Below are 260,299 nucleotides of genomic sequence, written 5' to 3' on the forward strand. Positions count from 1 at the left end.
AACATTACTACCACTACTACACCAGCATCACCTCCATCAGTAACACAGTGCCTCCTCTTCACCTCCTCCAACGAGCCGACTCGTTCGACCCAGCGAAGCAACACCGACAACCCAGCTGCGCTGTTGCCAAGCGGAAACCACAGACCCACGGCATTTTCTTCTTCCACGAAGAGAGAGAAAGAGAAAGACGACGATGGTTAGCGACTGCAACGTCGTCTTCGTCGTCGTCGTAGTTGGTTTCGTCGGTTTCGTCGGTTTCGTCGGTTTTCTTCTTCTTCTCTTCTTCTTACTTCTCTCTTCCGTGTAAAATTAGACAAAAAGTACAGAGACGTTGCGATTAATGCGGATTTGTCTCTTTATTGTTTTATCTCTCTAACTCTCTCTCTTTCTCTCTTTCTCCCTTTTATCTTTATTTTTATTTTTCTTTGATTCCCCCATTTCGACGTTGAATTATTGTTCTCCATTTTGTTACTAATTGTAAGTCATTTTTGAACTAAAATGAGAAAGCCACCCTTTACATTCTATTTAGCACAGGAAGAGTCAAAAGTTCAGAGTCTAGCATGCGAAGGGGTACACATTTCTGTCATTATTTTTGAAAAAATGTTCCGTCAAGAAACATATACATTTATATGTTTATCTTAAATCAAAAATCATTGGTCCGAAGCAAAAAAAATCAAGATGGCTGAAAAAGAAAGCCTAGCGGAGTAGTAGCTCATTAATTTCACGAGTTCAGTCGTTCCCTTTTGTTTCTTTCTTGTTTGGGAAGGAGGGAGAGGAGAGAAATCGTCAGAGAACGATTAGGATGATTCAACGTATAGAAGAAGAAGAAGAAGAAGAAGAAGAAGAAGAAGACGATTAAATGCTAACATATTTCTACGAAATTTGTTCTAACTAGAGTATTAACGCGAGGACCTTTTATAAACGTCTTCCTGTTTAAGATAAAAGTTTCGAACGACGTATAACATACACAATAATAACGATGGTAAACTTCCGTCAACGTTTCGATGTAGTAATTCTTGATCATTAAGCAAGTATATACACAAGTGTATACATGTGTATATATATCACGCACATAAAACATAGATACGCATCCATTTTTATACGGGTATGTAAGGAAGTATCAAAGTTTTAAACAAAAGAGTTCAAAAATAATAATACTGTCATAGTGTTGGTCTTAGGTGATCCCATGGATCATGACACAACCGGATGCTAAAACTCCAAAAGTTAGCTCGTAAAATGTCCGATATCTAATACATACACATACATACACACATACGCATGCCAACCAAGATGGCATAAAGTTTCCTGAGAAGCGATTAGAATTTTAACTACGTAAGAATAAACTCGCTACGTCGAGTTAAGGTTTAACGACGAAGACAACGAAGATGAACGAAGCTGAACGAACAAAGTCAAAGATCAGGGTTTCTCAAAAAACTAAGAGACTTCTTGTATTTTATTTAAAAAAAATATTATAAAAAAAGAAAGGTTGTTCGTGTTAGCTCGTGTAATTATACAATCACATATATATATATTGAATTTCCGTTTATTTGCAATTAATTTCGAGTGGAAGTTAATTGATATCATTTTTTTAATTAGTCACAATTAAAGTATAAACGTTTGAACTTTTTTAATCGAATAGCACTGATTGAAAGATATTTAATAAATAAGAAAAAGAAGAAGAAGAAAGAAAATAGGAAAATAAAGGAAAAATATATTAGCGGAGGACGCGTAATAAAGACGACACGGAGGATATCGATCCGCCCCATGATGGCGTAAGAGGAGCCATCGAACAGGGATCAGTTTGTTCTCTCGAGCGAAGGAACAAAATAGGGGGAGGAAGGATCAAAGGAGAATATCTTCTCGTCGTGTCGGCAAAAGCAGAAGCACCCACCACCACCACCACCACCACCATCACCACCATTACCATTAACCATCACCACTGGCACAACAGCAGCAGCACCAGTAACAACAACAACAGCAGCAAAACGAGAGTACTTCTACGTAGGTTCGTACAATGGCCAGGAAGTTTTGCAAAAAGGAGACGCCATAACACCATCGTCGAAGAACAATGAAGGTTCTCCCATTTCCGGCAGGTGCTCCTGTCATATAACGTCGAAACTTTACGCGATTACGTCATTTTATCCGTTAATACGATAAACTTACAAACCTAAATAATTGTAAGTGAATAAATAAATTGTTATAAAATTGCTCGGTTTTTTTTAGAAAGAGAGAGAGAGAGAGAGAGAGAGGGGCAGAAAGAGGGAGAGAAAGAAAGTTATTGAATGAGAACCACTGCTTACTTCTTCGTAAACGATGAGTATCCAAAATGGAAATATTCGATTTATGGTTAGTACGAAGAAGATATTATCTGTGAGTGAGTCAAAAGTTCTTAAGTGATTTTTAAAATCAATTACTCTTTTTCAAGACTTTTTCCAAGATCATTTCTTTTCAAGATTGTAATACTACAAGCACTTAGAGGAACTTACAATCTGCTAAAGAAAAAAAAAGGACAAAATAATTAGTCTAAAGAATTTCGAAAAAGTGTAATTGATTTTTAAAATCACTTTCAAACTTTTGATCTACCTAGAGAAACTTTGAATTGATCTTGTATAATTATAATATATATTTATATATGTGTGTAGATATTAAAGTTTTAAAAAGATATAATTTAACTGAGGACGACGTTGCTAGAAATGGCTTTAGTTAGTAGCCATCTTATAAATCTTTTCAATTACGTGGAAAAAAATTGTTCTAAAAGAAAATTCGATTAAAGAAATAATTAATAAAGTATTCATCATATTATAACCGATCGAAATTTATTCCACGTAATAAGATTACATTTAGTTTTGTTTAAAATTAGAAAGAAAAATGTCTTCCATCTTTTACACGGACAACCATGCGTTTGCAATAGTTTGTGTAATCAAGCGCGTCATAATGGCGGTGCTTTCGTTCGAATTTCACTGGACACATTGGGGGAACCTTATGGCTACCGTTCGTATAATCTTATATACACGTAGTATGTATATGTATAAATATATAAACGTACATATCGTATACATATATATAATGTGACATAAACATCTCGTGTTCGATAAAAAAGGAAAGATGTTATGCCCAGCAAAAAATTTGATTTTATAAAATTTCGTCTGAGCAAACTCTACACGTGGTAGTAATACATATCTCTTCCGATGCTCTAAAAAAAAATTAGGCCAACGTAGACGTTCCTGCGAAGAGGTTAGGAAAGATCTCTCTTTTATCGATCGACTTTCAGTATTCATGGAAAAAAAAAGAGGAAAGGAACATGATGCAACCGAGAAGTATGAAATAAGTAAATAAAAAAGAGATGAAAAATATATATGTACATATATGAAAAAAGAAAAAAAAAAGAAAAAAAAAAAAAGAAAGAGAAAGAGAGAAAGAGAAGAAAAATAAAGAAACGGCACGGACGCAGAGGCCAATTTTGCGATGACCTCGACAGCAATCGTCGATTTGACAATGGCGTGGCCTCCTCCTATCTTTTTCTCTCTTTTTCTGATCGCCATCGAAAAAAAGAAAAACAAAAAAGGAGAAAAATTACATCCAACACTAACCCGTATATATTATTACGCGACGCGATGTTTTATATTGTCCATGTATGTGGTACGTGTATATGTGTGTGAGAGTGGCCGCGTCGTTGCCACTTCTCTCCCTGCTTGCTGCTGCTGTTGCTGTTGTTGTTCAACGAAAGAAAAAAGAAAAAAAAGAAAAAGAGAGAGAGAGAGAGAAAGAGAGAGAAAAGCCGAATACGTCTTTCCAGCGTTTCAGCTCTCCCTAACCTTACAGAGTTCTTAAGTAGACACAGAGATATGAGTATATCTCCTTTAAAGCGTTGCTCGAGAACGGTGCAGTGGTTCTCATCCACGAAAAATTTGGATACTTACGATTAATCTCAATTTATTTGTTTATATATATATATATATATATTCTTTTTATTGTTACATATATTCTTATCGTTAGAAACGATCGTTTAATCATCGTGTAATTAAATTATTATATACAAAATGTTACGCTAATATTTTATATATAATAAAAACGTACGACTGAAAATGAATTCTTTACTTTATCCTACGCGTATCGATCAATTTTGATCGATTTTGATCGATTTCGAACGAATTAGCTCAAATTAGCGACACAAATGCTCACATTCTTTACCTTGTTTTTTCTTCTTTTGTCCTTTTCTCTTCCATCATGAAAATTGCTTTTGACAATTCATCTCATTAAAAACGCTGAAGTCTATAAATTTCTTAGCTTACCACGTCGATAACCCGATTTACGTGATACTCGATTTAACGACACCGGTTTCGAAGTGAACACAGTCGACAAAAATTGTAAACCGGTTTTATTTAGCACGATTCTAAACTTGATTTTCATCCGACATTATTATCCGGGATATTTGAATTTGGCGCCATTTTAGAAACTTCACAATATCAATTTTAATTTATTACATGTATGTATGTATTAATTCTGAAACAATCCGATTCTTAAGGAATTCAAAACGTATATACAAAATATATACAAACAATTTATAAGCTAAAAAATGATTAACATCTTTTTTTTTGTTTTAATTTTTATACCTAAGCTCTTGATGCGCAACTTTTAATATTTAAAATAAATCTTCTTGATCATCTCTTTTGCGTAAATAAGTACTTTAAAGTGCAAAACAAATAAAGCAATAAATATGTACACAAATAACCACATAAGAACATATAAATATTATTATGTAATACATATTTCAATACAATGTATGCATGAATATACATATTCATGTTACACAAAAAAAGAAACTACAGAAGAAAATCTTATTATGCATACAAGAAACGTGTTTTTTTTTTAATTCCACCTTAGTCTCGATTATCCGTTGAACCTCGATTCATTTGCGTTGTTTATTCCCCCGATCACGCTTGTTAATTAAGATCCTACTGTATACTATGATACATAGTATATAATAAATGGCGTATATAATACGCGCAAAAAGAAAAAAAAAAGAAAAATATGTATACCATAAAACAAAATTTTCGTTCAGAAATCGTTCACGTTCGGTAAGTATCGATGTTCGTAGCCGATGGGGTGTGCCCTGTGTGTAAAACCTGTTGGTTTGCCTTCCTTCTTCCTTTTCGAGGCAGGACAGGTGTCGGTGAGTGAGCTTTCGAGTTTGGGTTAGCATAGAGAGAGAGAGAAAGAGAGAAAGAAAGAAATAAAGAAAATAAAAAGAAAGAAAAGGTTATAACCATGCTTAAAACGATATAAATGGAAATGTTCGTGAAGAAATTACACGTACATACATCGACGAAAACTATAAACTTCCAAAAGTGTACCCTCCTCTTCCGAGAAATGTTTTTTACCTTCAAAAATACATACCATTGGAAATGATTTGAATTGACCAATAGAAAGAGAGCGCGGCAAACACGAAAAGGAAACACGTTTTAGTTAGAATCTACTGAATTTACGAAACGAAACAACTAATTTTCTGCTAACGCGATGTTTGCATCATTGCAACATTATTATTTTCAACAATGACTCATGCAGTCCTACTTTTTTTTTTTACTTTTTCTTTTTTTCTTTTAGAACGATCGTGAGATTTTCTTTACAACGAAGAACTTTACCTTTGATAATGACATTTTTTTTTTCCTTTGCAAACGTTGCAATAGATCTTACAGTAAATTAGAAAACAAATTAACTAATCCAGCAAGTGAAACACCAAAGAATTCGTTCCGCTAAACGTGACGCATAGTTTAAAATGTAACTACAAAAATGTTACACCATCCTTGTCGTCCTCGTCTAAGTTGTCGTCGTTGTCGTTGTCATGCTGTGACTTTAAAACGATAAACGAGCATGTATACATACATGCATATACATATATATATATATATATATATATATATATACGCACGTGTGCATGTGTTTGTGTGGGGCACAAGTTTCTAGGTGCACTGAACTCGGATCGCAACGACGACGTAATAGCACATATATATATAGTTATGTATACTATCTATACGTATATGTATATATATATATATATATATATGCATACCTACAATAGGTTCTACAAATCGATAAGAAAGCTATTACCTATTTGAAAAATGACATCTTTTCTAGAAAATGTCTTAATAACTAATGACCATCATTTTCTCTCTTCGTGAGAAAAACGAAAATAACACAATAAAAATCGATTAAGAAAATAGACAAGAAAAAGTAAAAAAGGAAAAGAGAAAAATTAAAATGACACATCACAGTTTCGTTCCCATGAGGATCAGAATAGAATATATCAACAGCGTAAAAAATATGGCCGGTGTTGGCTTGTAACCATAGGTCAGTTCTAAGAAGTACTACCAGAGTGCAGCACCCACTTGATCGTGGAAGGGCGTTATTAGTACCATCTAGTGGTACTCGGGGAATACCCAAAGTAGTTTATGCGATAAGAAAGTATTAAAGAAAAAAAAAAAGCAAAAAAGATGATTAATCAATTATCTCTTTCCTTAAACAATAATATCCATTAATAAAAATATAATAAAATGGTATGAAAAAATGAAAAGAAACAAAATCTTACCTTTTTGTTATTTCCTCATTTTATCAAGTGACGGCATTCAAATCTCTACCGCCGTTAGCCAACCTCCAACCGACAGGTAGCGGGTTTGTGTCTTCTATTTCACAATAACACGTCACTTGTCCTTTCACGACGAACACACCTAATTGATTATGATACCTTGTCGTTACTAGTTCACTCACTATTTATTAAGATAATATTATTTTCTTAACACTTGATAGGATTTTCACGTAGAAAATTCACGTCAGTTTCACAGTAACGGCATGGCATGGCGGCGGCCGACACAACTCGTCATATAGCGCTTTAAACGCTACGTCACACACTCCTAGTCAACACCTGATTGGTTACCTTGTGGTACCATTTGGCGCGAATTTTATCCACGCGCGGGAAAGTATTGTTTTGGGTTATGTTCTTCTCTGTAAGACAATATATATGTATATCTATATATATACATATGTATGATATATAATTATTTCTAATTATTTTAAATTATTTCTATGGAAACATTCATTATCATTTGTTGATTTATAATAAAGAAAAGAAAAAAAAATGAAAAAGAAATAATCCTTGTTATAGTGTTGCAAATATTTTTTAACTAGAAGCGAGATTATTGGTAAGAGGTCATTTGTTCTTACTTGCGAAATATTAATCAGCTCATTATCTTTGTTTTCTTATTTACCAAGTCCGATTTTATAATAACGTTTTATGTAACACGTAATACCACGCAAATAAATATCTTGAATCAAATATATGTATAGATATTTACTCATCAAAATCACCTGGATGTTTCGTTAACTTCTGAGAATAGAAGCATAGACTATGTAAAGCAGAGAAATGTTATGAAGATAATATTTTAAAAATTTTAGATTGAAATATATTTATAAGAATTGTCTTTTTAATTATGGTAATAAAAATCATATCATTTAAGTATATAAAAAAATTCTAAACGATTTAAAATATATACAAAAATAAATTTAATAATATAATTGAGAATCCGTACATGATTGGCTAAGTTTTTAAATCGTTCAATAAGTTGACCACTGTATGATTGGTCACGTTCTTTCTTATCTCTAATTGGTAAAATCGCATTTGATGTAAAATTTGTGCGATCAACGATAAGGAGTTTTTTTAAAAGGAGTTTCTTAACTTATCATCATTCATGGGTTTTAATACGAACATTGATGACGCAATATCGTCTGATCGTTAGCAGCGTTGTGATTGGTTGTTTTACAGGTCGGATGATTATTGTCATTTTTTCAGTTTATTGCGCTTGACGTACTTCTGATTCTAATATTAAAGATTGTTTTAATTGAGCAACTAATAAATAAAATAATATTTAATAAAATGGCTGATCCAGGAGGATGGCCAGCTACGCAAGAAACGGATTTTCCATTCCAAGAAAACGAAAACTTTAATTTCAATGAAGATGCTGAGATAGATGGTGAGTTTTGTTTATTGCGGCTTGTATTTTTTTATTTATATGCGAGTAATAATTAATTTTTCATTAATATCATCAATTAAAAATTGTAATTTTTATTTATAATTAATAAACAAATATTTAATTTGAATTGTTATCCTATGACAACATAAAAATTAATTAAAGTATAGAAATTAAAAAATTTTCTTTCCGTTTGCAATAATTATTTTTTCATTAATATCATTGATCGTAAATATGCATTGTTATTTAAAATTAATAGACAAACATTTAATTTTCATTGATATCTTATAACAACGTAAATATTAACGTAACTTTAAAGATCTTAAATTTCATTCATATTATTCTTTATTATTTTTTATTATTTCTTTTTCTATATTTATTATATGTATATATAAAATTGTTAATATGACCTTGTTTTAATTACAGATTTACTTACCAATTGTGACTTTTTAAAAAGTGAAACCCACTTTAGTGATGAAACAATACTTCCTGCGTTAGATGAACATATGCAGACAGATGAAGATATATTCGACCTTCTTAAACTGAGTAGTAGTGATGAATTTAAGGATTTCAAAGATTTAAATATATTGGAACAAACACCAAATACTAAAAATGTTTTAACACCACCAGAAACGATAGTTAACGAGCAACAAATTCTGTCTGTTCAACAAGATGTATCATCTGTACAAACTAAAGCACGTAAAATACCTGTAGTACCACCAGTATTTAGTTCACAATACACTATACCACAGAATATGAACATTAATGTTCAGTCTCCTGTAGTTACTTTAGCACCATTTACACAACAAAGGCAATTATTTTTACCTGCTAAAATATTAAAGTCAGACAAAGTCGTTTATTCCAATAGAGCGCAAACTATCACATCTAATTCTGTACCTCATCAAATACATACCATAGTAAATACTCCAAATGGAACAGTATTAACTACAGGTAAGTGTTTCAAATAAAAAAAAAAATTGTCATTAAATTGTCAATTGAAATATTTAATTAATTTTCATTTTCTTTTAAGGTATTCCTGTAGTCTTAGATGCTGATAAAGTTCCGATAAATCGTTTAAATTCTAACACTCAAATTGGCGTACCAAGAGTTAGAGAAGTTAAGCGTAGTGCTCATAATGCCATTGAGCGACGTTATAGAACATCTATTAATGATAAAATTACTGAATTGAAAAATATTATTGCTGGCTGCGATGCCAAGTTGAACAAGTCAGCTATACTGAAGAAAACAATTGATTACATAAGATTTCTTCAGAATTCTAATGCCAAATTGAAAGCGGAAAACATGTCACTTAAATTTGCAAGCCAAAGACCACATTTACGCGATTTATTGGCAATTGGTGAATTAACGCCACCACGTTCAGATTCTAGCGAACCATCACTATCACCAGCTTCGGCACCGTTATCTCCAGCTTCACCTTCATCTATAAAAGAAGAACCAGATGCATTACAAAATATTCATACAGTAAATAAACAAGAAGTAGGAATGAGAGATCACACCAGATTAACATTGTGCGGTATCATGTTCATGTTTTTGATATTTAATCCTTTAGGCACTATTTTGAATAGTGTAGAAAAGTTTAATTACAAGTATTTAAATACAAAGGTGGATGGACGAACTATTCTTGATTTTCAAGGTAAATATAATAAACATTTTACGTTCTTAAAATATTATATATAATTCAAATTGTTTTCTTATAATATATTTTTTTTTATTTAGAATCGACCGAAACAGATAACAGATTATGGAGTAATATATTTCTATGGTTTACAAATATAATCCTCTTAATTGGTGGCTTATGTAGATTATTTTTATACGATGATCCAATTCTCCCAGCAGATAGTAAAATATTTTTGGAACTTCGTCGCTGGAGACGTCAAGCAGAATTTAATATATCGAAGCAAGAATACAGCCAAGCTTACAGGGATTTACATAAATGTTTAAAATATTTTAATCGTTCGTTTCCATTATCTCGTACTGAAATTGTTCTCGTGACTACTTGGCAAGCGATACGACAAATACTTCATAAACTGTGGCTTGGAAAATGGGTTCTTAATTTAAGTAAATACTTTATTGGAAAATCAGAAAGGCAACAAGCTAAATTGTCAGCTATGGAATTAGCTATTGTTTATCAGCATATGTTGTGTTTACATTTATCTGAAGGACCCAAAAATGGTACACTTTATCTTGCTCTTTCTGCTATGAATTATGCTGAAATTGCGGATGAAAATATGCCAAAAGCATTGTTGGCAGAAATTTATGTTAATGCGGCATTATGTTTTAAAAAGTATCTTTTCCCATTTATTCATAAATATTATTTGGGTAAGGCACGAATGTTATTATTTTCGTGCACTGTACCACCTAAATTAAAATGGATCATGAACGATGAAGGTGCAAGATTTGTAGCCACACAAAAGTGGCAATATGGTGTACAATCAGATAGCGAGTTTACCTCTCAAAATAGTAAAGCAGATCCTTTATCATTCGCAGCACGTGCTTATAGAGAACATTTGATTACACAATGTTTAAAATTATTAACTGGCACTGCTGGAGATTCACATGCATCTACTGTATTGGAATTGGCACGAAATATAATAGCTTCTGCAGAAGTAGATACTTGTTTTCCAAGTATGGATAAAATCAGTGTAGCAGGTATAGAAATTTTAAATAATTAATATTACCTAAATTAACATTTTATACATAACAATCTTTATTGTAGCTTATGAAGATGAAATTGGTCTTTGGTGGGGAGCAGTTATTTGTGCTGCAGCAGCATGGAGATTAGGAGACGAAGATGAAACTGTTTGGAATATTATAAAAAATAAATTTCCTTATGAAAAAAATTTCCAACCGTGTAATAACAGTAATCGTAGTCCATTGCCATACGCCGTCTTTAACGTTTTACAAGCAGCTAAACATTCTTCTGAAATAGTTTCAATGCGTTTTATGGATCAGGCAGGAATATTGTTAGAAAAATCCATATGCTATTATCATTGTAAACAACAGTTGTCTCCAAATGTTATGGTAAGCTTTATCTATATGTATATATAGCAGGTATCTTTAGATAAATCAAATTAATAATCTTATTCACATTTAATAAGATTAATAATGATACAAAATATTTCATTTCTCTACCTGTGCGCACTGTTTCTTTTAAAGTATGCTTACCTGTTACGAGTGTGCATTGTAGTTGCATTGCGTGAAATACAACTATGCAATACTTCTACAGTGCAACTCCTGTGGCAGGCCAAAGTACCGTGTAATAAGTATTATGTATATATATACATATATATATGTATAAACAATCGATGCCTTATATCTAATATTTTTAACATTATATTAATGAAATGATGATGTACTATTTATATTTTTGCAGCTTACACAATTATGGCTTTGCGATTGGTTATTAGAGATGCGTACTATTTTATGGCAAGAATTTAATGGAGGATTAGAAAAACCAATTAGTAATGCATCTCTTGCTAGTTTTCAAAGAGATTTAGCATGCTTAAGGCAATTATGTCAACATATGTCAGTAAGTATCCGTCGAACCAAATAATAAAGGAATCTTGTACTATCTTGTCCCTAGAATGATGTATTCCTAACTTAAATGTTTTTAGTGTATACTACCAAGAGTATTCTTATACGAAGCTACAGTACGTATTATGGCAGGAGCGGCACCAGTAAAAACTCAGACTTTATTGGACCGTAGTTTACATCATAGAAATTCACGTTCATCTATTATTTGTGGAAAAGATAGATCCCAAGAACAAAACAACGGCGAAAGAGAACATGCATTCGCATTGTGCTTAGCATGTAAACATTTACCAGCCTTATTATTGTCTTCACCTGGTGAACGTGCCGGTATGCTTGCAGAAGCTGCTAAGACTTTTGAAAGAATTGGCGATAGGAAAAGACTTCAAGAATGTTACAAATTAATGCATCAACTTGGTCCAGCTATTTCTGTTAATTAATTTTACTACATATTATATTATATAATATTTGTATATTATATTTATACATTATATTTATACATTATATTAATATTAAATTATATAAAGTATAATATATGAATATATACATCGAATGTAATTGACGTCATTTTATAATCATAAGAGTATAAATTGTACAATTAGGTTATAATATAAATAAACATTGTAAATATATTTAGTTCTATGTATATGTATGTATATATATATACATAACAATTGTATATTGTGATTATAAATAATTAGAAACATACTTGAGTACTGAGAGTATAATTTTCCAGTAATATGAAAAGAGTGCATTAGTACATTAAAATAATTGTTAATTAATCGATGCAAGTGTCTATCGTTGTCTAAAAGCTCGAAGAATATGATATATGTACCGACCTCCTCGAAATTCACCTTGAGACTGGCACTTTCTCTTCTATGAAAATTCTTTTATTAAAAGTTGTTTATATGACCTCCCGAACGTTGCGCATGTATATAAAGGAAATAATCCACCTAATTAATAGAATTTAAAATTATATATATATATATATATATATATATAACGTTTTGATTTTAGTATTTTTACCATTTTTATGTAATTCTTTCAACAAAAATAAATCTGTTTCAATGTTCCTGCGCATTGATGACTTCGAGGCTAAAATTTTCGTTTAAAAAAATATTAAATTGAAATTCTTTAATGTTTAAAGTATGATAATAGATACGTAACATTTAAAACAATATATTACGAATTCGTAAGCAATATTATCAAGTAAGTATAAAGTGATATCTTATTAATCATTCTTTAAAAAGAAAGAGCCTATTATCTATCCGTTGCAGCTATAATTTAAAAAAAGAAACCTGCAAAAGAAATATTATTCTAGGACTGCAAAAATGCAATGAATGAATCGAATGCAATCTCTTTTATAGATCGCAACTTTAATTTCAACAATTTTTGACTACACTCTGGTATCTGTAACTACATAAAAGTTATTAAAAACATTATAAAGTAATTAGTTTCTGTATATGAAATGGATAAAAGGAACCAAGGAAAGGAATAAGGATATGAAATTAATTAGGAAGTTAAAAGAAATTAATTACAATTATAATGTTTATGGTAAGCGGTCTTTGAAATAAAAATTATAATTTACAAAATATTTACTTATTGTTTATACATTATGAACGATTAACCTATTTCTTTTCACTACCCTATAGTTTGTTACTGTGGAAATAACTTTTAAATATATCACCTGCAAATATATACCAACTTTACTTTCATTTTTTTCAAAGTGCGCTTGCACCTTGAATTGTTGATGCGCATGCGTATAACATCTCCCACTCATGACGTCACCATTTCATAATTATTCAAAGTGTAATAATTATTTTCAACTAATTAACGATAAATAAAAAATATTTAATAAAATGAAGTTAAGGAGCCGAACAAACAAAAAGTGAGCAATTGATTGAAAACAAAAAACAATAGAAAACTTCATTGCTTTGCTTAGAAATGAGAAAAAGCGTTTTCGATTTTTCAATTATTAATAACTAATTAAATAATTAATTAATGAAGTGAACAATTATGGATTTTGATTGAACAATTAATGAGCAATTAAGAGCACTTATTTATTTTTTTCTGCTATTGCGGTTCTATGCCAACTTTTTTGTGCTGTTCGTTACCTCACGTTCAAAATATTCACAAATGAGCCGTTCAGTGCACACATCGATTAACTCCATAAAACAAAAAGTCGAGAAACGCGATGAAATAATGTACATTGTTTTTTAAAATTCCTGTTATGATATAGATTCACATATATAATGTAGAATGCATAAATACAAATATAGCTTTCATTTAACGGTGTATAAAATTAACAAGAAAGAATAGCCAAAAAATAATCGTCAGTAATGTTACAGTTTTTATGTGACTGGTGGAGTTAATTAATTTGGCAACTGAAAAAAACAGTAAAGTTAAATTCAATCTTTAAATTTTTAAGTTTTTAATTACAGAACAAGTTAGTTATTATATATTTTTATTATAGCTTTTCCTTAAAAATGAATGTTGACAGAGTTCTATTATAATATATTATTTGTGATTAATTCATCAGGAATATTATAAATAATGTCTTCTTCATCTGCTGTATGTGAGGATTTGTCATTTCGATTTGTTGTCAAGTTTTTATAGTAATCATGTTCAACAAGAGGAATGTATTTTAGCAGGTTCATCATGTCTCTCCATTTTTCCCTTATCACAGTTCTACCTTTAGGATATAATAAAGACTGATCTATATTTTTCAAACTTTGCGGTCTACCTAATATAAATTTTCTTAAATTAATGGCTTTAAATTCAGTATCTTCATTATAATCACATTTGAATTGTATGAGATGGGGTTTGGATCTTTCTAACTTTATCCAGCGCATTTTAAGCCAATTTACTGGAAACCCTGTGACACACATTATAGTAATATTTTTCTTTCACTGGTACTACATTTTCCTTTTCACATTCTGTGACGTATAGTTCATACATTTTCTTAATATTTAAGTCAGGATCTAAATATTGTCGTCTTGGATTATGAACTTTAGTGTAGTGACTACTGTAGGCTGGAAATAACTTTATATGTTTTATAACACTTGTGTCATCTATTTTATTGCTCGCAACACGGCCTTTGCGCCGATCAACCAAAGATGTAACTTGTTCTTTAGAACAACAGTCGTATATCCGCCCGTCACTCACTTGATAAGTGTCTCTAAAATATTTCTTGCAAACGGGAATATCACGTCTGTCTTTTCGAAAGTAATATGTAAAAGAATGTGATCTTCGTTGTTTAGTTTCATTCGTGGGGCGCCTTCTTTTTATTTCGTTAACTTTAATACAACCTCTTAAGAAAATATTTTGGTCAAGTTGACTATGTAAACTATAAAATGCCTTCATGGCAGTCTCTCTCTCATCCGAAAGAATTTTTTGATTGCACTTTTGACGGCAACTGCATTTTGTATCGACAAATGTTTTTGCAGGTATTAAATTTCCTCCCCTATTCCTATATGCCAAACCTTTTGTTCTGTTATGCTTTTGTAAATTTCGTGTCCATTTATCAGGATTACAACTTCTTTTCCTCCCAATCAATGTGTTTGTTGGGAAATTTGTACTGTTGCAATCAGATGAATCCGAGGAAAACGATAAACGTATTGTTGAACCAGACTTTCCGTTGATAAATTGTATTGAAGAACCATCACTGTTTTCCTCATCCACGTTGTTATTAGTCTCACTCATCTTGATTATAACGGTATAATATTTATTTCTTTAAAAACAATCTGGGAGTAATGATGAAAAGACCAAGAAAATATGTGTAGTCCGTATAATATTGGTGAAGTATATAGTAACATTCAGCGTGCGAGATTACTGTTATACTAACTGCAGTTTGCGTTGCGCTTTTTATCTGTTTCCCGATGCGATTTTATTACCAGTATTATTGAGAGGGAGAAGCATATTCGGCTGTTTAAAAAAAAGCATTGATTCATGGCAACAAAACTACGATTACATTAGAGTATAGAGTTAATCAAAATGGTTTTTGAAATAAATTACTTATTTTTCAATGGCCAAAACAAAATTTTGCCGTTTAATGGTGTTAATCTTTATTATTCAGGAAAGTTATTATAAATATAAAAAGTTATGACTATACCAAGTGCTTTGACACATAAATTTGAGATTTTTCAAAAAGTGGAGTTAATCGATGTGTGCACTGAACGGCTCAAATATAGCAACGATTGTAGACTAAATATGAACTACAAATTTAAACTGGAAAGGCTCTTACCATATAGGGATAGACCTATAATATTTCTCTATATAGGTAAAATCATCCCCTATTTGTTTGTATCATCAATTATAAGACACCCTATACATATCATATACATATACATATATTTATACATATACATACATAAACATAGATAGATATTCATTCCTTAGAAAATATTATCTTTTCTTTATTGATTATATAGAATACATTAAAAATTCAATAAAACTGTAATATATTTATGAGCTATTTATTTTAAAAGTGGGCTAAATCAAATTTAAAATTTTTGTTGTTGTTGACTGTAATAACGTATTAAAATAATAGTTACAAAAAAATTCCAAGGATTTAATATTAAATTAAAACATTTGTTTTATATATAAAAATATATGATTAATTAAATTTTTAACAAAGAATTAAATAATAAAAGTTATATAACGACAAATTATATTTATTGTTTCAATGTTGCTACATAAATATATTATTATTATTATAAATTTGTATTTAGTTATATATCAGTTGTATATATATATATATATATTTCTTTTTTATTTATATAATATATTTGTTACTACACATTTAATCTCCTTTTTATGCATACAATTGGTTGTACGTTAAAATGGAGAATTTATTTTACATTACATAAATCCATACAAGTATATATGTGTGTGTATATATGTATGTATACATATATATATATGTATTTATATATAATTTTTTATTTCTTATATCCTCTAATAAATAAATATACTTATCTTTAACCATTTATCTACTAATATTTATTTGTTTTCTTTTTCTCTGTTCATTCTTTCATTTTTTGTCTATACTCTTGCCTAATTCAAATAGACCATAACTTTTTTCCTCTTCAACATTTAGACTTTAACATCGACAAATTTGTTAATACATAATGTAATAATAAAGAAACGTACAAACATTAGTTTATATTAGTTAGGTACATTTTGTATTTCATCAGCGCGATACCTGGACTCCTTCATTGACTGCAAGAAATATACTTACAGCGTTTTATTTGGAAATGTAATATGATCACATAAAAATTACCAAGTAATTGTGCCATGCCAACTTAATCGAAGAATAATATATTATATAATGCATGGAAAGTATATTATTATTGAACATTAAAAATATTTTAACTCGCTGACAATTGGCTCAATTCAAGGTTACACATTATCAGGAACGTTTGAAAATAAAATAATAATCGGATGGTGATGTTTTGTTTTAACTATTGATCAGTTACAAATATGCGTTAAAAATTTTCCAAATTATTCTAGAGTTCGTACTTCACGTGAAATAATAGAACGACAAATTGATAATAACAATCATACAAAAATCTTATCTTATTAAATAAATGGATCTTTATATATAGAAAATAATATCCTACTACGATATTTATTTAGCAAACAACGATGTTTTCATTTATCACAACTTAGAGGATAGACGTCCAATTATTCTACAATTGGAAACAACTTCGCTTGCATTTGCGCTTTTACAACATGTGTAACGCTTATGGTACAATACGTATATACAAAAAAGCACAAAAAAAAAGAAATAACATATATAATTCAATTTTATGAAATTTATATGTATATATATAAAATACTAAATTATAGATTAATAAATTATACATGTTGAATTATATATATGTTATATAGAAATAATAAGTACTAAAATTTATCAAAACAGACAATAAATATATATATATATATATATTTATTTATATATATATGTATACCACTTAATTTTTCTGTCTGTTAAAATACTGTAGTTTTCTATTATATGGGAAGATTTCTTTTATAGAAGAATTGTTCTTTATTTTGTGACATTCAACAAGTTTTTATTCAACGCAGTTTGAAAAAAACCTTCGATTTATGTTGGAGCTTAGACGATAAACTAATATAACTATTTAAAGAAGAATTCTATTAAATTCATTGAAAAATATTTTAAATTTCGTTTCCGAATCTCTAATATATATATATATATAAAATATTTGCATAATATCGAATAAACTAATAATAAAACAGTCCTATACACTTTTCTTTTAAAATTCCTAACTAAGTCTTTTGTTGATACTTGCAAATAATTAATTCGTAATAAATATAATTTTTTTTAGGAACATGCAAGTATCTGTATTAATATAAATTAATTCGCTTAACTTTCACACATTTATGTATGTATGTATGTATATATATATACATATACATATACATACATACATATACATTAATAATCGTTGAATGTCAATTATGTAAAAAATAAAAAATTACTCTTTAAGTCTAATAAGACATACTTGCAAAAATTGATTCATAAATGCGTAATTATTAGCAACTAATATATTGAGATCTGATAAATATAGATACCTGTATTATTTAATTATACGATTGGATGGAAAAACATGTTCCCTTGTTGAACATTATTTGTACCTGATTAAAGAAGTAAATATATAATTATGAAGAATTTATATATGCAAAAGCTAATATAAAAAAAAAAAAGAAAACTGTATTAATCAAAGGCAATATTCTTTGGCTTGTGCTACTAAAAAAGAAAAAAGGTAGCATTTCTTAATAAGAGGCATGTAAAGAATTAATTACAATATTTTGTCTAACTTATGCGGAATGCACACAATCGCACATTGTTTCTTTTTTTTTTTTATAACATAAAAATTTTTTTACGCTTTTGATAAGAGATTATAACAAATATTAGCTAACCTCCATTTTTACCGGTCAATCAATATCAATTGCACATCTTGTTGAATGATACTCACTGTTAAATGATAGAGTAATTATTTCTCTCATACATTCATTGTATGATGCTACATAAATTCTTGTAATTATTATTATTATTATTAAGAAATGTGTATTCTTTTTTAAATCAACACATATTTATGAGACCTCTGTTTTCTAAAGAATCCTTTAAAGATTGAAACAGTTGTAACTGTTGTTCGGGTTTTAAACTAAAAACCTATAAATAAATAAAAGCATATATATAATATTTATATTAATAAATAAATAATTAATAAGCAAATGACAAATGTAAACACACAAAAAAGCATACTCAATAGAGTATGCTATTATCAGTTTCATTTTACCTGTTGTAAAAGTTTTTGAGGTGAAGCTGTCTGTATAAATGATGAAATATACACATTGACGAACGTTGCCATTAAATATTGGCAGTCAAATCTATCCATTATTCCACCATGGCCAGGAATGACATCTCCAAAGTCCTATATTTAAATGATTTAATGTTTTTAATTAATATTCATATTATGATACAAATAAAAATAATGTAAAGTATTTTGTATCATTTAATTACCTTAATTTTGAAAGCTCGTTTGAAACCACTGGCAAAGAAGCCTCCAAATGGTCCAATAACTGAACTAAATATAGACATTGACAAAGAATGAAGTAAAAAGGGATATAAAGTCAAGGTCTCCTTTCCATTGATCTGCAAAAGAATATAATTGTGTTACACTATTTTAATTACTGCCATGGTGTTTTTTTTCTTTTTACTATAATAATATTACCATTCTTGTAATTACTTGTAAACTCTTTGGTAATACATATTCTTGCGGTTGAAATGAACTGGATGGTTCACAATCCATTGTCATCCTACCTAAAGCTTCGCTATATTCAATAGGACAAACGAAATAGCGATATTGGCACATAACATAGGACATCTGTAAAATAGTTATTATTGTTATTATCATTATCGAAGAAACTATAAATAAGTATAAAAATAGACTGTCTTATCACCAATAATCCAAGGATAACTGTTGAAATACCACCACCTATGAAACCTTCCCACGTTTTCTTTGGAGACAATTTGATCAAAGGCGTTCTTCCAAAAAAGAATCCAAACATGTAAGCCATGACATCGTTTATAACTATCATACTCACTGGTACGATAAACCTAAATGAATACATCAAAAAGTAAAAAAATATTTTATTAATAGATTATCATTAATAAAAAACAATAAATCAATGAGATAATTATTTGAAATAACATATTTACCATATTAATCCTTGGAAAATATTTTGTATTATGAGATAACTTTGTGTCACTACTATTAATAGTGCGACATGTGTCCATGCGAACAAAGAAAATTGTTTCATATAATATTTCTTTACAAGCGACAGTACAAACCATACAAAACCGATGATGTAGAGGCAAAATGAAATAAATCGATGATATGTCACTAATACGCGTAAATATTCCTAAAAATAAAAAAGAACATCATTATTGTAAATATAGTAGCAATTAATATTCAAGCAATGCTATATATATGTATATATTTGCATTATGCTTTTCATTCTTTTTACATAATTCATTTCTATTTATAAAATTGATTCGCAAGGAATTTAATGCGCACCATGGAAGCCTCATTGAGTTGTAAGAGAAGCCACACAAAATTTCTATAGATCTTATTATCATAGTAGCTCTTTTATTGATTTAGTGTCAGAGTTTGTGTATATATTATATATATATTTAAACTTTTATTTTATAAGTTATATATAAAAGATATATATTTTATCAAATTAAATATATATAAAAGTAAATATATTTACCGTTTGATTGATCACTACTCCAAAGTAATCCATTAAATTTTCCCCGTAGAAGAAATAATTAGAAGTTATCAGAAAATACCAGGATAGCGATCTGAACCATGGTAAACCATGAATTCTATATACCGCATATCCAATATTAATGATCTCTTCGAAACATTTAACTTGAACTATTAATGTCTGTAAAAATAAATCAATGTATAATAAAATAATATTAATTACCTTAGTCTTGTTAAAAGAAAATATTTACCGTGATCATAAGTACTAATGGCCCACCATATATTATAAAACCAAATACAGCTATCATGACAGATGTTGAAATACTTCTGATGATCCAATTTTTCCAACTGAAATAAAATAACAAAATGACATAATAATTTCTGCTCAGTAAGAAACTGTAATTAAAAGTGCATACAAACTGACCGATCTGAAAGACCAGAAAGAACAGGGTTTAAAAGTTGGGGAGTATGATGCGTTCCTTGCGGCAAAGTTTTTGATAAATCTTCCACTTCCAACTTGGCATCATCCTCCGATTCAATTTCTTCTTTCTGTTAACAATATCAGATGAAATATAACACATTAGTATGTAATTGAAAAATGTAAATAAGTTAGAGAAGAAGAAATATTTTTTTCTGGACATTGTCAGCAAATAAGGGAAAATACATAAATAATAAAATAAACATAATAGATAAAAAATGGCATTTTTTTTAATTAATATGCCACAGGGGTAATCCGATCAATGGAATATACCAATGTCAAATAATTATACATACTAGCGGGGGCAAAGAATGTTGACGTATCCCTGTTACTAGCTGTCAATAATACATATTTTAATCAATTAAAAGAACATGTTCAATTGTCCAAATTATTCTAATAAATTTGTATTCATTATTAAAAATCGATAAAATAAAATATTGATTCGCTTATTTGGTCGGAATGTACGCAGAATTATATCTAGAATAAAAAAGAAAAAAAGAAGAAAAAAATAAATAAAAACAACAATGTGATAAAAAACATTTTCACCTGATCATCGTTGACATCCCGCGTAGCTGCGGACGACGTATCTTCTACAGTTCTTTTACGAAGTTCCGACATTTCTTACCAAATATGATTGACACGATTACTGATTAGTTTAAAATCAAAAGGAATACTTAAAACTTATATATGTTTATCTGTGTATGACGGTTGATACGAACGGTACAACTGCATATTTCTTTATGCATAAAATGATCATTAGTAACTAAACTGGGCGGGCGTCACGAACTGTTCGCGCGAATAAAATACCAGATTAATGCACCGACGTTTCGCCCATTTTCGGATCCGATCGGTAATCTTCGGAAAATCGATAATTAAAAAAAAACGAAAAAAGAAAAGAAGAGAAGAAGGCCAATATGGAGAATTTACAAGTACCAACTGTTACTTGAATGTTATTCAACGAGCAGCAAATCAATTCTATTGCATATTCCGTTTAGATATTGGCTATACAATGATGACCTATCTTGGCGCGAATAATAACAACCAATAAAGAACCACTGATATCCAAATTTAGTCTTCCAGTATCCAGCCAATGAAAAGGCAGAGTTATTTAAGGGATATTTATGCAATTATGCGTACACACATACACGCACACGCACAACATGCTTGGTTAAATAACTTGCTGATTATTTCAAAAGCTAAAAAAAATGCTAGAAAATTATATGATTAGAATAAATTATTAATAACGTCAAATATTATGCTAGAAGTATGTAAGGTTCAAAAATATTAATATCGTTAATATAATAATTAGTATTGTAGAATAAAAAATATAAAATTTTTCTGTTATATATTTAATCTAATTGTAAAGTTCATTTTTAATTGTATCATTGAAATATTTAATTTATTAATCTTACCTGTTTGTTTTTTTCTTTTTCTCTCTCTTTCTCTATCTCTCTCTCTCTACTTACTATAATTTTTATCCATCTTCGATGATCCAACGTTCAAGAACTTTTACAGCATCATTTGATACTAATTATAGTTCAACTACGTTACCAACGTACAGATCTTTCATAGTTTACTTTACTATCGTCTTATATTTATTTATCTTGTTAACAGATGTCGTCATTTCCAGATTTAAAAATTTAATTCAATCATAATTTTGGTAATTTTTTGTTATATACTAGTTTTTTAGTTTATGTTTTGTGTACGTTACTAAACGGTAGTAAATTACATAACGTCATAAATTTAATTAGTATTTTATATCGAAACAATTAATAATTATATTCAATGATCGATCAACTTATTAATTTATTTACTGAAAATAATGATTTATATTAAAATTATTATCGATAAAGTTTTGATTTCAATTTAATTGATAATAAACGAAAAGTCTTATCGAAATTCTAATTTTAATAAAAAATCATTTAACAAATATATTTTTCAATTAATTATGTACGTTTTGACAATATATTATTAATGTAACATATTTTTTTTTATAATTCGGTACTATATAGTATGGACTTTATTCGAGAGATTCACAAATGCGCTGCTTCGAGTGCCCGTACAAGAAACATTTTTTCGCGCGTGCGCAGTATAAAATAATAAAATATTAATTAATGAAAAAAAAAAATACTTATTTCAAATAATATTTAAGTGAACTATGAGACTACCTAATTTAATTACAATGCCATTTGGTAAGTTAATTGAACTTAATTGAATATTTGTGAATCGTAAAATGATCATAATTGTTGTACATACATTTTTAAGGTTTTAAAAATATTTATACATACACATAGAATTTTACTTTTACAATTATCGATCTCATATTTCATTACAAAAGCATCTTCCTTTTCCGGTTATTACATCGTTCAATGAATTTTATTATTAAATAGTACAATAGAAACAATGCATATTTTTACATTAACTTTATATTATATACATTTTACACATATTGCGTATCAGGAAATTAAGGCTCGATCATCGTATGTGTATTCTATCTTATAATACGATATTCTTATATTTTTCTGTTTTTATAATTTGTGACCTCGAAAAATTAATATTAAAATAATTACTTTCGCTTCAATACCGCGAAAATTTGAAATATGATCGGTGACGTCACGTGTGACTTATTTTCACGCGCTTATTTGAAAACAACCAAATCAGTAATATGTAATTCAAATAAATTTAATTTCTTGAAATATTCGATTCATTCTATAATCAATTCTGAAGAGTAATGCTAATGAAGTTTATCATTTTTCAGTAAGCAGATATTGGATCATTTTTTATTCATCTTCAACGCAATTGTAAATGACAACATTTTGAATTTCTTCAAAGATTCATGCACTTACAAGTAATTTGTGAATTATATATTTCATTATATCGCATGCATTTTATTTAACGAGACAGTATTAAAGGTCTTAAAATTTCATAGCGAATTTACATGTTATTTGTTTTTGTTTTATTGATTATATTATTTAAAAATTATTAAAATTTTCAATGCATATCTTTTTATTTTTGTTTTTATATATTACTTGTTAATTGGGTTTTGCTAGGAGGACAGGGTATGTGTACTTGATTCTTTGATAGATTATATGGGTAGTAATATAAGTTGTAATATTTATTATAAATCGGAACTTACATATTATTGAATAACAATAGTTGCACCTGAGAGCTACAATACTAAAATATTGTATTGTTACTATATGTATTCTTGTTAAAATGTTATGTATATATATATATATACTTGCAGATGGACGAGAAAGAATATGAATTTTTTTGAGTGTTAACTATTGTATCGCACATTCATTCTCAAATACAAAATAGTAAGAAATAGTTTTTAGCTTTCTTACGTATTTAAATCCAATTGACTATTTAATTATGTAGGCGCAGTAAAATATCAATGCTTTTGCGGTATGATGTAAATAACAAATTTTATCAAATTAACACGGTATTAGTATAAATAATACATTCTTATAAAATTGGAGTAATTAAAAATTACAACGTAACATATATATAGAAAGTAAACATTCAATAAAATATAGATTCGTACATAAATTAAATTGTTTATAATTATTTTTTCAATTGTGAAATGTTTTATAAAAGCAGCAGCGTTTGTAGATTTAACATATATTTTTTTGTATTTTTCTTTTTTGTATTTATTCAACGACTTTATATTTATATTAATTTTGTTTCTATTTCTTCTTCATGACCGACCTTAAATTGAGAAAACAAATAATATTCTTGTACTTATTTATATTGAAGTGCAGTATTTGTCAATTGAACAATACAGTGCTAATAAAATTGTAGATCGTCGTTCTACAATTCCACGTGAACACTTTTATGCAATTAAATTGATATACCACATACTGAACGTTTCAAAATCTAGGCCTCCGAGCTCTCAGGCGCATGATATCTGTCTTAAATGCATTGAGCAATTATATTGAGAGCACACGTAAAATGAATATCTTAAACGCAATGTATAAATTAATAAAATGATAATGAAATATTATGAAGTTAATATAATGAAAATATAAATATTTAATGAAAAGAAACAATTTTTTAAAGTGTATAAATACAATGATAGATCCATTTTAACAAAATTCTTTGCATTTAATTCCAATTACAAAATAACTAAAAGATATTGAAAATATTAGGTATACAAGTATATATAATATTTTGAAGTTGTCTGATTTAAAACGTAATTGTAATATGTAAAATATTAAATAAGAAAAGCACCACAACAATAATGACAGATCTAATATAGTGTACATTAATAAGACCAATATATTCTTCGATAATAACTTCATACTGAATACAATGGGATAGTCATAATCACATAAACAAAACAAAGATTACAATTAACGATTAATGCAACAATATTATTTGCACAATCTCACATATTTTGATTACCACATTTCTATGGTATAATAATAGATGGATTTGATGGATTCAAATGTTCTTTGTATTTCACTTTTTTTTGTAACTTAAAAATAATATGCCACTCACAGCCTATCACAAAGTTGGTGGCTTGAAATATAAATATATAATTTAATACATGAAGATGAAACGATTTTGAAGTAAATTTAATTTTCTTTCCGATAAATAATATTATACTACAGAAAACAGGACGATATATAAATTAAGTATTGCATATATATACTGCATGTATATGCATACATAACTTTATGTTTATACATGCGGCATATATATGTATGTAAAAGAAACTTAAAATCAGTTTACTTCAAAAATCGTAAATAGTTGTGCCAATCCAGTTATAGTATAGATGTTAAATTTGTAATAATTAAAAATGCACTGGCATTGTCTTTTTTTTTTTTAAATATACACTTTGATAGCCTTAATTATAATGACGGTATGCTCACATAATTCTACGTGCATAGAGTGTAATGCTACATGTATTTCAACTTTCAAGCGACATACAAACATTCCCTAAAGCACTGATTCCCTTTCAATTGAAGCTAGTTTATGGAATGATTATGCAATGTCATATAGGGCATGTATGAATAATGTAAGATATGTGTGCATACAACTATCAAAAATGTATAGAAACCGAATACTCTAATTATAACGCTCGTTATTGTTTAATCGTTTTATTAAATTTGTTAAAAGTTTGGATTTGGCCAGTATCATTGTCAATATTATTTTCTTTGATTCTGAAAATTAACTTAGTTTTGTATGCCAACATTACAGCTTGCATTTTGATTTCGATAAATGTTAAGCAGAGTGGATCGATTTACCTTGAAACTGCTATAACAATCATCAATTGCTAATGTAAAGCTAATATTTGAGATTAAAATGAACTTCACATAGTGCATCTGGTTAAAAGCAGCTGGAATGTGCCGTATATGTAAACGACCCAGACATAGGACATCAGTCAACATTAGGTGAAAATATTGCAGAGCCCTTATAAATTGCTTCATATTTATCACTTTAGTTCTCTTAAATCATGTCCTTTATTGAGCACGAACTGAGTATTTCTGATCCTGTAACATAAAAAGTATTTTCTATATTAGTTAAAAAATGGTATTGTACACTTTGTAGTTTCATAATAAAATATAAAAATTATTCAAAAAAACATAAGGGGCAAAGGCTTTGTAATAGATTAACTTAAAAAATAGCCTATGCAGAATTTAGGTAAAATGATGATCTATGAATTCATGTAGTGAAAATGATTTCACTAAATTTATAACATTAAAAAATGTATTATCGAACCTTGTGAACCACCATTTATAGTAATTAATACTATTATGCTTCAAGATCTATTTATGTTATGAAGGTGATTATAGCTGAAAAAAAATGCATTGTTTATATTAAACTACTGTGTGTGCATATAACAATTTTCATAAACAAGCATATGGCAAACAAACACATTAATCACTGTACTTAAAAGGATTTCACACTGCATACTTAATGATATATTCAATTTAAAAAGAATAATGTAGTTTTCAACAGCAGCAAGCATTAAGAACAGCGATTAATAATTTATAACTACAATATAAGTAAAATAATAATATCTAAAACATAAGCTCTTCTCATTGGTGTTAAAAAATCAGGGTCTGCGTACTAGAAAAGTAGAAGGAAAATGCAAAAATAGAAACATAAATAAAGATAAATAATTTTTAACTTGTGCATATTAATGAGATAACAGTAAATATCCAATTCTACAAATACGCACCTGTTTTGTCATGCCCGATATATTTCCTCTGATGTCCACGTGTCACATATTCCAGTGCAATCCATACCTAAGTTCTGGCCTGCAGTACTCAAATCAAAGCGAAACAAAACAACAACGCAGATATTCCAAAACAGTATAATAATAATGTGGTTAAACACAAATGCGTGCGAGGAAAATTAATGCAAGATTTAGTTATCTTAATATAACAAGTTTTCATACAAAAAATTATTCCTTCATATATAGATAGCTTCATACAAAACAGAAACAGAATGCATGTAACTCAAATATTGATAATACCATTCGGGATGTATGTAGCTCATACTCTTCTTTACAACATTCCTATACATATATTACTTTGTGTTCCATTAGAGCTATTATTAATTATTATGTGATATCAGTCAAGTAACAAATTAAATTACTCTGTTAGAAAATAATTTATTTCTTTCTTTTTTATTTATTTATTAAAGTATCAAGGCACTACTTTTACTTATTACTCTCGTGTTTGTTAAGTGATAAATTAAAGAAAATTACTAAGAATTAATTTATAATACAGCGTTTCATCCTACCTATAGGAAAGTAAAAAGATAATATAAGAATATTATTATATCGATATCATTCACCAGAACTCGGTATATGGTGTCTCGAATAATATAATAATTGGAAGAAATAGTTATTTTTATGAATTCTCCTGAGATTTTTATAAGCTACAGGCAAGAACAAAATTTTCAATTAAATTATTATTATTATTATTATTATTATTATTATTATTATTACTAATATATATAGATATATATAAATGAAAAGTATATAATTAACTTAATAAATTGCACAAAATATTTTCTTCTTATTATACATATAAATTAATATTTTAAATACACAGGAATACAAGAATATAATTTCGAGACACCTTATATCACAAGATAATTAACAGAATACAATTGTGACGATGTCAATGTGTAAAATTCGAGAATAAAATTGCAAAGTTATTGTGTAGGAAGATTTAAAAATAGTTTCCTCAAGAGAGAATTCCGAGTCTAGGGAAGAATCAACCATTTTCAAAATGTATTAGAATGCCTAAATTCGAAACTATAAGATGAGAACAATTTTCGATAAAGTATATAAAACGAATAAATATAAAATTACATATAAAAATTCATAAACTTCATTTGGTTCATACTTTCTATGTTTTTTTTTACTTTTTTTTTTATAAATTATCTTTGCTAATCTATACCAAGCTATATAGTCGAGCAAAGCTGTTACTAAAAACTTCTATCTTTACCACACGTGTGTCATCATTCCACACTACTTTTGGTTTCACAGAGATAATCCGGTTATAATGTTTAAGAAATAATTTAAAATCTCTTATTGATAAGAAAAATTATCCTTAATAGAAGTTAAAAATTTTATCAGCATATTAAAATAGAACATCTAAATTGTTTTTCTACCTTTTTTTCTTTCCTTTTTCCATTAAGGAACCATAAGGCGTGAAATGCAAATGACATTTAGTATTATTGTTTTATGAGATTAGATAGTAACGTATTTCTATAAGACACATAATTTAAAATAATCGAATATATAGTATATATCATATCATATCAAGCGCCTCAGATTAAAAATATCTTTTTCAAACGTTATTTATGATGTTCTCATATTTACGTTAAAAAAATAAACACAAGGCGTTATCACAGATAAAGATTGGAAGTAATTAATAACGCTTCATTGTTTTCTACAATGTATATATGCATATATCCGATGTGAACGATGAAAATTGATTGCACTGTATTTTTGTGACAATACATTGCAGATTATAGAGAAGAAAATAGGTACTGACGTTTCTCTAGTTGAATATTAATGCAAGTGCAATGAAACAGTGCCGAGAAACACAGAGAAATACACACACACACACGTATACAGCCAGTTGTAGATGTCCCTAAAAAGGCAACTCTATGAGACATAATAATATGTATATCGCACGATTATAGTATCCTTCAGCATTTTCGAATACAACGTGATATTTGTAAAGTTTAAGGATACCTAAAATAAAGGGATCCCCTTAAATATTGAATTGCCCTCCTCTTTCCTAAGAATATAGATATTCAGCGGTACTTTTAAATCTGCGTACATATTAGGGGAAAAAATCAGTGACAAGCGATACTACAAACGGACAATTATCCTACGTGGAAGAATGAATCCCGAAAGCTTGAAAGATCTTGTTTTTAAAACCGGGTTTGTTAGGACTAGCGTCGTGGTGGCCAGATTGTCCTTCATGTAGCGCCCTTTGCACCAGTGGCAGCGAACCCTGTGATTGTGTGTTGTATCGCCAAATCGTCACAACGGGCCGGATAACGAAAAAAGAACAAAAAGAAAGAAGAAAAGGATAGTAGACAACTAATGGTGTGCTACTACATGCAGTGCAACCGATGATTTTTAACTTGTCTTAACACAACCCACCTCGTCGTGTTGTTCGTGTTCGCTATTAGCAAAACTCGATCGTGATCCACGTCTAGTTGTTCCTTTTTCATCTCCTAATATTTGAGCCACCTTAGCTTGTTTCACTAGATCTAATGCCTAAATACAAAGAACAAAAAAGATTGTCTTTTATGGTACCCAAATAAGTTAACTAAAAAATAAATACTTCGACAAAGGGAACATTTAAAAAGTAGAATATTCGGACATAAATCCAAATTTAATATTGGCGGACAAAAAATAATGAAACTTTAACATTCATATGTCTAAATAAATTATTTCTATTAATTCAACTGTAATAATGATCTTTTGCTAAACAACTTTTTGCTAATAAAGGGGATGTATGATAGCTTTTACATTAATAAGAAATACTGATAATAAATATTCTTAGTGAACAGCTTGCTCACCTGCTGTACTGGCTGCATGTAAAATAGACAGGAACGTTTCATTAACAAATACAGTTAAAGATTTTCTACTATACTGTAATAATAAGGAAACAAATAATAACTCACCTCTTTTCTTGATCTGAAGGCACAGTCTTCAAGAGTTTCTGCAGCCTCGTATTTGCCTAATCTTCTATATAGGGAACTAAGATTTTTCAATGTAGTCGTAACCGTTGGGGAATCGACCTTAGCCGCTTTATACCATCCACCATATTCGCCGTAAGGAGTATTTTCTTTATTTTTATGTTTATTTTCCTCTCGTTCTTCCGCAACCTTAGGTATAATAAATCGAGAATATATATGCATATCTTTATTCCATATGGACGTAGAAAGTTAAAAGTAAACGAAAATGAATGAAATTAGAAAATATTTCTTAATCTCTACCTGCCAAATAGGTTTATTATCTTCATCAATAGCACCAAATTCTTTCTCGTGTGCTCTAGTCAATACTTGTTTGTATAGAATTTCGGCGCCCTTATATTTGCCTTGTTTCAAATAACAAGAGGCAAGATTATTTTTCGTTTTTGCCACATTAGGATCATCTGGGCCAAGCTTTGCTTCGTATATTTCTAAAGCTCGCTGATAATAGCGTTCTACCTCTTCGTATTTTCCTTGATTTTGACATAGTAATGCGAGATTGTTTAGTTGTTTAGCTACATCTGGATGTTCAAATCCAAGAACGTTTTCCCGAATAGCGAGGGCTCTCTTACACAATGGTTCTGCTTCATTGTACTTTCCTCGCTTTCCGTACAAAACTGCAAGATTATTTAATGTTGCCGCAACCGCAGGGTGATTTTCACCAAGAGTTTTCTCCCTTATTGCTAATGCATCATTTAAAAGATTAGCTGCTTCTTTATATTTATTTTGATCTCGATATACCAATGCTAAGATATTTAACATCGTTGCAACATCGGGGTGATCATGACCGGAAGTTTTCTCTAAATCCTCCAGTGCTTGTTTGCACAAAGGTACAGCTACTTCATAACGTCCTTGACTCGCATATTGTATTACCAAATTGTGCAAAGTACGCAAGCGTGCTGGTATTTCATATCCAGCATTGACTTGCTGTGCGAATTGTGATGGCGGTGTAGGTGATATCGCTATAAACAACAACAACAACAACAATGTGAGATTTAATTAAATAAAGCAAACAAGATTTGTAATTAGGATTATAAGAAAAAGAAAAAAGAATACATACATTTACTGTTTCGGTCATCTGCATCATCATCGGGAAATAGATCAACTACGGGATCATCTACCGGCCTATCCTTAGCGTTTTCATCATCCGCAGAAGGATCAGGATCATATTGTCTCATACTAGTCATAAATTCCAAATGTTTCTTTTCTTCTTCCAATTGAGCAACCTGTGTCAAAACGAAACGCAGATTTGCTTTAACACTTGTCTCGATTATAAATTATCAAAAATTATAGACACTTACATACATTTGAAAACTTACCGCTTGTTCGCTAGCTTGTAATTTTTGTTGCGTTCCTGCCAACTCGTCTCTCAACCATGCGTTCTCTTGACACAATCTTCTAACTTGTGTCCTAAGTTTTTGCTTCTCTGCCTCTACCATTTGCAAATGACTAGCCAATGCCATCATCACTTGAGCTTCTCCCAAACCCAATTCTATCATTTCGATGTTCTTCGATAAAAGAGTAGATTTATCCCGAGCAGCTGGTGCTTCTTGCGATTGCAATCCCTGTAAGAGGCCGCTGTGTTCTACCCGGAGAGCCTCCAATCCCTGGGCCACTGTACGTGCCCCAGCCATAATTTCTTCCTGCGTCATGGCCGTCATCCTGCCAATAGTTTCTATTTTCTTGCTATAAAATAATAAATAACATTGTAATATTTAATATTACAATATGACTCTATCAAAGCAAAGAAAGCAAAGAAAGGAAAAAAAAAAAAGAAAAAAAGAAAAAAGATACTGTGCAAAAATATTGAACTAGCATGTTTAATTCAGCAACTGTTCTCGCATTTTGTTCAAAATGATCGCATTAATGTATAGAAAAAAAAAAGCAAAGAGATTTTTAATAGAGGAAGAAGATAAAAAAGGAAAAAAAAGAAAGAAGAGAGGAAATAACAGACACGCTACATCAAATTTGGATTAATTCTAAATACGAACGAAAGGACGGAAGTCCTTTACTGTAGAGAAGAAGAAAACGACATTGTGAGAAGAATGATTAAGCTGCCACGCACAAAAACAGGTTCGCTCGAGGTAAACGCTTCTTTTACGAGCCGGTTAATTAATCGTATTTAAAAATAAGAAACCACAAGTATTCTTGATCGATGAAAAGAAAAAAAGGGAGGACACACGAGTAAATCCAAAGGAAGAGAAAGAGAGAAAGAGAAAAATAGAAGAAGATTATTGAAGGATAGACAGAGAGGACAAAGGTAGAGTGACAGAGAACAGTAGATATCGTCGCAGTTGGCGAGTCCAACGAAGGCCAGGAATGTCTTTGGAAGGTCGGAACTTTGTGGGTAAAGGGATTACGACGAATTCGAAAATGTCCAACTAATTGTACCTCTTATTGGGATGTTATCGACCAAGGATGATAACCGAAGTGTCTTGGCAAAAGTACGATTATAAGAAAAATAATCTAGATAGGAACTTACCCCATGTCAGGGCCGCGTTAAAAGCTACGGAAATCAATGGCTCAATATTTCCACGCAAGCGCAACATCTCGGCTGCCTTGCACTTATGCGACGCAGCATACATATAGATATGTGTATATTACACGTATATACGTATATCCTATGTATCTATATACGATACATATATACATACATACACAAAAACGCATATATACATACGTATCCAGATGAACACACAAAGAGAATAACAGGGGGGAAGAGGGAGAGAGAGAGAGAGAGAAGCAAATAGAAGAGACATAAAATATAACTAGGAAAGCTAAGGAAAATAATAAAAGAGAAAGAGAAAGGCGTCAGTTTATATCGAAGAGAAAATTTCTAATGAAAATGAGATAGGAGAGATCGATCTCCGGTTAGAGTTACGAGGGACTAAAGTAATAGAAACGATGAGAATGTCTTTCTCTTTTTCTCTTCATGTGTAGTAGTCTGTATAATAAGGTCAGTTTTCGTTGGTTTATGGGTATACCTATTAGATAAACCTTGACCTCACGCAATTCCTTCTATGGTATATTGCTTTTTATTGTATCGGAAATAATTCGTATTTTCCGGGTAAAGGAATAGATCGTTAGGTATATCGATAGGTAACGTTTCGATAAAATCGATCGAAAGTACTTTAATTCTTCGTTGAAAGTCTTTCGGACGGTGTAGTTATTAAAAAAGGAACATAAATAATAAAGAAGAAATCATAATAACAACACGTCTCTCTCCAGTCTCGCCTAATAAACAAGGGATTACACTTTCGTAAGAAAAACGTGGAGATTTTAAAGCATTCTCTTGAAAGAGAATGCGAGAGAGAGAGAAAGAGAAAGAGAGGGAAAGAGAGAGAGAGAGAAGTACTTTTTTTCGCTGGCATAAGAAGGGGTTTACTTTTCATTGAAAAAGTACCGTAAAAACGCGACAATTCGTCAGCGAAAAGTCAGCGTCCGTTAATAACACGAGGAGAGATTAAAAATGCGTGTCTGGTTAATGAGTTCGCATTGAAAGATCTCTCCCTCCTCTCCCAGTTAGATCTCGTTTCTTTTTAAAAAGCCTTGCCTTCTTGCGCATTCACCCAAAACGTGTTTGGGACGCGTGAAAATCAGAATATAAATATTATCCAGCCTGGTGTAAAAGTTTATTCGATCTTCTTATTCTTCTTCTTCTTTTTCTTCTTCGTCGTTTTTCGGGTGAAAGCTGATTTTATTATTATTATTAATATTATTTGTTTTTTGTTTTGTTTTGGAAAGAATTTTATTTACGAATCAAATCGAAATCCCGTCCTCAGACCGTGCTTTTGCATCCCCGATTACGAATAGTATTCCTATGTTTGCTCGTATCACACGATTTGATAAAATCCCCTTAGAAAGAGAGAAAGAGAGAGAGAGGGGGGGGCTCTTTCAGTTTTTATTTTATCTATTTAATGATTTTACGTATGTTTTATTATTAGAACTTTGATAAATTGCATCGTTGAAATTTTTTTAAAGAGAAATACAAATAAAAAACAAAGTAATCAAGATTAGAATCAAACTCGAAGGTTATTTATCGCATGTTTTATAGTCGTAACTCTAATCGATCATTTCTAATCTTATTAAATATTTCTCATTGTTTCTGTTTAACCATTCCAACAATTCGTACGATATACATACTTATGAAGATTATTCCTATTTATTTTTATGTAGATAACAAAAAAAAAAAATAGTTTTAATGGAAAATTTAGAAAGAAAACGAAGATAATCCTCTTTCTATCTTCGATTGATTTTTCTTTGTCTCCTTTTTTTTCTTTTTTATTTTGAAAGAAAAATTTGACAAACGTTAAGGATCGAAAAGAAAATTCTCGCAATAGGATTAAACGATTAAGCGAATAAATTTAAATTAACCCAAATAAAAATCTTTATCGGATTTAAATCAGGAACGAGTCGAATGCTGGTGTATTTCACCTTCTGATCCATGCACCCGACAACCTCTCTCGTGATAAAACGTATTACGTAGAACCTTTTACTCTATTAGCTTTCTCTTATTTTAACTTAAGGTTAAATCCCTAATTTTATTTTATCTAAAAAAAGAAAAAAAATCTATTTCTAATAAAACGCGCGAGAGAAAGTATAATAAAATTGGTTATCTTTTCTTGCGTGTTTAATACAACTGACTGGTCCTTAGGATCATCGTAGTATTCTTCGTCGTCGTTGTCGTCGTAGTTGTTGGGTTTTATCATTCTACCGGCTTTCTCTTCTTTCAGATACGAAGAGGAAGATGACACGCTATTATGGTTGGCAGGGAAACGCAGTGAATCCGCATGATATCAACCACCGACACGGTGTTTCCTTTCATCGTCTTTACGAACAACGATACATTGCACGCATTCCTTTTCTCAAACGACTTCGAGAACGAATAACGAAACGAACAACGGACACGATGGGATTTAAATTGAAAAAAAAAAAGAAAAAAAAGGGGGAAAAATAAATAAAAATAAAAATAAATAATTTGGCGAGAAAAGAAAATATATTGCAAAAGAATCTAACGTAAAACGAAAAGGACTAGATAAATAAAACGATCTACTCACATTCTATAAGCGTTCAGCGTTTTTGACATATGTGTTCTACCCATCGGTAATGTCGGATTGATTCCCTTCGGACCTTACCTATTCCGTATAAAAAAGATAGATTTTTCTATAACCACCGGATTCCCTTCTCGTCGTTTTTATTCTTATAAGTAAGAAACAGTAGTAGAAATATAAGTAGAATGATCACGAACAATTAAGACAAATATTGTCACCGTACTTTTTAATATACGAATCATTTATGATTATTATTATTATTATTATTATTATTATTATTATTATTATTATTATTATTATATGATTTTAACAGGACCGTTAATTTTTATTAGAACGTAGAAAAATATATGTATATATATATAGATAGATATATATATATATGTATTATTATCTAGATTTGAATCACGAAATCGGACTTTACTGGTCCGCGTTAAAGTCTTCACTGAGGGTTAAGCTTTGGCTTCCCACCCTCTCTTTCTCTTCGTTTCACGGGGGTGGATGAGGAGAGTAATGAAATACGCTTGCGCGAAACCCCTTCTCATAGTCGACTTCCTATAGGCTGGGTTACACGCAATCTAACATTGCTGCGATGTCGAGAGGGTGCAACGAGATATACATGAATGGCGTGCCGGTTTTCTGAAAAACACAATATGTACCGCCTATTTCCTGTCCTTCGGTAAGAATCAACTTGGGGATGTGACAATAAGAACGTTACTTGGTCACTAGGAACCTTTACGAAGGTAAAGGGCAATCATTCAAGGGACTATTCAAGGGGACACTTGTGAAATCCCTTATTTTTTCAATACTTTAAAAAGATCTTTTTCATTATTATATTTCTACAATACGACGATGAAACTAAGAGTTTTTTTTTAAATTAAATTTAAAAATCTTTCTACGATAAATGTTGTATGTTGAAAGTTATTTGTATCAATTGTCAGATCCTAGAAATTATAATGAAAATAATTCTAATATTCTTATGTAATATATAATAAAAAATAACAATGAAATGATCAATGAACGGTTTCATGTTTCAGAAAATATTAATCAGAAATCAATACTAACGTCATAATATTGATTAAAGCAATTCTCTCTTTCTCTCTCTCTCTCTCTACCATACTATGCAAAAATGTCTATAATCTAAAATCCTATAACCATTTTAATCTCCTTCTCTCTCACCCATTAATCTTTTTATTCGATCGGACGTTGAACGTGTTTACCTTTACCTTCATTCTTGGAAACCTTGTATATAAGATTTCATTTTATCGTGTTACACTAAAACTCATTTATTTTCTATTCTCTAATACAAAAAATAAAAACAATTTAATAAATAAAATATAATTGATTTCAAAAGTATAAGTAAGAGATACAAAAATGAAATTAAATTTAAATACAAAAATACAAAATTTCATGAAAAAGTCGGATTATAACTTTTGCATTAGATATACTCTTGACAAAATAATATATTTCTATTTCAAAGGAAAAACTCGTGTTATTTTAACACAGAACGGACATATCAGTCCTACTTCGACGCTTGGCTGGCCACGTTTTAATGTTAGTTTCTATCTTCGACCGTGCTAATTGGAAAGCACTTTGTACTCGAGTGCGTTCTTCCGAGTTTACCGGAGAGATAGTAACCCTTGCAATCAACAAGAATCCACTTTATGAAATCAAACGGGAGAGAAAGAGACTTGTTGTTATGTGCTAAAGTTAATGAGGAAGAATTAATTAAATTTCATCAATAACAACAACAACAACAATAACAACAATAACAAATAAATAAAAGGAAAAACAATACCAAAGTTAACATTATTTTTCATCTCAAATGTTTGATAAGCATAAAAATTGTTGGCTCATTATACGTAATCTATCATTTTTTTGTTATTTTCTGAAACATAACGATCATTATTAAAACATTATGATTACGGTAAAGGTAGAATCTCTTTAGTAGTGAAAAATTGCAACGTATCGTTTTCGCAATTCTCCAAGCTACGAGGGAGATCCAGTTGGTCTGGTGTAGTCGATGAGTCATAGTATGACTACGATGCATTCAGAATGATATGCCATGTGCTGTGCTGTGCTGTGCTGTGCTGTTGCTTGCATGTTAGAGAAACTAAGAACCGTACACCATCGTCTTGTCTTGTCTTGTCTTGTCTCTTTCTTGTGTGTACGTAGTATTGGTGCGGCGAACTCGGTTTCTCGAATTTAGATTCTCGGGAATTTTCAGAACGACTACGATTTACCAAAGGGATGGAAGAAAACTCTATTAGTAGTATTATTTCGTTTAGTCTAACTAAAGCACATTCGTATCTTTTTATTTGAATTTTATATTAAATAAATAATTATTATATATTATTTTTATTTATCATGGACGACGAGGAATTTGTTATTCGTTTAAGAACATTTATTTTAACATTGTAATTGTCAATTTCTTTTATAGGATTTGTTTAAATTCATTGAATAATTGTGTACGTGGGAAGAGGCCTTGAAGAAAATATACAAACACGTACATATATAAGAGAGTTTTATTTTTAAATAATTATTATTAATTTTTAGAATGTGTGATAGAGACCACGGAATTAAATAACTACTTTCCCTAATAAAGTTATCAATTACATTTGATTGAATGCTTAGAAATAATTATTCTTCTGTATATACACAATGTATATTTTAATTGGATAACCATATTTATCTTTCATAAGGGGATAGATTTCTTTTTCCATTCGAGTATTGAACCGATCCTATTTTTCGATCAATCTCGTCAGGTATATAGAGTAAAATAGATGCTTACGTCACTGATCGGAAGAATGGATTACGTTATTTCGCGAGACACGTTGGAAATAATCAATTGAGAATGCCTTTTTTTCTTTTTTCAATACATTATTTGTTATTTTTTCTATTCATTTTTTATGATTTACTTTTTAATAAACAATCGACAACATTAACTTGCAGAATGTATATTTAATTATTATTTTTCATGATTAATATTATAAATTAAATAAAATAAATGATATTTATATATGATCCTAACATGGGGTGAAAGTTAGCAATGGATATTAAGCTGCTATATTAGTAAATACATTCATGCGTTCATTTAAATTCATCAAGCGATGATACTAATACCATACATTCAACTTATTTCATTTATGTCTATGGTTTCTTTATTAAACCGTTAGTCTTATTCCTTTGCTATGACAGAACTGTTCGCAGAGTTTACTGCAGATGGTAACATCTGATACTATTTAATATTATATGAATCCATATAAAAATAATTATAAATGAAAAGGAGAATATACGTTAGAATGTAATAACTATAAAGATATTCAAATATGCCACGTTAACTCCAAATTCTCAATTAATATAAAATTGTATCCGATAACTGTAATTGCTTTTAGCAAATAAAAGATTAAATATTTTCAATAACTCTCATTCAAGTTACGCAAAGAAATGTTACTTTGATATCGTACAAATTTCTATTCTAAAATATTATTAAATATCAATTGAATATTAATTATCAAATATGATCACAATGACATATCGTTAGAACAAAAGTAGTAGAAAAGTAATAAAAGATAATACCGGTGAATCTGATTCTTTGAGAAATAAACGAAGATGATAGAAGTTGTGGTCACGGTAGGTGATTTTTCATCAATGGTGCACTATAGAAATATAACACGGTAACGAACGAAAAGTATTAACTTCCGGTTACACCTGTTAGTTCAGAAAAGGCGTGGCTATGGATAATCGAAAGTTAAGATTTAAATAAAAATGAAATATTTAAAAAATGTACACTATTTTAGAAGGAAGAAGAATAAGAGTAAACATTGAGAGAGTAGTAAAAAGACACATAGACATATGTACACTGAACTTACTCTTGAGAACGGTCCATGCAGGAATCCTCCTTCACTCTCAATGTATCATCCCACTATCATAAAGATTATCACGATCCTTTCGTTGTATTTTTATTTTTTATTTTGTTTCCCCTTTAAATTCCTTCTTTGGACAAATTTAAATAGCGACGTGTCGTAGAACGTGTTCTAATTTTTATAAAGATTGATAGCGTTCGTAACCAAAAAGGAAAATGTAGATTATTTGACGTTATTTATTCCGTTCGTTTCTTCTATTGTAACGAAGAATTGTTACTGGTTGTACAAACGACGAAGAAAAAAATATACACGTAACAAACGATATTAATTCCATTCGCCTAGACGCGATATTTTAACCGCTTTTAACTTTGATACAAGCTGGAAACATTAAGATATCCCTCTCTAAATATTTGTGATTTTAATTTCGTTTGATTTTATTGAATTTTTCGTTTTACCTGAAAACCATATCGAGATGATCGAAAGCACAGGAGAGAGAGAAAATGTTGCATAGAGATTTCGGGCTCGACACGGTTCGCAAGCTGACGATGAACTAATTGTAAAATGGCGAGGAGTTCTCTCACTGTATAAGAACATGGACAATGGTCACATATTTACCGGCACAATTTCTTCGAGATACGTTTGACTAATTAACTTAATGTTTATTTTCCTATTCACTTTTAATCAGTCACTTTTAACGAATATCAAAAGAAAAGGGTTAAAATTGTGACAATAATTTTAAGAAAGATGATACTTCGGATTATACACTGTTGTCAACCAATTGTAAGATGTTACAACTATATAGAACGTTGCGGTAGCGATCGCAGCGCTTAGTTACTATATCGGCATATTTTGGTACTATTAACACCTATCAAAATTTATTACTATTTTTTTCTTTTTTAACGTTATGATCGTTGAATAACAAACATTATTTTTTGTTAAATGTTATTTTAGTGAAAATAATAATTATTAATCTGCAATGATACGATGTTTTTTAATAATATTACTTTTTGAATTAGTTGGATATCTTGCTGCGATGCTGTCATTGGTCAGAATGATTTTCTCAACCAATAAGAACCGTACGTGAAAAATAAATAAGTACTATTTAATTATAAATATTAGGCATGCTTTCAAAATTATAATTAGTTCAATTAAAATTGATTTGATGTTATATGTGTGTGACTATATTTGTAATATAATACATTATTATTATTATTATTAATGTTATTATTATTATAGATATTATGAGAACATATATAAGCGGGGACGTAGAAAAAATATTATTTATAAATGAAACAATTAAAATATAGATGCCGATTACAATAAACGATATTTATTTGAATAGTTACTATCAGAATAGTAAATCGATACAATAGAGAACGCTTTTAGCAGGCCAACTTTTTTTTTCATTCTTCTTCTTCTCCAATAATGATTAAAAACTATAAATATTTTATTTCATTATTCAATTGTAAGAGCATCCCAATATCTCATATCTTGGAGTAATAATTAGACGTTAATGACATAGTAATTGAGTAATCAAATGATTAAAAAAAACCCCAAAAAGAAAAATATATGCATATAACTGTGATGATGATACAGATAAATGTTAAACTTTAAAATAGATAAATTTTTTTTAGATATTTATATGTATATATATGTATATATAATGGCATTGTAACTGCTCCTGCAACTTTGGCCTAAATTAAGAAAATTCTATACAGGATGATCTGACATTGCATCGAATCGCGACTCTTTGTATCCTACAGAAAATGATTATTCATATCAGACATATACTCTTTTTTTTTCTTCTTACACTTTCATATCCAACCAAAAAGTATAATCTTATCCGTTGTTTTTTCTTTTCTTTTTTTCTCTTAAATGGCATCAATATCGAAGTCACCCTCTTCGTCGGAATCAACAGGTTTCGAAGCAGGTGCTGATTGCTGAGGTTTTAAGGATTGTTTTGCACGATCATCGTATTCAATCTGAAAAAAAGGAAAGAAAAAAATCAAATGCTTCGTAACGGATGACGTAATCTTACGAAGAAGTAATGTATCATCGTTTATATCACCCACTTCTAAATCATCATCTTCTTCATCAGATTCTGATTCTTCTTCTTCCGCTTCTTTTAGCCACGTTAAAAACGGTGCTGCTTTATCATGTATTTCTTGAGACAAGTCTTTCGACACATATTTTTTGCTAACTTTGCTTGACCATTCTAATAAGGCTTTCTCTTCTAATATATCGAAATCATAGAAAAGCTGAAAAAAAAACAAGATTTTTTTTAATCAGCTCTGATATGACAATTTATTTAGTTAAATAATAAAACAAATCAAGAAAAAAAATGGTTATTGAAGTATGCGAATGCGTATATAGGTTCTTTGAATTCTTGAAATCATACCTTCAGAATACCAGGAACTTTTGGCATCAGGGCATCTTTGTGCAGAGCTATTACTTGCTCGATTCCTCTGATCAAATACTTTTGCGCTTTAATATCATCGTGGGTAAAACGAAGTAACAAAACTCGATATTTTTTGGCTTGAGCAGCGATTGATTGATCAAAAAGTAATTCTGCCAGTACTAAAGGTGCTTTAGTTTTGATCTCTAAACGTTCAGCTTCTGTAATTAATTCTTTATGGTTGTCCAATTGTCCAGCATCACGACGACATTTAACTAGTTTGTAAAACATATCCATTCTTTCTTTTTCAGTCTTATCAAGATCATCGCTGATGGTCATTCCTTTAGCCCCATCGGTCAGATCTTGAAGGCGAGCTCTAACCGCTTCCTCCGACACATCAACAGCCCACTTATCATCGTCGTGTTCGTTATCAGCAATTTTTTCCGGAACCTCGACCACAATATCGGAAGTGTTGTTCTCGTTTTCTGGAGATCCCGATCGATCCCCGTTGGTTGTAGCAGCGGTTTCCCCATTAGCACGAGCCTTAGAACGTTTTCCACGTTTACCTTCGGTTAGTGAGCTGCCTTGAACCGCGGGATTCAAGCTGGGCGGATTTTTCAAGATGTAAGTGTTCAACTTATGATTGCTCTCGAGCAAGCCGTGATGACCGCAGGCTTTGCATCTTTGCGAGATGGTTCCTTTTTTGGAGCTGACCATCAACTCAGTTTCCGGGTTGTCGCAAGCTGGACAAAGGACATATTTTCTTATGAATCCGTCTAATAGATCTTGCAATTTGGTAGCATCGTGGGAGCCGTTAACTATGAATCTTTCATTTTTAAAATCGAATTGAGTTTGCGCCCCAAGTTCGCATCCAAAGTATTTGGTCGGATAAGTAGCAGGTCTTCCAATAGCTTTGGCAACGTCGACCATGTTGACCACGACGGTTTTTATGCCATTACCTTTACCCTCGACTTTGGCTTGAATTCGGGGCATTTTATAACGATAAAACGCATCGCTGACGTTACGATTAACGTTAACGCTCCCCATTTTGCTGGATGTTCTGTTCTCGTGATCGGCAAAATCTTCAAAAGCCTCCCCAATGAAAGTAACCTCCTATGAGCCGTCGTTGTGAATACGTTACGGTGAATCGTAATAAAAACCTTGATATTTACGATCGTTAAAAAACGGCCCAGTATTAGAATCTCTGTCTCTCTTTCCCTCTTTCTCTCTCGGATGGATTATTAATCTTTTAGATCCTCTTTCTCTCTCTCAAGTTCAAGTGGGTAACGTCTTCGTTCTTGTTCTTCTAGATCTTCTTCCCACGTTTCCCAGCGGCAGTTTGATTGCTGTGTAGCGACGTTGCCAAGAAGCAATTGCTACCCGATGGTAGCTCGTAACGTGTCGAGTCAGGGTGGTTTTCGTTGTCCGCGGTAAGGTATGCCGCTCTACCCGCTGACGATAGTCACGTTTCCCTGAACGGTTGTAGCTTCCGATGCCTATTACTGTTTTAATGAAAAAATCAGTGTCATCAATTTAATATTACTTATTATTACCACTACTACTTACACCATAGCAAACAGCAAGGCAACAAGCTCGCGTTAATTGAATTTCCAATAATTACGTACCTGGAAAATTTTGAGGTCCTGTGTTTAGGCAGGACCAGATGATTTAAAAATCGATGGGTGATATCTTGATGCGAATTTTGCCTCGGTCTGATGGGCAGAGGGGGATATTCTTCAATGATCATACACGCTGCCTGTCCGTTTCTCGTGCCTCTAAGAATCCCTGGAAACCAGGTTGGTGCGATCGATTCACCGCTTGATCCTACCAAAGGATTGCACCGAACGAACGAGATGGTGTTGCCGTTTGTAAACCGTTTGGACAATGTCCTACTACCGCCGCCTTTCCTGTACACCGATCCTTTCTCTCTGGATGATATCCTGGATGTTTCTGCGAAGATAATAAATATCCTTTTTAAATCAAACTATCACTCTTGTTATATATTCTTTTAGTTATACGATAATCCTATTCCTTATTTCAGTATATAAGTAAGTGTACCTAGTTTTCTACAAAATCTTTCTCAAAGGAGAAACGAACCAAAGTGTTGCATCATGCAATGACATTCCAAAGCGTTTATACTTTTATTTTATTTTATAGTTTTTTTTCCTTTTTTCTTTTTTAACGAATATCTAAATTAAAATTTTTCTTTCTTTTCTATTTTAATGATTAAACAGAAATGTGTGAAATAGTAGTTTAGCTTTTCTAATCTCTCGATAATAATAGAAATATCCTTTGTCCATTCGTAGTTGTCGATTAGTTGTATAGGAGGGTCTGCTAAAAGTTCTCAGGCAATGAAACATCGGATGAGATTTTCATGATTCGGTCATTTTTTTTCTTTCTTTCTTTCTTTAAACTTCACGGATATGCTCGTATTGGATTTTGGAATAATAATAATAATAATAATAAATATTCGCTGTTAGATTCATTTATCAATCAACTTATTAACGATTATCTGAATGATTTCCAAGAAACGCAGGCCATGCCAGGATCATCATAGCAAAGATCAAACGCGGACGCGTCCCGTTTAAATGAAATTCGTTGATTAATTACCAAGAAAGGTTTCGAAGGAGTCGGATAAGGAATATGTGATAAACTGAACTTTTCATGATTATGAAATGAGGGGGCAAGATAGAAACAAATGAAACAAACAAATTTTTTAACAGATGAATGTGATGTTTGTCCTCCTATCGATGATCGAAATATTTCTTTTTTCTTGTTTTTTTTTCTTTTTTTATTATTTTTTAAAGCATCGTTCATACGTAAATATGTGGTACATAAATTTAACGTAATTTAAAAAAAAAAATGTATCTCTTCTTCTTGTAATAATTTAGTACAGAGATATACATTGAACGCAGATTCCAATTTACTTGGATTGGAAGAGTCGGTCATTTATTTGTCCCTTCGACGAAATTTCATGAATAAAATAAAATAAAATAAAAATAAAAAGTTCTTTCTAACGTAATTTAACTATCACAAAAGGTAATAAATTGAAACATCAAACAATAGAGCACTTACAACTTCTCAGACAGGTTTCCCGTGCAAACGCGACAAGGATAATGGTCGTAGGAGGAATCGCTATTTTCCATCGACCGATCTCATATACATATATATACAATTACGACGTTCTCTCGAAAGTTATAATCGAATGAACGATAAATTCGTTACTCTTATTTATTGATGATGGTGATGATGGTTATCATTATTATTATTAAAGAAGACATTTTTTTATTAATAACAAATAATAATAAATGTTATAAATCGTGCCTAAATTAAACAGATATGTACGCATAAGAAGGAAGGAAATGCAAGATAAGAAAACGTGAAGGAAGGATACATTTGATATTGATATAAAAACAAAAAAAAAAGAAAATATGCAAGAAAAATAAAGGCAGAAGGAAAAAAAATGTGTTTTATTCGAATACGTAGTGCTATCAGAGATTCTATCTGGCTATGATTATAGAAATAAGGAAGAAATAGACATTATTGACGTGCTATTTTCTTTAGATCGATATTATCTCCTTTCCCATACGGAGGAATTATCTGGAAGATGCTGCGAACATTAAATCAGTCTCTTCGAACCTTGATAAATCCTTTCAAAATTCTTCGATAAAAGAAAATTCAACTAACAACACAGATCATACGAATAATATGCACTCTGAAGAGAATGAAGAAGAAAGGGAAGAGGAGGAGTAGAGGAGGAAGAGGGGGAGGGTGGTTGCTTCGATCGAAGAACGATACACATACACGAAGATACAAAGAGAGAAATAGAGAGAAAAAAAGAGAGAGAGAAAAAAAGAAGTAATAAAGTATCAGCAGACATAAGGAACTACGAGAGGGTGTAGGCGTTCTATATTATTGGGGTCGACGATAATAGTCGTGTGGATTCAAGATCGAAGGAGTTACCTGCTCGGTATAGACGCATAAGTCGTGATTTGCGACAGTTGCTGTTGCTGCCGTTGGTGCGAGTATGCGATTTTCTTTCGCTGCTGGACTCCGACCCGACTTCGACCAACGATTTCAAACTATTTGCGTTTTCCAAACGCGAAATAAGAAGAAGATTCACGGGATCGTAGGATTAGAATAAAAGAAAATCGAGAAGGGTGGAAGAAAGTGAGAGAAAGGAAGAAAAGGGCTAATATAAAAAGATAGATAAAGGGAGAGAAGTGGAAGGAAAAATGGAAAGAGAGAAAGAAAGAGAAAGAGAGAAAGAAAGAGAGAGAGAGAGAAAGAGAGAAAGAGAGAGAGAGAGAAAGAGAAAAGGACGTCTCTTGCGCTATTGCGGACAATTCGTCGATAATTCAACTTCTTCGGCGAAGTTGTCAATGTCGATGACGATGATGATGATGGTGGTGGTGCCTGCCTGCCTGCCTGGTGCTAACCCTCTTCTCAACACACTCGCACACGCACATACACACACCGTACGTGTGGAGGAAATGCAACCCCAAATATCGTTGACTCTACGTTGCTACGATTGCTGCTGCTGCTTCTGCTGCTGTTACTGTTACTGTTGCTTGTTTTGCTGCTGCTATTGTACTGCTGCTGGTATTGCTGGTATTGCTAATGGTGCTGGTTCTGGTTCTTGCTCTAGCTTGCTGCTCTAGTCACCGTAGTCGTGCGTACTCGTGGCTCTTTCGGCTCCCGGATCGGCCTACCTTGCGGCTCGGCTCCGATGGCCGCGCAGGCGTTCTCGATGCGGGAAAACTGAGCATATTGATCGAGCACCGCGACGACCGATCGGCCAACGCCGTACTCTCTCTCTCTCTCTCTCTTCTCTCTCTTTCTCACAAATATACACAACATACGAATAGAAATTCTTTGCTGAAACGTAGATAAATAGAAAATTGTCGAAGATGTGTATGTATACTCGATTGATTTTTTTTTCTTTTTTTACGAAAAATCAACCAATCTTCAGCCAACGTCCAATTATCATCTTCTTATCGCTCTTCGTTAGTGTAAGAGAGATAAAAATCGTTATCGACAAGCTTCGATGATCGTTTGTTACTATTAAATATTAACAATTTCAGTATTGGTTATTATAATAGAAATTCTAATATGATATAATATGTTAAACGTTAAAGTAATAGAGGACAAAAAATTAATTAATTATATCGGCCACGAGAACGGGGTTGTTAACATTAGTCGAGGTTAAAGTGTCCCAGATCGATGTTGTTACCGACGCATGGGGGATAATGCGATACTTATTTACTTTTTTTTTTTTCTTTTTTTTTTAATTTTATTTCGTAGGAGAGGTTTCTTTTCCTCTCTCTCTTTCTTTTTCTCCTGACCTTCTCTCTCTATTTCTTTCTTTCTTTCTTTCTTTCTTCGTTAAAATAAGAAAATATTACTTTTACCTTTTACATGACGTTACAAGATAAAAATAACGTTAGTAATTTGATTATATTTAATCATCAGCAAGAATAAAAACAACATGGAGAATTTAATCTCGATAAGTACGCTAAACTCGAATTTCATTATCACGAGAATAGATCACTCGTATATAATTATATCGTGGGATAATTTCTTTGCATTTTTACGTTAGAGAGAAAGAATGAAAGCTTTGGGGATAAAATAACAAGCGTTCGAGTGGGTTGAACTTAATCATCGTCCAAGCATTTAAATCACTCCGCCGTTGATAACGTTATGGATCACGTATCTAACTTATTGTTCAATATAAATTTAAATCGAATTAATCGTTTATTATTAATAGTTTCTTCAGTTCGTACATATATCTAATGTAAATAATATTTATTTATTTAGTTACTTGCTTACAAAAAAAAAGTTCAAAATTAAATGGTGTAAGTACATTCGAATAAGCCAATGTAAACATTGTTCTTATTCCTGAAATTACGTTTAACGCTATAACATATTTCTCGTATGCCCCTGGTTCTTCCAGTGCAATAGAGGAGGAACCGGAACGAATGCAGCAAAGTTCAAGGTGAACGCAGGTGCGCAAGACGATTATGCTCAAAGCTATGTACCGCCGTTCGATATTTTGCACCAGTCCCATCACACGTGCAACGTATGCAAAAGCCACGATTTTAGGACATTTTGTTGTTTGCATATTTACTTTTCAAGTGGTAAATATGCGGCATGTAACGTCATATAAATTTACGTTCAACCGATATTACTTATACGTCTAATTATGACGTACTTTTTATAAATGATTATAACAGGAGTCGTATACTTACTGATAAATCTACGATAAATGCACAATGAAACTTGTTCGCAATGATATTCGAAAGGCTGACATACTTGCGTGCACAAGGTTTGCAATGAATTCGGAGAAAGTAACCGCGTAAGAGTTGTAAGATCGTGTTTTCCTTTTTCGTCTTCTTCTTTTCTTTTTTACTTTTGTTTCTTTTTTATAATAACAACACCGTGCTGCTTTTTGTAGATAAAAAAAAATTATTCATATTTTTTTTTTTCGTTTATATATCTATTCAAATAATTTCCAATTGATTACAAACGAGAGAGCTAACAATTAAATAAATAAATATATAAATGAAAGATAAGAGGATAAGAGATTAGAAGAAAATTATTAATCGAGAATTTTTATTTTCCGTTTATAAACGGAGATAATAACTTTCTTTCCTAACTTAACAAAAACTTATGAACGTAAGTACGTATGTTGTGTTGCATCAGCTGTTTAAGCTGTTCATGGAAGAGGTGACAAATATCCGATAAACGATCCATTAAATTGAAATGTATGCAAAGAAGATATTTAAATTATTCTAATGAAGTCACATTTCCTATTTAAAGTCCGCATTTACGTGACATTGTACTTTTAAAAATAAACTTTAAATTATAGTTTTCTTTATTTGAGAATGAAATATTTGATCATTTATAATGAAATTTAAATTTGTGTAGTTGATTAAAAACATTAATAAGAATTTATGAAATAATAGTTTTACGAAACATACCGTTCACTTTGTTATCATTAATCAACGATACATTAACTTTATCAAAGTATTAGTAAGTACAACATAATTATTCATGACACGGTCGTTACTTCTCAAATAAAAAAAGTATTCTCTTTGACGTAAGTTCATTTGTATTTACGTATGTTTGCGTTAAAGTTTCCGTGCATATGGCATGCATGGCCAAACTCCGATTGTTTAATCGCCATCTTTGCGGCACATAACAAAGTTCAATGATCAATTTTAAAAATAATTTCTACTAGAACTTTTCTTATAAATTATTTTTCTAAATTTAACTTGCTTTTAAATAGAAGTATAGAAAATTCTATTTTTATAAATCATCTTATTTTACAATTTCTATTTAAAGCTATAACGAACAAAACAATTATAAGAAGAAGAAAAATTATTATTCGCCACGATGCTTAAAATTTCTTTCATTTGTATATCCGATTGAATTTTTGAAGTTATTTTAATTTGACTCTTATAAATATGCGAAGACATTTTCGAATGACTTGGAATAATATTAAAGTTGGCTATCCTTGATATATTATATCGATATTTAAATATCGACAACGGGGAAATAAAATTTCTCTTTTATTTATACCTTTGAGAGAGAAAGAGAGAAAAAAAAATTATAACGGAAAGTTTATGCTCGGTTTTGTTCAAGGTTTGAAAATATCAGTTTCTCTTTCTCTTTTTCTTTCTCTCTCCATTCCTATCTCTATCTTCCTCCTCTCGGCTTTATTTTCATCAGTGAACCAAACCCAAAACTCGATGTTAACTAATTTACATGTTTCGTGTAAACACACATATACATAGATAAGAAGATTAATCGTATATTCTTACAAGAATATTTTTAAGTAAGAATAACATTCGTTTTCTCGTCGCTAAGAAAATTGTTCTCATTGGTATTAACCCTTAACGAAATTAGTTCGAGGCAAAAGGAATTTATTTCTCTCTCTTTCTCTCTCTCTCTCTCTCTCTCTCTAAAGTTTCTTCTATGAAATCTTGTTTGAGAACCACTGTCTTTATCGATCGAAGAGTATTATTTTGCATCACTATCAACGCTCTGCGCATACTTAAGGGTCAAAACAGGCCATCTTAAGTTAAAGATAATGAAACGATTAAAGAAAAAAGAAATTGAATACAAAAAATAAACAAAAAAATAAATAAAGAAAAAAAATAAATGGAATCACGAAGTGAAAGCTTATGTACACAATTATTTTGCCAACTGGTTGGTAATATTTTCTCTTATCAGGGACGCGTTACATGGTTCGATTAAGTTAGCAAGATTTAATGTCGAGATTTCCCCCTCTCGAGAAGGGACTATACTCTTAATAAAAGACAATTCATCGTTTAATCATTTTGATTGTTATACTTGATAATGTTATTTTCAAAAAGATTAGATATATGTGTTTTTATATACAAATATTTGAATGAATTATCATTAATATTAAAATTGTTAATTAAATGTTTATGAGTGTTCCAGATGATGATTATTCTATAAAGTTTATTCGAATCTTTTTTACCATGTTCGAGGAGTTTTCCTATTACGCCATTCCACCATTTTGATTGCGTGTAATGTTGCAAAGTATACTATATTTTGTAAATAATTTATAAGAACATATTTATATATTGGATTGTTCGGAAAATTTGTGTCAATTTTATAAATATATGTATATTCATTTTCATGAAAATTTAAATATCGACACGAACTTTTCCTGCAATCCAATATTACAGAGAGACATATAATTTACATTATTATATTTTATATTTATGTAGATGACTTTTAGTTTGAAAAAAAGAATTTTGAAAATTGAGTAGAGAAGTGGAATGGTGGTAGTGTCAAACAATAACTGACAGATAATAAGAAATCTACCAATTTGAATTTAAATTTAAATTTAGAACGATATTTATATTTATATTGGATTGATTAAAATGAGATATTTGGTGAAAATCATTCTCTTCGTTCATTGGTATAGACGTTATTATAGCATAAGCACAGTTCCAGAAATAAGTTTCATTACTCATATGCATAACTCCATTTTCTTTCTATAACCAGAAGCATATATGCACGTGTAGGGACCCTCAGCTAGTGTATTTAAGTATATATTTGCATAGGAACGATCTAACGAGAAGGGTTTGCCTGTCCAAACTTTCCAATTCTAACTGTTATCATATTTTTTTACGACTTTCTAATAATAATCAGTAACCGAATTCGAGTGGATTCATAAAAACATTTCAAACTTTATTTTTTTCCCTCGTGTAAGGAACATTCTAATATTTTCTTTTTAATTTTCTTCGAATTCATTTTCTCGTGCACACTTCTTTAAATATTCTTGGTACGGTATTGAACAAAAATATTAGCATATAAAATGAAAAAGAAGTAATAGTTAAAAATATTTTTTTAACTAAAATCGAGTCTGTGTGTATGTGTGTGTTGTTGATTATTATTTTTAGTATTGTAAAGCAATATTATCTTTCTGATTCATAATGTATTTTAAATAGCTTTAGACTCTAAAGATATATTTTGTTGAAAAAAAAATATGAATAAAAATATGTTTACAGATCTATACAAAAATGTGTTTTAAAAAAATGTTCGTCTATGATAATCTTTAAACTTAAGGTTGATAAAGTTCTAAATTTATAAAAAAAAAAAGAAAAAAAAAAATGTAAATTACGTACAAAAGTACGGACAATAAGATTAGATAAGATATACAACGTATTTGTAAATGTTTAAATTACTTATTGTTCTTTATTTTTATTAGAATAGTACGATAAAGAGAAATAGTATTTAAATAATAAACGAATATACAACATACACAAGATATCAAATTCCACCGTATTCGAAGACCCTAATTTAGCTGGAACGTCGTGTCAAAATAAGTTAGGAAAGGTATTACATTAAATCCGGATTATTTTAATAAGAAAGATTATAAAACAAGTGTTAGAGGAGACAGGAATCAACTGAATATTTCTAATACGTATAATGTCTTTTTGTATTTCTATGAAGAATTATTTAAAAGTCAACCCTTACCCGAGACCTCGAATCAACGATAATAAACGTATTATAAATATTTGTATAATAATTCTCAACAACGGTCCTTTTATTTACGAATTTTAATCGAAATTACATTTAAAAGACACCTAACTTATTTTTCGTTAGTTTAGCATCAATAATAACCCCAAAAAAAATTCGAAAATTTATTAACAGCTATAAATAAACATTTTTTTTTTCTTAAAATAATAAACTAACGAAAGATTCTCTCAAATGAGTAAATATATCAAATAAGTCATGCATAGATGGAAATAGTGAAAATTCAATATCATACTTTCTAAACCTTTCGAAGAATTTTAATAGAGTTGCATTTTTAATATTTCCGCCTTCCCTTAGTAATGATGATCATGGTTCACATAATGCATTTTATTTTCATTATTTACCCGATTAATGTAAGAATGACGAAGCAATTCCTCCTATCACATAACACAAACTGGCTAACAGTGATGGCTGTTGTGTTCGTGATTCAACATCTTCCTCTCGTCGTTAAATCATATCACGTTCGATAATAATTGTCCTGTATATTCTCGATTATAAACAATCGATATTTACAATCGATATTTACAATTTTCTTTTACCGAATCAAATGATATACGTGGGTGAATATGAAATTACGAAGAGGCAAGATTATTTCCTACCGGAAATACGTATTTACATATATTTCATGAAATGAAAACAATTTTTTAAATATTAAAAGAAAAATCCAATGTCAAACATGTCATATTAATGATAATTTTTTATTGCTCTACGTAAACATTTACTTTTAACAATAACGTACGAAGAAGTCGTAGAAGAAGAAGAAGAAGAAGCAGAAAAAAATTAAAGAAAAGGAGAAGAAATTGGTAGTGTACGAAGAAAAGATGGAGAAAGAAGAGCGGCAGAAGAAGGAAGCAATTAACTAACGCGTGTTAGAAAGAGAGATAGAAGGAAATAGAGCACGAGAATGAACGATGATGAAATAGTGAAGGAAATAGAGAAAGAGAGAGGGAGAGAAGAGTACTTTTAAAAAGCTAAAGAGCAAGAAAAGCGACATCGATTTCCGCGTAAAGGCAAGAGCCTCGTGAATCGGTGCACGTTCACGTCTCCAAAATGGCTGATCGCTAAAATTAGCATTCGACGAGGATGGAAAGAGAGAGAGAGAGAGAAAGAGAGAAAGAGAGAGACACAACAGACAAAAAAAGAAAAAGAGATAGGCGAGGAGGTTAGAGAGTAGCAGGAGGAGGAAGAGTAGGTGGGCAGTGGGGGGGATAAAGGGAAGAGAAGACTCGATAAGGAGACGTGCTGAGTATGTGTACGTACATACGTACATATATACCTATATATATATATATTTGTATGCATGCCTTTCCCGTACGGCTCGTAATGAATAAAATATTAATAAATAAATAAATAAATAAATAAATAAATAATAAAATATAAAATAATTCTTACCTTGTCGTCGAAGAAAAGTCATATAAAATGGTATCGCCCTGCTGGACGGCCGCTTTCTAGCGTGAAAATATGAGTGGTAACGACGTTGAGCGTCGAGACAGATGGATTGCCCTAACGAAGGGGACACCAGTTTCGTCGTAATGTCTCCTACGAAGCTTAAATTCCTTCCTTCTTCCTTGACTACCGCGTAAGGAATATTGTCGTTCTCCGCTTTCTCAACTCCTTATTTCTTATTATGAACGAGCACTCCTAGCTCGTATCCGATCAGGGCGTTGTAGTTGGCACTTAACGCACCGTGATTCCTGTTCTCTTTTTTTCTTCTTCTTCTTCTTCTTCCAGATAACTCTTTTCTTGATAAAACTCAGGGGATTTGGATTCGCCACGAATCAAAGAAATATCTTCGTTCCAGATCGAATGAAATTTCCTTTTTCTTTTCTTCTCTGTCTTTCTTTCGTATTTTCCTTTAGAGGATAAAACCTCTTCGCAATACTCAACGTTTAAAAACGTCAAGATAGGATTCGCTATCTTCCTTTCTTTATCTAGTGTATAATATCGTTCCTTTTTCTGTCTTGCTTTTGCAACGTGTTCTATTGGTGAAAAAAAATGCTCTGGCTTAAAAGACGGCTACTGCCTGAATACAACTGCGAGCTTCGAACGATGTCAGGACCGTAGCACAATTCTTCACACCCCCTACCTACCTGCCGCGCTTCCTTACGCCGTCACGCCATTGGTCCAAGCTTTAGTTTCTTCCAGATTATTCTAGTTCTATTTTCCTATTGGTTTTTCTTATTGTTCCAATTCTTCATTATTATTATTTTTTTCTTATTTCTCCCTCTTTCTCTTTCTTTATTTTCTTATACAATAGAATTTAAGAAAAATTAAAGAAATTTCGATCTATTCTTAATGGTATATCTTTTTTTTTAATTATTATTCCTATTTTTATTTCTTCCGTAATATCACATGATTATTCAATAGATCGTTATTTTCGTGATACTTTTTTCAAAATAGCAGTAAAAATAAATATTATATTACGTTTGATAGAATTGATATTTAAATATAAAAATACGCATGACCCTGTGTACAATTCTTTAAATGTTCATTAAAGATGAAGTGCTTTTTAAATTTTACTTGTTACAACCCTGATTATCATTATAGAAATACTAGTATATAACTATACTTATATCTTGTACGACGTATATTGCGTGTTTCTTCGTTGGTGGTCTTCAGTGTATTTTTTAATCGACGTTTATCAAACTAAGGTTAAACTTATAGCAGAGTTGAAATTGTAAGTAATTTCTTTTTTAATATTATTAATAAGTAAATCATAAATATATAATTGAGGTTAATAAATGAAAAAGAGATTTGCATTTTATTCTATTTAAGTTCAATTATTCAATTATTGATAGGCGATTACTATGCATGTAATGGTAATTGCATTGCACATTTTCGTATAATTGTGAAATATCGTATCTTATCTTGAAATATTGTACATTCATACATTCAAATGTATTCAGAATTTAGTTTATTTAACGCTTGTTTGTTTATTAGTATAACTTGTTATTAGAAAAATTTTGGCAAAGTTCTAATTCAAGTTTATATCTTATATATTTTAAATTTAAATATTAGATTATAATTTCATAGAAACGAGTTTTTTACATTGTATTTTGTATGTTTTGTGAATATAGACAATTGAAAACGATGAATACATCATTCACATGTATAACTTGCCGTGTGGCATTTAGAGATCTGGAGATCCAAAGGCAACATTATAAATCGGACTGGCATCGATACAATTTAAAAAGAAAAGTAGCTGAGTTACCTCCAGTTCCAGTCGAAGATTTTCAGAAAAGAGTTATTGCTCAACTTAATCAAAATAATAAGTCATTGAATGAATATGTATATTGCAATGCGTGCGGTAAAACATTTAACACTAAAAATCAATTCACTAATCATCTGTCATCTAAAAAACATAGAGAAAACTTAATAAAATTAAATATGATTGACTCTGCTTCGGAAGATGAGAGTACAGTTGATGATTCAGCTTTGTCGGCTTCTGTAACATCTACTCTTTCGCATTCTACAATTGTGAAAACAGCTGATACCGAAAGTAATAGTGAAAGGACTATAGACGACATGGATGCTGATTCAGATGTTGAATCTGTTGATTCTGATGAGTGGATTGAAGATACTGAAAATCCTATCATAAATAACAATTGTTTGTTTTGTAAGAACCACAGTCGATCTTTAGTTAACAATTTGAAACATATGACGGTGGCACATTCCTTTTTTATACCTGATACAGATTATTGTATAAATATCAAAGGTTTGCTTATATATTTAGGAGAAAAAATATGCGCTAATTATATGTGCATTTGGTGTAATGACTCTGGTAAGTTTCTCTATTTTTCCTGATAATTATTAAAACTATTTGATTCGATTATAAATAATAAAATAAATATTGTTCTTATAAACACAGGGAGAGCATTTCAAAGCGTCGAATCAGCTCAGGCACATATGATCGATAAAGGTCATTGTAAAATGTTGCATGAAGGTGATGCGCTTGTAGAATATGCACAATTCTACGATTATTCTTCGAGTTATCCCGATGTAGAGACAGCAGATCCAGACGCAGAGGTTGAAATACCTGAATTAGATGATAGCGACTATCAACTAGTTTTACCATCTGGTAATGTTATTGGTCATCGATCTTTAATGAGATATTACAAACAAAGTTTAAATCCTAATAGATCAAATGCCATATCCAAGAATAATAAATTACGTAACATAATATCGCAATATAGAGCTTTGGGATGGACTGATACAAAGAAAGAAATAGCTGTTAAGAAAGCTAGAGACATTAAATTTATGCAAAGAATACAAGCTAAATACAATTTAAAATTAAATTTGAAAGCTAATAAGTTACAACAGCATTTTAGACAGCAAGTTAATTATTAAATGTAAGTTACATTTAAAATTGTGTTACTTTTCAAATAAAATTAATCAATAATGTGATGTATGACTATGTAAATGAAATATCCATTATTAAATATATATAGCTATATGCTTTATCAATATCTTTTGTAAAACTATAATTATTACTTAAATTAAAGTAAATACTATTACTAGTATTTTTTCGCTTAAAACAATCCATAGTTGAACAAAATGATGGAAAGTTTATTCCAAAGATACATCATGCGATATAAATTATTATAAACTTTATTTGGCGGACATTCTTACAAAATAACGTATATATTTCTTATAACACGTGACACTGACAAAAATACTATTTCTCATAATTTGTATAATTATTTGCAAATGGACCCGTCATCTTGTAATTCATATTCTTATTTGTATACCTCGCTGTATATTAAATTCTTTGTCTTGTCCGAAAGATAAATGTATAGATCACGTAAAAGTTCTGTGTCTCGTGCTTCATCAATGATTGCAACAAAAAAGGAAGTTTCTTTATCGATACGTTAAATGTCTTACATTGTCTCTTTCATTTTCGTATATTGTAATCAGAAAATAATGAATAATTTCTTATTACATGCTTATATATTATGACTTTCTATTAGACTATTGTCTTTTCTGATGTATACATCAATGATCATCATTATTATATAATCTCATAATATTTAACAGATTTATATATAGATATATTTATCTAAATAGACATTTTACATGCACCCCTTTGTTAAGCAGAATTAGAATGAATAATTTGTTTTAACGTTGTTTCTGAATCAACGGAATGTAAAATTGCTTGTCAATGGTTGTTATCGTTGAGTTCATAAATTTGAATAACTTTGCTTGGAACACATAAACCAGGGGCAGTAGCCGAACAACTCGGATTATTGATTTATACGTTCTAAGCAAATATATGGTCCAATTCTTTGACACCTAATCATTATTATTGTATAGACATAAACGCATCTTTTAATATTACCAACAAATATATTATAGAGCTGTTATTGTCACAACGATACATATACTTTCTTTTTTATCTACTTTTTATGCTGTATAACTTCGTCAATGTATTGAATCGTTTAATTATATCACATAGGATTATTTATATTTATATATATCTTTCTAATGCAACAGTTTTACCATAAGTTTAACAGCTTGATGAGGTGGTGCAGGTCTTATGTTTTCTGGAAGATCTGTGTAAGGAATCTCTGCTTCGACTTGAAAGCCGTGCTTTAAACAAACTTTTTGAGAATACATACCAGTAGCATCAGCTTTGAACACCTGCAAACGCGAATAGGAATAACTTGTTTGGTAAGAAATTCTAATTCCCCGAATAAAATTATACACGCAACCATATACAAGAATACCTTTTAGAAAAATACAAGAATGAGTGCATTTTGTAATTGACACCATTGTAAATGAAAATCATCCCATGCATATTATTAAGTGAAGTACATGCTGAAACAAAAAGATAATGTATACTTAAGATCAAAGATATCGTATTGACAATGCACATGTACTTACATACACATATACATGTGTATAAATGAACGATATTTTCTTGCTTATTTACATAAATATATAATTTAAAATTATATTAATAATAATAACTTTAATATACGGATAAACATTTAACGACATCAAGTCATTCGCGAGTACATGCGTTTACACATACACACACACAAATACAATACATTTAAAAATCGAGCACACTCGACATTAATTAATTAATGTTTTTTATATTTTTTTTAAAACATTTCCGTGATATTGCTATCGTTACCTTGAAACCAGCTTTCCTTGCTACTTCAAGACTATCGGACATTAAAATATTTGCTAAGCCTTTCCCGCGAAAATTTTCATCTACGCTTAAAATACGACATTCGAATAATTCCTGGACATTGTATTTCTGAAATAGATCAACCTTTTTGTTGACTTTGTACAGTTGGCCGAAAATTGTTTTAAATTGTTTGTCGTTTATTTCCTCAAGTCGTCGACTAGCTTCGTCTCTTTCCTTTTCATTTAAAACACCATTTAGAGTCATACCCGCTATCTAATGTGAAAGAAAAGTTTTTCTTTATGATTTTAAATTAATCTCAATAATTTCCTGCGTAATTAATTGAAGAAAAATGTAATGTATAATTGGATAAATGTTAATTTAAAAAAACCGCGGAAAATAGAGTCGTCCAGATTCGAACAGTTGTAACGAAATAGAAAGATTAGCTTCGAATGTAGTCAGTCATAGAGAACAAACTTACAGTTCCAGTTTCGGTCACTAGCATCCTTGAGTATCCCTGATTTAAAGTCAACAGACAATGTCTTTCAAGTTCGAAATGAGATTCACCCTTTTCGCATAATCCAACAGCCTGATTCAATGGTTCATCCGCGAAGAAGTTCCATTTCAAATGATCGATAGCATCGGCGTAACGATCCTCAGGAATTTGTACGATTGTTAAATTATCGGACATCTTTGGGCTTGGCGGAGGACAAATTTAACGCGCACTGAAATGAATTTTCACGCGCGCATCTCCTTTTGCTAAAAGAGAGTTCTATCGTATGAGGAGAGAGAGATAGAGTAGGTTCATATATTGATTGACCCACTTCAAGAAAGTTCACTTCCCTACGATTATTTTAAACAATAGAGTCGATCAATGAAGTTTATATTATCAAAAGGTCACATTATTAGTACCAGAAGAAATAATTGATAATATTTCATTTTTCCTTTGTATTTCTCTCTCTCATTTATCTATTTTCTTTCTTTTTCTATATAGTTCAAAGGATATTAATTCATACCTATTGAAAATCATTTCTTACGCGCATGCTTTGCGTTTAACGATTTATTTTAGTAAATTCATTTCTATGTTGTATTTTTGTCTTGATGACTAATAAATTAATGGGTAATAAGAATACCAAATTGTATTTGTTACTCATTATAATTAATGAAATTTAAAAGATAGTCAATTACAAGAGGTTGTAACGTAATAAACGTTAGAGCGCCACTAAATAGTATAGACATATATATACACATATATTTATATATTTTTTGTTATTTAATGATAAAATATTGCCAACTATCTCTCTCTCTCTTTTTTCGACGAGAATATAATCAAAAAAGACGTTCTTTTCGCCTTAGAATTGTTTGGACAGTTACATTCAGTTTATTTGTTTGTTTTTATATATACCTTATTAATTTTATTAACAATTAACAGTAGTTGGAATATTTTTAAAAAATACAGACACTAGTACAAGCTGACGTAGCGTAGATACATATAACAATATTAGATTTTGCTAAAATTTTCAAATTATATATAATAATAATAATAATAATAATAATAATAATAATAATAATAATAATAATAATTGATTCTGTACAAGTTATTTTTTAATAGTATGATCAAAAAAATATTAATAATATTCATATCGATCATAAATACAGATTTACTGTATAATACAGTTTTGTTTAAATATTAGCACAGGTCTATTAACAAGGTAATGGTGGTGTTATTGATCTTTCTTTTAAAGATTTCATTCAATAAATAAATTGATCTCAATTTATTTCTTTTCTCAAATTATTGAGAAACTTATTTACCATGAACGAACTTGAACTCTATCATGAAATCGCACTTCGTGACATTTTAAAGGTTTACTTCCACCAGAAATTTCTACTTATTTTCGTGGCTTATTCTTAGTAATTAAATACGTACGATAGTACTATATACATTGTTTAAAATAGCAAATCTTCGTCACCTTCATCCAACATGTTTGCTGCTTCTGTTTCTTTACCAGTAATGATCATTAACGCTCTAGCCTCATCAGTCTAAAACAAAATTTCATTACAAACGTCGTATAAAAGATTATATTTTATTTCTAACGATTATTTAATATTTCATTTGAAAATTTGTATACCTTCTTTTTGGCTATTTTCTTCTTATCTTGGATCTTTTTTAAACGATAGAACTCTTCTCTTTCCAGTTCATCTAATTCGGATATAATATATGCAAGAGTTCTTTCAATTCTTGGAATGATAACATGTTCAATAGCATTTACACGACGATTAGTTATTTTAATAACTTCATCCAATGTTACAAAACTTGTTTGTAGAGAGGCCAATTCTACTAATAATTTAACTGCCTTTTGATAATTCTTCTTCAATTTTGCTAATTGCTGTCCACCTCTAGCCAACCCAGCTAACTCATAAGTGTCGCTGCCATCTTGGTACGATTCAAATACTGGAAGATTAACACCAGCGACATTGTCCTTCTTAGAACGTATCTTAATTTGTGCTTTGGTGACATTTTGTAAGACGACTTGATTAAAGTCACCTGTGGCAAATTTTGCTTCCGCTAAAGAAAATGCTGCTTCTTTCATTACTTCTCCCATAAGAGTTTTTGTCTAGAGAAACAAAATAGAAAAATAAAAGTAATAAAATATCTTACATTGTAGAATACATACTATAATGTGAAATAGGTAATTGTACATTTATCATTTCACTTTACCTCTATAATTTTTCCTAAAATCATTCTGAAACGCATTTGCAAAGCGTCAGCTTTCTTTTTGAGTAATCCATGTCCCTTTTGTGCACCTTGCAGACGTGATTTCATCAACATCTGTGCACTAAAATATTAACAATAATGTATACATTAAATAACATTGTTATTATTCTTTTGTTAAAATCTATGACATGATATTTTAATTTTAACAAATGTTTTTCTAGCGACTGTCAATTGTAACATAATACATATGAAAAATTGACATTCTTGTAAAATTACTTGCAAAGAAAAGCCGATCTCAATGATTATAACAAAATGGAAGATTGTTTAAGTTTAGAATTTATTTATAATCATTATAAAGCGTAGAATATTTTGAAATAGGGTTACACCCATTTTTACAAGTGATAGGAATAAGTGTCATTTAAGAAGAAAATTCTAACGAGTTTCACAAACGAAAAGTTAATTTCAATGAAAGGTTTCTTTCTCATATTAACAATAACATTTTTTTAAATAATATACTTACCCCCGAGAGGGGAAAATTGGAAGTTTATCTTTTCCAGACATATTTTCGAGTACAGTCAAACAGGAATAAGATTGATCAGCTGACAAGCAAGAACGGAAGTTACTAGGCGTTAGAATCAAACTGTCGCGTGACTTAGATTCTCTTACGTTCCAAAAGTCGCATTTTCCTTAATCAAAATTGCGGTAATCATTTTCTGTTGCAAAAAAGAAATTTACGTTATACATTAAACAAAAATTAACAACTTTATTTATTTTGAAATTTATTTTAATTAATTTTATTCCGACAATGGAATTTTTTATTCAAAAACAGAAAAATTAAACAGGCTCGTCTTTCATTGATACAGGCCTGAGAATAAGTCTAAGTATTCATTCGTGATTGGCGGATTATTAAGTTCATATTAATTGAAAAAGGAGAATTCAAAATAAAAAAGAAAATATATGTATGATAACTTATACATATTATAAATTATATAGTATTATAAATAACGATATAGTTTGTTAATTTAATTGTATATATTTCAGAAAGTGTTATCGTTCCTTCTTCTATTTTATTATTTGAGCGATATCCACAACCAGGGTCGATAAAGGGTGCGTTCCACTAAGCGCTCACAACGATCAAAATGCTCCTTTAGTCGTTCCACATAACGACCGCGGTCGTTGTGGTCGCGGCGAAAACGTCACTCATGACGTCATTACTAACGCTCACGCGAAGCTCACGACGACCCATCTGAAGACGTGGGTCGTAGTGGGCGTTGAGAAAATTAGCGGTTTTTTCGAAACTGACAACAATAAAAATGGCGACCGTGAAACTGACATTATATAATGCGGAAAGAGATATTTTAGTAGATGTAAATGTTTCTGCAGCGGATGCTCAACGTGCCTCCACAGGTAAATATAATTATATGAAATAAGTTTAAAAAAATTAATTACAGCTTATAATCAATACAAATATATGCATTTTTCCTTGAGTACCAACAACATAACCTATTGTTATTAATGAAAACTAAGTTAGCCGACATTTAGAAATTTTTGATTTTTTTTATTGAAAAAATTATGACAAGTATTCAAAATTTCTTTCATGAAAATTTTATTTTTATTACAGATACAGTATTTGCGACGCAACTTTTGAACAAATGTTTAAATGAATAACTGCAAACATCAACGTCCGCTGATCTTGCTGATAACAACGTTCAATTAACTGATGAAAGCACTGATACTTTTATTGATGAAGAATTCCTCAGTACAGGAGATACTGCTTATTCCAAATTATCAATTTTTTCAATACGGATCAATGTAATCAGTAATTATTTAAGTTTATTTTGAAGGATTACAGATTAAATCTTAACCTCTTTAATCTTTTACTTTCTTTTCACTACCGCCATTTGTATTATTACCTCCACGCTCAAAACGCACCATAGTCCATTCCACTTGAATTTACGACAGTAACGCTCGTAGGTAAGTGAAACGGGAAAAACTGTGGTCGTGAGCGTGATCGTTGTGAGCGCTTAGTGGAACGCACCCAAAATAGGGAATCTTAGGACAAGAAAGTGATAACAAATCGAAACTCCCGCGTAAACTATAAAACGTCTAGTGGAGCAGCGCTAAGAAAACGCACTGTTCTTTTCTTTCCTTTTCCTGCTTTAAAAAAGAAAAAAGAAAACAAAAGAAAAAAAGAAACAAAAAGTACAAGTACCATACTTGATTAATTACATCTTATTTCTATATTTAATAATAATATAATAAAGAAAATATAATACAAATAAAATAATTACAAGCAACTTAAGAAATCGATGCGCGCGCAACTACAATACGCACCGCCATCTTATAGAAAATAATAGTACCAAACTATCGATAGGTTAGTAGCGTTCGATTATCGAAATATTTCGTGAATCGTATGACGAATCAATGTGCTTCTTTAGGTTCAGTTGTTGGTCGGATTCGTGGCGTGTTGCTTGGATTTTGCTGTCTTACGGGTAACGCGTGGAATATTTACGAGATATAAAAAGAACGTAAATACATTTTTGCGAAATTAAAAAACAATTCGTGATAAAAGGTGTTTATATGAAAAATTGTGATATGTTGCAAAGTTATTTGGAAATTGGATTTTGAAAATAACCTCACTGTCATCCCCTGGTACGCTCTTAGAATTGTAAACTTCTTCTTTCTCTTCTACACATATTAACATGTAAGTCTTATTTAATTATTATTAATTATACGTATGTGTTATTTTTATCTTCTTGTTGTTTACTTTGGTTTAATTATTTTTTTTTTTTTAATTGGGAATAGAAAATGTTTAAAAGTTGGGAAGAAAAATTGGGAAAGGACGCGTAGAACGAAGGGTCGAAATGCATTGTGTCATGTTATATACTTACCATTAGTGTAGTACATATATATATATATAAAGATATGTTCAGAATTCAAAGAGACGAATTATCTACGTCATTGTGTCAACTAACCGGTCGACGCTTCCACGTTATGGGTTCTTTCCCGGTAATCCTAGATCTTTGTTCTTTTCACCTTTATCGTTAAGTAATGAAAGAAAGAAAGAAAGAAAGAGAAAGCGAGCGAAAAATATTACATACAAGAATCTATGTCAATTATGTAAATAATTATGTCACTGTCTTACATCAGACAATATTTCCTAATCTTTAAATAAATATGTATGCGATTTAAAAAATGGAACAAAATTAAACAAGTAATTAATCTTTTAAAAAATAAAAAAAATTCAGGGCGTATTCACCAACAATTTTTGTCTATGCACTCAATATACTAGGTTGGGTTAACAAAAAAAATATTGTTTCCATGTTAGGCTCACAATTTTTCAACTCATCAACTTTATTTACTCTTAAAATTAAAAGAAAAATATTATATAAAAGTCAGGCTCAAATATGTTTAGTTTTTTTTTTTCAAAGTTTTCTAAGAAAAATGTATGTTGTAAAAATAGAAAAAAGAATGCAATAAATTATATTCTCTATCTATTTTCATTTAATTAACGGTAATAGAAATTCTAAGCACTTATTTTTCAAGCATATTTGTTTTTAATCTAATAAATAGTTATCTTTTTTTTTTTTGTATTAAAAATACATTAGCGTGATATCTGTTAAATGAGATAATACCAAAGTTTGTTATTCGTCTTATGTAACTTTTTAATCAAACAATTTTTTAAGATATTTAGAATAGTTAGATTAAATCATTTTCTTATTTTTATTAATAAAATTTTGTGACATCTTGTGAAAAAATTTTAGGACATCCTGTATATATATATACACATACAAAACACACACACACACACAAATACTTTCGAATTTAATTGTGTTGTGTCGTCACCGGTAATTCCGTTACTTAACACTCAACTTTCTATTCTCCAAGTTACAGAGTTTATCTATACTTCGAGTATTTAAATAGATAAATGTATTTGTGTATTAGATGTGTTTATACCTTATGAGTATACAAGAGTGAATTGCAAAGTTTTGAACCTTAATAAAAAATCAAAGACAAAAATAAAATAAAAATAAGCTTAATCGAAAAAAAGATTTTTTCTATGTTAGGCTCAAAACTTTTCAACCAATTCAATTATAGACGTGATCAATAAAAATATTTAATCAATGTATTTAAAATATACGTTTTGCATGAAGGCAATATTTTCTTGTTGGTAAATAACGTATTCAGATTGAACGTAATTATTAATTTTTTGGATCAAATGATTGATTTTTTTATATAAATACCACGGCAAATTGGATTTATTTAATAGTTTGTTTTAATTTGAAAGTTGATTTAAAATTTAAGCTAATTTTCTATCATTTTGTAAGACGGTCAAATAATTTTGGTCAGTGCCGTATGAATTATATTTTTTGATTGCAAATTATTTAAATTGATTTGTGTCTGACTTTCAAGAAATATTAAATTTATTATCAAATGATTACTTTATCATTGTTGCGTTTATGTGATGTATTTTTATTTACAAAATGATGATAAGAAATAATATATGTAAATGTTATTAATTATGTACACGTACTAATCATTTAATTATTCTCCATTTGATAAGTTATTCTTTTAAGTTTATTAATTAATTAAAAAAGAAAACGTTACATCAGTTATTCTTGATCCTTTTATTTTAGAAAATATGGCGAAAAATATTGCACCGAGTAATAGCAACATGGAACCATCAGCACCTGTGGAAGCCTCATTACCAATAGGTCCACCTACTTATGAAGAAGCTATTGCTTATGGTGGTGTACCTAATCCACCATACCCTGTTGGGGTACCTTCCATGCCAGTACCACCTACCTGTACGTTATACAATATTATTATAATTATTATAATTGTTTGAAAGTAATTCATGATGTAATTAAATTGTTTTTTATATATTCATATTTATTCTAAATAAGATTCATGTATATTTGTAACGTATTTGTTTAACATTTCAGATAATCAACCACCGAAACAAATTACAATGCCAATGCCCTCGAATTATGTTGCGCCGGCTGACCGCAACGCATCACAGTCGTTTAATACGGATCAGAACTTTGCACCTCCGCCGGAAGTGCGAATCATTCACCAACATGTAACCTTCGCCCTAGGTCCGCACGCAGTCAAAATAACCTGCCCGTCGTGCTATGCTGATATTAAAACTACTACGATATCGGATCACCAACCGACTGCTCACATTTGTTGTATTATCCTCTGTTTATTGGGGCAAGTAATTTAGTATTAATTTACGCAGATAAAACGTTTGTTGTCCTATAAATCAATTAACAAAAATGTATTATTATTATTATTATCATTATTATTATTATTATATTTATTATAGTTGTTGTAAATAGGTTGAATTTATTAATTTTAAATTCTACAAATAATATTTTTCTTTTCGTGCAATGCATATAAGATAAGGATTTTTGTTTTAAATAAGAATTAGGATTGTTAAATAAAATATGTTTTATTTCAGATGTTGTCTCTGCTCTTGTCTGCCGTACTGCATGAGTACCTTCATAAGTGTTCATCATTTATGTCCCAATTGCAAAAGTCACATTGGTACATGGAAAGGTTGATTGCTACTGTAAAAAAAAACAAATGTGCAATGTCTCTCTCCACGTGATGCACAAAAGACGTACTTTTTTCAGCCTTCCATGTAATAATAGTAATAATAATTAGGTATTGCGTTATTTGATGAAACAAGATACAAAAAAGGTAATAGAAGAAAAGGAAGAAAAAGAAAACAAAAACAAACTACTACGTATTCGATGCTCTATAATCGTCGTGCATAAAATGTAACGGAAGAATGGTTAATAAGGGTACCTATATATATTGTAGCAGGTTGTGCTGCAAATAGTACGTATGTATGATGCGTGTGTATGATGAATGTATGTATACGTATGTACACGCGAGTTTTACGCTTATTCGTTATGAAACCTTCGAGTGCAACCTAGATGATGAGTGGTAGTCATCTACTTTTAATTCTATTCGATTAGAATTAGTTGATAAGATATGAAAGAACGAAATCAATTGAACTAAGAGAATGCGATATAATATATATATATCATCGTTGCATAAAGACATGTCAAAGTGTTATCTTGCTTGCATTTATTACGTTCCACACGCGGTGTAGTGAAACTTATTTCCGTTAAGGAGAAAGAATTTCGAAAGGAATTCCTTTTAGAAACCAGAACACGCGTGTCTCCTTGTGACGTTTATGATGTTGCGTGAGTAAGCGATAGATTTATATATATATATATAAACATATATATATATATATATATATATGAGTGCGTGTGTGTAAGACTGGAATTTAAAAAATATTCCTTTTTATTATTTTGTCTAATTGTATTTTATTTTGTTTTCTTTTATTCTTTTTTTTTTTTTGTTAATTCTCTAGTATGTAAAATCGATCGATAATTAATTAAGTAAATCGTGTTGATATAACAGTAGACTTTTTTTTGATATATATATATATGTATATATATACATATATTTTTTATTCTAGAGGAAAAGAATCCGCAAGGAAAATCGTCATACCTCCGGTTGTAGTAACGACGGTGTTCAAGCGAATTTTTATTTTTGTACCATTTAAGACATGAGCGAGTTACATTGGGAAAATATATGATATTAAACGTAGCGCACATACATGTAATAAATATGTTAAATCTTTTCTATCGATAAACACGATGGCAGCATACGCAAAATGTACGCTTCGTATACCATTCCAGCTCAATGAAATTAGTTTTAAAGACAATGCTATTGTCTTTCCATGAAGGTATATTAGAACAAAGAGAGGAGAAGAAAGCTTTCGAAAAAGAAGGAAAGAAAAAGATAAAATACCGCCATAATGTGAATATATTTCTAAAAGTATTCCACGTATGTCCATTTATACTAATACTATAAAGAATGTTTTATTTGTATTATACGTGATATATTATACATAATATATACACTCACATGCTAGTATTGTATATAATAAGTCTTCTTGCAAAAGATAGTTAGCATATTGCGAAGGATTTGCCATTCCATTTTAAAACGAGGGAAAAATGATAAATAAAAAATAAAGAATAAAAATATTTACTTTATCTCGCATAAGATTACGATACATTTAAATACGTTATTTGATTTATTACGTAGAACAAATACTCGGATAGTATCATTACTATTATAGTGGCCATTTATGTCGAAGAATAGAAATCTATGGTTAGAACATTGATATTTAATTATGCGTAGCTTTTGTAACATATGACGATGATTCTTGTTTTATTAATGCATGATAGAATTCTTGTACACGCAACGTTTATTGCGTAATGCAAAACGATAATATTTTTAGACCTTTTCAAATTTGAATGTGAACAACGTAACCGCAGACTGCTTGGAATTCAAAAAGTTATATGTAATGATTTGTCAACTTCTAAAAATCAAGTCAATAAAAACACGCGGATGTCCACTACAAACAAAAATAAAACAAATCAACCTTTATCATAGGTTCTTTTGCTAATGACAAAAGTTTAAGTTATTTCTTTTAGTTGTAATGTATATTAAGCTCGTTTTACGATGAAAGGCCGATGTACACTTGACACGAATTCTATACTTATTTTTATATCCATGCTCTAACTAGAAGACGTTTATGTAATATTTATATAATATCCAATATCCAATAATAATCCAAATCACGTCCTATTTATTTCCAATAATTATAGTTGTTTGACCTATACGAGTCTATCTAGATTTCTGTTCATTATTTTGTGATTTTGTTCTAATTAACGAGTTATCAGACTTACATTTATTTATGTATTCATATTTATATTTATCTGGATTCTGGCAGGAAATCTGAATGCAATTGTATCCATTCGTCGTATCTTTGCTGTTTAAATTAATTATTACCGACGTTCGGATAAGCAAGAACTAGTTATAACAAACTGCGAGAAAATGAAGAAATCATTTTTATCGTCATTTAAAGAATGCAGATAACTGTTGTGAATAAAACAATACTCTACTATTACCAATTATAGTTAGGAACTGAAATTCACCTTTGCTTACTATTAGTTAAACACAACTCTGCTTCATCGGCAGCCTGCAAACGGGCATCTTTTATTATTAACAAAATCTTAATATTAAAATTGTAATTTAATAGACTTTGTTCATAATCTTTTTATATAGAACAAAATAAAAGAAAATTAATATTAAATTAATTAATTAATAAGAGAAAAGACGAAAGAGTTAAATTAAGCTAAACAATTTATAAATTAATATTATATAATTTATTTTTCAACAGATTTATTAATGTTATTATTATTTATCTTTATTCTCATTGGCGTACAGCGTGTATCGAACAAATTTGATTATGTTTTAGCCAGTCGTAATGAAAAAGATGTTGCCTACATTTTTATCGAAAACCTATTCATATACATTTATAATATATATACTAGTATTAATATACTTATTTGCTTATCGGGAAGATTAATTTAATTATCGACATTTTTCTGTATTCACAGGTAAAGATTGACGAATTAATAATTATCACTCTCTCCTCCCCCTCCTCTCTCTCTCTCTCTCTCTACAATCGTATCGCAATCCCTAATAATTAGAATCGTTAATAAAGATCTTACATCGCTATTGTAACTGTGTTACATACGATTGGCACACTAGAAAATCTTTGTTATATTTCTTACGGAGAGATAAGTGATATATCAGATATATCAAATAAACGTACAACGAAATATCACTTGATCGATTTCGTTTAAATTGTTACGTGGTTAAAGCTTTACGATGAAAATCCTTGTCGAGTATTAATAAGGGTGGTGTCCAAATAAATTGGCGATTACTTCGGAGTTTGTTACCTTATGAAGAATTATCAAGGAATTTTAAAAAACGTGTGATTTTTGTTTTATTATTTAAAGACACTTATGGAAAACAATATTTTACAAAAAGTATTAAAAAAGATTATCGTCACATTAAAGTACATTAAGACACTTTAGAAAATTTTCGACGATGTTCGCACACCACCCTGTACATACGTACGCTTTAACGAATCTTTTGATTTTTTAGGCCACGTTTATCTCGAAATTTGCCGTGATTTAAAAGAGTGCCGATACTACTCGTGAAGATGTTTAACATTTTGTAAAAATTCCTTTTTTTTTCTTTTTTTGTAGTTTGAAGCACTCGCTACGTTATTCTTTTTTTTTTAAGTTTCTTTTACCCTTTCGATAAAAGAAATGGAATTGTGGATTACATACGAACAATTATGTTTACAATTAGATATTTTAGCGAAAAACGTATTCGATCATTTTAGACGCGTCTTTCTTGAAGAAAGACGACGTCGTAACTCTTGTCTTGCAGATCTTTTTTTATTTTTCTTTTTTTCTTTTTTTTTAACGTATTCGTATAAGACAAGATTTTCGTATGAACTGTACATCGTATTCCAAATACACGAATAAATGAAGTTATCATTTTTAAGGACCAGGATCAAACAATTCTGAACTCGGTAGATATTGTTGCTGAGCAACGGAAGAATATTGCATATCGATAGGTTTAGTATCGTCGTATAGTGCAGGTGCTTCAGCAAGTATAGTAAATGTTCCACCTATGGAAGCTATTGTGAAGATCCAAAGGAAAAGTCGATCTAAAACCATTGCGACAAAACCCCAATCTTGATCCTCCTACGAAAAATATAGAAAAATAAAAATTATTAATAATATTTATTTGAGAAACGATTCTTTTTTTTTTTTTGGTCGTTTTAATAGGACAAATATAATTTATTAAATTGCGATATTAATTAACAACCGGAACAAAATACTCTTATTGATTATTATTTTCTATTTATTCAATTTTTATACCAATAATAAGATCTGCGATTGATTAATAATTATATTCGTCAACACTTACGGCATTGAATTCGTCTTGTCGTTGTATGTGGTGTTGAATGAACATGACGTTGTGCAAAGCTTTCTCCAATTCGAAGGGATACTTTTTTCTAGGCGTTACGTCACTCAGGGATTCATCTAATCCGGACATGACAGTTGGCAGACCGTTGTAGCCACCAAAACTTCCAAGAAATCTATTGTGTGCAGATGTTGTATGTAAACCGTTGCAACCTGTAAAATACGATATAAAATCGATCATTATTATTCTAATTATTATTAAATTTTGTATAGAAAAGAATTGATAACAATGAGAATAGAGTACCACCGATACGTTGATGACGAGCAGAATCCGGGGATGAAACTATGGATGAAGTTTGAACTGCAGCCGCAACGGCTGCATTGAATTTACTCTTTTTCCCAGATTTTCCACGGCCGTGTAATTTATGAGCGGCAAGATCATTGAGAAGATCATCCGGTACTCTCATCAACAATAATTTAGGTAATCTTCTAATGAAGATTTTTCTTACCCAAGGTGCCATTTTGTGTGTACTTGGTTTACGATAATGTACGTTTAATATTATTATCGTAATGACTACGGAAAGACCGACTAATATCATAGTGAATAGCAAATATTTGCCTAACAAAGGTAAGGCCAATGAAGTAGAAGGTATGATTTCTGATATTAGCAAGAAAAACATTGTTTGAGATAGAAGTATATTGATACAGAGAGCTATTTTTTCTCCCGAATCGGCAGGTAGATAAAAAGCCAATACCGAAAGATATGAAATACTAACGCACGGTACGATTAAGTTAACCGTGTAGAACAAAGTCTTACGACGTAACGTGATATTGAAAAATATATCTGGATAAGGTTCCTCGCAACAGGGATAATATTTTTTGTGACGTTCCGCTGGTACATCCAAAATATCCCATTCGACGCTTGGATAATATTCACGTAGATCGATACCTACTTCTACTTTGTTGTCTCCCATATTTTGATTAATGTGTTTTAAATCAATCTGTAAATATATATATATATACATATATATATATTTTTGTTTCTCAAATTTTCTTTTAATCAATTTGCTTGTTTGCTAACCTGGAAGCCATCGTACGTCCAAGAACCAAACTTCATGAAACAGGTTTGTTGATCGAACGGGAAATATCTGACATCGATTTCGCAGGATGATTTAAAAATAGCCGGAGGTGTCCAAAGTACTTTACCCGTGTAATGTAAAATAGCTTTTGTCATGGTCGTTACTCCGTATTCTCCATCGGCGCTGAAAATCGATGTTAAAGTTTATTTTATCTATCATCGTATCTACAGAGAGATAGAGAAGATATTTTACCATGAAATTGCTTACTTGTTGTAAAGTACGATATCGGGTAACCATATGTGTTCGCTCGGTACATAGAGTTCCGTAACACCACCGTATTCCGTTGGATCCCATTGAAATTTGTGATCCTGCCATTCCTAAAAGTAAACGATAACATTTTTATATTCGTTTTATGTTTTTATTTTAAATATCAGACTTATTTGTTATATTATTTATCAGATTGTTATTATAGGGACTCACGTGTTCGAGCCAAACGTTAGTCGTTAAGATTTGATCCTTTAAATTCTGCAAATGAAATGAAATTCTTAATATTGGATTGTTATCTTCTATTTTGAAGTATTTTATTTAAGAAAACTATCTCGGGTAGAGAAGGAACGATTTTAAAATTAGCTTCTTACCAGGTCGATGAGCTGAGAAAGACGAAGACCTAGCTTGACAACGACCGTATCTGTGTTGTTTGAAACGGGTCGAATAAGACGATTGTAATTGGATAACAGGTCGTCGTAAAGTCGTTTGGCATCAGGATTCCCATGGCAAATCCTCGCGGCGAGGATTACGACTATTAATTTCGCTATCATTGTACTTTATCTTTCTCGTACATTGATTTTTTTGTATACCTTTGATCGGTTATTTCCTAAAATTTAGAAAAAAAGAAAAAGAAAAACTAAAACAAGTTGTTTCCAAAATTTGTCTCTTTTTGTTTGCGTTGCTTTATTTATTTCTGTTTTCTTTTTTCCTAAATAAGAAAGTAAAAATGATTTCTCTCTTATCTACTCAGTGTTAGCGGTATCGACGACTGTGGGGGTCGATCAATAAATTATTGTCGAAACGAGCCTGCAGTTTAATACAATCGACACTTTTACCTTTATAACGTTAGCTTAACTAGGCTTTATATGCTATTGCCAGTCAGGGATTTATGAACCTGTTGCGTTAACTACCATCTATCTATATTGACTTTATGCCGAAGGAGTTGAAATTAAACTTGGAGTCGTTCATACGTATTGTGTTTTATCATTTAGCATAACGTGTTCGTATTACTTTCTTTTGATAAATTTTCATACGATTTACCAACGATCATTTATAAATTCACTCCTGACATTAGAATCATTTTGAAAGAAAATAGAAGAATATAAATATTAGAGTGTATAAATATTTCAATTTTTTAATAAATAAAATAAAAACGATTTAAAAATGAACGATTACTTATGGTCACGTAGTTGGACATTAAGGTAGACAAAAGTAAATTGATCGGTGATTCGATGCGATGTATTTTCAAGAAATGAATAAAATAAAAATGTCGAGTTTCTTTTATAAATATTGCGAAAATAGGGGAAAAAAAAGTAAAGAAAATAAAAACCAATAAGATCGTTAAACATTGGTAAACGTTAATATTTTCGATAATAATAATAATAATAATAATAATAAAACGCGTGATTTTTAGTACGTACTCGTTAAACAGGATTCCAAAAAGTGTTAGCGGTGCGTGTTCATTTGTAGGCCGAAATCTCGCGTTTCTCAATAGATGTCATAATCTAAACAACGGCCAAACTCTTACGATCTTCCTCAGTGATGTCTCTCGTGGCTTTTTATCGATCGGAAATGCAAGAAGGATCTGTCGTGTATTTCATTACTCACACGACAAGTTCGTACCGTTTAATGAAACGGCGGAAGAACGTAGAACAGTAATGGCATTGTATACAGCCAATGGACCACTGGATGATGGTGCATGCATCTTAGATTCGTAGGATCAATACACCATTGCGCATGCACCGACGTGCTCGAACGTACCTGCGCTATATGAACGAAATTTAACAGCGCAAACTCCAGCGCACTACTCGACGTTCCGCATGGAATAGAACCAAATAAAACAAAAAAAGCAAAAAAAAAGAAACAAAACAAAACAAAAATAATGGAAATAAAACGAAAAGCCAAGAAAAAGAACGAAACAGAACAGAACTTAACTTATGCATTTCATCTCTTTCGACTATATTTCATAACGAACTCCAGTTTTTTCTTGACGCAACGTATCCTTCTTTGCGTTATTATTCCGCAATATTTTGTTGTTTTTTTTTTTAAATGATCTCTAGAGGAGTGGGAACGTGTTCGGGGATCACACTGACACACACACACACACACGTTTAATCGAAATAGCACGAATTATTCATTATTCTATTTTTGGTCTGTTCTTTATTCGTTCGTTAACTGATCACTTTCGTCGCGGTTATGAACGAACAGTTAGGAATGTATGACAAAGTATAAAGATAGGATTGAACTTAATATATGGTATGAGAGAAAGATAAACGTTAACATACGACTCTCTCTCTAATAAACACGATTATTTTCCGGGTTTCCTCGTGTGAAGCACTACGAGGATAGCTGCCGAGCGAGCCACTCTCGGGTGTCATCGTCAAGGGTAACTGCCCTCTTTTGCTCGCACAGCTGCGTAAAAGCGTTCCGACAACATCGTTTTCACCCCGTTCTCATCGTTTATGATTTATACTTGACATTGGGTACTATGCGCTTTTAGTTAGTACCATTTCGATTAATCGGTATATTTCCAACACGACGTAGTAGAAAAAAGATTTTCCTTTGGAATGTAATATGGTATGGAAAATAATGATCTTATTTGCGTCATGTTACATGATTTAACAGTGTATAAAAGAGTCTAGTGTGCGTTTCATCAAATATTCCAAGCATTACCTTCTTAATGCGCTAGCTTTTAACTTTGGTTTGCGATACCTCAAGCGTGTAGGATATCACGTAAGCGTAAAGGACATCGTTAGCCATAAGTCCTCATGGATTTAGGAAGGAACCGTATCGTAAATAGATTCGTAGGATCGTCCTAGGATAATACAGAGTATTCATATCATCCTAATAGATCCTCGGTATCCGGCTAATGATCTTTAGTTTTGCTATTGTGTTTATATGACGTAGATAGATTACTAAAACGATGTATACACGTATACAAGTATAAATGTATATGTGATTATAATATATAGAAGAAGAGAATATATCTCTCAAAATAGGACATAATGTAATTGAGTTACTGTAATTTGTAGGTTGCAATACATTTGAATACTGTTTAGAACGGTCTCCTCTTTGATCAAATAATCTTTCCCTTTTAAACTATTTCATTATGCTAGTACGATCGTAATAGATCAATCCATTATAAATTTATCTTTATTTTTAAGCTCGTATTTATTTTCTTCTAATATTTCTCTTTTCGTATTGGTACAACTATATATCCTGTACGTATTTATATACATATCTATATATACGAACGTTTCTCCATTTTCTGGTATGCACTATTCCTTGTCCGTTACAACAATGACAAATGTGACTGTTTTCCGGTTTTCCTGGTGCGAAATACACTAGCTCGAGGAATATTGTGTGTCGTCATATTCGAGTGCGGACGAGAGGTAACTGGCCTCTCCTACGTAAATACGTATTCTCATCTACTCACATATATACACACACACACACGTAAACATATACATTTATATATAAAGTAAAATCATAGGAGTATTGGTAGTAATTGATATTTGTTTGTAATACAAAGTTTCTAAATTTTCCTAAACCCAGAAACATATTTTCGGATTATTATCAAACTTTCAAATGAATATTTACATTCGATTGCAAAATAACATTTTGTTGATCGTTTCAATATGTATCGATTTTTGACAAAAATTGACAAGTGACTTAGAACTTTTAACCGTTAGACAATTGTACCTTCGCTTGGAAAAATTTTGTCACAAGAACAACAAGTTCGACTATCCAATTGTATTTTGAAATAACGGAAGTATTTGTTTGTAACGTTAAAAGCGTCTGTTATCATAGATGGACAAAGTTGACTGACCGAATGCACTTCGATTCGTGTCCATTCCACTACCGGTTTCGTTTCTATTCGAATTAGAAATGAGTCTAATGGAAAGTTGCTTCTTCTCTTTTATTTTCTATTAGCGATTTTTTTTCTTTCTTTTATTTTAATTTAATTATTTTTTTTCTCAAATTTCGAATCCGACCTGTGCGTAATTTTTTATTTTCTCACAAAAATCATATCTTACAATAATGAACGACAGGGGATACTTTGTTACAAATATTCGTACTATTTCATATGATATTAAAATTTCTTTTGCGACAACCTGTATTAAAGCATAGATCACACTAGCTTACACACTCGAGTCTTGTCTACGTTGCACGTACTGTATCCGGCAGGTGTAAGGAATATGCTCTGTACATTGGTGCATCAAAATTCACTACGGATACTCTCTCACTCTCTCTCTCTCTCTCTCTCTCTTCCTCTCCACACACTCTTCTTATCCCGTCGCTGGCATACGAAGTTGCTAATAGTCTAGTAAATCGAGTGCAATTTACAATGATGTATATCGTTTTACGAGGACTCGTGTCGAATAACATTTTGATCGTTCAATATTAATGAAATAATATTTTTATAGGCAACTATTGAACTTTATAATATATTATTATTATTATTGAAGTTATACTTCTTTTGGCGCGTTGGGGAAAATGTAATGGGGAGTGATTTTGTTCCGAGCATCTGGAAAAACGACACCACGAAGTTTGTCGGTATTTACGACGCGCGGCAAAGCGATTTCAAGTATACGGCATAAAGTTGTCTTCTCTTCTTCTTCCCCTTTTTTTCTCAAGCGGGTCACCCATTCAAATACTAATCGTACTCAGCGCTGCTTTACTTAAATGATCGAAGCGAGAACTAATGCTGTAACCGCGCCATGGCTGTTGACGCGTGAAGTAATTCGATATATCTCTCTTATATTTAGTGTGGACTGATATCTATATTTTGATATTTTCTTTTTCTCTTTTTTATTCTTTCTTATGTATATATATATATATGTAATAATAATTATTTATTTTTTTAAGTTATTTTTTTTCTTTGAAGTTTTTTTTTGAAGCTATTTTTGAGGTTATTGAGGTTATATTCGTTTTGGTACGGCAAAGAAGTATAACTTCTTACGTGCGTACATAAGTACACACACCAGTTTTTATTATTATGATCGGATTTTATTCTCGCGTGACATAGTTGGCAGGAAAGGAAAGAAAAAGAAAAAGAAAAAGAGAGAAAGTAGTAAAGGACAGTGTGCATCGATCGAAAGAATCATAAATCATTTCTATAAGGACGAAAAGAACCAAAAAAAAGGAAAAATAAAAAAAAGAAAAAAAAAAGAAAAAAAAGAAATATAAAGGAAGTTGAGCTTATCTGTCAAAGAAAATTCATTTTCTAACGTCACCAGGTTAATCTTCCGAATTATTCTTCCGGCTGGTATAGCAGCCCGGAGGTGTATGTCCATCGGTCTATCGCTATTCACACTCAATTTCCAAACTTTCTTGAAAGATCGATCGAGTCCCATCAGCTCCTTCGTCCGGTTTGTTCCCTTCTTCGCACCACCCTTTTCTCCTTCTCTCCTTCTTCCCTTTTCACTCGACGTAATCCTTATTTAGGTGTGTAGGTAACCATACCATCATAACCAAGGGACATTCCCCTACCATCAGCTTAAATAAAATTAATAAAACATGTTCATGGATCTTTAACAAGTGTTAGAATTTATTCCTGGTAATGTAGTGTACAGTAGTAGTGTACAGGCTGATTCAGTCAATGTTTGCATAATAATTAATAAGATATTAACGAACTTAAGAGAATAAATTAGTTTTTAGAAGAGCAACGATGTAACGGCAAGCATTTTTGAACGAGCCGTATATTTGATAAAAACAAAGAAAAAAGATGCGATTATTAATTTATGATAAAATCATAATCGATGAAATAAAAGTGATCATTCTTAGAACAATACATTTGGATGATTATTTTTTCCAAACGGCTACGTTAATTGTTCGAAAGTTCAACTTAAGCTGGGTGTTTTCAAGTTGCCAAACGATGTAAATCAAGCGATCGGCTTTGTTCTTCGCTTCGAAAGAGAGATAGTTTAGCGATGTTTCTCCTAGAACTATTCCGATACACGAGTAATGCAACACTTTGTTCTTGTCTCTCTCTCTCTCTCTTTCTCTCTCTCCTTATCTAACCTATCTTTTTCTCTTTCTCTCTTTCACTCTCGCTACGTTGTATCGTTGAAGCGAATTATTAATCAATTCCGAACCTCGAGAATGTCCTCTCAGACAGAAGCAATCTTCCTTAATCACGACGAAAGTTACAGTTAAAATCGCATTCTTGAAATTTCTCTTCACGTGTCTACCGAGAAGCTTAGAAAGAGAGAGAGAGAGAGAGAAAGAATGAGAGGTAGGGATATTACTAGTGATGGGGGGTTAGAAAGCAAGGGTTAGAAGAGGATATACACTTGCAAACATACAGGGTTGACTGAAAAGAGCTTCCTGACGTGTACCGGTAATTAATGTGGTCTCACGCATCGACCAACCTTCTATTTCACGAAGAAAGGGTGGATGAGGGGGTAGAAGGAGAAGTAGTGGGTGAAAGAAAGGATGGTGGAGTGGATGAAGGAGGAAGGTGAAGTGGAGGGCTGTGAGATAAGCTGAAATCCCATTATAGTTCGTTGTTGGATTCTCTTGGTATCCACCGAACAGTCTGAAGTCATGTCTCTAGTTTCTCTCTGTCTCTCTCTCTCTCTTTCTCTTTCTCTTTCTCTTTTTGGTAGAAGTGGGAGAATGAGAGCAGCCCCGTTTTGCAGTTCCAGGATAATGGCCAGGGCGGTGTCGGACTTTAAATGACTGTTTGTGCTCGCGGTTCGTAAATTATGCCGACCCCTTTAGGGACACACCCGGTATATATATTCTAGCTACGTATGTACATATGTAATACGTAGCTACCTTGATACTAGTATACGTGGCTAAGAGAACAATATTAACGTTCCTCGTCTGGTGTTGTATCCTAGTCCTAGTCTTAGTCCTCGTCGTTATGGCTCATGCTTTGAAGATTATTATAATGTATATAGAGTTTATTTTTTATCCTTAAAATAATATTTTATTCAAAAAACTTTTCCGATAGTTTTACATCAAACACGTGTATATATGTATCAAAGTAAATACTTCACATTGTAATTCTAGAGTCAACAAATTCGTAGATACTATCGTAAAAAATAAATAGAGATAGATGAATATAAAGAAGAGAAAAACGTTTTTCTTTTTTTCTCTTGGACGGAAATTGTCGTCTGTTCTTCTTTCAATTGAGAAATAGTCAGCAGAAGAAGGAACCTAACACAAACGGAGACTCGACTGGGAAACTTGGCAGGACTAAAGAGATATACTGAAGAAGGGGGTTGAAGTAGTGTTAGGGGTGAAGGTATCGAAGTAGGAACTCTCTTTCGTCTATCTTTCTTGTGAATCCCATGGGTGTCGTCCCGTTCCTTCTGTCACCGACATCATCCGCTCGAATTCTGATCTTTCAACGAACGTTACGGGCAAGACGTTCTATCCCACGGGAGTTGGGAGCGCGCGCGCGACTGCATGAAACGAAAATGGAAAGAGAAGAACGGAGAAAGGGCTGGGAGAGGAGGAGGAGGAGGAGGAGGAGGAGAGAAAAAGTTGGTGTTTGAGGAAACATCATTAAAGCTCGAGAATGGAAGAAAGGGAATCGAATAGGTTCACGAACGCCACTCGAACGGCCTTGAGTGATCGTCTCGACGACTAACTTTCTACCTTCCTGTTTCTTTCATTCGATTAATCGACCGAACGCTCGTTACGATGTTCCTTTCGCCAAAATATCGATATTTCTTGTTTCCTTCTACATGCTGCTTTATTATTTTATTTTATTTTTTTATTTCTACAAATATGTGTGTACTTCTGTATATATATACTGTATATACTGTATATATACTGTATATTGATACTTCATTTTAAGAACAGATGCAATACTTTAAATGCATATTTAGTTTCTTAGAATGGTGTATAAAAATTTGTATGATGTTAATAAAATAAAATATAAATTACGCGAGAAGAGATTTTTGTAGAAAATTTTGTTAACACAAATTGTAAAGGTTAAACTTGTAGTTTAAGATTGTACAGGAAACTCTGTGTTATGTGTTATATTATATACTCGTGTCGCTTAACATGAAAGATATGCTTAAAGGAATATCGCGAAAGTCTAACGGAAAATAGTATTTTGTTGGCTTTATACGTAGTAAGAAAACTTTGGTCGTTTTTTTATTTCGCGTTCTGAGGTCCATTTACCGCGACATTCGCGGAATAGACGTTTGTGGAACACCAGACTGTATTATGCTCGGGGGATAAGGAATCGTTAGCTCGTAATAGTCACAACTGCGTATGACTTCGTAGAGGCATTATCCTCTGATGGCTTTGGTCTCGCCTCCCTTCCTACCAAACCTACACTTTCGTCTTGGTGCTATTACGAAGATAAAGCTTTTGCTTTATGCGCGTTCAAGTTAGCTGATGTTACGAACACAAACACGCGCATACACCTAAATAGAATCCTCGAATAATAACGTATAATACTTGCTGGAACAGGGTCGTTACTTTCAATCAAATTTATTTATCCGAACGATTAATTAATCGACGATAACGAATTAAATAAAAATCTCATTGAAATATTTTTCTTGTTGATTAATATATCGATTTAATATTTTTCGATCGAAAGTGTTTTCATTAAAAATGATGATCGCTCGTTTATGTCTTTTTTTTTATTTTTGTAAATCAACTAATTTGTTTCAAACAAGTTTAAAAATAAGAAACACTTCGCGGAGAGTATTATTTAGTTGAAACAAGAATAAGTTTGTTCTCTCGAGATTGTTGTAATTGAGTTACTTAAAGAAATCTATCGATGTATGTACGTCGATAGAGAAGAGATGGCTTATCCATCTTCAAGGGATTGAAAGGACCCTAGGGAAATCTGTCTGGTATTTGTCGCGTTTCGAGTTACTTCTTCAATCGTTTTCGTTATTTCTACGTGTACGTATGTGTATACGTATCTACCTATACAGTATGCACTCTTCTGGTAATTGCATCTCGATAAAGCATTCGCGAGCAACGATGTTATTCCAATTTTCATTGATCATCTGAAAATAATATTATCGATTGGCCTCTTACCTATTTTATCTTGTTCATTCTTCGTGTATTTTTTCTTTTCTTCTTCTTTTTTTCTTTTATTTGGAATGATTTCATCGAAATGATAACGATTCATATTTCAGCCAGGAAATAATTCCATCAATGACATTGCACATTTTCTTTCTCTCATTCTCATTTGTTCGTTTGGTTCGTTTATTCCGTCTTGTTTTCCGTGCCGATATGGCAAAGCAATTGCCTATCGAGTTATCCAACTGTTTCGAATTCCTGTGAATTTTCGCGAGACTCCGGAGCTCGCGTGTTCCCTGGTGATGCATTCGTGTCGTCCAAAGGTAACACAATTGCACCTTGGCTGACTCTCTCGGAGAAATTCCGGTGACCGTATCTCTAAAACAAGAACTTCACGCATACCTGTTTACTTTGAGGAATCCATGAACTGGGTAGAGGAGAAGGATCGAGAGTTACCGGGAATACCTCACACGTACGATACTCCAAGTCGAGAGAGGAGAGCTCTAACAACAACGTAGAACCGTGGAACACCATATCTGAGGTTGCATCGCGTTCCTGCGTGTACCCGCGTACATGAGAGAATCGCGTGTTTTCGTCGTTTCCAGAACACGTGTCCCCCTTTTCTACAACCCCTACCACTAGTTCCACCCGCTTTGTTCAAATCCCTTTAAATTGTCGGTGAAACGAACGTTCGTTACTTTGTACGACGGATAAAATACTCAAATTCTTCGCTATTTTTTGTTCGACGAATTTTTCTGATTATTTTTTATTTGACATTGAATTTTTTCTTAATGGTATATATTACGTAGAGCTTTTGATTTCAATAATAGAACATTTTTCTGTCTACGGAGACAGTAACATTTTTCGGGTCGGAAAATTGGAAGGATGTGTCAGGCATGGAATACAAGAGAAAAGAATCATATATATTCATTTGGAGGGGTTGCTTGACGTTGACTTCCGAGAATGATAGAAGAGTTACGACCTACGAAAAGAGAGAGAGAGAAAGAGAAACAGGAATGGTTTGAGTCGAAGAAGGGAACTTTGCTAAAGCAGGAGAAGACTTTACTTCTTAAGAGTTATTTATCATCTTCGATTCGTTGGAGAAGGATTAGTAGGAGGAGAATTCACGTTAGAGATGTGTTAGAGCCATTAGCGTGTTCGCTCTTTGGGTGTACGGAAGTATCGAGGGGCTTCTCAGTCGGTCCATTAAACGTAACAATTCTGAGATCATCCGCAACGTTCGGAAAGGTCGAGAGGCTGCACGTTCGCATTGGGAAAGGGAGAGAAGTCGGTGAACGAAGAGAATGGGAAGTGCAAAGAGGGTAGAAAGGAAAAAGGGAGAGAGAGAATAGGATGTGGTGTGCAAATGCAGGAACGTGTTCGATACTGACGTATCGAATAGGGCTTTTATTGTAAGACATTCAATACTGAGGATGTTTCAAGGAAGGAGAACGAAGGGTGGAATAAGTTTGGACGAGCGCAGGATAAGCGCAGAGTTTTCGTTTTTCTTGTTTTTTTTTTTTTCGTAGCGCGCTGCTGCTGCTGCTGCTGCTGCTGACGCTTCTGGTCTCTGTTCAGCACCCTCTGACGAGTCGACCTCGCACCGGCAGTGTCAGTATCGACTGGGGTAGGTACCTCGCTTTGCGAAGAACGACGAGGGTGGCTAGAAAGAGGTGACGTAGTGGGGGAGAAAGGGACATGGAAGGGTAGATGCAACGCGGAACACACACAGAGAGAGAGAGAGAGGGAAATAGGGCGGCTCGTGAATTCTCGGTCCTGCCCAGTGCAGTATCAAAATTTTTATGTTTTTCTTTTCTTTTGAAAGATATACAGACTTATGAAGGATGCACGATCTATGAAAAAGAAAAATAAGATTTTTCTTTCGAACTCGAATGGAAAGATTTTAACGTAGGGATGTTTCTCGCGTGTTTTATCGATACACTGATAATGAGTTAACATATACTAGTATGAAAGATACGGCACTGATGGCGCGTCGGCGACGCCTCGAGGTTTCCACATGGTCTCTCTTGCATCGTAGTTGTTTGCTTCGTAGGAATTCGGTGACGATCGCGAGTCTTCGGCCACCCGTTCCTGTTGGTGCTGCCACATGGCAGCATCAGCAGCATCAGCAGCAGCAGCAGCAGCGGCAACAGCAGCAACGGCAACGGCAGTGGCGGTGTTTTGCGGGCTTGGCAAGCTTTCAGGGGCGGCACCTGCGTGATGGTAGAGAGGTTGAAGAAAGAGAGAGAGGAGTAGGATGGTAGAGGAAGAGTGGAGGATAGTTGGGGCGGGGGTTGGTTGGTGTCGGCGCGCAGGAGTGGCGGCGACTCGGGCGGGTTCGGTCGACTTCGCAAGTCATCGCCGACGTCTCGCGTTGGAGCTTCCACATGGGGTTGGTATTGGCTCCCGGGGCGCAGGGTGGCTTGTGCGGCGGGGCTCTAACCGGAGAGCGACTTCAACCGTGGAACGGACCGAGAGAGAGAGGGAGATAAAAAGAGAGAGTGAGAAAGGAAGGAAGAAGAGAAGGAGAAAGAGAAGGGTGACGGAGGGTGGAGTGTAGAGCGACGGCTCGCCACAACACCCCCCCGAAACGAGCAGAGAGCGTCAGTGCTAAGGTGGGTTGCTCGCTCGGAACATTGTCAGAGAGAGAGAGAGACGCGTCCTGGGAGTGCCTGCTGCTGGTTGCTGGTCGCTGGTGTGCTGTAAACGTCGCTGCTGCTGCTCCTGCTGTTGCTGTTGTGCCGCTGCTGCTGCTGTTGCTGGTGCTGGTGCTGGTGCTGGTGCTGGTGCTGGTGCTGGTGCTGCAGGCCACGCAGGCTCCAAAGAGAGAAAGAAAAAATATGCCGTGGACCGGCCGACTGATTACTCTCTTCGTATAAAATAGAAATAAGTTTGCGCGCGCGCGCGGAGGTGTGTGTGTGTGTGTAAGTACGCATGCATGCACGCGCGCACGCACGCACGCAACCCTGACGTTTCGGAGATAAAGTTGACGCGCACCCGGCGACGACGACGACCACTCTCCGGTGGATGTAAAGAAGAAGAAGAAGAAGAGAAGGAAAGAGAGAAGAGAGAGATAGCACGCGCGCGCACATACAACTTGGCACGCAAGCTTCCACGCAAGCTCTCGCACGCAAGCTCCCACGCACGACGACGAAGAGAGGACGCGCAGTTTCCGAAGAAGACCGCCGAGAGGTACGCGTCGAGCGCTGCTTCCTCGCTCCTGTTGTCGCACAGGAGAAGGAAGAAGAAGTGGAAGAAGAAGGAGGAGGAGGAGGAGGAGGAGGAGATCAAGTTAATTTTAACAAGAGGAATAAGAGAGGTGGAGGAGGAGGAGGAAGAGGAGGAAGAGGAGAAGAAGAAGAAAGAAGGTATCTAAACGCGAAAAGGGAAGGAAGGAAGGAAGGAAGGAAGGAAGGAAGGAAGGCGAGTAGCATCGAAGAAGTGTAACGCAAGGGAAGGAAAAGCCGGAGACATGAGAGAGCCCAAGCGTCGTTCAACGTCCATCGGAAGGCTTAACGCGGCCGAAGAAGCGGCCTTTCGGTTTGTCGGTTAGACATCGTATTATTCTCTTAACGGACGAGAAAATATTGATAGCGAGAAGGAAGAGTGATAGAGGAGAGAAGAGCGAGGGTGGGAAGAAAGGAAAGAAAAAGGTGTGTCGAGGCAAAAGGAAAAGTCGGTAGGAAGCGGAACGAAGAGGTGGTGGAACAGTAGGCGGAGGAGGAGGAGGAGGAGGAGGCGGAGGAGGAGGTCAGCGTGGCGTTGGAGGTAGCGGTGGTGGTGATGGTGGTGGTGGTGGTGGTAGTGGTGGTAGTGGTGTAGTGGTGGGTGCTCTCTAGGTGAATGATCGTCGTCGGCCTCGTGGAAGAGGCGTCCGCCTCTTATGCGGGCTGCCGCACGTGCCGCATCGTCGTCGTCGTCCTCCTCGGCACCGACTAGCGGCGGAGAACGTGCGGTTTTGGAGCGATTAACGAGAAACGACCAAGTGGAGGACAACGTCGTCGTCGTCGGTTTTAGAGGAAGGGAGGGAAAGAGGCCGGAGAGGAAAGAAAAGATCAGGTCGGCGGGGTACTCGATACCGGCGGGCATCGTCGTCGTCCTCCTCCTCCTCGAGCGGTGGTTTGCGCGGCAAGTGGCAAAGGGAGACAAAGTGGACGACAAAGTGGAAGAAGGCTCGAGTGGTGGTCGGCCGGTGCGTTCGTCGGCCCGGCTGCGTCTGGCAGGAGCCGCTGGATTCCGCCGCGGGATATGGCCGCTCGGAACGTTCCCTCGGATTTGTTTCGTACGACGATGACAACGGCGGGATCGGCTAAGAAGAGAACGAAGAGGTCGTACACGTCGAGTAGCGTAGTAACGGCGAGCGCGAACGCGAGCGTGAACGCGACGAGGACGACGCCGAGGACGAGGGCAACGAGAGCAACGAGGGCAACGAGTACGCCGACTACCGCTACTACCACTACTACTACCACTACTACTACTACTACTACTACTATTGCTGCTGCTGCTGCTACTGCTGCTGCTGCTGCCGTTACTGCTGCCGCCGCCGCTGCTGCCGTTGTTGCTGCTGCTGCTGCTGCCGCTGCTGCTTTTATTATTACCGCTACGAGGACTGCAAAGACGACGAGAACGACGAGGACGGCGAGGACGAGGACGACGTGGACGACGACTGCCGCTACCGCGACTGCTGTCCCTGCTATCGCTACAACTATTACTGCTAGTACTACTATTACTACTACTACTAATACTATTGCTCCTCCTCCTACTACTACTACTACTACTACTACTACTACTACAACTACTTGTACTAATACGACTAGTATCACTGGCACGGATATCGGGCTAATAGAAAAGAAAGTGCCGTTACCGGCGACGAGCGGTGCGACGGGGACGACGATGACGAGAGAGTTCCCTTGCAAGAAACAGAAGCCGACGACGAATAGCAGTTCGAGCAATAACGATACTACTACTATTATTGCTAAGGATAATAATAATGCGATCAAACGATCGAAAACGGTCAGGACGATCACGGGGGCGGCGTTGGTCTCGTTGAAGGAATTCGTCTTAAGGAAAATAAGGGGTTACGGTTACGCGTCGATGTTGTTCGCGCCGACGAGAAAGTTAAAGATGCCGATAAGAGTGACGATGTTGTTGTCGATGGTAGTCGGTCGCGCGGCCGCAGGAGCCGCGACTCGTCCTCGCTCCTTCCTCCTCCAAGGGCCTTTGAACGGTCGCTGCTAGCGGAGGCAACGGTCGCGTGTCTCCTCCTTCTCGGTCCTCCTCGTTCAAAGCGGAAGCAGTGCCGTTCTATTGCCGTCCGGATCTTTTCTCGGGGCTATCTTCGTCGGTTCTTCTTCTTCTTCGTCGTCGTCATCGTCATCGTCAGCGTCAGCGTCAGCGTCAACTTTCAAGTCAACGCCATCGTCGTGTCCATTAACGTCAAGGTCATCGCCATCATCCTCCTCGTCAACATCGTTGTGGTTGTCGGTGGTGTTGGTGCTCGGTGCTTCTTCTAATTCTTCTACTACTTCTACTTCTACTTCTACTACTACTTCTACTTCTTCTTCTACTTCTACTTCTACTTCTACTTCTACTTCTACTCCTACTTCTACTTCTACTTCTGCTTCCTCTTCTTCTTCTTCTTCTTCTTATTCTTCTTCTTCTTCTTCTTGTACTTGTTCTTGTTCTTCTGCTACTCGAAGTGTTCACGTTAAACCGATCTCGTCGTTGTTCGGCGTAATCGACTTGAAGGATTTGAAGCGCGCGTTCGCGTTAATTCTCGACGCCGGCGTCGAGATAGTCGCGGCGACGACGACTGCAACGACGACGACTAGAACAACGAGGACGAGCGTGACGGACAACAATAATAACGACGACGACGCGGATTACTTTGGTGTGGACTCGTGGAGGACGAACAAGACGAAAACGAAAACGAAAAAGACTAAGACAGAGACGTGGACGACGTGGTGGACGTGCAGTCGGGGGATATGTGTGGGTGCGCCACGTCGACTGGGCGGCGAGGACTGGGGACTGCTGCGGGTAAATCGGCACCACGGGCCACGAACTTGTCGTGCTCGAACCCACGTAGAACGCCCGGGCTTAGGTAGCTCGTCGTCCTTCGGCGTTATTCCTCACCGACGCCCGCGGGCAATGTGCCCACCCGACGAGATAACTACGTGAGTTTCTCATCATTTATCCCTTTTTATCTCATTCGCATATTTTTCCTTTCTTTTCTTTTTTCTTTCTATTACATTATTTCCATTCTTTCATTTATCACCCCTTTATATATATTATTAATTATTAACAATGAAACGGGTGATTAAGATTTTCAATGAAACAGGTAGAATGATATAATGGCAAAGTAAATTAGATAAGAGAAGCATTAAATGAAATAAATCGAATGTTGGAAATAGTATGAAAAATGAATGGCAATGTGTGTTAATACAGTAGATGATAATGTCACTGATACGAAAACCATAGATGAAGTAGCGTTCGAAATTTAACAGATGATTAAATAAGAGAGAGAGAGAAAGAGAAGGGGGTGGATAGATAGAGAAAAAGAGGAGGGATACCTCGGATAGGCTAGCCGAGTTTAAACTTTTATCGATTCGACGAGGATGAGGTGCGGTGCGGTGCGGTACGGAGACAACGCGCCGCGTGCGTGTCATTGAACTTTCGGTGGATTCTACGAAAGATATCGACGGTGCCGACGTCCTCTGCAGACACACACACACACACACGATGTACATTCGAATCTTCGAACCACGAGTTTCTGGATCATTTTCATTTAGTCCTCCTCCTCGTCGAACGATCTAATTTCCTACTACGCTCGATTTCAACATTTTCATATACGTCATCGCTCTTACCACATTTTCGTTCCGCGTTTTTTCCCTCGTTAAATCTATCCATCTTTATATTTCCATCGGAACGCGTTGGTAGATTTTTTTTCGGGACAGACACATTTGTCAAAGTAATTAGAAGAAATATAATATTAGTAAAGGGAATAATCTAAAACGAGGATGAAAAAAGACAAATGACGGATATTTTTGCGTCAATGGAATATGGTAAAAGGGGATAAATTTAGTCTCATATCCGATTATTAACGTCGAATGTAACGTACTCGCATATATTACGAACTATGTGATTTACTGTAAAAAATATCTATCTATCTATCTATATATATACATACATATGTATATATTCATATTTCTTTTGGACGTTATCGTATCCGATAGAAATCCGATCGGTTGGAGATTAAAATAATCGACTAGCTTTTCGAGAACCAACGTCTAAAGCAAGCTCAATGCCGAGCTCTACCGAAGAGTAATCTTATTTCAGCGAGTCCGCTATCATCTGAAAATCCACTTTAAGAAGTCCGTTGAATGCGGGGTAGGCAACGTTTTCCGGTCAAGGTACGGTCTCTTTAGTCAAGAGAAAGAGAGAGAAAGAAAGAGTATCGTGCTGCTGGTGCTGGTGCTACTGCTGCTTTCCTGACTTGCATCTCTAAAGCTTTTTTCAAAAGCACGACGAAGCGTGTTGTAAAGCACCGTTCATATATGATATCTGTGTATGTATCTGTGTACGTATGTTTGCATACATGTACTTATGTGTGTTTCTTCTTCTTCTCCTTCTTCTTCTTTATTTTTTTCTTTCTCTCTTTTTCTACTCGATGAAAATTCTACGGACTTGGGAAGCTTCGAGAAAGATAGGCAGATAAACAGAGGGAAAGAGAGAGAGAGAGAGAGAGAAAGAGAGAAAGTGAAGTATAGGAACAGAGAAGGAGAAAGTCGAGCGTGCAACAATTCGGAAGCAATCGTCCGTTTCTACGCATGCAAATTTTCTCCCTCCATTTCTCTTTCTCTCCGTACGTGAAACGAGACGTGAGATATCGTTTAAATAATTTTGCGCTATTATCCATCGTTATCATAAAAAATATTTAAAATTCGTTGTTTCTCTCTCTCTCTCTCTCTCTCTCTATCTCTTTCTATTTATTTATCTTACGATCGTACGTGTTTTCATCATCGACGAAGACGAGCCGAGAAATGATCGCGTATTTGATTCTCGTAGGCTTCGTGATAATAAATCATCGTTAGGGATAGAAAAAACAATTTTACTCGATAGTTCGGAAGATGTATGAAAGAAATAAGAAGCAAGAAGTGTCATTAGGTGAAGGAAGGAGAGAACTGTCATCGTCACGTAGGCTATGTTTGATACGTCGTCCAATGATTTACTAATCGATAATATATTTATGTTATTTAAATTTATGATTCGCTTATTCAATGATACTCCCTCACGACGAGATGAGATTTGCATTCAAATTAACGTCTACTATCTTCCTTCGTATTCGATCCAAATTTCTATCTATCTTTCTATATATATATATCTTTCTCTGTTCCTCTCTTTGTTTCTCACCCTTTTTCTTTCTATTTCTCTCTCTCTCTCTCTCATAACAAAGTTCGCGCTATGATTGCACGAGATTCCATAGAAGTAGTACTTCAGTTCAAAGTTTTCGAATCTCCCTACGATATGCAGTTTCTTTCTGTGGTAGGAGGATACGGGGAATGAAGTACGATGCAAAGGAATATCATCATCTCGTTCAAACTAGGAGAATCCTTAGGGTAGTCCGCAAAACGTTCGGATATCTAACAAACTTAGTTTACTTGCTTCTTGCACTTTTTCTCTATCTCTCCTTTTCTTTCTTTCTTTTTGTCTCTCTCTCTCGAAAAATTCGTCTCGATAAATCCTCTATAATTCTTTTTAAATAAACCTATAACGATTTTATCTCCTATTTATTATTTATCTTCTCTTTCTGTTATCGTTATATTTTTTCACTATTTTCCAAAAAGGGATCGAATCGAAACGATTCCATAATCATTTTTATCTATCAAAGGATACCCACTAGATTGAGGGAAGACCTTTCTTTTTAATATTCCATAGATCAATTTTCTTTGTCTCTTCGCATGAATACTCATTGATGGCCAAGTTTATTATTTGATAAAAAAAAAAAAAGAGAAAAAAAGGAATGAAAGGAAAAGGACGAACAAAAAAACACGCAAAATAGCAGAAAAAGAGAGAGATAGAGGGAGGGAGAGGATACAAAAAAAAATAAGAGGAAACACGGTAAAAGAGGAAGAGAATGAAAAGTTTCGTTCACTTCATATGCGAAAATCGGATGGGGAAAAAAGGATTCGTGGTAGTAGTAGTAGTAGTAATAGGGTATGGGTTGGATTCTGGGAACATCGAAAAATTGCAACGGCAGCCTTTTGAAGCTTTTACCGTACGCGACTGGTACAATCGAAATGCTAATTTTTGTCCGGCCAAAGGAAGCGTGGACGAATTGCATTTTTCATTTCGAAGCGAGGAAAGGTGGCAAAGCGGGATAGGTGTGTACGGGGATAGGGGTTGGTTGGTTGGTTGGTGTGTAGGGGTGGATGTGGGAGTGGGCTGACGGTCGGGGGAGGGGAATGGTTGACGCCGCTGCGGAGTCACGGATGCAGGTTAAAGCGGCCGAGTTTGCCAGCCTTCCACCCTCTTTTTCTCTCTCTCTCTCTCTTTGCAACCCCCCACTAACCCCCTTCTCTGAACCTCGCGCCACGGTGTGAAGTACCGGCGTTACACTACGGTGCAAAGTGAGGCGTATCCACCGCGTTGCTGCTGCGCTGCTCCATTTTCTCTCCTCTTTCCTCTTTCCCTCTCTCTCTCTCTCTCTCTCGCTCTCTCTTTCTCGTCGTGACTTGAGTATATCCTACACACATATACACTCATATACGTAATATACACAGGTGGATGTCGAGCGCACACAAGCCGATAGAAAACTTTGTAATGCAAATGTTTCGAAATAATAATTTCCAGGCAGTGTCGTGTCTCGTCGTTTGGTCTCTCTCTCTCTCTCGTTCTCTCTCTTTCTCTGCTTCTCACTCTCTTTCTTGTAACGATAGTAATGGTACTAGTAGTATCAACAATAGTAATAGACTTTATGTTTCTACGACACGAAGTTATCGAGCGTGTTCCTTCCCTCGTCATTTTTATATATTTGTTTCCTTTAATAAGTATCCCCGTGCTTTTCTTATCTTTCATTCTTTCTATCCAGTTCCTATATAATAAGGGAGGGAAAAATCACGTGGAAAAGTATTATCTTCTACGTTGCGTGTAGCCGATGGGGTACAAAACGAGGTAACAAGATTAACCGTGAGTTACAACGAAGGGTCATATCGTAAAGAATTAAAGTTTGCTAGAAAGTTGATAAAAGTTTCGGTTCATTCGTTCTACATCGTATTATCCCCCTTTACTCTTTTCATTCTTCATCTACCTCCTTCTCCTCCTCCTCCTCCTCCTCCTCATTTTTATTCTCCTTCTTCTCTTTATCCCTTTCTCTGTGACCACGCCCTGCAGTTGAAATTGTTCAGTATTAGAAACTAGTAACCCGATTTGCACAAAGTATGTTTTACCAAACGAGAGAAACCTTTCACCAAGTTGCTTAGATTCTCATCGTCATCGCATTACGATCGATGCGTGTGTTTCTATTGGATTATCGAGTATTGTAATAATAATAATAATAATAATAATAATAGTAATAATAACAATAATAATAACAATAGTAATTGAAAGTATAAGCGTACAATCGTTTATGATCGTCGTTTACTGTTATCGAATCGATTCCTATTTTTACCGATCTTTTTATTTAGCATTATTTTCTTTTTATTCTTGTTACAAATATAAATTCAAATGAATTTATTTTTTTATTTGAATTTTGAAGTTAAGCGTAATCTTCGATTAATACCGAAATAGCAAAAGTTATATTTGTTATTTATATCATTTATTATGATGTAATAAATACGCAATTGGGGTAAGAGTAATCAAGAGATTAAACCGATTATTCGAAATGTGAAATTGAATTCGAACATATAGACGAGCTATTATTTGCAATAATGTCTTCATTTGGTCAATAGGATAACTCATTTCTGGTAATGTAATCTTCTTCTATAATAGGAGATTTAGTTAGAAAATTGATCTTTTTACAATAGAACGGTCCTCCCGGACCATTCCAACTTCCTACTCGTATTTCTACGTTTTCCTAATAGAAATAAGAGATGTTCGAAAATGGAGCTCTTATTCTTTCGATACAAATACAGTTGGTAGTAAATTATAGTTCTTCGATAACAAAAGACCGCAGTGTGTTACGAAACGAGGGAAAGAGAAGGATTGGGATAAATGGGAAGAGAAAGGTGTAGGCTTTAATTACTCGTAAGATGATTTGGTTTGTAGTACTCGAAAGTTCAAGTCGTTGGATTAAGTTGCCCTGTGGTTTTAATGATCGTCTCACACCAGATTAGGAAGAGAAATAACCCTTAACAGTTTGCTAAGACTGATAATAGTATTCCATGGAATGGTTTATCCAATCTATACAACTTTATATTTTATATGATACTAAAAAATATCAACAAATAATATGAAAAAAATGATAAAAGATCTGAGAAAGTTGGGAATATATTCAATATTGATTAGAGTATTTAATTATAAAGAATATTTATCTCGTGAGTACGGATTTGCGTGTGTTTTTATCCACTAAATAGGTGTTCATTGTATTGGTAAACAGAAGAATACTCTTTCGATAAGGCGAATACCTTTCGGCCGATCCTTTTAAGGTATACTTTAGCTATACTTTAGCTATACGAAAAGGGAAAATAGTCTGAGGGCTTATATCGAGATAAAACGTGACTAGCTAGCTAGTGGAAGAAGAAAAAAGGGAAGATTACGTTTCGGCAATTGCTAGTGGAAGGAAAAAGGAAGGAAAGAAATAAAAATACGAAAGGAAGGAGAAGAAGGTAGGAAGGAAAGAAGGATGGGTGGGAGGGTGGGGCGGGGGTGATAGTAGAGGCGAACGTTAAAGGGAAGAAAGCGGCCGAAGGATACGGAAAAAGGGAATTAAGCAACGACCCACAAATCCGGCGTTCGCCGTTCAGTGAGAAAAAGGAAGGTATATCTAAAGGGAGGAAAAAGTAAATCGAATCCAAAGAATAGCTGTGATCCTCGTGTAAGCGCTTACGCTTGAAGAAGGACAGAATGTCCGAAGGATAGAAAGAAAGAGAAAGAAAGAGTAGATGGGAGGAAAAAAAAAGAAAATAAAAGAAACAATTCGACGAAAGCGAACGAGGTATTTCCATACGGAACAAAAGTTTTCTTTTTACTCGGTTCGGGAACCTTTTAAATATTATATAGAAAACGTATAAATGTTTTTGTTTATTTAATTCGTTTTTCACGCAACGGAAAAAGAAAGGGATACTCCGTTAGTGTTTTATAAAAAAAATTTATGACCACGTACGAATGCATGTCTTATACTACTTATATTTCGTATCACATATAAATGCCTGACTTGTACTACTTGGAAACGTCTGACCGCGTATATAAATGCCTCGGTTTTTACTATTTAATTGTTTGACCATTTATAAATGCTTGACTTGTACTACTTACATTTCCGAGCATATATAAATGCCTGACTCGTACCACTTGGAAACGTCTGACCATACACTTGTTCGGTCTTTTAACTGTAAGAAAAAAATTCCACGGCATTTATCGAATGACAAGACTTGTCACACCGTGATAACAAGGGGCTTCGTTCTTTCGTACTTTCTTCTTCTTTCCAAAAACGCTGTCCACTTTTCTAACGTTAATCGCGAGCACATATTTGAGAAGAACACGAGCGAGAGAGAAAAGTTCTTCCTACTTTTGCATCGACGACGACGACGACGACGAAGACGACGACCATGGAGGACACGAACTTTTCTAAAGTGGTCTCGTCGTTATTTTACAACACCGTCATAGTTTTCTTCTCTTCTCTAAAGGTAAACTTCATAGGGATACTTGAACGAAAACGTCAAGATCTCTTTTTCAGACTTTCGAACACTTAAAGGCGTTAACCTTGATGGGTCTTAAGCGATTTTTATCGTCTAATCATTCTCCGCTTCTTCGAATTCTTCCTCGGACTAAGGTCGAAGAATTTTTTATTATTATTTTCTTTTTTTTTTTTTTAAGACAATAGATATGCTATAGAATATAAATAATGCAAAGTTTGAAGTTTGTTTTCTCTCTCTCTCTCTCTCTCTCTCTTTCGAAGGTTCGTTCTATCGCTTTAATAACGAGAAAAATGATACGGCAGTAGGATTTTTTTGTTATTTTTTATAGGAAAAAAAGCCTTACAGGTTTTCTCTTTTTCCCGAAGCGAAAACGACTTCAAAGAATTGACTACGAACGCGAACGGCAAATGCTTGCTTTCTCTATCACGACGTACCTGCATATGTATTTACGCGAGTACAAACGCGTACCTATCTATCCCAGAATCCGTTTGGATCGTATCGAATTGGTGCGATACCCGATTTCCATTTTCTCTTCTTTCTCTCTCTGATGTTCGCTCGCTCGCTCGTTCGTTCGTTCGTTCGTTCGTTCGTTCGCTCGTTCATTTTTCTTTTCGTTTCTCTATTCTCGGACTTCGTGGCTTTACTACGAAAAGTGAGCCGAGCTCGTCGATTCATTATCGCTACCGATTTTTTTCTCTCTCTCTCTTTTTCTTTGAAAAAAGAAGCAAAAAGTATCCCCCTTCATCAGCAGCCCCGTTCCCCTGGACCTTCCTGGTATCATCAAAAAAAAAAAATAAAAGAAAACCCGTAGATGGCACCTTCGTTCATGATGCTAAGCCGAGCCAATAGGAAGCCGGTAACGAACACCAAGCCCGTCGAACTTACCGTAAATGGAGCAAAAACACTCTGCCAAATTAAAAAATATGGCAACGGTCCAAAGCGGCACACACGTTGGCTGGCACGAAGCTACGCTTCTGATTTCCTTTCTTTTCCATTCGAGGCCGGTTCACTCACGCGGACATCATCGGTAGAATTATTCTCGCGAAAATCCCAGCTATTTTTTCGCCCTGTCGAATACTCGCGGGATACCCAGAGAATTACACGTTTTCTTCCTTCCTTCCTTCCTTCCTTCTTTCCTTCCGTCCTTTCTTCCTTTCTTTCTTTCTTTCTTTATTTATTTATTTATTTCTTATTCATTCTTCTATCTTCCCCTTTACCCCTTTGTTTTTAACTTTTTTTTTCTCTGTCTACTAACAAGTATCACCCTTTGTTTGATTTCTTCTCTCTTTCTCTCCCTGTCATCGTAAAATGAGTTAATAGTAAATTGCAAAAACGTGAGATAACCGCATAGTTAATTATTACATAAGCCGGTATTTTAGTTTGCCGATGTACTTTGCCGCTCGGCGAACTTTCCAGACCACAAAAAATTCGTATAATAAGGCGAGACGAACTTTTTCTCTTTCCTTTTCTTTTTTTTTTTTGTTTATTTTCTTTCCCCCCTTTTTCAACGAAATTTTGTCCCCCTCAACGGGTTTTTTTTTTTATCTTTTTGAAAAGTAACGTAAATTGTGAAATATTAAAAGGCGCGTTATTGTTCATGCAAATAAATAAATCACCAATGCGATGGAATTTAATTTTTTAACTTATAAGTAAAATGTGTGTGTGTGTGTGTGTCATAAATTAGAAATCAAACGTTAACGATAATAGTTTCGAAGAAAATAAGACCCAAAAGTTAAGAAATGTTGTTAAAATTCAACGTATGTATGTATAGAAGAGTATTACGTTCACTTATGACACAATGCCACTGATTTTATTTTTGTACTTTTTCCCCTTTCCTATCCTTATTCTTCGTCAGAAAGTGAATGCAACGACGATTTCTCATCTCCCTTTCTCCGTCTGATTTTTTTTTATCTTTTTGAAAAGTAACGTAAATTGTGAAATATTAAAAGGCGCGTTATTGTTCATGCAAATAAATGAATCATCAATGCGATGGAATTTAATTTTTTAATTTATAAAATTAAATATTATAATTAGTAAAGTGTCTGTGTGTCATAAATTAGAAATCAAACGTTACCGATAATAGTTTCGAAGAAAATAAGAGCTAAAAGTTAAGAAATGCTGTTAAGATTCAACGTATGTATGTATAGAAGAGTATTACGTTCACTTATGACACAATGCCACTGATTTTATTTTTGTACTTTTTCCCCTTTCCTATCCTTATTCTTCGTCAGAGAGTGAATGCAACGATGATTTTGCATCTCCCTTTCTGTGATTTCATATTCTCTCGTTCTCTCTCTCTCTCTCTTTCTATGAAATGAAGTGAAAGAAGAGTAAGCGTAAAATATCACGCGTTTAACGTACGCGATAGGAATAATTTCGAGGGTCCATAACGTTGTTTTATATTTTTATCGACACCAACCTTCGTTTACGATCGTTGCACGGGATGATCTAGCTTTACGATTTCGTGCTGTTTATTGCGCGTATAAATTCGAACAAAGCCGTCGTCGAGTGAAATGGTGGGAAGAGGGAGAGTGGGAGGGTAGAAGGGAGGAAGGAAGAGAGGAAGGAAGGAAGGGTGGAAGGGAAGTAGAGAGTTGCTGCGGGTTAGAGACGTGAATAACAAAATGGATCGTTTATAATCGAAAAAACAAATCGAAATATGTATTTGTCGGTAAAAAATGAAAAGGAAAAAAAACGAAAAAATATCGAATAAAATATTATAGAAACCAGAAAATGTAAAAAGTTATACGGGAACGTACTCTTCCATCCCCTCGCTCCCCGTTTATTTTTTATTTATTGAATTATTTATTACGTATAGATGCATTCTGGACAGGTGGTACACCATTAAAAAAAAATATTTATTCCTGTTATATTATTTATTTTTACTCGTAGAATCAGCCCACCGCCCACTGCAGCAGAGAGCCTCGATTTTACCAGATATGCAATACTGCAAATATGAATATTACAATTCGAAGAATCTCATTATATTCATATCGATATTTTTTCTTCTTCGACATTGTCATATTATTTTAACATTATGTTTTGCGAATAGAATTCTAAGGTAGAAGGAACTGTTGTAGAATAAATTCAGCCAGGAACTTTTCTTATTTCATTGGATCTTCGGGGGTCGTCATCGAGTAAGGAAAGGAAAGGAAAGGAAAGGAAAGAAAAGTCGAGAAAATGAGACGAGTTAGCGTGACACGAATGACGAAGGAATAAACGAGGATCTTTTTCCTGTTATTTTTCTGATTCTGTTTTCCCTTCTCATTCTCTCTCTCTCTCTCTTTTTTTTTATGTATCTCGGTAAAAATCCAAATAAAATTACTGTCGCGTAATTGTCAGCAAGCAAGCAAGCAAACAAACAAGCTAGCAAGCTAGCAAGCAAGCAAGCAAGCAAGCAAGTGATAAGCGTCAGGGATGCAATTGCTCTCGCAACTCTAGCTGATGGGACGGACTAATTATCGTCCCTGCTTGACGTTTTATCGCGTTCTCACCGACTACGCAACAAATATACACACACACACACACACACACCTACACACCTACATATATATACTTTTCATCGCGACTAACAGCTTTGACGCGCTACATCGTGTAACTAGCATTATAATCGGTCGGTGTATTTTTATTCCGTTTACCAAAGTTGCTCGATCGATCTCCGATATTTATCGCAAAAATATTAAACAATTAAACAACGTGGAATAGATTGTCGAATAATTTATGATAAATAAAAAAAAAAAAACTGGTGTGTGTACTTATGTACGCACGTAAGAAGTTATACTTCTTTGCCGTACCAAAACGAATATAACCTCAATAACCTCAAAAATAACTTCAAAAAAAAACTTCAAAGAAAAAAATAACTTAAAAAAAAAAATTATTATATATATATAAGAAAGAATAAAAAAAAGAAAAAGAAAATATCAAAATATAGATATCAGTCCACACTAAATATAAGAGAGATATATCGAATTACTTCACACGTCAACAGCCATGGCGCGGTTACAACATTAGTTCCCGCTCGATCATTTAAGTCAAGCAGTGCTGAGTACGATTAGTATTTGGATGGGTGACCCGCTTGAGAAAAAAAGGGGAAGAAGAAGAGAAGACAACTTCATGCCGTATACTTGAAATCGCTTTGCCGCGCGTCGTAAATACCGATAAACTTCATGGTGTCGTTTTTCCAGACGCTCGGAACAAAATCACTCCCCGTTACATTTTCCCCAACGCGCTAAAAGAAGTATAACTTCAAAAAGTAAGAAGAATGTTCTAAATCTTGGAAAAAATATATCTTTCCTTCTCTTGTCTAAGCGTTTTCAAATCCTATGGGGTGGGGGCAGGGGGAGGACGATCCAATTTGTTAGCAGGGTAAGCGTCGTTAGTAAAAAAAATAAAAAAAAAGAAGGGAAAAAAAAACTGCAGAATCCTTTGATAAAAATATTATCCCAGGGTGGAATAGGAACCGACACCGATTGTCCGTTCCGTTCCTCCTGCATCATCCACTCTTTGATTTTGTTTTCTTTGATTTTTTCCTCCTTTTATTCTCTTCCTTTCTATACCTTGAAAACACGACGAGGTTGAAGAAAGATGGAAAAAAGGATACAAAATGCGTCGCGTCTGTGACTTTGCCGTGTTTCATCCCCTCTTTTTACTTCTTCTATCTTTCTAACCCCCTACCCTCCTGTCCCCTCCCCTGCCCCCTGCCCCCTCCCCCGTCCCCCCGTCACTACTTTTTCGTTGCTTCCACCACGCACCCCGCATTTTAATGGCCGCTTCATTCATATTCATTTTCCCTTTCATTTCGAATGTTTTGAGTTAGAAAGACGACGCGCAAAACGTGTATCACCTGCTCGTTGCCGCGGGGAGGGGGAAACGGTGACATTCTTTTTGATCCTGTATATCTTGTTTCGTTATATTTTTCTTTTTTTTTCTTTTTATTTTATTCGTTAAAACGCGTACGTATCTTTCCCATTATTACGTAAACGCGAATGCATTTCTATCTAACCGTTTTATACGTGCGTCCATCGTTTGTATTCCTTTTTTCAATCCTTTTCTCATAGTCGTCGTTTATTTTTTTTCTTCTTCTTTTTTTTATTTTTCGAGCACCTATTAATTTATGGGGCTTGAAAAGAGAGAAGAGACACACAAAAAGAAATACAAAAAAAGAAAAAAAATCTAATTTTTAGGATACGAATTTCGTTAACAAAGCGGGTAGAGTTTAAATACTTTCCTACGTTATCCTAGTTATTTCCTTCTTTTTTTTTCTTTCCCCCCCACCCCCATTTGAAAGGATTTTTATCATTTTCCCCGCAGAATGACAATGTAAATAGAGTGCGACGAGAAAAAGAAAAAAATACAGAGACGAAACGGCTAGCGGTAGGAACGTTCGTTTATTCGTTCGTTAGTTCGTCTGTGTGGTTGAAATTAACTATCTTTCTGTATATCATTATTCTTCTCTCTCTCTCTCTCTCTCTCTCTCTTGATTCAGTCTCGTAAATACTTTTTTGTAACAACGATATCAATTTTAATTTCCATATTTGCTCAAGACTTCGTGCATTATATTTCGAGATTCTGCTAGTTAATTTCATGATAATTAATTCAATAATATTTTCAACGTATCACGTGTAATCGTTATTGCGTTTTTTTTTTCATCTAATTGAATAAAGAAGAAAAATATATATATACGTTTGAGGGAAAAAAGAAAAAAGATGGATAAATGATTTTTCTTCAATATTAACACGCAAATTATTCCATTATATATTTCGTTTACATAATTTTTAAGGTAACCAACCCCCGCGTTGATTTACATATTACGTATTAACTAGTATTCATGTAAAAATATACATATTAATACGCGCGTGCGTTTTATTCGCGTTATCGATTCTTCTACGAGCATAGGGATTTTTTTTACCCCTCCTTTCAAACCCCCTCCCCCTCCCCCTGTCCCCTGTTTATTCCTTTTATCGTTTTTCGATAAATTCGATAGGACGATCGCGACTAAGCCGCCGTTGAAGTCGAAGTTTCGCGAAAAAAATTTGTTGATGTGCCTGCGAAGAGGAAAAGCAGGAGGAACGAGGGTAGGGGGAGGAAGAGGAGGTGGTGATGGTAGTGGAACGATACCGGAACTCGACAGCATATTATATACGGGATATAACGAGAGAGTAACTCGGATAATTTTCGAATTTTTCTTCTGATTTTTTTTCCTTTTTTCATTTGTTTAATTAACGCCTCGGGGCAGGGCAACTGGGGTAGGGGGAGGACGGTGGGAAAGAAAAGTAATCGAGCATTTTTTTTTTTCTTTAAGATAATCATTATAACGAATATAAATGTGTTGTTATTAATAATAAAAATTTATAAACGAACGCGAATCGATAAGAAATCATTTTCTCGCTAATATAGGAATATACGATTTTTCTTTTCTTTTGTATTTTTTTTGTTGCTTTTTTTTTTTGTTTTTTTTTCCTTTCGTTATTGTCATTTATATTTTTGTATCTTCCTATTTTCGAGAATATCGAAAATTTTGGCGCGCGTTGATCGTACCAGCGATAATATTTGTGAAAGGAGAATGGGTAGTAGTAGATGGTGGTCGCTAAGAGTAACTTTATTGTTAGTTTATTTAACTTTTTACGGTATAAAGTTACCACTGGCACGATAACATTATTTTCCCTAGAGTCATCTCTGAAGTTAATAATCATGGTGTACTGAAGGTGTATAAAAATAGACTGACTTTATTTTCCTTGGAATTACTTCTTTCTCTCTCTCTTACTCTCTCTCTCTCATCTTCTTTTGAAATGATATTACTTTTACTAGTTAATCTAAATAATTCAAATAAATTAGTTTGGGGGAATTTTTTTAATATAAAATAACTTTCAAAGTATGTGTGCGTGCACAAAAGACTTGTATTTCTCCGCAATACTTGGTATTAAAATAAATGATCTTTTGTTTGTATTAATAAAAAAATTAAATACGCGAAATTAATTTTCTATATTTTTCTCCGCCGAAATATTCGTTCATCGTTGTTAGCGCGAATACTTTAGAAACAAACGTTTAGTTGAACAAAAGACTACGTTCGAAACAAATGCAAACAATTTCGTTCGTCGACAAGGAGGAAATGAGTTATCCAAACTAGAGAAAATCAAATTCTAGTGGATCGGGAATAAACTGGTAATAAAGTAATTACGGTGTAAAGAGTGTTTAAAAGGTAAATAAAATATTACAAGAAGAAAAAAAAGAAATATTAAATTATAAATGTAAATCGAGGAAAGGGGTAGAATGTTGAGAGAATAGTTGAAATAAATGAGGTACGAAACGATTAACTTTTCTTTTTTTTTTTACGCTTTCCGTGATTAACTTGTAAACGATAAAAATGAAGAAAAAGAATCAAGAAAAGAAGAACCGAGAAGATGAATTTTTTTTACACTTTCCGTGATTAACTTGTAAACGATAAAAATTAAGAAAAAGATCAAGAAAATAACCGGAAAGATGAATTATTTTCTTAATAAAATAATAATTTGTTTTTTTATTCGTTTTATATAATAAAATTACAGGTACGTGGCAACGTGGGTGGTATCGCGTAACAGTAGATATTAAAACAATGCGAAAGAAAAAGAAGAAGACGTAATAAAAAAATGTTGTAAGAGAAAAATGTCGCGTCGAATATTTTCGATAAACAATATTTACAATAGGAATACAAATCTTTCAGAGAAAATAATAGGAGTAGGGGGAGAGACGGTTGTCGGTAGAGGAAAGGCATTTCGTCGAAATAAAAAGTAAGAGTCGAGTGTAGAGGTGGTGGTGGAGGTGGTGGAGGTGGCGGAGGTGGTGTCGAGGGGATGGGGCAGTGGATGGGTAGATGGCGAGGGAATGAGTTCGTCTGGAGTTAAGCCGTGGAAACGATGTTTTACGAGGGACGTCGACGAAAAATCACTCTCAGCTTCCCGAGAAAATGGAGTTGCTGGACGTTCGACGTAGACTATCGTGTATATATATGTATGTATGTGTGTGGTTGGTCGAGAAGAAAGAAAGGAAAAAAAAATAGGATTCCATGTATTCTCGTTCGTTGAGAGAAAGAAAGAAAGAAAGAAAGAAAGAAAGAAAGAAATAGAGAGATGGAATGAGTAACGAGTAGTGGTAGAAAGGGCTTGAACTAAAAGGAAAAGGGCCAACGAATTGGAAGATTTATCAATGAAACTAAGTCCTGTCGCTGGGGCGTCGTAAATATCCTGGCAGGCTTGTCACTTCTCCCAAAAGTCCCGGTAGACCCGTTACCCAATGGGATCATTCATAATTCACATCCGATTTGAACAAAGTTCGCGAACTAGCGCGATTTGCTTAATACACTCGTGTTCCCCTTTTGCCAAATTTCTACCTTAGCGACAAGAACGAACGGCTGTCACCTTTTGTATCTTTCTCATTCTCGTTCTACCTCTCTCATTTTCGATATATATAATAGAATATATATAATATTTATTTTTATTTATTTATTTGTTACTCCGCCCCTTTCGGGTTTGGAGGGCTTTCTTTATATTCTTTCTTTTACAATATCCTACAATAATATTCAATCTAACTATATACATACATATATCATCTTATATAAACTATAATACAAACATAACAATTGATACTCAAAAATTCTAATTTATAACTGACATTATATAAAAAAAGAAAAAATTATCATAACACTTTTTTTTCAAACCTTCTCCGCTTCCCTTCTCTTTCCTATCACTCGTTTTAGTATCTCTTCTATCTAACTTCACTCCCCGTTACTTCACATTCCCCCAATACGTGCATAATATATATATATATATATGAGTATGTATATAGGTGTATAGAAAAAAATACGAATGCATACGTTAGATAAATAATACTTAAAAATGTTTGAATCGATCATAATTACGTTAGCATCTATGATATGCGAATGAACCCTCTTTTAAAGCCATTCTATGGATGGGACCAGCACCGATTCTCGTATTACTTCTCTTCGTGCATGTGGTCTGCCGCGGACCGTCGACAAATAGGTTCGCAAACATATGCGGCCGAGTTTGAATGCCACTCTACTTCTATGACGGCAATCGAAACCCTCTACCTCTATATACCTCTATATCTCCTTTTCCCTCCCTTTATCATTTCTACCTTTTTATCAATCTCTCGCAAATCACGTCGTTACTTGTTCGACGTTTAAACGATCCTTTTCCTAACGTTTTATTATACAATTTGTCTTCTTTCAACTATATCTTATTTCATTTTTTACGGAATGTTTTGAAGTTATACTTCTTTTGGCGCGTTTGGGAAAATGTGATGGGAGTGATTTTTTTCCGATCGACACCACGAAGTTTGTCGGTATTTACGATGCGCGGCAATCGCATTCTTTTCTTTCTTTTTTTTTTCTCAAGCGGGTCATCCATCCAAGTACTAATCGTACTCAGCGTTGCTTTACTTAAATAATCGAGCGGGAACCAATGCTATCACAGCGCCATGGCCGTTGACGCATAAAGTAATTCGATATATCTCCCTAATATTTAGTGTGGACTGATATCTATATTTTGATATTTTTTTATTCTTTGAAGTTATTTTTTGAAGTTATTTTTGAGGTTATTGAGGTTATATTCGTTTTGGTACGCCAAAGAAGTATAACTTCTTACGTGCGTACATAAGTACACACACCAGTTTTTTTTAACTTTACGAAATAATAAATGTTAAGATTATGTATAGAGAAATGTTAAATAGTTAATTAATTAATTAGTTAGTTAGTTGGTTAGTTTGTTGGTTGGTTAGTTTATCTAATAATAACTACGATCGTTGAATTAATTTTCAAGGAAAGAATGCGTCATAGGTTAACGTAATTCTCGACTCAAACGAGGAATATTAATTGCTCATCCGGGAGGGAGAGAAGAGGCTTGTAGTATTTCACTAAACTATGTGTACCCTGAAGGTACGTCTTAAAGATATAATAACTTCATGCTAGAAGCATACCGATGATAGTGATGTAGTGAAGTATGACGAGCACGCACGGTTTAACATTTTTCTTTTTCTTGTATAATGGTGGTGGTGGTAGATATGAGACAGAACTAAAAACAGAGATAAAAATATATAGAAATAGAGAGAGATAAAGGAAGAAAGAAAGAAAGGAAGAAAGGAAGGAAAGAAGGAAGAAAGAAAAGGGCGTGAGCTTTTGAGCCGAACCTAACGCGAGTTTTAAACAGCACACGGAGGGCTTCAAAAAATCAATGCTTCGTGTCTTCGTTCGCGCGGAACGCCCTCTGCGGACAATTAAAAAGTATTTCTAATTCTGTAAACTGATTAAAGCGTATTTTTTCAATGATTACATTAATTCGATCATATCATCTTTCAACATTGCCTTTTATTCATTTCGTATTATTAATTTAAGTAACACATTAATATACGGTATCATTTTTCCAATGAAACGACGACACTTACGATCCAAAACTAATTTCTAATCCTATACCACCTGTTATTCGAACGTTTTTGCGAGAAAAGAAAGCAATCGTCTCGTTTGTCTTCGTATATTTTATTTACATTCGTCGAATAGAAAAGAAAGAAAATAAAGAAAATAAAGAATATCATTTTCTATGGGCGTGGCTGAATTTCTACGGGACACCCTGTACATTGCAATGCGCGTCTCGGACGGAAGATGCTGATGTAGCATCTTCTCTCGATCGGTTCGTCTGATAATTGAATTGCGACGGTACTGCCTCGATGAATCCTCCAAACGAGATTACTACTCTTAAATCATATTAATTCTCCTTTCTATCTTTCTTTTTTCGTTTCTTTTTCTTTGCTTTAAAAGAGAAATAAAGAAAGAGAGAGAGAGAGAAAGAGAGAAAGAGAGTGGTACTCAGGTAATATACGTAAGTATTCGTATAATCGTTTAGTATTTTTCTCAATAAAGTACGACACCATCCCAGCTATAGTGATTCCTTTTAACGAGAACTAATCATTTCTCGATAAATCGATAACTGTAATAGACACGGATTATATCTCGTTACGCGAGAAGTGATAGAATTAGAAAGACAGAGAGAGTGAGAGAAAGAGAGTGAGAGAGACAGTTATAGAGATGGAGATACGTATTTCCGTGATTTTGAGGATCGAGAGAAAAGTATGAGACGTCTGTCTCATGGGTAGGAATAAATTCTGTCATGAGATAGTCCAGAAGGATATCTTCGCATCGTGTTTGTCAGTTTCCTATCGGAGCTCTAACATAGAAGGAGTCTATTGCCCTGCGGAGCCATCCATAATTTACTTGCTAGCCGAACTTCTGCTTCCCATCATATGTCTCCTTCGGCTTTTGGATTGTATCTGTCTGTATATCTCTCTTACAATCTTACCATACCGAGCCCAAATCCCCCTTCTCTTCTCCCCTCCTTCCCATTTACTCCCCCTGTTTTATCTGCTCATAGGCACGTGTAGTTATGGCTCAAGTATGACAGTCGACGTTGCAGATTAACAACGCAATTGTTCGTTTCGACGACGACGAACGCACACAATTGTTTTTCGTTTTTTTATTTGTTTCGAATTTATCGGATAATTCGACTCTCAAACCGGAAGTAGAACTTCTCTCTCTCTCTCTCTCTCTCTTTCTCTTTTTCTCCTAACTGTTTTATATTACATCGATTTATTTGCATATTATTTCCAGTGATTTCATTTTCTCTTTACATATCTTTCTCTATATTCCGTGTGTTATTTTTAATATCATCTTTCCCATATCCTCGATCGTAAAATAATTAGTTTCCAAATGAAAACAATTGTAATTATATCGTCGTCAGAATTTTATTAAAATGCATGAGAAACGTACGTATATATATATAAATTCGTAACTAGTTATGATTGTTATTGCGATGAGAAATCACGTTGAAAATAAATTTACGGCTAATAAATATACACAGCTCATTAACGGGCAATTGATGATAAGCTTTACGTTGTCTCGTGAAACAAATCAGGATCTTTTGTACGTTCACCGATCGGGAGAGCCAATTGCACTTTCTGTTATTTGTTTGATACGCAATCACCTGGAATCGAAACGTTTGTTGTTTGCCATTTGCTGTTTGCTCTTCTTCTTCTTCTTTTGCTTCTTCTGCTTATAATTTCAACCCTTATCCCATTCTTTCTCTTAAATATTTTTTCTTATTGCAACGTAAGAATTTTTACCTCAGAGAATAAGAAAATCGATTTTCGATTATTCCCTTCGCGATAAACCTGACCGACGATTTGTATCATCGTTTTATTCCTAACTAAAAAAACAAACAAACAAACAAACAAACAAAAAAGAGCAAGCTAAGCAAGTCGATAAATACACGGACGTTTCCAATTTTCATTTTCCTTTGTTCGAAACACTTTTATCGTTTTCGATATCGCGTTGGATCGGAGCTAGGGGTAGCGTTTGGTGGTTACACCCCTCTCGTAATCATCGACGTCCCATCTATATACACCAATAACGCGAGTTTACTTTCACCTTGGTTTTTGTTTTATCTTGGCTTTTGTTTGTCTCTTTTTCCTCTTTATTCATTTATTTATTACACGTTCACGTTCGTAGTAGCGTAGTAGTCGTAGTTTCAAAGAATATGGAATATAAATGCTTCGAGTGTTGGCAAAAGAAGTGGAATTAAAAGTCATGCTTCTTCTTTCTTCCGACGCCCTTACGAAATAGAAGCGCACAAGTGGCAGTAATCGATCGATCAACCACGGCCAAGAATTTCTATGCTTTCCACTTCAATCGAAATCTCTCTCTCTCTCTCTTACTTACTTAGGAGGCCTTGATTCAAGGTCAGTCAACATTTCCGAACGCTAATCGAGTACCTTACCTTTTTCTTTCTTATTCATTTGGCATACTAACTGGACCGTAATTCGCTTAATTACCGAACTTAATGATTCCAGTCAGCGTTTCTAGTCTTTTCAAAATAAAAGAGATAAAAGAGGAAAAATAAGAAAGAAAGGGATGAGATAAGCAAGAACACGTCTAAAATCTCTGATGATGCTCGTGGAAAAAGGAATAGAAAATGAAGGTGAGAGAGTAGGAAAAGAGAAAAGAGAATAAAAAGGGAGAATGGGACGGGCACGGGGGTTTTGAGGATTAAGGGGGTGCGGGTGACTCGAGGGATGGAGTAAAAAAGAAGAAGAGAGAAAGAGAGAGAGAGAGAGATGATAGGTTGGAATAAGCAAGCAGATGGGTGGATACGATGGGGAAGGAAAAATTCCGACACGACGTAGACGCACGAGACAAAGGAACGATGGAAAAGAAGAAGCAGCCGGCTCGTATTATTTTTCAGGATGATGAGGACGGCCGGTGGTTGGTTGGTTGGTTGGTTGGTTGGTTGGTTCGTTGGTCGTGGTGGTTGCTTTTCGGATCTGTAGGCTGGTTCAGACAGGATGAGAGAACGAGACGTACAATTAGTAACCCCCTTCTCTTCGAACTTTCTTTCTTTCTTTTATTTCTCCTTTCTTTTTTCTACCAACACATTCTCATTCGTTTTCTCGTTCTTTCTTTCTCCTCACACTTTCTTCGTCACCTCGTCTGTAGTAGTCGTTACTATCACAAGGAAAACGACACAACGATGACGAAGACTGTCAACTTGTTTCTCTGAATGCAAGGAATAGAAGGAAGGAATGGAAGGGGTTGGGGGGGGTGAAAAAGCATCGTGAAAGGTTCGCTTATAAAAAAAAAAAGAAAGGACCGACCAGTAAGCCGGTTCTTCGTTCGAGTTAAATACGCATACACGAATAAAAACTCGAACGCGAGATGGTTATGACTTCTTGTTAGACAAGCATTTCCTTCAACTTTAGTTTAGCAAGGAAAGAAAGAAAATAAGACAACCTTCGTAAGTCCGTTTCGTAGAGGTGTAAAAGAAGGGAGATGTGGTATGCTGGATACGGTGTTATCCGTTGTAAGCTTGGTAGAACCAAGCAGTCCGTAAAATCAGGAAAATTAAGCTTTTTATAAGAGACTTCTTTTTTAAACGGAACGTCGTCGACCGGGGTCACCAGCTTGACGACTTACTGAAAGGAGGAGAATGCTCAAAAGATATACAAATATATATATATAGAATATCTTAACGCATTAACGTCGATGTTTCTAAGCATGGACGATAAAGAATTTTAATGAGCGGCCCTTTTGCCTTTTTTACCGTAAATATACAGACCTGCGTTGTTGATAATATCAAAGGAAGAAAATCAAAAAGAAAGAAAAATAAAAAATATAATAAAAAAGGAAAGGAAAAAAAGAAAAAAAAAAAGAACCGAGCGTGTATACTACTATCTTGGCGTGTGTGTCTTTGGTTATCGCCTCGGATATTCCTTCGGTCGTAAATTTTTCATCTTGGATGAGCGTTAAAAGAGCAGCTGGAGAGACTACCTCTCTCTTTGTGGTCGTGGTGATGCTATTGCTGCTACTGCTGCTGTTGCTTCTGCTGCTACTGCAGCAGCTGGTGCTGGTGCTGCTGGTACTGGTGCTGCTGCTGCTGCTAGTGGTTGGTATCTATCTAGGAAGAAAGAAAGGACTTAGAGATAAAAGAAGCTCCTCTCTTTAATTTGAACTCTTTCTCTCTCTTTTTCTCTGCGTCGAACAAACCCTTTTTCGTCCACGACGACGTCAATGAACTTTGCCTTTCGCGTGTATTTCCACAAACCCTTCTCTCTCCTTCTCTACCCCTCATTCTCTTTATCGTAAAACTCGAACGTGTTAGAAGAACGTGTATATATGGTACACACATATATACGCTAGCTTGTTAAGCGGATACAATTCACATGTAAATCCGGTCAGTGATTCGACATCACCTTTGCTCGTACCAACGTATGGACAAAATGGAGACTATGCGGATGCTACGGATGAGGCTTAAATGCCTAAATAGGATCAACTGGAATCACCAAATAGGCTTCCACTTAAATGGTCTGTCTAACTTGAAAAGATACGGGCTGACAAAATGTCGTCTCTCTTCATTGGTCATATTTTATTTTTGTTTTTGTTTTGTTTTTTTTTTTTTGAGGTTATACTTCTTTTGGCGCGTTGGGGAAAATGATTACATTACACACTCCCATTAGGGGAGTGATTTCGTTCCGATCGTCTGTAAAAACGACACCATGAAGTTTGTTGATATTTATGACGCGCGGCAAAACGATTTCAAGCTTACGGCATGAAGTTGTCTTCTCTTCTTCTTCCCCTTTTTTTCTCAAGCGGGTCACCCATCCAAATACTAATCGTACTCAGCGCTGCTATCGAGCGAGAACTAATGCTGTAACCGCGCCATGGCTGTTGACGCGTCAAGTAATTCGATATATCTCTCTTATTCTTTTTTTTATTCTTTCTTATATATATAATAATAATTATTTATTTTTCTAAGTTATTTTTTTTCTTTGAAGTTTTTTTTTTAAGTTATTTTTGAGGTTATTGAGGTTATATTCGTTTTGGTACGGCAAAGAAGTATAACTTCTTACGTGCGTACATAAGTACACACACCAGTTTTTTTTTATATGATCTTTCGTAAAACCGATTATAGGATTTTTCTCGTAAATTAATTATATTTATTAACTAATCATGAATTTTGTATTGTTACGAAGTTTTTACTTTATATCTACAAATCGTTGAGCTTTTCGAGATTCGATGATTCGACGATTAATTGAGAATTAACTTACGATTATTTATTTATATATTATATTATTTTGCAATTGTTTCCCGTTATTGCAACGTATGTGGATCGTTATAACAGTGAAATAAGCGATAAATAGAATTGTTTCCAGAATTTTGAGTTATGTGTTACACGACTTTCGTAATTAACAGCTTAATTGAACCGCGCGTTTCCTGGAATTAAAGGGCCCTCGCTTTCGAGTTCACCCTTTGAACGTGTTTTATGATGTTTCCCTGTCGAGTTCTTGTGTTTTTTTTTCTTCATTTTCTTCTATTGTTTCTTTTTATAGTGCTTTTGTTTAGGGGGGACGGGGTGGTAAAAAAAAAAAAAAAGAAACAACAACAACAACGACAACAACAAAAAGAAACAAAATAAAAGTTTTATGAAACTCGCAGCAATAGTAGTAGCAGCACCAAACGGCACGAATAAGTCGTAAATTTGCGAGTACGTTTATGCGAGTAGGTGGAAATAGAATCCCGTTAGAGAATTGCAAGAATCATTGAAAGTGGACCGTTAACGTGCATTATTTCAGCGTGAAGTTGATAGTCCGGATATTATTCGATTAAATAGCGCGCGTCTACGATTACGTTGCTGGTCAACGATGCGAAAGTAACGCGTTTCTATCGAATTTCATTGAACTTTCGTTTTTGTTTTCTCATCTCTTCTCGTGTATTATAATTACACTTATATATCAAAGTAGATTTTAACGTAAATATTTTAAAACATAATTATTTCGCTTATTTCGTTTATTCAAACATTTACGGGGATAACCCATTGTTACATAAAAGAAAAACAAAAAATATTGGAAGGTAAAGATAAAATAAAGATGGTATGAATATAATACTGATGGTAAAATAAAATAAATATAAATAAACAAATTAATTAAATTATAAAAAAGATACATAATAATAAAGATAAGTATAAATATAAATAAATATTATATGTACATAAAATAATATACAAATAAAGAAATAAATAAATTGTTATTATTTAATTTAATAATATTTAATTTAAAATTTAATAATAATTATTATTAATTATATTAATTTTACAAGTAAATGTTATTTTTTCTAACATACATGCACACATATGTATATATATAAAGACTGATGCATCACGCAGACGTATACGATGCAAACGATCGATAGATTAGAAAAAAAAAATAAAACAAAAAACCCCACCCCTGTCGGTCCAAGGTCTCGTTATTTTTTCATTCGAACTGTCGTCGTCTCGACGTTTTTCTCCTTCTCTTTCTCTCTCTCTCTCTCTTTTTTCGGTTGGTTTCGCCGGAGAAAAAGAAAAACCACGATGTGGGTTTGTTGAAATGGCTTTGTGGGTCCTGTCTACCCTTATCGCGGATTCCAGGCCATTGTCCAGGGCCTGGCGCGGCCGTGCATGAACTTCTACACCCCCTTTCACCCTTTCCCCCCTGTCGTTCTTCCTCGTCCGAGACTATGCATCCGACTACAGTCTGATGCTCACGGAAACTTTTCTAAATGTTAAACCTTCCTTCAAAGGGGTTGCTTGAAGCTTCGTATTGCTCATTCGATTTTCGATTCTTACTTCGATTTATTTATTTTTAAGATAATGTATATTTTATTTCAAATTCATTTAAAAAGATTTAAATAATTTGGTATAGTACGCATATACGATAGATACCTCGTTCGATTTTTAAAAGTTATGAACTCGATGATAAAGTTTAGATTGGAAGGTGTACTCTATCGATTGGTTTTCTTACAGATTGAAAACTTGCATTCCCGATATTACGTGTTTTGACATTCGAAAGGATATTTAATTGACACCTACGTACGTAAAATTATATGCACACATTGCATATAATCTTAGATATTTTTATCTAAATCAATCATCCTTAATTAAATCGTATTGACATCTCTTAAATTTATTATTAGTATCGATGACAGCGATATCGAATATAAAATAAAACGATTTCATGTTTCTTTTTTTTTTTTTTCATTAGTACTTACAATTGCTATCGTATATACAACGAGGGATGAAACTTGGAAAGAGGTTTACAGGGTTACTCGGATGGTAAATGAGAATGAAAGGAAAGGTTGAGCAAGGTAACGTTGGTAATGGTGGTGGTGGTAGTGGTGGTGGTGGGTTTAAATTCAAACCTACGAAGCTTCGAGGAAGAAAAGAACGAAAAGAGGGTGGTTTAGTAACGATGATGATCACCATGATGGTAGTGGTGATGCTAGTGATGGTGGTGGTGGTGGTGGTGGTGGTGGTGGTGGTTGTAAGAGAAGAGAGTGCATTAGGGGTTGGTTCGTTCGTTGCCGACAATACTGCACAAGATCCACAATATGCTCCATCGGGTCTCTGTGGTACACGCTGGGATATACTGGAGGAATATCCGTTGTCTCCCTAATCAAGCTCAGTGTCTAAGGCTTAGTACTAATATTGATGTTTGAGATTAGTCGAATACTGCTGCCAATCTTGCTGCTCTTTTTGACCCACCTTCTATATCTAACTTTTCTTTTCCTATCTAATTACTTATCTATTCTTTTTTTTTTTCTTTTTTTTTATTTCTACATTTAATTTTTACAATACTCGGTTTTTTTTTCCACGGTAAAATATACATATACGTAATACAAACTCTTTTTTTATTTTAATTGGTTTTTTATCTTGTCCAGAAAATAAAACTATTAAAATAGGTGTCTTAGGAAATTTGGACGGGCTAGAAATTCTTGTTGAACGTTATTTTGATCTTGTTGTACGTTTCGTCTCTTTCATTGGGACTTTATCGGCAACTCGATCGTTATCGTTCACGAGTCTTTATACATTTTTTCCGAAGATATACATTCTTATTAATAAAATACACTTGACATTTATAAAACGTTATCCTAAAAACCGTTATGTTACAACATGTAATCAAACACTACTCTTGTTTTCTTTTTTTTTTTAAATTGAATGATATATTTTTGTATGTAATATTTAATTAGAGCGTTTTAAAAATGCGTACAGTAAGAGAAGCTATGTTGGAATTTTTATTATATCACATTATATTATATATACAATTATTTTTTAATAGTAAAATAAACAAAAATTTTTTATTAATAGATTTCACGTTTTTGCAACATATATATAGATACTTTTTAACAAAAATTTTTTATTAATAGATTTCACGTTTTAACGACATATATATAGATACTTCAAGTATTAAAATTCTAATTTCTAAACTTTATATAAACCCTTTAATGATCGTATTATTCATATGTTTATTTCAATAATAATATTTTATATTTAACATATATACACATACACATATACATAGCTGAAATATAATATTAAAATTTTATTCCTCGATGAGATAGAGATATTATTTCGAAAACTAATACCACAGAAACAAATTTACTCGGATAATACGGAAAACATTGAAAAACTAACGGTCTTACTAAAAGTATACAAACGGTATGACCTTATTAGGAAAATGTTGTTATTGTCGATAATTCGAAGCAATGATCTATGAAAGGAACCGTGTGTTTACAAAACGATTTAGTAACGTTCGAACTATGATCGAGACAACACCTGTCATAATTTTCCGGCAGTGAGGCAGATAATATCACGGTATTTTTATATTAATCTTAAAAAAGTAAGTGTGCACACGCTATATCTTAATTAAATATACTACACATATTTATATAATTGTTTTATTAATAATATCGTTTATGCATATGCATATAAATAGAATATTTTAAAGATTGTTTTGAATTATACTATTAAAAATTTATCATAACTTTATAAAATATCACGTACATACATAAATACATACAAATTTGCATTTTTTTAAATTTTATTTAATAGATCTTAGAAATATTTATAATATTTAGAAAAAACGTTGAAGAATGTTGAAAAATTCAATGCAGATATTGAAATGTATTTAATAATTGTTTTTTACTCGTTTATATTTTTGTTTTCTCAAACTTTGGAAAGGTTAAATACATACAAATTTGTATTTTTTTAAATTTTATATAATAGATCTTAGAAATATTTATAATATTTAGAAAAAACGTTGAAGGATGTTGAAAAATTCAATACAGATATTTAAATGTATTTAATAATTGTTTTTTACTCGTTTATATTTTTGTTTTCTCAAAATTTGGAAAGGTTAAATATATACAAATTTGTATTTTTTTAAATTTTATTTAATAGATCTTAGGAATATTTATAATATTTAGAAAAAACGTTGAAGAATGTTGAAAAATTCAATGCAGATATTGAAATGTATTTAATAATTGTTTTTTACTCATTTATATTTTTGTTTTCTCAAACTTTGGATAATAATAATTATTTGGTTAACGTTATTGCAGACACCAATCACGATAAAATTTGTATCGTATCGATCGAACGAGGAAAATATACCAGCAGACCGCGAAATACCTTCGTTATTACGGTTAGCATGGCGAGGAATTAATAAAGTTTCTACTTTAAAACGATGGCGCTTGACCCTTGATTTTATTTTCGTCAGGAAATAAAACGCTTTACCGTCGTTATTTCGTGCCACGTCTGCAACGAGGGTGTTAAAAATCAACGAGAAATTCGTCCAGACCAGTTAACAAAGTTAATAATTTAATGACACGTTGTTCCTGATCATTCTGATTCGATGATTTTGTAATTTTTTCTCTTTTTTTGTTTTTACAAAACGTGTCCGAGAAAAATACAAATTTACATTAAACTTTTAATTTAAGAAAATAATAATTACAAGTTTATATAATCGTAACAATTTTATATATTCAATTACATGTATTCCGACATTTTATTTTTTTTCTTCCTTTTTTTTTCAGAAATGAAAGTAATTGAAATTTTGTCATAATCACAGATGCAGTATATCTCGGTGTATTATTTTCGCATTTACCGATGTTGCGTACAACGTATTTCAATTTTAAACTTCAATTTCTTGAACTATCTTTCCTATTTTTTCTATTCAGGGAATTCTTTCCTATTCTTTTCATTTTCACCATGCTTTCTTACAGATTTTTTAGTAGACGTGGGAAATAAAGATTGCAGATGATAAAAGATTGAAAAGTCTATCTTGAAAAGGAACAGAAAAAGGTTACAGAATAATAAAAATCCAAACGACATTGGCCGATCTTCGAAGATCCGGTTGGAAGGATAAAATTAAATTCGAATGAACGATTGAAGAAAGCTAGGATTGAAATTTACCGTGACATTTATTTCTAGTCGTCGTTCACCGTTTCCCAAAACTCGTCCTTTTATTTTTTTCCTTGCGAATATTCACTATGTGTAAACTGGAATTGAAAGTGATTTTCTGTTTGTTAAAATACATTTTTTTACATGCGAAATCAATTCACCCTTTGGTTGTGCCATCCACGTGGATACACGCTGTACACATGCACTTATACGTGTGTAGCTCGACAGCTTGTAAGCAGATGGAAGATATTGTTAGACAAGTAGGTGATAGGAAATTGAATCAGGGAGCTAGGTAGTTGAACACAGGAATGGTATAACGATGTTGATATTAATAATCATAAACGAGAGTTGACTTGATAGCCAAGAAGTACTTTATCAATATCTTAATAGTTTCGAGTTAACATCTGATAATATCGGATTAGAATTAGAAGAGAGAATAATCGTAAGATTATTATATTAATTATCTAATTATAATCTAGAATAGTAGATCTGTCAATTGTAGTATTAGATAACTTAACATAAGTAGATACAGATTAAATGCATTTAAGTATACTTATAGGTATAACGTTTACGCCAGTGCACTCTAGGTTTACTACATTTGAAAACTGTATCCCGTATTCCACGAGCAACTGTTGAGTAAGTTTGACCTAAAATAGGATATTATAGCGAGTCTGCGTAGAAGCCATTCGTCACTGACCACGGTCAACATGGCGACCGGTGAAAATCCATACGTGTAAATCCGGAATCGAGAGAGAGAGAGAGAGAGAGAAAGAGAAAGAGAAAGAGAACTGGATTATGAGTTGCAGTAGATTTACTCTTTTCTTTTTTATCTCCCTGTTGTCGATTATTCTTGCGTCATTCTGTGTCTTCGTATTAACGAATAAAAATAAAGAGAGAAAAAGAGAGAGAGAGAGAGAAAGATTTTTGTCTTTCATAAATCGACGACTTTTCAAAATTTAATGTAATCTCGTTTTTAGTTCAGCGTATATAATTCTCATGAGTCGTTAAATATTTTACCATATCATCCATTCTCTGTCTCTCTCTTTCTCTCTGTCTCTCTCTCATTCTATCTTTCATTTTATCTTCATTCTTTTTCATTCTCTTTACGAGTTCGTCAGGCGTGTAAACAGAGGCAAGCAGGTGACCACATTTGCTTCATAATTCTCTTTCTTTTTCTCTCTTTCTCTTTTCTCTAGAGAGTCTGCGCTAAATATTTTCTTTCTTGTTTTCTGCTTCCACTTTCTATCTCTATCTATCTCTCTCTCTCTCTCTTTTTCTTTTTCTTTCTTCTTCTCTCGGTTACTCGTTCTTCCTTCATCCCCTTCATTTTTAGTCCGCAGTTTTTCCTTTTTGTCCCGTTTCCATGATCCCTGCGCCACCCACTGTGCCACCTCGTGTTCCTCTTGTTCTCTATCGTCCCGCATAGCGCTGCTGCTTTGCATAATTTCTATCGCTGCAGGTAGACCGGAGGTGCATGTACTCACCGCATGCTCGTGCATTCTAAGTATATATATATATGTATATGTATATGTATCTATATATTATAGCGTATGCACGGCTTTTAGTGTAACGTATAAGCTCGACACACACACACACACACACACACACACAAAGTACATTAATACACAGAGTGGAGAAGAGTAAGAAGAGTGGGAAAGAGAGAGAAGGATATAGACATCGGTACTGTTGATTTTCCTCTTTTTCATTTGTACGTGCAATTTTTTTTTATATCTGTATTGTGTAATATGCCTACTAATATGAATCTTATTAGTATGTTCTCGGTGTACTCTCTCCCATAGAATATCGTAGGTTAATGGAAGCGAAAGGAAGGAACCCTTAAGTAACTTAATCCTATTGGTGTTTATCCCTTTCGCTAACGGAAATATCGGTTAGGCATCGTATGTAATTTCCTGTATAGAAGATCGTCGTTAAATCCTACTGGACCTAAAATTAAACTTCCTTTTAAGCTATTTCACTTTCGTTTTATTTGATTTATTTGTCAGATTTAACGTAATCTTACAGAAATCATTGGATCGTGTAAAGATATTTAACAAAAATTTTTATATAATTATATTATATTATAAAATTATTAATATTAAATAATTAGAACGATATTTAATTATTTTACACACGTATTCGCGTACGTGTATTCGTCACTCAGATAATACTTAGAATTACATATCAATAAATAAATTAAAAGCACGAGAAAATGATCGTCAATTCGCATGTTTCTTTCTTTTCTATATTTTTACAAGAAAGGATTAGAATTTACGATAGTTCAAAGGTCGCTAACATTACCGGTAAAAAATTTGTCAAGCACATTAAGGATATCCCTTATCATAAGAAATTCATAGATTAATGGTAGTGAAACGAACCTAGGGGTAACTAACTCACTCGCAGTTCTTTCTCGGACGAGGAAGTACTATCTATGCCCTTTTAACTTTCTCATTGTGTGTGCAGTTAAGTTGAAATTTTATTACAGGACGGGGTAAATACTGCTACTGCCATTGGTACTACCATTTCCGCCACCTTTTCTCATTCCACCAACCCCCGTTCCTCATCTTCCTCCTGACCTCACACCCATCTCATCCTTTCCCCCTTCCCTCTGCTCATCTTTTTCTTTCTCTTCCTTCTACGCTTCCACACTTTTTTCCTTTTCCTTTACTCAGCACTCGGCTGCTCGAATATAAATGATATTTTCTACCGAGTTTCTAAGAGTTCTTTCTTACGTTAGAATTGCATTCGCGATTACGTAAGTAAAAAAAGAGAGAGGGAGAGAGAGTAAAAGTGCTTTCTACGATCGTAAAAAACGCGTACTATTTTCATCGATGCAATCTGCATCCCCCCTCCCGTTCCACCAGTTTCCCTTGAAAGGGGAAAGAAATAATATTCACGGTTGCGTTGTTGGTTCCACTTGTGTTTGATTAAAAAATATAAAAACAGATGTTTCTCTTTTTTGTTTTGTTTTTTATTTTTCTTCAGTAAGAAGTGTATACCTTTCATTGGTTTTAAACTTTCGTACTAATATTTGATCTTGGTAGATTATTTTCTGGATTTCTCTCTCTTTTTATATATATTATCTAATTTTCTCTCATAATAGGATACAAATCGGTCATTCGAGCGTGAAGGGAAGAAAAATAATAATAGAAACGATATTACGATTTCATCTTATTATGGGCGTGGCTGTAAAAAAAAAAGGAAAGAGAAAACAAAAACAAAAAATAGAAAAAGAAAAATAAACGAACTTGATTTATATCATTTATCTTTCCGCGTTATAAAATCTAACGGTAAATAAGGGTAGGTATTTCTTAAATAGTATTATCTATGGTAATCACGGGGGCGGCGGGAGGAGGGAGAAGGGTGGAATGGAGGAACACTTTGTTTGAAAAATACTCCAGGCGGATTTGGAGTTTACTTCGTCGGATACAAGAAAGTGAGCTCGATTTGGTATTTGCGTACGGCAGACAGGATGAGGGAGGATAGAAGGAAAAAGAAAAATATAACAAAAGTATATAAAAACGAAAAAAGTTAGAGAGAGAGAGAGAGAGTTTCTCCAACAGCTTCAGCAGCAGCACCAGCATCACCAGCAGCAGTAGCAGTGCAGCATCGCAATCCTCTTCCAGTAGAGGTACAATGGATTTCGTCTGCCTTTTTCCGTGCTTCATAAATTTGTAGGAAGGGTTAGAAGGAAAAAAGAAAAAAGAAAGAAAGAAATAAAAAAAAAAAAAGAAAAAAAAAGGAATAGGAAGAAGAGGAGCGAAAGGGTCGAGTCAACGAATAAGAGAGAAAGAAAGAGAGAGAGAGGGAGAAAGAAAGAAAGGAAGATAGATAGAAAGAAAGAATGGAAAAGAGGAGTCTTGTTGTCACTCGCGGCACGACGTCTAGCTCGTTTCATGCCGAGCTAGGTGGGAAGAGAAAGGGAAACGGGGAGGGGTTGGCGTGGGGTGAGGTTGGGGATTTTGAAGTTTCAAATGAATCCACTATCTTACCGCAGATGTGGAATACGTCTTCTTGGCCTCGAAAGACGATTCTTTCAGGAAACACGTCGGTACCCGCTATTCGAGCTCTAAATAATGTTTGAACGTGAGTAAGTTACTAAAAAAAGCTAGCCTTATAACCACCGATCTCCATTTTCTATCTCTCTATCTCTTTCTCTCTTTCTCTCTTTAGTTATTCTTATTTTTCTTCAACCTTTCTCTCCTTTTTCACATGCCACTTGCCTTTCTTCCTTCCTTCCTTCCTACCTTCCTTCGTTCCTTCGTTCCTTCCTGGCGTCGAAATAACAGCCCTTACCCAGAGTCGTTTATCCCTACCCGACCTTTACCAGCCAACAAATTGCCGACAATCTCATATCCGTCAGTTGTCTTCTACGATATTGGCTTGGTTCACTGAAAGCTTCGAAAACGGCTGCTAATTCTTGGCACGTTCTACACTACTCTACTCTATAGGTTTTACGTGGACGTATATCTACACGTGTCGGTTAACAATGTTTATACATGTGGGTCACATATGAACGTGTATCTACTACACCTACGTGCACTCCTTTTTTTTCTCTTTTTTTTTTTTCATCATCCTAGGCGTACGTACATATATCCTATGTGCACGTATACGTTGCTTATGGGATTTGGAAAAAATATTGTAATCGATCGAGGATCGAGTCGACGACGATAAATCGTTTTTCTCCTATACCCCCTCCCCCTCCCCCTACCCCCAATCGTCCCACCCCCTCACGAACGCGTCTACCATTTTCTTCTTGTCTTTTTTTTGACTCTTCGATTTTTTTAGGTTTTCTCTTCTCTTCTCTTCTCTTCTCTTCTCTTCTCTTCTCCACGTTGGTAATGACGATAACGTCGTTAATAATGGCCGACAACGATATTACACTGGCATGCCCGATAACCAGCAATATTTCAATCTGCCAAACCTTTATTACCACTTACGGAAAAAGAATAACATTTGTAAATCATCGATAGTAATTCCTATCTTTCGTTGGAGTTTTAAAAACGTTTATTTTTCGTTGGTCGATACATTCTGCAATCATTTTTACGACTAATTCTAAGATTTAACTTATTTTTTATAATAGACGTTTAAAATTATTCTTCTTTTGCTTTGATATTTTTATTATATAATATATGGAAAGAAATAAAAAAGAGAAAACTCTTTTTTAAAATAGTCGTTTATCTGGGAGTTTTCAGAAATTTAATATTAAAGGAGGAATGCGATAACGCGATCGACGAATAAAATATTTTTTATCTCAACGAACAACAAAAGAGAGAGAGAGAGAGATTATAGTTAAAATTTTTCTTTAAATTGCGGGACAAAAAATGTTTTATACGCGATACGCCCGGGAATAAAGTTTTCACATCCTACTGTTTAAGTATGGTTCGTATGAATTTCTATGAGATAAAAAATAATAATAAAAGTGAGAGAGAGCGAGAGATAGAAATAAAGAAAGACAAAATTTGGACGCACATTTGAAAAGTCCAGTTCGCTTATCTCTCTCTCTCCCTCTCTTTCTCTTTCTCTTTTTTATTTCTCTCTCTTTCTCTTTCTTTTTTATTTCTATTTTCTGCGGACATTTTCATGCCCAACCGATGAAAAGAGGCGAGCACGGAGGGATGTTTTTAACCCGGTCACGCGCTCGCTTCTTTACGTTAAATTGAACGAGCTGGCTCTTGTGCCGATTTGTTTGTTGTTGAAAACGCACAGCTAAGCCGACGTCGACAAAAAAAAAGCACCGTTTCCTATTTCTCCCCCTGCTTACCCCTCCCCAGTTCCCACGCCACCCACCATCTGCTTTCTCCCTTCTTTCCCGTTACCCACAACGGTTACCTTCGTCGTTGTACTCGCGTAAAACTCCATCCAACCAAACGAGTCGCTGGCTTTTTGGGAAGACGAAGAGGTGAGAGGGGAGGGTTGCTGGATAGGTGGGTGAATAAATTTTAACGAAGTACTACTCGAAATCCTGGAGAACCATTTCCGACCTACAAACTCGATTTTATATAGCATTTTACCCCGAACGAATGTGATCACTGATTTTTTTCTTTTCTTATAATAATATTCATAATAATAATAATAATAATAATAATAATAATAGTAATAATCATAATAATAATATTAATAATAACATCGAGATGGTAATAAATTGAGCCACACGGTAGAAACGTGAACTCATTATCCTTGGCAATCCTATAACGTCTGAAATTTCCGTGCAAATGTATCGTATGTTATGCATTTATATGTAACAACTGTTAATACGTTTTCTCTCCCTCTCTCTCTCTCTCTCTTTCTCTTATACTCTCTTTGTTTTCATTTCTTCTCAAGTGTTTTCTCAAAGGGAGAGAGAGAGAGAGAAATTTATTCGTTGAGCCTTTCTATGCTCTCGAAAGCGATAACTCGAGTACCCATACTCGAGCTTATGAATTACATTCGATTTGCTAATGATATTTCGTGCAATTAGCGAATACGTTTATCGAAACTACGTCATTAAGAAGTTAGAAGAATTCTAAATATAACTTTTCCTGAGGGGGTGAAATTAATGTAGGATATCAATGTCGTTGGCTTTACATTCTACCACCCCATTTTCGTTTGATCAATTAACACGATTAATTTACGAGTATTGGTTACTCTCTCTCTCTCTCTCTTTCTCTCTCTCCTTCCGAGTGTGTGTGTATGTGTGTGGGAGAGAGAGAAGGGGAAGGAAATATATATTTACAGAAAATCGATATTAGTGATTAACCAGTATTTACAACGATAAAGTATGGGGAAAGGAAAAGGATAGAAAAAAAAAGGAATAAAAATAGAAAGACAGGACGCGAGTACCAAAACAGTTGGTAAAGGTTTATCGACAATTCGAGCTCGCGTTAGAATTTTCTTCCCAGAAATAATAAAATGAAAAAGAAATATGTGATAAAAGAAAAAAATAGAAAGAATAGAATGAAATTTTAGAAAGAAGCGGCGATCGTTTTATATTGGTTACCGGTTTTTGAATCGAAAGATCAATCAAGCGTGACCTATGAACCCTTGCTGTTCCCGCTACTAATCGTTTCTTTACCTACCTTCTTCCGTTAGGTTGGTCGAAGATTTTTCTCGGATTTAAAAGCCAATCGGATTACTCCTTTTATAGTGATCTTTTAATCCCGAATCACATTTCTATTTTCGTTCGAACTAACACTCGGTGGTTTATCGGAAATTAACATCGGTCGGCTAAAGTTAATGGCTCAAATAGTATATCCTAGTTTAAAGACTATTTTTATGATCTTTGAGAAATTACTTTTACTACGGTTATTTTCTGCATAGTTGAATATAAACTAACGAGTTTGGTTAGTTTTTTTTTCGTTGATCATATCAATTATTAATTCGAACAATATTATTTTTTCCCCGGAAACGTTTTAACAGAACGAAAAAGAGAACGAGTGACAGAAAGTTAGTTGATGTACGATTTGACAAATGATCGGGAACAAAGTTTTTATCGAATACGCGGTTTGTTTTAAAACAGGGGAAAATGATTTTCCTTTTTTCTTTCTTTTTTTTTTCCTTCCCTTCTTATTTTCTTTTCTGATAAAAAAAAAAGAGATAGATATTCGTTTTAAGTTCAACAGAGGGAAAAATCTTTCCTCGCCTTTGGAGAGTATTTCGCGAAATTTCCTTTGCCCGTCTTTGACCGTTACAACGAGATCGCGTTGAGTGGTTGGAATGAAATCTGAAATCAAATAAAGATACCATTTTGTAGTGCTCTCCAAACGAAAAGGCTTTTGAATTCACGTTGATGTTTCGATATGTCTACCTGTCGATATAAAATCTGAAAGCTTTCCCGATACATCTCCTATAATAATCGACGTCCTGTATTTTCCTTCTCACTTGTCTCGTTCTTCGTGTCGTGTAGAAACTTATTTAATGGTTTATATATCCACACGTGTGACAATAAAAAGGGAAGAAGAAAATTGAACGAATAATTTTTTCCTTTTTTTTAACGTTTGGGAAACGTTTTTACTTTTTTAATTGGTTATTAGAACAAATTATGATTTGATTTTCTTGAAGTTATACTTCTTTTGGCGCATTTGGGAAAATGTGATGGGAGTGATTTTTTTCCGAGTGCATGGTAAAAATCGACACCACGAAGTTTGTCGGTATTTAACGATGCGCGGCAAAGCGATTTAAAATTTTCGGCATGAAGTCGTCTTTTTCTTCTTTTTTCTCAAGCGGGTCACCCATCCAAGTACTAATTGTACTCAGCGCTGCTTTACTTAAATGATCGAAGCGGTATTTAGTGCTACCACCGCGCCATGGCCGTTGACGCATAAAGTAATTCGATATATCTCTCTTATATTTAGTGTGGACTGATATCTATATTTTTATATTTTCTTTTTTTTATTCTTTCTTATATATATAATAATAATTATTTTTTTTTAAAGTTATTTTTTGAAGTTATTTTTGAGGTTATTGAGGTTATATTCGTTTTAGTACGTTAAAGAAATATAACTTCTTACGTGCGTACATAAGTACACATGCCAGTTTTTTTATATATATAATATATCGATCAATTGAAAATATGTTTCCTTTCTTTCTTTTTGTTAAATAAATAAATAATAATAATTAGTAGCTTATCTTCTTATACTTCAAATCCTTCCCCTTTTTACCTGGTCACGCTACATATATGTTTATAAAATTAAATAAATAAATTAATAAATGAATAAAAATATAATAATAAAAGAAAAATAATCGGCTTACATTAGCGAATATTATCGATCATCAAGCAGGGAGGGGGGAACAGGTTTCTTTATCAACTATATTTTATGTAATAAGAAAATTAATAATAATAATAATAATAATAATAATAATAATAATAATAATAATAATAATAATAATAACATTAATTAAAAAATAAGCAAGGAAAATTAAAAAGTAACAAGGAAAATTATTAATGATAATAATAATAATAATTATTATTTTTTTGAAGTTATTTTTGAGGTTATTGAGGTAATATTCGTTTTGGTATGCAAAAGAAGTATAACTTCTTACGTGCGTACATAAGTAAACACGCCAGTTTTTTTTGTTTTTCTTTTCCTACAGAAAAAAAGAAAGAAAACAAATTTGCAAAACGTATTTGCGTAATATTTGTCGTCTTAAACGAGCATCGTTTACCGGATCCCACCCGAGTGAGTAGTAATCTTTCAGAAAAGTTCGATGATATACTTATTCGCATCTACATACGTATCAGATCTTTCTTATCCTTTTATCTTTTATTTATTCCCCCACTTCCTTGATGTTCTTTGAAAATTGTCGTGGCGTAAACCGCGATCCGTTAACGATGTAAATTTTGCTTGCGGGTTCTAAAAGGGAGACGATGATCAAGGAACGTAGCGGGCTGGGGTAAGTGGGAGAGGAAAGGGCGTAGTCTCAGGTTTGTTTCAATGGTGGAGGTGGGTTATTTCCTTGCACCCTTGCACGATCACAGCCGCTCGTTCAACGGTGGGGTTCTTTCAGAGTCGGCCGCTAATTCACTGAATAAAAAAAAAGAAAAAAAGAAAACGACGACAACGAAAGAGAAGAAGAAAAAGAAGGAGAAGAAGAAGAAGAAGAAGACGAAGAAGAAGAAGAAGAAGAAAAAAAACTCTCGCGTGGCATTAAGCTTCGCTGCTTAATTGGGTTAATGAGGCGATGGACTCGCTTCGTGAAATGATACCTGCCCGTTACTCGTGGTGAAGAGTGTGAGATGAAGAAAAGGGGAAGAGAGAAAGAGAGAGAGAGAGGGAAAGAAAAGGAGAAAAAAAAGCAGCAAAAATACTATAGTTGGCAGCATAAAATTCGGTGTGGCAAATCTTTTCGTATATTCGCGTTTAAATTTCCAAATGTCTTTTTTTTTCGCGTAGATTTTTCACTCACGACACACACATATACATACGCACACGTATATGCATGCTACGTATATTTTTTTATTTCTTCAGTCTCTTTCATTAAAGAGGAAATAACGTTTTTATAAATTACGTGTACGCGTAAGTATTATGGATGACGGTGTATAAATAAAAGACTATGCTTGAATAAATGCAAACTGCGTGCATAAAAAAACGGGTTAAAAATTAGATATTTTCTTCAATCGTTTGGTTAGAGTTTATCACGTTAAGAGATGTGTATTCGTAGTTGCGAGAATTTAATACTAATAGAGAAAGAGAAGAAAAGAGAGAAAAAGAGAGAAAAAGAGAGAGAGAGAGAGAGAAAGGGAGGGAGAGATAGGTCGCGTGATAATTGCATTCGCGACAGTTTCTACGAGAGATCGTAAGCTTGAAATGGCTCGTTTTCAGATTTCTCTCTCTCTCTCTCTCTTTCATTCTTTTATTTCTTTAATTTCTCTTTTTCACACATATACTTCATTCGCACGCTTCGTAGGATATTTTTTTTTGCCTTTTTTTTGTGTGTGTGTACAAAAGAGTACTCGCCGTATTATATGAATACGAATAATAAAAAATATGACGTGGTTGAATATTAGAGAAGAAAAGTATCCCCAATTGGATCTCGATTTCCGTTAGCTTCGACGATTCGTCAGAGTATTCAATAACGATTGTTATATGCTTGGGTATGTGCATATATATATAATAATAATAATAATGCGAAAGTTTAGCACACGCGTATATGCGTGTGTATGAAAACGAATTGCATAACGCGTTCGTCATCATTATATACAATTTTATTCTATTTCCGGTTAATTTTTACTGATTTTCTGTGTCGAAATATTTTGCCATTTCGTTTATCTCTCTCTCTCTCTCTCTCGCTTTCATACGAAAGGATCGTTTAAACGCGAAACTTATGGTGCCATGAAATACGTTAAACGTGCCGTACGTTTCCGTCGTGTGTGCACAACTAGACTGAAAACGAGAGAGGGAGGAAAAGAAGTCGTTGAAATATCTTTTCCTCGACTATGTTACACGTCAGTTGCAAAGTCGATATTTCAGGGACGAGATATGAACGTGGTTTAAACGATGGGGGGTGGTGGGTAGATGTTTGGAAGGGGTGCTGACTTGCTTTGCTCTTCCGTGTCATGACTATTCCCAAATTTTCTTTCCTTATCTTCCTTTCTGAATTTTTCTATTTCTGAGTTTTTCTATTTCGACGTGGAGAGTGTTTAGTCAGATTTTGAGAATTTTTATTTAATATTTCTAGGATAAAACGATTATTACTATTCTTTTTATTTTGATTAGAAAATTTGATCGTTGTATTAATCATAGTTAATGTCGTTCATCCATAATCATAGATTGTCGTGTTTGGTCAATGTTAATTTTGCAATTTCTATTCCTTCGTTTGACGTATCATTGGTATAGGTATCTCCATTCTCGATTGAACATGGAATCAGTAGGATGATCCTACCTTCCGTATGTTCCTCGTGTTTATTCTCTCGCTTTAGCATGTGCGTGTACGCATCGAAATGGAAACGTTTGTTGAGTATACACGTATGTATCATACTACCTTACATACGTACGTACATTCCCACATTTACTCGCTTAAACAGAACAGATCGTTGAGAGAGATCAAGAGAGAGTAACACGCATACGATATATACATACATTTGATCGGATGAATATAAATTTATTCGTGTTTTAATGCAAAAGTAAAACAAATATCACAAGAATTTCATTATTATCGAATTATTATATGATACGTCGTCATTTTTTCGAACGAATCCAAGTATTGAAAGATTTCATTTAATATTACGAAAGTTATATGACGTTGGTAAAATTATTTATTCGAAAAATACGAACAAACTTTTTCCCCTGATCGAATTTTACCAAAGTGTAGTTAAAAGTTAATACACGTTCAATGTTTCCCCATCGAGAATTACGTACTCGGTAAGAGAAGAATCCTTTTCGTATATCCCGATGTCGATATATAAAGGGCGCCATCTTGAATTAGTTTATCCATATGAATCGGGATCGTCCTCCCCTACTGACTAGAGAACTCATAGATCATTTGGATTGCTTTCCATTGTGTTCTTCGCTCGAGCCGCAAGATTCCCTTCCACTTTGCATCTCAATGCCATATATTCTATCTTCTCTCTCTCTCTCTCTCTCTCTCTTTTTCTTATCCTTCTGTCTTATCTCTCTGTCTCTGTCTGAATCTACTTCTATCTATCATCCTTTTACTTGTGTGTGTGGGTGTGTGTGTGTGTGTGTACTTTCATCGAATTATCTTATGTTCGAATAGCTCCCCTCCCCCCTCCTACCCCTCTTCTTCTCCCACAGTTAGGATGGAGGATTTGCAGACAGATGTATCCGAGAACAAGTTTGAATCATCGATAGAATGCAATCGATCGAATTGCTATTGGTCGATGATAATCATTCGTGATTAGACATTCCGCCCTAATTGCTTCGTCTAAATTAATAATTCAATTGATAATAATACCCAACATCGTTGTGTAGAGCGCACGTGTGCAATGCCATGCAATGCCATCAATCCCTTGATTAACGATCGGACATTCGACACACCGATATCTACGAATATTATATATTTCGTTGTAGGTCATCGTACGTTCGTTTATTCGTTCGTTTATTTATTCGTTTGCCACCGGATTCATTCGTGAACAGGTACTTCAACTAATTTCATCTAATAATTATTCACTTGATCGGAGTTATCATAGCGACACTTGCGTTTACAATAATACAACGTATAAGTTTAATCATAATTTTAAATCTAATTTAATCACTATACGTAAAATTAGGTTTTCTATTTCTTTATTTCGCAAGTAAGTGTATCGTTTATTTGTTCGTTTGCCACCGGATTCATTCGTGAACAGGTACTTCAACTAATTTCATCTAATAATTATTCACTTGATCGGAGTTATCATAGCGACACTTGCGTTTACAATAATACAACGTAAGTTTAATCATAATTTTAAATCTAATTTAATCACTACACGTAAAATTAGGTTTTCTTTTTCTTTACTTCGCAAGTAAGTGTATCGTTTATTTGTTCGTTTGCCACCGGATTCATTCGTGAACAGGTACTTCAACTAATTTCATCTAATAATTATTCACTTGATCGGAGTTATCATAGCGACACTTGCGTTTACAATAATACAACGTAAGTTTAATCATAATTTTAAATCTAATTTAATTACTACACGTAAAACTAGGTTTTCTTTTTCTTTACTTCGCAAGTAAGTGTATCGTTTATTTGTTCGTTTGCCACCGGATTCATTCGTGAACAGGTACTTCAACTAATTTCATCTAATAATTATTCACTTGATCGGAGTTATCATAGCGACACTTGCGTTTGCAATAATACAACGTAAGTTTAATCATAATTTTAAATCTAATTTAATCACTACACGTAAAATTAGGTTTTCTTTTTCTTTACTTCGCAAGTAAGTGTATCGTTTATTTGTTCGTTTGCCACCGGATTCATTCGTGAACAGGTACTTTAACTAATTTCATCTAATAATTATTCACTTGATCGGAGTTATCATAGCGACACTTGCGTTTACAATAATATAACGTAAGTTTAATCATAATTTTAAATCTAATTTAATCACTATACGTAAAATTAGGTTTTCTTTTTCTTTATTTCGCAAGTAAGTGTATCGATAACTCGGTTTAAAAACAAAAAACACACAAACACGCAAATATTTATACGCGATAACGAAGAATAGAATTGCAAGAAATGCACGAGACATTAAATTCGATACAATTAATTTAACTATCATCGTCGACTGGTTGTATTTTATACGTGTTTCTTTTTTTTCCCCATTATTTTTCTTTCTATCTTTTCTTTTTTTGTATTGCAACTATATATATATATATACATACGTTAGGTATATACGTACGTGTCAAGCATTACGCCATCTATAAACTTGCTGAGCCCGGAGTCGGGAATGAGATAGGTTGAGCCGTACCGTAAATCTAGTGAATGCTCTAAATTAAGCCAAGTCTCGTCGACTGAAAAGAGAGTCGACTGTTTTTTCTGACTTATAAGAAAATAAAATAAAAATAAAAAGATAATGAACAAAAAAACACAAACAAACAAAAAAAAAAGGAAAACGAACAGCCGAGAGAAGCGTTTCACGTTCACTGATTTCCTTGTCACTCGTTCTTCCCTCATCCTCTTCTCCCATTACCTCTCTCTCTCTCTCTCTTTCTCTCTCTCTCTTTTTCACTCTGATTAGTTGGCTGATACGCGACTGAGAAAATGGGTTTGTTAAATCGACCGCTAGTCATTATCACGATAACGTCGCGTGTTATATTATAGTAGGTAAAAAATATTCCCAAGAATCGAGTATGTTTTTAACGAGTTTTGACATTAATCTCTTTTGAAAAGATCAAAATAAACAATCGTGTTGTTGCAGGTTAATATTAAGTAAAGTGAAAAGTGTGTTGTTTATTTTAAATGACCGTTTAGTATTGCGTGTACCGTTCAATCTTACGGACTTAGAATTTTCATCGTCATCGTATTATTTCGGACACACACATACGTATATAATAATATTATATTATATTTATATAATCTTCGTTGACAATTATAGAAGCTTATTATTATATATATTATATTATTATTATTAATAAAATCGTGGTGCTCTTTTATTTTAATCTTATTTTATTTTTTAATTAGTATATTTATATTTTATAACACAGTTGGGTAGGGTGGGGGATACGTAAGAATGATTTTTATTTTAGATTTTGTATTTTTATTTAATCGAAGAATCGCAATTTATTTTGTTGTCTATGCCGTAAAAATGCAACTCTCTTTATTTCTTCTTTTATATTATATTTTATCTCGTAAACATATATAATAATATGATATTTCGAAAGTTCAATCACTCGCATAAGACAATTCTCGTTTTTCTTTAAGTTGACGAAATGTTTTGGCGGTTTGTAGTTTGATAAAAGAACGGAAATATTTTTAGTTCGCGATTCTAGGGATGAATGATAGAACGAAAACGGGTTAGTTAGGAAATAAAAGGATAAAAGAATCAATGACGCGTTACTTTGTGGTGAAAATGTGCTTTCGATCGTTGATCAAAGTTTGATGCGTTGTCTGTCGAGTTTTCGCGTATGTGTGCTGGTTATCGATATTTTTCGATACGTCATATACAGTGTTTGGACTTAGATGGAACTAAGAAAAGAAAGGAAGAAGGAAGGAAAGAGGTATCGGATTTATTTTCTACTTTTTATTTTTTTATATATCATTCGCCAATCTGAGAATCGTATCGTTCGTTGTTATTTATAATCGATATCGTTCTTCTCTTTTAAGCTCGTACTCTTTCTCTCTCTCTCTCTCTGTTTTATTTTTTCTTTTACATTTTTGCTCCTTGTTATTTTTTTCAATTAATAAATCTACGGTTTCTACACTGGCGAATAGATTAAAAAGAAAAGAAAGGGCTATTATATTTTTACATTTTAAATAATATTAAATTTATAAATATTTTAAATAATAATAATAGTAATAATAATAATAATAAATTAATTTATAAATATTTTAAATAATATTAAAAATACAAAACTTTGACAAAATAAAATTTATTTTTCTATATTTGCTTATCGTAAATACAAGAAAAAAAAATAAATAAATAAAAAAACAAAACAAATATTATTCGATCGTATAATTATACTTGTTTGTATAGCGGGTATAATATTCCTAACTGATAATCGTTCGATTGCACGTTCAATCGTATCGGAGAAGGAAATATCAACAGACCGATACTATTAGTTTGGGTTCGAAAATCGTGCGGAAATATCGATACTAGAATTCCGGATTCATGCTAGTTGGTGGCAAATTTCCGAGTAAACACGTTGCTCACCGAATTCACTTTCATTTCACGCTAGATCGGCGACATATCGATCGGTAAAGTGTTACCATTACGTGCTATCGACTCTCAAAGGAGTAACGTTAATCCTCTAGTTTGCGGTAAGTCTGTCTGAATCTAAATCATAGATCGGTACTTCCCGCATTTCAAATCAATTATCATTATCATTGCTTGATCATTTGAACGTCTATCATTAATTATCGGATTGTTCAGAAAATTTATATTGATTCATATATTTTTCAAATTGACGAATAATTATAAATAATTATTAAAATAGGCGTCTTAGGAAATTTGGACCGATTAAAAATTCTCGTTGAACGTTATTTTGATCTTGCTGTACGTTTCGTCCCTATCATTGGGACTTCATCAGCTTCGTGCAGCGTAGCTTCAACGAGCTTGCCGATGAAGTTAATAATTTTATTTTCTGGACAAGATAAAAAAACCAATTAAATTATAAATAATATTAAAGAGTAAAATATATATTTCAATGAAAACATATCGAATATAAATATATTTAAATGAAAACGTAGTTATATTATATTTTTGGCGTTGAGAATGAATTTTGACAGTGAACGATTTGATTTAATTTCAGGCGTGAATCTGACGGACTGTGTTTAACTTTTTCTAAGTTAAACGATCTTGAATCCATCGTTCACTCTTGTTTGAACTGGAAGATAAATAGAAAAGGAATGCTTCTTGACTTAATAATGTCTACAGAGAGTATCCGTTTTCCAGAGGCCTATTACTCTGTGTTAAATTAGTAGGTATCCTATTCGATAGGTTTCGACTCTATTTGGCATAATTGTTTTCCGACCTAGGAGAGTCCCATGCTAGTAATGCACAAGTTCGTGTAGAAACGAAGGGTAGAGTCGTAGGGCCATCTGATCTGGATTGATGGATGTTCTCTCATCCGTCAGCTCATTATTGCTTCCCATTATATCCACTTTCTCTGACCACAGTCGAAACCGTCGGCTGACAAACCACTCGATCAATCGTAGGGGCTTGTTCTGTTACCCTACCATTTGCTTGTCTTCCTAACTTTAATTATAAATTAATCAATTTCGACATAAATCATTTCATATTTTGTAAAACATTGCGACTATTTATTCATTTATTTTTCTAATTAATCCAATTTATATAATAATTAATTGATATAACATCATTTAATATTATATTGATAGTATAATTAATTGATAAGTATAACGAAAGATCGTACATTTATTTTAATCGTTGTTCGTCGTATCGCACCAATCAAATTTCATCGTTGATCCTAAAGTAAAAGAATAATAATAGAAATACAGTCACGCAAACGAATCGTTTAAGCTTAAACTAGAATCACGTGTTTTTGTAGTTCTATTATAAAACATTTATGTTCTTCTTATTCGAATGGTAACTTTAAAGAAAACTTTTTAACGAGACCTTAACTTGTACTTTCAATTGGTAAAAACTTTACTCTGCATACGCAAGACATCAAAGAAAATAATCTCTTTTCATCGTTCTGTATATTCTGATAATAATTTTGTAAAGAGAAATAAAGAAAGGTTATTCTCTTTATATAGATTTTATTTCTCTTTTTTAATTATAATTATAATTATATTAATGTGTATTTATTTCTCTCTTTCTTTCTTTTATAAAACAAAACAAATATATTTTCACAATAGATTTTTCACTGTAATTAGAAAATACCGAAATAATGGTATTTATATTATCAGTTGAAACGAGAATTGAAATTTATGGAAGATCCGTAATAGGTGTGTGTATCGCGATTAGTATATCAATTTGGAATGAACTTAAATCGGCCTAGATTTTACGGTCAACTATCCGTATGTCGTCCTAAATCCTTTTCCCATCCTGTACACCACCTACCTTATTCATACTTGAATACGGTTTAATCTTTCATTTTGAACATATTCATGTAAAGACGACTTTAGACTTCAGAAACAGTTTCATATTTAAGCCGAATCTCGAGAAGGAATCGCCACGGTTCTTTGATGCCTTTTGCGAAGGTTAAAAAGAAACGCTTATCCTATTCAAGCATTTTGAAACGGCTGCGTTGTACAATGGAACGTGATTGGCCGAGCGCGAATAAAAGCCACTGTATTCGGATATTCTTATATTATACGTCTAGTTCAATACTCAAAGGAAGAAAGAAAAAGATTGTAAGAAGAAAATATTAATATATTATACAGATTAATCGGCGAATAATTTGTACGAAATGTAAGAAACGTTATTATAGAAAACATATTTTCATTTGTCATACGATCCGTTAACCGATTCGTTCAATTAACAAGGATTTCGTATTTATACTCATTGTTAAATCAGTTTATTCCGCCTAATTCTACTTCGTTCGTTATCAACGGACAGTTCTATTACAACGAATTTCACTATGCATTACGTTTGCCCGCACGCAACGTTGTTGCAGTATACTCGTTAAATTAATCCACATAGCGGTTGAAACTTGTGCCAATTTCGAGCTTCATTTTGCCAAAATAATAGCTACTGTAATCTTAACAGAGACGAAAAGAGAGAGAGAGAGAGAGAGAGAGAGAGAGAGAGAGAGGAGAGATTATTTATTACATTCGGCACAGTACTTTCATTTTCCTCAATGAACCAACATTTCAACGTTTCAACATTTCGGGGAGGCTTTTTTATTTTAACCTTGAAACTAACGAATGGTGATGATTAGAAAAAATGAAACTAAAAGGATTAGTGTAAGTCTAGTGTTTGTCTAAATTATCCTGAACATTAGGGATAGTTAATTCGTGAAATGCATATGAAAAATAGAGAAAGAGAGAGAGATAGAAAGATGGAAAATTAGTTGGGGAAGGAGGGGGTTGAAGGGGGATGATAATGACCGCGAGGGTCGTCTTATCTATGGACAGTCGTGAGCCGACAATAGCTCGATAAGAGAGCCCTCGGGGTTTGCTTCTTGAGTTGGTTTGGCCATCTTGGCCCAGCGCCATTTTTCATTTTCTAATACAGAAAAATAGTCTATCGAGTCGTAGGGCGTGATAAAAGGGATAAGAAAGAATGAGTCAGTGAGTGAGAGAGAGAGAGAGAGAGAAAGAGAGAAAGAGAGTTCATCCTAGGAAACGATAAAAATACTTACTTCCTTATGTTCTTTCTTTTCCTTTTTTAACGTACTATTTTTCTTGGACCTTTTAACTTGATAACGACGATGACAACAACGACAATGACAACGACGACAACGACGACGACGGGAAAGTAACAAGAAGTTCGAAGCAGTAACAATCTCGTTTATACTTCATTCTTCGTGTTTTCCATTATTTTTGATCTTTCTTCGGAAGTTTTTCCACGTAGGTATAGGTACGAATATAGAAATCTTAGATTTTTATAATTAATGTATTTTACGTGAAAATCGTTGAACTTTACCTTAAAAACTAAAAAAAAAAAGAATAAAAAAATCGTCTCGATAGAATACGCATAATTGATCAGGAATATTTTTTCGTAAACTTTGCTACATATATTATAAATTTATATATTATCTCGTTGAAGTGTATAAAATTCTGCCTTTTTATATATATAATATATTTATCAAAAAAATATGACAAAAATAAAGTAGAAAGTAGTAAAAAGGAACATTTGAAGTAACAGGTACGCGTGCGAGAAAGCTTCGGAGGTTGTCCTTTTAAAATACAAATATAAAAGTGTACTCCCCTCCTTAGAGTAGTCGATACAATTCTATATACCAGTATTTCTGCCGTCGTCTTGTGCGTATGTATTGTGTTTATGTGCAAGTGTATGTATTATACATACACACACGCACACACATATACATATATATATTTATAGTATAGGGTACACTGATAAAGGCAGCAGGTAGGTCAGCAACGAAGCGATAAAAGTTCCTCGAGAGGTTCTTCCCTTTCACCCCCTTCTCTACCTCTACCCTCACCCTCATCCTCACCCTCACCCTCATCCTCACCCACACCCTTCTTCTTCCCTCCAACCACCCCTCTTTCTTTTCAACGACACAACGATGCCGTTCAAGTCCTCTTTTATGGGCGGTTACGCTCTCTTCTACCACGGATGGTAAATGACTCCTCTCGTTCGATTATCCTAACTCTTGCTTCTTATGCTGCAACCATGACACCGTTGTCGTTAGTAACGATCCTATATCGAGTGGCAAAATGTAAATTACGTGAATTAATTTCAAAATTATTATCATTTCTATTATATAAAGGAATATCTTTTAAAGTAGATTAACCTCTCTAAAAGTTTATTTAATTTTCAACACAAAAGTGAATCATATTATTTAACACTAGATTTACGGATATTTTGTTCATTATTTTTCTAATGACTTACAAACATTGTTTGAATGAAGGATCGAGTAAAGGGGAGGAATTAATATTTACGTATATTTAATTAAGTAACTAAAAACCAATATATATATGTGTGGGGTTTTGAATTGTTTAAGAAGTATAGATATGAATGTGTGAATGGTATGAGTGTAGAGTGATTGAAAGAAATGAAAGAATGCATCCGGTCGAGGATAAAGAAAGAGCGTGAGATAAGAATATTAGTTTGGGTATAAGGTTACACCGTCCGGACTTGTCGCCTTTGTGAAGCTACATCGAAGTTTCCCGAACGTTCTCGATAATGTGAAATACCGGAAAAGCCTTTGTGCGTGGTTTGGAATGATCGGGAAGTTTCCAGGGGAATGACGAGAAACAACGGAAGACGATGGAGGGGATGAAGGGTATAAGTAGGCGACGGAAAGGACTGGTGGGGCGTTCTGCGTGCTGTGCGTTTTTCTGTGAGTTCGGTAATAATTGACGAGTGATAAGTGTAACGGAGAGTACGGAAGACAACTGGGAATGGCGAAGGATTACGATAGGCGACGACGAGTCGGGTTCGGTGTTCCTTGCGGTTGTTTTCGGACGTAGATAGTTACACTTATTGTTAGCATTAGATCATTAGATTATAGATACTTACCATTTTATTTCTTACAAACATTATACCTTGTTAAGTATTTATTTTTTAATAAATACTACTTTACTATTACCATTAAATATATATCTCATCACTATACGTAAATCTTACAATCATTATTAAAAAATAATATTTAAGTTATATATATATGGTAAACAAATTTTTGTAATGAGTCAAATTGGCTTAGTCCGTCAATCTAGTGTTAATTATACATCATATTTCTTTTATTTATTAAATAAGAAATGATACTTGCAAATTATTGTTCTTTTTTTTCTTTTTTTAATGTAGCATTCGTAAATTACGAGTAAACACGTCGATTACGATTTCAAATAAAAATAGTAAAACTATTTTTACAAATGTTACAAATCATGATCAAATAGATCATAGTTTAGATCCAATAAATTCTTCACTGTTCAATGTTAGACGCGTTAAGAATCATGATTGTAGGATCAAAAGCATAAAAGCTCTTCTATTATCGATCAGCCGGCTGAAACTTTATAATCCATCATGCGTTTTCCTTGTGGTTTCTTCTTCTTCTTCTTCTTCTTCGAGTCCCCTTGATTTATAACGGTCGAAGCTAAAGGTCGTTCTCGCGATAATCGTCAAGAAATATGAAAAACTTGAAGATTTATAGAAAGAGTGAGTGAGTGAGAGAGAGAGAGAGAGAGAGAGAGATAGGTAGATAGATAAAGAAAGATAGGAAAGGACAGTGCAAAAATTCTGTGGCCAGTTGGGTCGATACCGTAAGGTTTTTCTATACGCGTATGGTGTGGATCAAATTTTTTTGCTAACTCATGTTTTTCTTACCAGTCTCTCTCTTTCTCTCTCTCTCTCTCTCTCTCTCTTTCTTTTTCTTTAGTATCTTTATCTCAATATTTTTTCCCCTATTATAATGCATCCATTCTTTGTGTAAACGAGATGAGCAAACGATCTTTCCCTATTTCTCTCTCTCTCTCTCTTTTGTTTCTTTCTTTATTTTTATTTCTATCCTTTTTTCCTTCTTCCTTTCTTTCTTTTACTCTATGTAGCTCTCATCCTGGTACTCGTAAAGCTCTATTTGCTGGCATTCCTTCCCGACGTAGCAAAGCTCTCCTAGTCATAACAGCAAATACGTAAAGCGTTCCAGTTCGCTTTGCCGTATCCTTTCGTGCGTCGTTTTCTAGCTTCACGTGCGTGCCTTTTCTCCGTTTACATGTTACTACTCTTTTACATATATATTTTATATATGTAAATATACGTATTATACATAGAATATATATAATGAGATGAGAGAGTATGTTCGGTGAATCGCATTTGTCAAATTTTGAATTTTGAATTTGTACGAATTTTCCTACTATCTTTATCGATTTATTTATCTATCTATCTGTCTATCTATCTATCTATCTTTTCTATCCGTGCATTGACCAACACATTCGCGAATTCAACTGGCATTTCGTAGGGGCAATGCGTGAAAATGATCTCACGGTTCGCTTGAACCTTCCGGGTTACGGATAAACCGTTACGGCTTTTAGGTGTCTGACAAAGTAACCAGAAAACGTGATTACTGAAAGACCGATTCTATTTACGAGAGATTATCGAGACTACTAGCGTTTAAATCGTATCTCACGACTAACACATCTAATACTATTTGTTTTAGATCATGAAAAATAAAGATAAGATTTTGTACGAATGTTTTGCATGAATTCTGATAGATACGTTTAAACAAATTCATTTAAATGTCATCAATTTTTTTCCATCGGTAAACATATTTAGAACCACTTTCTTATTGTATAATTTTACTCCTTCTAAAGTTTTTTGGGATCCGAGAAAGAAATAAAAGGAAAGCTGTAGGTGATGTGGGCTGAGGGTGAAATAAAGGAAGGAACGAATGAAAGAAAAAGAAAAAAGAGAAAGTTTGTATGGGATAAGAATAAGCTGATAAGAATGAAAAAGAAGGGTAAGAAACAAGATCATAACGAATTGGTTTGTTTGTTTGTTTGATTTAGGGGTGGACAAGGCGTACGATGCTTAGGGATGCTTGGACGAACGACGGTGGGAAAGGCTGGTGGCGATGTTGGTCCAGGTTGGGCGGATTGCTGGCGATGGCGACAGCCATTTCCTGTCTCGTTGTCCCGTTTCCGGGCGCCTCGGCCAATCCGGAAGCGAAGCGTCTTTACGATGACCTGCTGTCGAACTACAACCGCCTCATCCGCCCCGTTGGCAACAACAGCGATCGCCTCACTGTCAAAATGGGACTACGCCTCTCCCAGCTCATCGACGTTGTGAGTAGTACCCACTTAACCCATTATCTCCTCGCATGAATAGCCTTTATGCTCTCTCTCTCTCTCTCACTTCCTCCCTTTCTGTGTTCCTAGATAGTTTCTATATCGAGAAGATACGTGGACCAAGTGATCTTTCGCTTATTCCATTGATTCCTGACTCCTCTGATCTCCTATCGTAGATAAAAAAAAATATATCTAGCATATATTCGTTTCGTTAACCTATTTCTTTTCTTTATTATCCCTTTGCACTCGACGCCTTTTCCGCTTGCGCGAACCAGCAACTCGAGTCGATTTCGGCCAAATTAAGTAGACATTTTACAGGTACTTTAAAAATATTTATAAACAAACAAGCGTATAGAAATAACAAAATATCATCAGTCTATTCATTTATATGTCGAAAAAAACAAACTTTGATAAATACTACACTCTGTAATTAGTTTTGGTTGAGTTGACACTTGAAATATCGGCTGGGCGCCGTATCGGCGCCGCTCGAGTGCAAAGGGTTATTATTCGTTTATTCAAAAAATTTACGGGAATAACCCATTGTTACGTAAAGAAAAAAAGAATCAAAAAATATCGAAAATATAATATTGATAATAAATAAAATTGATAATAAATAATATTGTTAATAAATAAACAAATAATTAAATTATAGAAAGATACATAATAATTTAACATTTAAAACATTTAAACATTATTATTATTATTATTATTATTATATGATAGCCAGTTCGTAGCAACGTCGATCGTTAACTTTATCGAGAAGATATGCGAGAACCAAGTGATTTTTATTGTCTTTTTGTAGATAATTCGATTGTCTTCTGTATCCTTCGATATCGCGTTAACATGATAGATTTTATGCCGATATTTCCATTGTTTTTATTGTTCTTTATTTATTGGAAATGTTTAATTAATATTAGGGGTACTCCTGTCAATTTTCGTTTTATAGTACTTTAGCACACAAGATAGCCAGTTCACAACACCAACGTCGATCTTTCAAGCGATCCTCTATTGTTTCCCTGTTCGCTACCTGTCGATCCTATCAACGCTGTTACCAAGCTGATCGATTTTACGAAAGAACCTCGACAAGTACGCGACGGTGATATCGTACGTGGGTTAATTCTTAACGAATCGTTTTGTCGTCGCAGTTCTTTCGATTTATATGTGTCTTCATTTTTATTTTATTTTTATTTTCCTTTTTTCAAGAAATACGTTTTCAACTTATCGGATTTATTTTGAGAATATATTAAAAAGAGAGAGAGAGAGAGAGAGTGTATGTGTGTGTGTCTGAAGTTTTCATTTATTTTATTTATTTCATTTATCTCACTTTTTGTCGTTTAACTTTAATTTTTGTATTATTCATTCCAATTAAGAAGATAAAATTATCGATTGGATTTCGAGAATCGTTAGACTCGTAATTTTGTTTTAATTGAATTCATTTAACATGTCGTTCGACTATTTTCTACTTATGAATTTTAATGAACGTTTTATCCACCGGTAGCCGATCAATAATTGGTTTTATTTTTATTTTTTATTGTTAGGAATAGATATGTGTATCCACCTTTCAAATATAAATATAAAATATTCAATTTAAGGAGGGATTTATTTTTTTTTTTTTTTAATTAAATAAGATAAAATAGTTGACGTTTTTTGGCGATTGGATTTCAGAATCGTTAGACGTGTAGTAATTTGAGTAACGTTTCGTACGAACGAAATTTAACTAATCGACGTTTGTACATACACATGCACGTATATACGTGGAATGTATATATATATATATTTACGGAATTTATATCTCGTAGACGCGATTAATATGAAATAATTATAGTTTGACGATCCGTAGGAAACGGTTTGATCGTAATGCGAGACTAGAGTAGTATACAACTATATATACATATGCACGGAATATAGATTATGCTGAGCGTGTAGATGGCCGATAGAGTACGTCCACGTACTTGCGATGATAAGTTGAATTCCGGAAGTTCCTAACCGGAACTCGAACTAATTTACAAGCAAAGTGATCCCTGCTGCTTGAGCCATTAATTGCCATAATCTGATCGCGGCCTATCAATCGTGTTATCCCTTTGCTTGACTCGAACCTAAATATACGTATAACACAGAAGAAATCATTATTTTTATATTCTATTAATTTTTATATAAGAAATTTTTTAATTTATAAACATTTATAAAGAATTTTTATATAAGAAATCATTATTTTTATATTCTAATATTTTTATATAAAAAAAACTGGTGTGTGTAGTTATGTACACACGTAAGAAGTTATACTTCTTTTGCGTACCAAAACAAATATAACCTCAATAACCTCAAAAATAACTTTAAATAAAGAAGAAAGGAAACATATTTTCAATCGATCGATATATTACATATATAAGAAAGAATACAAAATAAAAAAAAACAAAAATATCAAAATATAGATATCAGTCCACACTAAACATAAGATATATCGAATTTCTTTATGCGTCAACGGGCATGGCACTGTGATAGCATTGGTTCCCGCTCGATCATTTAAGTAAAGTAGCGCTGATTACGATTAGTACCTTGGATGGGTGACCCGCTTGAGAAAAAATGGGAAGAAGAAGAGAAGACAACTTCATGCCGTAAACTTGAAATCGTTTTGCCGCGCGTCATAAATACCGACAAACTTCATGATGTCGTTTTTACAGACGCTCGGAAAAAAATCACTCCCATTACATTTTCCCAAACGCGCCAAAAGAAGTATAACTTCAATAAAATAAATGCAAATATATAAATATGAGAATCTTTAATTGATTATTAACGAAATAAAGTATAGTACGTTATACTAATTCTAACTTAAGAGTATAACATACATATAACCAACGAAAGTATCGAACACACGTTTGCCTGTTATTACTAACGGTTAATCTAACATCGATGGGTTAGGGGTAAGTCTAGGGTCGAGTATGTTACGTTTACGTGATCGTCTACTGAATTGTTTCCTTGGTTATTACATTCAGGTTACAAGCTTGCAGAATGAGCTGTATTTCGGTAATTGCGTTGATCGTGTCTCTGTATTTCTCCTCCCCAGTCCCCAGTCACCCTCTCCCTTCCCTTCTCTTCCAACATTACACTTGTGGTGTCTATGGTCTAAGTACGTGCTTGCGTTTAAGCCATAATTAATTTGTTATCGTCTAATGGAGTACGCAGAACATTGAGTAACATCGATGTCGTGGTTTCTAATTCTAGCAGATTAAATGTACGTTGTTTTAGATTTTACCTTTTATAATTTATTCTCTTTTTAAAAAATTCATTTTTAGTAAACAGGATTTAACGATCAATCGGTCGAACTTTCGTTGACAAATTTTTTTTCTCCTACAATTTTTAATTTCACCTAGAGGGACAGAAAGGGATGAATAATGAAGCGTAAAATCGTTTAGAATATTTCTAACGCCGCTGCTTTCTTTATTCTCCATCCGTAATCGTAGACCTCTTTTATATCCGGCACTAATGAAGTGGTCTGTTGATGTTTAGTCAACGAAATTATTCGAAATTGGCTCTCTCTCTCTCTCACTCTTGCTTCGTGTGTACGAAATTCAACGTTAACTCGATCGCGAAGGCACTATTTACCCGTTCGGTTTAATGATCCATCTCTTTCATCTCGAATAGAACTATTATCCTTGCGTTAAAGCTTTTCATTATTTCCTGGATTTTATAATGGTTTACGCCGATGATTAAATTCCGAATTAATTATCGATCGATTTTATAATTAATATTATTTCATTTCGAATAATCTAAATTTTAATTAAAGGATCAAATGATTTTCTCTGTATTTTTTTTTTTTGTCAAGTATCTTGAATTTGATTGAACAAATTATACTCGATTGCTTTTCTTTTTTCTTTTTTCTTTTAATTTACTCAGAGAAAATCATCTCGTCGTTAGAACTTATATCTTTAAAATAACATTTCGTTTATCGGAATCGATCAAAAATTACGTACGTTTTAGTTTGTTATTAGATTAAATTATTATGGAGAAAGAGAGAGAGAGAGCTTTTTCTTAATCGTTAATGTGTTTGCTATGGAAAATAGTGATTATGTCATGTAATTCGTAAGAATAAGAATAAAGAACGTCAAATCGAGTAATCGATAGTTTAATGAACCGCGTTTCTCTTTGAAATACCTCGATTTCAAATCTGATAACGAGAATCTTTTGAAGTATTTTATAGGATTTGTGTATGACGAACGAATTTTCATGATATTCTACTTTTGAAAGAGAAATAAAAAGAGAGAGAGAGATAGAGAATTTGGATTTAAAATTCATCGACGTTTTCGTGCTCGTTCGTACGCAACAATTTTCCTTTCATTTTCCATCCCGCGTACGTATGCACATACCCACTCACACACATACACATACCCACGTTTATATTTAAATAAGTATCGTTGTCGGTTTATTTTACTGATCATTATGAAAACTCGTATGAAAATAAATAGTAGTAGTAGTAGTAGTAGTAGTAACAGGGTAAAAAAGCAAACGGCAAGGGGATGGAAGGAAGAAGAAAAAAAAAAGAAGAAGATAAAGAAAGAAAAACAAAAAATATATGCAGAACGTTTTAAAAACGCGTTCCCTCGTTACGTTATCCCCTGGATTTCGTTTTAGTGTTTTTTATGGAAAACTACAAAATACACGGTTGTTTTGGTTACGCAGTGAATGAATATTTTCGTCTGGTAATGTTTATGATTCTCATTGGAAATCGTTATTACGTGTGTATAATCGGACTCGTAACTTTTCGGTTTAGCAGGAAAATCACGCACGAGCCAGCACAAACAGTAATTACAACGGAATTGTAGAAACGTAGGATATGCAGAGTTTACGAAGCGATTTTGTCGACAGGCTTCAAACAATCGATGCGATCGAATCGAATCCAGTAATTCTGCTTTTTCCCTACCAACCAACCAATCAACCAACCACCCACCACTTGTCAGTTTCGACAACCTCAACAACTGAATTCGACGTGTACGGAATATTGTTTTCAACTTTAACAATAGATCAAATGATTTAGCTTTATTTAAAAAGTCATGATTACAACTTAACCACAGAAATTAATTTTCAACTTTCGGAGAACATTCCGGTCTCTTGATTCAAGATTATTATTATTATTATTATTATTATTATTATTATATTATATGTTTGGTTAATTAACAGATATTTTCTTTCTTTCATTTTATCATTCTAAATCTTTTCTATACAATTGAATAATTCGATACTTTTTGATATTTCAAAAGAAAGAGGGAGAGAGAGAGAGAGAGAGAGAGAGAAAGGGATAATGTACTCTGAAAAAACATTCCATTTCTTCGGAAGAGGGAAGGAAACTTTTGATTATCTTTCCACTCTAGTCTTAACTTCTCTTATTTTTCTAACGCGTCTTTGAGAAACAGAGCAAGTGAGTCTTGTCATGCGACGACGGCCAACGCCCACTTTCGCAGAGAGTAACACAGAGCCAGACGAAAGCTTGGGAATTCGATCAATAATCAGAGGCTAACCGGCCAATCGTTTCCCGCATATAAGTGCCTCTACCGATGTGCACACGTTTATAGAAAGAGCATGCCAATGGATACATGTGTGTGAGTGCGCGTGTACGCAAGTGTACGTTTATCTCTTCCGTATGCTTTTCTCTTTAACGTTATATACACGTATGCGAGCACGTGTATGCGAGTGTGTCCACGTATTCAAACCGGTAGTGTCATATATCGATGTGTATGTGTGTAGAAGAGTGTCCGGTAGCAAACGTATATGCATACATGTATGCGTATACCAGTAGAAAAGCAGTCTGGCAAGCATTCGAATGATCCGTTAAAGCTTTTCCGAGCTTTCCGGCGCGACGCTTCTGCATAACATCGCGAAGCTCTTCGATTTCGTTGTTGAGTCTTTGCAGTAGAAAGGTGACACGAATCGAGGTAGAAATCCGGATTTTCTTCGGCTTTTCTGCACCGATAATGCTACCAATCCTTCAAATACACGTTGCTAATAATAATCTCATTGTCAGATTCGTATAATAGTTTAATCAGTAATGCCAATATAATTCTTCTATACAAATGGATAAAGGATATTTCTTTGTAGATGTTATTTAACATTTGATAGCGAAAGATATTAATTTCGTTCGAGAATATGATCGTCTAACCGTGATCGAATTAATACTAACGTCGAGATAATTACAAAAACGAGTTAACGTGGAAACTGATGAGAATGTGTGAGAGAGAGAGAGAGAGAGAGGGACAGATATAGACAGACAGACAAACAGAGATAGTATATTGGCGAATTTCCAAAGGGACGATATCTCGGGAGAGCCATAACAGGAGCAAACGTAAGGTTTTCTCTCGATATTCTCTCTCTTTCTCTTAGAACGTATCTCAGTCTTCTGCCATTATTTACACAGGCTGCTCTTCCTCGCTAAGGGAACGAGCATGTACCTATCTACTTCGAATTCGGTTCGCGTTTCGCGGTAAACCTCCTCGTGTTCGACGTCACGTGAATTTACGAGTAAGCTCGCGAGTCTTGGAACGAAGATCGACTTTAACTTCTTCTCGAACCACCTTCGTACTATTAAATCACCGAGAAGCGTCTCCTCTATCGGCAAGGATTTATCTTTCCTGGATGGAAAACGTTTTGCATTGAAAGCTCACCGCTCACCTCTAGTGTCATATCTATAAGTACGTACTTTTCTTTATCCTATCCTTTTATTTTCGTTATCTTTTATTTTTTTATTTCTTTTTTTTTTTGAAGTTATACTTCTTTTGGCGCGTTTGGGAAAATGTGATGGGGAGTGATTTTTTTTCGAACGACATGGGAAAAATCGACACCACGAAGTTTGTCGCGGTATTTACGATGCGTGGCAAAGCGATTTCAAATTTACGGCATGAAGTTGTCTTCTCTTCTTCTTCCCATTTTTTCTCAAGCGGGTCACCCATCCAAGTACTAATCGTACTCAGGGCTGTTTTACTTAAATGATCGAAGCGGTATTTAGTGCTATCACCGTGCTATGGCCGTTGACGCATAAAGTAATTCGATATATCTCCCTTATATTTAGTGTGGACTGATATCTATATTTTGATATTTTTTTTATTTCTTTTTTATTTTTTTTATATATATAATATATCGATCAATTGAAAATATGATTCCTTTCTTTTTTTTGTTAAATAAATAAATAAATAATAGTAATTAGTAGTTTATCTTCTCATACTTCCAATCCTCCCCCTTTTTACCTGGTCACGTTATATATATATATTTATAAAATTAAATAAATAAATAAATGAATAAAAATGAAAAAAAGAATAGAACGAACATATCAACAGAATGGACAACGGAAGAATTGTCAGAATTGCACGGGATAAGTCACCGGTTGGCCGCAGAAGCACGGGGCGCCCACGAAAACGATGGTGCGACAATTTAACAGTGTAATAGGCAGAAAAACGTCGTTACGAAACAGGCAACTTGCCTAAACTAAAGAATGAAGAAGAAGAAGATGAATAAAAATATAACAATAAAAGAAAAATAATCGGCTTACATTAGCAAATATTATTGATCATCAAGCAGGGAGGGAGGAATAGGTTTCTTTATTAACTATATTCTATGTAAAAAGAAAATTAATAATTATAATAATAATAATATAATAATATTTATTTTTTAAGTTATTTTTTTGAAGTTATTTTTGAGATTATTGAGGTTATATTCGTTTCGATGCGCCAAAGAAGTATAAATTCTTACGTGTGTACAGAAGTACACACACTAGTTTCTTTTTTTCCTCGATACACACATGCTAATGCAGCGAGGCACAGGAATATTCGTTTCGTTTTTTTTTTTTTAAACCTACCTATTCCAAAAATCTACTTTCAATTAGGGTAAACGTATGAAGCTTCTTCACGCGAAATTGATTTTTCAAACTGGTTGGTTAACAGAAGAGGAAAATGAGTGGGAAGGAACGGGGGTAGGATTGGGTGCTCGGGGAAGTAGGAAGGAAAGAGAAAGAGAGTGATATGTATATATATAAAGAGATAGAAAGAGAGAACGAATTAATATCAAAGATTATTATCGATCGTGAAGTTAATTCATTAAAAGCTACGGCATTTCTACGCGGCTTAACGTTCTTCCGTGCGATAAATTCGATATCGATTAACAATGATTCATTTATGGCCGATACCACCGTGGTCGCTGTCGTGGTTGCTGTCGTACTCGTTGCTCGTGTTTAAAATGCGCCATTAATATATCGACTAGGATATATATACATATATTTAAAGCAATCGAATATCTATTTGGACAGGATCATTTGTTCTCTCCAGTATAATACCTTTTGCGATGTATCGATATTTTTGGGAAAATCGGAGTTTCATTTAGTTAGAATAATTTGTTAGATGGATCGAATTATTTCGTCAATCATTGACCAAGTTAAATCTCTTGAAAGAATGACAATGATTATAAATTCCTGATATGAATATATGATATGAAAACTATTATTATTTATTATTTTAATAGATAAGAAAATTGTGTGTGTTATTTTTATTGTTATTAATTATTTTTATCGTTGTAGTATAAAGAAATAACAAAAATATAGGAATATGCAGGAAAGAATGGAAACAATGTTTGATTTCGATTCGAATTGGCTTCTAATTCCGTATTATTTTACGTGTATCTATCTCTTTCCTATTCTATTCCGATTTACGTTGCATCGATTCGAAGGGGGTACTATTATGTAATCGGTAAATCCATGCAGATTCAATCGAAATTACAGATTTCCACGGGTTTGTCTATGCACGGTATAAGAGAGAAAGAAAAAGGAGAGAGAGAGAGAGAGAGAGAGGGATACATAAAATACACGTTCGATCGAAAAGCTTTCGGGACCAATATCCGGATTAATGCAGGTTAATGACATAATCGTTGCGAATTTATCGATTCAACGAGATCGTATCGATTTAATAGACCTTTTTCCTTTATTTTCCTCCTTTTTTTAATCTTTGCAAAGCTACTTCGAAGTCATGCGATCGTACGTATGCGTGTATTTATTTCTTTTTACAATAATTTTACTTTTTATCATACGCAAAGATTTAAACTCCTCATGAAAAAAGGAATAAAGTTCTATAAACGATTAGACAAAAATTAGTTCTATTAGAGTAGATATTTTAAAATATATGATTTTAATGATTGAATAAATTATTTTATAAATAAAAGATTAGTTTATAATAATAATAATATTTACGTGTATTCCTTTATTCGTCGTAATTTTGTATCGTGTCAATATTTTAGTCAACATAGAAATGGTCCGACAGTTTGAACATTGCGAGTTTTGAGTCTTTCATAGAAAATCAAACATTGTTGTTTTATTTATAACCATAAACTCGTTATTAACATAAACACGGTATATTGTCAGTTGTATTTCGGATCTCGAGACTATCAGTAGTGATCGTATAACTGTCGAAAGTTTAATTTACGATTTCCGAGGCATTCCTGCAGGTGTTCGTTTACGACGTAATTACATTCATACACCAAGATATTATTAATTAACGTACTAATTAATAGGTAATAAATATCGTCGATGAAAATTGAAGTATTCTGCAAATAATCGAACAACTGATTGCTTTTTTTCTTTTTCGTGCATTTAACGTGATTCCTGTTTTTTTTTTTAGCTTTTCTTTTATATTTTTTTCTTAAATACAATCATCATAACGAATTTGATTTGATTATTATATAAACGTGATTCGATTCATTTAATTGGCGAGAACGACTGTCAATTAGCGGCTTGTTATTTGATAATTAAATTTCGGAAAAGTAAAAAAAAAGAAAGGGACGATTAAGATAAATCTTGAATGTCATAGTTATTTTCGAAAAACTTTATCAGCCCGAATTAAATACGGTATGACGAGTAGAGCAGCAAAATGGTGATTCTCTTGAAGCTTGAATTACATGGATCACGTTGCTTTATCTCGTAGGTAAGTGTGAAACGATAATGGATACGTTTTTGCTCGTTAAAACGAAAGTGAAGCGACGTTCTTCTTATTAATGATTTCATCTTTTTAAGAAATGTCATAACCGAGTGACGCTCTTACTTAATTATCTTTACGAAGTATTCATTTGCGATTTATGGGAATCATTTATTATATTTGTTTCTTTTCACTTGTTTTTTTTTTTAATACATTCGACGACCGTATTTGATCACGCAAATAAACATCTACGATTAAACGTTAATTAATATTAGATCGATATTTTTAAACGTATTATTTGTTAATGAATTCTATTTAATTAAAATTGTCATCTTTTTTTTTTTAAAGGAAAAATTATATATATACTTTATATACGTGTAAGATTTACCTTATATATTTTTATTAATATTATTTATTTAATATTTAATGAGATGAGATAGAATAAAAAAAAATAGTAAGTATCTATAATCGTCTTAATTAATAGTTAATCAACTCGTCGTGTAATGTGTTACTTTAAACGTCATAATTAACGAAGATATCGTCGTACTTAATTCTTCGTTCTCGTCTTTTTTCGTCTCCTTTCACACAGATACACTCGTCGTACAAACAATACAATACAAAATGCTTCCCACTGGTTTTTTTCCTCCTCTATCGTCTCTCATCATTTCCTTGCATTCCTTCTTAAAAATTTCCAGAGCATTCCCGATCATAAGAAATCTGAATTCTTCTTGTACTTCTGGATCGGGAATGTTCGATAGGTCCAAGTGGTGTCTCTTTTTCTTTCATCCTACAATAAACTCTCACACACTCATACCCATATCATCACACACATGACAGATAAAGAATAACATTTCCTTAGCAGTACTTATAAAGAAATATTTCTAGAAATATCGATGCACACATTTCTCGAATTTTCTTTCACTCTCATATATATATTTTTACAAGGGTTGTTTCAGATTAAAAATTTTGTTATTTATTATTATTATGAAATCGAGCACATTTATTTAAAATAAAATAGAAATTCGTGAAGAAGTTGACCAGAGGACTCTCGGTAAGTTCAAAGGTTAGAGCAGTCACCCACCCGGAAAGCGGAAGATTCGGTTTCGTGTCCAGTCAGTTCAATGGCTTAATATTTTTGAAGTTATACTTCTTTTGGCGCGTTTGGGAAAATGTAATGGGAGTGATTTTTTTCCGAGCGTCTGTAAAAACGACATCATGAAGTTTGTCGATATTTATGACGAGCGGCAAAACGATTTCAAGTTTACGGCATGAAGTTGTCTTCTCTTCTTCTTCCCATTTTTTCTCAAGCGGGTCACCCATCCAAGTACTAATCGTACTCAGCGCTGCTTGACTTAAATGATCGAGCGGGAACCAATGCTATTACAGCGCCATGGCCGTTGACGCATAAAGTAATTTGATATTTTTGTTTTTTTTTGTTTTGTATTCTTTCTTATATATGTAATATATCGATTGATTGAAAATATGTTTCCTTTCTTTTTTTTTGAAGTTATTTTTGAGGTTATTGAGGTTATATTTGTTTTGGTACGCAAAAGAAGTATAACTTCTTACGTGCGTACATAAGTACACACACCAGTTTTTTACGAATCGTACATTATTATTATGATCATGAGATAAATAAAATATTAAAGAATAAAATATAATAATAATTTATTATATAAATTATATGATGTATTCTAGATGACGAGTATTCGAGTATGCAAAAATATATCTTTTTTTATGCACTTTCCAGCATAATCAGGAACGATGACGGATAAATCCACTTGAGCTTGAGTAGACCGCAAGGAAGGAAAGTTAATTATCCACCTATGTCCAGTGCATCAAAGTACTACCGTAACGCTTTAAGAGAATTAAACTACATCGAGAGTGAACTTATGTTAGAGAGAAGGTTGTGGTCGTGGGAAGCTTCTCGAGAATAATCATCGTTTTCTCTGCGTGTCCATTCTAGCCACGAATAATCAAGTCTACCATAGTTTTCGTAAGGAAAGCCATTGACCATTGACCGATTATTCACGATCCTTGTTGTAATTATACTTCCACGGTTATGTTACTATCCTCTTTGTGTTAAGTTATACGAAAGAAACTTTTACAAATTGATGAGAATAGTATTAATATTTTATTTTCATTATTAAGAAAACAAATTAATCGGATCTATCATATTCTTCAATTTAAAATAAGAATATTGTTTGTGTTTTAATTCGTTGTAATTAATGGAAGAAAGTTTTATTATCATTAATTATTCATTTTAATCCTCTTAAAGCGTCGTTACGTTGAAATGTATTCATTTGAATTCCACTCCCGTTAGAAAATTCATTACTTCAAATCTTAAGTACTATTATAATAAATATCATTTGAATTAGACAAAAATTGCGTATTATTATAGGATTAACACGGACGTTTCGATCGTAGTTAAATTCAAAGTTCTAATTAAATTAATTCGTTATTATAGGAAACAATTTCATGTGATATCTTTGAGTCGAGAATAGAAGGGAATAGTAACAGGTTACGGTATTCAATTGGTAACAATAAATTACTATGAACGATCTAAGCAATATCAACTATTCGACTGTGTGTTCCATGTTTGGATCGACGTTTTGGTTTACCACGCCCAATAGCAGGTATAATCAATTGTACGTTGCCATAATTTCGAGTTCTAATTGTCGCAAACATACGATCGCGCCAATTACAATCAATAGTCATCTTGTAAAATGACTGCTCGAGCGTTAACAAGCTCGCGAGGGGTTTCCTCTGTCGTAGAACGTATTCTGAAATTGATAATAACGAACGACGGAATCGACAGGATTTGGTCCAGGATATAATGCTTTTCTCTCTTGTTACCAATTGAATCTGGTAATTAAGTTTCCACTAGTATTCTCCTGTTTCTAATCCGTCGATAATTATATAAACGTCCCGAATGATTCTCAGTGTGTAATCGAAAAACTTGGAAACAATCAAACGTATATTTTGGAACGTCAAATTCATACGAACGATAATTCGGTTTAATGTTCAACTATTATTTTTATACATTAAACGATCATCATTCAATTTCGATTCAAATATTCGACAATTTTTATTATTAATTAAAATCAATGTTCGTGTAATAAATGAAAATAGTATATATAATGTCGAATAGTTTTGTTTTATTTAATATATATAATGATAGTCCTTCGATGCTTTTTACGAGATCGAATATATACACATACTTATTCTGCTTCATTTACATGCAAAGCTTTATCGATCCCATTTTTATATAATTAGAAGCAATACTCAAATATCCTACCTTGTTAAATTCCTTGTTAAACGAATTTTCCTTAACTTTACATAATAGTAATCTTTTAGAATCTTCGTTAGAGACCTTTACATAGTGTAGTAGGATTGTTGCTCTTACAAAATCGAAACATTTAAGTATTCAGTTTCACAGTAAGGATATAAATTATACGAAACAGTTTGGTGTACTTTCAGTACAATGCTAATGTTATATTATACGAACTTGCATATAGATCCACACTCACCCACACACACACATATATATATATATATCATGTTTTGTTTTGAAATAAAAAGAAGAAACTTAAGTTGTTCAACATAAACGTCCACCCTTTGCCAATGTATAAACGGAAATAGTATAGCGTATAGGATATCGACGACAATGGATTGGAACTAGGAAGAGAAGCTTTAACCCTATCGGAGTGATCGCTTTCTCCCTTGTTACAACGTGCCCATCTCGGGTAATTAAGTTTCCTGTAGTTTTCACAGACCACTGGCCACGAGTGTTCGGCTTCCAATTGCTGTAACTACCGGCCGCAACTCCGTTCCTCCTATTCTCTTACCAACACCATCACCAACACACATTGCCATTGTCGTAGTACCGTTGTTGGTATCCTAGTGCTAGTGCTAGTGCTGATGTTGGTACTCCTAACAGGGGCTGCTTCCAACTACTTCATCGAGTTTAAATCTCATTTTGCCATAGGGGCCTTCCGTAGCCACAGAACAACAAGTAGAAGTCTGATCGGAGGATCCTATACACTCTTCCCTTTTCAAACCCTAAACCACCCTCAAGCCCACCCTCCAACTACCCTCACCGACCTTTCTACACCATTAGAACCGAGAACGTCTTCCAATTTTCCTTCCTTTTTCCTATCTTTACCTGACCTTACCCATCTTATGTTATAGTATTTCTTTCTTCTCAATCTCTTTTCTTCTTTAGTTTCAAGAATCAACAAAATCAGACTTTTCCCATTCGACGGTGGCAGGCTTTTTACGATCGGTTGTGTGTTTCACAGAGAGATTACTGGTATAGTTATATATATATATAACTTTACTTCTCTTTACTCTTTAACTTTATTTTCGATCTCCTACTTCCTTACTTAAATTTTGTTTCGGTTTTATCGATTGGAATGTTTTATTTTCAACAACAAATTATACATGGATATAAAAATATCGTACATCCTGCTTAGTGTATTTAGGAAAACGCACGTCCTGTTATAATCTCTGGGGATTTACGAGAATCGGGAATCGCGTCGGTTTACATCGTGAAATTCCATAGAGTCCCGCGGGATTATTGTGCGAATAGAACTCTAACGGGAAAACCGAGAGAACGTATCCGTTCTCGGTGACACGGTGCAACGTTTCCATTCGGTCGATGAACCATTTCGAATGCATGTTCTTTTATATTTTCCGATACAGTATTTCGATACTACTTATTCATTTTACTTTTTTTTTTATTGTCATTGGAAAAAGGAAAAGTAGAAGAAAAAAACGAAGAAGAAGAAGAAGAAGAAGAAGAAAGATGAGACAGGAATTAAAGATAAGGCGAAGACGTTAGGTATCTCGGCAACGAGTTCTTAGATGCATCAAGCTGAGTGCCGTTGCACCACAGCGGTGGTGCACCTGCATATCTCAGGAGCACTGCTGCCGTGGTTATCGATTTTCGCGTAAAACTTGCGGAAAGTGTATATCTACTACGTGTATATATGCATGTGTTACCAGTGTATCTGTGTTTTACGTGTATATAATACGTGTGTGTGTATATGTACATATGCCGTGTACCTTTTTTTTCCTCTCTCTCTTCATTGGAACGTTTGATGAACGTTTGGTGTTAAAAAAAAGATAGAGATAGAGAGTGGGAGGGAAAGAGTGGAAAAAAAAAAGAAAAAAGGGTTTCTCTCATTGATCGTATCTCGGTGGTAATTAGTGCAATCACGAGTGAGAGAGAAAGAGAGAGAGAGAGAGAGGGAGAGAGAGAAGTAGTACTAGCTTCGTTATAAAAAGAGAATTTGCGTTGACCTCAAATCTGGTGCGAATCGATGTTATCGTAGGCATGTCTCCCTCTCCCTGTTGAAACGTACATTCGCGTTTTCACAGCAGCTGTTGTACGAGGTACCACCTACGCCATTTCGTGCTTTCTCTCTCTCTCTCTCTCATTTTTTTCCTCGACGACCAACCAAATATTTTCTAAAAAAAAAACAATTCTCCCTCGCAACTCGCACAGCCTAGCTTTAAGATAGTTTAACGTAACTACTTACACGAGTTCACGTCTAATCGTTTGGTTCTTTGCACTCACCCTTATCCATCTTTTCACCCCCAAAAAAAAGAAAATGAAAGGAATAAACACTCACCAATCCTGTTAGTTTTCGTTAAATCGTTCGCGGACAATTGCGAACTTAATGCTGTGTAGTTTCTTTTTTCTTGTGTTCCGTTTGCGAAAGAAAAATGTACAACCGACCAACCGACCAACCAACCAACCAACCAACGGACCGACCAATCCGCGAGCTTACTTGCCAGAAAAATTTCAAAAGAGAATTTCTTTTCTTTTTTCTTTCTAAGCATTTTATTATCTCTCTCTCTCTCTCTCTCTTTTTTTCCTTTTCTTCTCTTTCTGTTTTTCGAATTTTCCTTTTTTTTTTTTCTTTCTTTCTTTCCTCATATTATTCTTGTGTTTTTTATGTTTACGTCCGGGAAACGCGCATACCGGAAGACTTTTCCTAACGTTTCGCTCCTGCGTTTTGTATTTTACTGCGAGCCTTGGAGCGATATCTCGAAACAGCGCTTGCTCGCTCGCGCGTGCTCATTTTTTTCCTTTTCGTGCTCGTTTCATATCTGCCATCGAACAAGAACTTCGTTTTTCTGCGATCTCTCTTACTCTCTCTTTTTCTTTCCATTTCCATTTTTTTCTCTCTTTCTTACTTTCTTCTCCCGTCCAAAGACGTTTTTTACGACAGGTAATGAACAAAATTTCGAGTACTTTCTTTCCTCTTTCGGTAAGAAAATTCTTCGAAATAAGAAGAAAATTCTCTTATTCTTCGAGAATATTCCTAATTGAAAAGCGTTCTTATTTTTCTCGAAGGAATTTTTTTTTTTCCTTTATTCTTTTGATTATGTATATAAACGTGCTCGTTTCTTTCATCTATTTCTATGCTTGTTTGTTTTAATATTATGGGATAAACGTAATTAACCGGTGCTTTGGAACGAAATGTCTTTCGGAGTGGTCTATCTAGTTTTTTATTTGTAATGTGCGCGTTTAGTTGAATTTTTTTAATAATGTAATAATAATTAATAACTTAAGTAATTGAAGGAAAAACTTTTTGTATCATTTTATAAGATTAACTTTTATCGGTAAGTCTCGTGTATAACGTCTATGTTTTTTATTTCGTTGGAAACGTCTCCCGTGAAAAATAAACGTATGTACTATGCAGGAGAAGCATGTAATATAGTGTCGAACGCGCGTCTGCTTATCATAAATATATTCAGGATGTTCTTATCGAATCGGATCACGATGTGAAACTTCTTTGCATAGACATCAAGTACACCAATCTGATTTTCGTATCGGTACTTACAGTATGACGTGTATATCGACTTATCTCGTATCGATTTATCCTCGTGGAATAATTCGAGGTAGTAGCTTTGGTCCACGTTCTCAAATAATCGTCAAATAAATTACAAGTTTTACAAAATTACGTGGAATAATTTTGGAAGTTATACTTCTTTTGGGCGCGTTTGGGAAAATATGATAGGAGTGATTTTTTTTTTCCGAGCGACACCACGAAGTTTGTCGGTATTTACGATGCGCGGCAAAACGATTTCAAATTTACGGGATGAAGTAGTCTTTACTCTTCTTCTTCATCTTTTTTGTTCTCAAGCGGGTCACCCATCCAAGTACTAATCGTACTCAGCGCTGCTTTACTTAAATGATCGAGCGGGAAGCAGTTCTATCGTCGCGCTATGACCGTTGACGTATAAAATATTCTATATTTTGATATTTTTTTATTCTTTCTTATATATATAATATATCGATCGATTGAAAATATGTTTCTTTTCTTTTTTTTGTTAAATAAATAAATAATAATAATTAGTAGCTTATCTTCTTATACTTCCAATCCTTCCACCTTTTACCTGGTCACGCTATATATATATATATTTATAAAATTAAAATAAATAAATTAATGAATAAAAATATAATAATAAAAGAAAAATAATCGACTTACATTAGCGAATATTATCGATCATCAAGCAGGGAGGGGGGGAACAGATTTCTTTATCAACTATTATATATTCTATGTAAAAATAAAATTAATAATAATAATATAATAATAATAACATTAATTAAAAAATAAACAAGGAAAATTAAAAAGTAACAAGAAAAATTATAAATGATAATAATAATAATTATTATTATTTTTTTTTAAGTTTTTTTTGAGGTTATTGAGGTAATATTCGTTTTGGTACGGCAAAGAAGTATAACTTCTTACGTGCTTACGTAAGTGCACACACCAGTTTTTTTTTCAAAATAATTTCGCCTGTACACGTAATGATTAAAGAGAGAAGTATGAACGTGTTCGTGAGTTATCTATCTGACTTGTCTATCTTCTCTCTCTCTCTCTGTCTCTCTCTCTCTCTCTCTCTCTCACTTTGTCTATCTCGTAGGTCCAGCTTTGTGCGAATCATCGGGCCAATCTATCCCACGAATTCCGCATAGGGTGAGGGAGTAAAACGCGCTTTCGCGTTCACCGACGCGTTGATCCGCGCGGAACAAGGCGCGTAGCAATGCGGTAGCATTTAAGTAAATTGCTGCCCGCAGCAATAATCGGCTAGGTTGTGGTAGTAGTAGCGTTTCTAGTGGCCCACCATTGCACCCACCGTTCGCCATCCGATCGAATCCTCCTCGTTGGTTTTGGTGGGCTGTCCTTGTATGTTTAATTGATTAGCTTTGCTAACGGTTGCTGCTCGTAATACCGTTGCTGACAATGCATCGTCTACTAACGTACAATCCAAGAGAGACAGAGAGTAACTGAGTGTCTGTGCGTGTGAGAGAAGCAGAGAGAGAGAGAGAGAGAGAGAAAGGAGATAGGCTTCGCTTTGGGCACGTTTCTGATTACTCCTGGGCCGATTATAAACTCTCTTGTAATATTAATGTTATAGATTTATCTTAACGTTCGATCATCATACAGAATGTTCTAACGATTATGAAGCAATAATGAAACCAACGGAAAAATTTTCTTGGGATAGAAACGAACACGTTTTGGAATAATAATAGAAAAGGTAGACTTTATTGAAATTTACGCGAGATTGAGAGATTAAGAGAGTAAGCTCATTTTACGGATGATATCTTATTAATTCACTGATATGTAAGCCACTTGAGTTCTCTCATTTATTCCTTCTCTCTTTCTGTCTATATCTCTGTTGTTTTTTCATTGAAACAAATATTTCTCTCCTTTAATCTTTATGTTTTGTGCTCGTTACACGTACCGATAACCATCATCGTTTTATTCACAAAGAACGAATTATCCTCGGTGAACACGTCAAATACACGTCTGTCAGCGAATTACGTTTAAATTTTTGTCGACGTTGTCGGATTAAACTGGTGTCCGCATATTATTTCGTTTCGCGTATTTCTATCGTGAAAAAGAAATAATAAGACAAGGAGGGGGTAGCAATAACTGGAGAGAGATACGGTTCACGGACGTTTACGTACTTTATTTTTTATCCATCTGTCCATTTTCTTTTTCTATTTTCTATTTTCTTTTTTCCTTTTTTCGGTAGGTATCCTAAACAATCGTTGGAATTATAAGAAACGTTCGTATACGAAATACGAGTGGTCAAACAAAGTGTTCAATTACGTTTTGATATTTTTAACGAATACCGTTTTGAAATATTTTACGTAAATGCGTGTTCTGTTAGTAATAAGTTGACATAATCAAATAAGTATATAAATAAATTTTCAATTGTTTGGAAAAAAGAAAAAAAAAAAGGATTGACCGTAAGGAAACAAACGTTGGTTGAAACAAACAATAGTGGTGATGGAGTGGTGGGGGGGGATGGTCGATCGCAAAGCGTGAAATTTTTCATCGAAAGTATTCGTCTCGTCCGTTCATCGGCGCGTCGCGAACTCGTTACTTTCGTAATTCAATTAAATCCAGATAAATTGGATCAAAGTTAAATTAGAATTCGTCGTCCATCAAATTTTAGTTGCCAAACTCAGTCAGTTGCTCTCGAGTGCCCGGTTGCTTTTTCTTTGCCCATTCGAGGAGTTAGAGTAGGAGTAAGAGTAGGAGTTTGTACAAGAGGACGAGGGGAAAAGGGGAAGGAGAAACGGATCGGTTAAAATACGTCAGGAAAAGCGAGTATACGTTAAGAGAGTTAAAGTGAGAGAGAGAGAGAGAGAGAGGAGAGAAATTTCCAAGCGCAAAATGAAAGCTCGTTGGCCGAAGCAAAAGCAGGGTGACCGAGAAAAAGACAGAAAGAGAGAGAGAGAGAGAGAGAAAGGGGATTGGTGGTAGAAGAGTGGCAGAGAGGAGAAGGAGGAAAGGTGGCGGGTTAATTTGCTAATGAATTTTAAAAAGAGTCGAGGAGTTGGTGTGCTCACTCACGTCGCGTTCCTTCTCTCTCTCTCTCTCTCTCTCTCTTTTTTTTTCATCATAATAATTTGATTTTACCTAGCTCGACGACACGGACATGGCTTTGTTTACATTTTGATATTAAAGAAAAAAGACTAACAAAAAGAGAGAGATAGAGAGAGAAAGAGAGCTGAAAGTAGGAGTGACGAAGAAGAATAAAAATGTGATGGTGTATTAGTAATAGAGGATAAAGAAAGAAAAAAGCGAGTATTGGAATATGAGAAAAATTCTTCAAAATCGAAGAAAGTGGAAAAATGCGATTTGCGAAACGTTCGAGGGGTTATTCAAAGAGAAAAATTGATGAGTGCGTATTTTTGACAAAGTTTCGTGTAAGAGGAAAGAAAGGAAAAAAGAGATGAAAGATTTTAAAGAAAGATTAATATCAAAAGTTCTGATAAAAAGCCCATATGTGACTTGGCTAATACGTGTCCTTACAGTATTTCTTGTATTTTTTATTTCTATATATATTTTTTTTCCTTCTTTTTCCCCCTTTTCTTTTTGAAACGTTTCGCTCAATGTTTTCTTTTTTTTCCCCCCCTTTCCTTTATCGACGAATGTAAGAAGCTCGTGACGAATGAAATTTTCCGTGAGAAAAGTTTCGTAAGAGAAAACTTTCACGTTTCTTCCTTCTTCTTTTTCTTCTTCTTCTTCTTCTTCTTCTTTCTCTTTTCGTACAAGACTTTACTGTCTTCAAATGCGTTCAACGAAATTTCTCACGTGATATCGCGAACCTTACTTACGTACGTGTCCGTTCGATCCAAGTGAGTTTTCACTCACTCTCTTTCTCTCTCTCTCTTGTTTCTTTTCGCATTATAACTTACGGGAAACAAATTAAAAACTTGATTTCGATACGAAGCCTTAGCAGAGTCCGAGGGTAAATGCGAAAGAGAAAATAAAACTAAATCAAAATGTGTTCATTAAAAAGTTGAAATAATATTTTTGTTCGAGTCACTCGTATGGTCAAAATCGATTAACATTAACCGAACAAAAAGTATAGAAATTTGATATAGTATTGTAACATACATTGCCAACGAACATTATTATCTGTAACAATATTGTTTTGTTCTTAAACATTGTTCGATTATTATCTCGGTGCATTAATCTATGTCTGTGAACATGCTCGTTCAAGCTTACTTTTTCTTACCCTTCGGTATCGGTCGATACCCTTTTGCCTTCATCCTTGCCTTATTCCGATACACACATACACTTACACGTATCTACATATACGCGTGCACCGACGTATTTAACTCATACTGTTTACTCGGTCGGGCTTCTTCTTTCACGCTCACCGGCTTCCCCTTTTTGTTATTCCCCTCTCTCTTTCTGTTTGAAGCTTTCTCCGTGGCAACCTAACGTAGAAAATCCGCGTAGCAAGCGACATCATTTCAGCCGATTTGACGTTGGCGAACGTCTCGCGATCGAAATGTTAAAGCTGCAAGAGAAACCGATTCATTCTCTCTCTCTTTCTCTTGCTCTCGTAATTAGGCAACGGGTTAATTAGCGAGTCCTCATGATGCAGATCGTTCCTATCGATGCAGCTTTTCTTTTTCATTCTTTTTCTTTTTTTTTTCTTTCTTATCTCTCCTTTCTCTCTTTTTTCCTTTTGTTTTTCTCTTTCATAAATGCATTCTTCTTTTTCTTTTTTTCTTTCCATCTTCTTCTACTTCTCCTTTCTTCCTATTTCGACGCCACGTTTTTGAACTTTAACAACGCCTCTCTCACAGTTCTCCGACCATCAACCACCCCTCCCCAACTTTACCCCATTTTTCACGGCTTATTTAATTGCAATTAATATTTCAAACGAATATGTGCATTTTTAAATAACGAAAACAAAATAAATCATTTTTGAACGACGTATTGCGTCGGGGTGAGGAATATAAAATAATGCCGAGTAAAATATTCATTTTATCAATGATTTGAATTATTAACGAGGATAAACCATTTCAATTATTTCAATATGCTTTAAACAAACAGTTATTGCAATTTTACCAACATTTCGATCAATCGTTTTCATGTATTTTGAAAGGGTAAGACATCGAAGAAAAGATAAGTATTTAAGGAAAACAAACTGGTGTGTGTACTTATGTACGCACGTAAGAAGTTATACTTCTTTGCCGTACCAAAACGAATATAACCTCAATAACCTCAAAAATAACTTCAAAAAAAAACTTCAAAGAAAAAAAATAACTTAAAAAAAAAAACTGGTGTGTGTACTTATGTACGCACGTAAGAAGTTATACTTTTTTGGCGTACCGAAACGAATATAACCTCAAAAATAACTTCAAAAAAATATTGGACTGGAAGTATGAGAACATAAGCAACTAATTATTATTATTTATTTACTTAAAAAAAAAAAAGAAAGGAAACATATTTTCAATCGGTCCACACTAAATACAAGGGAGATATATCGAATTACTTGACGCGTCAACAGCCATGGCGCGGTTACAGCATTAGTTCTCGCTTCGATCATTTAAGTAAAGCAGTGCTGAGTACGATTAGTATTTGGATGGGTGACCCGCTTGAGAAAAAAAGGGGAAGAAGAAGAGAAGACAACTTCATGCCGTATACTTGAAATCGCTTTGCCGCGCGTCGTAAATACCGACAAACTTCATGGTGTCGTTTTTCCAGACGCTCGGAACAAAATCACTCCCCATTACATTTTCCCTAATGCGCCAAAAGAAGTATAACTTCAAAAAGGATGAACGAAGATGAAAAGTTAATTTTGTTCTATGTTGGGTATTCTATTCGTACACGCGTATACGCGATCATGCGCGTGTGTGTGTTTTTTTTCAGTCACGCCGAAATTGGACCGAATCTCGTGATTCTTTTTTTTTCTGCTTTCTTTTTATTTTATTTTATTTCGTTCGAACGATACGAGATTCCTGTTCCCCATGTCGCGCTCAATTCGTCGATTTATTTGAAGTACTCGATGAAAGACAGACAGAAACGATATGTACAGATATATATGTATATATATCGAGAATCCCGAATGAAAACTGATCGACACTCGGTTTCTATAGCGTGTGATCCCAACCCCCAGAACCTCCCCTCCCCTTCCCCCAAGTATTTTTCCGATATTTAAATACTCTCTCGGCTCTGGCCGAATTTGATCGACCCTTTACATTGCGAGCGTGTTACATTTCCACCCTATCACCTAGCTTTTTTCCTATCTATCTATCTATCTATCTATCTGTCTGTCCGTCTATCTATCTCCATACACTTTCATATATCTATATGGTTTTTTTTTATATTCTACAAAATAAGAGAAGGAAAAGAATAATATATAATGAAAAAAAACAAGAACATCGTAGAGAAAATTCAAAAGCACAGTTAGTAACTATCAATATTACTATTTCACGAAGAGAATATTTTTGTTATTTCTATGGGTATAATTTACAGAAAATTACTTGGACGTTTAGATCGATATTTATTTAAATATTTTTAAAGATTAAAAATAAGAGATTTAGTTCGTGCATTTCTCTGCATATTTATTACGTCAATCTGAATCTCCATTTAAGATGCATAAATAATAATAACTTGCTCGTATCGATTGTTATAAATATTTACTAGGGATTCGGATCATCGTTCTCAGACTCATTAAGACAGGGTAAGATAATCTTACAGATAATTTCTTAAGACTCAACTTTACTTAACTAGCGTTGGAGCTAACCTTTCTCTCTCTCTCTCTGTGTCTTTCGTTGGAAACTCTAATTCTAACGTTGCTGCGTTTTCCGCAAGCTCTCGGAACATGCTTCGAACTTGGTTGTTTTAATGCTTATTTTAGTGGGGTTTGAGTTGACCTCTTAGAGAGTCTACAGAGTAGAATAACTACGTCTTTACGAACTATTTGCATAAGAAACTACGTCGATTCTAATCTAAAGTAACAAAAAAAAGAAGCAAATATTGAAATGAGAGTGAGTGAGAGAGAGAGAGAGAGAGAAAGCAAGGAGGAGTCTTTAGAGCAAATTTATAAAAAAGAAAAAAAAAGAACATAATTAACAAACTCCTATATTGAATTTAAATCCATAAAATAATGGAAGATAAATTGGTCCTCTACGAGAAGAAAATTTTGAGGGGTATAGAGAGAAATCAATGATATATTTTACGTTGAATATTGTCGCAAGTATTCGTGACACGAACGACGTATTACCTGCCAAGGGAAAAAAGGGAGGGGAAACTTTAAGAACGAAATTAAGACTTACCCAGTCGAGTTTCGAAACTCCCTTTTGATAGTAAATGGTTTATGAGAAGAAGCTCATTGAAGAAAACGGTGGAAGATGAGGAGGAGGATGACATGGGTGGAAAGATTTGACAGGAAAGAGAAAGATCGGATAATGAATAAGATCACTATTTCGAACGTAGGTATATATACTGGGTGTTTTAAAATATATGAGCATAACTTCTGGGATGGTTTCGGTACCTTCAAATAAAGTTGTGTCGAGGATATGATTGTACGAATTTTTTGTTCTTTTTATTTCAGCGTGCTGAAACAATCCCTGAAGTTATTTTGAATAATATATTTTGAAACAGCCTGTATGTATTGCACAGGAAGATAAAATATTTTATACGATTGAGAACTAAACCTCAAAATGAAAATGTTCATATTCTGGATAGAAATAGCGAAGAAAAATAAAAGAAAATGTATCGAGGTAGAATAATAAAATGTAGGCGGATCATAGTGTGAGGAGAAAGAACGGGAATATTTGAAAATATTTCCGAAATGGACTATGATAAAAGGGAGAAGAATGTATTTACAAGAGAAATGGTTATATCCTATATATACATTATATGTACGTGTGTGATGTTGAGTGTTTATATATATATATCGATAGGGTCGAGGATGAAAAAGGGAGTATACCGGGATAGGGTGTCAAAGAAGTGAACTAATTTACCAACCGAACGCAATTAAAACTTTTTTACTTATTCATCAATTACCAATTTATCTTTGCTCGAACTATTATTAATTTCATTCCTATAATTATTTTGTTTCTTTTGCGCAGTTAGGATACAATAATTTATTAGAAATAATATGTATGAAATGTGTTTCGAAGTATTACTTTTTCTTCAACTCATTCATTCCTTTCTAATTTTGTTAACGCGTTCAAATTCATTATAAGTTATTATAATATAACCGGTGCGCAAAATTCGAGAGAATTACGTTTCTTAGCGTAAAGTATTATGTCACGCCATCTGCTTCCTCTTTGGCTTTTTTTTTCTCTATCACTCCTTTGAGATTCTCCTTTAGACTTACTTCGTTCGCAGCTTTTTGTCGAGGAATCGTTCAAAAATCGCTTACGCGCCGTTGCGCTTGATGTACGACGTCATTTTCATTTCTTGCATCTCTCTATCTCTCTTATAACCTTTTCTTTCCCCTTAATTACGTACGTTAGTAGATTTAACATTTTTCATTATCTCATTGCTCGCCCATGATTTTCACATAGAAATTTCTATCTCGTATTACAAAATAAATTCGACGAGATAATAAAAGTGATTTTTTTATGTTTTAATTTATTATCATTTCATTATTGTTTCATTGAAATTTTATTCGTTTTAATAAATTGTATCCCCAAAAAGAAGAATATCAAACGGAGCGATTAAACGTAAATTATTGTGTAATTAATTATGAAATAATAAAATATTACAATAGAATAATATAATTCATAGATCGGATCGTTATTACTGTCGAGAAAAAAATGATTTAGGTGTTTCGAAAGGTAGGATAGGTACGAATGGTGATACATCAAACATGTATGGATCAACATTTTCAAAAGGATATGTTTCAAATGATCGTGTCTCAGGAATATGAGAGACTCGAGATGTTTCCATTAATATCCCATGTCACTTTATCTTGAATTCTTATTCCCCGAGCACTTGAGGAAAAATTCAAAATGCTACGAGATGGAAGAAATGAGTAAAAATGGAATCTTCGATCTTCCGTATTTCAATGTATTCTTTCGTACTATTGGTAAACGTCAATAATTGATAATACGTATATATTTGATATTAAAGATTGTTTCGAGTGGCGAACGAACGAGGAGATGGTTTTTATTTAAATGACGAGCTTTGTTCGCGTCCCTACATTCTTTTCCTTTGTTTTTGTTTCTTTTGACGTCAGCACGATTAAGTCTTTGAGAATAATGTTGTTATAATATTATCGTTGGTCTTCTCTTCCATTGTAATTAGAATTTGATTTTGAATATATTATTATGCATACAGGGTGTCCTAAAAATTACTATTCCGAAAAAGAAAATAAAACTAAAAAAATATATTAACAAACCCCGATGTAACTCTACAGAACGAAATCGTAAAAATCGCGTAGATAATAAATAAATAATTGTTTAGTTCGATAAATCTACTTTTGGAAGTGCTTATTACTTATGCGTACGTAAGGTACACAGTTGTGTGTGCGTGTGTAGGTGTACTTTTCTACACCCGCTTTTGTTGGGCCGTGCCTTCGGAACTTTATTAGTTTCTTAACCTACTTTCTCGACAAAAGCTTCAGTTCGTCAAAGTGCCTTTCGAACTCGTACACTCAATGTGCCCGTAGCCTAACAATGTCTTGTAAATCTTATGATTTCGTAAACGCCGTTTGAATACGGCCGACGTTTAAAGCACATGCGAATTGTTTTGAATTTTTGAAGAGTACTTCTAAAGCTACTCGATCTTTTAATATTTTACTTTTACTATTTTACTTTAAACTACCTTTTCTCTTTCTACTTATAGTTACTTTTATTTACTTCATAATGTTTCTCCTCGTAGGCTTAATTTTTCCATTATATCTTATTAACATTTAAAATATACCACGTATGAATTTATATAATATTTTTCATTTAATCTTTCAGCTTACAATTAGATTTAATTAACGCAGAAGGAGTCAAAGTTTTGAAATCAAACTTATTTGATTGTTAAGAAAATATATATATGTAAAGAGAATAAACTCTTTTTAAATTTGGCGCGCTTAGTATGCTTCGTGCACCTCTATGACAACGGCTAACATAAAAATAATTAATTATATGAATAATATATAAAACCTGTTACATAAAGATAATCAATTGTTATAAACAATACATGTGATTAAAGCAGGCTTGTGAAAGAGAGACAAATAATTTACATTCATTGCCGTTTCTCTTATTTACAAGTAACTTGTAATTTTTGTGGATACATTGTAAATAGCAATATCGAGTATAATATAATTCTTTTATTTACAGAGAAACTAATATGGTTGATTTATTCTGACCATTCCAACCTTTAATATAAAAGGATATTGTATATTATTATATATAAATATTATTTATATAATATTTTTCATTTAATCTTTTAGCTTACAATTAGATTTAAATAACGCAGAAGGGGTTAAAGTTTTGCAATCAAACTTATTTGATTGTTAAGGAGAAATATATGTATATATATTATATTACGATGAATATGTAAATAAAGTTTTTTACAAAATATAATATATAGCGTCGATTTTCGGTGATCGTAAATCTCTGAACGATTGAAAATCCGTTAAAAACTGCGGAACAAATGGAAAATAATAATTCGATGACTATCGGACATTTTTTTTGTATGAAGAAGAATTCATTTTAAATCTCTGCGTATAAAATCTATCAGCTTTAAAACGATAATTCCAACGTGTAACTGGACGATTTAACGAACGATTAATATTCACAAAATGTATGGACGATCGATTGGACGATATCAGATTGACGTATTTGTTGTTTCAGAGTTTACAATTGATATGAAAGAAAACATACATAAACGTACGCAACAGATCTGTGCAATACGAGAAAATAAAATAGTATTTTTATCTTGCTATCTCGAATTCAAATAGTATTGTGAGTTTATTTTCACAAAAAAGTACCATAACCAAGAATACAAAAAGAAATCATTTTACCTGGTAGTTTAACACGTTGACGTATTTGTTTATCGTGGATTATGATTTATGAAAGAAAACACTAACAAAATTAATTGACAAAAAAGGAGTTTAATGGGAAAATCAAATATAGAATCTCTTAACTTGATTTTAAATTCGAATTTCTCTCTTTTCCTATTATTTCTTTCGCAAAGTACTAGTTGATATCATTGAGAAAGATTTTCTTGGTGATAGAAAAAAAAAAAAGGAAAATGAAAAATAAGAAATAAAAAAGGGGATAAAAGAAAAGATAAGAATTTATCGGTATAGTCATTGTTGAACCAGATGAAGCGAAAAGATATCTACGAAATAAAGAAGAATATATATATGTATGTTCCATTTGAAGATTTTCTTCTTTTTCCTTTTTCCTTTTCCTTTTCCTTCTTTGTACCTTCAATTTCATTTTCTACGTTTCGATGCAATAACGAAACAACGTGGTCCTCTAGTTTCGCGATTTCTCGAAGGTAACGTTAAGTGTAGCCTCTTCTAGGAATATCGTTAAAACTGAAGAAAGGTGCTTACTTAGAAAGAGAGAGAGAGAAAAAGGAAGGAAGGAAGGAAGGAAGGAAGGAAAGAAAGTGGTAGATGTCGAGACAGTTTTCACACTGAGAAACCATTTCTTGGGTTGTCTCCTGAGAGAACACGATTCTTTCCTTTTTATTTCTATCTTCTTTTTTTTCCCTTATACTCACAAACATTTACACAGAGAGAGAGAGAGAGAGAGACATACACATATAATACTTGCTCCTACTCCTTTTCCACGTTCTCTGTTTTCATCCGACATCCAATTTCCATAGCATTAGGCTCCTTAGACACGTAAACGGGCTTCTAGGAGCATTGAAACAGCAGCCACCTGATGTCTCCAAGTTCACCCTTCTTTCTTGCTTTTTTTTTTTGTTAACTTTTCTTTTACTTTTCTTTTATTTTTCCTTCTCTCTCTCTCTCCCTCTTTCTTATTTTCTTGTACTTTATACAGAAGCGAACAAAAGAGTCACGTTAGATGCTGCTTACCTTCTCTCACGAATCAGAGAAAACCTTTAGCTTGCAACACTTTTGGATAACGACTTTCGGCAGCCCTTTTGCTCGCTTGCTTGCTTGCTTGCTTGCTACTCGTCAACGACGTTACGACTAGGGGTAGTTTCTTGAAACAACCAACCATTCTGACCTCGTACCATCTTATCAAATGTCCTTAGGAGTTCGTTACTACTAAAGGGGGACAAAGAATTACTACTCGAGACGGTTAACACGTTACTTTTGCTATAAAAACGACCATATTCTTATGATTTAGATAGAAATTCGTATTAGTTGCTGCTTTTTATATCTTATTTTTTCTAGGATTATATCAAACCTACGAAATTGTATTTTATTTGATTTTATCATAACAATTATCGAAAAGTAATTAATTTCGCACAGATAAGAAGTAACAAATAGAATTAAAATGATGGCATCCCTTGTAAAGATCATCGGGAGGATGCCGAAGCGTACACTTTGAGAATCACTGGCTTAAAAAAGAAATATCACACACACACACACATTCTTGGTTACTTTATTTTTATACTGGAGATATAGATCTTCCTTGTTGTTACATAGTAATCCAAGTCCCATGAGATACTTTTCTAAGACCATAATTCCGATCTCAGGGCGATTCTTCGAAAACGCTTTTCCACGCGGCCCACGGCAGTTTATCTTGATTATCTTTCTTCTTGAGAACCCAAACCCTGCTTCTTCTCCTAACTTCGTTCCTTTTCTCTTTCTATTTTTCTTCTTCTTGTTCTTGTTCTTTTTCCTTTTCTTTTTCTTTCCTATCTTTTCCTCTATATTTTCTATTTTTTTTTTCTTTTTTTTTTTAATCCTTTATCCCTACCCTTTTCGTGATAAAACAAAGGTCGGGAATATCTTAGATGCTTAGATCAACAAATCCCCCGGGACGTTTCATTCTAACCAGCGGCCATTTTCCTCGTATGAGGAACGAGTTAAAGGAGGACGTTTTTATCGCCAGAGTAAATCTAATTGCGGATTTAAATAAGATTTATTTGCCGAGTCGTGAGAGTTCAACTTTTTTGACCTACCTACTACTAAAAAGGGAATGAAAGGAGGCGAAATAAACGGGGAAAAGAAGAAAACGAACTTGCTCGAGGGAAAAAACTGTTCTTATCTTTTCGAACCCTTTCTTTTTCTTTCTCTCTGTTTTCGGCTTAAAAGATTTTTCTTTGTCATTTTTTAGAAAATTTTTAATTAAATTTGATATCCCTCCTACTTCTTCCCCCCCGTTCAAAAATATTAATCGTTCTCGTTCAACACGTTCGAGGATTGAATACGAAAATAGAAATGATCTTGAAATTGATCGAAATTATGTTCATCACAACGGGAAAAAATTTCAACATAAAATGATTTTCACCGTTAAACCCGTTCACCCCGTTCGACGTTAAATTGTTCAAGTGGTAGTAACGATAATAAGTGAGCAAGTAATTAGGGTCGGAGTTTATCGCGGCCATTTTTTAAGCTGCTCGAGCTTAGGCATCGAGCGATTTTCTCTTAGATTTTATTTTCTTTTCTTATTTCGGTGATAAACGCGACATTAAGCTCCGAATGAAATCTCGACAAAAGCCTCGGCCTTGCTATTTTTTTCTTATCCTCCTCATCGTCGTATGAAGAAACATTTCTGATGAATTTAGATGCAGGGTGGGAGAGCAAAGGGGAGGACTTAGACTCGTCAAATCTTCTCGTTAAATCGTCTAGGACGATATTATGCAACAATATTTTTGTTTTCTTTTCTTCTTTTTTAGTTTTTCTTACTTCTTTATCACCTTCTTACTCCTCCTTATAAAACGAAGGGCAACAGGAGCGGTAGCACAATTCTCGAAAAAAGAAACACTAATTATTTTTTAACGGCCTGTTGAAAGCGTAATTACACGGATTCTAATTGCTCGACGTAATCGCTAAGATTTTCTCTCTTTCTCTATTTTTCTCTCTCTCTGTCTCTCTTGTTTTGTGTGTATCGTTTTTTATTTTTTAATTATTATTATTTCTCTCTTTCTTTGTGCGTTTTATTCTGTGTTATTCATTGTTTTACGAAGTTGTCTTAAAGTAATTAAAGGATAGAGATTATAATTGCAGGGAAATCATTTTAAAAAACGAAAATCTATCAAATGATTATTAGTCTTAGGAAGAAATTAATGTCAATCATGCGAAAAAAAATAAATTGTCTATTTCTTCCTTTCTCTGATATCTTTTGATCGATCAATAAATCAAAATAAATATTATAAAATATCAAACGAGACACAATGATAATCTTAATATTGATACTAATCGTTCGTTTCACTTTCTGTTTCAGAACTTGAAGAATCAGATCATGACGACAAACGTATGGGTGGAACAAGTAAGTTAACTATGTATAATTCTTCAAACATCGATGAGATGACGATATTTATCCAACACAACATATGAAAAATATCTACATATACACTTACTTCTATTGCGATATCTTCGAATACGAGTAGAAACTATCCTAAAAATGTCAACGATTCTTAGAAAATATTTCTAAGATTTTAGGATGAATGGTTAAAGGGTAAAGGACGGTGTTGGAGTGAAACGAATGCAAACGAGTTCAATGGCCACCAAAACGCGTATATTTCTCTCTCTCTCTCTCTCTCTCTCTTTCTGTCTGTCTATTTCTTTGTCTATCTCTTTTACTTTATACGTCAGATTCCAACGTAGATCTAGTATTACTTTGACCAATGAAACATCTTTCTCTCTCTTGGTCCTTTTGGATGAGTCACGCAACGAGAAGAAGGGAGATAGAAAGAGATAGGGCCAATGGGAACGGAAAACAGGGAAACGGATAGGGGTAGGGGGAGGGGATTTGGAATTTCAAAGCAGCCGGATTTCATTTCGCCGTTTGTCGGACGACTCCGAACGAAATCCGAATCGCGTCTAGCTAGTTGACCTTTATCGACGCGTCATCCTTTATCACCACCCCCAGCCCTCAGCCCTACCCCTCGGCCCTACCCCTCGGCCACCTCGTTACCACCCTGTATCTCTCACACTTCATCTCGTTTCTACGTCACCACTCACCCCTTTAGCCGTTTTCCACGTGACACGGGGGCAATTCTTCAATCCCCTTGGGCATCCTCAGCCTTCAGACGTCCCGACTTTCATTACTTTTTTTTTCTTAAAATACCCCACCCTCGCCCCTCATTTATTTTTCGCGTCTCCCGTTACTTTTTCCTCCAACTCCTCTTTTTCTATCTTTTTGTTTTCTTTTCCCTTGCTTTCCGCGTCGAAACGAACATATTATCATCGTTCCTTTTTCTAAATTTCTTCCCAAAATGTAATTTTTATTTTATTGGTTTCGATATTATGCTTTATCTGTTGAAAACATTGACGAACGAAGATAAATAAACAACGAGGAAAGAAAATAATAGACGAAAAAGTTGATAATTATTCGTGAGATCGTTAGTAATCGTAGGAAGAGCTCGTTAAAAGTCACGACGATGAAAGATCCCTGACGCGCGCGCGGAGTGAGATGAAGAAAAAGAGAGAGAATGGAAACGACGGGAGACGTCAAAATGCCATAGCACGCCACTGGTTCGTTCTACCCTAGTTCGCAACGAAATTTAACTAACCAGTTGATAAAAGAGAATCGGAGACCAAGGTAGCATTTTAATTGCAAAATGTTTTATTCTTGTTGCTTGCTTCGGCGACCAGGTAGATCGTAGTTTCCCATCGTCGATAGGATTTTTACTCCTCTCAAATGAATTTGAGAAACCTAGGGGGAAGGGGAGCAGAAGGATTGGTAGATGGAGGTTGGGAGGAGGAGGGAAAGGTGGTAGAGGGGTGGCAGAGTTGCAAGAGGGAATGGGGGTGATGGTCGCGAAATATTTGAACGAGACTAGATTACTCTCTGCTTCGATCCTGGCAGTTTACCAAAAAACTTAAGCAATGCCGGAAACGGCAGTCGTTGGCTGGACGTCTTTCGAGGATATCCGCAAAAAGAGGTAGAAGAGAAACGGGGAGGGAGAAGAGAGGAAGGAGGAATAGCTGTAGGGGATAGCTCGTTTGGTATCGAATCGTTGTGCGGTTTCGTGGTTCCGTGGTTATAGGCTAATTTCACCGAGATACGACGAATTGGTTGAACTTCGAACCGTACTTCATTACAGGTTAATCGGGCACGAAACGTTCTACCACAATTTTTTTTTCAAATTATTTTCCGCGGTATTATTATCGCGTATGAGCATTTTTCACGATTGTTTCTTTTGAATTGTCATCCTGATGCGATTTTGCAATCAACCAACCAACCAATGAGCCAGCCAGTCATTTTTGTCGTCCTCTCTTATTTTCTATTCTTCTTCCTTCTCGAAGGTTTCTCGCTATTCGTTATTTTTCCTCATCTTTTTCTTAACTTTTTGTTTTATTCTATTTTTTCGTCCCTGCTAACTCTCGCGGTTCGTTACGATCGTTTGTCAGCGTCAGTGGTCGTATTGTCGAGTGTTAGCAACTGCAAGGAATCTCTTGACGAAAAGGTTAAGGAAAAAAAGAAAGTAAGGAAAGAGATAGATAGACAAATATAATAGAAAGAATGAAAATAAGGAAATCTCGAGTACTTTGTCAAATCCGTGTGAAATATATGTAATACGATTGTAATAAAGTTACGATCATTTTTCATTTCAAATTCACTTCAAAGATATTTGAATTTAACCGAGTATGATAATATATGCCGTGATAAAACGAGAAAGAACATTCTTTTCTTTTTTTTAAATAATTTATTAAGATTTCAAACTTATAAATCTTCTATCACTCAATTCTAACCAATCATAGACACATTTTTTCCTTACTAATTTATATTTATATTCTGGTTTATCATCTCTCCTCCCCTATCTCTCACTCTCTTGTCTGAAATTCGTTTTTGTTGTTGACGTTTGTTTGATAAGAACATTAGAAGTCATTTCGCGAGTCTCGGCAACCAACGTTGCTGGAAAGCAATTCTCTTCTTTAGGTATTTAGATAAAGATGTGCAAGAAAGGGATGAGAAGTTGCGAGGAAGAGGAAAGGAAAGTGGGTGGGTGGGTAGAAGGAGGAGAAGAAGGAGAAGAAGAAGAAGGAGGAGAAGAAGGAGGAGGAGGAGGAGGTGGAGGTAGAGGGTTGGGGTGGATAGGTTGAAGTTTCCGTTCTCCTTTTTAGTCTTTGTAACTGCAACGGAATATAAATAGGAGCTTGGTGGCTTCTCTCTTTCCCTCTCTCTCTCTCTCTCTCTCTCTCTCTCTCTCTGTTTCTCTCTTTCTTTGTCTTTTGTTCATTAACCAGCATGCCCGGTCGCTTATACTCCGCTTAACTCCTCAATAAACCGAAGATATTGTCCACCGTTCTAAAGAGCCGAGTCCACGGTTTTGAATTTGCATTCGAAGTGACTCATCTTAAATACTGACACTTTAATTTATCTACTGTCTTCTATTTTCTACCTTCGAAGTGATGTACCGATCTTCTTACGATAGCCTATAGATAGATAGATAAGTAGGATAGATAGATTATTTTTTTAATTCTTTTTTTCAATTTTTATTGAAATTTATATTGTTTAATAAATGTATATCTCAGGGTAAGAATTCAGAACTTATTGAACCTTTTTCAGCAACTAAAATATATTACGACTTTTTCAAAATATACATATTATCAAACATTTAATACACAGTTATTCAATATTACCTCGATTGTTAAAAAATTCAGAGTCTCTTGTATATTATTACAAAAAGACATACATTCTTATATTTTTTTAAACAATAAAACTGTATATATAGCATCCAATAAATCGTTATATCATAAATTTATATATCGTTTCTTTTCTTTTCATATTTCATTTTGGGAAGTTGAAAATGTTCGCAATTAAGTTCTCATTCATAATTTTTTTGATTTAAATCGATATCATATATAAGATATTATAAATGTAAATACATTATAAACTGTAGAAATATGATCAGAAGTACGATGATAAATTAAAATGAAGTTCTTTGACGAAGAAGCGATTGATTGAGCGAATTAGAGGTATCCCTCTATCTGGAAGCGAGATAAGCGACAAAAGCGCTCTCGAATGAAAATAAAAAAATTCAATAAAATGTTGGAGACTCGTTATTATTGTTGTACATATATATACCCTGGGTACATTAATTTAACTCACAAATTGTACTCGCCTTGTCGAGATTCACAAAGGCCACGTCCGACTTATCGATGAAATATTGCAACGCGAGAATAGTAATTCAGCTAGCTAGGTTACGAGAAAAAGAGAACGCATTCGTGAGAATTCAACTAAACTCTCTTTTTCGAATAAGAGAGAGAAATAGAAAGAGAAAGAGAAAGAAAAGGAAGGTAGAGTAATTTTTCATGATTTTTACGTGACAGTTAATACGTCGATTGAATCATTCCAATTGTTTTTTTCATGTTCTCGTTGTGTGCGTGTGCGTGTGTGTGTGTGTTCATATGTTTTCATTCTTTTCTATCGTGTCTCTTTTATGCGTGCGTATTTTCAATTTAATTTTCATTTTTATCTGTAACAAAAATTCATTTCATATTGACGAATACGAATATTGATTTTTAAGCTTTTTATTGAATAGTTAAAAACGTATAAAAAAAAGGAGAAGAATGAAAAGGGGAAAGATTATTAAAATCGAAATTAGAATAAAAGGATTTCTCGAACGAGTAGCTTTCGGTGATAAGTTCAGGAAGATAAAGTAAGCAACAGATGTCTAACAGTGGAGGAAACTTTTAAATAGGAAAACATCACTGGTTTCAAGGCCGTGTTAGAATAGGATGGTTCTAAAGCTTCTATGGATGCTTTCGAATATCGTGTCAGACAGAGTCTCGCGGATTTAGTCGAAAGGGTGCAAAAGCTACCTGCATTGATATACTGATGTGTATATATATATATATATATGTGTGTGTGTGTGTATGTGTGTGCATATATACATATATAGAGGGAGAATACTTTCTAACATCTTTTATACCTTCATACGTGTACATTCGTATAATACATGTATGTATGTCTATGTGTGTGTGGGTGGGTGTAAACGATTCTTGAAAATTTCTTTCCCGTTTTCTTCGAAGCTTTCCTTCTTCTTTTTTTTCTTCTTTTTCTTTTCTACTTTCTCTGATCTCCACGATAAACCGAAATAGCATTTTCTATCGATGTACCTAAAGACCCAAGAAATTTTTCGGTACAAGGGTCTCCAAGAAGATAGTATTTATCGATGTAATATCCTCGATTTTTAGTTTATTCTTTTTTTCTCTCTTCTTATTTTTATCTTGAAAAGATTATCATTCGATTTATTGGATATTTATCGATTATTAATGAATATTTAGTTGCTCGGAAAGTAATTTCGAAACGTAATAATGAATTTGGGAAGGGTAATCAAATTCGGGAAATGATAAATCAAAATTTGTGATTAATACACATGCGATATAGATTTTCTTTTTTCTTTCTATTGAATTTTTAATCCTTTCGTTAATTCGTTCGATAAAATTAATGATAAATATTGTAAAACGTAGAGAAAAGTTTTCAAGAAGTGTTTTTATTTAAATAAGACCCGATAAGAGATAACACAAGACGAAGAAAAAGTAAATTTAAGCAGATAGGAAAGGAATTTTCTAGCGCATGAAGAATTAATGGCCTCAGGTGTACGTATGGGAATTTTAAATCGATTCGGGCGTTAAGTCACGTGGAAAAATGGCTTTAAGTCGTTCGGAAATACGAGCATTCGCTCCTGAAGAAAATCAATTTTCCTTTCGGGTGGAAGAAAAAAATCAAAAAAGGAAAAGAAGAAGAAGAAGAAGGAAGACGACCAACTACTTTGGCAAACTTATTTACCATAAGAGCAAAGTCACCTTACGTATTTTCTTTTTTAAGAAAATTTGTTGCATTATTTTTTCAATACTTTTATTTACGTTCGATGTCTGATCGCTATGATTAAATAAACTTTTTTATTGTGAGATTTACTTTATATATTTATTTCATTTTATTTATTTAATATTGTTTAATAATGTTTATTTTAAAACATAAGGTATAATGAAATATAATGAAATGAGATAGAATAAAATAGTATCTATAATCTAAATTAATAACTAATTAATATAATGTATTATGTGTTACTTTAAACGCCATACTTAACGAAGATATCTTCGTATTTAATTCTTTCTTTTTTTCTCTTCTTATTTTTATCTTGAAAAGATTGCCATTCGATTTATTGGACTTTTATCGATTATTAATGAATATTAAGTTGCTCAGAAAGTAATTTCGGAACGTAATAATGAATTTGGGATGGTCGTATTTCGTTATTTTACACACAAGCACTCGTTGTAAGAACAATCCAATGTTAGAATGCTTTTGCTGATTCTTTTCGTCACCCCCTATATTATATTCATCACCCCCTCCATCGTCCTCGTTATTTCCTTGCATTCTTTCTCGAAATTTCCCGATAGTTCCCGATCATAACAAATCTGAATTCTTCTTATACTTCTGTATCGGGAATATTCGAGAGGTTTCGGTGCGATCACATATTAGACGATAGGACCAAGTGGTGTTATTGAAGTTATACTTCTTTTGACGCGTTTGGGAAAATGTAATGGGAGTGATATTTTTCCGAGCGTCTGTAAAAACGACACCATGAAGTTTGTCGGTATTTATGACGCGCGGCAAAACGATTTCAAGTTTACGGCATGAAGTTGTCTTCTCTTCTTTCTCATTTTTTCTAAAGCGGGTCACCAATCCAAGTACTAATCGTACTCAGCGCTGCTTGACTTAAATGATCGAACGAGAACTAATGCTGTAACCGCGCCATGGCCGTTGACGCAAAAAATAATTCAATATATCTCCCTTATATTTAGTGTGAACTGATATCTATATTTTGATATTTTTGTTTTTTTTGTTTTGTATTCTTTCTTATATATGTAATATATCGATCGATTGAAAATGTGTTTCCTTTCTCTTTTTTTTTAGAGTTATTTTTGAGGTTATTGAGGTTATATTTGTTTTGGTACGTAAAAGAAGTATAACTTCTTACGTGCGTACATAAGTACACACACCAGTTTTTTTTACAAATAAAATATATGCATTCCCGTTTAAAAAAAGGATCTCTTTCTCTTTCATTCTACAACAAATTCTCACACCCTCATACCCATATCACCACACACATGACAGATAAAGAAATCGTTCATCGATAATTCTAAAAACATCGATGCACACATTTCTCGAATTTTCTCTCACCCTAACATTATTATAAGTGATTTCTATTTATTGTTTTTTATCAAAGGAAATTTTAAAAAATTCAAGAAAAATGTTGCATAACAAGAAATCATCCAAAAACGATGATTTTTCTTTGAATTTACTTTTATATAAAAGGTGCACGAATCTTCGCATACTTCGGATGAAATTCTTTTCCATGTATATCTTATATACGTGTGTGTGTGCGTTCCTCTCGCGAATGTTCGTTTAAGAAAAAAATTCCAAGCGAATCGAACAGTCTGTAGAAATGCAATTTGACGATAAAATGAAGTTTCCGCTGGAAGGATATCCGATCTTACCTTTCGAATTCTTTTTCTCTTTCTCTTTCTGCATTTCTCTATACTTGAAATTACTTATGATTTATTTTTTTATAAGCCTCTCTTTTTCTCTTCTCATATTTAAACAGATTTTATCAAACAACTTTGATACAATTAGTTTCGATAACATTTTCGGATATATGTATAAATAAAGTTTTTAGACGTTTTGTATAAAGAAAGGATCGTTTGTTTTGAAAATGTTCATCGTATAAAGACCCCATTTTCGGTCCAATTTCTTTGCAAAAAAGAGATAGAAAACGAGAAAGAGGATGTGGGAGAGGGAAGGGAAACAAAGAGAGATTTTGCCTTGGAAGAAATATAATCATCAGTAATTGCGTTGACTGTTTAAAAGGATTTGTGTGTTACTCGCGAATAGTAGCTCATAATTGTCGCCGACTTTATTACGCCGATGTTCTACTAATTGCACGTACCTCTCTCTCTCTTTCTCTCTCTTTACTTCTCTCTTTACTTTCTTCGCTTCCTCTCATTCACGCTAGAAAAACCGGATGAAAATGAACTAACGGAAAATGAAATTCATTTTTACGAAAATTAAATTCTCAGGGTACGCACTTATCGACGCTCCGCCAGGTCTGCTGTAAATTTCGCGAAACGTTTTATAAAGTTCCGCTCGTACTTTCTAAATGCATCCGCCACTTCGTTTAATTTTTAGTCGAAAAAATATACGTTCCTTCGATGGAAATAGTCAAATTGGGATAGTAGAAATATATTACGAAAAAATTCATTCAAAAATTTTAGGCAACAAAATAATTCAATTATTTCTACGCACCGATTTAAAATAATAAGTTATACGTTAATTTGAATTTTAGAACGAGTCGTTAATGATCTCGCGGTTTAAGCGACTCTAAATTTGGAAAAAAAAAATACAGAAAAAAAAGAAAATAAAACAAAATGAAAAAAAAATGAGTTTATCATGTTTATTTATGAGCAATTGATTTTTGTTGATTATATTTTAAATGCGCATAGATTCGTAAAAGAATCTTGTTTTTGGCGAATGATTTATATATTTTCATTGAAATTGAAATATATTTCATAGGAAGAAGAAGTCAATTATGTGTCTGCCGTTAGCAACGCAAGATGAGTTGTTTATTAGATTTGTACTACTTCGTCTTTGTATCTAACATATTCTCTGCCAAACATATTCGTACTTAATTAAAGTCCTGCGTGTTAACTTCTCTGGCAACGCTTTAAGAGTAATGATGTTTAGAGTAAGTCACGCGAGCACCTCTACCAGACTTTGAAGCACTTTATTCGCTAGAAATTAGATCTCTCATTGCTCGTCTAAATACGCACGAATAATCATATCAGCAATTTTTGTAATATCGTCATTTTTAGATGATAAAAATTCACGTAAATATATGTATATATATTATATAATATAATAATTAGGACACAAATAATCTTTTTTATTTGATTTCAACGATATTCGAGCAAATTCTCGAACTTTTCGTACACCCTGGCGAGTTATTACGATATAATCCTCGTAAGAGGGTGGGCAAAAAAGAGAAATGAACAAAAAAAAGAAAAGAAGAATTAAATAATAAAGATAAAAAAAAAGAAAAAAAAGAAAAAAAAGAAAGAAAAAGTGTAGCGCTGGAAATCGAAGGAAAAATAATGTTTAATTCATAAAGAGACGAAGCGAGTTTTTCGAGCACGGGTCACCACCGGTCGAACAATTAAAAATGTTCAAATACTCGAGCGTTGGATATTCCTATTGTTCTTTCTTTCTTTCTTATAAAAAACGCGGACTCGCTTGCCTACCCTTTCTCTCTCTCTCTCTCTCATCTATCGATCGACGCAATTATTTCGACTCTCGACGGACGAGAGAATTAACAAGCGGACGAATAACGAGACGACGCGCCACGCTGGTCAGCTTTTTTTTATTTTTCAAAGCTTCCTTCCTTCCTTCCTTTCTTCCCTCCTTTATTTCTTTCTTTCTATCTTTCTTTTTATTTCATTTGATTTGATTTGATTATATTTGTGATTTGATTTTATTATATATTTTATTCTATTTTATTATTTATTTTTCTTTTCTCCCCCTTTTCCATAATCGATTCTGCATACGGTCTTCACGAAAAATAAACTTCGTTCGTTTCCTCTTCGTAAAATCTTACGATTCGAGATCTTTTTATACAAAAAAAAAGAAAAAAAAGAGGAGAAAAGAGAAATAAAAGGGTTCGAGAGAAGAAGGAAGGGAAGAGGTGGTTTGGGGGAAGGTAAGGGGAAGGTCGTAATAATTAAGTAATTTTCCTTCTTTCTTTCTTTCTCTGTTTTTTTGCTTTCCTGGTTCGAACTCGTGTTACTTTTTAAAGAGAAAAGTGAATTGTTAGAAATAAGATGTTACTTAAGACTATTTTTCTTAACTTGGACCACCGGGCAATGTTCTTCAACGAGGGTGAAAGTTTGACACCACTCTTCGTAAACATCTTTACGAACGTTAAGTTTGAAAGATCTTTTTGCAATTTAAGAAGGGCAAGTTGGAAGAAAGTTTATTACGTATATCGTCGTACGATATGGTGGTTTGTCCTTGAGGTTGGGAAGAGATACGCTTTGCTATAGTTACGTCTTTATCTTCCTGTTTCTACTTAGAATACGTTCGAGATAAACAGAGAGAAAGTGAAAGGGTGAGGGGTGAGAGAGAGAGAGAGAGAGAGAGAGTGAGAAATAAAATGAAAAAAGAATGAGATCGTTATTATTATTATTATTATTGTAATTTTCAAAAGTGTAATCCAAATTACACGTTATACAATATTTTAATTGATATTATTTGAATAAATTTTTCTTTACTTTTTTTCTATGTCACATTTAATTCAAAATAATAAACGTATTATATAATATTTGATCACGATATTACAATCGTTTTAAAATTGGAATTTGAATAATCTTGATTGTTATTATTTCAGGAGTGGAACGATTACAAGTTGAAATGGAATCCGGATGACTATGGCGGCGTCGAAACCCTTCATGTACCATCGGAACACATATGGCTGCCTGACATTGTACTTTATAATAAGTGAGTAGGTTTTTTTTATTGTTTTCATATTCCGTTTTATTATAACGTTGACGAAAAAAAATAAAAAAAAAAAGATAAAAAAAAAAATTAAATCGCGTGACGACAAATATCCTGGTAAGAAAGTTAGACATTATTGTTCCCATCTATGTTCATTCGATTAGTTTTATTTCAGGATGGATTTCATAAGAATCGTTATTTTAGTTAAAAGTATAGGTACCTGTTGACGATGGCATACAAGTAAAGAATCCAGAAGCTAGCTTGGTATATAAATTTCGTGCAAAAATTGCTGACCCATATAAACTCGCGTGGAGTAAATAGTAGTAGTAGTAGTAGTAGTAATAGTAGTAGTAGTTGTAGATAGGAAGAGAGGCGGCTACCCTGGTGATTTTGTTTTGGCTACGAGGCATGTTGCAACTCTCGTCGCGACGAGTCGAGTGACGCTGGACATTTAAACTACTGACCTACATAATTTCTTGAAAAGAGAGAGAGAGAGAGAAAGGTTTCTATATTATAGCAAGTCTATGATCCCTTGACGAAAAAATAAAATTGCTTCCTCGTGAGAAAGAGAGAGAGAGAGAGAAACGAGGAACGTGGGGTTGGTTGGATACTAGGAACCTTCTTCTTACTTCTTCTTACTTCTTCTTCTTCTTTTTTTTTCTTACTTAGATTCTGAATTTTGTGTTATTCATATTCGAATCCACCGTTGCTTTCTAAAAAATCTTAAAGACGATTCTTTCTTCCTAAATGTAACTCCCCAGATAAAAAGGAATTATTCGAGTGTACACGAGATATCATTTTTAACATATATCATAAGATCCAGGTCAGAAACATTACTTTTCATAAGTTTAAATATATTATAACGTAGGAGTTTAAAACACGATTTAGGATCGAATTTTACATCGAGTTGTTCATTTTTCTGTTCTTCTTTTCGTTTTCTTTTTTTCTTAAATTACGGCTAAAAGTGTCATCGTTCGTTATCAGAGAAAAAATGAGAGAGAGAGAGAGAGAGAACTCCAAAGACTACGATTCTTTCTTGGATTTTAAACGAAGGATATTCAAGAGTGAGGGAGAAAGAAAGAGAGTGGTCTACGTGGGTCGTAAAGTTTGAGAAAATATTCCTCGGAGGAACGGTTACACTCGAGCGCGTTTCTTACGGCCATTTTGAAAATCCACGGCACGGAAAAGAGAGAGAGAGAGAGAGAGAGGGAGAGAGAGGCTTCTCTTATTTTTCACACACGTGTCTCTCACATATCTACTTTCCTCAACGAAATAGGATGCATTTTGCCTCGTGTGCTTTCGCGTACCCACATATATGTGTATGTGTGTATGAAAGAGAGAGAGAGAGTAAGTAGATAGACAGATATATAAGATAGATAGAAAGATAGAGAGAAGGTTAAGTTGAAACCATTTTAGAGTCTCTCGCTCGTTTGGCAAGGATGGCTTTTACTCTGGTCCATCCTTTTCCTCCTACTATTCACGATTCCTTATTTTTACCATCTACTTTCCCTTCCCCCTCAAGCCCTCTTTCCGTCTCTGTCCCTCTCTTTCGGAGATCTTGGCTGTAGCCACGAATTTACAAACGAGAAGACTTTGCCAGTGGTAGTTTCTTTGAATTTTAGAATCACGAGATCAAAGAACATCCGATTTGTATATTCCGTTTCTTGAATATTAGCAAATCAGGAATCTGTCGAGGATAAATATACAAATAAATAATCAATGAGGATAGTTCTATTTTTTGTAGTGTAATTTATTTCTTTTTTTTATACTACGTATTTAAAGGGAATATTTGATAAGAACTTAAACGGAAAAAGAGAGAGGGTTTTTTTTTTTATTTTGAGAAGCAGGATATATTCGGATTTGAAAGGTTTTAATTTATATATATATATATATTTTTTTTTTTTTTCGATACTCGTAGACGTTTAATGAACTACGAATATATTAATAACCGGTGAATATTCATAGTTATATACGTGTGTGGTGTGTGTATGTGTGTGTGACTGAAGACTTTTGTTGGACAATAGGTCGATGTAGTAATATTCCATGAATGTATAATTGATGGTTGCATATCGATGTGTATACGATAGGAATGTTGAGTTATATATGTATATATATATATATTTATAAATATTCATGATTAAACCTTGCCACGATGGGAGGTGCTATCATACTATATTACATTTCAGAATGCATCCTCGTATGCTCGCGCTTTCATTTCCCAAATAATTGATCGGCACAGAAATGGTGAGAATCGCCGTGATCGTTTCGTAAGGGATATTTTATCAGTTTATAGGTCGCATATGTTATATACTATAAATATTAATACTTTTTTAAATCGTGGCAAAAAAAAAAGCAACAGCAACAAAAATCGTTTAATTCGGTGGTATCCGAAAGTTATTCGATTCTCAAAGCACACCCTATGTCGAATTTTTTAACTAGTACGCTTTTTCAAATCGCGAAATTAAATTGGACACAACCAACCACCTTTATTTCCTGTTCGGTATTGATTTTCGCCTGATAATTAGATTTTATCAGACTGCTTAATCACACTTTAAATCACTGGTCTAATTTATTTTCGCACAAAATTATCACTTAAAATTACTAATATGATATATATATGTATATATATATTATCAAACCAAATTTGTTTTAATTTTATTTGCGGTTTCGTTAATTAAAATAAAATATTGTAACTCTTGGTCTCTCTCTCTCTCTCTCTCTTTCCTTCTTTTTTTTCCTTTTTTCTACAATTTTTTTTACTTTCTTCCTCCCATCAGCTCGTTTCTGCAAGAAAAAAAATAAAAAAAAAGTAAAAAAAAGAGGAAAACCCCACACACAACTCGGAATCATCTCGAGAAAATCGTTTTTGCTACGTGCGAAATGAAAAGGGAGTTAAGTGTACCCAAGTAACCATCCATCCACGTGTGTACGTAAAAATACTTACATATTACATATATGAACACTTACACGTCCCACCGCGTACGTGTTAGCGTATATATGTGTAAGTATATATGCGTTAACGTGCAAGGACGAGAGACTAATGCGCCCTCGAGGAAATCCTTTCGTGTTTTACACGTAAGTAGACATTGGTCGTCCTAGCGTGGCTAATATCATGGCAAACACGAAAAGTGTTTCGGAAATATTCGTTGACGGTTTGCGAACATCTCTTTACCGAGAATGACGTTTTCGAATTTCCATCTTTATCTTTATTTCTTTTTCTCTCTCTCTCTCTCTCTCTCTCGTAATCCGTTGGGTAAATATCCTTTTCCGAGTTTGGAGTTGTAGTTTTAAAGTAATTCTAGAGAGATACAGAAAAAGGGTAGGGGATAAAGAATAAGGGGAGTAGTAGGTAGTAGGAAAATGGTGAAAAAGATTGAAATAAGGGTAGAGTTGAGGGTACGAATCCCGTACGTTTCATTAAATGTTTCATTTGCACTCGTTGATTCACGCTTGGGAAATTTGACGTTTTCGCGTTTTCTGTTTCTTCTTCTTTTTTCTACCACTCCCATTAGTTTGTATTTTTTCGTTTTTAACACTTAACGTTTAATGTTAAAACAAGAACGAGAAAAACTGTCTTGGCTTTTATTTTACGAAAGAGAGAATTTTGTCAAAGTATTCAAAAGGAAGTGGAAAATGATAACGAGAGACGTGTTTAAAACGATTTGTCCGTTAAGATTACCATCGTTCGATGTTTTTATTTTTGTTTTTTGAAAGAAGATTCTTGAAAGAGAGAGAGGGAGAGATTTGGAGAACAAATCCGTATAAGGGAAAAATAAAAGTTAAACAAAAGAAAACGAATGGATATTGCGAGAGTATAGGTCGTATCGATTTTCTTTGAAAAACGAGAATAGAAAAAGAATTTACGCGGATGGGATCATTTTATTTCGATATAAGATGAAGATTATCGAAATCGTATCTTCGAAAAAAGTATTTGATTTTTCTATGTATAGATATCACATTTGTATATTATATTTCTTATATTAAAATAAGTATTAAAAATTATTTTTTGTTTATGAGATTGAAAAAGAGATGGAATATAATATCGATGCGATTCGTTGTAATGTTTAAAATGATTAACCATTTAAAACCATATTAAAACTTAAGAAATCATTTCGAAATATTCATTACAAATTGTAATCGTCATTAATTATTAAATATCGTTTATATCGAAAAGATAATACAAAATGTTGATGAGATACGATTGAAACGGTCGATACGCATTTGCTAACTCTGCATTCTAATTTTATTATCCACGTATATGTAGAGATGATCGTATATATATATATATATATATATATAATACATACGTGTATACTAACATACATACGTTGTATACATTATATTGTATATGCACATACGTGTCTCTCTTTCTCTCTCTTTCTCTCTCTCGTAACTCTCATTGTATCGACCGTAAAGTGTAATATTCGTCGAAACGATGCCGTGCATTCCTTTATGGCGCATAAATTACCAACCCTCCTAATTTTGCATGCACCTAAAATTAATCGAACCGAGTCTGGCATACCGTGTTTCTCTCCGGTCTCTCGCCCACGCCACTTTCATTTCGGTACAATCGTCTTGCTCGCTTGCTCGCATACACATATACACAGGTACACACAGGTATACGTATATTATCTTTCTCTGTCTTTGTATCTCTTAGGATGCATTATAGATACTTCGAAGCGTATTGTTTCATCGTTAATTAGCGCCGTAATAATATCGAGAATGCTTTTAAACGTTACTCGACAAAAGGTATTCCAAAGTGTAATCGAGAATGCAATTATCTGTCGGTGTAGGTATAAACGTTACCAGCGAGTAAGAAGAAAGCTGCTATACCGATATCGTTAAAGAACGTGCAGGCGGCAATGGTCACGTGCATATCTCGTCTAATTCACCTCTTTGATGTATGTTATGCCATGTATAACAAGCCAGCTAAAACGAGTAGTAATTTCAACTTCGCGGCCATCCGTGCATGAGAGAAAAAGAGAATGAGAATTGGGTGGTATGTAGGAAAGATAGAGAAAAGAGAGAGAGAGAGATGGAGGATAACGAATTTTATGAAGAGTAAAGTAACTTTGATGCAAACCTTTACGCTATGAATAATAAACTAAACTTTTTCTTCAATTAATCTCCGTGATTAGAAATCAGTCTTCGTATTAATTAGATAAAGAAAGGGAGGAAGACAAAGATTGCTGATTAAAAGCATCACTTCTTTATAATATTTTTTTTTTTTGTAGACTCCTTGGGCATGGGGATTCTAACTTTAAGAATCACTTGTAAAGATAGTATAAAAATATTCTTATTCTTTCTCTCTGATTCAATTGCGTAATTTCTTATTTCTTTCGTAACTTTTGTCTTATTTCGATCTATCGTCGTCGTCGTACTGTCATCTAAACTTTTGTTTCTTTTTCCATTTCTCTATCTTTACCATTCGGTCCCGTTTTCTATTTCTCCCCGATTTCATTTCTGTTATTTTCTCTTTGCATTTCTATTTATATATATATATATATATATGTATTTTTTCTTTCGATCTATCGACATAGTACTCTCATTTAACCTTTTTTTTTCTATCTCTCTCTCTCTCTCTCTCTTTTCTTTTCTTTTTCTTTTTATTTTCTTTTCATGCCGCAAAGTGCACTTCGCAGAAGGAAGAAGCGGGTGTTTCTTCGTCGTTGCGCGCGTGGAGAAGTAATCGAGTGTCGACTAGCGCTTACTGGAAGGTAAGCAAGCAAGCAAGCAAGCAAGCAAGCAAGCAAGCAGGCAGGCAACCGAGCAGATGCTTTTGCTTCTCTTTCTCTTTCTCTCTCTGATATTACATACGTACATTCTATTCGAGTTCTGTTTCGGGATATAGCATAGGGAAAATTGCGTTCCTCTTAAAGAAAAGAGAGAAAAAAAGATAGATAGATAGATAGATAGAGAGAGAGAGGTAGGAGGCAAGTGAGAAAAGGAAAAAGGAATGAAAGAAAGAAACGAGAGGTCGTTTCTTGAGCGGATTCTGTTTTTTCCCCTTTTCTTTTTTTTCCCCACTTTATATTTTCTCTCTCTCTCTCTCTTTCCTCTTCTTTTTATCCTACGCGGGACCTGAATTCCGCGGAGTTTTTTTTTCGAATATATGTATGCTTGTATGTGTGTGTTTATGTGTGTGTGTGATCGAGGGCGTTTCAGGAACAACGATGTACATCCTTTCTTTAAGGGTAGATATGGCATAAAAGGTGTGAACGTCGAGTATACGGTTGCTGGTACAAGAGGCAAAGATTTTCTCTACTTGTAAGAAATAAAAAGAAACTTCTACCAACACCGACAGGAAGGATCTTATTATTATTATTTTGTAAAAGTCGTGAGATAATAACTTTTCTGTTATTATTTTTCATGATGAAATGATACGTACAAATTAATAAATTTATTATTATTATTATTATTATTATTATTATTATTATTAAAAAATACGATCAATAAGTTTTAAATAAAAATGTGAACGTTAAACACGCCATTCCAATTTTTATTTCTCTTTATTTCTCTCTTGAAATAATTATCGTAACGATTTAAAAATATATATCTAATAAGGTGTAATTAAGAGGCCAATTAAACTACAATCAGACTGTTTCCGTAACTCTCTCTCTCTCTCTCTTTCTCTTTCTCTTTTTCTTTCTCCCACGTCGTTTGTAACGGTGTGGAAACTACCAAGTCTGAGCAAATTTGTTGGGTTGCAAAGTAGGAGCGGAGAGTTGAGAGGGGTAGAATAGGATGAGGAGGAATAGGTGGGGGTGGAAAGAGAAGGAAGAATGAGGGAAGCGCAAGGGTAGGTGGAACGTAAGCCGCAAAATGCGAAGTTAAAATATGCAGGGAACGTACGTGTGCGAGAATCTCGTTACTCCATTATCACCGGATTACTGCAGCTGCACCTCTCGCGTAAGAGAAAGAGAGAGAGAGGGAGAGAGAGAGAGAGAACATGCGAGCAACGTAATCCAGTCAGCGCGTTGTACCAACGCCTAGTCCAACGTACCAATCTAGGAGAATGAGAAGCGGCTGGTAACAAAGTAATGTCCCTCTCAAAGTAACCGAATACCATTGGTACCCCTCTCTTGACAATTTTGTAACACCTATATTCAAAAGCGACCCTTGAAACCGCACTTCTAGTCGCTTCATTACTGTCTATGTGTATGTCAATTTAATACACACATATGTACTTGGAGTAGAGTATATATGAATGTGTAGAGGTGCAAACCTTGTACAAGATACTCTCTTTCTCTCTATTCGTTCGAAATGTTTAATGGATAGGTAATGGACAACCGGGATTACGATTAGTTACATAGTCGCGTAATTGAATTCTTTGTTTTTATACGCAAAGAAATTGAGTTGTTTCATCGACGATGTATCTTTTATTAAGTCCCGAGTAATCGATCCAAATTTTACTTTGATTTTTTCGTCAAACGATCGATCATATTGTTTAACATCAAAAGAATTTTGATACAATATTTTATCGAGTTTCTGTTTATTTGTTGTTGCATCGATTTGATCCGTGTAACGTGTAATGAATATTTAGCAGGTAATTTTCGTACGTATGTTCGAAGAATATATTTGACATTGCAGTTGCGTTATGCGCGGGATTCTTTACATTTGTCTCTCTCTCTTTCTCTTTCTCTTTCTCTTTCTCTCTCTTGCTCTGTCGAGTACTCGACAGTACCCAGGCACCCAGGCGCATTATAACGGGCCGACTAGGTGCTGGCTGACCTAAAATATGCCAAGTACATGTGCCCTGTTAGAGCCAACCACCTACCACCAACACCCTTTCTATGTACCTCTCTTTCTTTCTTCCTTTTTTTTGTCGTTCTCCCACTATCTCACTCTCCTTCCATTCTTTTTCTTCTTTGTGTGGCCTTCCTGAGCGACCTTCCTTTTTTCCTCTTCTTTACCACCACCACACCACCAACACCACTAGCATCACCAACTACTCTTAGAAACCAAACCGAGGTGGAGTGAACGCGCTGCCGCACGTTTTCTCGCATAAACAGACACGATATTTTCCTTGTCTCGTGTACGTCTGCAATCCTTGCACGATGAAAACTGCAGTTTTTTTTTTTTCGATGAGAGCTAGTCAAAAGTATTCAAATTCTTTTAACACGATTCGAAATGGTAGTTTGATTTTTCTATATATTTTTGTATAACAAAATAACATTATTCGATTTAGAAAAGTATATATATATAATAATGATTATATTTATTTAAATACGATATAAGACACGTTAATTTACAACGGATGAAATAATAGATTTAAAAAAAAAGAAAAAATATAAATTTTTTTTTTTAGATCCTAGAGAATAAAAATAATCGCGACTGAATATATATACTATACATACTTATAATATATATATATATATATATATATATATATATATATATAGTGCGAGTAATAAGGATATTCTTTAACGAGCCTCGCAACGCTTCTCCATTCTCTTCCACTCGTAGAGATATTTTCTCCAGGCTTGTACTTGGGAAAAATGAGGGTACTACTTCGCATAGAGAAAGAGAGAGAGAGAGAGAGAGAGAGAAACAGAGAAACAGAAAGACTCGAGAGTTAGAGAAAAAGAGTAGAGAAAGGTGGATCTCAAGGTAACGTCATGGAACGATCGTTCCTCGTTTCTTTCTAAATCCACAATAATCTTTTTCTCTCTGCGTGTTTCTGGAAAGTACTGAGAAAGAGAGAAAAAGTGAGAGAGAGAGAGAGAGGAAAAAAGTCTTTCTTGTCCAGACTATTGGCTATCGTTACACACTCAGAAGTAGTTTGTCAGAGCTTTGGAGGTTGACACCCGGTATATTCCACGACCTCAATGGCTGCCGTAGGTATCGTTGCAAGCTTGTATTGTCGAGAAGGGTTACGGTTTTATGGACAATATTTCTTAGACGGCCGTTTTCATCGTTCCTTGTCCTACTCATACTTTACCACTACTTTTATTCTTTCTTTTCTTTCCTTGTCTTTTCTTTTCTTTTCTTTCCTTTCCTTTTCTTTTCTTTTTTCTTTTCTTTATTTTTCATCGTCGAAGGTGTCACGTTCTTTCGAGGGTTGAAAACATTTACCACGTATCTCACTATATAATTGATCTAATATATTTTTATTTCTTTAAATATACATTTGATTTTGAATGCTTTACTATAACAGTTGGTAAAAGTAAGAAATTAAAAACACAGATATATGTAACCTACGGAGATATTTGGGAAAATCGAAAGAATATGAAGAAAAGGTGCTTGCAATTCGTGGTTGACTTACGGAGACAGGTTTTAATGTTTATTCTGAGTTATGGTTTTACCCTTTTAAGGATTCCTTTCATTGTCCAGTTGTTACGAGCCAGTAATGTTTGTGGCCACCGTGATTCATGTTTATGTTCTTTTCACCTAAGAGTAAACGTTCGGAAGGAGACAGTAAAAATCTCTTATCTGACGTAACCCCAACTCTCCCTCAGTTGTAGATGATAACCTCTCCCTCTCTTTTATCCTTTTTTTCTTTTTCTCGTCGATCATATCGTAGGATAAAGTCTGCTATCCAGTTCTTTATCATCCCTCATCGAACATTTATCCTGCCGTTTGTCGGGCCATTTAATAGGTTTTTCATTTTTCAGTTTTAACATTTCTCAGATCGTTGATAGAGAGATTTACGATTGATTCTTTAATTTAATACGAAATTGAAACTTCCTATTTTCTTTAACGCTAGGTTTATGAAGCTCGTCAATTTGACGAGGGTTGAAATTTCACGCGCAAAATGACCAACTGCCATTGCTATTATTTCCTAGTTATTTTTCCTTACTTTTATCGATCGAATAATACGAGTATACACTTAAAACCATTTTTACCTTTCCCAGAGTTCTTTAATTGTCAAATTTTGTACGATCTACATTACAAAATATTTATTTTCCTCTACCTATTCAAAGTTAACGGGTGTCCGTAGAAATAATTCAACGAAAAAATATCCTTTAAACTTACAGTACAATTTGTTCGTTTATTCTTGTTCTTTTTATTTTTTTTTGATGATTAAATTTTTCCTTCTTATACCTATAAGTGGCGTAATTTTTGTACAAAAGTTGTCCGTAAACTTGAACGTAATTACGAGAAACAACGGCTGACTCGAGCGTGAAACCGGCCTTACACGTGCACTACCTACGGGTGGTGCTTGCTACTTCTACTCGGTTTTATCTGCTTTAGATACAGCCCTGTGCGACTTTGAAATTTACGCTCTATACAACTTTAATTAGATAGAAGCGCTCGCTCGTGCTACGTATACGCTATGACTACGTTAAGAGAGAAAGAGAGAAATAAAGTTGCGGCTAGAGGAAAGGAGACGGTAAGAGAGAGGAGGAAAGGTAACAAAAACGAGCTACAAAATTCGTGAATTCTCGTTCTACCGCAAAACTTGCATCGATCCGTGTTCTCTCTCTCTCTTTCTCCCTTTTTCTCTTTCTCTATCTGTCTTCCTTTTTTCTTTTCTTCTTTTCTTCTTTCTCTCTCCCCCCTCTCTCTCTTTCTCTCTGCTGATCTTGATTCAGTTTCCAAGAGAAAAAGCGGAAAAATCGAGGAAATGATTCACGTTACGCGATACGAATACCAACATCCACCAGTACATTTTTATTTCTACCTTTTTCTTTCCCTTTCGCGCCAGTGATCATGCCAAGAATAGTTTTCGTGATACTGCAAAGAGGAGAGCTTTCATCTCCATTCTCCTCGAACGGCTAAACCAAATTCTCAAGTTCGAAGGAAACGCGTTACGAAGAAAACTACGGGCTAACAAATCCTTTCTTTTTATTTTTTATTATTATACAAATGAATAGAAATATTTGATTAGCATTTTACGATAATAAAGAAAAGATCGTAGAGAAACAAGGATTCGATTTTAATTCAATGGGACAAAATTGTATACGCGATTAGGATTCATACTCATCGAGGGGAGGATTGGAAGGGAGTTGAGAAGAGAGGGATGAGTATTGGGATGGAAAGAGCATGGTGAAAGGAGTAGGGTGGGGGGGGGGAAGGTGTTATACGTGCTTGTAAAAGCAGTTATACGTACTTACTTACGTATACACGCAAATTCACTAGGAACCCAACACCTATTCGCTATCTACCCACTCACCCGCACGCACGCACGCACACAGAAAATTCAAGGAAGTTGTTGATCCTTGGACAAACGGCAACTCCTGTTGCGTTTCGTTCGCAAAGTTTAGGACGCCTCGCTATCGTGATTACGTGACGCTTCGTCTTAACGAGAAGAGGTAGAGGTAGAGAAGGAAGATATCTTTCCTTTCGGAATAGTACAAAGTTCCGAATTTCGATCTCTTCGATAGAAACATTAACGTTTCCAATTAAATTACAAGCTTACGGGTTGCTCTTATTCGAAATAGTAAAAGCGTTCGACTATATTTAACGGTTTAATTATTTTGCCAAATTTGTTAATCGATTTTGAACTTCATTTAATTTCAAATTTAAACGCTTATTAATCAACCGTATAAAGTTTATTAAAATGATTTTAACATCTGTAGTAAATTAAAACGAAAGAAAAAAAGATAAAGACTCAATAAATATAATATTATTAATCAATTCTATAAATTCATAATTAACTGTTGAATATTTTTTGACTATTTAATTTTACGATCTAATGATCGTCTACTTTAAACATAATTAATATAAAGGCTATCCGAGAAGAGGGGGAATGAAATTTTCTCTCGTTGCATAATCGATCGTATTCGAGAGCTCGATATACGATACGCGACACGAAACGCGAGAACGGACCTGTTTAGATCGAAAATCGGTTTGATCTATAGTAAATCCTTCTCCAATTTCAATTAGTTATACCCGTATCTCAGAATACGAAACTTTCCAAGTGAGCAATTTGTAAATTGCACATAGGGTAAGAGAGAAACAGAAAGAGGGATAACTGGTTGTGGGGGGAAGGATTAGGGGAAAATCAAGGAGCACTTACTCTATTAATGAGAATAGGGTAGAGAGAGAGGGGGTAGTCTCTTTAATATCCGATACATGAAATAGTAGTCGCATTCGGGTGAATTACTATGACCAGCCGTCGCCATTCAGTATGCTCGTTTAATCGTCGATCGAATGTAACTTTGAAGTGCATTCAACTCCTATTTCTATCCCCCCCTTCCCTCTCTCTCACTCTCTTGCTCCCTTTCTCGGAAATCTTCTCACGGAAATTTGCAATATCTTCTCTACTGCAACGGATTATCGAACGTAAAGCTGCTCGGAAAGATAACTTAGCTCTTCTCTCGCTATCTTATTCACTGGTTTCATTCGTTGAATGTTACCTATCGAGAGTATCATGCCAATCGAATTAGTTTCCTCATAAAACAATTGATTATCATTACGTTTATTTAGAATGCGATTACGAATTATAAATATTCATTGATCAAAATATATTTGTTTTTATCTTGTATGCGAAAGTGAAAAACTCGTAAAATGTGGAGAAAAGACGCAAAGGTCACGGATAATATTCTCGAAATCCATACTTTGGAGTATTTCAAGCGTATGACCCTGAACATGTTGAGAAGTGAAAGAAGAAGGTGTGTTAAAAGGGATGTAAATGGGATTTCGATGTTCCTAATGTCGAATAGAAAGTTCAGCTCGCGGCGATAAGTAAGTTATTTCCGGCTTTACATTACGGCCTAGGAAATTTTACAGATAAGAGAAATATAATTATCGGACAGACCGCAAAGTGTGCAAGAGGAGACCTACATTAACTCCATCTCTTCTCTCTCTCTCTCTCTCTCTCTCTCTCGCTCGATTTCTCTTTCATTCTTTGGTTGAACTCGCATATAACCTGATTAGCACAAATGCATACTAACTTTACTCAATGCAAAGCTTTTGTTAGCCATCGAATACGTGCGTCAATAGTTAGACTTTCGTGTCGTTAACATTTAAAACACTAACAGAAATAGAATTACAAAGTTCGTCGGTGTATCGTTTCGATATTCGAAATATTAAATACGTAACATTGTCATCTTGGAGATTCCTAAATCGAACTAAATATGTATTTCAAATCTTTCTGTACGAATTCAGAATTTTTATGTTAAAAATCAATGTATAAGGGACAATAGGATATAGAAAGATAGTTTCATCGATCTGTCAGGAGTTTCTTGATGTCAAATGATAATCGGAGGATGTATGAGTGATGAAAAATTCAAAAGTTTGATAAGAGAAAGAAAGATATATATATATATAGATATATATATATACATATATATATACATATATTATCGATCGAAATGAATCTGCGCGTTCGCAGAGATGCGGAATTCAGCAGCAATAACCGTTGCTACGCGGTAGTGGCTAATAATAATGGAGCGAGCAACCGAGCGATAGGAGAGGAAGAAAATAGTGCAACAAGTGCAGAAAGCTGCAGTAGCGACAGCTGCGGTATAACGTGCACCCTAGCACCACCGGCTCGAACATCCGCTTTCTATCTCTCTTTTTCTTTATCTATTTCCTTCTTCGTTTCTTCCATTCTCTTTCTTTCTCTCTCTCTCTCTCTCTTTCTCTTTTTCTCTTTCTCTTTATATAATAGAAAAGCTTTTGCATTATCTTCGCTAAGTTTATTTCTTACTATAGTTCCATTTTCTTAGGAATATTGTAAGAATATCGTAGAATATTCTTAGAAAGTGGAAGAGAGAGAACGAGAGAGTTATATTTTCATTGTAATTTAATTTCTCTTTCCTTACCACAATAATTTATTTCGCTTATTGTTGTTATTCGAAGCTGTTTATCATACGTATAACAAACAGAAGATTATTTACTTTTCTTCAGATCGATGATATTTTATGAATACAAGATTGATTTTATTCCGATCGATTGAGTCAAGTAAATTTGATGATATTAATAAGCTGTTGTTATAGGTAGTAAAAAAACTAAATAGAATTTAAATTTTGAAGTTGAACATTGTTCATTCTATAAAATGGTATGATAGATTTTAAGTAGAAATGAAATGTTAATGGTGTTTATTGGCGTGGTTATTATAAAGGTAATATTAACAACGACCACCAATCCCATCTTTATCGTCATCGTCATCGTCATCATCACCTACACCATTATTTACACCATCACCTATATACACCATTCTAACGACCTTATGGTTTAACGTTGTTTTCAGTGCCGATGGAAACTATGAGGTAACCATTATGACCAAGGCGATCTTGCACCATACGGGAAAGGTCATATGGAAGCCACCGGCGATCTATAAATCATTTTGCGAGATCAACGTGGAGTATTTCCCCTTTGACGAGCAGACCTGCTTCATGAAGTTTGGCTCGTGGACTTACGACGGATATACGGTAAGACCTTCTCCTTCCTGGACGAGCAATTAAGCTTGTTATTAATTATCGTCCGACTACGAATAGAAAGACAGAGATTCTCGGAGAGAGAGAGAGAGAGAGAGAGAGAGAATAGCACATAACCGCTTGGAAATCGAATTTCCTCTCGACCGAGAATTAAACTCTCTATCCTCTATTTCTATCTATTTCTATAGCAATTATTGTTTAAAGCAAGCAGAAAACAATTTCGAGAGATGAAAAAGCTTTTTTTATTCTTGAAAGGAAATGATATCTGACAAAGATTAGAAAAAAAGGAAATCAAATAAAATAGATAAAACGAAATGAAGCTCGTTATTTCTGTAGGAAATGAAATAAAATGAAATGGATAATAGTGGATTTTTGTTCTCCGTCGAGATCGATTGCGATTGATTCGGTATAACTGTGCGACGTCGCGCTTGAAAAATCGAACCAAAAGGATTTTGTTAATCGAGAAATTTCATGGATCGATGTCAATTCGTTTCTCATTCGTATATGGATAAATGTTAAATTAATTTGCAAACTTAATTGATTTTAGGTCGACCTGCGGCATTTAGATCAGACCGAAGATTCAAACAGAATCGACGTTGGTATCGATCTGACAGATTATTACATCTCCGTCGAGTGGGACATAATAAAAGTGCCTGCCGTGAGAAACGAGGCGTTCTACATTTGCTGCGAGGAACCGTATCCCGACATCGTGTTCAACATCACCCTACGCCGCAAGACCCTCTTCTACACGGTAAACCTGATAATACCGTGCGTGGGCATATCCTTCCTCTCGGTATTGGTGTTTTACCTGCCGAGCGACAGCGGTGAAAAGGTCTCGTTGTCGATATCGATACTCTTATCGTTGACGGTGTTTTTCTTGTTACTAGCGGAGATTATACCGCCCACGTCGTTGACGGTTCCATTACTCGGGAAGTATTTGTTGTTTACGATGGTGCTGGTAACGTTTTCGGTCGTAGTGACGATCGCTGTGTTGAACGTTAACTTTCGGTCTCCGGTGACCCACCGTATGGCCAAGTGGGTTAGAATCGTGTTCATTCAGGTGCTCCCAAGATTCCTCCTCATCCAAAGACCAAAGAAGGACGATGACGATGAAGATGAGGAGGGTGTCGACGGGTTAGTAGGTGGTGTTAACGGTGTTGGTACTGGTGGTGGTGCTGGTGCTGGTGGTAGTGATAATGGTGGTAGTAGAAACGGTGGTGGCGCCGGTAGCTCCCATCATCATCGACTTCATCGTATTCATAACGGGCACGAGCTCGACGACGAGCTCGACGACGTCGTCGACGAGGACGACGTTGAAGCACCCAACGGGAAACCGCCCGAGGCTATCCTCACCGATGTGTTCCATGTACAAGAGACTGATAAGTACGAGCCCTATTGCGGTAAGAGGTTCAGCGGCGAATACGAGATACCTGGACCGCACGGTCCACTGACGCACCAAATCGTCGACCATCATCATCACCATGGCGGTGTTTCCACCGGGCCTGGACTTCCACCACCGACTTCCTTACCGACCAATGGCCCGCCTCCGCCGCCGCCCCCGAGCAAGCCGCCGAGCTTTCATTACGGGCACGGTCCACCTCTCGGCACCGTTGCCCCTTACTTCGAGGAACCACTGCCCTCTTTGCCTCTGCCCGGTGCCGACGACGATCTCTTTGGACCAGCCAGCCCTGGTTATGCACACGAGGACATCAGCCCCACATTCGAGAAGCCGCTGGTACGCGAAATCGAGAAAACCATCGACGACGCCCGATTCATCGCCCAGCATGCCAAGAACAAGGACAAGTTTGAGAGCGTGAGTCTACTTCTATTTTCATACCATTTCATTCACGATTCGATTCATTGTCAAATCTTTAGGTTCGCTTATTCGAGCGAAATTATAGTCGAACGATAATCGATCGTTCGAATTATCCTTTCTGCTCGAACGTAACTTGTAACATAATTCAAGTATAACTTGGTAGAAAGTAAAAGACAGAGAAAGAGTAGGGTAGATAGAAAGAGAAGGAAAGCCGAGTTCTTTGAGCAAGTCTAGAAGCGTTAGCGTCTTATTAGTTGGGCAAACGTCTTTAACGTCGTACAGCACGCTTCCAGCTCGTGTCCTACCGTGAATGGCCGAGTTAACCGGCTTTTTGCTTTGAACGAGAGGAACTTTAGGTAAAGACTCAGCCCAACCACATTGAAACCCAGTGGGAAAAGGGAGTTGTCGATAAGCTCGAGAAAAGGGAACAACGATAGCTCGCATCAATCTCTTTGACAGCTTCCACCTTCTCTTCCTTTTCTTCGATTCACCTTTTGCCTATCTCTCCCCATTTCTATCATTCTCTCCTTCTTCTCTTTTCTCCCATCCCGTTTCAACACTTCCTTGCCGGCTACCTGTTAAACTCTTCGAGTCCCCGTCAATAAGAAAACCTAACACCTGTTAGACCCTGTTCAAAACATCGATTCACTTCTTCTCATCTTCTTAGGATTTCAACAAAAAGTTTAATCTACTGTTGGGATTAGTCTTTTCTGATAATTCAAATGGTTTCGAAGGTACTCGATCAGTCGATATTAAAGGCAAATTGAAATACAGGTAGGGAGATTTATTTGTCCATTTTTTTTCTTGGATATCTAGACAAGGTACTTTCTAAAGATTTATGTGCACACATTTTATGAGTATATTTATATATATACATGTGTGTGTGTATATATATATAGGTGTAGGTGTATGAAACTTTTTGCGACAAAAACGGAACCTGTCCTTTTTTTTGCTTCCTCTTTTTTACTTACATCAGTGGCAGCAATAGGTGTGAAAAGATATCAGTGTATGTTCGTTAACGTGAAGAAGGTTCACCGAGGAGGGTGAATTTTTTGCTCTACTGCGTCGACGCCATCCAGCTGTTGTCCGAGAAATTATATAGGTCAGTGTGCCAGCGGCAATACCCTCCTCCTGTTCCAACGAGAGCTTGTATCGCGAATAGCTCTCTGTAATCGGGGTAAAAACGCAATTCCGAGTAGGTGCGCGTAGTAGAAAAAGGATTACGAGGGGTAAAAGAAAAATACAAAATAGAGAAGGAAAATAAAAAAATGAAAAATGAGAGAAAAAGAAAAGAAAATACGTCGGATATAAAAATTGATATCTTTCCTATCGATTACTATATTCCATTCCATTAAGTTTTTTTCTTACTTCCAAGTAAAAAAGTAAAATGAAAATTAATAACACGATTTGAAAAATTTCCTCGAACGTTAGAGACGATCTGGATCGAATTCTAACAGGTATCGTCTTTAAACGCGTGCAATTTCAAAGCTCGGATTGTTTGCTTTGAGCAAAGATCAATGGAGGCTCCTTCAATTAAATTCGATGAATCTGTGCTTTGAAGATAGGGGTTAGGAGGTTAGGAAACGTTGCGATGTTCATATCCTTTATAGTAGTTCATGCATATCAAGTGGAATTTCTCTCTACATACGCTAAAATATAATTTGAGTTATTTTTTTGATTTTGCAGTTAGAGCTAGAGCTCTTTCTTTTTTCGTATTCACTCCTTAGCATGTACAATATATAGTTGAAAGTGCATAAATTATTAGCAATGAAGTATCTTATCGAAGAACGCACTGCGACAATTTCCTTGCCAAATGCGACCATGTTTTATGATGAATTCGGTTCTCGTGCGTTTACCAATACTTGTGGGTGTACGTGTGTAAATGTGTGGGAGGTTTGTTCTTTAGCGATTAGGTGTATTTTTTCAATTTCGTTATATCCGTTCATATAAGTTATTTCGTATGTGTGTAGATATCTTTGTAGTGTAATTACAACGTTTCTACCTTTGATTCCATTTGATGCTTAGATATGTGTATAGTACCTTAGACTTCGTACATTGGGTTTACGTTTCTCTCTGTTTGTACGTTATATACAGTAATAGGTACAGCATTAGTAGTAGTGGATACACGTAAAGGGTGTCGCACAGAATCCGATTCGGTTATCCTAGCCAAATCTCAGCTCGATCAGATAGGATTGCAGAAGTTGTTCACGCTAGTCGACAGGGGGAGGAGTCGCGAGAAAGATGGCGGAAGATCAACGAGGATAGAAGAAGGGAAGGTCAGATGAAATGAGATGAGATGGTTGGATTGATAGATAGATAAATAGATAGATAGATAAAATAGATAAGAAGAAATAGGAACACGAAATCGGACAAATCTCATGACTATATCTTTCAAGTTTTTCGAGAACATTGGCCAACCGAATGGAAGTAGATTTTTGGCACGCACCTAATAAGTTCTGAGATTTGTTCGAGTGGTATGATTGTAAAAAAAGAAAAAAAAAGAAAGAAAAAAAGAAACGTATAATCTTCGGTACCGAAGTTATTCGATTCTTACGCTAACAAAATGGTACGATATTAATTTTCCAAAAAAAATTTGTTTCTGTTGTTAGGTCGAAGAGGATTGGAAGTACGTAGCGATGGTGATCGATCGGATCTTCCTGTGGATCTTCACATTGGCGTGCGTGTGTGGTACGGTGATGATAATCTTCCAAGCACCAAGTTTGTACGACACGACGAAGCCGATCGACATTAAGTACAGCAAGATCGCGAAGAAGAAGATGATGTTGATGAATATGGGTCCGGAGGAGGAATAGTTGACGATAAAACGCGGCCAATGGCCGTTGGGCCGTTGGCGCGATCGTCGACGTAATAATCGCCGTCGTCATAATCATCATGATCATCATCATCATGATTATCGTCATCATCATCATCATCTTCGTCATGATCATAATATTCGTCATAATAATAATCATAATCATCATAATGATCATCATAATCGTCGTCGTTGTCGTCGTAATCATCGTCATTGTAATCATCGTCGGTGTTACTGGCGACGCGTTGCTGGTCGTCGGTACCGTCACCATCGTCATCGTCGACGTCGGCGTCGGCGTCGGCGGCGTCGTCGTCGTCGTCGTCTTCGCCGTCGTCGTCGTCGTCGTTGCTGCCGTGGTCGTCGTCGTTGTCGTTCTCGTCCTCATCCTCCTCCTCCTCGTCCTCCTCCTCGTCCTCATCCTCCTCATCCTCCTCCTCCTCGTTGTCCTCGCTGTCGTCATCATCCATCGAAACTGCCGATTTTCGCGTCGACGCGGAAAAGGACGCGACTCTTTACTCTCGTCCGCCGCTCCGCTTTTCTTCCATCGCTGCCCTAAACCCGTGCCCGCGCCCGTGCCCGCGCCCGTGCCCGTCGTTCCCTTTCCGGCCTCGTCTTCGAACGAGACAAAATGGCGACGAATTTTAAGAAGCGCACGTATGCAAGAAAGAGAGAGAGCAAATGTCTATGCACGTGTATCTGAATGAATCCGAATCGAGTACATAAGAACGATGTCGCTTGTGCCAACCCCCTCCCCCTTAAACCTTACCCTTTACCCCTTACCTCATCCCTTTCCTTCCCGCCCACCTCGTCGATTTCCTTCCCCTCCCCTATCTTCGTTTTTTTTCCGTTTTGGAAGGGTTTACCCTCGAGTGGGAAAGATAGAGCGACGTGAGAGAATGTAAATAAAATTGTGTGCATGATAAATAATTACAAAAAAAAAGAAAGAAAGAAAGAGAGAGAGAGAGAGAGAGAAAGATTGATAGGGCATGAAAGATAAACAAAAAAAATATACGAATCTAATATTGTTTTATGTTGATTCGCGTGTTGTTGTGGGTGGGGGTCGATGGGAAGAGAGAGACGGAGGGGAGGAGCGAGAGGAGGAGAAAAAGTGCCAAATACGCGATAAACACGCGCACCGTATTTTTGTAAATCTGGTTTCATACGTAAGGCTAGAGTCGTGCGGCGAGACGTCGAACTGCCCGAACTGCCGATTTTATATAAGAAGACGTTTACAGCGAGGGGTGCGCGTTTCCACGGATTATACACACACGAATATAACTACACATACAAATAATTACAAACACATACACGCGCGCGCAATATACACACTCGTGTACACGTTTACGGTAACGTGAATACGTGTAGAAACATATACACGCACTCCCGAGGTATTTTTTATTATTATTATTATTACTATCACTGTCGCTATCATCGTCATCGTCATCGTCATCGTCATCATTGTTATCATTATCATTCTTATTATTATTCTTATTATTATTCTTATTATTCTTATTATTATTATTACTACTATTACGATTATTATTATATATATAAATATAAATATATACACACTGCGCACACACTCTCGCTCGCGTATCGTATATATGCACGTCCACACAGAGACACACACACATACATATTTACATATAGATTTACAAGACGAATAATATACGGACTTACGTGTGCCGTACATTTATATACGTAAAAGTACACATACCGAGACACACACTAATTTTCATCATATTATATATTTACATGTACACAGGGAGGGCATTTAAACCGCGCACACGTATATGCATTCGCATCGATATGACGGTGGATGGCGAACGTTAACGCGTCGCTGCTTCGAAGTTGCACTGTCGAAATAAATAAATAAATAAATAAATAAATAAATAAATGAATAAATAAATGCTTAACCGTTAGCGCACGTTTAACGCGCTTACGGTAATTAGAAGAAAAAAATTAATAAGTAACAAGAGAAAAAAAAGAAAAAGAGAGAGAGAGAGAGAAAATAAAACTAAAGAATTTAAACCACGTCTACGAGAAAAACTTTACCAAAAAAAAAAAATAATAATAATAATAAAAAACAACGTGCTCTCGCGAAACACGTCGTAATGTACTTGCAACGAAATGATCATTTTTAAAAAGTTGCGCAAACAAATGCGCACTTCAATCACGAACACGCACGACGAACGTGTCCGCGATGAAAATCATTCGTTATTTACGATTTAAGATTGGATGATAATGATTTTTTTCTTCTTATTTTTCTTATCTTTCTTTCGATCGAAATGTAATCATTAATTTTTGGTTTATCTGTTTGTATGTTCTTTTCGCATCGAAATTCTTATGAAAAAGTAAAGCAAAATGATCGGTTGTTTTTTGTTTAACGATTCGTCGAAATAATCCGACCTTCTTTTTTTTTGTAATCATCTCATTAACGTATTATTAAACGCAAATATTTGTTTTTCCTTTTTAACGGTACAAAAACGTCGTGCAAACGTTCGTTCGTTCGTGTAAAAAAATCGTGCTTGTATTTAGTAGATTAAAATACTGGTAAATAAGAGGGGGTAAAACGTTTCTGCCGTTTTTGACAGGGAGATGGGAATCTTAAAAAGTACGACGAATTTTTTTTTTTCTTGCATAAAATCTCACGAGAGAAGTTTTAAAATAAAGGAGATGATGGAGGTGGAAGGGGAGGGGCTGGGGAGGGGGATCTGTTAGCGTGGGAAAAATAAAACATAAATCGCTTGCAAACAACTGCCAATATTAGATGCGGCCTCAATCTAATTTAGTCGGCGCGTGTGCATGGGAAACAAGAAGAAAGAAGAGGAAAAAAGAAAATGAAATCAAAAAGAGAGAGAAAGAGAGAGACAAAGAAGGAATGTATAAAAATCGATCGGATCGTGAAAGATATAAAATGATTACAAACGAAGGATTAAATAAAAGGGGTAGAACGAGAGCTCCATCGGAAAAGGGTCAAAATTTGTTTCAAATTTTCTTATTGTTTTGTTATCCTTCTTCTTTTCATTCCTTTTTCTTTGGGTTTCTATTTTTTTTTGTTTTCTTAATCATAATATCAACCATAAATAAAACAATTGATTGATCATTCCGTCTTGTAAATGAATGTTTGAAAAAATGATACTCGAACGAAGACAAATATTAACGTAACATTTGTAATATTGTTTTGATTGAAATCATCATCGAGTAATCCGATGAATCATAAAACAGAAACACCATAGAAGTTTTGTATTTACGAACGAGAAGTGGAAATTCAAAGAGAAAGAGAGACGAAAATCGTCGTGACAAATCTATGTATGATATTTACGAAGGACGACGTCAAATGAAAATATGAAAAGTGCATTATTTTGGTAAAAAAAAAAAAAAAGGATATATTATAAACGTGCCCTTTAACGCGCGATTTTTCAAGAAGGTTTATCGCTAATTTTCAATGAAACGAATTCACGCACACAGGCACACGGACACACAAACATTGTTAAATATATTATAATCAAGATAGAGAAGAAGATGAATCGAAAGAAGAGGAAAGAAGGAAGGAAGGAACGAAGGGAGAACGTTAGAGGAAAAAAAATAATATGGCAAGGGAAGAGTTGGTAATAAAAGGGAAAGAAGGGGATGAAAAAAATGAGGGCGTGAGGTGAACGACTGGCACGTTCTCTCTCGAAGGTATAATAATAATAATAATAATAATAATAATAATAATAATAATAATCAATTTATTCGCTCTTTTATAAGAGGTAAACGGTATAATTATATTTAATAATATGCATATAGGTGTAAATGAAATAAAAAATTTAAAAAAGTAAACAAAACAAATAAATATAAATAACAATTAAATAACAATTAAACGAAACTAATCGCATAATTGAAACGAGAAGAACGGACGATTAGGTTTAGATTCTCCTCGAAGATATAAAATAAAACGAACGAACAAAGAATAACGAAATGCAAGAAAGACAAAAAAGGTGAGAGAAATAAGGAAAAAAGTAAAAAAAAAAAAACAAACTGCAACGATGCTGTTTTAGCTTGTGCCACGGTACTGGTATATTAAAACGTTTAATGAATAAACAAATAGGAAAAAGACAGGTGAGTAAAAAAAAAACACCGGAATTCACAAAGATAAATATCATTGTTATTTATGTATATAGACATACGTAAGCATGGAGTCATAATCAGTTAACGTTGAGTTTCGTAGTTTCCGTCGAGACGGAACTAAGTAAGCAAATTTTATTTAGACAAAATTTCAGAAAGCAAAAGAACGGAAACATCCAATTTTCTCGTACCTCGAACTTCTTACTCGTTCGTCGCTAATGGAATTCGCTTTATCGGTTCTGTCCGTGCTTTTTCCTACTTTTCTAAATATTTATTTTCTTGTTGTTATTATATGATTATTATTATTATTGTTATTATTATTTGTATTCGTTATTCTCGTTCAGGTACGGATCTTTTACTACTTTTATAACAGTTTCCCCTCGTTCTCGAATTACCCTCTCGCGCTTTTCGACCATTCGTTGGAAAAAAATAGAAAAAGAAAAAAGAGTGAACAACTCTCTCGGATTTTTCGATAGTTGGTATCGAAACGGAACGCTGTTTCGCCGTTTTTCAGGGCACCGTTTAAAGCTCTTACGATCGTAAAAATGGACAAAATAAAGAAATAAAAAAAAGTCAAGCAAGAAAAAACGCGTTGAGTATTCGTCGTTGAAAAAAGGAAAATCAATTTGTCGCGAATTTTGTGCTATACCGTCTTGTGCGTGTAAGTTAATATGCGTGTTGGAAATGGAAGGAGCGGTGTTGTAGGTACAGAGAAAACGAGAGAGAGGATTAACTTCGAAAGGGCAAACGCGAACTAGAGAAGAAAAGGGAGGTAGTTTGCGAGATGTTAACTAAAAAGAGTGTTTTTCATGTGTGCAGCCGGTCTCTCTTCCTCTCTCTCGCGTGTTTGTGTTTTTCTTTTTATTTTTTTTAAACCAAGGACTAAAATAAACGGGAACGAACGCACGAGTACGCGCGCGAGCTTGGAAACTTACAACAGAAAATATATATAAGTGAAAAAAGAAAGAGAGAGAGAGAGAGATGGTGTTCGATATAAATAAGCGATAAAAAAGAAATACAAAATTATATAAATAAAAAGTAAACGATCGGTACAGATCGATAGGAACACGAACGTGATGAGAGAGAAAGTCGGATAAAGTAGAATAGCAAAAGAGAAATAGAGAGAGAGAGAGAGAGAGAGAGAGAAAAGTTATAAACTACTCTGGTAACAACGTTAATCAATAAAGTCGACAGGCACATTTGCGTTCCAAGTATGACAAACGAAAATTTAAAAAGCACTCACGTTAACGAGCATAATACTATCGATAATAGATACAAAATAATAGGAAATATCGTAAACGATTAATTGCTGAAAAAGAAAGAGAGAGAGAGAGAACGTGAAGTAATTTTAATCGTATGAAGATAATATTTAATCACTTAGAACATATTATTTAACGTTCGGATTGATTTTAATTTAGTATCAAAAAATTAATACGCTTCTTTATTTTATTTTTCGTAATTGTATATTATATCGATAATAATTTTTGTTCGTATTTTTTCCTCTTTCCCGACAATCTCTAGATACAAAGAGAAATTATGAAAGTGAATTTTGCGTGCTTGTGCATGAGTTACATATATATGTGTGTGTGTATGAGAAAGAGTATTAGGAGTTCAAGGATATAGTTGGAAATAATATAAATTCTATTGCTGTACAGATAACGTGTTAACATTCTCTTATACTTAAGTTAGTATTATTATATATATAATACATACATATATATATATATAAATATACTACTACTACTACTACTACTACTACTACTACTACTATTATTACTACGATAAAGATACTCGTCGATGATTTTATAAACAATGTTGATCTATGACGGCGAGGATGGCGACGATGCGCGAAAAAAGTTCAACATCGAAAATCAATATCCCACCCTAATCTTTCTCATATTTCGTTTTAATAAAATCCCACCCACCTCCTACTCCCATCCACCTTCTATTCTTCCTGTATCTTTCCCTCTACTCTTCCTCCCTCTCCTCACCTGTTTTAAATCTTAATTAACGGATCGTTCATCCCTTGTCCTACGATCGTAGCTCGTACGTTATATCGAACAATTTTAACCGAAAACTTTCTTCATCTCTCTCCTATACCGTCAGTTAGATAATTAATTCCATACTTAATTACTGCATCATGTTTCCCGTGTATAACTTTCGTGACATAGTAGTTAAACATTATGTTCCTAGTAACGAAATGACTATTTCATTGTATATACCGTAGATCACGTTGAAATCCATCAAGCGAGTTGGTAATTGTCATCGTTCAAAGTTTATTACATCTGTTACATAACGCACCTTTTGTTATCTTCCATTTAATGAAATGGTTATTATCGTTGATAAATCATTCCTATTTATCTCTTTTTAACTCCTAATCGGTGTTGTTTATTTAGAAACACGAATTTTAGAAGGACAGAATTTATTGTTTCTTCTATAATCATTTGCAATTGAAACTTTTGAGACGATTCGAGAAAGAGAGAGAGAGAAAAATGAAGAAGATAGATTTTCTTATATTTTTCTGTTCTTTTATTTCCTCTAAAGAAATAAAGTAGGAACGAGAGAGAGAGAGAGAGAGAAGATAATAAAATATTGTATTTTATCCTCTTGTTTTCTTTCCAATCTGAGAAAAGCCAAATCGTCGCCGGAAAGCCCAATCACGTGTCTTCCTGTTAAAAAATCGAATCCTCTGATTGATCCTTGTATCTAGATAAGAGATAAGAAGAAAAAGAAGATGAAAAAGCGCGACGATGAGGAAGCTAAAGAAACTAATAGAAAATAAAAATAATAATGATATTAAATAATAATATTAATATAATAATAATAATAATAGTATTATAATAAAATAAGAAAAAAGGAAGCTTCGGACGCGTGCGCTTGTTTTCATTTGAAAAAAAAAAAGAAATACTCGATAATCAGTCGGTTTTATTGAACTCGACGCGAACGCGCAAGAAAAGTAATTAACAATTAAAACTTAAATTTATATTTAAGTATTATAATAATTGAAAAAAAAAAAATAAATAAAAAGAAAAAGGAACACAAGCAAAACGAAGAATCTAACGAGAAAAAGATTAAATCGTACGTGAACTCGTTTTTTTTTTTTTCTTTTTTTCGTTTGCATCGATAGCCGATAAAATCGATTCTCTTCGATGATTTGAAATAAATTTGTTCTTTACTCTCATCACGAGGGAGCAATCTACGAGATTGGTTATTAGAAAAAATTCTTTATTCTTCTTTTCCTTTTCATTTTTTATTTTCTTTTAATTTCTTGCATAGGTCCACTTTACTGAGATTCTCTTGATATTAAAAAAAAAAAAAAAAAAAAAAAAGAAAAGGAAAGAAAATAAAAAGTAAGAAACTGTTTTTTTATTATTTTCTTTTTTCTTTTTTATAAGATAGAAATCAATTTTTTTTTTTTAATATATAAGATAAGAATCAATTTGTTGATACGTTCTATCCTTCTTTATTTTTTACGGTTTTTTTTTTTTTTTTATTATCGTTTAAAAAAACCAGAAAAGAAAAGAGAGAAAATAAACGAATGGTAAAAGAAGAAGAAGAAGACCTCCTTCTTGACAAGAGTTATTTAATTTTTCACGCGACTTTGTTCAACCTTCCTCCCTCCCGTTTTCTCCTCACCCTTCCCCCTTCCCCCTTACCGTTGTAGGAACATTCATTAGCAGTGCAAACTACGTCTTTACGAAATTAGAACGTAGCTCGTAAGATAAACGAACGAACGAATGAAATGACGAGGAAATGGAGATTAGTTAAAGCTATCTTTCACTTTTTCTCTCCGTTTCTCTCTTCCATCCAGGTTCGTTTTTCGTTTGTTGATCTTTCACATCGAGGAGAAAAAGAAAAAGACAGGAGAGAGAGAGAGAGAGAAAACATGCGCGATCGTTCTCTCGTTCGTTCGTTCGTTCGTTCGTTCGTTCGTTTGTTCATTCCTAAAAAACTATTTCAACTTTTCCTTCAAATCATCGAGAATACGATAAACGAGATGACCAATTTTTTACAGCCTTCGCGTCGAAATTTTTCAACCGGCCAAATACAATGTCACGTTTCTCTCTCTTTTTTAAAGAAAAAAATTTAACGATTTTACTCTGAGAACAAAAAAAAATACACGAAGAAAAATTATATATATTAATTACTTAGGAGTAAAAAAGGAGAAAGAAAAAAGAAGAGGGTGCGGGGGTGGTGTGGGTGCGTGAGAAAGAAATCGTAGAAGAAAAAAAAAACAAATAGAAATAACAAGAAAATCGTCTTCCCCCTAATACGAATTTCCTAATTTCGTGTTACTCTGATAATCGTATCTGTCTGTCTGTCTGTCTGTCTGTTCGTCTGTTTATATGCGCGCATCGATTCTCATAAAGTAGAAAATATAAATAAAAATGAATTCCTCGCGCGTGCTTTAACGGAGTTAATATTTAAACAAAACAACACAATGATAAAATATTTAAATGATATATAAATATATTATTTATACGGCTAACAATAATAATGAGTCGCATCTCGTATATCTTATTCCGTATATTACAATTAACAACACGCATACAAACACGTGATATAAATGTAATTAGATTAGAACGCGAAAGTGAGAGTGAAAGAGAGTAAAAAATGGACAAAAAAAAAATTATTACAATTGGGTAGGGGGTAGAAGATATAAAATGAATGATCGATCGTGTATGTTTACGTGCATGTATGCACATGCGTGAAAATAGATGGGTCAAATTTATTATCCGAAGCTTGAAGGGAATTTTTACAGAGATAAGAAAGTAAGAAAAAAAAAGAAAAAGATCATTTCGAGAAGAGAAGATAAGAGAAGCATAGAAAGAAAGAAAAAAAGAAAGAGGGAGAGAGAGAGAGAGAGAAAGAGAAAAAAGAGGAGAAATAAGGGCGTGGCCACTTTCGCTGACGGTTTGATATTCGTGTTGATAATTTTCCGGGTTGTATAAATGTGACAGTAAAAAACTATACGTAAAAACCCGTGTAAGAAGAAGAAGAAGAAGGGAAGAAGAGACCGTCTTCTCTCTTTTCATATTTTAATCTCGAAATGGTACCATCTCTTTCTTTCTCACACTCGTCGTACCCCTAACGTTCTTGTCTTTTCTTCGTATATCTTCTCATTTGTCTCTCTCTCTTTTTATATCCCTTTTTTTCTTTAGCTCTCTCTCTCTCTCTTTCCCTCTCTCCCATTTACACTCTCTATATTTTTCTCGTGCTTTCCCGATTCAAGAGGAAAAGGGGGCTAAAGTGGCGTGTAAAAGTAGGGGATGATCTTAAGTACGATCTTTCTGCGATTTTTCTGCGATTTAATCTCTCTCTCTCTTTCTCAGATAAAAAGAAGTTCGAAGTTTAAAAAAAAAAAACAGAAACATTTACTGTTCATATATATATATTTTTTTTGAGATTAATCTTCCTTTCCTTTTTCATTATCTTAATCTTTGTTTTATCTTGAAGAAATATTTATTACACCATTAGAGACACTAATTTCGTTTTATATATTTATATATTATACGATTAAACGTTACTTTTTTTTTATGTTTTTATTCTATTATCTTAGTTTTATTTTTGTTAAATAACACGCGACCGTAATGGAAAAAAAATTAAAAGGGAAAAAAAAGTAACAATTACGTTGAGATTTTTGCGATCGCGATCGGAATTGGAATGATCGTAGTTCATTGTTCAAATCTCGTGGGATTTTTCTTTCAAATTGAAACTACCCTTCCTGCTCTATTTCTCCCTCTCTCTCTTTCTTTTTTGCTGATCCAATAGGCAATTATTTGTCGAAAAATTTGCGCGAAACCGAACTCAACGTTTTCCATAATCTTCCTTTTCTTTTTTTATTATTCGCGACGACGAGAAACAAACTCCGAGGCTCGAGAAAATGTTTCACGATGATAGGGTAGAGTTTAAATAAAGAGTATGCAAGCACTCCGAGAGCTTGCGAATGAGAAATGAAAGAAAAATACGGGAATACAAGGAAAAGTCAAAACCGTCCATAGGGAAATTTGACGTGCGACGATTGGAAAATATTATAACGTCGTTCCCATTGGAACTAATGTAAAAGTAGAAGAAGATAAAGGAGGAGGAGGGCGCGGAGGAGGAGGAGGAGGAACTGAGTGGGAGCTGGAAAGGGAGGGGAAAGGCTTAAGAGCATTGTCATTCTTCGATGAGTGAAAAGTATTTCGATATTCGTCGTACCTTGTTCCGTCGTATTTCACTTTTTGTTTATTCGTTACAATTCCATATATTTTATCTCTTTATTTCGTCCTACGTATTTTCCTTGAGCTTAAATTTTTAAAATAATATTCTTTGCGATTCGATACCTCGAAATTGTAATAATGATAATATTAATTTTACACGATTTAATGATTATTTAAAAAATCCGTGATTTGAAAAAATAGACCATGAATTTTTTCGTTAAGTTGTTGTCGTTAACGAATAAAATTGATTCAGGGCTTGGTTTTTGAAAAAAAAGGTACAAGATATAGAAATAAAAATAATAAAAAAACAATTAATGATATATATATATAGAAGGAAGAGAATATCTCGGAAGATTTTTCTCGAGGAAAACTTGTGAAATAATTTTATCGACAAGAGATAAGAAAGTTTAACGTCAAATTACACGAAAGGTGTTGTTCGTTCGTTCGTTCGTTCGTAGAGGTTTATTCGTTCGCTCGATTGTTTTAAAAAATCAATTATTTCGCCGAGGAACGAAATAAGTTATTTTTCACCGACTGTAAGCTCCATTTCTTCCGAAAATTAATCTTAACTATTTAAGGGGAAGAAGAAGAAAAAGAAGAGATGAAGAAAAAAAGAATAAAGAGAAAGAAAATTTCCTTGTGGATACGAAAAAAAAAGAAATATAAAAAATTTGCACTTCTCGAAAAGAGAAGCGAATAATAATAATAATAATAATATTATACTAATAATAATACTAATAATATTATAAAAATAATAATAATAATAATAATAATAATAATAATAATAATAATAATAATAGTAATAATAATAATGATAATCGTTATTTCTCACGAACGATATTTAAAGAGGAAAGCAAAAAAGAATAAAAAAATAAACAAATAATTAAATAAATAAATCGTTTTAAGCGTCGGCATCGAGTTGTACATATAAAATGAAAAAAAAAAAATACCAAAAATAAAAAAAAAGATAAAAGTAGTTTAGACATTTTTGATACCCTCGAAAATATCCACGAACGCGATACACGATTAAACAGAAAAACACAGAAAGATTGAATAAAAAAAAGAAAATGAAAAGAGGAGGAAGAAGAATTAAGCAAAGCTTTCGTATTATTCTAACAAGCTCTAAACGAGATACCCACGCGACGAATAATAACGAACCCTATTGCAAGAAGAATAAAAAAGAAGAAGAAAATAAAGAAGGAGAAAAGAAAAATAAACTTAGAAATAGATTCGTACATATTATATCACCGTATATTATCCGACGCGAAGAACACGCACACAGACTGCCGAATAAAACTAAATCGTATTATTGTTATTTGCAAAGAAAAAAATGATAAAACCTAAGCCGCGAGTAACGCGATCGTTGTTATTTTATCTTACTTTTTTATTCTATTTCTTTTTTTTTTTCTAAATATTTTTTCCTCTCTCTCTCTCTTTCTCTTTCTCTTTCTCTTATTTCGAAAAAGGATAGAGCAATGAATTTATCCTTTTTTACGAAAGAAATTCACTGGAAAAAGTCCGTAGGAATTGTTTGTTCTATTTTTTTTTCTTTAAATCAATTTATTAATTTATCAATGTGAAAACAACAACAACATATTTTTTCGTCCACCAAGTGGATGACGAAATATAATATAATGTATTACATATTATATATGAAAACGAATATATTAATTAATAATATATATAATTGGATTTTTCAAATATCATCGAAGAGTAACCGCAGGAATTGAATTGTATATTTAAAATTTACGACGCGACAAGAGGAGATCCCGTTCGAGTATTACGCGAAGATTAAATCAAAGGAAATAACAACAAAAAAGGAGAAAATAAAATAAAAAATAAACAAAAAAAACTATAAGGAAAAGAAAAACAAACACCTTTTTTAACAAAAATATTTCTTTCGTTCTTTTTCATTTCTCATCTTTCGCCCTTATCTTTCTATCTAGAAATTTGTTTCCCTTTCTTTTTTCTTTTTCTTTCTTCCCCTTCGCTTTTTATTTTAATTGTAATATTTTTGTTTTTCGGATAACGTATATAAATACATCGAAAATCGTGTCACGATCGCCGTGTTTTAATTATTAACTCGACGACAACCAAAACACAACAATAACAACAAGAAAAACCACAAAGAATGGACAACGGTGTCTCTCTTCCCCCGTTTAAAAAAGAAAAAAGAAAAAAGAAAGAAGAAAGAAAAAAAGAAAAAAAAAACAGAAAATCCTCGCGATCACTGCCATCTGCTTCGTCGACGATCGCGTTTTTATCTTCCTTCGTCGGTGTTTTCTCGATCGTTCGAAAGAACCCTTTCAAAGATTAATGAGTGTTCCAAGCAAAAATCCCGTTCTTGATCGGCGAAGCTTCGACGCGAGCTCGGATTCAAAAATCCAATTGTAATAAAAACTTTTACGAACAAACAAACGATAATTACGCGAAGGAAAAGAAAATCAAATCGAATGAAATTGTAAAAAACAATACTCGCGTGATGTCGATAATTAAATGGGGAAAAAAAAAGAAAAAAGAAAAAAGAAAAAAGAAAAAGGGGAAAAAAAGCGACGAAAAGTTTCTGGATTTTTCAAAACACGTAGAGCATCGTGAATTGTTCGAGGTGGAGGCTTATTTTTTGAAGCTTTGATGGGTTAAGGGTTTCGGAGGGTAGGGAGATCGTTACGTTTTAACTCGGACGATAGAAAAATCAAATGAAAACGTGAAAAGTTTGCTAAAAAACGACGCGAGATAATAGTCAATCGATTTTCTTATTAATTAACTAACGCCGACTAAAAATTAACATTTTTCGATGTGGCCGAGGACGGGGCCGAGGGTATTCATTCGGTAGGATAATAAACGTCAACGAACTGTACATTATTATAAAAATATAATTAATTAATCGTTCTTTCTTTTTCCACGAAGAAAAAAAAGATAAATAAATAAATAAAATAAAATAAAATAAAATAAAATAAAATGCGCGAATATTGAATATGCGCGTAATAGCGAAGGGGTAAGGGGGAAAGGTTGGGGGGGACGGGGTAAGCGAATTATTATCGAACGAGTTTTGAATATAGATATAACACACACACTACGTTTAATAAAAATAGTATTAAAACGATTAACTAAACTATTGTCACATAACGGTAAACGATACACCCTAATTTGTAAGAATAACGAAAAATAGTGTAATGACGTAATAGCAATCGATAGTACATCATAGGAATAATGACTTTTAATAATAATATTAATAATAATAAAATAATAATAATAATAATAATAATAATAATAATAATGATAATAATAATAATAATAATAATAAGGATAATGTTACGTTAACGATTAATAAAGATAACCCTAAATAACAATATTAAAAATGAATAACATAAGTAATACCATTAAAGTATATTGAGTGCTAAAAACTAATCAATATGATGATACGAAAATAAGTGGGAGGGGGGGGGTTTAAAAAAAGATGCCACTTACGACATTGTTAATAATCACTAAACGACTATTTATTATTATTATTTAAAAGATATAAGCATGATGAATAAAAAAGAAGAAGAAGAAGACGAAAAAAAAAAGTAATTGTGTACGAAGATAAAATAAAAATAATAAAACATACGTACACGCAAATACGCAATTTAAAGACACGTACATATACATATAAATATATATATATATATATATATATATATATATATTTATATATGCGTGTCTTGGGTTGCGTTTTAAAATAAATTCGAAAGACACTGTAAAACACTTACACGTACCAACATATAAATAAATACACACGCACACACGCACACGCACACACCGCAAACACAAACATACATATTATACACGTATATAAATACAAACACACACGTACACGCGCGCGTACGAAAACTCTTATAAAACTGATAGTATTGTTAAGACAATCAGACTCTTATTATTCCGGCCACCCCGAGGGCCAAAAAAGAAAACCGTGAATATTTATTGTTCGGCCCGTTTCCTCGGCTTTAGACGACGCGTGCGCTCGTGTCGATCGAGGTGTGTTGGTGATAACGATTTAAAAAAAAAAAAAAAAACAAGAGATACCTTCCTTCTCTTTCTCTTTCTCTCTTACACTCCCTCTCCCTCCCCCTCTTTCTCCGTCACTCTCTCTTTCTCTCTCTTTCTCTTTCTTCCTCTCTCGATTTTTATCTTAGGAAAGAAAAGATTTTTTCAAAACAAAAAAAAATTAACATTTTCAACTGAAATCGAAAAAAGATAAATCGTTCGGAGGAAGAATGAAATCGAATAGAAGCGTTTGAAAATAATTGGTTGAAGCTAATTTTGTGAATAATTAAGGCTCAAGGTAGAGAGAATGGGTGAGGGGAAGAAAGAGAGAGAGAGAGGGAGTGAGAAATAGAGAAATAAAGGAAGAGAGAGAGCGAGAGAGAGGGAGAGAGAGAGAGAGAGTAAGAAGCGTGCCAAATGTGCCGTGGAACACTTTTTGTACGTCTCACATTTTCTACGGTTAAAAAGACGACGAGAAATAAAACGACGGCTAGGACTAGGACTAGGACTAGGACTAGGACTAGGACTACGACGATGACGATAATGACGATGATGACGATGATGATGATGATTATTATGATGTTTATGATGATTATAATGATGAAGAATAAGAGGAAGAAGGTGGAAATGAAGATAGAAAATAAATATGACTGGGGTAAAGAGAGAGGAACGAAACAAAATGATGGGGGCTAGCTTTTGTTTGCATGTGGTGATTTGAATGACCGAGAAGAAAATAAGAAAAGTCATTCTCGTTCGTTCGTTCGTTCGTTCGTTCATTCGTTCGTTCGTTCGCATTCATAAGCGAAATAATACTTTTTTCCCCATCGCGATGTGTGTTGTGCGCGTTAGAAGAGTTCAAGAAAAAATATGAACTTAATGGGAGGAAATAAAAAAAGATATGTGAGAGATTAAAATGATGAAGGAGTATATAAATAAGGGAAATGTTCGTTTGTGAGAATAAAATTGTGCTCGTTGCGTATCCGCGGATTTAAACGCGGATCCTCCGCTTGTTCTTTCTATGTAAGATTTTTGGAGAAAAATAAGAAGGAGGGAGGATATTTTAAGAAGGGATGGGGAAAGTCGTGGGGAAACGAAGAGCACACGTGCACATTTTTGTGGATAGAGAAAACCACGCACGGCTCTATTGCTCACTATACTAACATTCTCACATTCTCATACACGCGCAAACACATTCTCATGTTTTACATTTGAAAAGGAACTTATTAAATAAACACATACACACACACGCACACACACATATACTTACACACCCGCGCATACGTACACGAATATTTAATGAAAAAAAGGGGAAAAATAAGTTAATAATAAGAAGAAAAAATAAGAATGTTCATACACGTACTTGCACGTACACGAATACATGAATATATTAAAAAAGAAAAAAAAACAAAACAAAATGTTACGCATATTTGCGTTAAGATTGTGCAGCGAAGAAGAAGGTGTGATGGTTTAACTTGTTGGTAGATGTGTTACGAATTCACACTCATACATAACATCGCAAACATATATATATGATATATATGCAGCAACATATGCATACGTACATACACATTACATACACAAATATTGTAAAAGGACACGATTAACGAGCATATACATATATTATACTGTAAAAGAAAAAATTACATTGAGACACACGCGAAAGGAAGGAAAGGGAGAAGGAGGAAGAGGAGGAGGAGGAGGAAGAGGAGGAGGTGGAGGATGGAGGTGAAGGTGGAAGTGGAGGTAAGAGGATTAAAAAAAATAATAAAATAAAATAAAATAATACGAGCGTTTTGTTATATCCGTAAGCAGTAGGCGAAACGTGTGTTATAAGGGAGTAAACGTATCGAATCTACAGTTAAATGTTTACGATAAAATTACGGGTAATTAAGAAATTCTAGATTTTTTCTAACTAATCGAATCGTAACGGCGGACTCGTGCCAATCCTCTAGATTTACGACCTAAAACGAGATATACAAATAAAGATGAAATAAAAATTAAAAAAAAAAAAATAGAAAAAAAAGAAAGAAAGAAAGGAAGAAAGAATGAAAGAAAGAGATAAAGAAGAAAAGAAAAGAAAAGAAAAGAAAGAAAAGGAAAGAAAAGAAAAGTAAAGAGAAGAAGAGAAAAGAAAAGAGAAAAAATTGAAGCTGTTATCCTATATTAAGTCGGCTTGGAATATTTGATTAAAAAAATATGTATGTATTATTTGTGAAACGAACGTGAAACTGTGTTTCTCGTGTCAACCTGTCTACCTGCCTGCCTGGTGCCTGCCTGCCTGTCTGCTTGCCTGTCTGTCTGTCTGTTTGTCTGATTGACCGACTGATTCTGACTGCTAGATCGTATGTATGTTTGTGAATGGTCTTTGTGCAAGTGAGTATCAATGACGCGTATAAATTTGTCATGACAGATGGCGTTCGTTCGTGTGTGCGTGCGTGCGTCTAAGATCAAATGAAATGAGATAAAAGACATGGGGAAAGAGAGAGAGAGAGAGAGAGAGAGAGAAAATAAGGGTGTTTCTGAAAATAATTTGAAGAAAACGAATGAGTACGAGTGTCAATGATGGCAGTAGGTTGTAAGTGAGTATACAAATTGTGTATGAGGGAATGAAAGATTAAGAGAAGGTTTTAAGGGAATAAAGTTGAAGAGAGAGAGAGAGAGAGAGAGAGAGAAGGAGAAGACGGAGGAATAATTGTTGAAGTAAATGTTAAACATTGAACAAGAACAAGACTAAACGTGCACTACGACATAAATGGCGAAAATAAATCGCTAATGAAATCGTCGAAGGACCTTTGTCAGCAATCGTCTTCCTTTTGATTTTCCTCCCTTTTATTATTATTATTATTATTATTATTATCGTATAGAATAAACGAAATAGAATTATTTGATGGAGGTATTTAGGAATTAAACAAATAAACAAGAAGACGATGCAATCTTGAAAATACTTTGAAAATTATTTTTCTTTTTGTGATTGATTCATTTCTTTTCTTAACTTTCTTTCTTTCTTTCTACCTGTCTGTCTGTCTTTTCTTTTCTTTTCTTTTCTTTTTTTTAAGTATTTTCACGATAGCGATTGCGGAGTTAGGTGTTTACCGAAAAAGGTAAACTATCAGTTTTCCACGGAAAACCCATTGGGCTTTGTTCCTTCGTTGATTTGTAAAATGGGGCTTTAAAAGCGGACTATTAAGAGTTTAAAAAGTGTTTGTTTCGATTCTTGGCGTTTTCTTTCCAAGTCTCTAAGTAAGACGACGACCAACGAAAGTACATCGACGAGAATCTTTCGACAAAAGTTTCGTTAAAAGGGTAGCCGATGAAGGATCCCCCCTCCCGTTTAAGTATTTTCCACATTTTTCCTCTTTTCGAAGAATTTTGTTTGTTTAATTATTGTTTCTCTTTCAATTTTTCTTACTTTCTTTTTCTTATTATTATTATTTTATTCGTGGGATCCTTTCTCAGCCTGACGATCAGTGAAAAATAACACAGACACATACATTAATATATTTAATCGATAAGTAATAACGCTAATTTGTATCTGCCAGTAATCGTTGGGAAAAAAAAAATAAAATAAAATAAAAGAAAAATTAGGTTTAATAAAATATGTGATAAATGAGAATAATCGAAACAAGATTTGATGCTGATGGTGGTGGTGGTTGATATTGGTGGTAATGATTATGATGAACGTTTGAACGGTATATATATATATATATATATTATATATTAAATGAAATATTTCTCGATTGGATCATTCGAGAACTATATATATATATAAACATAAATGCATTTAATCCTTCGCACTCGGTCGCGATATTTTTAACATACGCCATACATGCTCGTTTTCACACATACACAAACACACACCCATATAGATATGTTCGCAAACGTATATAGAGACGCGGTACAGACACATGTAGGATTTTTAATTAAAATATCTTCACGATTCGTTGATAAAGCGGCAAAATTATCGGGGCTTATCGATGAAAAGTCTTGAATTAAAACCGCGCATAGTGAAAATCAATTCTCTTTTTCTCTCTTTCTTTCTTTCTTTCTTTTTTTTTCTTTTCTTTCTTTCTATTTTGTTCTCTCTCTTTTCGCTGTTAGTACACGCGTAATTACTTCAAAGAGATGATGTATTTCAAAAGTGCGAAGGATTAATTATTAATTATTATCAGATAACGATACATTGATCGTTGATGACACGACGTTATTTATTACTAGGGAAAAGTGATATATAATCATTTATAAATCATTGTACAATTTGAAACAAAATAATCCTGATTATATTTCAACCGAATCGATTACCATCACACGATTTATACAAATTTCTTATAAACTTGTGGATTGTTTTGATCAAATGATACAAACGAATAATATTTCTTTTTTGCGAATAGATAGACAAACGAACGTGATTGACTTATTTTTATCTAAATATTCGATACTCGAACGATTGTTAAAGTGAACATTTTATTACGCTATATTCACGCATGTATAAAATCATTTCAATGTAAATGTATGCGATGAATGAGACGATCAACACTTGTAACAAAATTTAAAACACGAATGAGAATGAGAATGAAAATGAGACAGAAAAAGATGAAAATAAAGGGGGAATAAAAACGGAAGAAATATTAAAAAAGAATAAACTGTGCGTGCAATAAGAACTACCAAGCAAGGATGTTTATTATAAATAAACAACGAATAATCTATACGAGTTCGAATACATGGACACAAAATTAAATTAATGCGATTAATAAGATAATAATGCAGAAAGAAAAAGAAACGAAAAAAAAAAGAAAAAAACGTAATTGACGTTGTGTTTGATCTCTCTGTCTACCTATTGCGTTTGTGTCGTTGTGTCGTTAGTTGTGTCTCTTTCTATTGGTCTTATGTGTTTGTTCGTTTGCCGTTGTGTCTGTCTGTTTGTTCTCTTGTGTGCGTCTGCTTTTTGCTACCGTTCAAACAAACAAACAAACAAAAAAAAAAGGAAAATCGTGCGTGCGTGTGTGTGTGTGTGTGTGTATGCGCGCGCGTTAATTGTTAGTAAAAATCGAGTTTTAGAACAAAAACAACAATAGCAACAGCAACAAATTAACAACAACGTTGTCCACCGCGACTGAAACCTTTGCTTTTTCCGCGGCTCTTTTTGTAATTAAATTTTCCCCACCCCCATCCCCCCTGTTATCTCGTAAGGATACACACGAAAAGAAAATGTGTTGATTTGTTTGTTGTAATGACAGAAGCGTCGATCGTCGTCGTCATCGTCGTGGTTGTCGTCGTCATCGTCATCGTCATCGTCGTCATCGTCGTCATCGTCGCCGTCGTCGATGATTTAAATATTAATTTAACGAATATCGAATTATTCGACGAAATTCCGTGTTACGACTACCAACGAGTTAGCGTGGGCTAACCAATCCGATTTCATGAATTTTATCGAATAATTTAGGAGGAATAAAAAGGAGCCAAAAAAGAAAAACAAAAAAAAAAAGAAAGAATTAAAATAAATAAAAAATAAAATGACACGGGGAAATAAAGCAAAAATAAAAATAATAATAAAAAAAATAGGAAGAAAGAAAGAAAGAAAGAAAGAAAGAAACAAACAAACAAGGTTCACTTCGAAGGATAGATACAGATGAAAAATAAAAGTATTGAAAAGAAAAGAAAAGAGAAGAAAAGAAAGAAAAAAAGAGGAAACGTTCGTTCAATTTCTATCGTCGTATTTTAAATCGAAGAGACACCCCTCGAAGTCATCGTCACTTATTTGTAAGTCCGTTGGAAATGGTAATCTCGAAGAAGAAAAGAAAAAAAAAACAGGAAAAAAAATGAACGAACATAGAAACAAACAAGCAAACAAACAAACAAACAAACAAACAAGCAAACAAACAAATAAACAATTAAACGTACTACACGGGATCGAAATCCTGTCATTGAAAAACCACCCTAATCTCGCGATTCATCTCGTACACACGCATACATACATACATACATACATACATACATATATGCATACATACATACATACATGCATCCATACATAACATACACGTATAATATCTCGTTCACAGTCGCTTCGAGGGCAAAATGGCATTTAAATCCGTCTATAATTCCTCACGTAATTCCGCTCTCGGCGTGAAGAAGGAAAAGAAGAAAAAGAAATAATAGGGAAAGAAGGTTAAATAAAATCGAAGTGATTGAGATATACGAGTTCATAAAAAGAAAGAGAATAAGCGAGGGAGAGAGAGAGAGAGAGAGAAAGAGAACGAAAGTGGGAGAGATAGGTGGGAAAGTGAGTATGAAAGTTCAAGGGACTGATTGTGAAAATAAATTGGAGAGAAAGGGAGAAAAAGATAATCGAACGGCAGAATGTGTCTGTGCGTCTGAGAGAGAGAGAGAGAGAGAGAGAACGCGCGTGTGTTGTGTGTGTGAAAGAGAGAAAGTGTAGAAGAAAGAATAAGAGAAAGAGAAATGAGACAAGAAAAAGAAGAAGAAGAATAGGGGAAGTTATATAAATATCTATATATATATACATATTAATATATATTATTTATCTATATGTATATGTCTATATATATATAAATATATATACAGGGAAGGAGCCAAGCGGAAGAGAAGAGACGCTATGTGTAAAATATTAATTACCTAATTAAAAAGAAGCCATTACTCTAAAGAGAAAAAAAACCACGCGTAATACACATACGTTACATAATAATGTACGAAGAAACAGAAACACCCGACACATACACGCGCACACACATACAATATATCTATATATATATATATACATATATATATACATACACAAATACACACATACACACACATTATATATGGATAAATTAAACTAACCTATTTGTAAGCTAACGTCTACACTCTACACAACTATCCACGTATGTAAAACGATTGAAATAAACGAACGGTTAAAATTATTGTTTAAAAAATAATAAACGTATTAAAAAAAAAAAAAAATCAACAAAGAATTTATATATGTGTATATATGTGTACGCATGGAAATAGTTATAGATACATAAGGTAACACTATCGTATAGTGTTATTTTACTTTACTTTATTTTTTCTCTTACTTTTCTTTCTATGACGATTTTTTTTTGTATAACATATTCTTTTTTCCTTGTTATTTTCCCGGATGTCTCGTATTATTCGAGAATAAATTTCTTTCGATTGTAGTATTTTTATTTACTACGATACTCATTCCCCTTATTCCATGGTTTTTTTGTTGTTCCCTCGTTGCTTGGTATCTACGAAAGATATAACCTCTTAACAGGAACATCTGTATGCAACTCGTGCACCATCCAGGATAAAGGGGGGGGGAAGAAGAGGAAAAAGAAAAAAGAAAGATAGAAAGATAAGTATTGGAGGATGAAAAGAGAAGAAAGATGAAAGCAGGGAAAAAGAGAACACGATGGTGGTGGTGGAGGTGGTGGTGGTTGTTGTTGATCGATGTGCAGCATGTTACTGCGTTAATTCGCTTTTTTTCTACCACAGTTCTATTTTTCTTGTATTTTCTCTCTCTCTCTCTCTTTTTCTTCATTATTCTTCTTCGTTCTTCCGATTATCTACCCTACCCCCAGGGGGATGACAAATGGTGACACGAGAGAGATGTTTCTTCTTCGATAATTAATGGTAGACAATATAGTATTTTGTTAAATATTATAAGTTATCGTTAAAATTGTTTATCTAAGAACAGTAAGTATGAACTTTTTCTTATGACATTAGAATATTATATTTATATGCAAAAAAAAAAAGTTCTTAATAGGTGTCTTATTTTTTTACCTCCCTTTTTATAATACCACATGTTAGTGTATCTCCTGTTTGCCAAATTGAAAAAAAGGAAAGAAAGGAAAGTTTTCTTCGAGCTCGCCGAAAGATAATTTTGGGTTGGAGAGAAAACAGGAGGCTGTCTGTGAGGTAAACTTTGTATTATATACGAAAAAAAAAGTAAAAAACTGAAGGTGAAGAAGAAAACAAAAGAAGAAGAAGAAGAAGAAGTAGTAAAAGGGATGCTGGGATGCGTGTCAGACCAATTACTTCCTGCGTCTTATTATTACACACGAACTAGGGGTTATCTACTTCCTTGATCCTCTCGTATTTCACAAGAATCTACTTTCTCACGCCTTAAAGTGTCGTCCTTTCTTTCGCAGGACATATAATGTTCTGTGAGGTGTTTCAAAGTATAAACTTTTTCATCATATCCGCTATTCATCTAATCTCTTTTATCTTTTTACGTTTTACGGTGTTACAATGGAGAAAATATTAGTAGTAGTTTTATATTATCTTTTATTTTCCTTACATTTTTACTTACAACCTTGCGAGACAAGTTCGTACAAAATTATGAAACACTCGTACGTATATTTCTTTTTTCATCTGGTTGGTTCACTCTGATCAATGATATTGAAATTTAGATAAATAGAATTTGGATTGATCTTGTAATTAGATTGAAACTATTCTAAGGTTGATGGATTCTAATTAAGAAAGAAAAATAGAAAAAGGATTTTCTCTTATTGGTGCTAGTAGAAAGGAAACAAACGGCTTGTCCCCTCCTTCTAATTTAAAATTCGCGCCAACGTCAGATATATAAAGAACAATTAAGTTGAAAGGGATGCAAGGGGTGCAACTAGAAACGATAAATTTTCTTCGTGAAAGTTCTTTCATTAAAAGCGGAAAATGGCGGGGTCACTGAAAAGGTGGACGAGGAAGAGAAGGTGGAGAGGGAGGAGAAGGACGAGAATGCATTTTTACGCTAAACGAATTGTTCAAATAAGACTAATTTCATTCGAATTAATGTAAAATAATATAAATGTTGGCTAATCTAGTGTTTTAATTCGTACTATTTCGAAAGTTATTTCGAACGGAAAATAAAATTATTATTATATTATATTTGTATGTTGAACTGAACCATTTTTTCTATCGATTGTTGCACTAAATTTGTTAATTCGGTAATAAGTATGCATTGGCTTGAATTAATCGAAAATCGTATTTAGAATTCGATCGTAGTAAATACCTTTGAAATTCGAAATCCAAATGAGAAGAAGTACACGAAGAGGAAAATGAAGAAAACGATTAACAATTACGTTTTACTTTACTAGGGAGAAATTAATTAAACGTTGTCGATCCTCGTAGAGTAACTTTACAAAATTCTCTCGTAGATCCACTTCAAGTTTTACATATTAAAACGGGAAAGATCTGGCAAACTTGTGTATTACGATAAGTGAAACATAAGGAGTAAGTAAGTACTTCTTAATTCACTGCATTTATTTTAAAAGATTTCTTTCGATATTCTTATTGGAAGAAAAGAATATACTTTCTTCGATCTTAAAAAGAAATAAAAAATATTATTAAAGATTTATGTTAATTTATTAATATACTATATTATTATTTTTATATATTCTAATATTTATATTTAATATTATAATAATTTTATATTATATTATTAATATTGTTATATTCATACAAAATTATTATTTTTATTCCTAGAATAGGCTGTTAAAATTTGTCAAAAAAAAAGAAACTATGACAACGCGTATATTTATAACTTACAATTAGATCATTTTCATAATGACTAAATCACTATACATTTACATATATTTAATGGATTAAAAAAAGAAATAGAAAACAACTCGCGCAACACTTTGTTTTTTATCAAACAGAAGAAGAGTTTGAAAAAGAGAATAGGGAAAAATCGGGTCAAACCAGTTTCTGGATTTCCGTTAGCTGTTAAAATCACGCGTGTGTTAATCTTTCGTCCAAACATGGAATAAGCCAGGAGCGTGTTTAAAAAGAAGCTTCGTTGGTTGGTATATCGACGGATTCTCTTGTGTGTTTCCTGGTTGCAATCGAGAATCGTGGTAGCAGGCAGTGAGGTTCGCGATTCGTTGGAAAATCGATTAGGTTGGTTTGAAAATTCGTAGGATGGTCGATATCATCGAGAGAGAATTTGGGGAATCGGGAGCTGAGAGGGGGAAGGGGGTGGGCCGGAGAGGGTGGCGAGGTTGGCGAGGAATGAAAGAGAGAAAAAACGGACGGAATTTAAATTCACCTTTGAAAATCACCGACACGTTTTGTTGCCGTTCTAAGTTAAAAACAATCAAATTATCGGCTATCGATCGTTCCTTTCAAATATCCTCGGTGATCCTTTTTTATTTCTTTTTTTTATTTTTATTTTTAGAAAGATTTTACCTTTGTATTCGATTAAAAAGGGGGAGAGAGAGAGAGAGAGAAACAAAGGGGAGGCAACGTAAAAAGATAGAGAGAAAGATTAGGAAAAAGTATTAAATAAAAACAATAAAAAAGAATTGGTAGTAGTTTTTAAAGAGGTTAACTTCACTTGTAAAGGACTTTATTCGAATAAAATTAAATCGTTGACGGATATGAGAATTGGCAGGGAGGCGTTTGAATTGTGTTCTTTAAAAACCGCGTCGTAGTGTCTACTCGTCGTCTCGACTCGAACGGTCGATTAAAAAAACATCAAAGATTTCACTTTGAAATAACTCTTACCGGTGATAAAGTTCTCGACCCTATTTTTTTCCTTCCCTTTTATTTTCTTTCCTTTTTATTTATTTATTTTTTTTTTTGTACGAAACAAACAGTTTTCGACAAAATCCAAATAAAAAAAAAAGTTTCGAGTTTCGTCGTGAGATAGAGGTGGTGGTAATTAAAAAAAAACGTACACATTATTGCGCGTACACTCATGTCCGTTATTTTTTATTGAAATTTATCGTAAATGGAAAATAAAAGAGAAGAAGGGCTTACTTTAACTTTCACTATTCGAAAAACTTCTTATTCTTCTTCTTCTTCTTCCTTTTATTGGAAAAAGAACTTTTCTCTTGTATATGTCGTCTAGATGTCGAGATAAAGCTTTCGAGAAAGAAAATTCGTAGGAAAAGGGTAAGAAAAGAAAGTAACATGGTTTAGATGGTTGATCGAGCGAGAAGGATAAAGAAGAAGATAAATCTATAGAAATAGATAGAAATAAATAGATAGAAATAAATAGATAGAAAGAGAGAGAGAGAGAGAGAGCGAGGGAGAGGGGGAAGATAAACCACATCGAATGTTTCGAGGCGGTGAACGAGATCGATTTGTGGTAATCGAGCGGACGTCGAAAATCGGGGGTGCTTTGTTAGTTACGTCGAAGACTAAAACGGAATTAAGGGTGGACCTTGTATTTCTCTCCATCTCTCTCTCTTTCTCTCTCTCTCTCTCTATTTCCCTCTCTATTTCCCTCTCTATTTCTCTCTCTCTCTCTGTCACTCGTTCCATTAGAATGAACGTTAACCACGAAGCTACTAATTGAAGACTGATTTGGCACGAAAGGGTTGAAAAGCAAGCTTAAAAGTATCTTTTTAAGAAAGAAAAGGGGGTTTCCTCAACGGAGGAAAGTTAACGAACTTAATTCTTGAATGGATAGTAGATCGATTACCCTATCGAGAAATTTATTCGCATATATCAACGACAAATTGTCTCATTTTCAGTTAATATTTTTTCATAATTGGAAATAAATTTATTGTGAAAGCAGTGTGAGAATCGTAGATCGTGTGTCAGAATTTGTTGAAAATGAGATTAATCGTATTTTGTATACTGTACTTCATCGTTTTTGGGTATAGTGATTCGGAAATTGTTAAGAGAACTACGAGGATAATTTCCTTTAGGAAGGGCAGCACTTTTTTTGTAAGTATTTTTGAAAGGTTTGTTTTACTATATATTTTCTATATTATTATATTATATTATACATATATTTTTATCTATAATATTTATCGATTTTATTTATCGTGATAGTAATAAATCAATTATATAAACAATGAACTATAAGAGATATCGTAGAATTATAACGATACGTTATTACTCAACATTTCGTCATCGTTGTTGTTATCTAAAAATCAGGAAATTTAATATAAAACTTGATTTTCTATACGAGGACGTTACGGTATCGAGATAATTAAAAGTTTCACGTCCTGGATAGAAGGTAGGCGTGAGCACATCGGATTAAATTTATCGTTTTAAAAGCAAAAAACTCGAGAAGAAAGATGCGGGAGGAAGAAAAAAAAAATCAAATAACGTCGGATGAGAAATCAGACATAGCGAAACGATGATACAATTAATTATAATGATCGATCGTCGAAAATGTTCGATTATTATTATAACGTTCAATTATAAATTCTGTATTTTGATATATTTATTATAAAATATTTCCTTAGATTTTCATGAGCTAAGATTCGATTGGATTTAAATTCCTTTCTAATCGCATCTCACGTATCTCTTATTCATTTCTATTTCTTTTCTAGCCTTTTTCTTTTTTCGTCTATCACCTGTCTTTTCTACCGTTCATTGCGCACGAACTATTAAATCTAAAACGTTGTAGAGCATTATTAAATCTTTTTAAGTCCCATTTAAACCGAATATATCCGATCTGACAATTTTTACTATTATTCGCGGAAATCGGATTTACTCTCATTCATCTACCCCCACCACCAACCACCCTCCACCCCATCCCCTCACCATAATTTCTTTCTCTCTGGAGTCCCACCGTTCGTTTTCTTTTTACCTCTGTTTCAACCATTAGTCCTGTCTGTCATTCAACGTAATCCAACGAAACGAATATAAGTCCATAGGAATTTCCATTTTCTTTCATCTTCGTGGAATTCCTTCGAGTCGATTAAATATTTCATTTCTTCTTTAAGCTCGTCATAGTGATATAGAAACTTCTCTAAGACAAATACACCCTATGAGAGAGAGAGAGATGTTTAGATATTTATATTTAAAACTATTCGTTTGCTTGTGACATCCTATATTTTTTTCTTACACTTGAAATCTAATTTTAATTTCATACTTTATCTAATCGCCCTTCTTGCGAATTCATATATTACCTAATTGACGTATAGTAATGCTACCTCTATTTTGTTCGTACTTAAACTGATCAGTTCGCTTCTTTCATGATTATTTCATAAATTATTTCATTTCATTTCATGAAATGGATTTTACAAATTAACGTCAACATATACATACACTTACACGTGTATATTTTATAATACGAAAGAGAAGAAAAAAAGTCTAGTTCTACTTGGTAGCAGTCTAAATCCGTGGAAACCTTTACTAATGAAGTCGCCTGGACTCCCTTTGATGCGCTCATCGTCATCGTAGCAAGCTTTATAAACTCTCTCGGTAGAGAATATCGAGCGGTCCTCTCTTCTGGAATTAACCCGTGTACGACAACGGTGCCGCGGGGACATAGATTTTTCATTAGATTTTCCCGTCAAGTTCTTCCACCTTGCTACGATGAGACATAAAGAGAGAAAGAGAAAGAAAACTTCACGGAACATATTCGTTACAGACTTCCTACATATTTTATATAAGGTGTGTATCTACTACAATCATCAGAAAGGGTTAACGAACATTCAAATAGTAAGCCAACACAAAATATCAATCATTCATATTAGAATATGCGATTCCTTCACTAAAGATGTTAATCTGTCTATCCCTACTGTTCTTTCTTTTTTTTGTTTAATTTATTTGTACTGCTTTTATTACAAAATCGATAGAAATAAAAAATGAGACCAACAAAACAAATTTTCATTTCTGTTACGATGAGACATAAAAAGAGAAAGAGAAAGAAAACTTCACGTACACATTCATTACAGAATTCCTACATATTTTATATAAAGTGTGTATCTATTACAATCATCATAAAGGGTTAACTAACATTCAAATAGTAAGCCAACACAAAATCTCAATAAATCATATTGGAATATGCGATTCCTTTACTAAAGATGTCAATCTGTTTTATCTCTACTGTTCTTTCTTTTTTTTTTGTTTAATTTTTCTGTACTGCTTTTGTTACAAAATTGATACAAATTTTTATTTGTATAGAGACTAACAAAACAAATTTTCATATCTGCTACGATGAGACATAAAGAGAGAAAGAGAAAGAAAACTTCACGTACCATTCGTTACAGACTTCCTACATATTTTATATAAGGTGTGTATCTATTACAATCATTATAAAGGGTTAACGAACATTCAAATAGTAAGCCAACACAAAATATCAATCTTTCATATTAGAATATGCGATTCCTTCACTAAAGATGTCAATCTGTTTTATCCCTAATGTTCTTTCTTTTTTTTTGTTTAATTTTTTTGTACTGCTTTTATCATAAAATCGATACAAATAAAAAACGAGACTAACAACACAAATTTTCATTTCTGCCACGATGAGACATAAAGAGAGAAAGTTTATATAAGGGGTGTATCTATTACAATCATCATAAAGCGTTAACGAACATTCAAATAGTAAGCCAACACAAAATATCAATCATTCATATTAGAATATGCGATTCCTTCACTAAAGATGTTAATCTGTCTATTCCTGCTGTTCTTTCTTTTTTTTTTGTTTAATTTTTCTGTACTGCTTTTATTACAAAATCGATACAAATAACAAACGCGACTAACAAAACAAATTTTGATTTCTGCTACGATGAGACATAAAGAGAGAAAGAGAAAGAAAACTTCACGTACATATTCGTTACAGACTTCCTACATATTTTATATAAGGTGTGTATCTACTACAATCATCATAAAGGGTTAACTAAAATTCAAATAGTAATCCAACACAAGATCTCAATTTTTCATATTAGAATATGCGATTCCTTCACTAAAGATGTCAATCTGTTTTATCCCTAATGTTCTTTCTTTTTTTTTTTGTTTAATTTTTTTGTACTGCTTTTATCATAAAATCGATACAAATAAAAAACGAGACTAACAAAACAAATTTTCATTTCGGCAGACGATTCGTTTTGGTTCGAAGTACGGTTAACATTCTAGAACAGCACCAGGTGTTTCGAAGCATCCCTTTCTAGCTGTATATCTATCCACGTGGTGATACGGTGAAATAGGGTTGGTTGGTTACTACGAAGGGAAGGGAATGAGTAGGGGAAATGGGCTGGGGTGGATCCATCCTTTAACGATGGAAGAATTATGGCGGCGGTAAGCACCGATACGGTGGCACACTTACGACCGAGTGCACGGTAACGTCAATGAAACCACGCTGTTTAGTAGCTGCACTTTCTCATGCCAAAGACGACGACGACGAAGACGACGACGATGTTCCGTAAGAGCATCCTGCGAAAGACGATCGTATATAACTTTATTTTTCGTTCGAGACTCTTTTAAAAGAAAGGAAAAAAAAAATGAAAAGAGAAAAAAAAAAAGCAAAAAGGTCGTTTGTCAAATCCAAACTGTGGCAAAAAGCCGGGCTGACTTTATTTTCTATATCACGAAGAAAATTGTTCGAAAAATGATCGACTCTAGTTGCTGTATTACAAATTACGACAAAATCGTAATCAATTGTTACGTCTACTTGATCAAACATTTGTTTATATTTATTTAATAAAATATTTCTCTCTTTTTTAAAACGGTGGAGAGGGGAGAGTAGAGCCAAATTTTTTCTAAACGCATCTGTACAAATAATATTGTTTAATTCTTCCATTCAGAGTCCCTCCCATATCTCATTAATAATTAGCATTACTTACAATTAAACAATTTTTACGATAATGTCATTTGAAAATTTGCAATAAAATGTTTCGCGTTAAAAAAGAATTTGAAAAATTGATTTGAATTTAATTTGAATAAATAGAAAAAAAATCGTGAATTATTTAGGTCAAGATATTTCAAAACGGAAGTAAAGTACCGTGCGAGTGTATAAGTGTGTCTCTCTGTGTGTGTGTGTGTATACTAGGGCAATTGGAAGGTCGAAGGGAGAAGGACGTTTTCGCGATACTATCCTGAAAGGCATTCTCGATTTATCACTCAGGCTTTCTCTCAAGGGAAAACGAGTGGATGCATTTTACTCTTGGCGTCTTTAAGAATGCAAGGAGAATTATGAAAGTTCGCGATAATGCGCCAGCCCTGTTGTAGAGTTCGTGCCTTCGCGAAGAAGAGACCCTGAGATAGGGTTAGGGCTCTTGGGTCGTCCTATCTATGTATATAAACCAATCGAAATTTGTCATTGTCGTCCTGGTTTCTATCGATCCTTTACTAAGAACACCTAAGAAGAAGAAGAAGAAGCATCCTTGCAATATGCAAATATTTTAGTATGATTCATCATTCACGATTTTTCAAGACTTCCAACAAAATTATTTTCCCTTTTCTTCTTTCTCCATCGTGTTATTTTCTTATTTAGAAAAAATCATTTCGATTAAGTTCATGCCAAAAATCGTTCATTACCTTTTAAATATTGTTTCTGATTGATTGCTCGTTTCTTTTCATTTCTTTCCCTTCTTATAAAATTAATTTTCATTTATTTTTATACGAATTATAGTACATCATAGATTAGAATTAGTTGAGTCTTGACGTGTATTGTTATACCCATAACAAAGAGAGTTCCCTTCTCCCTTTAATATCTCTTCCTTTAGATGTTCACCCTCATCGAAATCATTCCAATCTCCCTTCCGCGATAAATCATTTAAGTTTCATCCTCGTAGATGTATACGCATACATGGAAACGATTTTCCAAGAAGACACGTGCCTATAAGTCATAGAAAATCTCTTAGATTTATCACCCTTATTCTTTCCAACATTTCGAAGCCTAAGACCGATCATATTCATGGAAAATTCCATGCTAAATTCAACCCACGTATAATCGTAATCCTTCTACGATCAAATCAAACTCGTCGAGAAGATTGGAATATTTTCCAATAAATTAATTTATTGATTAGTAAGCATGATCATTATCTTTTAACCTAAATATTAAAACGTTATACATAATATGTAGGATGCGAACACCTCCAAGCCAAACTTAAATAGGCATTCGTGAGGAGATTGGACTGTGGGCCCTGGATAGCTCAATGGTTAAAGAGCAGTCCAGTCGCTCGGAAAGCGGAAGATCCGGGTTCGAGTCCCGGTCCAGTCAGTTCAACAGCCCAATTTTTTCACGAATCCTACATAATATATAATTTTTATATAATTTTATATATAATTTTGTTTATACGTTATATATAATTTTACGTTATATATAATTTTGTTAAAAAGTAAAGAAAGAAAAAAACTAATCATTACTTTGAAACGTTGATGTTAGGGAAGTGTGAAGTAGGTTGTTTGCATTTGTCGAAAAGGTTCTGCTTCCGATCTCGTACGTATTATATGTTGGTAGTAGTAAAGGTGATGAGGATGATGGTGATGGGGTAGTGGTTGTGGTAGTAGTAGTGGCGGTGGTGGTGGTGGTGGTGGTGGTGGTTGGATGTTCGGTTGACAAACGGCTTGCCAGATCCAGGCGACGAGCCTCTGGCTCCCCTATCGTGCAAGCGTTGCCTTTTGCCACGTTTACACGAGTGCAATACCTTCACGATATAGAGTTTAATAGCAACTAGAGCCAGTACCACCTGGCCCTGCCACTCTGTTTCTGCCAACTTTCTCTCGGCTACTGTGTAAGAGAGAGAGAGAGAGGGAAAAGGGAAAAGGGTAAAAGGGGTGGTGGGCTTGTTCCGTGTATGTTTTTGTGTGTGAAAACTAGTCGAGGAGAGTCCGGACGACGTACATACGTTCGTTCGTCCTTTCACCTTCTCTTTTTCTTATTCTCTTTCTGTCTCTCTTTTCACAAGCTTGGAAAATCCCAGTGGAATTGGAGACGGTGATAAAATGGAAAACGCGTCGCTTCAAAGCCGGAAGTCAGAGAGAGAGTGAGAGAGAGTGAGAGAGAGAGAGAGAGAAAAAGAAAACTTGTCCTAAAGGGTAGGCCGTTTCTTAACGTCAAACGAACAACCCAAAAATGTCTTTTATTCTACTTGGACCATTTGATTATTCTTTAAAGGACTACGTTCAAAGTACTTCTCGTTTAAAATGAGAGAAGAAAAATAATAACTATAGGAAGATACACATTTTGTATGAGTTTATATGTGTATATCAATTTCAAATATACCTAAACACGGATTTGATTTCTTTTCATTTCTTTCTGCTACTTTTTAACCCTCTCCTTCCAGACTTTTTTTTTTATTTTTCTTCGCATATATCCACTCCACTTTCTTTCATTCATTCGTTCGTTCTCTTTCTTTCTTATTTTTTTTCTTTCTTTCTTTCTTTCTTTCTTCCTTTCTCTCCATTGCTTTTGCATAAACTTGGAAAATTTGTAGAATTTCGTTGGTTCGACGTACTCAAAAGCATCTTATCGGATTCCCTATCGTATTCTATCGATCCGGAAATGGATTTACGTGGAACTTGTTTCAGTTACTACTATAACATAGGACCGCGAGGAAACGGAATAAGCATATCAAGTGTATTGCAAGACGATACCGAAACGTATACTTGTCTTTTTTTTCAACCATCTTTGAAACAACTCTACTTTCTGGAACAATGCTACTTACTTTTTTCTTTTTCTTCTACTTAACCGGTAATTATTCTTCGACTACGTATATTTTTTCAGAATATTAAACGATTAAATACTCCCCTACGAGATTAAATAGATAAATTGTGTCCTTACGAAAAAGCTAGGACGGATTTTAAGTATGTGAACAACAAAATTCGTTCGATAAATATTTTTTTTTATAAATAATATATATACATACCTACACACACACACATACACACATTTCCGAATAGAGGTGGAGATATTGAAATTTGTGTAAAGAAGATATTAATCAAATATTCACTTTATATCGATATAACATTCCCTTTTCGAAGATGCTCCAATATGAATAAGTTTTCTTTTCCTTCCATAGGTATGGTATGAAGAAATAGGGGGTGGTAGGAGAAAAGTGGTGATGGCTTTAGTGGTGGTGGTGGTGATGGTAGTAGGGTTTAAAGGGAGGGGGTGGTAGTTTGGATGTAGTAGACGTAGCTTATCCGAACCATAGTAAAAATATTCCATATTTCAGTCTCTCAGCAGGCATCGAAGCGAAGCTGGAAGAAAACCGATAGAAACTGAACGAGCATGCGTTTATGTATGCGAGTGTGTGTGTGCGTGTGTGTGTGTGTAGGATAAACGTGAAAGTTTTTCTTTTGAGAACGCAATCCTTGTAATACGGAAACTATAAATATGGCTACCACGGCATGTGTTAAACGTTTTCTTTATTTCTTTATTCCACTTCTCTATATCTGTCTCATTCTTTCTTCCTTTCTTTCTTTCTTTCTTTCATTTCTAAAACCGTGTCTCACAGTCAGTGTTGCATACTCGGGAGAAGTTTCGCTCAACGAATCGCGATTCCCACGATTTGATACTTTTATATTTTATCTCACAGTCTTTCCCTTCTCTTTCTCTTTTTCCTTATCGTATCTTCTTTGTCTTCAACATTTCCAGTCGAGATTTTTTACGTTAAACGATAATGCTGTACGCGATGCACCGAACACGTGCACATGCCCATACAAAATAAATTCATACAACACGTAACCGTGTCACTCTACTTGAACGTTTTCTAGTTTTCTACTATAGTGCTACCTTTCTCTCTCTCTCTTTTTTCTTTCTTTTTCTTTTTCACTTCTTTCCCTTTTTTCTTTTTCTCATTTATATCATATATATTCCTATACCGAGTATCTCCAAACGATTTTATTACACGTACGATATTAAAATATTAATTTGACGAAATATTCAACGTCATTCATATTTCTTATATTCAAGATTGAACAAAATTGTCTACGAATCATTCGGAATAAATTTATAATTATTTTCTAAATGTTATACTTTTTTTATCAGCTTTCTCGAATTTATGGAAAATCTGTCAAAGGGATTTTCTTGCTCTTCGTGTTACTAAAACATAGAGTGATGTCGATGCTCTAAGAATTGCTGATTTTTTTCTTCTCCTTTTTTTTTTCTATTCATTATACTGTAATATGTAACCTTTTCCAACGTTGCTTATAAAACTAAGCAAACTGGTACGGTTGAATCTCAAAGAAACTCTCATATTGAATTCTCTTGATATTTTTTTCTCTCATTTTTTCATTTTTCTACTTAAATTCTTTTCTCTTTCATAGTATCTTTTTATCGTTTCATCTATCCTTCAGATATTTTTCTCGTTATTATTTTCTTTATCAGCTTATTATTCTCGTACCGGCAATAAACCTTCTATCACGATAAATGAATTTGTATTTATGATTAAATGATTTTCCTTAAAACTTAAGTCTTAAATTTGACAATAAAAAATAATTATAACCTATACCTATGCGTATTAACGATTAATAATAATTATAATATCAATTTAATTTGTACTTCAGTACAGAATGAATTATAAGATAACATCGTTCCCGGATAAAACACCAATTTTCGCTCAGGCTGCTGGTTTCAAAGTCGCATGGGAATTACCAACAAATAACATCTTGGACAATCGCGTTGGCAGATCCCTTTCTGAGATCCACAAATCCGCGAAGCTAGTTTACCAAAGGTAATAAATAATTAAATAGGAAGTTAATAATGGAATGGACGACTCACTGATTTTAGGATCACCTGGCCTAGAATTCCGAACGTTTAGGATGTATATGTATATATGTATGTACATGTATATACCTTTATGTATATACAATTGAAGGTAAGGGGAAGAAGGATGGAAAGCAAAGAGGCCGGATTTCTGGGCGTTCTCTCGAAGATTTCCGTGGTAGGAAGGTGGTTTAAATATTGCCCAATGCAATCTCGTCCTCTGAAAAGCCAACCCTTACCCAAGTCCCCATTTCGATCCCTCAAATGTCGAAGCACGATAAATCTTTACTTCTCCTTTGATTCCTAATCTAAATCCCATTGAATTAATTCGTATGATCGAATTGAAAATTGCTATAAATTGCTATCAAGTTTTGACAAATCTATTGAAAATGTTAGATCAATTATGGAATATTTCTTTGATTTCATTTTTCTCGTTATTTTTCTTTTAATTTATTTGATAAAAATACGCGATATGTTTCAGTCACGGTTTTGACGGGCACTCTTGTCTCTTGAAGAACATTTGCCATATTCTAGAGTACGTTAAACGAAATGACGGCGTTATTGCGAAGATATTGAAATTATTCGTCGGGTAAGCGTTTCGCATATTAATATCAATTACACGTCTCCGGTATTAATCACGTTCCGTTTTCAGGCCGTACATTAATAACGACACGTCGACCAATCCTGGATCGTTGGATTTCTGTCGCGTTCATCTAGAAAATTGTCCATTACAGTTTCAAGGGGTCAACGCTTTTTCCAAAAGGATTTACGATCTCTGATAATGTTATTTCTAGATCAACATTTGCATTTACGATTTTTTTATTCAATTCTATTTCGAAAATATATTAAGTCGTTAATTATGAAACGATCGATTACTATAATTACTTTCAGTTTGAGATCGGATATTTAATATTTAATGACCTAATATATATATTTATATCTTTATAAAGTCCTGAACAAATTGATCCAATTAAATATAGAATTGTTTAATCCGTGTATTCGTAATTATAAGATCAGGTAAATTATAAAAGTTCATGCAATTTAATCGTAGCGAATATTAAAGCTTTAACGATAATTTAACCACTTTAACTAGGACGACCTAACGACTCCTAATTCGTAGTAACTTGTCCGCGGTACGCGTTATAAGCGGCTACACTGTTTTAATAGAGAGAAAGAGAGAGAAAGATCCCAGGGAAAAGTACAAAATTTCTTTCCTTTTTTTACAACGGAATTTAAAAAGATGGAGGATGCTCGTGTTGAAAATTCTCTTTTCATCTGTGAAAATTTCATTTTTTCGCGACGACCACGATGATTAGTGGTTTTGCTGTAAAGTGGGAGGTGGTAGGTATGGGCAGGGGGGGTGGGGGAGGAAAAATATTTCGACGTCAAAGCCATTGTTTCTCTCTCTCTCTCTCTCTCTCTCTCTACTGATTGCGAATACCAACACACTTTCGTATGAAGTTCATATAGAAGATAAAAAAAGAGAGAAACGTATTTAGTGAATTATAATCATAAACTTAGTAAATGTATATCACAAGGATAAACTTTTTCAAAAAATATTTCTATATCCTTCTCCTTTTTCTTTTAAACGATCAACGATAATTTCCTTATTCGTGTATACGTTAGATCAAATTTCATTAGAGTATTTTCGTATAATATTTTCACGTGCATTGAGTTGACTTATCAAATTTCTCAGTCCCCATACATCCATTCTCGAAGAAATTCTTTTTCCTTTTTAGTTTTATTTGCATTCCCTAGCCTTTGCCCATATCTCATCTCTCGTCTCTTTCTATCTTATCACGTCGTTTTATCAATAGACAGAGAGTGCGTATGTGAGAGAGTGAGAGAGTAGAGTGGTTATAATTGCATCTGGCGGTCCCGTTGGTGGGCACGTTAACGAAAAGCATTAATTTAGAATGCTCTGTGGTTTTCTTCTCAGACAAGCAAATACTCATACAACTCCCATATCCAATTAACGGCTCGCTCGTTTCCCCACGATGAGCTATGAAACGAGGAAATAAGAGTCAACGAATGAAAAGGAGCCTAAAGGCTTCACAGCTTTTCTTCCATCTTTCTTTTTCTTTTTTTTTTCTTTATATTTGATTATATCTACTTGTATTCCTTTTTTTTCCTTTTTTTTACATGCGATTATATACGTCACTTATATCACTTATATCACTTATGTCACTTATATTACTTTTTCTTTTTTCCCCCTTCTAATTTTCTTTCTTTCTATATATTATTTATCTACCGTCTGATTGCAAATGCTTCACACGCTAATTAAAAGTGACCGAAAGAGGTTTCGAAAGAGAGAAAGAGAGAGAGAGAGAGAGAGAAGCAAACTTTAAAGGACATCCGATTATTGACTTTCCTTTCAGTTTCTTAATTGCTTTTAACAACTTGTGGTAGAAATGGGAAAAGCGTAAAATTCTTCCGTATTTTTGTGACATCTCCGATGCTTTTCTTCTATCAAAAAGATCGAGATTTGACGATAGAGATTCCAGGATACCGAATTCGAATTGCTTTTCATTCGAAACGAAGATTCTTTTCAAAACAAGATGGTAAAGAAATAAGAAAAAAAAAGAAAATAAAAAAGAATAAAAAGATTATCGTGTCAAAGAGCGTGTACACACGTTTCCCATTTTTGAAAGGAAAAATTCATTTACGCGTCGCAAATTTCGATCAAAGATTTATACGTACCATCACGCGAACACTTCGGTTCTTTACTTTGCTTTTCCTTTTTGTTTAACTTTTTCTTTTTCTATTTTTTTTCTATTTTTTTTCTCTTTTTTTTTTGTGTTCTTTTTTATATTCTCATCGTCAATTTTTCAAACAAGACACGCGAAGAATAACATTTTTACCCGTATACTTTAGTTTTTTATCTCCCACTCGTAATAGCAACCTGATAAATATTTTAAAGAGAAAGTTATACGACTGCACATAAATGGATCTTATGTATATCCATCTTCACTCCTTTCTTTCTTTCTTTCTTTCCTTCTTTCTTTCTTTCTTTTCCTCTTTCTCTCTTTTTATCTACGTTTCTCATAGTAAATGCAAAAGGAATGTTTACATCAAGCAGACGTGTTTATTCTTCCTCTTTTACCAACGCAACTATCTTCAAGGCTTCCTAGATTCAGTTTTAGGAAAGTAAAGCAACGCTTTTCAAATTCGTTCCATGCCGTATTTAATCTTTCGTATTCATGAATAATAGGAAGGGCAGATTAGAGAAAGAGAAAGACTGGAAGAAAGGGAGAAAGGGAAAACATTGAAGCTGTTCGTCTTTTGTACCAGCTTTCCTTTATCTTTTAATACATTACAGCGATCTATTAATCTAAGAATTTTCCTATAAAGATAGTCTCTTCATTTACATTACATTAACTATCTATTTACCTATATAACTACTTACTTGCTTACTTTGATAAGGAAACATGCGATTTCAAACAAAATAACTTCAATCAAGAACCTTTTATTATCCAATTATATTCTTATTAATGAGAGAGAGAATATTTAAGATTATAAATGAAACTTTTACAAATATCCTTCGATATTAGCTTTGAAGAAGCATCTCAAATTGAAAAAAATAGGATTTTTATTAAATTACCCGACAGGTTAGTTTTCAATGTATATTCCTACACCTCGAAATCCCTGGGGAACTGTGAAATATTATACAATTTTCAACATTTTCATTTTATTTTCGACTTCTTATTTATTCGTACGAAACTGGCCTTTCGACAGTTGTTATAATACAATCAACAATATATATATATATAAAATAGAATATGAATAGTTGAGTTAATTTTTTGAAAAACATTAACGTTTTTTTTTGTTAACCAGTCAAACCTGTATACACGTATACGTGGTCGTCCACCTCTTGCAGAAATGTTTGAACGAGAGCTCGTATAAATAAGTTAGCTTAGCTTTATTTAACTTAGGAATATCGCTGGATATACAGGTGGGGTGGTCATTTGAACCGGTGTAAAAAAAAAGATAAAACGGGGAATGCTCCGAGAAGAGGTATTACCGTTACCGAACACTCGGAAATCACCAAAGAAAACATTATTCTCCATCTTTCTTTTTCTTTCTCTTTCTCATTTCATCCCGAGTTGTTTAGTAAATCTTGAAATCTTCAAGAAGGAACTAAACTAACCAACAGCTGCCGACAGACCACCAAGAAGACAGCGTTCAATCTATTTCGTGAGATATAACATTTAACGAATCCAAACAGTTTCGAGACCACGTTGTTGAAAATGACACGAGCATAAGAGATAAATGAAGATTATTATAATATATGAATTTTCATCTTAATCGTCTCGCGAACGTTATTTTATTTTCATTAATTTAATATAAATTTGACTTTTTGTAAAGGATCGATTATTATTAAATCGATTTACATCCTTCCCCTTTTACGATCCTCGCAACACGAGATTCTTTTCTTCCACAAACTTCTCCGGGGTTTCTCGATTAATCCAAGTTTTTCGAACAATCTCTCTCGGTATCGTGGAAAGAAAAAAGAAAAAAGAAAAAAAAAAGGGGGAACAACGATGAGAGGAAAAATGAGGAAGTAAAGTGAGTTTATTTATGTTATCGTAGAGAAATTTGTAGTAAACGCATGGTGAAATCATTTATTATTCGTCATTTTGTTTCTTTTTTTCTTTAATGTAAAAATATTTATAATCATTCGTAAAAATGATTTATTATCTTGAAATAGATGATAAAGTAGATAATCGTTGAAAGAAAATTTCTTTCTTTATATAAATCGTTGGATAATTTTTATTAGAATATTTTTTTATTAGATATTGGATAAATATCATTTTCGACTAAAATAAAAATGAAATTGACGAAGTTATGGAAAATAGGAAGATAATGAAAGTGCGTTTGATGTTAAAGTGAAAGATCATTGAAGAAATCAGTTGCTTCCGTGTATGCCGTTATAACCTGGAAGTGACGTACAAAGGATTCAGGAAAATAGAGGAAAATAAAGTTTTGGCTTAAGTCTACTCGAAAAGATGAGAAGTTTCCGTCGTTTCTTTAGTCATCTACTCGTGATCGTATGGTGTTTGGATTTCTTCTTTTTATACGCTAGCAGCTTCCACGAGGATGTACGAGGAAATTCCGCGGAAGTCGAGGTTGCTCCGAGAATGCACTCACGACAAAAGAGGTATCTGATCTTCCCCGAAGGTAGCAATTTACAGGTAAATAACGTTGCTGGAATATCTAACTTCTGCATCTTTCTAACAATTATTCTTTCGGATGCTTTTCGTACCATTCAAATTATATTTTAGAAAATACTCGTCTAATCTAATAAATTGGGTAAATTTTAATCTCAATAATGTATACTTCGCGAATCAGAACTGAAACATTTGTCACGAATATTTATTTTAGAATTTCCAATAGTATAGATACAATGTGAATACAAAAAAGAATAAAATAAAATAAAATAAAATAACGACAAGTAAGCAAATAGATAAGAATAGTTTGAAAAGAGGGACAAATGAGTACTCGTTGTCAAGTTAGATATATATATCAATATCATTCGAGATAGAATTTTCGCGCGTTTAGCGTGCATGAATCGACAGAAATCCAATGTGAAACGTATATCGTTTAATATAGAATAAATGCATACATATGCACAAAGGTAACATTTCACCAAACAAAACAAACACGTATATATATACACACACACACACACACACACAAGACGCATACACAGAAACAAACAAATAAACATAGATAGATGTAGATACATTTATATATAAATCCATTTTAGTTAGTGTACTGCTTGACTATCGGAGCGTATGGCAGAAACGATGATTTGGTGATGGGTCTGACAGCAGCGTTGGCTTGGGAACTTCCGAGTAAAGTCGACTCCAAGATATCGGATTTACTTCACCGTAGAAGCCGAAGTGTCATGTTTCCGAAGGTTGAAGCTTTCTTGCAGTCGTGAGTACCTCGCGGTTTCTAACTAGAAGATTGTTACTTCGAAGTGGAGTTAAAGTAATTTGTCGTTGTCCAAACTCTTGGAAGGAAAATTAAATTCGTTTCCTTCTCTTTCCCTCTCTTTCTCTCTTCTCGTTGAGACTTACGAGCAGGGAGTAAGAAACGTCATAGTACAAAACAAAACAAGAAGAAGAAGAAGAAGAGGAAAGAACGAAATACCAAATACAATAACGTATCTACACACACACACAAACACAAATACACACACATCATACATATGCGTAAGAAATATCATGTATAATACTAAGCACTTGGGAAATGGTGTTGTTTTAGAAAAAAAACACGAAATGGGAGAATAATCTTCGTAACGTTTGCGTTGATGCGTTTCAATTTGCCCATTTCAAGTTAACGAAAAGCTCGTGAAAATCAACGGTGAAATAAAAACGGATTTTGGTCCGTTGCCTTTATTTTGTTTCTTTTCCTCGCGATTGCAACTTACAAAAAAGAAAGAGAGAGAGAGAGAAAGAAAGAAAGAAAGAAATAGGACCGACGGAAGTTATCCTCGAGGCAACGAAAATAACGGGAGACTTATGGCGTTGTATTCCGTAGGAAATGGGCCGCCCTTATCCCACGTAAATCCACGGAGAACTAAAGCAATCTTCCACTGTCGAAGCAACGAGCTTTCTCTTTCTTTCTTTCTTTCTATCTTTCTTTCTTTCTTTCTTTCCTACATATTTCATCCCTCTATCTCTTTTTCTTTCGCACGTTAAGCTACACACATACATGTATACAGATGACGCATCAAATCGATCGAGTTATTTCTATCGCGAATGAAGAAGAATGCGGTTACGATTTTCCACGCGTTTAACACCTTTTGACGTTTGATCCTTCTCGAGGTTCCAAACCTACGAAGATAATAATAATCGTTTCTCGAATAAACACATCTCATGGGAATAACGATGCGAAAAAAGGGACCTCCCTTTTTTTCTTTCCTTTCTTTTCTTTTCTTTCTTCTTTCCTTCCCTCGAATGTATGTTTCGATAACTGAACGGAACACGAAAATAATAATGTTGTTTACGAATCGGTCAATTGATTGACAACAAAATCATTAATTTTTTTTATTACCAACGCAAAAAGATTCTCTCTCTCTCTCTCTTTTTCAATTTATCTCGTTAAGTAGTAAGAAACTTTAGTGATTAATTGTTTTACAAAGAAGAAAGAAGGAGGAAGAGTAGGAATGGGTGGGTTAAGTTTTAGGGAAAGTGTTGGTGATAGTTCGTTTAATCCAAGAGCATGACGTGTTCTCATCGAACTTTACCATGCCAGAGAAGTGGATTTTAAATTAAACTTTATCGATAGCACTGGAATCGACGGAAGATCCTGCGTAATGAAGGCCCTGTGCGAGGCAGGCCAAAGACATCCATCTCAAATTGGCAAGGGAACCTTTATTCAAGAACTCCTGCACGCCATTTTTACGTAAGTCTAAAATCATTCTTTTCGTTTTTTCTTTTTTTTGACAAATATTTCCTAGCATTTCAATAATAAAAAACGATAAGTTTAATAATTATAGAAAATTATTTGATAAATAAAATAAGTTTTTCAATTATTCGAACAAAAATTAAATCGAATTTTATGGTCACCGGATTAAACTTTTAACTTTGAAATTACAAATGTTGCTCGTATCATCTTCTGCCTTTATTTTCATCTCTCACTTTTTCTTTCATCTTCTCTGAAATTGTAAGAAAACGCTGTGACAACGACGCCATCGCGGGAAGTTAACGTTTTTCTCGAGTTTCCTTCCTCTTTTATATTCGCTCGACGTTAACTTCAGTGTATTTCACTTAGCTGTTAGACGTTCGTTTAAAGTGTTTTATGTAAAGTTACGCTGGTTCCTTCCCCTTTCCAGTCCACATTTTCCTCGATATCGGACGATTTAAATAAGCAAACGAGCTCCCTCGACCACCCACCCTTCCTCCTGTTCCTTCCTCTTTCACTTTTTCGTTGCACATGCATAGAAATTGCAAAAGTACTACTACGAAGAACGCGAAACTCTGACAGGGGGATGGAATAGTTCGGTAAACGAGCAAACGAAATTCGTAGGAACAAGATAACGAGAGAGAGAGAGAGAGAGAGAGAGAAAGACTGAGAGAAAAAGGGGAGGGAGTGAGGAAGAAACGAAATGAAATAAACGTTGGGGTAAGATGCAAGAACGGCAGAAAATGATATTGGTGTCGTTTAGCAATGCTTGAAAATATTACCCCAATACGATTAACTTCCTTCCAATTGGAAAGATCGTTCGCCATACATTTCGCGATGCTTCTGAAAATCTAATTAATTATAATATATTTGCCTTATCTGCATCGCATTGATCGTCGAAACAAATTACACGAGTATTATTTCGATTTAAATACACGAATAAAATGAGATTTTGAGTTTGTTTGCGAAAGGGTTGGAAAGTGAAAGGGTTTTAAAAAGAAAACATAATGCAATGAAATGAAATGAAATGAAATGAAATTAAATGAAATGAAATGAAATAAATCATTGGATCGATTGAAAGTGTAATAAAAAAAGGAAAAATGTTATGTTTGCTTTTAGATTGCCAAAAGATGGCGGAAAATTCGAACGTTTTGAGGATCGAGCTTACGAAGCAGCGTATGAAAACGGTGGAAACTGTGAAGAACTTTATCCAACGTGCCGGCACTCCATTTACAATGTGGATCTTTGAGATCGGAATAGGCGAAGCGAGACGAAAGCTTCGCCGAGAAATCGTAAGAAAACCTGTGCGATGCTGCTGTTGCTGCTCACGGTGTAAAAGAAAAGCTCACGGCGTAAGAAAAAGCTCACCGCCATGCTCGTCGACCGTTCCCCTAAGATCCGATAGGGGAAAACTTTTCAAAACTGACGTAGAAACGTGCTTCAACTTTTTCCTTTTTGTTTCTTTTCTTTTTTCTTTGGTTTTTTTGGCTCCACTCCAATCGATCCTTTCGATTCGTCCGGATGGGAGAAGGATAATGCTTCAACTTCCGTCAAAATCGTTCCGATCTTTTTTACCTCTCGGCGAGATCTTAAGAAAGACCCTAAGGAAATTATACATTTTTCTTTTTCTTTTTCTTTTTCTTTTTACTCCACTTTTATTACATTTATTTTTATCACACATCTAATAATTTCGATCGAAGAAACGTATGCACTTAGTGCGCATTTATTTCGGGAGGAAAAAAAAAAGAAAAATAAAAGGATAAAATATTGATGATTGTTTATTATTTATTAATTTCATGAAATTCCTTTCCAATTGTTATTGTAATGCTCGTAAATATAACATAAACGACGTTTAATCTTTTCTGAAATTCTTATTCATCGATTCTCTTTTCTTCCTAATATTTTCTAATAAAATCGCTACGATGATCGTAATACCCTTTTTCCCTTATTCCTTTTTCTTTTCCTTTTTTGGATATAAGTTCTTGGTTTTTTTCCAAGCATCTTCTTGGAAAAAGGCATCGGCATCGTATTTTCTGGAAAAACGTTTTTAGCCGAGTTCATCGGGACCCCAACGTCAAAGGCGAAATGCTTCCAACATTTTGAATTCTTTTTTTTTTTTACAATTTTGAAAAGGTAATAGCCTCCTACTTGAAGAGTTTTATCTTTGATCAAACTTAAGGTTAAAGTTTGACCGAAGTTTATTCGGTTTGCGTTGATCAAAGGAAGATCGTCCTGGCGAATCTTTTAATCTTTCAAAGTGTAATTACCGTTGAAATCTTAAAATTTTGTTCATTCGATATTGCCCTTCTTCAAATTAATTAATTGAAATCGTTAAAAAAAGGACATTATCATACAATAGCGATATCAACTAAATTATACGGTCAAGGATTGAATTCATTGAAACAAAAACAAACGTGACATCAATGGAACTTTGTAATTTGAATCCTTTGACGACCAAGTGGCACCAGGTTGGTGTCATGCGACAACGAAAAATCAAGCTTTAAAGTCAGAATGGATAAAATTCGTTTTACATATACGAGAACGTCGGAAGGGAGGGGGGGGGGCGGTAAATATTTTCTTATTTAAATTTCATTATTCTCTACACGACGATATTGCGTTTTCTTCTCAGCAACGGCAACAGCAGTGGTTGTTCATTTTGCTAGGAGAGAAAGAGATCTCCGATTGAAGAAGGAAGACAAACGAAAGAAGAAGAAGTAGAACAAATTTCGATTGATTTTCAAACGATAGCTCGTTACAAAAAATAAAAAAAGAATATAAAAGTAATTCGAACCGAACGATTACGATGTAAATAATTTTCGAAACTAATCAACGATTTCGAACAAACGAACGAACGAACGAACGAACGAACGAGAACGAACGAGAACGAACGAGAGCGAAAAGTTTTAACAACGCGATGTCTCACCTCGCCTACCCTTTTCCTACCTAGTCCTCCCACCCCATCCTTCCCCCCAACTCTCTCATGAATATTCCAAACCGGTCATTATATTACGTCGACGGGCCGTATAATTCATTTCGGTGCGGCTTCGAATAATTTTCGCGACGTTTTGCATTAATAAAATGGCCACTCGACTATCGTCAATTTATAGCTCATTTCGTTGGAGTGGTCCGAGCGCGCACAACTCGATCCTACTTTTTTTTTTTTTAAACCTACGGTCCCCCTCCCTTAAACCCCTTTACCTAACACAATCCACCCAACCCATACCTTTTTTGGCGTCGTTTCGCGTCGCGTCCTGTCGCGTCATGCGTATGCGCGCCTAAAAGGACCAAATATTTACGCCTGCTGTATAATCCGTTCCCACAAACGTGCGCAACGATTTCGAAAAATAAGTTTTGCATCTTTCTTCTGTTTTTTTTTCTCTCTCTCTCTCTCTCTCTCTTCAATTTTCAGTAATTGCGCGAAAAAGTGTTTTATCCAGTTTCGAATATTGCAAGCAAAATTTGTACTTATTTTTACTCTCTTAAATTTTTCATTTAAATTATTATTATTATTATTATTATTATTATTATTATTATTATTATTTGTATTTTCTTTTTTTTTTTAATTACTGCAGATCGGAATTCTATGATTGAACCAGGCTCTTGGCTATAATCCATAAAGATCGCGCTTAAATTCGAGTCCGTGCGAGTAGAGAAAATATTTCAAAAATCGTAACGCGCGTATCCCTACAAATTGAATTACCGGAGGGATGCTAATTTGGGAAAATTATGCAATCGGTGTATCGCCTGCGCTAAATGGTTTCTGTTTCCTTTTTCCTTTTTTTCTCTTCTTCTTTTTTCTTTTTTTTAAAAATCAACGTAACCAACGGACGTGAATTATTTAACGAGCTAAGAAAATAATGATTACATTACGTCAGGATTACGAAATATGATTTTTTTTATCCATTCAAATTTCATCTAAATACGTGTATTTCATTAATTGGAAACATCGGAGAAGAGAAGAAGAAAGAAAGGGAGAGAGTGAGAGAGAGAGAAAGAGAGAGAATATCGATCTTGTTAACCGTGCAATAAACCGCCATAAATCGTATTTGATGCGATACAAGAGTATAGGGGGTTTAAATTAATATTCATACGCTTTTGAAAGCACCCACCGCCGATTCGTTTATGCGAATTCCATCCGCGCGCGAGTGCGTGTGTTTGTTGTTGGGACAACAACGACAGGAATATTGGAGGAGGGGGTGGGGGTAGGGGTGCGGGTACGGGAATGGCAGGTTGAGAAGAGGGCTGGTTGGTGTTAACATACTTAATAGTCCGTTTATACCCCCGTGCGATTTCTCTCAGCCTTAATGGATGTTAAATCATTGTTTAGGATCGCTTTACCGCTAAAATCACGAGCGTAAGCGCGGAAATCGAGAAACTATTCTCTCTCACGGTGTATTCCTCTTCTCTTTCTCTCTCTTTCTCTCTCTCTCTCACTCTCTCTTTATCTCTCTTTTACTAGTTCGATCCATATTGGTCGACATTAAAGCGTCGTCGTTAATATAAAATACGTTGAAATATAGAGTAAAAGCATAAGCTTCTGTTTAATGCTTTATTCTCTACTATAATAATAATAGTAATGATATCGGTGGTAGGTATCGATGAACTATAGTAATAATACACTCGGTAACGAATTTAATCTAACACGATTATCGATTACTCTTATCGAACCATTGTATTATTATTATTATTATTATTTTTATTTTCTTTTTTTATTTTTTTTTCTTTATAAAATATCATTAAAACGGTAAATGATCGTATACTATTGTTATCAAAAACATGATCTCCAAACAAATACGCGTAAGACAATCCCGATTCTTCGTCTTCTCTTCGTATAATTTCTTTTTCTTTCTTTTCGAATAAATACATTCACGTGTACATGTTACATTCCGTTATTATCGTTAAAAACAAAACAAAAATAAAAAAAAGTATAGACAAATTTCTCTCCGTACGTGACCGGTGGAGGTTTTGCAATTGTTATCCACGTTGAGAACGATGATCAAACATTGGGATCGAAACCAATGTGTCAATCTGTTATCGCAAATATTTTCGACAAATATTCGGACACGCTTATTCGTTTTACGTTTCGACCAATTTCTTTACCATCCCGTTATCGTAGAATTTATTTGAATTTTAACTTTAAATCGAAACAATTTCCTAATGATTTTTCTATCGACAAAGTATACACCTTCCTTTTATTTTTTCCTCTTTTTTTTCCTTAATAGAATTTAATTAATTTTCGTTCATCTTTTTATTCGTTTGCGAATAGCATTTTCGGTTCAGATGATTTCGAACAGGGAGAAAAAAAACATCGCGCAATCTTTTCTGTTATATCGACCGAAAGTTAAGTATTTTTTTCGCTTGTTACGGTCGCCGTTGTTTCCAATTATTTGGCGCAAAAATGACCGCGGTATTCGCCGTGTGCTCGTTTACCGTTATTAAACAAGAAAGAAAGAGAGAGAGAGAGAATAAAAACAGAGTATTTAGCACACTTGCTCGAACGGAAGTACAAAGCAAATCGTATCTTTGAGCGTTCATTTTGTTTCGTATGGGATTGCGTATCCGAGATGTCGTTGAGTCGAGTAATCCAACCTTGTCATCATTTCTTAGTGTTTTATCTTTTGTTCAATCATCTCGTTAAAAGTGGATTATCCGAGTGTTTTTCGAACGACACCTGCTCGAGAACCAAAAGGATTGTGGATGACGATAATCCCAGGTATCTGATATTTCCGCAGGGAAGTAACGTTCAGGTGAGATGGACAAAACTATCTAATCAAATTTATTTGCCACGTACGTGAATCGTTTCATAACTAAACCTGAACAAAATATATATGTGCCCATAATTATGAAAGTGGTTTAAGTCATATATTTCTTGTTTCGAGATATTTAAAGGATTACATTTGAACATTAAATGAATTCTATATAATATTCAAATAACAAATACTATCTAATGGTTCATTTAAAAAAAAATCGTGAAAGTTACATTGAATTCATTTAGTTTCAAATAATGTGGTGTGAAATAACTAATAAACTTATTTTTTTTTGAAGTTATACTTCTTTTGGCGCGTTGGGAAAAATGTAATGGGGAGTGGATTTTGTTCCGAGCCTCTAGAAAAACGACACCTTGAAGTTTGTCGGTATTTACGACGCGCGGCAAAGCGATTTCAAGTATACGGCATGAAGTTGTCTTCTCTTCTTCTTCCCCTTTTTTTCTCAAGCGGGTCATCCATCCAAATACTAATCGTACTCAGCGCTGCTTTACTTAAATGATCGAGCGAGAACTAATGCTGTAACCACGCCATGGCAAAGTAATTCGATATATCTCCCTTACATTTAATGTGAACTGATATCTATACTTCGATATTTTCTTTTTCTTTTTTTTATTCTTTCTTATATTTATATAATAATAATTATTTTTCTTTTTTAAGTTATTTTTTTTCTTTGAAGTTTTTTTTTGAAGTTATTTTTGAGGTTATTGAGGTTATATTCGTTTTGGTACGGCAAAGAAGTATAACTTCTTACGTGCGTACATAAGTACACACACTAGTTTTTTTTTAATTTTGACTTTGACCACTTTCATAATTATGGGCACATATATTTAATATATATTTTACATATTTAAAAAAAATATATATATATATTTTTATACACGAGAACGCAACGTAACGCAATATAACAGACTACAATATTGCGTGCGAGATTTATTGCGATATTATCGCGTTTTTTTATTTCCTTTTGTTTTTCCTGTTCTTTTTTTTTGTTGTTGTCGGGACGGTAAAAGACTCGAATACACACGGGTACTGTGTCTGGATTGGAGTAAAAGAGGGATGATGGGATGAGAAAGATTTGAACGTCTGTCGACGAGTTAATCGCTAACGAGAAAACAAAATAAAAAAAAAGAGATCGGGGAGGAAGGAACAATAGTTAAAATAGAAAATATAAATATTATATTAGAGATTTACGTATTTGCTTTTTTTTTGTTTCCTTCTTTTTCTTTTTTGAAAATAAAAGAATCATTTCCAGCGCGTTTTATCGAAATTCTCCGCACTGGAAGCCCTTTAAAAAAAAAAACAAACAAAAGAATCTAAAAATATATTTATAATAACGTTTATTCGTTTAAAAGAACGAAGGAAACGGGAGTATTAGGAGGTAAGAAACAGCAGGGTAGTTAAAAGCAAAATTTATAAAGAAACTTTTTTACAAGATCTACACTATAAGAAGAGGAACTTTGATAATAGAACATTTTTCAAAGTTCCCTTTTGATTATCTAATTTAACCTCTGCGAATATGGATAACTAAACGTTTTAATGAACAAAGTTAAGTATGATAGGTTATTGACTAATAAAAATGAACGATTTTTTTTCTTTATTATCCTTTCTCTTACACTATTGTCAGTAGACTAAACTTTAATCATACTTTATAGGGATTTCACGATTTACTGTAGGAAAAAGAAATAGAAAGCAAAAGAAAGAGGGAAAGAGAGAGAGAATCAGAGGTACGCAGGTAGATAAACAGATAGATAGACAGTAAGAAATAGTAAAAGAAAGAAGGAGAGGGAGAGAGAGAGAGAGAGAAAGAAAAGATGATAGAGAAAGAGAAACGTCGAACGGGGAAAAGACTTTCCCTTTGGTGCTATCTCGTTTCAATATTTCAAACGATTCGGATATCGAGTAAACTTTTCGCGTAAGACAAGCAATCGATTCGAATGTAGGTAAATAACTTTGTAGCTTGAGCTACAACCTAGGTAAGATTGTTTGTTGAAAATAATGCAGTTCTAATAGGTATTTGTTTCTCTCACTCTTACTCACTGCGAAATTGAAAACATAACCGATACAAGTTTATATTTCGAAATCAAATGGGGTTCAAAGTGCTTGTATTATTAATACAATAAAAATATTGTGTAAGGATCTTTTACAATTGGCAATGATTAAAATGTGAATTAACATTAAGAAACATAGAATAAATAATATTATAATACGGGTGTTGAAAAATTCAATAAATATTATAGACATTCTATCAAATTGTTAATACCAAAATTGACTTTGTAGCTCGAGCTACAACCTAAGTAAGATTGTTTGTTGAAAATAATGCAGTTCTAATAGGCATTGTTTCTTCTCTCACTCTTACTCACTGCGAAATTGAAAACATAACCGATACAAGTTTACATTTCGAAATCAAATGGGGTTCAAAATGGTTGTATTATTAATACAATAAAAATATTGTAAGGATCTTTTATAATTGGCAATGATTAAAATGTGAATTAACATTAAGAAACATAGAATAAATAATATTATAATACTAGTGTTGACAAATTCAATAAATATTATAGAAATTCTATCAAATTGTTAATATCAAAATTGAAAATGAACGCTATCGACCTTATAATCAATATTAAATTTGTTCACATTAGTACCACATGAATCCTAATCGCGTATAAAATATCATATTATGCACTCAACTAATGTCGTATTAGCGCATCACGATAAATTCGATCGAATGAATTCTTATTCAATATTATTATATTTTCAAATATTCCAGCTAAAATTACGATTGTTTAATGATAATAAAATGAACCAATAAAATTACTTTGCTGTTTCTTACCGTGTTTTATTAACATTTGAATCTATGCCTCCCCCCCTATAGAGAATGCATTCTTATTCAATTATTATATTTTCAAATATTTCAGCTAAAATTACGATTGTTTAATGATGATAAAATGAGCCAATAAAATTACTTTGCTGTTTCTTACCGTGTTTTATTAACGTTTCAATCTATGCCTCCCCCCCTCCCATAGAATTATTAACCAATCTAATGTATTATTTCGTATTTATCGATTTTATTTCTAATCGTATTTGTGTATTTTATACATGTATTATATATATATATATGTATTTCGAAATTGCATATGACACATATACGTCCAGTTGGTATACTGTATGACCATCGCCACGTACTCGAAGCCTCAAGGAATGTTTACCGTTGGTGTTACGGCCGGACTGGCATGGGAACTTCCTCATAGAAATACCGTATTGTACAGGAAACCTGCCGAGGTTTATCATCGTCGAAGCAGAAGGGAGTTGTACCGCAAAGTGGAACTAATGCTGAAAACGTGAGTGACATACAGACCACAGGGAATGAGGGAAGGCGACAAAGAAAAAGAAAGAAAGAAGAGAGAGAGAGAAATAATTTAACGATGCACGTGTCTATTCGATACCTGCGTGTTATTACCATTGTCCGTATTATTGAACAATTTATTGCAATTTCGATTATTTCATTATCCAATCACATCCTAACAGGAAATATAAATTATTGTTAAACGTATTTAATATGTAATTGATATTATTTCTGATAGTTTTTCATTTTGTTTTCTTTTTTCCATTGTTCACTTTTTATTCACGAATTTATTATTGATATTAAGAGAAAGAAATTGCAATAATAATTAAAATTCAAAAGAAATATCATAATGTCGATTATCGTTATATATACGTTTCGTTTATATTATCGAGTGAATTTCGTTGGAAAATTGAGGATCATTATAAATTTCGATAATGCACGTCGAAGTGGAAGGTGGGTGGTGGATGTTTTGAAGGAATAGTTTAAGAGGTTAATTCGATCAAACATAGTTACTCGTCATATTTCTTACTCGTATTTTCTATTTTCCTATTATTAAGAGGAAAAAGATAAATAAAAGTAAAAAGAATGAGAAAAATCGCGTATGCATGGGTAAATATTTGTATTTGTATTTCACGAAGGAAATGTTCTGTCATAATGCCTCGGCGCTTTTCTTTATTTGCATTACACGTTATATGCAAATATAAGCGAATAGTTTAATACACGTACGTGTTTGCAAAGTTGACTTGAAAGAGAACAAACGAACGTTCACAAACAAATAAACAGACAAAAAAATACGCAGCTATAAAAAAAAGCGGTTTGCCATTTCGTAATATGTCTGCCACCATGGGAGAATATTTCCTATGCATGGAAAATAATAACAGGGTGGTGGCAATTATCCAATGATACGAATGTATTACGATATGGAAAAAGGAAGATGTCAACGAATTATATTGAAAGAACAGAATCGGACGTTTATTTTGTTTTTTCCTTTTACGATAAATCGATCAATTCGTTTAAAAATAAAATACGAGATGAAAGAAACGATTTGTCGAATTTCACATTCCTATTTTTCTTTTTTCTTTATTCTTTTTTCGTAAAAATGATACCCCTTCAGATTTTCCTCGTCAATCAATTAATAATAATCGAACATTAATAATAGGATATCCTTGAATCGTAAAAATAGTCTGTCTCTTTCTAATTTTCCAATAAATTCGATGAAAAGGGAGGAGGAGTGAGTGAGTTGGGAAAGAAACGAGTCGACGAAAAGAAAATAATCCCACGGTGATATTGATGCTAAAATCAGCAGAGTATTATTCGAGAACTTATAATGATGAGAAGAAATTCAGCAATGAAATCGAAATTTTCAAACGACGATGCCGCTTAAAATAAAACCAAAAGAAAAAAAACCCCATATATATATAAATAAAATGAAATAAAATAAACACGCGGTCTCTCCGTTAGTTCGAAAGGGTTCGTGGTATCGTAGTTTAACGAGTGTCGAACTTGCGAATGAAAAATAAAAAAAGAGGAGAAACAAGAACAAGAAAAGAGATAAGAAAAAAAAAATAGAAAGGAAAAGCATTTTGGTTTTTTTTTGCCAGTTGTTTAACCCCTTTGTTGTATTTTCTTTTTCTCGTGAGTTCAACAACGTCACGATTTGCCAAGTTTCGAAAGGTGTCATCTCTTCCTTCTTCTTCTTCTTCTTCTTCTTCTGAGCTTTCACTGCGAGAATGAAACGAAGCAAAGGTGAATCGAAAAGCGAAAGGTCAACTTCTCTGAGCCATTGTGCTTTTCCAGCTCGAACAAGGATGCTTTGCTGGGTGAGGGCGAACTATCAAGGATCTGCCTGCATAAAATGAGAAAGAATGAGAAAAAAAAGAATGGAGTAAAGGGGAAGGGGGTTCGTTGGGGGTGTATAAAAAGCTCGCGAAGGTTCCGACTTTGTTGTTTTTTCACGAAAATCCTACCTTTATTTCTCCTCAATCTATCTAGATATTTTTTGGGCCAAGTTGTCGAAGATATTGGAAAAAGGGAGAAGTAAAGAGGCAAAAGGGTTACAGGGAGAAAAGGGAGAGTAATAAGATAGGGATGAAAAGAACCCTTGACAATGGCCAAGAGGAGGCATTATTCGAATGCTCGTATCGATCAATTAATGCACTTGAGTGCTCTTTATGGAGAAGGATTTGTTAGAGCTAAGAGTTTGTATGTGCAAGAGGTTTAAAGGTCACCAAATGAAATTTCATTTCTTTTCTTTTTTCTCTTTTTTATCATCTTAAAACCAGATTACGTCTTTTGTCAAGAAAATCATTAATTGCACTGTTGATTACTATAACACGTAAACGATTAACTTTCAGATCAATTCGTGTTTAACTCGTATAATTATTTATAGATACGAGAAACAATAGATTCATTATACTATTGTTGCAATATTATCTTTATGGAGAAGGATTTGTTAGAGCTAAGAGTTTGTATGTGCAAGAGGTTTAAAGGTCACCAAATGAAATTTCATTTCTTTTTTTCTTCTCTTTTTTTATCATCTTAAAACCAGATTACGTCTTCTGTCAAGAAAATCATTAATTGCACTGTTGATTACTATAACACGTAAACGATTAACTTTCGAATCAATTCGTGTTTAACTCGTATAATTAATTATAGATACGAGAAACAATAGATTCATTATACTATTGTTGTAATATTAATTGTGGAATATAGGTTTTTAGTGATTGCTTGGAATTTTGATTCGTTCGAATAAAACGTAGCAAGGGTCTTAAAGAGGTTGAGAGAATATTTCGTGGCAATGACATTACCAAGTGAGACAAAGACTGTGTGCGTGTGTGTGGGTGTGTGCGTTTGTGTGTGAATTCTGGTATCAACGTTCTAGCCAGCATTATCGCCAAGTTAATGAATAGACCGTTGACTCTCTTGGCGAAACTGACGGCCGATAACGAGGATGATAGTTACAAACGACACCGTCTCGTACCCTCTCCTCTCCTCTCCTCTCCTCTCCTTTTCTCTCTCGAACACATAGAGAGAGGACAGAGAGACGCACATATATATACTCTGTGTGCCATTTAACGTGTATCGCAAGTCACGTCGTATGACTACTCCTTCCTCCCTTCCACCCTTCCCCCCTTCCCCCTTCCTTCCTTCCTTCCTTCCTTTTGGGGTTAACGAGAAGCGAGTTCCCTTCGTCCTTAATACCTTCGAGAATATAAGCAATCTTATTTGATTTTGTTCTTTCATCTCACGTGAAAATGACAACGTCTAAGTTTACCTAAGAAGTAGTTCTCTTTATAAAGTAACCTAGTTTCTGTGAGAATAAACAAGTTTAGTCATATTTTTTGGTTAATTTTTCGGTCAAATAAATTCGTTCAATGCTTTTCATGGTTATTATACATAAACTATATTTAACTTAGAATAGTAACATAACTTTTCTTTTTTTTGTTTATTCGTTTATAGTCAAGGTAAAGATGGCAAGGCTTGCGTTCTCAAAGCAATTTGCAAAGCTGCTAAAAGGGATAGTAAACTAATTGGCAAGGGTACATTCCTTGAAGAAATTTTACACGCCATATTCACGTAAGTATTCATCTACAATATCATTAATAATGTTTAATAACTCTGTGATCTTGCAAATAATTTACAATTAATCATATCACGACAAAATGAAATTTATTTCTACTTGACGTATGTAATTGTAAACGAAAGAAAAATTTCGAGAATCCCAAATAGAAGATTTTAGAAACATGACACTTACGTATATACTCGCATAATCATATAGATATATTCATTTAAATATTTTTTCCATACATATATTCTCCGAGAATATAAATTAGAAATTATTTTTATCTGAAGAGTTTCAAAGGACGCGTATACCGATGAATAAGATGTTAATGTAAATTACGTCACAAAAGAATATTAAAATGCTCGAGGATATAGAAACTTAGAAGAAATCTCCAATTTATTGGATCGATCGGAAAGTAATTACGTATTTTTTTGTTCAATGGTTTATTAAAACACGATTTTTATTCATATTTAAAATCCGAGGCCTTTTAAATGATCTTTAACGATCGAATTTGATAAATTCAACTTGCCAGGTATTTTAAAGTCATTAAAATGAAATTAATATCCAAACGAAAAGTTATTTTACTTAAACTCTTACAATTATTCTAAAATTCAAAGACCATTTTATACTTTTATACTTTTTTTTTCTTTTTGATATTTTTCGCAAGAACGAAAATTTCTCTTGGTAACTTTCAACGTAGTTTTGAAAGCCAAGTTCTTCGAAGTTGTGCTTCAATAAATAAATAAAAACACAATAAAAAGAAGGAAAGAAAGAAAGAAAGAAAAAGAAAAATTAAATAGAAAGAGGAAATATCAATAAGTGTTATCGATACCGGAAGTTGTATCTACGAAAGTTACATTTGAAAAAGTTTACAATGATACAAAATCCAATAGTTCGAGCTTGATTCCGGTCACTTTTTGAGAAGACATTGTTTTTGTTTCCTAATTTTAATAAAATTTAAATAATTGAGATATAGCAGCATTAGTATGTGTGTGTGTGTGATTCGTAATTTCAAATATAATATTATAATATATATTCTAGTCTATTCGAGAGAAATCCGAGAATCGATTAACGAGAGCCTGCTCGACTCGTTTTCAATAGAAACTTCTTATCGAAGTTGGTAGTATAATTCCCGTGAGTAATTCGTTCCTTCAAACGATAGATCTCAAGTGTTAAACACGCTGAACCAATTTCGACACTGACAAGGACTTCTCTAGCTTCCTTATCTAAAGTAGGCAAGAATCTTGGCTTGTATTTACGTTTCCTTAACGTTCCATCTCTTTTCGGATTTCCCAGAAGGTGGAAGAACTTTCTACGTAGGCGTACCACGTCTAACCAATTTATTTTTCATCTCTCTTTTCTCTTCCTTCAAATATTTAACAACCGAAAATACTACTCTAATTATTTACTTATTGTTACGCTATTATATTTTTCTAATTTATTTGTGTTTTTTTTCCCCTTTTTTATTTGTAACATAACAACAAGTTCAATTATTTACTTTTCAAATTAAAAGGAAAATTCTTCTTTATAATATAAATGATATTAGTAATAATAATAATAATAATAATATTAATAATATCTATTTGAATTTTCACAAATTTGTTCGTATAAGGTTCTTCAGCATTCAACGAAAAATATGTATATTAATGTAAATATTTAATGTAAAAGATATCTATATGTATGAAAAATATGTAAATAAATATAATATTCGTATTTTATAAGGTAAATATAAACCGCAAGAATTTATAATAATCATTTAAATATTAATGGTATAAATCACATATTAAATCAAATAATATCATTACGAAATGATAAAAAATAAATAACGAATTCATTCAATTACAGATTACCCGATGGATTTTACGAGCTCGATCCAATGACAGAATACGAAAAGGTTTATAACGATAAAAATAATTGCGACGAATTTGTCGCTAAATGTCCAGATGTCTTTTGATAACAAAACGGATGAGTCCTATTAACTTGTTCTCTATACTCTACACACATCGATAAGTTTACTTTCCGGAAAATCACTTTCCAGGGGGCATTCGGGCATTAACTCTGTTGGACTTCCTAGAAGAGCTTGGAAACCGCTTTAGTTAATGCTGCGTTTGTGCGGCTTGGTAGTACATGCCACATCTCTCTCTCTCTCTCTCTCTCTCTCTCTTACTCTCTCTCTCTCTCTGTCTCTCTCTGTCTCTCTTTGTCTCTCTTTCACCTACCCCACTTCATCTAAACTTGGCATCTAATTAACGAAATTAACCAACCTAAAAGACATTCATTCGCGATTATTTTCAAATATTATATGTGCGTGTATTTATAGCGATAACATGATTAAATAGGATTAAAATGATGAGGAAAAAAGTAATAGTAGTATTTTATTGATTAATAACTTAGATATTTCTTTCTATACTTTTATCTATAGGAATATACAGTATTCGGAATAGCAGACACATAGAACTCCCAGAGTACGTGTACCTGGTACGTGCTCGTTGAACCGTATAATAAACATTCATGCTGTCAGAGCTTAATGCACTTTTTATTGCGTATCGTCTGAGTGCTCGAGTATCTCTACGTTATGTGTGTACTTTCTCGCCCAAAGCTATGCTCTATTTCCTATGATATCTTACCCATACGTTTATCGTTTGACCCCCCCCTCCCCTGTACATTATACATTTTACGTTCAACAAATTTCTTTAGAATACGTTCTAGAAAAATTCTACTAATTGATGTATTTTATAAATTAAGTAAAGCTTAGATTATTTTCTTTCCTTTTTTGTTTGTTTGTTAACACACAAATATAATTATCCACGATTTATATAATAATATAATATATTTTGCAAATACGAGATGTTTTCAATGTGTTTCAATGAAATCTAAATAAGGAAATTCTAACGCGATTTGGGAATTGACAAGTACTTCTGTTAATGACGTGCGATACAAACCTGATTCCCAATTGACGATCTCTAGCAATTGGAATTGTATTATACCAAATGCGTCTATGTCAATGTATCGCACATTCCTGGTTACACGCTATGCGTATAATGTAAATGTGTGTACCAATACGCGATTATATATATGTGCATGTGTACGCGTGTGTGTGTTTCCGTGCGTGTACGAACATATCCAATGAAAATACACGTGCTCGATGACAAACTCCGGAAAGCTATACATCCAGCGAAGATGGTAGGGTATATTATTCCAGTAATATGAATTATTGTTATAATACCGTTCAATTGAAACAACAACAATATCTAATATTTTTATTTCCCCATTATGTCATTAATAATTTATTAAACTTTTTTTCCAATAATATTTTAATTACTTGCTTAATATAATAGTTAATACGTATTATAGATTAAAATGTAACGTATATCCCATAGTAATTAAATATTTAAAGAAAGTAACGATGGAATAAAGTTAAATGAGTTCTTGTTAATGTGATCGAATTTGTAATTAAAATTGAAAATAAGAAAGAAAGAAAAAAGAAAAAAAAGAAAGAAATTTATTTGTTCCGGTAATTACGTGTACGATAAAATGAACGAGCAAATTAATTAGAATTGATTGCAATTAAAGTGAGGAAAATTAGCTTCTCCTTGTTCTTGCAAAAGCTTTTTATGAGATAAAAAGATGTTCGCGAAGGCTCTAAAAAAAGCGTAGAAGTTTCGTGTAAGAAGTATAGGTATACAACGTTGGGTTATAATTTTTTGTATATCGTTTGGCGATAATTCGAAGTTCAAAGTAGACTGTTTTACGAGGACCCACGCACGTGCTTGGTATAAATGTTAAGAAATAGAAGAAGCTTGAATGTTCATTTACGTCAACGAACTTTAAATAATATTTAAACTATACATATATAATACTTTAACAACAAAATCAATCGATAATGAACTTTGATTTTAATTACTTTGTCTGCCTACATATTTTTGTCTTAATTATAATAAATATAGATACAATATTTAATCCATTAAGTTGTTCTTATATAATAATATTAAATATGTCGATCCTTGAGATGCAATCGAAGATAAAAAAAAAAAAACAGAAAAAGAATAAGTTTGGCAAGAAAAATAAATGTTGAGAAAAGAAAGAAATAACGAGTAACGATGATATCATTGGAAAGTCAAGGACACACCATGCTTCATTTTTTCACATTTTTCAAGGTTTCTTGCTCGCCTTGAGCGAGTCGAAAAAGAAGCGAGAATGTAGCAGAGATGATCGTGTTCCAGCAGTCCGGAACGATAACTCGTACATCAAACACACGTGGCGTGTCTTCGTGATACGTAGGGAAAAACTAGCGATACCGTTTCGAATTCTTTGAGTTTTTAAATTTTGTCATGGTGATTGGATTTCAACTACGAAGAATATCTGAGAATAAAATATAAAAAGAACGAAACTTTTCTTTTTTTTTACCACAACATTTTGTCTTTCCAGACCAAAAAATATAGCCAACGAAAAGAAATAATTTTGTGCTGGTAAAATAATTTAATTGTTCGATATAAAATAATAGCGTAAGGGAGGAAATTCGAGGTGAAACAATTTGGTGATTGAAAAAAAGAAACTAGACAAGGGTTGAAATCGTTTGGTGAAGAAATGAGGGCATCCTTCTTGTTCATTTTGATTCTAATCGAGGTAGCAAACATTGTTCTTGGGGTATCCGTGTGTCACCGTAATAACACTGACTTTGCTGTCAGAGGCCAAAGTTCGGAGGAGAGCTTAGTCAGAAGAAGACGATCATCCCTCGTATTTCCAAAGGGTAGCGCATTCGTGGTAAGTCTTCCTATCAGATCTATCGGTTCGAAGTTCGAATCAATATGTGATAGAATTTGATTGGACAGTTTAAGAGCTTAAACAACGAATTCGTACAATGTCATTAATTATTTTCTCATTTTATTCGAATAATTTATATATATATATTTTGTATTTTTTATTTTCAGACAACTTTGGCTATGTTGAAAGCTATTATGGTTAAAGAACCACCAAATTGGAATTTGATTTATGAGTTTGACGTAATATGGCCGATACCGAGCGAAGAAAATTTTCGAAAGAATTTCAATAGAAAACCGTGGCTAATAAAACGACGCCATAGACGTGAAATTTATAATAATTTTGAAATGGCATTAAACAGGTACTATTTTTTATATACCAATATAACTGAAAGACCCTTTAGAATGTATTATTTTCATTTATATAATCAAATTTTAATTTAATCTCTTCTCGGGAACGTTTTAAACTCGTAAAGAATAAAAAGAAAAGAAAAGAAAAGAAAACGAAATTAAGGATGAAAAGCGTTAGCACATGAAAAGGGATAAATAACTCTTTTCAGTCAAAATCTACCTGGACGTCAATGCGTTCTTAGAACTATTTGCGAGGCTGCTACGATTCTGAATCAACCGGGCTTGTCGTTGGTGGAAAAAGCGTTGAAAGTAATCCTCGGGTACGCTTTTTATGCCTGGCTTCTTCGTTTCATTTCGATTAGTTTTTAATGAAAATCTCGTTACAGCAATTCCGAAGACGTTGAAGATACTGATTATTACGATTTGGCTTACCGAAAAGGAACTGATTGTAATCTCGAGTATCCTTGTCCATTTTCTTTTCTACAATTATTATTATATTGCTTGTACTCCGGGATTGTCATATAAAAAGAAAAATGTCTTTTCGATTAAACGTTCATTTGTTTCAACACGGCAAGTGTTACACGAATGAATACATTATTTTTATCTAACAAGAATTATAATAATTTTATTACGATACGTTTAATCGTGAATTTTATTTGAACAAATTATTATCTTGAAAATAAAGTTAGCTTGCTATCGTTACTATTATAAAAGATGAATATTTTATAAAGAGCATGCGATGAAAGTTTCAAAATGTACAACAAAATCTATTTTATATAAAATATTTTTCAAAAATTTTGTACCTATCATTGTGAAAGAACTTATATGAATTTTATATTAGTACGTTTCTTATGTATAAAATGAAAATTCTAATTAATTGAACATATATAAATATATAAAGGTTTGTTTATTTTTTACATTATATATAATAAATGTATACTTGTATTATACGTCATTGATTCGTCTGTTCTCATTTTCTGTCTCTCTCCCTCTTTCTTTCTTTCGTTCGTTCATTCGTTCCTCAGCTTTATCCTGGAAACTTTGAAAAGCGTCAACGTGACAACCGATATTACTTTGCACGAGAGCCCGAAGCGAAAGAAAGTTTATCGATGAAGAAGAGGTTGCCTCGGTGCTTTCGTAGTCGGTGAAATGCAAAAGGCGATTGTTACGGACAATCGAGCTGTTCCGAAGCTTATAATCGTGGCCCAAAGTCCGGGGCCATTGTTCTTCTTTATATTCTTCTCCAGTCTTCTTAGATACTTTCATCGTTGCAAAAAACACTTTGCAGATTTTTCATTCTCCATTTATCTTTTTAATTTTTTTCTTCAAAATTTCTTCTTCCTCCTTCTATGCAATCTTCACAATTACCAATTACTTATGCGCGTGTATGAAAAATAAATAAAATCGTTTGATTTTATTAGTTAATTCTGAGATTTTTCCTATTAAAATTGAAAGAATTCGAAAAATGTTAACATCGGCCAAGAGCGAACGAGATTGGACCAGGTCCAATGATGTAAACTATGTTTATACATAAGTTTAGGTATTTTCGCGTGAGTAAATCCGTAACACCTAATGTATACCGGTAGACACGGATACACGTGTACAACGATAAACTTTAATCGTATTAACATCGTTGAGGTGATTAACACCCGAAAGGCTACCGGTGCTTCGACCCAACGCGTTCCTCGAGTTTACGTTAATCGCTTGTTAAATAAATCCGAGGGAAGAAGAACGAAAAATAGAAAAATAAAAAAGAAAACGATAACGAACGAACGGTTACGTGGCAATGTTCGAAAGACCATATCACCCAGAAGTACTTGTTCTTCCTTGAAAGCAGAAAGGTTTTCCTAATCGTTCTCCTGTCATCGAGAAATTAATACAAGTGAGTACGATAAAAGAAATAAATTTAGAGAAATAATTTTATATGAAAAAAAAGGGATTTTTTTTAAATAATTACACGTACAATTGATAAAGAGGGGGGTGGGGGGTGGGGATATATGTAAAATAAGAAATTTGTATTTATCGCGTCGTTAAAGTTCGATCGGGAAAAAGAACTGGTGAATTTTGTTGATTCTGCTCTTTAATTAAACGGAAATCCAAAGTATTTAATCGTTCCAATTCCGCAAACTCGTTTGTTACTAACGGCGAACTTTTCTTCGGTTGGCTCCGTTCTCCTTCGTCTGGAATGCGGCCGGAATGCGAGACAATGAAAAATGTAAAGGGGACTGTTGGAGGAAAAGAAAAAGAAAAAGATAAAAACAAAAGGGAAAAAAAAGAAAAAAAGAAAGAAAATGATACGGTTCTCGTTAAACTGTAGGGACGTATTCTCACCTAAAAGAATTTTTTCGACGAGAGGAATTTTCCCATCATCGATACTTGCCACCCCTTCTCATCGAAATAACACACACCTGTGGTGACAAGTAGAAAATTCAAAAAAGATCTGCGAACTGTACAAAAGAAAAATATCTATTAATCGATATACCGGGTGACTCAAAAACTGATTTTACGTTTGCAACGTTTATTGATCGGTAGCCTAAAAATAAGACTTTGTCGTTGAATTGAATTATTTAAATGTACCTAAATTATATTCTTCAACGTCGAATATTCGATTTTGTAAACATTTTAAATCGTTAAATATTATTTTTAACAACAATAACGACTCGTGTTTCGTACGAGAATCAAAAGAATTTCTTGGATCGAAAACAAGGTCTTCCCGTATAGTAATATTTTTGAAGGGATGTCGTCTCCTTAAAGAGAAGAATATTCGAGAGAGCTCGATCAAGTTTTGTAGTATTTACCAATACCAATATCTATCGATATCTCCTACTATCGATCATTTTCTCTCTTC

At 33.6% G+C, this 260,299-nt stretch overlaps 15 protein-coding genes and 4 long non-coding RNA genes across 29 annotated transcripts; 9 read left to right on the forward strand and 10 right to left on the reverse strand.

Annotated features, from left to right (window-relative positions):
• Window positions 1-6,587: 6,587 nt before the first annotated feature.
• On the reverse strand, window positions 6,588-7,295 carry LOC122525398. The gene is made up of 2 exons (XR_006305782.1): window positions 7,219-7,295; window positions 6,588-6,999 (listed from the first exon to the last, which is right to left on the reverse strand). It is a non-coding gene; the product is annotated as an uncharacterized LOC122525398 (long non-coding RNA).
• A 487-nt stretch (window positions 7,296-7,782) lies between these two features.
• LOC122525497 (sterol regulatory element-binding protein 1) lies at window positions 7,783-12,202 on the forward strand. Its single transcript, XM_043648329.1, has 7 exons — window positions 7,783-8,024; window positions 8,448-8,972; window positions 9,052-9,675; window positions 9,759-10,691; window positions 10,759-11,063; window positions 11,416-11,571; window positions 11,657-12,202. The coding sequence occupies exons 1-7, from the start codon at window positions 7,928-7,930 to the stop codon at window positions 12,008-12,010; spliced, it is 2,994 nt and encodes a 997-aa protein (XP_043504264.1). The 5' UTR covers window positions 7,783-7,927; the 3' UTR covers window positions 12,011-12,202.
• A 284-nt stretch (window positions 12,203-12,486) lies between these two features.
• Window positions 12,487-13,434, reverse strand: LOC122525498. The gene is made up of 3 exons (XR_006305810.1): window positions 13,170-13,434; window positions 12,597-12,665; window positions 12,487-12,523 (listed from the first exon to the last, which is right to left on the reverse strand). It is a non-coding gene; the product is annotated as an uncharacterized LOC122525498 (long non-coding RNA).
• Window positions 13,435-18,281: 4,847 nt separating this feature from the next.
• LOC122525301 (phosphatidate cytidylyltransferase, photoreceptor-specific) lies at window positions 18,282-22,479 on the reverse strand. 2 transcript variants are annotated; one of them, XM_043648015.1, is made up of 12 exons: window positions 22,259-22,479; window positions 21,393-22,054; window positions 21,143-21,181; window positions 20,793-20,917; window positions 20,620-20,716; window positions 20,373-20,549; window positions 19,819-20,021; window positions 19,560-19,716; window positions 19,331-19,483; window positions 19,120-19,251; window positions 18,896-19,030; window positions 18,282-18,768 (listed from the first exon to the last, which is right to left on the reverse strand). In XM_043648015.1, exons 2-12 carry the CDS (start codon window positions 21,462-21,464, stop codon window positions 18,679-18,681), a joined length of 1,380 nt encoding a protein of 459 aa, XP_043503950.1. In that variant the 5' UTR covers window positions 21,465-22,054; window positions 22,259-22,479; the 3' UTR covers window positions 18,282-18,678. The 2 variants fall into 2 exon arrangements, with proteins under 2 accessions (XP_043503950.1, XP_043503951.1); XM_043648016.1 differs by lacking the exons at window positions 21,143-21,181; window positions 22,259-22,479 and having other exon boundaries at window positions 21,393-22,167.
• A 2,625-nt stretch (window positions 22,480-25,104) lies between these two features.
• On the reverse strand, window positions 25,105-39,784 carry LOC122525302 (kinesin light chain). 8 transcript variants are annotated; one of them, XM_043648020.1, is made up of 9 exons: window positions 39,453-39,784; window positions 39,004-39,375; window positions 31,403-31,769; window positions 31,144-31,309; window positions 30,330-31,045; window positions 30,015-30,218; window positions 29,910-29,921; window positions 29,488-29,604; window positions 28,244-29,335 (listed from the first exon to the last, which is right to left on the reverse strand). In XM_043648020.1, exons 2-9 carry the CDS (start codon window positions 39,018-39,020, stop codon window positions 29,210-29,212), a joined length of 1,725 nt encoding a protein of 574 aa, XP_043503955.1. In that variant the 5' UTR covers window positions 39,021-39,375; window positions 39,453-39,784; the 3' UTR covers window positions 28,244-29,209. The 8 variants fall into 8 exon arrangements, with proteins under 8 accessions (XP_043503959.1, XP_043503960.1, XP_043503955.1 ...); XM_043648024.1 differs by lacking the exons at window positions 28,244-29,335; window positions 39,004-39,375; window positions 39,453-39,784 and adding exons at window positions 25,105-26,344; window positions 35,141-35,218; XM_043648023.1 differs by lacking the exons at window positions 39,004-39,375; window positions 39,453-39,784 and adding an exon at window positions 35,219-35,387.
• A 527-nt stretch (window positions 39,785-40,311) lies between these two features.
• On the reverse strand, window positions 40,312-42,829 carry LOC122525303 (eukaryotic translation initiation factor 5). The gene is made up of 3 exons (XM_043648026.1): window positions 41,396-42,829; window positions 41,070-41,255; window positions 40,312-40,979 (listed from the first exon to the last, which is right to left on the reverse strand). Exons 1-3 carry the CDS (start codon window positions 42,437-42,439, stop codon window positions 40,869-40,871), a joined length of 1,341 nt encoding a protein of 446 aa, XP_043503961.1. The 5' UTR covers window positions 42,440-42,829; the 3' UTR covers window positions 40,312-40,868.
• LOC122525304 lies at window positions 42,709-53,556 on the reverse strand. Of its 2 annotated transcripts, none has more exons than XM_043648027.1 (3): window positions 52,859-53,556; window positions 43,018-43,342; window positions 42,709-42,894 (listed from the first exon to the last, which is right to left on the reverse strand). In XM_043648027.1, the coding sequence occupies exons 1-3, from the start codon at window positions 52,878-52,880 to the stop codon at window positions 42,855-42,857; spliced, it is 387 nt and encodes a 128-aa protein (XP_043503962.1). In that variant the 5' UTR covers window positions 52,881-53,556; the 3' UTR covers window positions 42,709-42,854. The 2 variants fall into 2 exon arrangements, with proteins under 2 accessions (XP_043503962.1, XP_043503963.1); XM_043648028.1 differs by lacking the exon at window positions 52,859-53,556 and adding an exon at window positions 45,356-45,571.
• A 453-nt stretch (window positions 53,557-54,009) lies between these two features.
• On the forward strand, window positions 54,010-56,426 carry LOC122525306 (zinc finger protein 622). Its single transcript, XM_043648030.1, has 3 exons — window positions 54,010-54,143; window positions 54,544-55,247; window positions 55,335-56,426. The coding sequence occupies exons 2-3, from the start codon at window positions 54,557-54,559 to the stop codon at window positions 55,811-55,813; spliced, it is 1,170 nt and encodes a 389-aa protein (XP_043503965.1). The 5' UTR covers window positions 54,010-54,143; window positions 54,544-54,556; the 3' UTR covers window positions 55,814-56,426.
• Window positions 56,011-58,453, reverse strand: LOC122525308 (arylalkylamine N-acetyltransferase 1-like). 2 transcript variants are annotated; one of them, XR_006305746.1, is made up of 4 exons: window positions 58,078-58,453; window positions 57,603-57,872; window positions 57,190-57,280; window positions 57,065-57,103 (listed from the first exon to the last, which is right to left on the reverse strand). XR_006305746.1 is itself a non-coding variant. In XM_043648032.1 (3 exons), the coding sequence occupies exons 1-3, from the start codon at window positions 58,285-58,287 to the stop codon at window positions 56,945-56,947; spliced, it is 639 nt and encodes a 212-aa protein (XP_043503967.1). In that variant the 5' UTR covers window positions 58,288-58,451; the 3' UTR covers window positions 56,011-56,944. The 2 variants fall into 2 exon arrangements, 1 of the variants encoding a protein (XP_043503967.1); XM_043648032.1 differs by lacking the exon at window positions 57,190-57,280 and having other exon boundaries at window positions 56,011-57,103; window positions 58,078-58,451.
• Window positions 58,454-59,239: 786 nt separating this feature from the next.
• On the reverse strand, window positions 59,240-60,976 carry LOC122525307 (V-type proton ATPase subunit D). The gene is made up of 4 exons (XM_043648031.1): window positions 60,833-60,976; window positions 60,316-60,433; window positions 59,726-60,211; window positions 59,240-59,636 (listed from the first exon to the last, which is right to left on the reverse strand). The coding sequence occupies exons 1-4, from the start codon at window positions 60,871-60,873 to the stop codon at window positions 59,544-59,546; spliced, it is 738 nt and encodes a 245-aa protein (XP_043503966.1). The 5' UTR covers window positions 60,874-60,976; the 3' UTR covers window positions 59,240-59,543.
• Window positions 60,977-61,430: 454 nt separating this feature from the next.
• Window positions 61,431-62,185, forward strand: LOC122525309. The gene is made up of 2 exons (XR_006305747.1): window positions 61,431-61,719; window positions 61,934-62,185. It is a non-coding gene; the product is annotated as an uncharacterized LOC122525309 (long non-coding RNA).
• Window positions 62,186-62,738: 553 nt separating this feature from the next.
• Window positions 62,739-66,397, forward strand: LOC122525311 (lipopolysaccharide-induced tumor necrosis factor-alpha factor homolog). Its single transcript, XM_043648034.1, has 4 exons — window positions 62,739-63,016; window positions 64,950-65,120; window positions 65,259-65,526; window positions 65,777-66,397. Exons 2-4 carry the CDS (start codon window positions 64,955-64,957, stop codon window positions 65,877-65,879), a joined length of 537 nt encoding a protein of 178 aa, XP_043503969.1. The 5' UTR covers window positions 62,739-63,016; window positions 64,950-64,954; the 3' UTR covers window positions 65,880-66,397.
• Window positions 66,398-69,581: 3,184 nt separating this feature from the next.
• On the reverse strand, window positions 69,582-73,236 carry LOC122525310 (acetylcholine receptor subunit alpha-L1). The gene is made up of 8 exons (XM_043648033.1): window positions 72,958-73,236; window positions 71,908-72,143; window positions 71,750-71,794; window positions 71,537-71,646; window positions 71,272-71,452; window positions 70,495-71,191; window positions 70,195-70,403; window positions 69,582-69,968 (listed from the first exon to the last, which is right to left on the reverse strand). The coding sequence occupies exons 2-8, from the start codon at window positions 72,085-72,087 to the stop codon at window positions 69,762-69,764; spliced, it is 1,629 nt and encodes a 542-aa protein (XP_043503968.1). The 5' UTR covers window positions 72,088-72,143; window positions 72,958-73,236; the 3' UTR covers window positions 69,582-69,761.
• Window positions 73,237-76,962: 3,726 nt separating this feature from the next.
• On the reverse strand, window positions 76,963-82,821 carry LOC122525312. Its single transcript, XR_006305748.1, has 2 exons — window positions 82,500-82,821; window positions 76,963-77,035 (listed from the first exon to the last, which is right to left on the reverse strand). It is a non-coding gene; the product is annotated as an uncharacterized LOC122525312 (long non-coding RNA).
• Window positions 82,822-86,148: 3,327 nt separating this feature from the next.
• On the forward strand, window positions 86,149-197,670 carry LOC122525314 (acetylcholine receptor subunit alpha-like 1). The gene is made up of 7 exons (XM_043648035.1): window positions 86,149-86,709; window positions 136,917-137,192; window positions 168,294-168,338; window positions 178,462-178,571; window positions 192,709-192,889; window positions 193,443-194,708; window positions 197,321-197,670. The coding sequence occupies exons 2-7, from the start codon at window positions 136,935-136,937 to the stop codon at window positions 197,522-197,524; spliced, it is 2,064 nt and encodes a 687-aa protein (XP_043503970.1). The 5' UTR covers window positions 86,149-86,709; window positions 136,917-136,934; the 3' UTR covers window positions 197,525-197,670.
• A 25,428-nt stretch (window positions 197,671-223,098) lies between these two features.
• Window positions 223,099-233,060, forward strand: LOC122525396. Its single transcript, XM_043648167.1, has 4 exons — window positions 223,099-223,532; window positions 232,056-232,222; window positions 232,736-232,843; window positions 232,907-233,060. Exons 1-4 carry the CDS (start codon window positions 223,419-223,421, stop codon window positions 233,031-233,033), a joined length of 516 nt encoding a protein of 171 aa, XP_043504102.1. The 5' UTR covers window positions 223,099-223,418; the 3' UTR covers window positions 233,034-233,060.
• A 4,029-nt stretch (window positions 233,061-237,089) lies between these two features.
• On the forward strand, window positions 237,090-241,435 carry LOC122525415. The gene is made up of 4 exons (XM_043648202.1): window positions 237,090-237,446; window positions 238,022-238,194; window positions 239,551-239,667; window positions 240,787-241,435. Exons 1-4 carry the CDS (start codon window positions 237,261-237,263, stop codon window positions 240,914-240,916), a joined length of 606 nt encoding a protein of 201 aa, XP_043504137.1. The 5' UTR covers window positions 237,090-237,260; the 3' UTR covers window positions 240,917-241,435.
• A 3,796-nt stretch (window positions 241,436-245,231) lies between these two features.
• LOC122525748 lies at window positions 245,232-254,294 on the forward strand. Its single transcript, XM_043648674.1, has 4 exons — window positions 245,232-245,414; window positions 248,589-248,773; window positions 252,238-252,354; window positions 254,186-254,294. The coding sequence occupies exons 1-4, from the start codon at window positions 245,232-245,234 to the stop codon at window positions 254,292-254,294; spliced, it is 594 nt and encodes a 197-aa protein (XP_043504609.1).
• A 2,584-nt stretch (window positions 254,295-256,878) lies between these two features.
• Window positions 256,879-258,103, forward strand: LOC122525400. The gene is made up of 4 exons (XM_043648170.1): window positions 256,879-257,104; window positions 257,272-257,462; window positions 257,661-257,771; window positions 257,838-258,103. The coding sequence occupies exons 1-4, from the start codon at window positions 256,928-256,930 to the stop codon at window positions 257,974-257,976; spliced, it is 618 nt and encodes a 205-aa protein (XP_043504105.1). The 5' UTR covers window positions 256,879-256,927; the 3' UTR covers window positions 257,977-258,103.
• Window positions 258,104-260,299: the final 2,196 nt, after the last annotated feature.

The sequence above is a fragment of the Polistes fuscatus genome, unplaced genomic scaffold (genome assembly GCF_010416935.1).
Source record: "Polistes fuscatus isolate 324 unplaced genomic scaffold, CU_Pfus_HIC Scaffold9, whole genome shotgun sequence".
Classification (NCBI taxonomy): Eukaryota; Metazoa; Arthropoda; class Insecta; order Hymenoptera; family Vespidae; genus Polistes; species Polistes fuscatus.

What these genes read in the sequence shown, in the direction of transcription:
- LOC122525396 (XM_043648167.1), top strand. Translation starts at nt 223,419, where the DNA reads ATGAGATTAATCGTATTTTGTATACTGTACTTCATCGTTTTTGGGTAT. An exon ending in GCGAAGCTAGTTTACCAAAG is followed by an intron (nt 232,223 to 232,735) that starts GTAATAAATAAT and finishes GATATGTTTCAG; the next exon opens with TCACGGTTTTGACGGGCACT. An exon ending in ATATTGAAATTATTCGTCGG is followed by an intron (nt 232,844 to 232,906) that starts GTAAGCGTTTCG and finishes TTCCGTTTTCAG; the next exon opens with GCCGTACATTAATAACGACA.
- LOC122525497 (XM_043648329.1), top strand. Translation starts at nt 7,928, where the DNA reads ATGGCTGATCCAGGAGGATGGCCAGCTACGCAAGAAACGGATTTTCCA. An exon ending in AACTATTCTTGATTTTCAAG is followed by an intron (nt 9,676 to 9,758) that starts GTAAATATAATA and finishes TTTTTTATTTAG; the next exon opens with AATCGACCGAAACAGATAAC. An exon ending in GGATAAAATCAGTGTAGCAG is followed by an intron (nt 10,692 to 10,758) that starts GTATAGAAATTT and finishes TCTTTATTGTAG; the next exon opens with CTTATGAAGATGAAATTGGT.
- LOC122525302 (XM_043648017.1), bottom strand. Translation starts at nt 35,184, where the DNA reads ATGGGTAGAACACATATGTCAAAAACGCTGAACGCTTATAGAAT. An exon ending in ACGCTGAACGCTTATAGAAT is followed by an intron (nt 31,770 to 35,140) that starts GTGAGTAGATCG and finishes ATTATTTTATAG; the next exon opens with CAAGAAAATAGAAACTATTG. An exon ending in AACACGAACAACACGACGAG is followed by an intron (nt 29,336 to 29,487) that starts GTGGGTTGTGTT and finishes ACACAATCACAG; the next exon opens with GGTTCGCTGCCACTGGTGCA.
- LOC122525311 (XM_043648034.1), top strand. Translation starts at nt 64,955, where the DNA reads ATGGCGAAAAATATTGCACCGAGTAATAGCAACATGGAACCATCAGCA. An exon ending in CATGCCAGTACCACCTACCT is followed by an intron (nt 65,121 to 65,258) that starts GTACGTTATACA and finishes TTAACATTTCAG; the next exon opens with ATAATCAACCACCGAAACAA. An exon ending in ATTATCCTCTGTTTATTGGG is followed by an intron (nt 65,527 to 65,776) that starts GCAAGTAATTTA and finishes GTTTTATTTCAG; the next exon opens with ATGTTGTCTCTGCTCTTGTC.
- LOC122525415 (XM_043648202.1), top strand. Translation starts at nt 237,261, where the DNA reads ATGAGAAGTTTCCGTCGTTTCTTTAGTCATCTACTCGTGATCGTATGG. An exon ending in GTTGAAGCTTTCTTGCAGTC is followed by an intron (nt 238,195 to 239,550) that starts GTGAGTACCTCG and finishes CTTTATCGATAG; the next exon opens with CACTGGAATCGACGGAAGAT. An exon ending in CTCCTGCACGCCATTTTTAC is followed by an intron (nt 239,668 to 240,786) that starts GTAAGTCTAAAA and finishes GTTTGCTTTTAG; the next exon opens with ATTGCCAAAAGATGGCGGAA.
- LOC122525310 (XM_043648033.1), bottom strand. Translation starts at nt 72,087, where the DNA reads ATGATAGCGAAATTAATAGTCGTAATCCTCGCCGCGAGGATTTGCCAT. An exon ending in GGACGTACGATGGCTTCCAG is followed by an intron (nt 71,192 to 71,271) that starts GTTAGCAAACAA and finishes ATATATTTACAG; the next exon opens with ATTGATTTAAAACACATTAA. An exon ending in TCGTCATCAACGTATCGGTG is followed by an intron (nt 70,404 to 70,494) that starts GTACTCTATTCT and finishes CGTATTTTACAG; the next exon opens with GTTGCAACGGTTTACATACA.
- LOC122525308 (XM_043648032.1), bottom strand. Translation starts at nt 58,287, where the DNA reads ATGTCCGATAATTTAACAATCGTACAAATTCCTGAGGATCGTTACGCC. An exon ending in TAGTGACCGAAACTGGAACT is followed by an intron (nt 57,873 to 58,077) that starts GTAAGTTTGTTC and finishes CTTTCACATTAG; the next exon opens with ATAGCGGGTATGACTCTAAA. An exon ending in CAAGGAAAGCTGGTTTCAAG is followed by an intron (nt 57,104 to 57,602) that starts GTAACGATAGCA and finishes TCGCGTTTGCAG; the next exon opens with GTGTTCAAAGCTGATGCTAC.
- LOC122525400 (XM_043648170.1), top strand. Translation starts at nt 256,928, where the DNA reads ATGAGGGCATCCTTCTTGTTCATTTTGATTCTAATCGAGGTAGCAAAC. An exon ending in CAAAGGGTAGCGCATTCGTG is followed by an intron (nt 257,105 to 257,271) that starts GTAAGTCTTCCT and finishes TTTTATTTTCAG; the next exon opens with ACAACTTTGGCTATGTTGAA. An exon ending in GCGTTGAAAGTAATCCTCGG is followed by an intron (nt 257,772 to 257,837) that starts GTACGCTTTTTA and finishes ATCTCGTTACAG; the next exon opens with CAATTCCGAAGACGTTGAAG.
- LOC122525307 (XM_043648031.1), bottom strand. Translation starts at nt 60,873, where the DNA reads ATGTCTGGAAAAGATAAACTTCCAATTTTCCCCTCTCGGGG. An exon ending in CCAATTTTCCCCTCTCGGGG is followed by an intron (nt 60,434 to 60,832) that starts GTAAGTATATTA and finishes TTAATATTTTAG; the next exon opens with TGCACAGATGTTGATGAAAT. An exon ending in TTTTAGGAAAAATTATAGAG is followed by an intron (nt 60,212 to 60,315) that starts GTAAAGTGAAAT and finishes TTGTTTCTCTAG; the next exon opens with ACAAAAACTCTTATGGGAGA.
- LOC122525306 (XM_043648030.1), top strand. Translation starts at nt 54,557, where the DNA reads ATGAATACATCATTCACATGTATAACTTGCCGTGTGGCATTTAGAGAT. An exon ending in CATTTGGTGTAATGACTCTG is followed by an intron (nt 55,248 to 55,334) that starts GTAAGTTTCTCT and finishes TTATAAACACAG; the next exon opens with GGAGAGCATTTCAAAGCGTC.
- LOC122525304 (XM_043648027.1), bottom strand. Translation starts at nt 52,880, where the DNA reads ATGACTTTTCTTCGACGACAAG. An exon ending in GACTTTTCTTCGACGACAAG is followed by an intron (nt 43,343 to 52,858) that starts GTAAGAATTATT and finishes TTATCTTCGCAG; the next exon opens with AAACATCCAGGATATCATCC. An exon ending in AGGACCTCAAAATTTTCCAG is followed by an intron (nt 42,895 to 43,017) that starts GTACGTAATTAT and finishes TCATTAAAACAG; the next exon opens with TAATAGGCATCGGAAGCTAC.
- LOC122525303 (XM_043648026.1), bottom strand. Translation starts at nt 42,439, where the DNA reads ATGGGGAGCGTTAACGTTAATCGTAACGTCAGCGATGCGTTTTATCGT. An exon ending in AAGTTCCTGGTATTCTGAAG is followed by an intron (nt 41,256 to 41,395) that starts GTATGATTTCAA and finishes TTTTTTTTTCAG; the next exon opens with CTTTTCTATGATTTCGATAT. An exon ending in AAGAAGATGATGATTTAGAA is followed by an intron (nt 40,980 to 41,069) that starts GTGGGTGATATA and finishes CCTTTTTTTCAG; the next exon opens with ATTGAATACGATGATCGTGC.
- LOC122525748 (XM_043648674.1), top strand. Translation starts at nt 245,232, where the DNA reads ATGTCGTTGAGTCGAGTAATCCAACCTTGTCATCATTTCTTAGTGTTT. An exon ending in CGCAGGGAAGTAACGTTCAG is followed by an intron (nt 245,415 to 248,588) that starts GTGAGATGGACA and finishes ATATACGTCCAG; the next exon opens with TTGGTATACTGTATGACCAT. An exon ending in GTGGAACTAATGCTGAAAAC is followed by an intron (nt 248,774 to 252,237) that starts GTGAGTGACATA and finishes ATTCGTTTATAG; the next exon opens with TCAAGGTAAAGATGGCAAGG.
- LOC122525314 (XM_043648035.1), top strand. Translation starts at nt 136,935, where the DNA reads ATGCTTAGGGATGCTTGGACGAACGACGGTGGGAAAGGCTGGTGGCGA. An exon ending in GGACTTACGACGGATATACG is followed by an intron (nt 192,890 to 193,442) that starts GTAAGACCTTCT and finishes AATTGATTTTAG; the next exon opens with GTCGACCTGCGGCATTTAGA. An exon ending in ACAAGGACAAGTTTGAGAGC is followed by an intron (nt 194,709 to 197,320) that starts GTGAGTCTACTT and finishes TTCTGTTGTTAG; the next exon opens with GTCGAAGAGGATTGGAAGTA.
- LOC122525301 (XM_043648015.1), bottom strand. Translation starts at nt 21,464, where the DNA reads ATGTCGGAACTTCGTAAAAGAACTGTAGAAGATACGTCGTCCGCAGCT. An exon ending in GGGATGTCAACGATGATCAG is followed by an intron (nt 21,182 to 21,392) that starts GTGAAAATGTTT and finishes TATTATTGACAG; the next exon opens with CTAGTAACAGGGATACGTCA. An exon ending in GAGTAGTGATCAATCAAACG is followed by an intron (nt 20,022 to 20,372) that starts GTAAATATATTT and finishes TTTTATTTTTAG; the next exon opens with GAATATTTACGCGTATTAGT.